The 288358-nt window shown below is 34.9% G+C and overlaps 1 protein-coding gene across 6 annotated transcripts; it reads right to left on the bottom strand.

The window, feature by feature from the left end:
* Window positions 1–70880: 70880 nt before the first annotated feature.
* RPS6KC1 (ribosomal protein S6 kinase C1) lies at window positions 70881–279278 on the bottom strand. 6 transcript variants are annotated; one of them, XM_031937352.1, is made up of 16 exons: window positions 279136–279278; window positions 259895–259930; window positions 240500–240620; window positions 220240–220355; window positions 212533–212626; window positions 201719–201778; window positions 199251–199613; window positions 173620–173741; window positions 166220–166312; window positions 146562–146609; window positions 143283–143415; window positions 113301–114914; window positions 112940–113029; window positions 87878–87960; window positions 84987–85082; window positions 70881–77574 (listed from the first exon to the last, which is right to left on the bottom strand). In XM_031937352.1, exons 1-16 carry the CDS (start codon window positions 279238–279240, stop codon window positions 77464–77466), a joined length of 3285 nt encoding a protein of 1094 aa, XP_031793212.1. In that variant the 5' UTR covers window positions 279241–279278; the 3' UTR covers window positions 70881–77463. The 6 variants fall into 6 exon arrangements, with proteins under 6 accessions (XP_031793212.1, XP_031793214.1, XP_031793213.1 ...); XM_031937354.1 differs by having other exon boundaries at window positions 113574–114914; XM_031937353.1 differs by lacking the exon at window positions 166220–166312.
* Window positions 279279–288358: the final 9080 nt, after the last annotated feature.

Here is a 288358-nt window from a genome sequence, read left to right as displayed (position 1 = left end):
TGGTGAAGCCTTGGCAGAGGGAGGCTACCAAGACACATAAGGAAGGACAAACAAGCCCAAAAGGGAAATTCCTGATGAGCAGTGGGACTGAGTTAGTGAATACCCTCTGTAGATTTCCAGCTCGAAAAAAATAGGGAGACCCAATCTTAAAAAACAAATACAAAATAATAACAACTGTTAATTTTTTATTATTTTTAATACACTGTCCTCAACTTTCAAATGTAGGTTCTAATCCAAAAATCCACTTTAAAGTCCATTATTTTACAATTTGTAACACATTTCCCATAGTATCACAGTGATAAATAGCAGATAGTTGCTTCTTTCCTAGAGAGGTCCACTACTATGACTAAGACAAAACTCACTGTGGAGGAATAGAAAGAAGTGCAGGAAGACCATCCTTCTGATGGTAAGTTATTGGGTATCATCTCCTTTTCTTGCCCTAGGTTAAGTAAGAGTAAACCTATTTTTATATAACACTGCCTTACACTGGTTGTTATTTACACCAAAAGGTCAAACATGTAGTCCATTGGGACCCACAACATTCCCAAGAACGTCCTGGGCCAATTAAAATATAATTGAGAAATATTTTACAAAATAAATTAAAAATACAATAAACATAGATAATGTCAATGTGTAGCTTTCTAAGTTAATCTGTGACCCATAGGGATCCTTATATATAGGTTTGTAGCCCCCATTTCTCTACACATTTGATACCACTAATGTATATCACCCCAATATCAGATGTTAGGAAGACTATCACACCTCCTACTAGAATTTGGCTAAACAAGTCACTTTAACCTTTTCAATTTTTTTCTCATCTGTACAATAAAGATAGTAACTTAAAATGTCTCCCTCACAGTTTTGTAGCAAGGATTAAATGAGATAACATGTGTAAACTGTTTGGACTTTTTATAACTACAAGAACAATAAAATCATAAACTTATATTATCTCCAGCAAAATGCAAATACTTATGGGAAGGGATAAGACCTCGTCATCATCCATTTTAACCACAGTATGAATGAATTTCAGATGCTTTTTTATAACAATTTTGTGGGAAATGTATGGATGTCCAGAAAGAAAGGGACACTCTGATTGCTGTGCTCCCTATGGTGCCACATCTGAAGTGCTGTGTTCAGTTAGGGCAACACCTTTAAAAAGAACCCTGGAGAGCATCCCAAGGAAGGGAGCCAAGATGGCAAGGGTACTCTACTAACTACCTTCTCTCTGATGATGATGATGGCCAATTTAACCCCCCATGCCCCATGTCTCCCCGATTAGACAGTAAATTCCTTGAGAGCACGATGTTTTATCTTTCTTTGTATACCCAATGCTTAGCACAGGACATAGATACTTAATAAATGCTTATTGACTTACCGTAATCACTCAAGGATCACTTAAAAATTTAGGAATGCTATACTGAAGAGAAGACTTATGGAAGCAATGATATCTGCTTTAAATATTGAAAAGATGATCAATGTGGAAGGATTGGGCTTGTTCTGCTTGGCTCCAGGGGGGGTCCAACTTGAATCAAAATGACTGGAAGTTGTAGATGATGTGAACTCCCTGGGAGGAAAAGCTACCAATTAGAACTGGCACATAGTAGTGCTTAATAAATATTTATTGACCCACTGATTGAATGGGCCTTCGGGAAGTAAGGACTACCTCCTCACTGGAGGTTTTCAAACAAAGGCTGGGGAACCATTCTGTTAGGAGGATATTGGGAGGGGGGAGGATTCATGTTCCAATATACATCAAATTAGATGATCTTGGGATCTCTTATGACTGAGATTCTATGTCTCTCTCCTATCTCTGTGACAGCTACTTCCAAGTATCCCTCACTGAGCTCCCTTAGAACTCAAACCAGGGATCCTGTTTTTGCCTTTCTTTGTACTCCCAGGTATTAGCAGTGTTTAGGACATGGTACTAAATGTTCTTTCTGACTCTGTCATCCTATTAGAGGTAAACAATTCTTACTTGGTTCTGTCCACAACCCTTTTCTCACTGTGTGCTCTCTCTTTTGGAAATCCACCCCCACAACTTCAGGGATTTGACCCTTTTCCTGGTGTTTTCTAATACTCTATGGATGCTGGGAGTGGGGGTTGAAGAAAAGGAGGAGGGGTAAGGAGAATGGGAGGGAGACCACAGATGTCAGAAACAAACTTTATCTGCTTTATAATTATGCTATGGCTGGACAGCCCCGTGCAGATCTGGACGCTGCACATGCTTGGTGCAGAATGGCCCTCGCCCTCCTAGTTTTGTTTCAAGTAGTGTGTGCTCTTGCTAAGGGCCCAGTTTTTCAAAAGGGAGAAAACAAGAAAAGGTCATTGTTCCCTCAACCATTTGCAAGAATATCTGAGTTTAAAATGGAAGATTTGTCATTTGCATGGAGGAGGGAGGGGTGGGGGGAAGAGAGGAAGCATTGTGAGGTGTTGGTAATGTAAAAACATAAGTATGCTGTTATTTATGTAATTAGTTATTGCTTTCATTATGGGTGCAGTCTTAATGGTTATAGTATTTATGTATAATTACCTTAATATTCACTGAAATTTCCAAGTAGCTCCCTAATTAACTGTCTCAAATATATAATTACATTGCATCTTTACGCAAGACTTGCCTAATTAATGTAGTTACACCACTTCTTTTGTGAATGTGCATTATTAAATGCTCTTTGCATCATTCTTCTGACTTCTTGTAATTCACGCTTTACAAAAATTAAGACCCCGAATTAGAAACCTTCCTGAGCGGCCCAAGGCTTCAGCAAAGCAGAAGCTCACTCACAGCCACTCAGGGGGAAAATAAGAATTTACCAAGCCTAATTATGGCTTGCCCATTATACAATCTTCCTACCTGGAGGTGAGAGAAGCCCGGGGCAGCGGTGGTTCATTAAAACAGACACAAGTACTACCCCCAGGGTCTCAACTTTCTTAGTCTAACTCTGGAAGTTTGTGAGCCCCAATTCCCCAGCTCCTTCCCACCCCAGGCAGAGGCTGGTTTACCCATCCTTCTGGCACTTAGTCCACTGGGAGAGGGAGTCATCAACCCAGGTTCTACTCTCACCTAAGTGCTTTAGGGTGGTTCACTTGAATGCTCTGAATCTCAGTTTCTTCATCCGTGAAATGGGGATAACAAAAACTAGATGGATTAAATGAAACTATATCCATTGAAAGCATAATGTTATTGCAAATGGAAGGTGTCATTATCATAACCCTTAGCCTTTTCCTTATACTCATTTCATATACACCATCCTATAACTGCCACTGATTAATCATTTCTGGAAAAGAACCAGCTAGTCAACCAAACAAGAATTTAATGGTCTCAACACAGAAACATCATGATTCAATGGGAAGAGCACTGGATTCAGAATCAGAAGCTCTAGGTTTAAATCTCAATCCTGTCATTATGTGAAGATGCCTCTTTATCTCTTATATATCTTATTTATTATCTTAAGCTTCTATCTTTCTCATTATTAGAGGTTGGACCAGACAAACTTCCTTCCAGATCTCAATTTACAAATCTACATCCTGTATGTCCAGCTCTGTGCGGTAGACAGACATTTAAGGCATGATTTCTACCCTCGGGGTGTTTATCCTGTGGTTGAGGAAGAAAAACTAATCCATAAAACAAATAAACAATTATCTGAATACACAGACTTGAGCCAGTCCTGGCCAGCAGGCCATATTTGAATAGGAAGAGAGGGAGAAAGGATAGCACAAGTTTCCCTAGAGGAAAGAACAACACAAGCCACAGAGATCAAGATGATGACATGGAAGACAGCGGGGTCATTTTTTGACTTCCTGACCACTGACTTTTACATATGCTCTTGCGATCTGGTTTCCAGTTCCCTGGGACTGGAAACTGATCTCTCAAAAGAAGGACTCAATACCAAATCCAACAGCCTCATTTTCAGGCTTCCTTCTTCTTGACTTTGTCCACCACCTCCTTCTCGATACCCTCTCCTCCCTTGGCTAATGTGAATAATTTCCACTAGTTATATTGCTATCCATCCTTATAAACCCAATTTAAACACTATCTCCCTTAGGAAATCTTACCTGATCTCCCTGAAATGATGCATCTGATTTTATATAGCAATTTGATTATAACTTTGCTGTACGTGTTTTTTATTATTATATATTCTGTGTAAACACCATATCACTATATTATAAGCTTCATGAGGGCAGGAATTGTGTGTTTCAAACCTTCTTATTTCTCCCTAGCATGGCGTAGAATATGTAATTATTTAATAACTATTTGTTAAGCTGAGCTGAGATAGCTTAAAATAGAAAAGGATAAATATTACAGAGTAAAAGAGAAAGTTGCATAGATAAGGAGGTATCTGATTATGGAAAGTCTTAAAACTTAAGCAGAGGTGTTTGAACTTGATGGGATAATAGAGGGCCTTTATAACTGTAAAATGACAATATAGTACCACTTAAAACAATACCAACCATTTGTTCTCTACATTCTTCAAGGGAGAATTCAAATTATTATTTCTATTCTTTAAGTTGCTATATTATAAACATTTTAAATTATTTTATATTAATATATTTAATATTCAATCAATAATTATTCATACAATATAATAACAATGTGAAATTTAGGATATAAGAATGATGATGTTTATAAAATACTAGTGAAAAGGACAAAGAAAAACTTACCCAAAAGCTTTAATGAAGACTCACTCATACAATGTAACGTTCAGAACAAGAAAGGCAGCAGTCCTGTCTTCTAGGAGCTGATAGTCTATGATTAGGGAATCTTCACTGCTGGAGATCTTTTAACTATAGACTAGTCATTCACCCACCAGGTATGCTTTAGGACCAATGCATATGAACCAATTCTTTATTATTGTTATTATAGCTTTTTATTTACAAGATATATGCATGGTTAATTTTTCAGCATTGACAATTGCAAAACCTTTTGTTCCAACTTTTCCCCTCCTTCCTCCTGCCCCTTCCCCCGGATGGCAGGTTGACCAATACATGTTAAAAATGTTAAAGTATATGTTAAATACAATATATGTATATATAAGACCAATTCTTATGGGCTAGTGACTTCCCTATATTCTTGCATTTATTCAAAAAGCATTTTTTGAGTCACACTTCTGGGTATAACCATGTAGAAAAGCTGAGTCAGATGAAAGTAGAGAGAGCATACCTGCTTCTCTGCCTGCTTACAGTCTAATTTAGAGTCTGCTCACAAACTTAGAATCATGAAATAAATGGAAAATACAGCACAGACAAGATATTAAAATCACTATACATCCTTGATGAAGGGATAGAAGGAAGGAAGCATTGTGGCTAAAGCTCCCAAGTCAAGCAGTTTTCAGTTTGTGTCTTTCCTGACAAAAATAGCTCCCATGAACTAGAAGATGATTTTTCAACCAATGAACAAGTAATCATTGAACACCTACTATCTGTCTAGATCTGTGATAGATTATAGGAGACAAAAGCTTGATACAATAGTAAACACATGGGATATGAAGTCAAGAGGACCTATATTTGCTACTGAGGACTGTTATCTTAGGCAATTTACTTTAATTTCCAGGGCATAGGAATCAGGCCTTTATCTAAAGATGAGACCATTATAAAATCTCATAGATTTAACTGAATGGATTCTGAGGTTCCCTTCTAAATATGTGATACTATGATCCTATTCAGCACCAAGTACAATGTTCAACACAGAATTAGAAAATAATAATAGCAGTGTTGGAGGCAGTACTCAATACCTCTTAGTTCAAGTTCAATGTTGAGAAGAAATGAAGTCTTCAAACATTTAAAAAAGGAAGTTTACTTTGCCTTCACAGCAAGAATATACAATAAAATTACAATGGCCTTTAGCTTCTCTGGACACAGGATCTCCACTTCTCCTTCTGGAAAACTTCTGGTTAGTAAGGTATGGCCAATCCTGTCAGGTCTGAGAACTACAGGATCCACAATGGCGAGCCACAAATGGCTCTTTATGCCCCTAGGTAACTAAGAAGCTGCATCAGGGAAACCAAGACCAATCAGGTGTCAGAGGTAACTTTGTCCAGGACCTACTGACTGGGAGAAGTTAGGAATTAGGGAAGCTAAAGCCAATCAGGTAGTAACAGCTAACATTTATATAGTATATACCAGGTTCTAGGCATTGTGCTAAGCACTGTGTAATTGTTATCTTATTTGATTCCCCACAACCCTAGACAGTAGATTCCCATTTTAAAGAAGAGAAAACAGAGGCAAGTAGATGTTACATGATTTGCCTGGAGTCACATAGCTATTATATGTCTAAGGCCAGATTTAAACTCAGGTCTCCATAATTCCAAGCCTAGCACTCTGTCCACTATACTACTAATTGACAATCAGTTCTTAGGAGACAGTTTTGTCTTCTTTTAGAAAAAGCATCCCTGTGTCGTGACTGGAGAGAAAGAAGTTGTAGTTGGTCCTGTCACAAATAGAATGACTATATAGCAATTTAAGCCATAGCACAAAAATGTTTTAGCTATATAATCTCATATGATCCTGACAATTACCCTGTGAAGTGTATTACATAGGATACAACACACAAACATGACTCACATTAACCCTATTTTACAAACTGAAACCTAGAGAACTACAACAAGTAAATGTCAAAAACAGAGAATCCTAAATTAAGAGGTTATTGGAGCTGGAAGGGACCTTAGAAGTCATCTCATTCAGCAATATCATTTTACACATGAGGAAACTGAGGCTGAAAGAGGAGTGAAGTGATTTGCCCAGTCACTCCACAAGTTCATTTCAGAACTAGGACTAGAACCCAACTATCTAGACAAACACTACAAGGCAAAAAGACCTCATTACAAAACAAGAAGCCTCAATCTATTCTAATAATATTTTTATTCTTCCTTCTAGTCTTTATACTGTTAGGTTAATTTTGTCACTTGATGATCTAGCAAGTCTTTGTGAGGAAAAAAACAAGTATATGCACAAAATCTGAGATATATAGAGGTTAGGATGAATTCAATCCAATTCACTTTAACAAAATGGGAAGAGGGAGAATTGAACTATATAATTTGTTGTATTACAAGGCATTGAACTAGGTACTAGCTAGATACTAGGTAGTAGGTACTGTTTTTGAAATCAGAGTTGACAGCTCTCCATCTTGGGGTCCACAAGTTTTCACCTCCTATTTAATAAGAAAAAGGATCTATGAGAAAAATATCAAAAAAAAAAAAAAAAAAGTCTTTTGGGCCAGGAGAAGCTAAAAAAAGGACAATCACAGAATATCAATTTTGGTCAAACTACTTCCTCATCTTGTTATATAAGGTTAAAATAAACCATAAAGCATTTGTATCAGCAGAATGCCTTTTCATCTAAAAATGGTACAGGAAGTCCAAACAAAGCATAAAATGTCTCCAAAGAAAATTTCTACAAATAAAAACCTATTTGTCTATTGAGGATGTTCTGATTTGATTTTAGTTTTATTTTGTTTCCTTGTTGTCCTCTCCATCATCCAAATATCTCTCATATTTCATAATCTAATTCTTTGATGGAACAAATCACAAAATCAGAATTTTTGGAGTTACATGGGGAATGGCAAAAATGGATATAGTTTCATCAATGGAAATGACACTAAGAAAGGTGCCTTTACACCAGCTTTGTCACTGTATTCTAAAGACCAATGGGCTTTGACTTGTAGTTGAAACCTCCTCAACATGCTGTTTTCTTTAGTGGATTGTGAATTCCTTGAAACGGGGCCTATTTTGCTTTTCTACCTGTTTTTTTAATGCTTACTTAGTACAGTGACACATAAGAGCTTTATAGATATTTTTTCATTTATTCATTTAACACTATCAGTCTCAAAAGGAAAAAAAATTAACATCAATCAAATGAATGAATATTAGTTGAATGAATAAATGAATTTGGAAAAAAATAACTACTTTCAGTAAGAGTACGCTGAAAGAAAAAGAAAACTGCCCTATCTACCTGCTATGAGTTGTCATGAACTATAAGATGTCATGAACATCTACATTCAAAATGTAGATTTTACCTTTTAGGAAAAAATTAATCCCTTCCTTTTGTGAATTTTTTCCCTGTTTAAGGTTCCAACATCTACAAATGTCTTGGCAACAGGTGTTAATGGGGTACTTAACTACTGTGCACAGATAATTCATCAAAGAAAAACTGATGACAAAATGAAGGATTTATATCCCCTTCTGGAGTATTTTCAACCCTGAGGGTCTCATAGCACAAGACAAAGGCACAGTCTCCTTTAGCAATCCATCAGTCTCATGAAATTTATGATGTTACAAGGTAGGGATAAGAGTGAGGGGGAGCTTTCACAAGCTGCTTCCAAAGCACCTGCACTATAAATTGTGCCTTCCTATTTGGGATATGGTGACCGGCTCTCCAAATGGGGCTCATTAACTCCATAGGAGTAGTTGCAAAGCATTCAAGGGCAAATTTCAACAAATGAACTCTCCAACTATCTTTTGATGTAATGGTTTCCTAAGTGAGAAAGTTATCCAAAGGACTAGCTCTTCTGTATATACTTTCTATCACTTCATATCTTTTATGAATCCATCTTAGAGCATTACCTTGTATATATTAGATATATACTTAGAGATTTCCATGTTGTTTCTCAGACATCACAGAACCTACTTGAAGAAAGAGACCGTCTCATTTTTCTATCACCAGTTCTAGCAGTATCTGGTAGATTTTAGGTGCTTAATAAATATTCTTTGGATAATTATTGAATTAATTGCCACTGGCTTGCTAAATTTGGTAGGTCTATTGAATAGACATTAACTCTGTTGATCTACTAGGGGAAGATGAAATGTCATGAAGGTTTTAGCATCATAAATCAAGAACTGGAAAGAATATCAGAGGTCATCCATTCTGTCCCCTTCATTTTACTGAAGTATGAGGAGAGAGAGGCTCTGGGGAAGTTAGGTAACTTGTCAATGGTCATATAGGCAATCAAAATTAAAGGCAGGATTTGAACTCAAATTCTCTGACTTTTCATTTACTTTTCATTATACTATACTGCTTAAGTACCAGCAGTATAGCTTATTTTGGAATTTAAATTTTCCCCCAAACGTCTCTCTCTCCTTGTGATTAAAAAAAAAAAAAAAGCCAGGAAAGAGGGTGGCCATGAATGGAGTGAGAATAGACAGAGCCTAAAGCAGTGCTTCTTAACTGGAGGTGTGTGGAGTTGGTTTATTGGTTTGTTTGGTTGGCTTTGGGTTTTTTATTTTTTAATATTTAATTTTCAATATTGATTGATTAAAATATAATAATAACTATATTCCCGTATAATTATTTTTATTTTATAATCCTGTGTATTTTAAAAGATTGTTCTGAGAAGGAATCCAGAGGCTTCACTAGATTTTCAAGTCTCCATTCCATAAAAAAAAAAAGAACCTTTGCCTAAAAGTGATGAACCTATAATCTCACTGTTTTTGTGATCCAACCTGCTGGGCTACCAGCCTCCAGAATAAATGATATCAAAGAGAATGGTTTACTGACTTGCACAATCTAATCCATATAGTGCTCAAGCAATCAGATCTTTTCAATATGGCTTTTCCAGGCCAAATTCCAGACAGTTCTGACCATCTCTGCACCAAGAACTTATCAGAGTTACTTTTTCTTTACTATAACATATACCCTCTCTCAACATTTTTTAAAAATAGGCAACCAGTCACACAGTTGCCATTCAGCTTGATTACATCAAACAATTTTGTAATTGATAGAAAATGAAAGCAAAAATAAAAGTATTTAAAAGAAGATCTAGACAAAACTTAAAATTATAACTTTATGGGTCTGTCATAATCTGAACAAGATAATAAACAGATAGTGTGGACATAGTTTATTATATATTAAGGCTACTTTTTTGCTTTGATTTATTAAAGTTTAAAACTGCACTAATATTTTCAGAATACCCTGCCTATCATCATTTAACATGCAATAATCCCATTGGTTGCTATGTTTTGTTTTACCTTTCCTTGTATCATCGGGGCATGGAACATAGTGTGCATTTAATAAATGCTGGTTGACTTCACTTGAATAGTAGCAATATATTGTAGAAATGTTCTCAAAACCTGGGAATGATCTATTATTCAACCTAAACCACGTGGATGGAATTTTTTTCCAACATTGGATTTTTCCACATATCTTTTTTCTTTTCTTTTTTTTTTTTTAAACATTGCAAACTCTAGATAGGTACCAAAATAGCTAGTTGTTGCAACATCTGGGAGGCTAACAGACACAGGAAAAATACAACAGAAGAGGAAGATCCATAAAAACAGGAAACATGGAGAGAAGAGTGAAAAGATGTCAAAACAAAGGAGGTCCTGGGAGAGCAAGGGGACTCCGGTGGAGAGGCCAGGAGAGAAAGATGAGTTCATCCTCGGCAGAAGTTCCTCGGGAGTCTTCAGAGAATTGCAGGGTGACATCGCCATATCCCCCACAAAAGATTGAAGGCCCTTTTCACCTTTCTCTTACAACATAAAAAGTCATCGCTCTACATAACAAGAGAGGACTGTTGTTCAGGATGATATACTAATGAAGCTCTAAGACAGTATACAACATGTGGATTTTAGATAGCTCTAGTACCAGTATACTCAGTATCCTTCCCTAAGATTTCTGCCAATTAAACAATCTAGCTATTCTCTTTTCCGTGGTCAAATTGTTTTTAAACCTGGATCTTACTATTTACCCTGTCCCTTGCCATTTAATAAATTCCAGTGGTTCCCTATCACCCCCAAGAAAAAAATCCTATGTCTGGCTTTTAAAGTCCTTCAAAACTTGACTCCTTTCTACCTTTCCAGTCTTCTTATATCTTATTCCCTTCCAGTAATGTCCATCTCCTTGTGGTCCCTCATACCTGACATTCCATCTCCTAACTCAGCATTTTCACTGGCTACCCAGACGCTTGCCACTCTCGCCCTCCCCATTTCTATCCCCGGCTTCCTTCAAATACCAGTTACAAGTCCTACTTTCTGCAAGAAGCCTTTCCCAATAGCATTCTCAATTCTTAGAGCCTTCCCTCAGATTCTATTCTCAATTATCTTCTCCATATTTTCTTTGTGCAGAGTTGTTAGCATGTTCTCTCCCTCCTTTGACCATGAGCTCCTTGAAAGCAGAGGCTGGCTGTTTTTCTATCGTTGCTTTTCTTTTTCTTTCTTCAGATCCTCAGTGCTTAGCATAGCGCCTACCACATAATTAGGCACTGGATAAATGCTTATTGACTGACTGACTCTACCAATACACTGATACTCCATTATTCTCTAACTCATATGCTCTGATTTAGCTATAAAAACCTACTTAGGAAGTTCTACATCTAGCTCAATCTAACCTTTATTTGATCATCCTCCCAGAATGTTTTACCTGGACCAGTAAAACTCATTCTTTTTCCCCCGTTTCAATGTCTTTCTCGAGATTCACTTCCTTTATGAACTTTACATGACTCCCCACTGTTATTGCTGTACTCTTTTCACAGATGCATAATTTTTACTTGTGTAGACATTTCTTTAAACCTGTCTAATGTCTTTTTTAATGTATAAGTCTCTTTGAATCTCCCTTACTATATATTAAGTTCCTTGAGGGAGTGGGAATTTACATCCTGATTTTTCTTTTGTATCTTTTCACAGTAAGGAAAGGAAGGAAGGAAGGAAGGAAGGAAGGAAGGAAGGAAGGAAGGAAGGAAGGAAGGAAGGAAGGAAGGAAGGAAGGAAGGAAGGAAGGAAGGAAGGAAGGAAGGAAGGAGAGAAAAAAGTGAGAGACAGAAAGAGAAAAAAAAGAAAGGGGGGTTGAGGAGAGGAGAGGAAAGGAAAAGAAAGGAGAAGAGAAGGAAGGAAAGGAGAGAAAAAAAGAAGAAAAGACCTTTTTGCTCATTGGGGATTAGTCAAATAGTCTTTAGTTCAAAGATTCATAATCTTTTCAGAACATTTTATTCAGAATATTTTCAACTACATAAAATATCTAGGATTAAAAAGGAAACAAACTCCATGTAAATATAGTTATCAAAATATGTTTAAACGGTCACAGATCATAAGTTAAGAACCTCTTCTTTTGCTTACTAGCTGTGTGACCCTGGGCAAGTCACTTAATCCCAATTGCCTCAGCAAAAAAAAAAAAAAGAAAGAAAGAAAGAAAGAAAAAAAAAGAACCTCTTCTTTGGATAAAGACAAAATAATAATGCTGGTATGGATCAGAATTAGCGGGTGATAAATAATATAGGATAATCAATTAACCTGGGGGAAATAGACATCATTAAAGCATAATGTCTAAAGTCAAGGAGTCCATAAGTAATCCCATGGTTAAAAGTTAGAAATCCACAAAAGTAGAGAAAATAAGGGGGGGGGAAGTCTTCAAATTAAGAATAACAAAGCCAAGGAGAGTCTACACAAATTAAAATTAAGAAGTTGCCACAGACCAAGAAGCACAAAGTGTTAGCTACTGGTGATTTGTTTCATGATAAGAATAAAGGCTGAGGCAGCATCCTTTTGAAGCAGTACTATAACTCAAGGGAAATAAGAGATAGTTGGAGGAAGACTTCCTCTAATGGGGCACAAGTTGTACGTGGATTTCCATGTTCTTTCTTGGGATGAAGCCCTATCAGCTTATTAGCTGTAGGTTATGTCATTTTCAGGATCTTTCAGGTTATCTCTTTCGAGAACCAAAGGATAGAACCTATAACATTTGATGGATCAGAAGTTCAAACTTAAGGGTCAGATATTGATGAGTTATGAGGATCCTATAGACATAAGAACAAGTGGGGTACGAGGCTTTATTAGGTTTTTTGCCAACAAAGCCAGCTGGGCTGATTTTCTAATGGTCCTATCCCTTGGAGGACCAACCAGGCAAGTAATCTCCAACCTGTCTTTGGGTTTGCATGGTTTTGGCAACATCCCTGTTCATTGTTTGAGCCCATGAAGTCAAGGTAGCCTGTGCTCCCTGGTTTCCAATTGTGCTCCTAGCAAGAATAGGACAGAGAGTTCTAGAGGTTCCAATGTAATTGAGAGAGCAACCAGAATTTGGATTCAAATCGTAGAATAAGTAGTAGTAGATCTAGGGGTACTTTCCTCAAAGCCAATTTGCCTCAATGACCAAGTAAAATCTTGAGGAAATCCTGACTCAGGTTCCTAAAGGAACTGGTCTCCTTTTTAAAAAAAAAATCTGGTTTCTGACTAAAATGGTAACTCCAAAATGGAGCTATTTCAGCTTCAAGGGTGTTTCTAAAATCTCCCTGTGTACCTGAAGTAAGTCTTCAATATCATTCAACAGTAGCTGCTCCCTATGAGATGGGTATTATCCAACTGACAGATTGTCTCATCAGACATTAAATCACAAAGATATCACTTTTATACCCAGGGTATAAAAGGTACTGGAGATAGAGGTCAAAAAATAGTTTTATTAAATTAAAAAATCCAAGGAGATCCTATGCCCACCTGGTTAACTCAATATTCACTTCTAAGTGTTTTCTTCCTTCCTTCCTTCCTCCCCTCCTTTTTTTCTCCCTTTTTTTCCCTCCCTCCCTCTTTTCTTTTCTCCCTTCCTCCTTTCCTTTCTTCCTTCCTTCTTTCCTCCCTTGCTTCCTTTTCTTCCTTTCTTACTTCCCTCCTTTTTTCTTTCTTTCCTTTTCTCTTTTCTTCTTTCTTTCCTTCCCAATCAAATATACTAATGGATAAGATATGACTCGGGTAGTTAGGTGGTACAATATAGATAGAATTCTTTTTTTTTTTTTTTTTTTTTTTTTTTTAATTTATTTAATAGCCTTTAATTTACAGGATATATACATGAGGTAACTTTACAGCATTAACAATTGCCAAACCTCTTGTTCCAATTTTTCACCTCTTACCCCCACCCCCTCCCCTAAATGGCAGGATGACCAGTAGATGTTAAATATATTAAAATATAACTTAGATACACAATAAGTATACATGACCAAAACATTATTTTGCTGTACAAAAAGAATCAGACTCTGAATTATTGTACAATTAGCTTGTGAAGGAAATCAAAGATGCAGGTGTGCATAAATATAGGGACTGGAATTCAATGTAATGGTTTTTAGTCATCTCCCAGAGTTCTTTTTCTGGGTATAGCTTGTTCAGTTCATTACTGCTCCATTAGAAATGATTTGGTTGATCTCGTTGCTGAGGATGGCCTGATCCATCAGGACTGGTCATCATCTAGTATTGTTGTTGAAGTATATAATGATCTCCTGGTCCTGCTCATTTCCTCAGCATCAGTTCGTTAAGTCTCTCAGGCCTTTCTGAAATCATCCTGTTGGTCATTTCTTACAGAACAGTAATATTCCATAATTTTCATATACCACAATTTATTCAGCCATTCTCCAACTGATGGACATCCATTCAGTTTCAGTTTCTAACCACTACAAAAGGCTGCCACAAACATTCGTGCACATACAGGTCCCTTTCCCTTCTTTATAATCTCTTTGGGATATAATCCCAGTAGTAACACTGCTGGATCAAAGGGTATGCACAGTTTGATAACTTTTTGAGCATAGTTCCAAACTACTCTCCAAAATGGTTGGATTCGTTCACAACTCCACCAACAATGAATCAATGTCCCAGTTTTCCCACATCCCCTCCAACAATCATCATTATTTTTTCCTGTCATCTTAGCCAATCTGACAGGTGTGTAGTGGTATCTTAGAGTTGTTATAGATAGAATTCTAAGGCTGGAATCAGCAAGACCTGAATTCAAATCCAGACTCAGATATTTGTTAGCTTTTGACCTTAGATAAGTCACTTTACCCTGTTTGTTTCAGTTTCTTTATCTTTAAAGAGTTGGCAAAGGAAATGACAAACCACTCCTGTATTTGACCCCAAATGGGGTCACAATGAGTTGGACATAACTGAATAATAACAATCACAAAGGATATGATCTCCTCACAATTCAGAATACTTAAATAACTATGACAAAGACTATAAGATAATAATTGCCAAATTGTTTTAGCTAAAAGTATGAGTTATTCAGGTATGGATTTTTTTTTACTTTCTTCAGATATGGATGATATGAATTTCTTTTTTTTTTGCTTATTTAAATATCCATATAAATATTTACAGCTTTTTTTTAATCTAAAGAACTCAAGAAAGAAATCCCTTTTTATTATGGTTATACAAGGTTCCTAAAGAAATTTTAGACAAGTATACTAAAAGCCTAAAGTGAAATTCTGAAGATATTTTATCTATATGTATGTTTTTATTATGTATGTACATACAAATCAAAAATGAAATTGCCTCTGTCCTCAAGAAGTTGTGTCTTGAACTCATGCTTTCTGACACCAAATCCAGGCAAAAGGAGTCTAAACCAAACATAATGCCCTATTTCAGAAATCCAAGAGAGTAAGTAATTAAGAAGATGCTCTAAGATCAGAAATCAGGGAAAGTGACAACAAACCCAGGAAGTCATAGAAGAGATCAGGATCTAAAAGACAGAAAGAGACAAATCTGGTCCAGATCCACTGAGCATGAGGCCATCTATCATAGATGAGAAATCCTGCCATTGCTAATTTCATTTCACACAATGCATCAGCTCAAGACTGTCCCCATTCCCTTCCTCTTCAACCAGAGACACCAAAATTGTGGGTTCTGAAGCAAGGTTTAAAAATTGCAGACTGATGAATGGTAAGCCCACAGAAAGTCTGATTATAAAAAGTCTAATTTAGTGTTTGTTATTGAAAAGGAATACTGCCAAATGAAGACCACCCTGCAACTAAAGGATTAAAGCCCTACTGTGAGAGGATAAGACATCTGGATCTTGCCAGTGTCCTCACTGCTGGGTGCTGCCTTTCTTTTTTTTTTTTTTTTTTTTTACTAGAGACAAGAGGACATTCTCTCTCATTTCATACCTACCTTCAATGATTTGATGGGTTATTATCTCAGTTAAACTGAAACTTGTTAAAGACCTTAGCTTAAAAAAAACAAGGTCCCCCATTTCATCCAGGGCCATCTCCAGTGGTCCTGGGCTATATCTGGCCATTGGACCCAGATGGCTCTGCAGGAGAAAGTGAGATGGGGACTTTGCACAGCCCTGCCTGACTTAAATCTAATATGCTTACACTAATACACGTCATGACATCACCTCCCTAGTCATGGTCCTCTTCCAAAAAAAAAAAAAAGACTTGAGTAATGCAAGTCTGAGGAGAATGACAGTGTTCTCATTGAGCAGTCCCTACAAGACTCCAAATGGTGTTGCCTTCTAAGAGGAGGCAAAGGAGTTATTTGAATGCTTAATGCTTCTGTATTTGTTCTAAGAACCTCCTGAGTTCGTTGTATCTTATGCATTTTCAAGGAGAGAAAATAAAGGCTGTTTCATACTGGGGCCTTCATTACATACTTCTACGGACCGCACTTTGGAAAGAGATATCACATAAGCTTGTAAGGGATCACTTTATTACCTGTGACTACAGATGATTTATTTATTGTCTCTGCTTCTGTTTTCTAAGCTGTTAGATGGGGAAAATGCTTGCATTATGTATTTCATGAAGTCATTGTGTAAAAAACGCTTTATTTAACGGTTATCAGTAGATGATTGCTAAGCTTCTGCAGTCAAAAAGATTCATTCATTACTTGGTGGCTAACTCTCTTAGTGAGGAGCCCCTTCCTACTTACCTTCACACACACACACACACACACACACACACACACACTGCTCTGTCTAGAGCCTTAGTTTCCTTCAAGCTTTCTACATGACATATTTCCCCATCTTCACCCAGTGGTACATGGTAAATGTTTAACATCCAGTTCTCTAGGGGAAAAAAAAATTGTATGTCTTAAGACATATGATTACAACTAATCTGCATTATTTACATTTTCCATCACTTTCTTAAGTCTAAACAATGACTAGAACAATAAAACAAGCCCTGACTTTTAGTATTTGCAGATAAATGCTAACCCTGAAAATTTAATAATAGTCTCTTATGTTCATGTTCAACTGACTCTAACACACCTGTCTCCACCTTAACAGTAGTTAGCATTTTCTCCCCTTGAAATTACTTCGCATAACTTATTCAGACATTCAGTCAATTGACAGCTAAGTGGTATAATGAATAGACCCTTGGACTGGGAATCCTGAGTTTGAATCTTGCCTCTACAAGCTGTGTGACCCTCAGACCTTCCTTCAATTTTTGAGAATGATAATGCGCATGTAAATAGGAATGATAATAACATCTACTTCACAGATTTGTAATGAGGATCAAATGAGATGATATAAATAAAGCACTTTGCAAATGTTAAAACACTACATAAACACTAGCTATTAGAATTATTGTTTATGTTCCAGGCCACTTCTTGGTATTGACTTATCAATGTACATGTTACAGTCCCTTCTCCCCAGTGGAATTTAAACTCTTTGAATGCAGGAATTATTTCATTTTTGCCTTTGAATCTCCAATGCCTAACATATAATAAGCATTCAATGTTTGTTGAATTGAATAAAATTTCCTTAAGCAAAAGAGACAAAGGGCTTGAATTGACCAGTAAAGGGAAGGGGAAGGAAACAAGAATTCATTAAGCACCTGCTATGTGTAAGACACCGTGCTAAGTGTCTTACAAATATTACTCAGTGGATCCTCACAATAACTCTAGGAAGTGCCCTCATCTCCTTTTTAAAATTGAGGAAACTGAGGCAAAGGGTTGAATGACTTCCTCAGAGTCACAAGATGTCTGAAGCTACATTTAAATATCAAGGCACTTTGCTAGGGAAACTGAGTACATGATTTGCCTTCAGTCACATAGATAGTCTCTAGACACAGTCCTTTTCCCCTAGAACATAATGTCTCCCCATACAGAAAAAGAACAAACAAATGTTCCTACTATCAGCCTCAAGAGGTTCTTGTCTTCATTTATTCAATTAATAAACACTTATTCATTGGGTTACAGAATTAGAGTCAGAAAAGATCTTGGAGTTTCTCTAATTCATGAAACCCTTCATTTTGTGGACAAAGAAATGGAGATTAAGATTCTAAAAGACAGATCCAAGATCCAAACTCAATTCCTCAAATGCCAGATCTGACTTAGAGCCAAAAATAATCTTAAAAGTACCTGATACAACCTTCTCATCTTAAACATCAGGAAACTGAGACCCAAAAAGTGATTTGCCTAAGCTGACTTTCTCATTAGGCATCTAGCAAAGGCTAGGCATTAACCTAATCACTGAAGATACAGTGCCTACAAGAAAACAGTATTAGACTCAATATTACATTTTATTATGGGACAGGCCAGGACTGAAAGGAAAGAGATGTAGACAGTTTTTAAAACACAAGCAATTTACATGAAAAGCAATTTAAAGTAGAAATTCTAGTAACTAGGAGATGAATAAAGAGAGAGAGAGAAGTAAATAAGAATAGAGATGGGGCAAGAGGAAAGAGAGAGATGGAGGGAGGGGAAGAGAGAAAGAGAGAAAAAGAGAGAGAGAGAGAGAGGAGAGAGAGAGAGAGAAAGAGAGAGAGAGAGAGAGAAACAGAGATAGAGACAGAGAGAAGGAAAAAAGAGAGAAACAGAGAGAGAGACAGACAGACAGACAGACAGAGACAGAGAAAGACAGAGAGATTTCTAGGTCCTGGAACAAGTTCAGGGAAAAGGATTAAGAAAGGGCAAAGAATGTTAGGAACCTTATGTTCAGACTGATGATAATAGGTAAGGCTGCTATCTTATCTTCTATCTTCCACTAGAACCAACCCTTTCAATCCATTTTGCAGTTTACAGAATCACAGAATTTAAGTATTTGAGGGGACCTCAGTAGCCACTTGGTCTAACCCATATACAAAAGGAATCTCTATCAAGTACAAATAGTAAGACCAACCATATTTTGCACAAAGTAGGTACTTAATAAATGTCCAATTGGATAGAGCTAAGGAAGCCAAGATGGACATTGAATCCATTGTGAAAGACTTTTTTGCATTGAGTATGGATGCCCTACAAAGGGACACTTCAGCTTGGCCAGCAGAATGTCGGAAAGATCTTCAACATAAAATAATAACCCCTCCTTGAACCCCTCTCACTTTATGTCTCTTTGAGGACATGCCAAAATTTCTCTTGCTGGAGAGGAGATCACCTCCATCCCCTAGCCATCTCCAGTGAAAAGCAAGAAGAGGTAATCTTTTAGGTACAATACACCCATTTGGGACCTCTAGGTCGATTAGGGAGACCCCAATAACAGAAGGATGACAGACAATCATCTGCTGAGAGTTGGGAAAATTTTCTTTCTTAAAGAAAAAGAAAGAAACAAAGAACAAAAACAAAGAAAAAGATCTAAAGGATGGGGAAAGAAAGGTAACCATGGAGCTTTTTTCTGAGAGGTCTGAGTACCCTATCTTCGCCAGCCGAGAATGGGAAAGTTCAGCTTTGTTCACGATGAAGGGATATGGGGCCTATTTGGACCAAAAAAAAAAAAAAAAAAAAAAAAAAAACAACCTCATCAGCTGAATAATCAGATGCCTCTGGACTGGCTACAGAAGGCTCTATCTAGCTGCAGTTCATTCTCCTCAGTTGCTTCCTGCAGAGATGAGAGGCTCTTCCAAGACGGCTGCCATTCTCCTAAAGTGGAGTTCTTGGCAAGGAGCTGGGGCACTCATGATAAGGTCTCTGAATAGGATTAGGTGATCTGGGGGCTACTCCTGCCTTCTTCCTGCCAGCTCCACATAGAATCTAGATGACTGGAGTGGGGCGAATTGTTCAGTAATTACCCCAGCCTTCCCTCCTCCCAGTCCTATTCCACCACCATTCCACCCTCCCCCAAATGCTAGCAACTGTTAGCCCTAGGAACTGGGAATGAGATCAAGGTGATCTTGGGGACTGCCACATTGAGTTGCTGGGAGGAAAGGGTTCACATAGCACATAGGAAAAAAGAAAGGAAAAGAAACTCGAAGATGCATTTTATTTTGGAGCTTTAAGATCAAGGCAAATGTTGATTGATAAACAAATGTGAATAAATAAATGAATATGCAAAGAAATAAACAGATGACAAATAAATGAATGAATGATTAAATAGATGATAAATAGATGGATAGATACAGATAAAAATAAATAAGCAAACAGTAGAAGACAGATAAATGAATAGGTAACAGATGAATGAATGAAAAAACAGATTGATTGTAGATGATAAATATAGATGAATGAAAAAGCAAACAAATAGATGATAGGTAAGTAGAATTCAAGTGGTGAGGGAAAGATTTTAAAGTTTTTAAAGGTCTAAATGAGATATTAAGAAAGGGAGTTTGCATTTCTTTCTTGAGAGAAGAGATTGTTTCATTATCTTTGGATCTCCAGGGCCTAGCAGAATGCCTGGCATATAATAGGTTCTTGGATGATTAACTAATTGATGGATTAGAGGGAGCCATTATTGATGCTATACTCCTGCAACAATAATGCACAATACATAATAATAATTTTGTTTTCACTGGAACTGTGATCTCATGGTGCAGAAAGCTCCTGGTTGGAAAGTACTTCCAAAGCAGATCATCACCTTCTCTTCATTTCATCTTCTTTTATTGATTTGGGGAAGTACCTAAGTCACTGAGAAATTCAGTCATAGAGTTAATGGTTAGAAGCTCCAGTTTCTATCAGAATCTCCCCTCGGCTGGTTTTCTACCCCCTAAACCAGCTTTCTTTCTATCACTTTAATAAATTCACAGATATTTATAATAGGGTGAAGTAGCTTGTGACACAACCTCACCAAGGGATCTCTGATGTGTCTTGGTACATTCCCCACCATTTCACATCATAACTTCTCTTTTCATGAATTGCAGAATATCAGGTTCAGAAAGGACTTTAGAGTCCAGTCACTCCCATTTTATAGATGAAGAAATGGAAGGTAAAAGAGAGGATCTTACTTATCCAAGGTTACCATGTGGCAGAATTAAGCTATGGAACCTACAGTAATCTGATATGTAGCCTTGGATTATTTCCATACATCACAGTCCTTCTCATTTTTTCTTATCTTTCTTCTGTTCCTCTTCCCTCTCATCTTTTTCTTTCTTTTCTTCTCTCCTTTTTTCTTGACTATGCCTCAGATCTGTCAGTGGTCACTGAAGATACTGCTTTATCTATCTAATAGTAAAAACCATTTAGGTTTGAAGGGTTTGTTGATGCTCCTCCTCTCTCTCCTTGATTAATGCTAAGTTTTCACACCATGGGCACAATTTACAAAAAATTTACACAGAAGAGAGAAGATCATTAACAAGTTTACAAACCAAATCCAAACTCTATTTATAAAATTGTATGGTGAAAAATCTCTCTATGAAAAAGAAAGCATGAGATTTTTCTAATCATCATCTGATATAATATTCTAAAACAGAAGGAGAACCAAGGTAATTATCTGGAATTCATTATAATGACATGGGACCTCATATTAATCATGAGTGAATAGGAATATTATTTTCAAGGCTAGTGTATGTGAAAATAGCAGAGGTAAATGAAGAGTTGATCACGATAGGACACCAAAACCGAATAACATAATAATGGTTATTAAGAAGGGAAAAACCTTACTCTCTTTAGCAAGAAGAATTTTTTTTCAGGGGGGGGGGGAGAATCCAAAAAAATTCATTAGGATACAGTGAACTATAATTTATATTTATATTTTATATATATATTTATATTTTTATATATCAGCTATAATTTATAATCTTAGAGAGTCACCTGAATCATAGATCAGTATACACAAAGATAGCTTAAATCCTGATTTTCCTGACTCTCATACCAACTCTTGAAATCTCCTGATATAGAAAACTGTTAGAAAAATTCTTCCAAAATAGATCATCATCTTCCCTCCAATTTATTTTCTCTGTGATTCATTAAACCACGGTGCCTCCAACAATAACTTTACATATAAAAATTCCAATTGTGAAATGACTATTCAGCATCTTGACTAAGTAGTTACATGCCATCTGGAAAGTCTTTTTTGAGCTTCTACTTTTGTGAAAGCTTTAGAACATCCATTCACTGATCTTTCCCAAGTAGAATCCCTGGAAAATCAGAGCAAGAGAAAAATTCAAGATTTTCCAATCTAGAAAGAAAAAAGAAGGCTGAGCTATGTTGGATGATCACTATCTCTGAACCAAATTCATGTGAATTCTCATTCCCTATAACAAATTAGAAAGCACTTACATGATATATACACTCCGGTATTAATTTTAATCAATAAAATCATACATAAAGAAGTATAAAAAGATACAGATATAAATAGGATTAAGTGACTTGTCCAACTAGTAAATGTCTGAAACCAGACTTGAATTTAGATCAAATTTAATATTAATCAATACTAATTTTAATATTTATTAATGTATTAATATTAATCAATATAAATTTTAATCAATAAAATCATAGATAAGAGGAATAAAAAGACATAGATATAAATAGATGGAGAGTATCATTGTTGTTTAGCCATTTTCAGTCATGTCTGACTCTTCACAATCCCATTTGGGGTTTTCTTGGCAAAGATACTGGAGTGCTTTGCCATTTTTTTCTTTAGCTCATTTTACAGATGAAGAAATTGAGACAAACAGGGTTAAGCGACTTGTCCAGGGTCACCCAATTAGTAAATGTCTGAGGCCAGATTTGAATTCAGATCTTCCTGACTCCAGGCTCAGTGTTCTAATCACTGTGTCACCCAGCTGTCCTAGGTGAGATATTATCATCCTATAAATGTGAGCTATTATTGTTATCAAAAACATCTAGTATAAGATCATACACAGTGCTAAGGAAAATGCAGCTGATTACACAGGTCCAGCTCCTAAGGTCCAGAAGCTTTCGATCTAATTGAAATTCTGATCCTAGTATACATGTATGAATATAAAAAGTGATGGCAGAATAAAAAACATTAAAGAAAAATTATCCTACTTTGCCTAAGTGAACTGGGCTTCAAATCTCTGAGCTATCACTTCCTAGTCTACTCAGTCTATTCTCCTGTATATAATATCTTACTTAGATGTTAACTAGGAAATCAAAGAACAGGTTGAGATAATTCCATTCCAAGTTAGGGACAGAGTTTAAATGAAATGGACAGTGATTCTCCCAAACAGCCTCCACCATCACTTACAAAACAAGGAATTCCTGAAAATATCCAGGTCTGACCTCAATTCTACCCTTAAAACATTGTCTCTCTGGCTGGCACACAAACACCTCAGAGGATACACCGCAGCCCCTTCTGACTGTGGTCACTGAGCTTCCATCGTAGAGAACAAGTGGGGTTTTGTGTGTGTCTGTGTGTGTGTGTTGTGTGTGCGCTCTGATTTGTTTCTTGTGAAGAAAAAGAAAGAAGGCAAGGTAGAAAGTGGGAAACCAGTATAGATAAGATCAAATCATCAAATGCCCCTTTCAAATAGTACAAAAAAAGTTAATTTTGCTCAAAGTCTTATTCATTCCTCCTAAATTCGTTTCTTAAAAAAAAATTCTATTTCCCCACCATTCTCCTCAGTCTGTGCTCCTTACTGCCCTATTCCCACCTCCAACCCCCCACCCCCAGCTGCAGGGAGTGCTGGGTGACTTCACAGAGAGAAGTCCTTTCTTCGAGATTCTAAGACCACCCGTGAGCACAGCACATGGCCAGGAACTTGAAGAGAATATGTGAGCAGGGGTCCCCATACAGAGAGAGAGGAGGAGGGACATTTTGATAACAGTCTGTACCAGAGAGTTTCCTTTCTTTCCCTTGGTTCCATGAAAATAGCACCTATTGTTCAATTGCCTCTGTTTTTGTCTTTTAACTAAGAGTTTGAACCAAAGAAGGTATCAGGTGCTTAGAAAATAGAGTGAACCCTTTTGTAATAAGCCCTCCTTCCCCATCAGCCCTGTAGTAGAGCTCACTTCCTCCCCACAGCAGGCTTTTCGCAATATTCCCACTTTCAGCATTTCATCTGAGGGATCATTCAAGAAAGGGACAAGGGTTTTATTCAAACTCGATCGTCTCATCAAACAAGGCCGAAAAAGGAGAGAGAAGAAGAAGAATAAAAGTTGGGAGAGGCCGGACTAAATGGATATGATCTGAATGCATATTTGTGTTACATCTAACACAACCAGCATCATAGAGGAACCAAGATCAAATAAATGGTAAAACCTGACAAAGAGAAGAATAGATGGTATGTGGAGCCATCTGTTTTGGAGGACACCCAAATCTGTCTGAATCTGTGAGGCCAAACTACCAGCTATTCTAAGATCCCCCATTCCAAGAGTGGCCCTAATGCTCATCTACACAATCAGTTTCTCTCACCATCACTTTGGCTGCAACTTTTTTGTGCAATTAAGTAATTTATTCCTTTCTTCAGCCTCCTGATTCTAATGAATCCAAGCCACAAACAAGCCTCAGTTGCTCCTATTCAAGGAGTCTGATTGCATCTGGCAGTAATTGCTGAAAATCCTGAAGAGGAAACAGGGAAGGGAAGCATATTGTTTGGGGGGGTAATAGGTGAAGACCTGCCTCTCTTGACCTATCATACATTAGTGTCAGTGAACATTTGGCAGCCTTCAGATGATTAGCAATGAAGATGAATCAAGCAAAAAAGAGGTAGAAATCTGCCTCATCTGAATCGCCAGAACTGCATACATTTGCATGCTGATTAGCTGTTCTTTTGTCTGTGTTCCTAATTATTATGACACATTATGTCTTCATCATGCAAGATTCTGATCTGTCTTGTTCAAAATGCACGTAGAAAAAAGTGCTGTTTATTGATTCAACATGTAACTTTTATTTTTATGTTTGCTTTAATTAAATACATATTTGATTGCCTTTGACTGCTGTCTCCCAGGTTTTTTTGCTCTTATTTATTTCATCTTGTTGACAAACATACAGGTAACCTTCCTTTATCATTCTCAGATCATTTGGTGATTGCAATCTCTCCCCCTCTGCCTTTCTGTCTTTCTCCACATTCACTTTCATTTCCTTGAAGAGGAAAAACAAAACAGGAAAAAGGGAGGGGGTGGAGAGAGTGGGGAAGCCACCCTGGAAACAAATAGACCAGGCCTAAGGGAATATAACATGAATGATGGCCAGAGAAGTTAAAGAAAAAATAGCTTGAACCTTAACAGAGCTGGAACCAACCAGTGTTTGTCACACTGTGAATGGAGCTTTTCCAGGGAGCACCAGCATCAGAATGAAGAAGAAAAGGGATCCTGGGAAGAGGTAATCTGTCCCTTCCCAGTTTTCTTCACACATTGTCAATCGTGAGGAGATGAGAGCAGGATAGCAAAAATCCTGCTCCTTCCCATTAAAAACCCTCTGTACTCCCAGCCAACTCCCATTCAAATTGAGTTTCATCTTCCTCTGAGCTCAGTGTAAGGGGAATTGAGGTCCAGATTCCCGGTAGCAAGGACTATCCCTAAAAACAGAAGTAAAAAGAAAGATATGTCAAGGAGTAAATATTTGCGATGGAATTGAACCCAAATACTCTAATTCCAAAGGCATCATTCTTTCCACTGTGCCAAAGACTTCCTCAATTTTGGAAGCCATATTTAGGATCACCTATTTAGAGCTGGAAGAGATCCCAGGGATCACTGAATCCAACCACCTCAAGTGAGGAAACTAAGCCCCACAAAAAAGAGATGATTTTCCCAAAGATAGATAGGTATTAAAGGACAGAATCAAAATTTGAACCCAGTTCTTCTGATTTAAAAGTAAGTGCTCATTCCATTGTGATGGGAATTTTCTGAGTTTCAGAATCCTACAAACCCATCTAGGAATAAAAATGTATGCTATATAATAGCACCTTCCTAATGCTAGCTGAATCCTCTCAGAAAGTCAGCACTATGTTTCTCCCTTTCTTTATTAGAAAGGGTTAAAAAAAGTACTTTTAAGCCCCATTGACTTGAAAAGCACTTGGAATTCTTTCTAAAATTCCAGTGAAATAAGTTAGGAACAGAGAAAAAAATGAATATGAATGTAAAAAATAAAGAATCCTAATGGGCATTTTGATGAAGTGACTGAAAAATTGTTATGAGATTTTGTGTGTTGAGATTAATTCAAAGATAAAATATTACTAAGTCAGTTTAGTTGATATAATTTACGTTCTGTATCATTTTAAATAAAATATTCAAATTTTAAAAATTTTCCAAGGAACACAGAAGATGGGGAAGGTAAATGACAATTTCCTGTCTCTTCCCTGAACACTTCCAATATCTAAATCCCTGAATGTGCCTCTAATCTGTCACCTGGCATCATACTAAATAACCCTAGTTAGTTCCAAGCTACTTGGTGAATCCAGCTCCAATCTTGACACTTAGAAACTCGAGTGGGCAGTGGAGAAAGAACTAGAGAGGGAAGTAATTGAGTGAACTGAAGGTTGCTGCTCAAAGAAAGCAATTCCCTGCTAATGAGAAATGATTGGCTAGAAATGTAATCACCCACTCTGCTCCCAATATCTATCCCTAAAGCAAAAGGGTAATGGAAATCTATATTCATAGAGAACAATGTTAATGTTTACTGGGCCCACAATGGGGTAAAAGATAGGGGATGGTTTGCAAAGCCAGTCTTAGACAAAATTGGACCCTTCCTGGAGTCTGCAATCAATCAACAAGTATGTATTAAGTGCAAATTATGTACCAGACACTGTGCTGGGCATTGGAGATAGGAAAGCAAAAAAGGAAACAGTCCTTATATTGAAAAAGTTTACATTTTAGCAAAAGAAGACACACACACATATAAAGTGTATTGATACAAGATAATTTTGACATGGAAGGCATTAAATGTTGGAAAGATCAAAAAGGTCTTCATCTATTAGGTAGAGCTTTGAAGAAAACTTGTATTCTAAAGAAGGAGAGGGAAGGAGGCTAATTCAGCAATGGAGAGTCTACACAAAAGCATGGAAGTGGGAGAATTAGTGACATGTGTGAAGAATAACCCTCAGAGCTCAGAGTGTTAGAATTAGAAAGGACCATAAATTCATAGTGGAAACTTTCCAGACATCACATTTTAAGAAGAATAATGATAAGCTACAGCATGTCCAAAGGAAAGGACCAGAATTGGAATTTAAAACTTATATGTATAAGTTGATGGAAATGGATGGATTAATTGCCAGGAAAATGGCCATTCTCTGATCTTCTAATATTTGAAAGGAATGATATGAAAGATATTAAGTTTATTCTGCTTGGGGAAAATGGGACAATTAGATAGGAGTAACAGGGGAAAGTATTTGAAATCAATATAAGGAAAACCATCCTAATGGCACTGTAATGGACTGCCTTGAGAAGTACTGAGTTGTCCAAAACTAGGAATTTTCAAGTAAAATCTCAGAGACAACTCATCAGGGATACTAAAGAGACTTCACAGAAGTAGAGAATAATGTCCTAGACTTAGAGTCTTGAATTCAAATCTTTTTTCTAAATCCTCTTGGCTCTATGACCATGGGCAAATTGCAAATTATTCCAAAGCTGTAAAATAAGAACAATAATCACTATAATTTTTTCTTTTCTTGTATCCCAAAAATTTAGACATTTTTCTTGATAAAAAGTAAGTGCCTAATAAATAATTGTTCATTTGATTGCCCTAGAATTCCAATCAATAACATTGTAACTTTTAGAACTCATGGCCCCAATCTGTTTGTATTGGTGGAGTTGTCTTTATTATGTATCAAAGGCAATAAGAACCAACATTTCATGGGGCCATCTCATGCTGCAATGCTCACGATAACTACTTGTAGAAAAGGCTTTTGTACCAACATCTTTTGCAAAGAATAAAATGCAGAATTTCATAAAGAATTCAGTAAGATGCTCTAAATTAAATTTAGATACAATTTGATCTAAGTAAGGTCAATAACAAGTATTTTGAAAAATATTCAGGTATAATATTCACAACAACAACAAAAAAAGAAGTGACTTTAAACTACTAAGAAGCTTCTTATTTATGTGTAGTAAATGGTTTTTTTGAGGAAAGAATCTGAAAGTCCCAAACATGATAGTCATCAATTTTGCAGAAAATGAAAATGATTATACGTTATATGTAGGAAAGTATGTTGCTGATGGAAAAGTCATTCCTGAATGAACTGTCTGAGTATCAGACCATTGACTTTTTAAAGATCAGAATTTTTACAAATCTGGAGGGGAAAGAATAAAAAAAAAGTTTAAAGATATGATTTGAAATTGAAACAACTCAATCACAATCTATTCAAACAAATTATTGATAGGGGAAAATGGGCAATGAATTAAAGAAAGGCCATCAATATAAATAATAACAATACAGAATGAAGAAGTTTAATCGATGTAAATTAATTGTTTTAACAAAAGAGATGAAAAGAACTTTAAAAAACACTTTAATGATCAAACCCATGCCTTACTTGCCAAGTTGAGAGAGATGACTGCCAAAGGCAATACTATTGTAGAATATAAATGTATTTGTAAAGTCTTATCAAGGTAGACTAAGGACAATTATATACATTATCACTTCATTAAGCAAACAGAAGCACTGGAAGATAAAGGCAGTTTAAAGAAATTTGGTGAAACACCATCTAAATAAGTTCATTCCCAAGAATATATAAGGAAGAAGTTGGAAAGAAGACAACAGAAGAAAAATGAAATAGATCTGCAAATATTTTTACAACAAACTCTTTTGGGCATCAAATTTGTTGTTTATTCCTTGTTTTTGAAGGAACCAATGACATCACAGGATGATCCATACATGCTGGATTTAAGTGAGGCAGAATTGCACAAAGTCATCAGTCTCAGTCTTCCTGAGTCATTAAAATACCATGGCAAAACAAAAGTCAAGACGTCTGGTGATGGCCAAGGATGTAGTGGATAATCTTAGTGTCTTTGATGTCCTGCCAAGCTCTAAGTGCTCCACAGCACCTGTTATAGCCATCTTTATGACTACTGGAACAAATTTTTCCATCAGCCCATTCCACCAGGTATAAACTTTATAAGCTTGGGGTAGACATCCCCCAATTCACAAATGGGTTTGAGGTCAATCCGTTACTAGATATATTTTTGAAGGCGATAGAAATAATAAAAAAGAGAACAAAGACCAAAAAATAGTGTATATAGAGATGTCAAGTGATATAATTATGAGGTATTAGATCAATCCATATGGCATTTGAAGGACTAGTAGGGACTAAATAAATTTTTTAAAATCTTAGACAATTAGAACTGGGAAAGCCAACTAAGAAAACATTAACAATTATCAAACTCTATGTCTATTTTCCCATCTACATAAATTTTTTTATATGAGGAAGCATGACCAGCCTCCCCCAGGACCCTTCTTAGCTCATGGCTGATCTATCACAACAATTTTCTGATTGGTCTTTCAAACTCAGTTCATATTATATTCAGATATCAAAATAATTTCAATTGGAGGGAAAAAGAAGGATTTAATCCTAATCAAAAGAAGAGTAAAATCATGTAGGTGTTTAGACTAGGAAAATAGATAAGAAGTTTAATTTAAAGAGAAGAAATTTAGTAAAATTTGAAACAAACTGGACAAAAATTGAAAAATAATTTCCAGGCCCAGGTATTGTTCCACATTCTACTTTCTTCACATTTTAAGAGAAGTATGCTCAAGGATAATTAATGTGGACATAGAGAGATTAAGAAAGATCAAAGATGATTAGGTAGTAGAATATGAAAAGGTAGACTCAAAAGGAGAAGAAAAAGGTAGTTGGCAAAACAAGGTAAGAAAAGATTGAGTGCTGATTCCTTGTTCAAGGGTATTGAGATTGCAAACCTGATGTCTCAAATGAAATAATATTTGTAAAATGCTTAGCACAGTGCCTCACACATAGTAGGCACTATATAAAAATTTATTCCCTTTCCTTCGTGTAATACAGGAAAAGAGCTACAAGATTAGAGGGCTCTTGCATTGAAGGTTAACACACAGCACTTCATCTCATATATTTACAATCTTATAAGAGCCACCCCACATGCTTAGAAGAAACTTCCTCCTTATCTCCACTTTAAAGAGCCCCTCTCTTCTTTTAAGATGTATATTAAGTACCATATTCTACACGAAGCTTTCCTGTTCTATATATATTTGCATTTATTAACTATATGATGAATATATTTTACATGTACATGTACAAAAAAAACCTTCTTAATATTTACTATTCCCTTTCTGCCAGTCTTCAATCATCATTACCTACATAGAGGAGGGTCGTGAAGTCATTTTGAATTATTCTTTGTTTCATGGGTTCATTATCAAGTGACCAGTCTATTCTTAATGTTTCTTCATACTTAGTTTGACTGGTCCTTGGAAAACAGAGATAACCTGTTGCTGAGATCATACTTAAAATGTTTCTATGATGCTAGCACTTGCCAGATCTTCTTATATTACATCAATATAACCTTCAAGATCTCTGGGCATTCCATGCCATGATGAGGCACTAGAGTTGAATTTTGTGGAGACAAAGAAGGTAAAGGCTCAGAATAGTCCTTGTCAGAGGGACTATAGAAAGATGAGCACATTAAAATGTGGTTATTATAGTTGTGAATTGTAACATTAAGGAAATAATTTGGGGTTAGTAACCTGTTTGTAACTCTAGGTCTAATGATTCCATAATTCAATCTATTCTCCAAGAAGATGAATGACAAAAAGTTCCCATGTGTACCCATATATTCACAGCAATATTATTTATAATAATAAAGAACTGAAATCTAATTATTTGTCCATTAATTGAAGGATCGCTAAAAAAATGAGCCATATAATTATAATGGTTTATAATTATGTCATGTGATTAATATGAAGAATTCAGAAAACAAATATGAACTGATTCAAACCCAAGAAAGCAGAGCTAGAAGACTATACCAATTATTACAAATATGTAAATGAAAGTAACACTAAAAGACTAAAGAAAGCAATGGGCATCTTTAGTCTAGGGAGGCAGCATATTAACAGTGGAAAAAACACTAAGTCTGGAGTCAGTGGGTCTAGGTTCAAATGTCATCTTTCTTAGTAAAAATGTGTATGCCCTTGGTCAGGTCACTTAATCTCTATATGGGAATGGAAGTGAATAGTTCTGAGGACCCTTCTCATTCTCAATTTATGATCATAAGAATATGAGATCCTATGACTAAGGTTAAAACATAATTCTTTTCATTAACAAATAATGTATAAGAGCAGAGTATTACATGTGCAATTACTCATAATTATTTTATTAAATAGTTTTGCTTAAGGTTATTTTTAATGGGAAGGTGCCATTGCAGGAAGGCAAGGGAAACATTTAGAAGTGAGTGTTGCATCCAAATAAATTGTATTTTATTCTTTAAAAAAAGAAAAAAATGGCACAAATAATGCTTTTTTCAACCTAGACCTGTGTTTTCAAACTTTGATCCACAAAAGATGTCTGAATGAGTCTATTGGCAGCTTCAAAATACCAGGGTAAAATAAACCAGTGCTTGCATAAACTCCTTAATGGAAAGAACAAGAAAGGAGGCTGTTTACTCCAAGAATTCAACTGCTTAAAACTCTCCTTTAAAATACTGAATCCATTTAGCAGGGTCAGTGAATAGAGCCCTGGGCCTGAAGACTTATTTTTGTTAATACAAACACTGCCTTAGACACTTACTAGCCCTGTGTCACTTAACCCTGTGTTTTCCTCAGTTTCCTCATACATAAAATGAGCTGGAAAAGGAAATAGCAAATCATTTCAGTGTATTTGTCAAGGAAACCCCAAAATAGAGTCAAACAATCTAATAAAGCCATTTAGTATAATGGCTGTCACCCTCCAAGAGCTTAGATAAAATTCAATCAATCAACAAGTGTACATTAAGCCCTTCCTATGTTTCTGGACACTTCAAAAAGCTGGATACTTCTCTTTATTTTTGTCAGTTCCTCACAGAGGATAATCAGATGTCACTACCTATCTAAAAGAGTCAAAAAAGCACAAAGGAAGAATGAGGCAAGCAGATAAGATCAGGGGCTCAAAGGTATAGGAGGTTCTTAGCCAGTCAGTCAGTCAACAAACATTTATTAAATATTTACCATGTGATTAGGAAATGTGCTAAGCAGGGAATATAAAGAAAGGGGAAAATAGTCCCATCCTCAGGAAGTCCACGATGTAACAGCATGACAACCATAGTACTTAGACATATAAAAGATATATTCAAAGAATATGGAAGACAGAGAGAGAAAGAGATAAGCAGCTGTGGGAGGAATGACAGGGGAAAGGAAAGACCTCAAAAAGAAGGCTGCATTTTTAGTGACTCTTGGAGGGAGTTAGGAAAATTAGGAGCCAGAAGTGAAAGGCAGAGCATTTCAGATCCAGAGCAGAGCTAGTGCAAAGGCACAAGATAAAGTGTTATTTTCAAGGTACTACAAGCATCCCAGCAATTCTGGGATCTTAGATTGGAAGGAGGAAAATAAAAGCAAAGGGCTGATTTAAAAGCCCTGAAGGATTGTAATAGTCACCTTCTGGAAACTCAGCCCACCAGTGTCAGTAGTGGGTTAGGAGAATCACTCCAGTCCGTGTGGTATTCAGGAAAGAAAGAACCCAAGCTGTGAAGAGTCCCCCACTGAGGACTCTGTAGCTGATCTGGAGATAATAGGGAGGCAATGGAGCCCACTAACCAAGGAGATGACATGGCCAGAAAAATCATCATGGCAACTGAAGGGACCCCCATTGTCATGGCCACTGCTTTGATTTACTTCACAAAGAAGTAATATTGTGAAAGTAGAATGGATAAAGATTTGGCAATAAAGTGGGATGATCATGAGTGAGAGACTAAGAATGCTATCAAGGTTGTAAGACTGGTTGACTGGGAAGCTGATGGTACCCTCAATAATAATAGATTATTTGGGAAAAGGTGGAGTTTGGAAGGAAAAAATAATGAGTTCTGTTTGGATTTGAAGTGTCTACAAGACATTGTTTACTCAACAAAATGATCAGGAGAAAGTAGACTGAAAAGTTTAAGAACTACAGACCAAAAGAGAATGGGGGAGTGATCACTGGCAAGAAGCAAGAAGCATAAAGGGGAAGAAGACCTAACTCCACTACAGAACATTGTCTCTCACCTCAGAAATGGTCCTTGGAAGCAACAGGCTGAAGGAATGAGAAACATTCTTTGCAACTGAAGGTACCTGTCGCCTGCTTCTCCCAGAGGAAGATGGAGAAGGAATCCCCTTCGAGCTTCACATTACTGTTGGTGATGTTCCTTTGTTTGCAATTGTAATCTCAGTTGGCGCTCTAGTCAATAAACAAACAAGTGAAAAGATTCAGCGAGGTGTAAAAATAGATTTGCACAGGGCAGACAACGGGCGCATTCCATTTATTTACCTCTTCTAACAAACCGATACCTGGGGTGACATTTATTAATAAACGGCATTATCAGGTGTCTGATATGTAGCACACAGAAATTAATTACCCAGCCCCTGGTAAAACCATAACAAGCCTGCAGTGCAGTAACATTTGTGCTAATTGAAAATGAGATAAGTGCTGTGGGTGCAATTTGCATTCAATGCAGTGTATTAATTATCTTCAGTTCTCCTCATGATAAATATACCTGACTGAATCACTCTCCTCATTTACTCCGTAATAGAGCCGTAAGTGGATTCCCTTAGGTAACCAACTAAAGGCACTGGGCTCCACTGAACAAGAGCAAGGCCTTCAGCTTTTCTGGGCACTTCACTGAGTGAGCCAATGTTCCATAGCTTGTCTTCGCAGGTTCTGGAGTTGACCACAGCATGGTCCCCTTACGTCCACCTTAGAAGCCTGCGGGTGATCATCTTCCTGAGCCACAAGGAGGAAACATGGCTTGAGGGGCACAGAGATTGGTTGGAAAACTTGGCCATTTCATAAAGTTAAATGAGATACATTTCAATCCAGTTAATGACACTGCTCTCTCAAAACTGGATGTTATCTCAACAAGGAAAGGCCTTTTGCTATTCATTTCCCTGCTGTATTATCTCAGGATTTAATTACATTTCATGCAGAATATAAATTAATTGAATCTTGTAATACCCATAACAATCAGGAAAATACAGATTTAAAGATACCATGTGGTTGTAGAAAATTAATGCTCTGGGACTCTGACTTATGTAGAAGAAGGATCAGGTGACAAAACACACACACACACACACACACACAATATAAGCTAGGAGGCAAAGTATCTTACCACCAGCAAGGAAGGAAGGAAGGAATATATATATATATATATATATATATATATATATATATATATATAGCCACGGAAGAAAGGTGTTCACTTATACTGTATGCAGCAATTTGGTTTTATCCAAGCTGCATTCTATTGGACTTTATATTTTTCATGGGTAAAATTCTTCGATGTTCTTCATCTGACAGTCCTAAATTAGCAAAAATGGACTTACCGTAGTAATAGCAGTAGTAACAATAGTAATATCAATAATAATTGATCTATAAATATAAAAATATTCACTACATCTGAATGCATTTTATGAGTGTATACTTATATGTATATATCTATATGTGTGTATATATACATATATATGTGGTATTCCAAAACTCTTAGTAGTTTTAAGCTACTAAAGATCTATGCACATATATTATATGTACATAACTAGACATAGGTATACATGTATGTAGTAGTGGGTGTACACATATATGCATATATAACCAAGTATATATATATATATATATATATATATATATCCATATATACTTATAGTTTTCGATCCTCAATTTTTCTTGACATCCTATGGATATCAATACAGAACTAATGTAATCTATCACTTTTACATTTAACAGGCTTATCTTCTTTTCCTAGTCCCTTATTTCTCATATCACATCTTTTTCACTGAATTTCCATGTAATTTTTTCTTCGTAGTGTATCACAGTTCATCCACATTTACCATGTTCCTTTCTATTTCCTTTTTTGATGATCCACCTTAATTCTCCAGAAACTGTTGCCTTGCAACATCTTAGTGCTATAAAGATGAACCTTTGTGATAAGCCCCTACTCACCAGGTAAACCTCTTTTGGGGGGGCAGATTTAAGAAAGGTTATAGGCATGAGTCACTCACACAGAATGGAAGGCTTAGCCATCAATGAGTTTACAACTAAAAGCACTAGAGAGAGTACACAATATGATTTTTTACAGAATACACAAATCCATTGGAAGTTTTGTTATCTGTATGAGTATGTATGCTTTTTTAAAAAATATTATCATTGCTGTTGTTTTTAGACTATTGTTTTCCAAAGTCCTTTACAAGCATTCTCATTAGCACTTCACATCATCATTCAAGTAAGGTACTTCAGGTTTTAGTAAGGATGAAAAAAACTTAGATTACGACAGGGGAAGAAATTTACTTAGAGTTCCACAGCTTTTAAGTGTCAGAGAGGACATTCAAAATTAGTTCTTTCTTGACTCCATTTACAATATTCAATCCATTTTTATCACATTTACTCTGTTTTATTATAGATGAAATTACAATTTTATTTTGTTCATCCATAAAATAGGGATATCAGTGACATATCTTGGAATTTTCTTGTGAGGCTTATATGAAATAAAAGCAAGCTTTTAACATACAATATAAATTTTGGTTGCTGTTATTATCTCTATAATTATTATTTAAACAAGTGAAGGGTTGATTGAGAAAATATAGACAGACTTCAAACACTGGCACTTCACAATAATATTGTAATTGTTATATAAAACAGGTCCCACATGACTCAACTTAAGAATCCCTAAATTCTTTACTATCTCAGGTTCAGAACAGGTTGTTCATGATATCCATGCATGCATGTATCTATATAGATAAAAAAGATAACTCAAAAGTATGTAGGAGATTCATCCAAGATTTTTAATTGTCCATAGGTAAGAAGCAAGTCTGAATAATTTGCATGTGGATAATTGAGAATTGATTCTATTTTAATCTTTGAATATGGAAGGAAACAACTGTTTCCAAGATTCTATCCCTTAGAAAATGTACAGGGCAAATGTTAGTCAATGAATCAATTAATAATATTAAATGAGAAGTGACTTAGAGATATCTTAGAAAATGGAGTCCCTTTATCTCTGAAAATTGTTGCTTCAGTCCTCCTTATTTCCATCAAAGTCCTTTTTTCATGTCAGAGTATCTCTTTCTCCTATATTACTAATCCATTATTCCACTTTTTTCTGGAGATAACATTGTTCTCACTGGCCTTGTTTTTAAAGGTATTTCAGGGTTTGCCTATACAAAATAAAACAATACACAAATTCATTAATAATGTATCATAGAAAATTAATTGCAAATACACATAGAAGAAAAGTATCATACAATTAGTATATAAAAGAAGAGAAACTTGACACAGCACAGATAAAGATTAAGATGTCTAAGTTAAATTTTCACTATTTTTTTTCAGGCTTAGATGAATCCATGATCTCTTAAAAACAGGAACTTCAGGTCAATCCCACCCCCCCATCTGCATAGATGCATTTAATTTTTTAAATTGTTTTTATATGCACATATTATTTTTTACCTCTCATACCCCAACCCCTCCAGAGAATAATTTTTTAAATCTTCATATTTCATGCATACTCCAGAAAAAAACCCAAATTATAACACTGGCCAACAGATTTTAAGTCTATTAACTTTCTGGGAGGAGATGGGTGATATGGTTCTATATACAGAAGACTTATGGTTTATGATCAAATTTATCACAGTTTTACAGTTGTTTTTCTCTGTAATGTTGTCATTGTGTAAATTATTCTGGTTGTACTTATTTCATTTTGCATCTAATCATAGAGGTATTCCAAGTTTTCTCTGAAACTATTTCCATTTTGTCATTTTCATGAATATAAAAACACATTCATATACCTAATTTGTTCATGCCCCAATACATGGGTAATACTTTGATTTCAATTTTTTTTAATCTCTATGAAAAGGACCACTGTAAATTTTTTTTGTTTATATGGTTCAGGTTTGATCTCTTTGGCCACAGTAGTAATGTAGTTGTATCAATAACTTTGGGTGAATGGTTCCAAATTAATTTTTGGAATAATTGGACCAACTCATAGCTTTTCCAATAATATACTAGTGTGTCTGTTTCGTGATAGACTCTCAACATTTTTGTTTTCCACTTTTATCATATTTTCCCATCTGATGGGTATGAGTAGGAATCTCAGAGCTATTTTAACTTCCATTTCTCTAATTATTATGTTTTGGGCATTTTTATATATGGCTATTAATAGCTTGAATTTCTTCCTTTGAAAATTACCTATCTATATCCTTTGCTCACTGTCTTTTGGGAATAGTTCTCCAGCTTATAAATTTGGACCAATTCATTACATATTTAATTTACTTATGATGTCACATTTTATATCTGTCACATATCCACTTGGAATTTATCTTGATATATGGTGCAAGATGTTTATCTATACTCAGTTTCTATCAAATGGCCTTCTAGTTTTCTCAGAAGTTTTTGTCAAACAATGAGGCCTAACCCCAACAAACTTTGGGTTTACTGAATACTATGCTACTCTACTTTCTCGCTTCTATATGTAGTACACCTATTGTGTTTCATTGATTAGCCTGTATAGTTTTTTTATCAGTAGCAAACTGTTTTAATTATTATTTTGTAACATAACTTAATCTCTGAATTTTTTATGCAGTCCTAACTCAATTCTCATTTCTAGGTCATTTTCCCTGAAACATATCTTCCTTTGTATAGTATTTGGGCTAAAGTCTGCAGGTAGGTGGTCTTAGAAATATGAAAGATCATCTTCTAAGGCTGAAAAAGAGGGCAACAAATCTAAAGATGCTCAATTTCCTGAATAAAAATTTCATGTTTCTTCATCCAAGTAGGACAACATGAACAAAAATAAATAAATAGCCTACCTGGTTAAAAGTGTTGAAGACAGAAGGTTTTCTATTTGAAAATCATCACCATTTTCCCTTAAACATAAGCAAAAAAAATTAAGTTTTTCCCTGGGCAGCTCATCATTCTATCACTCTATTCTAAATCATTATGATTGAAAGCAGAGAATAGAGCATGTACTTACTGAATTTGCTCATTTTCCTGGTTGAATTACTGGGCTCTAACAGTAATTATACTTTGTCTGTTTTGAAGATATACCATTGTCCCCATTCTCAATGGAAACATATACAGGCAGAGGTCAAGTGAGGCATCTCAGGGCAGGGGGGAAAAAAGCTCCTCAGTTTCCTGTCCAGAGCTGCAATTTTATCAGCAGCTACATTCTCCTACAAAAGAGAGTGCCATTGAGAATGGAGTCTTTTGGAATCCTACCTATTCTATAATACCCACTCAGAGGCTATACACAGAAAATTAATAAGCCTTCATGCCATACTATTCTATATCCTTTTATTCAGAGCACTTCCCAAGTCAGGAACCACATCTTATCACTCATAGACCCAATATCTCCATTGCTCCTTTAAAAGTACATCCTCAAAAAATCTGTTGTTCCTTTGAGGCTTTGTTGGGTGATATTAGGGCTCAATGCATTTAGCAGAATGTTATCCACAAAGAGAAAACTTTCACCATCCAAGAAACTGAAGGGCTTCCTGAGCGCTATACTATCTCAAAGGAGTTTGACTTGTCCATCTACACCAGAAAAGAAGAAATGGATGAAAAAAGTCCACTGCCCAGATTCCAGAGTGAATCTGAATAGACAGCTTATAAAGTTTATCTAATATCATGCATATCTGAGAAGGACATAAGAAAGGAGACAATGTACAAAGAACAGGCAGACAGTTAACTGGACCCACAGTTGAAAAGAAGGAAGAAAGTAGCCTGGATCACATGAGTCATCAGCAGGTCTTGAATCCAGCTTTTCCTGACTTCAATGAGAGCTTTCTATTCATTATGCCACATTGTCTTAAATTAGAAAATGTACATAAAGAGCTTTGCAAATCTAAGTTTTACATTAATGTCAGTTATTATTATTAATGGAGAGGATGATCCAGACAGAGTTTAGCTAACTGAAATCTTTGCTTTATCATCATTTGGTAAACTAGTTTCCCCTCTTTTACTTCCCCACCAAAATTTTTATAAGAGCAATCAATTAGAAAAATGGATTTCCTTCTTTGCCAACCAGAGCCAGACTGATTTGACAGAAATAAAATTCCTTTTTTTCCCAAAAATATCTTCTATAATGTCATGGTTCCTGAATTGCCTCTTAGAGAGATTTCATCTTTTATATCCCTATGAATCTTCATCTAAATATAAAAACTTCTGCAAGAAACTCATTAAGCCATTACTGGACATTAATAATTTAGTATAAAGTAGTTTATTTAAGGTTATCAATTCAGTCCCCCCAAAAGGATAATAGAAAAGGAGAGACTCACATTAAGAGAGTAAATAGGATATTAAACCAAAATTCATTTCCTAGGAATATTCTAGGGGAAGATAGAGGTAAACAATAGATACCAGGAGAGTACTGGGCATCTAGTAGGAACCAGCATCTAGAATCAGTCAATTGACAAGTATTTATTAAGCACTTATTATGTGCAAGGAACTGAACTAAGTGCTAGTAATATAAAGAAAAAATGAAAAACAAAATCATTCCTCAAGGAGCTCACATTCTAATGAGGGAAACCATACAAATCACTATATATAAACATATATATTTACACATATACACACATATACATACATTTATAGTTATATATAAACCGTAATCTCATATAAAAGATCTAGAAGGGTAGAAGAACATAGAAAAAGCTAAAGACAAACTCTCTGCTTTTGTTTTTCTAAAAGAATGCATTATCCTGGAGCCCTTTACTCAAAGAGATGCATCCAATAATTTAAATTGATCAAAACAGAATGAATATACAAAACAACAACACTTAACCTTTGAGAGTAAAATGGGGTTGATAGAAGAGTCATCCCATTTCTTTATGTTTCTGAAACAATATATAGATATCCCACTTCTTTTTCTCCTTCACCTTAAACATAGAATACCAACAAGCATGGATGTGTCTATAAAGGTGAACCTCAAGAATTGGAAAAGGAAAATTTGAAGATGGTTCAGATACTGACCTGTTCCATGATGGCCTCACAAAGATACAATATGAATTTAACAAATTTACAAATCTTTTCCCTTTCAAAGTATTTGAGCATTTTCCATATTACCTTTTATCCTATTTGAAAAAATATATATAAAAAATAAACAAAGAATAAATGGAGAGAAAATCTTAAATATCAAGGGACTCAATGTACCCAAAGCTTTTGAGGCTTTAAACCTAAAAAATTGAAAATATATCTAAAGAGACAGTCAATAAAGCACTGGAGATTCAGAGAAATATAATTTCTCTCTAATAATCCTGCCCTCAAGAAACTCATAATCTAACAGGGAAAATAGCATGTAAATTACTATGTACATAGAAGCTACATGCAAGAAAATTAGGAGAAAATGGACAGAGAAAAAGAACTAGAATTAAAAGGGATTGAAAAAGACTTCCTATAGAAGGTAAGATTTAGCTGGAACTTAAATAAGCCAGGGAAGGTAGGAGACAGAGATGAACAATATAAGACATCTAATACATATTTTTATTTAATAAATGTTTTGAGCATTTTTCTATGCAAAGTATACTAATTATAGAAGAGAGATCAAGTTTTCATATAACTCTATAGTTAAAATCATGTTTAGTAATACCATTTAATCATTTCTCTCTGGACTTCCAACTTTTTTCTTATCCTTTATTCAACTTTATTCCTATTATTATCTTATCTAGGTAAAAGATAGCAGAGTCATAGAATCACCATTCAGTCCAACCATTTCAGTTCATAGAAAAGAAAACTAAGGCATGAAAAAGGTGAGTGCTTTGCTCACAGTCACACAGGTAAGGGGGCATTGGGCAGGCATTTGAACCCAAGTCCCCTGCCACCAAATCTGGCTTTGCCTGATCAATTTGAGGCCCCAGTTAAGCTTGAGACCCAAGCCAAATGTCCATCTGCCCTACCACCATCCTTATTGGTTTTGCTAAAAAGCAACCACTATGGATCAAAGCAGTCTTTCACCTAATTGCTTGTTTCAAGAGACAAGACCTAGATTAAGAAAAACATCTTTGAATCTCTAGAGTAAAAATCTCCATTGCATAAAATGCGATCCAAGGTAGATGGGGGGGGGGGGGGGGAAAGGAAGGCCAATCCACATTTGGAAACCTTAACTTTTAGCATGAAATACATCTGTTAAATAGACCTACTAATGGTGTTATTGTAGCTAAAAACAGCGACTTGAAAATGTTGTATACATCATTACCATCATTATCCTCCAACTACAAGAATGCTGTGCTAAAACTAACTCAAAACACCTCGGGAAAGGTAATTGCTACTAATGGATCTGAAGTGTGTAAAATTGGACATTATTACCCTGTCCTCACATTGTGGGATTGCAAAAGCTGTGGGAGATTGTAGTTAGTGGGCTCACTCGTCTTTCAATCAGGACTGAGATTGGGGGAAAAGGCCAAGCTCTCTTTCATTCTATAGCGTAGGAGAAATTCAACACTGCCACAATATTGTAGGACTATGTTTGGGGGGAGGGAAGGGGGGGATAAAGTCAAGGGCATGCTGTAGAGTCTCAGCTTTCAGAACTTTCTTTGGTCTCCTTGATGGTAGATTAGGGGAGGCAGGGGGAGGTTTAGGAGGACTCTATTTCACACCCAAGAAACCTATTTTCAGATACCAACTTCTTAAATGAAACCCTATTTAATAAAAGTTTAGGAGGTACCTATTAGGAGTTAGACATTGCACACAGAGGAGGTATAAAGGAAACAAGACATGCACAAATAATATAATGCAGAATAACACGGATGCACAAGAAAGAAAATGTCAAAAAGTACTTTAATGTTTTTAAGGAGAATTTATTTCTGTCTGACACAGAGTAGATGCTTTATAAGTGAATGTAAATTGACTGATTAATTTAAAAGGATCTTAAACAAGATCTGGAAAAATTTTAAAAGGCAGAGAAAACAGGAGAGGAATATACTGTCTACAGAAGGCATGGAGTTTAAAAAAGCAGAGTCAAACAAAATACTGTTGAAGGTAGATAGTTTATTATGGTTATTGTAAAAAGGAAAGGTATCAAACACCATGCAGCCTACAACATTCCAGGAATGTTTCCCCACCAGAATAAAATGTAATTGGGAGATATTTAATGAAACAGATAAAAATTCAATAAGACATAAATAACATTTTAAAACTTGGTCACTATGTAGTCACAGCTATATGTAGGAATTAGTGCTCCCATTTTTTATTTGAGCTTTACACCAATAGTTTGGAATCCAATAAAGAAAGAGCTAAAGAACAAGTTGCAAAGGTAAGTTGAAGTCAAGTTGTCAAGGGACTTGAAACTTAGAACGCCATTTGATAGGCAGATGTTTTAGGGCGTTTTGTTGTTTTGTTTTGTTTTTGCTGAGGTAATTAGGGTTAATTGACTTGCCCAGGGTTACACAGCTAGGAAGTGTTAAATATCTGAGGTCAAATTTGAACTCAGGTCCTCTTGACTTCAAGACTGGTGCTCTAGACATTACACCAACCAGCTGCCCCAAGAGGCAAAATTAAATTGAAAGGAATAGAGAATAGAGGTAAGTAGGAAAACAAGCAAGAAATTACTGCAAATTTGGGCCAGATAAGTTGCTGACATTATCTAGTGCTTTAAAATTTCTAAAGTCTTTATCACCTAAAAGGCAGCCTTGTGTGGCAGATAGAATACCTAACTATTTTACTGATGAAATTGGAGATATTGGAAGTACAATGACACACCTAGGATCACACAGCTAGAATGTGTCTGAGGCTAGATTTCATTCAGATTTTCTGAACTCCAGATCCAGCATTATATCTAATGCTCCAGCTAATTGCTTCTAGACAGCTGAAGTGAATTGAATTCCTTTGTAGAATTCCCTCCCTTGACCCTGGTCAACTTTTTTCTAACCTTAGAAATCAAACTATTTTGATCCTTAAATCATTTGGAATATTCTCCAAGTTCTCTGCATCCGGTGTAAGTCATTGGGTCTACAAAAGGACAGAGAACCCAGGACCCCCACTAATCCAACAAACATCTAGATGTTATTTTATCACACAGTGAACTATACTATAAACAACTTCAATCTAACATGTGGTAGGGGTCAGGGTGGAGAAGGGGAGGAAATGGAAAAGGAGATAAGTAAGAAAAATGGAGGTAACTGAATCCATAAATCCCAAAAGGAGGAAACTAACTGTGGTCAAGAACATCAACTCTTTACTCCCAGTGAGAGGGACCAAGTGATTAGCATTTCCCTTCTTCTCTTGACCTTGAGAAAAATGGTGAAAATATAAGATAAGAAACAGAAGTTTCAACAATACAAAGACTGCATGAGTAACTGATGGGTAATGGAGAAATGATTGTGTTCCTTACTGGTATCAAAATCCAACACAACAGGTTTTTAACTATGCAAAAATATCCTTACATGTGCCATCATGACAGCTGGATTTAAGCAACTCCAGAGTCAAAGTCCTTTTTTCACAGCTGTTAATCCTGAAAACCAAAAGAGATTATTTTCCTAAAGTCTTACGAATGGGATTTAAGAAAACTTGGGAAGTGAAACTCAAATTATTTAAGTATCTTTCTCTGAGTCTCCTTGCAACAAGAAATCAAGAATTTTCAGAAGGCATTGAAAGGAAATGAATCTCTGTAAAAATATGGTAGCACTAAGATTCACAGAGGAAATCGTCTACAAAGAGTAAGGGATGAGAAGATTTTAGAGCACTACTATATCCCAAAGGAACTCAGTTCTCCCAAGTTCCTGTGAGAGTTTTCATTATGGTACAAGAGGCATTATAGATTAGTAGTTAAATAGCAAGAATAATTCATAGTTACACAGTACTTTGAGCACCTTCCTCACACAGTACTTGAGCAACCCTGAGAATACAGGTATTTTCCTTATTTTATAAGTAAGGAAATTGAAAGATACCTTACCCAAGACTATACAATAATATTTGGCAGAAAACCCCAGGCCTTCTCACTACAAATCTAAGACTCTTTCCATTATACTGTCTTTTATTAAACTGAAAGTAGAGAAATCTGAATTTGAATTTAAAATCCAATCAATCCTAACTAGTTCTGTGATTGGACTACCTAGCCTTTGAGTAAACAATTGCAAATTACCTAATGTCTCTGGGCTCAGTTGAAGGAAGGAAGGAAGGAAGGAAGGAAGGAAGGAAGGAAGGAAGGAAGGAAGGAAGGAAGGAAGGAAGGAAGGAAGGAAGGAAGGAAGGAAGGAAGGAAGAAACTCTCTAACATATCCTTTACCCCTTACGTTGTATTTTTGTCTATAACACTGCTGTGATTTAGCTATACAATGTGGAATATTTTTAGACCAAGAGGAATATAAAATACAATATTATATATACCCAGACTCCATACATACACCTGCTCATTTATTGACAAGGTAGATGGGCTGATTCAAGTGGAACTAATCAGAGTCATTTAAAAAAACATGCTTTGTTATCATTACTATCAAAGATAATAATAACTGGTTTACAAAGCACTTACTTTGGAAGAGGGTAGATACTAATGGAAGCTGAATAGAGCTAAGCAGAATAATTAAAATGATGATTTCATGGTACCTACAAGACAATCGTCTTGAAAAATTTTATTGGGCTGACTAAAATTAATTATTTTCATGGAAACATTTGTATCTTGTAAATGCACCATTTTCTACATGGAGCCACAATCTCCATATTTGTATTAATAATAATGAAATAAAAATAGTAGACATTTATTTAGAATTTGCACAATTATATTATTTGGTTCTCACAACAACCTTGTGAGATAAATACTATTATTATCCCCATTAAGCTATAAAGCTTAAGACAGAGAGAGAAGTTAAGTGACTTGCTCAGGATCACAAATAACAAATGTAGGGAGTAATGCAGGATTTAAACTCAGGTGCACCTAATTCCAAGTCCAAATCTCTCTCTTCAATACCCTAAGCTTCCTCTGATACATTAAAAGATCACTATAAGAATTATAGTTATGAAATCTTGAATGAATCCCACCAGAGCAAAGACTTATGAGTGACGATCCCAAAACAGAATCTGAGAATCTCATAATTGAAAGAAACCCAAAATATCATCTAGCAGAAACAATACCTTCTATGATAGAATCCCTTCTATAATGACCTTTCTTGATATATGATCATTAGACTTATAGCTTACTTGCTTGTAGTAAGAGATAGTGAAAGGGAAGAGGAAGAAGATGGAATGATATTTTTTTCTTTAGAAATGAATTTTTCCCCCTTTCTTTTCAATTTGTCAATAATTCAAATAAATATCTCAGGTAGTGCTGAAGGTCAGCACAGTCCGTGACTTAGGGCATTTTGCAAGCCTTGAGAAGCTTTCTTCTTTGTTTTAAATATGAAACATCAGTTTGTTGTGAAGGGAAAAAGTCACCAATCTAGGTTCAGTCTAGGAGGCTTTGCACAGCAGATTTTTGTAACATGTATAATATATCTATTATAATGAATAATTACAATATGTCCAACAAATGACCATCCAACCTCTGCTTGAAGACACCAATGCAGGGAAACCCTGAATCTCTTCAATCTAGTCATTCCATTTTTAGGTAGTTCTCCTTGTGCTGAAGTTGAATTTTTTTGTTTTGTTTTGTTTGATTGGTTGGTTTATTTGGTTGGTTGGTTGGTTTAGGCTTTTTCTTTTTTTTGTCTTGTTTTGTTTTTTGACATCAAGCCTAAATTTTCTTTGCAACTTCCCCCTTTACTCATGGTTCTCCCTTATATGGCCAAACAGAGCAAATCTTCTATTTAGTAAACAGAAGAAGATTAAAGACAGAAATACTGCTTCCTCATGTCTCAAACTAGTGGCATCAAACTCAAATAGAAACTGGGATCACTTTTTTTTTTTTATTTAATAGCCTTTTATTTACAGGATATATGCATGGGTAACTTTACAAAATTAACAATTGCCAAACCTCTTGTTCCAATTTTTCACCTCTTACCCCCCCATCCCCTCCCCTAGATGGCAGGATGACCAGTAGATGTTAAATATATTAAAATATAAATTAGATACACAATAAGTACACATGACCAAAACGTTATTTTGCTGTACAAAAAGAATCAGACTCTGAAATATTGTACAATTAGCTTGTGAAGGAAATCAAAAATGCAGATGTGCATAAATATAGGGATTGGGAATTCAATGTAATGGTTTTTAGTCATCTCCCAGAGTTCTTTTTCTGGGCATAGCTGGTTCAGTTCATTACTGCTCCATTGGAAATGATTTGGTTGATCTCGTTGCTGAGGATGGCCTGGTCCATCAGAACTGGTCATCTATATAGTATTGTTGTTGAAGTATATAATGATCTCCTGGTCCTGCTTATTTCACTCAGCATCAGTTCGTGTAAGTCTCTCCAGGCCTTTCTGAAATTATCCTGTTGGTCATTTCTTACAGAACAGTAATATTCCATAATATTCATATACCACAATTTATTCAGCCATTCTCCAACTGATGGGCATCCACTCAGAAACTGGGATCACTTAACCAACATAACGATCCCTGAGGCTTGCATATTGAATTAGAAAATGGCATATTAGTACTATTTAAGTTCTATTATGTGATATTATTATTTATTTTGTTTAACATGTCCCAATTATATTTTGGGGAGTGAGGACAAAGAAATCAAGATATAGTGATTTGCACAGGGTTGAACTCAGGTCCTTTTGACTCCAAGATCAGTGTTCTATCCATTGTGACACCTAACTACCTTGCTAATTACATTTCAATCTGGTCTGTGTGGCTTTGACACTTCTGTCTTAAACCATGGAATCCAGAATGAACATAATATTCTATCCAGAAGAGGTATGACAGTATATACAGTATCACCTCCTTATTCTGGGAAGCCAGAAATGTAATACAGCACAACATCGCACTATCGTTTTTTTAGCTGTTCACACACTGCGGACTCATATTTAGTTTACCTCCAGATCTCTTTCAAAACTATTATCTATCCCTGACTCCCTCATCTTATACTTGAGAAGGCAATTTTTCTAAGTGCAAGACTTATCATTTATCTCTATTAAATTTCATATTACTCTATTCATTCTAAATACTTCAGTTTGTTCAGATCCTTTTTGGATTCTGCCTCTGACACTGCTATCTCTCCCAGATTTATGTCATTTTCAAGTTTAGTGAGCATACATACTATCTATACCTTTATTCAAGTATTAATAAAAATGTTAAATAGCACAGGGCCAAGCACAGATCCTAGAGGTACTCCACTGGAGACCCCCTGACCAGTTAGTATTGAACAATTAACAACCACTTTTTAATCTAACCATCCAAAAAATTCTGAATCTGTCTACATTATTGTATAATCCATATCTTTTTATCTTCTCCACTAGAAGAGTGAGACACTTGGCCAAAATCAAGGTAGACTATAACCCTTACCTGCAAGTGTAGTAATGCTATCAAAAAAGGGGAGAGAGTTAAGGAAGTTTATCTGGCATAATTTGCTCTCGATGGAACTGCTCTTTATAATTATTACTTCTCTTTCAATATGTTATGTTTGCCAACCATCTTTTTCACAATCATTTCTAGAATTTTCCCTTGAATTGAATCATCTCTGGCCTATAGTTTGCAAACTCTTATCTTTTCTGAAAACTGCATCATTCACTCAATTGTCCTTCTAGTGATTATATATTTTTAGCTAGTTTGCACACTAGCAAACCCAAAGCTAACATTTCAGAGCTCCACCTACTTCCTTGTTCACAAGTTGTAGGGTTTAGAGTTTATACACCAGACTCACTAAACATCTATTTCAGGTCAAAAAAAAGTCTAATCAAAATTTTGTTACAAACTTTTTTTATACCCTATAGCAAAAAATCTCCATTTCATAAGCTTTTGTAAGCATCAATGTTGAAGTCTTGTAAAATTCATAAAATGGTTCTCTATTTTACTCTTTAACTTGTCTAAAGATAATAAACCTCTAGGTTAGGAAGATGTAATTCACCAATTTTAAGAGAAATGCTGATATAATGTTGATATAAAAATGATGATGACATTCACCTCAAGTCCAACAAATTAGCAAAGATAACAAAAGATGGGAATAGCAAATACTGGTGTATTACTGAGAGGCAGGAACTATGAGTTAGTCCAACCATTACCAAAGCAGTAATTTGTTGTTCAGTCATTCAGTTTTGTCTTACTCATGACCCCATTTGAGGTTTTCTTGGCAAAGACAATAAAGTGTTAGATCATTTCCTCCCCCAGGTCATTTTACAAATGGGGAAACTGAGGCAAACAGGCTTAAGTGACTTGTCTAGATTTGAATGAAGAAGAAAAGTCTTCCTGACTCTAGGCCCAGCATTCCATCTACTGTACCACCTAGAAAACAATTGGGAATTAAGTTTAAAAAGTGACAAAGTCACTTTGATGTAAGTACGATAGGTATTAACATCCCCATTTTACAGATGAGGAAGATGAGGGTTCTTACTGTTAAACACATACTCCATGGAGCTAAAAGGTAGAAAGAATTGATCGTTTATCCCAAAATATTTGTAACAAAGTTTTTATAGTATTAAAGAACTAGAAACAAATCAGATGCCTATCAATTAGGGAACAGTAGAACATACTATGGTATAAGGATGTGGTATTTTAAGAAAAAAATTTACTCCTGGAAAAGATAAATATGAATCCTGAGAAGTACAGGAAGATTCATTTGAACTGATGTTCAGTCAAGAAAGAACAAGGAAAATAAAGTGCACAATAATTATAATAAGTGAATGGGGAAAATTGTAAAAACGTAAAAAATGATGCATAATTAAAATGACCAAATTTGGTCCTGAATAAGAGATATAAGAAGGTATCCTTTTTCCTTCTTTGCAAAGAAAAAAAACTAGGAAAAAGACTATTGTTGGGTTAATCAAACCCAACCTAATATTTTTGGGTTTGATTAATCTGTTTATCAAAACTTGGTTGCTTAGTTTTGTTAAACTGATTTTTTTTTCTTCTCTCTTTTTTATTTTGTCATTAGGAATGACTGGCTTAGGACAAGAGGAAGAACATATAGGGAAATGAAGATTGTCAAAAACAAAAGATATCTAAAACAAAGAAACAAACAAAAAACAATAGCCAGAACTGCAGTGGCTATATGGTTTGTGAAATCCTTCAGGAATTCAGGTCTAGCCAGATGCTAGTTTCTATTCACAATGCCCTTTAGAAAAAAAAATGGCAGAGATGTTTATAGATAATCCATTACAGCTCTAGGCAGGGTTTTAGCATATCTCATGCTTCCTTTTGACAAGAAAGACAGCCAAAGTCTGGGATATGGTTGGGGTGGGGGGGGGGGAGGCCTTACTCTGTCCAGTTCTCAGTGAAAGCTTTCAAAGAATATAACCAAAGACTATGAATAAATGAGTCAGGATAGTGGACAGAGCTATGAAAGGTATGCTCAGATAAAGGTTGGTGAGCTCAGAGCCTTGAAGAAGGAGATTACCACAGAAGCGTATCAAAACCTAGAAGCACAGCTGGTTGGTATTTCCTATAACCTAGGCCAGAGTTGAGGCCACTCCCTCTACTCAATCATGGAAGGGTTCATGAAAGGATGAGGGTTTTCTTGAGGGCAACAGGACAAAGAAGGCACAACCTCAAGCTTGACAAAGTGGAAAGATTATTGGTCTGGTAGTGACAAAACCTGGAATCTATCATTAAAGAGAAACATGAATTTGAGCATGTCACCATCTCTCTAGGTCTCAATTTTCCCACTTGTACCAGGGAATTCAACTTCCTTTCCACCTATCTTACTAAATTGTTAGAATGAAAAAGAATAATTAATGTCTATGAGATCTGAAATGTTAAAAGGCATAATGAAGGTAGTCTTGGACCCAGGGTCAGGAACCCTGAATATGATTCCCATATCCAACATTAATTGAGTGACCCTGAGCTGATCAATTATCATCTGTGTACCTCAATTGGATAGTGATACTTTACCTGTGAAATATTCACAGGATTGTTAAGTGGAAAGTGTTTTAACCTAAAGCAATATAAAAATTTTAACTATATCATTATGTAAAATATAGTGTCACATTATATTATGACATAATATTACTTATTATACACATATACATGTTATATTGTGCTACATCATATTTAATTGTATTAGTACTATTATTATATAATTAATATTATTATACACATATTACAAGGGCTACATTATGTAGTCATGCTATTTGTGGTTCATAATAAAAATAATTCATGATAATATAAAATCCTATTAGGATGCTATAAATAGTTCAAAAATTATAATAATAATAATAGTCATCATCAACATTTAATACAGTACAGCAAAATGTTTCTAAAAGGTTCTCTCCCTATAAGATGTCCCTCCATATATGCTAAAAATCATATGAGATTCCTTAAAAAATGTAGCAGACATAACTTTGTTTAATGACTTCTGATTGTTAATATCAACATAAAACAGACACTGTTTAGCCAGGCTAAAATTGAACAGGAAAAGGAGGGAAGAATGGCTTACTTTAGTGAAACTGCAGAGTTCTTTTAATGATCCTAATTTTTTCCCTGAAACAAGGGACCATCTTTTTAACACTAATATCTGTGAGTTGGTAATATATTGCTTTAAATCACGGAATCCTATGGGTTTTGAAGGACAGAGTTGGCTGCTCTATACACACACACACACACACACACACACACACACACACACACTATTTTTATACTATATGTTATATAATATATACTCTTTGTATGTTTATGTGTATATGTATATGTATACACAATAAACAGAAGGTAATGTCAAAGGGAAGCAGTCATGGGAAAGACTTCATGAGGAAGGCAAGATTAGAGCTGAATCTTTAAGGAAACCAGGAAGTAGAGAGAAGGGAAACCATATCATACTTGAGGGACAGCCAGGACTGCGTCCATCCTTCCCATGAAGCCGTCATCCAGGGAATTAATCCTTAGAAAGATGCAGTTGTGCAACTTTTTCTGCTCTGTATTGCCATCTCAGCAGCTGCTGAAGATTTGAAAAGTAAAAGTTCTCAGCACCAAAGTCTTAGTATATTCAAATGATCCAGTGTGAGAAATTGATCTGATTTCCTCTATGGAAATGGCATTCAAGATGCAGCAAAAATGACATTGGATTTGGGTTCAGAATATTTTACTATTAATGCTAGTTAGCTCTATTTCTTAATATCTATGTGATCTTGGGTAAATAAATCATTTGTCCTCTCTAAATCTGTCTCCTTACCTGTAATATGGGGTTCAACAGAAGAAGGTTCCTTCCAGCTCTAAATCTTCTAAATGTCTTTAGAATTCTGTTTCAGTGCTCTTTGCATTACACCAAAATCTAAAAGGACAAAACCCAATTAATAAGATGCATTTCATTTGCACAAGCCAATAATCAAATTGGAACTAGATTTATTATTACTGCTGTAAATGGTTTACTTTACACATGAGCACATCACTAGAACCTTCATTGTTAGATAGTAATAGTCTATGAGTTTCAAATTGTTTTTCTGGGGTGGGAGGAAGCAGAAAAAGAATGTTTTCCTGAGTCACCCACGTGTTCGGCCTCCATCACCTTCATGACCAAGGTCATACATTTCCAAAATGGTGAAGTCAAGGAGTATGGGCTATGGCCATGGAAGAGAGCAAAATTAACTGTCTCCCACGTCAAACCATGGTTGAGTTGAACTTGTGACATCATTAGCACGATTCTTTAACTATCTGAACTAACCTTCCCACACTGAGTTAAAAAAAACAAACACTTGTTTTGCCTATAGATCTGCTTAAATAAATAAATAAATGAAAAAGTGGAGGAAAGAGAAATCCCTACCCAGCCCCAACTTAAGCCAATATGAGGTGAATGAATTTTTTTCAGATCTTATTTTCTGCTTAAAAATACATTGCTTATGCTGCCATAAAAGTACTTCAATATCCAACTCTTAGAGAAACAGCCAACATCTTAGGAAGTTTTGATTTTCTGCCACCTACTTTTTTTTCCCAAAAGCCAAATTGATGGCACCTGATTGCAACAAAATGAAGCTTTCATAGCTTAAAAAAGCCATTTTTCCAATGGGTAGAGTAATGGGGGCTGGGGGTAAGCAGGGGTATTTTTTCCCCGATATGTTTGTCATTATTATAGGTTATATATACAGAAAGAAAGTTAATTAAGCTTTAAAAAAAAACCATCACACATCAATGGCTGCATTTTAATGAGTACAAAAAGTTGAGGTGTTTACTACCAATTAAAGTGGTTTTTAAATAAGCATTAATTAACACAGAGATTCAGAAGAAAGTTATACCTTGTCAAAGAAAGGCCAGTGCAGGCTGTGCCCACTTCTGCTCCCATTCATATTCAGATAGTAATTACCACCAAACCCTATATTTTCCATAATAATGAGGAGATGCTGTCATGTCTATCAAACAACACCACATACAAAAGTAGTAGGATTTGAAATTCTCAACCTGAAGTAAACTTTTCAAAACGTTTCCCTTCTGGGTTTTTCCAGATCGAGGGAGTGCTTTGGTTTGGTTTGATGGAAATGTTACTTCCTCTCCACCACTATCCTTCTCATCATAAGGACAGTTGACAGGTCTGCACAAACGAATATGAAAAACTACAAACTGGATATGTGAGGTCTCCCTCTCATTGCCCCACCAGCACAATTACCATGTTTTTTCAATAATTCCTCCTCCCATCCTCCTCACTCCTTTTCCCTCCAAGTCCCCATCTAGCCCCTTCCCATATACACACATGTATACACACTGGAAGGCAGTTGTAGAGCAAAAGAAAAACACAAGGCTTTGTAGTCAGAATTTTGATTTTCTGCTTTGGCTTTTACTACTCTTATGACCTTGGAAAAGCCCATTTCAAATCTCTGAGCCTCAGTTTTCTTTTCTTTAAATTGGAATAGTAATATTTGCACTTGCTATTTTTATTTATTATGATAATAAAATGGGAATTATATACATGAAGAGATTTGCAAACTATGATGTACTTTGCAAGACACAAAGCAATATTGGTATGTGGGCCATTCATTGAAAGATATTTTAGTACTAAAAATAAGGGTATTATAACAAGGGGAAAGGGAAAAAGGAAGGAGGGAGATACACTTAAATTAAAAAAAAGCACTGGGCATCTAGACTATCCCAGTTACACCTGTTTTCTTGATTTCAAGAATTAGGTAGGCTGTTTCCACTGATGGCTGTATCAAATGTGTCCAGTTTGATAAGTCTACATTATCATTAAGAACAATCAACCAACTGAAAGCATCTCAACAGTCCCTGTGAGGTCAACTGAGATAGGGAACAACCCCACTGCTCCAGAGAAATGAGACTCAGAGAGATTATACTATGTAAAAAAGGCATAATGTTAATGGCATTGTGTAAGAAACAAGGAAATGAAATATTTTCTCTTTGTGTTATCCTTTAAAATAATAATACCTAACTCTCATATTGTACTTTAAGGATTACAAAGTACTTTAAGAAAGGTCTTTTGATCTTCACAGCAAATTAGCTTCAGAAAGAGAAAAGGATTTTCCCAGAATCACATAATTACTAAATATCTAAGGCAGAATTCAGGTCTTTCTGTCTCTAATTCTAGTTCTCTTGAAAAAAGTCAGTCAATCCATCACCCAACATGTGTATATTGATTTCCTTTTCTATGCCAGGGATACGAAGTAAAACTGTACTTGGTCTCAAGGATCTTACATTCTATCACACTCTCCCATTGAACAGCAGAATGGTTTCAAACCTTCTCACAAGGAAGTGATTTCCAAATTCTTCCAAATTCCAAATTCCTGTCAAGCTCTCTATATTTGGTCATCTTCAAAGATATCTGATAATAACAAGTCAAGCAACAGTTTAATCACTGGAACTTTTTATTTTCATTGAGCATTTCTAGGCTGCAGACTGACCTACTTGGCTGATTAGAATACAGTGCGTATGATGACATGATCATGACTTTGATCTACAAATACAGATCAGTTATCTGACTACTTATCCTTTATGACTCATCCATGTGCCATCATAAATCCATCAGAGGGGCCTACCAACATGCTGGGGAAATTCTTTATGTTCTCTTGATATCATGTGAATGCCAATGGAACACAAGAACTGTTCATCAGGAGGTCAAACATCAAGAATTTTAATTTGGGTAGGATAGAAACCATCCTTATTACCATAATTTCTGAAAAAATCATTTATATTAAAGTATAAATTGTTAAATTGTGTTATCCAAGAGCAAGTCTACTAAGTTCAGAGAAGTTCTAAGTACTACATATCACCTCTAAGCTTCCCTTACACCCTCAGCAACAATGATCCTTGACTCACATTTTCCTAGAGCACTCTGTTTAGCTCTTTCCTTTGCCTCTATCACTGTATTTTGTAGAATACTTATTTTACTGGAAACTGAGTGGACGTCCATCAATTGGAGAATGGCTGAATAAATTGTGGTATATGAATATTATGGAATATTATTGTTCTGTAAGAAATGATCAACAGGATGATTTCAGAAAGGCCTGGAGAGACTTACATGAACTGATGCTGAGTGAAACGAGCAGGATCATTATACTTCAACAACAATACTATATGATGATCAATTCTGATGGACCTGGACATCTTCAGCAATGAGATGAACTAAATCAGTTCCAATGGAGCAGGAATGAACTGAACCAGCTATATCCAGGGAAAGAACTCTGGGAGATGACTAAGAATTCCCAATCCCTATATTTATGCCCACCTGCATTTTTTATTTCCTTCACAGGCTAATTGTACATTATTTCAGAGTCTGATTCTTTTTGCACAGCAAAATAACAGTTTGGACATGTATACTTATTGTGTATTTAATTTATACTTTAATATATTTAACATGTATTGGTCACCCTGCCATCTGGGGGAAGGGGTGGGAGGAAGGAGGGGAAAAATTGGAATAAAAGTTTTGGCAATTGTCAATGCTGTAAAATTACCCATGCATATAACTTGTAAATAAAAAAGCTATTAAAAACTTAAAAAAAAAAGAATGCTTATTTTGGCATATATCATACCCCCTATACCAGTAAGCTATAAGCTCTTTTGGGGGAGGGAATGTCATTTTCTTTCCAGCTCTGAAACCTCAGAGCCTTGCACACAGTGGAATCTTCCATACTTTAAATTGCTCAGGGAGAAGTAGGACTAGGGACTGGCCCTGTGAATTCATTAGTACAGAAAACTCTTAGGTTAACCCCTATTTCTGAGACTGGCTTTCTATCCACTATCTTGCCATTCCATGTGAAACAGCATAGACATGTTATTGAGATCAAGAATGGTTTCTGAAACAATCAAAATATTCCATGCAGAGTTAAGAAATGGTAACGAGATTCCTGAGGGAGAGCAGACCTTCATTTCATGGACAAATTGAGGATGCCATGCCAAGGAAATTGATGCTATGGTAGAAAGTTTCCTTTGTGAAGTACATTCAAAACTTGAGACCCAAATAGGAAGAAAAAATCTTTTTGGCTGACCTACGCCATCAGTTGACAAATCCAGCCTAGGTATCCATGATTTTGTAGCAGATACAGTTGTTCCACAAAATCAATTTCGAATCCCTTTATGTTGCTACAAATAATGTTGCAACAAATAATGTCTGAGAAACCTTAGTTACATAGACTTTTAACATCACCAAATTAGTTTTGGCAACCAATGAACACTGAAGGTATGGAAATCAATAGGTAAATCATAATCTTTAAGAAAGGCCATTTAAGGCCTCAAAAAGGATAAGGGAGGATATTTATCAAGATAAGACTATAAACAAGATTGGAAGGATAATGTGTAAGCTGGTGAGAAACAACTCTTTGCAGTATTTAAAAAATAAAAATACTTCATTTGCATCACACATCAGTACTTTTCAAAGTATTTTCCCATGTTAATCCTTATAATTCTATGATTAGTGAAATAACTATCATCTCCATTTCAAAAATGAGAAAAATCTGAGATTTGATGTGGAAATCTGGTAGATTAAATATAAAATGAGATTGGGCTAGAAGAGGACAAAGAAGCCAGCACTTCATTGAGCTGCCACATGATACGTGAAACTATTATTTGAAGTTTTTAGAATTTCCTATCATTTCAGCAAATCCCAAAGGAATTAGGACTACACCTCCTGAGCTCCTTTTACTTAACTTAACAAGATGTGGAATCCTATTAATCTCTGTATAAAGTTAAAATTTGTCTCTTACACTATTTGACACTACATTGATGGAAACAAATAATAGCAATAGTATCCCCATTCTGATGTTCATAGATGTTTGTTGCCCTTATTGATACCATACTGATGATGACTGATGATTTATGAATCATTCATTTACACAATAATTCCTTTGATAATGTATATGTATATATGCATATATGTATATGTATATATAATGGAGAATATAAAAGAAGACTATGTATATACTGGACTCAATGTTAGAAGCTAGAGAGCAGAGGATAGAAAAATACAACCAAGAATACTAGAGAGAAAGTGCTTATATGGAGTATTGAGAGCCTTTTTCCTTTTTTTTTTTGGTGGAGACCTAAAATAGTAATCTCCAAATGCTTTTGATAATATACCTGTACTAGAAAAAAACTGAATACAGATTAGTATATGTAGATTTCATTTATTCTAAATTATATACACGTGCAACTCAGTAATAATTATACATTTTACAAATGTAGACACTTTACAAGGATAAAAATAATAATGAAATAATATTTGGTCCCTAGAAGTAATAAAGAGCCAATGGAGTTTATTGAGTAGGGTGATGACATGCTAAGACATAATTTTTAGAAAAATCACTTCGATGACTATGAAAAAGATGGACTAAAGAGGATATAGTTAAATTAGTGAGACTAATTATAAGGCTCATGCAATGGTCTAAAATGAGAAGTGATGCAGGCTTGAACCTAAGATGATGGATCTATGAGTGGTGAGGAGACAGATTTAAGAGATGTTGTATAAATAGAAGCAATATTTGACAATTGATTGGATAGGTGGGATAAGGAAAAATGGGATCTGAAAATAATATTGAAAATGACAGAAAGATTGAAACTTCCCTCAGTAAAAATGGGGATATTTTTAAAAGGGTAAGTTTGCAGAGCAAGATGATGTGATAAAGTCTATAATGTATATGGCAACTCATCCATGCCTGTTTATCCTGTGTGACTTATTCTGTTCCATGAAACAAGAAAAAGGAAAGGCTAATCACCATTACTGGTCAATCATCCTGAACCCAAGCCCACCCACTAAGGTGCCTGCCAAAGTCACAAGGAAATCTGGGGAACAATGGGTAAGTATGCTGACAGGGGATGGGGTGGGAATAATGTTTCCAATGGTACCTGTAGAGCTACTGCTCTGGATGGACAAATGAGTCTCTCCACTCCCCATAACTACCTTGAAAAAATGAGTCCAAGTACAAAAGGGAAGAGTTTGGAGTGTATAGAATACAGAAGCATGGGAAGATATGGTTAGCTATGGGTTGGATGATTTTGCTGTGCTGTTTGTTTTTGATTTTTACAATTGGCTATCATGGGAAGGATGTGTCCCATTTTTCTACCTTATGATTAATTCAGCGTCTTCTTTGTGTTGCCCTCTTAGGGAGCAAACTTTGCCCCCATTTTGGAGATTACTTCCCTAGAGGTAGTTTAGGCAACTGTGTGCAAGAGAAACTTCACCTGGTGAATACAATCAAGCCAAGGAGATACAAGATCATGTGGGAGCCAGAGCCAAAGAATAATAAGGAAGTGAAGCAAAATGTGGAGAAGCAAATGGGCTGTGCTATGCCCTGCTCTGATAGTATGAGTTATATGAACTGTGCAGGTCAGGTTGGGGGTAGGAGGCAGACCTTGTCTTGGTACTGAAAACTCTTCCCTTGTGGAGGCCACACAACCAGGACAGTAGTACAAATTTAGAGGATTGTATGGGTCCCTAAAAAGATGATGTTACCTAATTCTCTAGCAATACCCATTTTGTTCCCCTTTCAGAGGAATTACAACTAAATAAATATTACATGTCTGGAAAACTATATTGTAAGTCTCTGGAAGAAGTGGAAATCCACCAGAGAGGGGAAGTGAGTTCTTTTGACAGTTTATGTGTTCAGGTGGGAGTCTTTTGCAATTTTTTGTTGTTGTTGTTGTTTAAAAACCCATGGGATAGATAAAAAAAAAAAAAACAGAAAAAAGAAGTGAATATAGCATGTGTCAATTTAGTCTCCTTAATTCTTTCTCTGGATGCAGATGGCATTTTCTGTCCAAAGTCTACTGGGATTGCTTTGGATTACTGAACCACTGAGAAGAACCAAGTCTTTCATAGCTGATCATTGGACATTTTTACTGTTATTGTGCACAATGTATTCCTGGTTCTGCTTGTTTCGCTGAGCACTAGTTCATGTAAATCTTTCCAGGCCTTTCTAAAATCAACTTGTTCATCATTTTTTAGAACTAAAATATTCCATTATCTTCATGTACCATAACTTGTTCAACCATTCCCTAATTGATAGGCATTCACTCCTTTTCCAATTTTTTGCTAGCACAAAAAGAGCTGCTACAAAAATTTTTGCACATGTGGAGTTTTTTGTATTTTTTTTCAAGTTAAATAATGCCTGTCCTATATTTGGTATATCGTTAACCTAAGTGGTTATATGGGAACTGAAAGCCCTTTTCCTTTTTTTTTGGGGGGGGGGGTGGATACCTAAGTATGAGTCTAATGTTGACTTCTTCAAGTAAAATTCTGGATGGGAACATTAGCAAAAGGAAAAAAAAATTCTGGAAACTGTGCTCCTTTTTCCATCCCTCCCCTAATTTGAACCTAGTAAAGGTAAACACAAAGCTTCAATTCTAAGACAAAATTATCCCTATAGTCACAGCAATGGAAAAGCTGCAGTGATACGTAGGAACGTACTGTTCAACAGTGACCAGTAACTGAATGGCATCTACCCAACTCAAAACTGTTTTAGAAGGAACTACCTAAGGCTATTGATACTTTGGCATTAGCTCCTTAGTCCATTCCTCTCTCTATCCCATAGGTATTTCCATTGCTTGTTACATATGACAAATGCTCTCTACTGTGAGGTCTTTTTAAATCTGCAGTGTCCACTGCATTTCATTATGGAAAAAAAAAATAAATCACCTTTTCCTCTATTGTATAAACAAGGGTGCCATGTTTTTAATGGTCAAATCTGACAATGAGATTTTGGCAATGAAAAAGACCTTTTTTTTTTTTTTTTTTTTGAAATATCATGCTTACAATGTCTTATTAAAATGGAAAGATTCTTCCCTTACCTGTTTTCCATCCCACCATTTATCAGAATTGGGACAGATTGTGCTGTTTCACTCATGTTGGACAATGAAATGAGTTTCATTTTTATTTATGGGCTTTGTAAATCCGTTTCACTTACTGTTCTTCATGCCCCAGTACCATGCTGTTGTGTTAGGATTTCCCACCCTGGCAGGCAATTAAAAAAAATCTTGAAAAACATCCATTTGCAGAAATCCTTTTAAATTCAAAATATATACAATCATCTAAACTTTGAACTCTAAATATTTGAGAGGGACCTCTTAAATTTCCTTTTTGAATATATCAGTTACCAAAGCAATTCTTTGCTGTCATCACCTACCAGCCCTATTCCTCCAACTGAATTCCAAAAGTTAGTTAAAATTCCATAACGGGAAGAATTATTTAATTTTAGTTACTATATTTCCAGAACTCATGCCAGTCATGTGAGTAGATAATCCAATGGTTGTGTGGTTGGTGTGATTGTGGAACAGCAGAGAGTTCACAAAGCCATCACCTGAGCTCCAGGGCAGGATACAGCCCAGAAACTCTGAGCTGAAACAGTTTGAGATCTCTGTACCATGCCAGAAACACACACACACACACACACACACACACACACACACACACTCCACACACATACAACACAAATATTCATCCTAAATGAAGGAGGTGGGGCAGTTAACAGGGCAATGAAGTCCCAACCCTCCTGGTAACTTATCACTCACACAAACAGCAATGCCCGACTGCCAAAACCCCAAGGCCGCGCCAGGTCTCTATATTGACAAGCAAATTCTGTCATGTCTCTAATAAAAATGGAAAGTACATTTTAGGAGAAGCTTAGCTCATGTATTCAAAGAGCTGAAAAGGGAAGACTAGCAAATCAAGTCCTACTAAGGAGAAATGTGTAATAATTTGGAAATAAGATAAGCTGAAATTTAGCTTTAATGTTATCTATGGAAAAAACCCACTTGTATCCCAAACTAATTAGTAATCTTAATAAGTGGGTGTGAAACAGAGGCAAACTAATACAAACTGCCTAAGTGTTCAAAGTGCTTTTCAAGAGGTTAAAAACATTACTGTATATGTAATACACTAAATATAAATAATTGGGAGAGGTATCATGGCATAATGGATAGCAAGCTCCCATCATATTCAGGAAGACTGGGTTCTAGTCTCACCTCTGACATATACTAATTGTGTTATCATAGGCAAATCATCTAACTTCCTATTACCCTCAGGCAACTAAAATTGTATTACAGAGAAGTTTCAGTTCTGCATTGAACTGTTCTTTGTGAAGGCTTCCCTGTATCAATGATATCACCAAGAGAGAAAGAGAGGAAGGAGAATAAGAAGGAAGGAAGGAAAAGAGGGAGGGAGGAAGGAAGGCAGGAAGGCAAGAAGGCAGGAAGGAAGGAAGGATGGAAGGAAGGAACGAAAGCAGGAAGGAAGGCAGGAAGGCAGGAAGGCAGGAAGGCAGGAAGGCAGGAAGGCAGGAAGGAAGGAAGGAAGGAAGGAAGGGAGGGAGGGAGGAAGGGAGGGAGGAAGGAAGGAAGAAAAGAAGGGAGGGAGGAAGTGAAGGAGGGAGGGAGAGAGGAAGGGAAGGAGGGAGGAAGAGAGGGAGAGAGGAAGGGAAGGAGGGAGGAAGAGAGGGAGGGAGGATAGAAAACAGCAAGGAAGATTTTGAAGCATTTTAAAAGCCAAACAGAAGAATTTGTGTTTTAGTCTAGAGACAAGAAGGAGCCACTGGCACTTCTTGAGCAAGAATGAAGACAGTACTTTAGAAATATAAATTCGTCAGTTATGTGGAGATGAGGAAAGAGCCTGAAGGAAATGAGACTGATTGGGATGTCCAGGTCAGAAGTGAGAAGGCAGCAACCTAGAGTGGTAGTTGTGTGAGTTGTTACTGCTGTTGTTTGTCCTTAATTTTCAAGAGCAAGGTCTGAAATGGCTCATGGATTGGATATAAATGAGGCAGAACTGTCATCAGAGAGAGAGCACAAATGTAGAATATGTCATGGAGGTAGAGCCAACAAACATGGCAATGGACTAATATAAGTGAAGAGTCAAGGATGGCTATGTTTTCTGACCTGTGTGCCTCAAAGGTTCATGCTGCCTTTAATGGATTTTTTTTTCCTAAGGAAAATGCAATGGACACCGAAGACTTAAACAGACCCCACAGTAATGAGCATTTTCCTGATGCAACAGGCAATGGAAATACTTGAAGTGTAGAAAAAAGAATGGACTAAGGAACCAATGTCCAAGTACCAACAGCCTTTGGTAGTACCTTCTAAAACAGTTTTGATTCAAACAGATGCTGAATAATTATCAATCACATCAATATGATGCTAGATAGGGTTTGGTGGAATGGAAAGGCTTTAGGAAGAAAAGATATTAAATCATTTCTGTTTTAGACACATTGAGCTGAAGTCATTTCTTAAAATTAATAAAACTATTATTTTTTAAAATATTATCTGGTTCACCATATTCAAATTGACTTCCTGCTTCCCTTTCGTTACTCTGAAGGAGTGAGATTTTACTATACACTTTTTAATTCTATCTCAGGATTATTGCACATCTGCAGCATAAGCATGATATGGTAGAATGTGCTAAACAGCTGGCAAGGATACCCACTTTGGAACACAACACAGGGACTCTCCATGCTCCTGTTTCCCTCAGAAAACTTGATTAAGGGTGGTAAGGGAAGAGGAGAGTATATATCCTCCTTACTACCAATAACAGTCTTTAACAACACCCAGTAGCATATTCTTGGGAGGTGAGGGAAAGGTACCGAAACACCAGAAAGTGAAGGCTCTCATAAGAAAAAAGATTTCCAGCTTCCTCTACAGACCCTGTGAAATAAAGTTAAACCAAATGCAACCTTCCTCCCACTGCTGTCTTTCATTTCAGCAGACTTAGCATTAGGTGTACATAGTCCCATCTATATATGTATTGACAGGAATATCACAGGACACAAACACACAGGAATGAAGAAATAAAAGATAAGAAAATAGAAGATATAGTCTGTTCATAAAAATATAGCAATGAATTAAGTAGAGAGAGCAGTTTCTCACACAAAGTGGGTACTCAAAATATTTGTTGCCTTTGAATGTGTGAATGCCTTATCTAGACTGATTATAAAAAGAAAATGCAAGTTTATGTATAAACTTAAAGCAAGAAAAAACTTTTGAGGTCACCTGATCCAAAACCTTCATTTTATAGAAGAGAAAACTGAGACCCAGAGAGGTTTCTCAACCAGCCCAAGTTCACACAGCTAGTGAATGAGAGGAAAGACTCTGTTTTTTGCTTTTTTATCTGAAAAATGGGGACAATGCCTTCCACTCCCTCCAAACATTATTGTAAGGCTTAAATGAGATAATGGATGTGCTTTTGCAGGGGGAGGAGGGGAGGAAATAAAAGTGCAGAAAGTGCTATTACAAATGTAAGGGATTTGTAAAGAATTACACACTTAAGAGATAAACTGCCTATACAGTCCCTTCAGCATCAAAGAGAGTTAATAGGCCCACAGATCAAGGTGGAGGGATATGTGTGGACTCGACAAAGGGGTCCCTCAAAACGTAGAAATGGCCTTCACTCTGCCCATCAACTATCAGAAGACACTGAAGAGCTGGGTTTTGAAAATGCATTTTTTATTATTCAGCCTTCAGCAGAAATGTCACCTTTCTAAAAGCAAGCTGTTATCATGCGTTCCCTATGCCAAACATGCTGCCTCTGAGGAGATGGATTTTATCTCAACATTTTTACTGATTTGTGTTCTCTTTCAAGGAGTTCCATGCCTTAAGGCACCTGCAACACTAACAGCACAAGAAGGTAAGGTTATGGTGGAACCGTCGTGGACGACATGAAACAGTGATTTTTGAAAAACAGGTCCGGAACTGCCATCAAAGCTGCAGCACACAGTCACCCTGCCCAATAATTCATGTCCTCTCAGTATGTTTCATTGTCTTCTGTTGGGCTCCCTGGTTGGGACCATATTCTCAAAGAAACTCAATTCTGTGACAGGGCACCCATCAGCAGGCTGGGCCGCATGACAGGCCCAGAAGCAGCCAGCACAACTGCCTTCGATGCTTGCCAATAAGCCAGATGCTGCCACATATTGGCATCTGGGTCCTGGAATAGCAACCATGCTTTCAGTCTGGCTACGGATTTTGACCCCAGCTACTGGAGGAGACAAAAGGAGGAAAAAGAGACAGGGAACAAGGGGCGGGAGGGAAAGAGGGAGAGAGGAAAGTCTTTTGGTAATTTCTCTGCTAAAGATCTAAGAGTTTAGGCAACAAAAGCCTCATCTGGAAGCTGCCGAGGATTTTGGGATGGGAGGGTGAAGAGGAGGCAGGGAACATTCTCCAGACCCCGGGAGTTAGCTGAGCACTAGGGGAGAGAAGGGGGGGCTGATTTGAAAGGAGCCAGCTGCAGCAGAGAGCCACTGCCCAACAACCCCCCAACACATACACATATACACACACAAAATGTGCCCACCCATGATTACTCACAGTAAATTTGCAGCAAAGTAGGAGACGGTGGCAACAGAAAGCAGCCTGATGCTTTAATATATAACCTGACTAATGGAAATGAGTGGGTGGGAGTAGGGAGTGTACAGAGTCCAGGTGGGGCAATGAAGTACTGAAAGATCCTTGGGAAGGGGAAGGTGGAACCCTGGTAGATCTCCATCGGCTCAGGGTGCTGATGGAGAGGAGCCCTGGTCTGGCCTGATGCAGTGGGGCAGAGTGGGCAGAGGTGGGAGATATCCAACTGAGTAGAGTTTGCTAGGACTGCAGGGAGGGAGCAGAAAGTAGAGAGAATTCCTTTCCCCATCTTCCGTGTTCAGAGGCGACTTAGTACCAGTGGATAGCATAAAGGACCTTGAGCGCCAAGTCTAGTTAGATCTAGGACCTGAACCTAGATCTAACACATTCTACCCATGTAATCCCAGCAAGTGATTGATCTCTTTGGGTCTCAGTTTCCTTATCTTACATAAAATGCTGATAAAAATATTTGTACTATCTGCCTGATTTTACCTCACACTGGATTGATGTGATGATCAAATGAGATCGTATATATAAAGTGTATGGTTTTATAGAGATAAAATATATACATGTGTATATGTGTGTGTGCATATAGACATATTATCAGTCAATAAAGATTTATTAAGTAATTACTGGATGCCAGGCAATATACTAAATGCTGGGGATCCAAAGATACACGAATAGCTATGTTCAAACTATACACCAGAAGGAAGAAAAATAAAGACATAATTTAAGTAAAAACCAGAAACAGTGAAATAACCAAAAGAGAGAAGGCATACACATTAAGAAAGAATGAGAAAAGTTTTCTGGTGAGGGTGGGATTTTAGCTAGGATTTGAAGATGCGAATGAAATCAGGAGGTAGAGATAAAGAGAGAGGGCATTCCAGGCATGGAGGAATAGCTAGTGGAAATATGCAAATTTAGGAAATATTTTTCTTTGACAAATAGCAAGGAAGTCACTGGATTGAAGAAAACATGGGGGTTGTAAAATGTAAAAAATATGGAAAAGTGGTGGGGACTTTAATTTATTATATTTAATTTTAATTATATTTAATTTAATTTATTATATTTAATCCTAGAGGTGTTAGGGAGACACTGGAGTTTACTGAGTATAGTGGGGAAATGGCTAAGCCTGTGCTTTAGGAAAATCATTTTGTTAGCTGAATGGAAGTGGAATGGAGTGGAGACAGACTTGAGGTAGGCAAATCAAGCAGCAGTCTATTGTAGTAGTATACTCATAAAAAATAAAGGCTTTTATCGGGATGCTGCTAGTATCAGAAGAGAGAGGGGAGTATATTAAAGTGATGTTACAAAAGTGAAATCAAGAGGCCTTAATAAAAGAGTCAGTATAAAACGTTGAAGATGACAACTAAGTTGTGAACCTGTGTGACTAAATAGATGGTAGCTTCTGTGACAGTAATATGGAAATTCAGAAGTACAGAGGGCTTATGGGGGGGAAACAAGTTCAGTTTTGGATGTGATGATTTTAAGATATCTACAGGATATGCAATTCAAGATAGCCAACAAGCAGTTGAAGACAATAGAAGTCAGCAGACAATTTAGGGATGGATAAGTAAATTTAAGAATCATCAGCATAAAGATGAAAATTGAATCTATGGGAGTTGATTATCATCATTGATATCATCATTAGAGAGCTAAGAGAAGAGGGTCCAAAAGGGAACAGTCGCAGTTAATGAACATGACCTTGATGAAAATTTAACAAACATCATTGAAAATGAGTAGTCAGATGATACAGCTAGGCGGCACAGTGGATAGAGCACCAGCCCTGAAGTCAGGAGGAGCTGAGTTCAAATCTGGCCTCAGACACTTAATGTGTCCTAGCTGTGTGACCCTGGGCAAGTCACTTAACCCCAATTGCCTTAGGGAAAAAAAAGAAAATGAGTAGTCAGAGAGGTAGGAGGAGAAATGAGAGAGTAGCTAGTAGCCCTAGTACTTTAGAACTCAAATTATTTAGATTGGTGAGAGAACTTTGTTAATGTAGTTGTGAATTAGAGAAGGGCCAGTTAGTTCCTCTCTGCTCCCCAGACAATAGCTCCAACCCAACCCATATGGTCCTCTATCTTATAAACATATTATTGATAACAAGAGGTAGTGCAAGAGAATATTCATATGGCTCAGTACAAATGCATCCCCACTATGGGGGAAATAGCTTAAAATATGTCCTACTAATAATAGTTTGGACAGAAACATTGACTTTATAAATCAAAGCCAACATGTTTATATAGAGACAGTCAGGTCATCACATGAGCAGAGAGACAGATGGAGAAATTGCTGACAATGCAAATGGCATGCTGAAATATATGAAGTTATCTAAACATATTGCAGAGGCTTGTCGGTAGGTCAATATATTTACCACTGGTCAAAATAGACCTTATTAGCAATCTCATATGCCATCTCAATGTCTTACAAACATCAGTCCCTTGTTTAATGCTAAAACAAGGCACTAATTTACTGTACTCATTATCCTCCAATACCTGCTCATGCTTAGTGACCAATTTAAGATTACTGTCTCGATATTCATGTTATTAATCTGGACACTTTCATAGATGTCTTCAAAAAGAGTTCTCTCACTCCTAAAATAATCTCATTAAACGTGATCCTATAATTTCTCAGATCTCTATTGTCACCTTGGGAAAGGGTGCCCAAGTGCCTTTTTCAAGACTATACCCAAGAATGTAGTATATAGTCTTATTCTATAAGTGTAAACAAGCTATACAATCTCTGGGACACAAAACCTAGCCCTCGATCCCTCACAGGGACAATGAGACCAAACAACGTAACACAAGTAAAAGCATTTGAAAGCTTTCAACAAATAGGTCACATAAATCCAGGGGACAGTTAATACAAGATTCACTCAAGCCTCATTTATAGAAAACCTATAAAATATGTGGCACATTTTTAAGGAAATTAATATAGGGACACAATGTCTCAGGAGGTTAATTATCTATCCTTTAAAAAAGCTGTTCCTCCTGTGCAAAAATAATGTTCATTCTCCAAATAGACAAATTTTGGTCTACCTGAAATGTGCTGATTAAGCTATGATTACCCCCATGAGTCAGTAGCAAGCATAAGCCCCTGAATCCCCTGACACCAGCTTGAAGCAACACAATCTTTTCCTTCCTAGCAATTTCAGTTTACCTAACAGTTCTTCACATTGATCTCTAAAAAGGGAAGGTCTCTTTTCTTTCTTTAGTTCTGATTCTACAGATAATACTGCATGGATGCTTAGAACAATGAACACCTGGTCAAGCTTAGAAAGTATAACTAAACCATAAAATCAAAGAATCACAGAACTTCAGTTACAAAGGTTCTCAGAGGTCATTTTAGTGCAACATGTATACCTTACCAGGAATCTTATTCAGCAACTTGGACAAATGGTGGTCTCTACTTGAGGATGGCTGGTGTTCTTACCACATCCCCAAGCAACATTCCACTTTAGACATATCATTCAAATTATTAGTTCTTTTTGTTCTTATCTCAAAGAGAAATCTTCCTGTCTGTTAACTTCTATGCATTTCTTCTAGTTCTGACCTATGTGCCCAAACAATAAAAAAAAAATTAATAATCTATCTTCCCTCCAAATACTTAAAAGCAGCTTTGCCTTCACTTTCTGCAAGAATTTTTAGTGACTCCTTATTGCCTAGAAAAGAATCTCAGATTGGTACTTAATGGCCTTGATCATCTGCCTCCAGCCTGCTTTTGTTTTAGAAACTAGTTTAGAAGGTGACTCTGTGGATAAGAGTGTTGGACCTGGAATCATGAGGACTCCTCTTCCTAAATTAAAATCAACCTCAGGCACTTACTGTGTGACCGAGAGCGAGTCGTTTCACTCTATTTGCCTCAGTATCCTTGCCTGCAAAATAAGCTGGAGAAGGAAATGGCAAATCACTCCAGCATCTTTGCCAAGAAAACCCCAAACAGGGTCATGAAGGCTTGACTAAAATGATTGAACAACAATAAGGAAAGTGTCCAGAAAAGCCCAACCAAAATATGAAGGGTCTTGAGTTCATGCTACATGAGGATTATTTGAATGAATTGAGGAATATTTATGACAGAAAAAGACTTGCAATGATTTGATGCTTCAAGTGCTTTAAAGATTATTATATGGAAGAAAGAATAGACTTGATCTGTTTGGCCCCAACAGGCATAACCAAGAACAATGGATAGAAGTTGTAAGTTGCAAATTAGGCTTGAGTGAGAAAAAATTTCCAGTTAAAGTTGCCCCAAAGTGGAAGGGTCTGTATTTTACTAGAAGTCTTCCTCAAAAGGCTTGATGAATAGTTCTTGGAAAAATGGAAGAGGAAATACTTGTTTAGAAAGATGTTAGAATAGATGACCATTGAGGCTTCCTCTAATACTAAAATTTGGGGATACTACGATTTTTACAGCTGTATCTCATATTACTTCCTTTTGTGCCCTCCATGCTTCCAGGGTCACTAATGATCTAATCCAGGGGTCCTCAAACTACACCAGCAGGCCAGATGCGGCAGCTGAAGACATTTATCCCCCTCACCCAGGGCTATAAAGTTTCTTTATTTAAAAGGCCCACAAAACAAAGTCTTTGTTTTTACTTTAGTCCAGCCCTCCAACAGTCTGAGGGACGGTGAACTGGCCCCTATTTAAAAAGTTTGAGGACCCCTGATCTAATCAGTGACCATGGTCAGAAAATAATCTTCAAAAAGAGAAACTTTTTGAGTTTCTAATGTGAACTCCTCTTTAAAACAAATAGTTGGGACCCTGTTGAAGTAGATTCTTTGGGGGAAAAGGAAACCTAAATAAACCTTAAAGTAAAAGATGATGTTGAGTTACAAAATATAAGGGAGATTGAACTCATCTATATTTAGCCCTAAATCATGAATTGCATTATCATTAATTGGGGAAAACAATTATATGTTTTCTTTCAGTCTATTACTTGACATTTTTTTTGGTGGAAAAGGGTCTAAAGGTACATGTACATACATATATGTGCATGCATACATATGTCCATACACACAAACCATGAGCAGATTATTGATAAACATAAGTACACATGTAAAATTATATGTGCAGATATCCCATTGATGCATATGTATAGACATATATATGGTCTAGCAACATGATACACACCTTCACATGCATGCATACATGTACATTCACATGGTCGTGTGTGCAGTGTGGGTATATATACATTTGTTTGTATGTATGTATTGTATATATGCATATGTGTCTAACACATCAAATCAATATTCTCTTGGATTGAATTTTACTCCAGGAAGGAGTTACTTAACCAATGAATTCTTCATTCATTTTTGTGAGAATTCTCATTCTTGCAACATATAAATCAGAAAAGGGCAGTCTAAGAAACAGAAAGAAAAGGGAAGAAAGAAGGGATTTTCCTCAGTTCTTCATCTTTCTGGGGTATCCTTACCCCCCCCCCCCGCCTTTGGACAAAGCCAAGTTCTCAAATACTTATTATGACTTTTTTTCCCTGTAAGACAACGTTGAAGCATGGTGTGATGGCAACGAACTTTGGCAAACAAATCTTCATAGATCCCTTATATTTTTCATTGTCCCTAATCTACTTCTCAAGAAAATTATTGAAATCCTGAGTGTACTAGAGATATAATATGACTATCTAAGGGAAATACCACTTTTAATCAATTCTCTAGACATCCACAAATTACTAAATAAACTGAATTCCATGAGAAAAGTGTATCTAAACTTTGTGCCTCCTTTTGTGTCTGCACAGTGCTCTGGACTTAGTTAAATGCTTAGGAAATCTTTGCTGAATGAACAGGTCAAAAACCTGTCATTTACCTCTTGATTCTCATGCCTTCCCTCTGTTAACTATTTCCTTTTTATCCTATCCACAGCTTGCTTTGTATATATTTGTTTGCATGTTGTCTTCCTCATTTGCTTCCTAAGGGCAGGGACCATCTTTTGCCTCTTTTTATATGCCCACACATCATAGATGCTTAAATTTTTAAAATTGAATTCCAGAGGGCCTGATTAGTCCTTCCCTTTGATGACTTAGCAAGAGAGGCAACAGGGCATAAGAGAATTGGTGCTAGATTTGGACTTGGAAAACTTGGGCTCTAGTTCTACATCTAGTTTAGTAGTTTTATAACCCTGAGTAAGACATTTACTTTCCTTTTCTCTGAATCTCAGGGTTTCCTTATGTGTAAAATGAGGTTTTGAAACTAGGAAGTTTTAAAGATTTCTTCAAACTTTTAAGATTTTCTGATGAGCAAATGCCATTTTTGGAAGTGACTTTCCACCAATTTGTCTTGGTGATCAATTTCTCCAAAACTTGAGATTTTTAAAAAACTACATCTTATACCTGATTGAAAGATGCTTTGTACTTCCCTCTTCTTCCCTTGTCATATCCAACAAGGTGTGTTTCTGTCAAAAAGCAAACTAAAACTGTCCTTCAGAAAGATATTTGCTAAGCCTCTTATTTCCCTACCACTTTTCTTTAGAAAGGAGAGATTGACTGAACTAGCTCTCAACGAATGTGACAACAAACCCTCTCCTAAATGACATTTGGGCTCCAGGAACAAAAGAAGAGGCCATTCCTGTTTCTGGGACAGTTAGAGAATCTGTACCTGAATTCAGTTCAACAATACTTTCATGACAAAAACCTTGACCCATCTGTTTGACCCCGCCTTGGGGGCCATTCTTCCTAACTTCTCTCTTGTTTTTTCATGAAGTTGATTCTGCCCATATTTTTCCCTGAAGGAAGATACCTATATCAAAGACAAAAATCATGAGAGAGGAACAAGATTGCAATTCCAAAAAGACCCATAAATGCAAGCTGCATCATTTGACTACTTGATGCCGCTATCATAAATCTCACAAAAGAGGAAGCTCATTCTCGAGTTTCCTATTTACTGTCCTTGGGAGAACAAGTGATTCCCGAGTCACAAAAAACCTGTGGCACTTTACTTCCTATTTCCCTATTGCTATTATGTTTAGTACTTTATTTAGAAAGAGCTGACTTCCTAGCCTTTGCCATTCAGGAGCCCTTCAACATAAGGGCTTAATACAAGATACTTAAAATGAGCTGAGTAGACATCAAATGCTCCAAAACCTAAATTAATTAGATGATAGTTTTAAGTTCTGCAATGAGAAAAAAAGCACCAATTTTTAATCTTACTATGTCTGCCATCAAAAGACAAAGCTATGCACTATAATAATTAAAAAATTAAGGTAGACCGAGACAAAGTTTCGAGCATGATAAATTTATTAATAATTTACTTCCCCAGCAAAGATATGATCTAGTTATGGGGTTAACAACACTTTTTATAGATTGGAGGAATACAAAAAACAGGAAAGCTAGCATAAATGGAAGAAAATAGGATTGGATAGAAATTGGGAATGAGGGGCTAGTAATAACTTGCTTCTTTCCTCCTGTCTGAGAAATGCTCATTGTTTGAGTCCTGCTGCATCTGCAAAGAAAGAGCAAGAAAGCCAGACTTCTTTTGGATAACAAATCAGACACACTTAAAGGATAGGTTGGTGGTTTAAAGATACTAGACCAGACTCTCTGGTCTAGAATAGAACAATGATTAACAGGAGAACTGGATTTCTAAGCTTAATTCATTACAGACCAGCTAAATTTATGAATTAAGTTCAGTAACAAAGAATCATGACTTGGGTAGTTACAGGACAAAATCAATTAATTGTAAAAAGGATCAATTGAAAAGAATACAGAATCAATTTGATTATTTCAATATAAAGACAGAATTTAAGGCAAGGTAAGGGGGGAGAATACCACTATTTCACCTTTGTTACTATTCTGGAAAAGTTAAAGGACTTTGAAGTAGAAAATTAAATATAGGTAGGTTCTCTAAACCTATTTTCATCTCAATGAACTTTACTCCTAACCTTCAGCTCCCATTAATCTGGGGATGAATAGATCTAAACCCTGCCTTACTCCTTTCTATAGTTTATTCTTATGGCAGAAAAAACAAAAAATTATGCAGATTACAGACACAAGTGGAGATGTCAGACAACAATATAAAGGTGGAAGGAAAGAGAGAGAAGCGATTTCTAAAAACCAAGTTCTTTAGTGAACTCAGCATCAATCAACAAGTCTAGTACAGAAATGATGGGGAGAAGTTGCAAATTATTAATATCAGAAAAAATTGCCTCTATTACTGCCCATCTTCAAGCAAAGGCTATATGGTCAGTGGGATACATGCTAGTTGAATTCCTTTGTATAAATTAGATTAAATGGCCTTGAAAACTACTAACTATAAAATCTTATGATCCTATGAACTGGGACAAGTAGGAAACGCGATAACTTAATAACAAACTGACAACATGTGGCCTTTCCCCTCAGAACTGGAAAACGATAGTAACCTTGAGAGGAATTCAACCTTCCATCTTTGAATTTGTAAGAGAAGATTAAAATGTATCCTAGATTTGGGAAGCACAGATATTAATAGATTCTGAGACAGAGAGTCAGGATCCTATAGCTTAAAATTCTTCTGGCAAATTCAGCTCAGGCAGGATGGGAAGTTCTCAAAAGTTAAATTCAGAAAAAAAAAATTTTTAATCCATTGAGTAAGAAAAGGGGGTATCATATATAAAGAAATTAATATGCAATACACAAGAAACTCATTAGCCAACTCATCTTAAAAAATATAAAAATAAAGACAGGTAACACAGGATAAATACATAGTCATGTCATACAAGAACAGTGTCAAGAGTGCTACAATTCTGAAAGAATTAAGCGTAGTGAAGAAAGCTAAGGCCATAAAGACATTTTAAAAATCCATACTGTAAAAAAGAGGAAAATCAAGAAGGAATAGGACTGCTGCTCAGAGTGGATAAAATGAAGATAACAGAAAATAGACAGAAAGCAGAACCACTCAAATCTTATATTGCTTTACTTTCTCTGACAAGGAGAATGCTCACTGAACTGGAAAGGATAGAACAAATATGGCTAGCAGACAGCTGAAAACTGAGCTAAAAGGAAATACAGTAATAGAGAACCTAGATAATCTTGAGAAATTCAAGTCATTAGCCACAAATTCTATTAGATGTCAGGCTACTGAAAGAACTGTCTGAAGTGATTGCTTCAACTTGCAATAACTAAACAGAAGAGGCACCATAGAACTGGAGAAAAGTGTAATGGGTTGAATAACCATTAAGATCTCCTCCAAAGCTCAACAGACTAAAAGGTCAAGCCTAATCTAATAAGATGACACTAGGGACAAATGTAAAATCTTGCATATGGGCTCAGATGTTGACTTGTACTTTTACAAGCACAACATGAGAGCGGCATAGATGAACAGCCATTCATCTGAAAAAAGTATGGAAATTCTGGCTAATTATAAGCTCATCCTCAGTCAAAAAAGTACGCTTTATTGCCCTCCATTCCCCTCAAAACTGAATATAATCAAGCTGCATTAAGACAAGCAAGGTGTCTTGAACTGGGAAAGTGACAGTCCTGTGTCATATCTGGATTAAGGCACATCAGGAGTACTATATATAGCTCTGGGGATCACAAATGAGAAAGGACAATGATAAGCAAGACTACAAGGAGGAAGAGACAACCAAAAGTAAAGGATTTGGAGCTCATGCATACAAAGCTAAGTTTAAGGAACTGAGAATGTTTAGCTGAGGGTGGAGGAAAGGGGACATACTAAGGAGGAGACACAATACCAGAACACCAAATGAGGACAATTTAGTTTCAAATTCTACCTCTAACACCTATTAGATGTGTGATGCAGGGGAAAAACATTTAACTTTTCTGAGCTTTAGTATTCTCATGTATAAAACGGGTGTGATGATAACATCCATCTCACAAAAGTTATGAGGATCAGATCAGATAAAGTATGTAAAGCATTTTGAAAACTTTAAATTACTGTATACTGTAAGTTTTTATTTGAAACAAGAATTCAATTTGTCTCTAAAGAGAACAATGACTGGAAGTTGAAGAGTGACTTAGGATTAATATTAAGAAAAACCTCCTCAGGTTATTTTCCAATGGAAAGTACTCCTTGGGAAAAGTTAAAGGTTTCCCCTCACCAAGGGGTCATCACACAAAAAGTGGAAGATATTTGCCTGATGTAGGTTAGAAAAGGACTTTGTATTCAGGTGTGAGTTGGTCTCTGAGGTCTGCCCCAACTTAGATTCCATGAAGTGTACTTTGAAAAGTAAAATATACCAAGGGTTAGAATGAGACCCTCTCAGAAGAAGCCCCATCCAAAGGCTTTGGAGATATTCAACAGGACATGCTACACAAGTTATGCAATAATATCTGTGAGACACTTTGGGAGGAGATACTTGATGCTAAGTGGAAAAGCCTTCCCATGTACATGAGTTGTCAGTGTTTGACTTTTTTATATTTTACACTGAGTCTATCATGGCTCCTGAGCAAAAATCTCTTCAGATTGTGCTTGCTAGAAGTTTATACTATTTTCCCTAAAATTTCCTTAACCACAGAGTGAGAAATTGGTTCACAGTAGTCCAGCCTTCTTTTCAAGGAATAGAAACAAATAGGACTTAAACCAAAGGACAAATAATTTCATAGTGCACATTCTCATGAACAGAGGGAAAAATAAGAAAGCCCAGGGATAATGAAATACTAGTGGAGTCGTAGGTAGAAAGAATGAGAAGAACCAAATAGCAACGTGTGCTTTCAATATTTCAGTTATTCTACCAGGCAGATTTATTTAATACTCTACCCTCAGTTCATATTTGAAATAAGTAACTGAAATGTTTGTTTTCTCCTTGGTGCTTTTAGATCCTCAAATGAATAGCACAAAAGCATGCCAAATTACCTTCATCACAATAAATGATTATTACTGTCAGTAATTTCAAAAGTAGTCCTTTTGTAAAGAACAAAAAAGCCAATATATTTAAGTATTTTAAGAAATACAGTAACAAATCAAAGATTTGTTCATTTTGTGCAAAGATATGCTGCCAAGTGACAATGTTTCCCCTTTTCCTTCCAAGAGAATACACTATAGCATTAGCATTTAGAATAAATATTTGTAAATGGATAAATCAAAATTATCATGGATCCACTCCTCCTACCCCCCCCCCCTCCCAAAATGTATTAGGGTAATCAGATTTGTTAAAGGCATATAAAGACATATGTTTACATTAAACCCAATTGGTTCAAACCAAATGATTAGTGTACCATTTTTTCTCACTTGATTCATATCTGTTCAGGCACACACACACACACATGAGTTTTTATACATATACATTTAAGCAAGATAATGTTGAAAATTGTTATAGTGGAATAATCCTAACAGACCAGATTTACTCATCAGTTGATATTACTATAACCTGAGCCCAGGGAACACAAATCAAATGGTACAGTAAGGTATTTCACCTTGGTACAGAAAGTCACAATCAGGGCACTTCTGGAAGGAAGTTCTGCAAGTCCCAGGTCTGAGCACAGGCAGATTTCCTACCAATCCGACACAGGAAATCATTCCTATTGCTCACCTGTGGGAGTTCCTGTTTTGAGACAAGGGGGTGGTGAATCGAAATCCAATTGCAGAGAGTGATGTCATCTTGACCAATATGCTAAAGGGGATGATCTTGGTGACCTGCTCCCCAACCTCCAGTGTTGTTACAACCCCTCAGATGGCATTCAGGTCACAAGAAGGAGGGGGATGGAGAGAGAAAAAAAAGGTAGTGGAATAGCTGAAAAAGAAAAAAGTGCTTCCAGATTTCCTTTGTTTCACTAAAGCATTTTCCTTTTCCATTTCAATTTGGTGAGTAGACCTGGTCACTGGCAGATGGAAGCTGTGCAGATGCATTTGAGGTGGGGGTAGGCTGTCAACAGATCTCAAAATACAAGCAATTTAAAACCTGCATGCAGAATACTATAAAAATTTCTGGTGGCTGAAGGTTCTGCCTGTCCTTTGTTCTTTGGACAAAACTCTTTGAACTTAAAAAAGTCTGCAAATAGAAGGTTTAGAAAATAACTCCACTACACTGCATTTATCCTCACAACAGTAAAACAGATTGGTATACTGAAGAATAATTATATCTACACACAAATATTAAATATTACAAACATTTGAGATGTTAGTACTCAAATAGATCAGCAGGGAATTTGTTGGTAAAAAAATTAGCAACATTTTTCAATTCAACTTTGATTGGATTTTTCAGATTCTAAGTATACCAAACTATAAACTAAGATTCAGCAGGGCAATGGTGTCAAACTCTAAGGGAAACTAAGGACATTAAACCTAAACTAAAACTGACCCACTAAACAGGATTCCTGTATGCCGCATATTGACATAGAAAACCACATATTAACATTATCTCTGTTCTTTTGTATTTTCCTTTATTTTGTTAAATATTTCCCAATTACATTTTAACCTGGTTCAGCAGCTCTGGGGAATGTTGCAGGCCACAATGCCAATAGCCATTTGATACTTCTAAAGTAAAGTATAAGGAAAATATGCAGAAAAATATACCAGTTTGGTCTAGATATAGACTGCCCTAACTTGTGTACTTTTTAAAAAGGAAAAAGAAAATCAGTATACAATGAAAAATATTTACACACAATAACTATATAATCTTTACCATGAAAATCCATTTTATACTTCTTTCTATTTAAATAATGGTATGGTATTCATTTCTGTCACCACAACTCTATCTCTGTCGCTTTTATTATTCTTTCGTATATATGTAAAAGTTAGTGTTTAGAAAGACAGTAACTGAAGGTTACTCAAATTTTATACATGCCATTTGGGGAGGGTGAGGAGAGGGGAGGATGGAAGCCTATATTTAGAACAACACAGTAATCAATTTCAGGGGGAAAAAAAGCTTTTGGCAAAAATTGATGAGGATTTTTTGTTTTTTGTTTTTTTTTAAGCGAGGATTAACATTCTCTCAAGTAAAAATGGGTGGAAGCCTTAACAGAAACTGTTAACAGGGAAAAAAAAAAAAAAATCAATATTTTTACCAATACATTTACCATGATTTTTTGATCCTTATTAAGGTGATACAATTTGGGGAAATAAATTACTCTATTACCTTTTGCGTGATGATGTCTTTTAATACAAATTACTAATAATGGCTCCAAATGCAGGTGGAGATGGTTGAAGAAAGGTAGAGCATATGAATATAAATTGCAAATAGCCAATGTTAACGGACAAAACAAAGTTGAGAGCATCATGGACTGTTGTTTGTTTTTTCCCTTATGTGGACTTCCCAAGGTGTGAAACAATATATAACCACATTCAAGATGCATCTGAGCAGAGCTTGATGGGTTCACGAGAATATACGTGATTTTTTTTCTTGCTTTTTAAACTTTGTATATGACATTATGTATAAAGCACTTCTAGTATCTTATTCAGCACATAACATTAAATCATTTAATCATTTCAACCAGTTGTAGCTGAAAAGAAAATGGTGTTAACTGACACTTCAAAGCTTTCCTTACACATGGCACTAAGTTCTGCGCTTCCAATAATGTATCAGAAGTACATTTTTAAGTGCATTCCTTTTTCTGTTGAGTATGTAGTTTCTCTGCAACATGCACACTCACAAGCGTGCGCACACACACAAGTACACACAAACAAATTTAATAGAGACCACACCTTGGTTAAAAGTTTACAAACAATAGTCCCTTGCTGTATAAACCAACTAATGCCCAATTTAATCAGTAATTCAGATTAAATTGTTTTCTTTTGGCCTTTCTCTTCCCCCATTTCCTTTAAATGTCTTTGTCCAAGTGATTTGGTGCTCTATAAATTACTGCAAGTCAGCCTTGCTAGAGACACTTGTCACTGCGAACCAGAGCTTGTCAGATGAACCCTGGGTTGCTTTCATCTCATTAGTTCTGCCCAATCCACAGGGGTGAAAAATGGATGAGACTTGATGTCTTCAACACCAGCAACTCCAGCACCAAGACGCTCCACAGGGTTGAACTGCAAGAGCTAGAAAAGCAGGATTCAATTAATAAGGATTAAAAAAAAAAAAAAAAAGCTTAGGCAAGATAGGAAAGACTGAGTCTACCCTCAGGAGAGTTATGCTTTATTAAGAACCAGCTGACTGTGTTTACTTGTAAATAATAGTACAATCTAAACACTCCCTGCCAAGCACAGGTTCAGGGTTTATCCTGCTATAGTATGACACTGCTTCTTTCAACTGCATTTAGTAAAAACAGGTTAAGGTTGTGCTAAGTTATTGAGATGAAACCATTTACTCCCTATATACACTTTAGGAAATTGTAGAGATTATCAGATTTCCTAATGCACTATTTGTTTTATACAAAGGCAGAAATTTATATAATGGTTCCCCTAGGGCTAGAAATAGTTGAAGCATGTACTGGGAATAAATGACCCATTGGACAGAATCTCATCTAATAAATGAAAATTACTTTTTATTTCTTAAGATTTAAATCATGGCCCCTAAATCCCTGGGGCAATTTACTTTATTTTGGAAGTTCTGTCTGAAGCTGTCAAGATTTGTGAATTAGTATAAACTCACCCTTGTCCACTATATATAGTAGATTTAACCAGACTATAATCTCATCTAGATGTTCTGCTTTGCTGCTGTCCTACATCTTTCTACCTGGAACTATTCTAGACCAGACCTGTAGAAATCAAGCTCCTAGTCCCTGAGACAATTGACCCATTAAACTTTGGAGTTCCTGCCATAAGGCTAGGATGTCTAGACTGGGGAGCAAATAAAAGTGGATAATTCACATACTCTAACCAACTTCTGGCAATATCTTTTACTTCCTACACAGCCATGCAGATAGATTACCATTATTGCTTTCTAATTCCTGGAAACAGTAATCAAATCAGGAATACCACTGCATCTAGTAAAAAATTCTCAACTGTGTTAGGTTATAGACTTGTAATTCCCCTGCCCAAAATTCCTTTATATGGCTACCATTCTACTTTATATTTATCTCCTTCTTTAGAAAGTAAGCTCCTTGAAGTTTGAGAGTGAAGGGTGGGGAGCAGGCTCAGAGCTATGTCATTTTTTATTTGTATTTCTAATGCTTGGCACAGTACTTGACATACAGCGCACACACATTTTTATTAATCCACTCAGAGATTGGTATTATTTATGATAAACTAATAATAATCATTAGGTGGTTATATTATAGAATCATGTGCAACATAAGAAGAGTAAAAAAAGATATGTGCAATATTTCAGGTTGATATGCTCCACGGTGGCTAAGAATTATTGGAAGAAAACCCAGTTTTTTAATATATAATTCATAGGGTGGAAATATATTTAGCATGACTTCATATGTTTATTGGGAAATCACAATTCTTGCCTTCTCCATGATAGGAAAAGAGCAGAGAGAGAAAAAGAATTTTGAACTGAAAAAATTAAAATAATTTTTAAAAATATATTTATAGGATATGAGTTGATTATATCTCAACAAGTGTTATATCCTATGGATTCTCTTTTTGAAAATTAAAATGTCCAACACTCTACTGTAAAAATCTCTTGTCTCTTTAAGAGTTAGAACTAGTTAAGAACATTCAATTCTCACCCACTATTCTGCTTCCAATCTGCTAGACTTCACTTGAATAATCAAAAGAGTATAGATTTAGAATGAGAAAGGACTTCTGGAAGTTATCTGGTCCAATCCTTTCATTTTATAGATGGAAAAACTGAGACCCAAGAGTAAATGATTTGTCCTGGACCACAAAGGTAGCATATGCCAGAAGCAAGACTCGAATCAGGCCCTTCCAACCTCCAAGCCAGTGTTCTTTTCATTATATTATATAGCTCCTCCCGAGAAATCCTATCATTTCTTCATTATGACTTCTAAGCTATAAGTATCAGTGGAATAAGTTACAAAATGATTGATTCTGCTCATTTCAAATTGATGACAAGCTCTCACCATGGCTTCATTAAAATTTCTGCAGCTCCGTACCAAAGTAATTTTTCAAATTCTTCTTTCCTCAAACCCCCTATCAGAATACTGGTCTCTGCACTTATGGGTGGCCTAGCTTTCAATCTCCTCCTAACCTCAAATGGAGGTTACTCAAAGGGAGCTTTAATCCCATACACTTCTTAGCTACATAAACCATCTTCTCTTGTCCTTCTCTATGGTAGCATTGGAAAAGGTACTTTTTTATATTTTTTATTCTTATAAAAGCTAATCTCTCTACTGAATTTAGTTCCATCTCCTCATGCCTTCTTCAGGACCTTGTTACAGCAATCATTCTCTTTCTTTCAGGTATCTTTCTGTCTTTTTCTTTCTACTTGTTCCTTCCTACCTGCCTACAAATATATTCAGATATCCCCCAATATAGTATAAACAATCTCCTTTTGACCATTCTATCATAGTTTGATATCATCTTATCTCTCTCCATTAAATTTGAAATAAACTTTCTTCAACAAATGCTTCCACTTTCTCCAATCTTGTTTAATTCCTTATAACTGGACTTTAGTCTTATCACATCATTAAAACAATTCTTTTAAAGTCACCAATATTCTACTAATCTCCAAATCCAATAGTCTGCATCCTGTGTAACCTTAGTGTAGCATTTGAAACTGTTGATCATCTCTTCTCTTCTCTATAACTTTTTCTTTCTTGGAATCAAAGATATTTTTTTCTCCCTCTTTCACTGACTTCTTATATGCTCCTTGACCTCTTAAGGTATATGTTCTTCAAGGTTTGGTCTTTTTGAACTCCTCACCTTTCTACAATCTGTCTCTGTTCAAATGACTCCAAAAGCTACACCTTCAGCCTTGGACACTTTTTTTTGTTTCAGGCCTACATTTTCAACTGACTAAAGAACAGAATCTAAATCTAGCTGTCACCACAACACCTCAAAATCCTGTATGTCCAAAATTATATTTATTCTTTCTTCTCCTTAACCTGCACCTTAACTTAACTTCATTATTTCTCTTAGTGGTACCACTGTTTCCCACTCTCATATGCTGGAAAATAGGAGTATCTTTGACTTTTCTCTCTCCTTTACTTCTAAGTCAAATCAAGTCCTCTGTTATTTTTACCTCCACAATCTCTCACATCTGTTTTCTTCCAACTTCTCACCCCTTCACTTCTCTCCTGTCTCTGCTCCTCATTCTCCAAGTTCCAGCAACCTTTTTTACCTTGGAAGAGCTCTATGCCTTTGCATCCATGTCTTCCTTTTGGGGAGCTTCTCTTAAAGCTTCCATTTTGAGAAAATGCCCAGGTCAGTCCCATGCTCATTCCTTCACTTCTCCCAGCTCTCCCTTAACTCTCTAGACTTATCCTCCATGGCCCCATCTGAGTACTCCTCCTCTGCCTTATATCTTCACACTTTTCATCTCCCTTTATATGTTATCTTCCCCCATTAGAATATAAGTTCCTTGGTCAAAAGAGCTATTTGTAAATGGCACTTGGCACAGTACCCGATACCTAAAAGGTACCATATAGATTTCTTTCCCTTCTTTTCTTTCCTCCTTCCTTGAGGGCAGAAACTGTCTTTCTTTGTTCATTTGTATTTCTAGAGCTTAGCAGAGTACCTGGCACAGAGTAAACCTTTATTAATGCATATTGACATAACTATTCCCACTGCCACCAAACTTGTACAAGTCCTAATTATTCTCCCTGCTTGATTACTTCATTTACCACCTAATAGGTCTTCCCATCATCACACTCTCCATCCTCAACTCTGTTCTTTATACCACTGCTAGACAATATTCCTCATTTATAGATCTAGGGAGGACACTCTTCTGCTAAAATATATATATAGATAGATATATAGATATATAGATATATATATATAGATATAGAATAGCCTTTCTTCTGAATAAAACTTGACTTCCTTTGCTAGCATCCAAAGCACTACAACCTGCTGTCATCTTACCTGTCCAAGCTTATCTCACTAACTCTCTGTCTGTCGTGCTCCATGTCTTACTGTCTACATGCTTTTGCTCAGGCCGTTTCCTACACTTTTCTGCTCTCTTTCTATTCTCAGGTCTTGAACTCTATACACTTCAGCACAACTCAAATGCTACCTCTTCTGAGAAGCCTTGTCTTATCTCTGCAGTGGTAAAGACTTGTCCTTGCTGAGGCTTCATTTTGTACTTTGTTTTGCACATCTCTAAAGAACTTAAGGTATTCTATTTATCTATATATCCACTGTAGCTCACTGGAAAGCCATTAGCTTTGGAAGAGCAAGAAGCACATCTTACCCAAATACTCTCTTCCCTAGAATTGAGAATAATGCCTATAAATACAGTAAACTTATAATTGTCAAATGAATTAAAGCAAATGCTCTATAGTCACAATTAGCTAGAGTGAAGCTAATTTTTTCCCTAAAAATTTTGATAAAGAAGGACCACAAAAATTATTTCAGCAAATTCTGAATTTCATCCAGATTCAGAAGAAAGCTGCTAAAGAGGTGCTAAAAACCTTTCAAAATGATACTTTTCATACTGTAAGAACATCCAAAATGCATCCCATTTGATTTTTAAATTATAGAAGGCATCAGGCATCTTAACACAAAGCTAACACTGCAAACACACTGATAAAGACTTGTTATACTGTTAAATTATATTTCTGACTATGAAATTCAACTCTCAAGCAACAAAAAATTGAAAAAATATAAATAGTTTATTTTATGGAGTAACTGTTTCTACCACCTCTCTACAGGACTATGTCTCCAAAAACATTACAATACAAATAAGACTCATATTTGACTCTCATTAAGTGAAATCACTTCAGGAAGTGGAGTGATTGATACTGCATGGTATAAACTGAATCTGCCAAAGTATAGGCATTTACACAGTACATCCAGCTTCTTCCAAGAGAGAGTTCCTCAGGAAAGATCATGTTAAGTTGCAAATTCTATCTTTCAATAATATTTGTCAGTAATGGCTGATCTGAGGCTGATGAAGCTGGTTTCTTAGGAATTGTATAAATAACAACCAATAAGGAATGAGAATACAGAGATTTATGTTCCAATGGCATCCTTTACATATATCTTTCTTCTTCATTATTATCATCACCACTGGCATTTATATAGCAACTTATACACCTTCTCACCTGAACCTATACTACCCTAGGAAGTCACTGCTATTATTATTATCCACTTATACATGAAGAAAGTAAGTTACAAAGAAATGAAGTGACTTGCCTGAGATCAAGGCAAGTTAATGAGGCAGAATTTGAACTAAGTTCTTCCTTATTGCAAGGCCAGGGCTTAATCTACTGAACCATCTAGTTGCCTCAAAAGTATAGTGTAATTTAAACTAAATACAAACTTAAGTACATACTCCTAAATACTGGAAAGATTCTAAAAATGAGAATGTTTATTTTTTTTTTAATTGGATGGAAAATGTGTTAACTATGTTCATATTAATGACATTTACTTTATTGGCTGAACTTCATTGGTTATGGCACACCAAATGTTTTCTAAGAACACAAGCTCCAAGGAAATTATTGTTGCTGAAAGCTGGGAAACATAATCAAATGGGTACAATTTTCCATAAGACAGAATAATCACATATCTATGATTTTTTTGTCAACTGTGCAATCCCATAAGAACATAAAAGAATAAAATGACAAATTACCAATCATGCCAAGATACCCCTTTTCCTTTTACTAACAATGTTTCTTTGGATAAGCAAATTAAAACACGGAGCTTATAGATCTGATCTTCCAACCAATAAGTTATGTATCTATATATAGTGATATAATTGCCCAATCACCAATCCCTGGAACACTCCACTGGACACCTCCTTTCAAACTAACATCAGTCTATCAAAGATTATATTTTGGATCCAGACATTCAACTAGCTCTGAATATGCCCTGTGATACTACTGTCTAGCGCATATATCTCATATTTTCCAACATATGTCTCCAAAAGATACAACAGACTTTGTCAAAAGATTTTACTAAAAGCTATCTTATTCTTTTCCTACAAAGAATGTTTCAACTTTTTTTTTTTTTAATTTACTACATGAAGCACTCATGAAGAACTCTGGATAGTTTTATCTTAAACTTTCTAATCAGATTTTTTTTAATTTCTCTCAGAATTTGTGAGGAAATTCTCTTCCTAACTTAAGCACTTTTCCAAAACACTAGTTTTTTTGTTTATTAAGCGACCTTCCCCATTCCCTTTTTCACACTAGTATAAGAGAACTGAAAGATATCCTCTGATTTGATGAAACCACAGCATAATGGATAACAGTGTAGAAAGCCCAACACTACTAGCAACTCTCAATACTCCTCACCTGGAGTCACCTGGAGACAAGAGTATACATTGCTAATTTAATTCTTTGCTAATTTTACTGGGAATTGCACTGGGAGTTAACTAAGGTTCAAATAGGGATGGCCAAATCTGCCTCTGAGGTAACAAATATTAATGATCTACTTAATGCCATTTGAAACCAATTTTCAGGTGCCAACAGTGAGGTAAATCTAGAGGATTTCTCTAAGACAAAAACCTCTATTTGTACTTAGAAGTCAATGTGGCACAGGGAAAACTGTTCTAGACCAAATACTAGGAGATGTAGGCTCAACCCCCTACCTCTCCTACTCTCTGTTTAATCTGGGGCAAGTCAGGAAAGCTCTCAGCCTCAATGTCTTCCTATGTAAAGGGACTACATAGAATGACCTCTAAGCTCCTCTACTAAGTCTAAATCCTATACATTAACAATGATCCGACAAATTGCCATCATGTCCTAAGAAAAGAATTAAAATTCAACAGCCAGTCACTGATATACTTCCATAAAATGTAATAACTATAAGAGAGCAACCCCTGACAGGCCTAGAGCTAATAAGTCATCACAAAAAAATTCCCAAATTTTAAATATCTATAATATACAAGAGACCACAATAGGTGTTGGAAATACAAAAACACAACAGGGCATAATCTCAAAAAATTTTTATCTTGAAGAATACTAGAATTAAAAACCTTATAGGAATATAAATCCAAGTTTTTATATATGTGCATGTATGAAATATATATATATATATGTATATATGTGTATATGTGTGTGTATATATATGTATAATATTAGTATATTTATACATGCATGTGTATATACATGTTTGAGGTGTACATAAACATACATGTGTGTATGCATATACTCACATGAAAATATACAGCTAAAAGTTGTCCCTAAATTGTACTAAAATTTTCAGAACAATAATGTTCTCTGAAGTGAGTGCTTGTGTGATGATGAGCAATCTTCAAGTTTTTACTGCCTCTCTTCATCTTTACCAGTGATAATGACAGAAGGAACTTAAATCAAAAGAGTACAAATGGGAGAGTCTACATTTGAAATTATTACTTAATTTATTTTAGGTTCCAGGGTCTATGGGATCCTGATAATTTGCATACTTGATATACTTGATCATATTTAAGTCCATTAAATTACCTGTTGAATGAGTGACCGAGCCTCTTCGGAGACACACTCTGGCAGGTTCAAAGCAGTATGAGTATTTATCCCAGCAGGATGGCACTCAGCCAGAGTCTGAAACAACCAATCAGGGATACTTATTATTGCCTACATCATCAATGTCTATTATACTCTGGCACTCATGGACAGACTAGTACAGAAGGGAAGGCTGACACATAAACTGAAAGCACTACAATCTATATGGTATCACCTTAATAGTTCAGACATAGGAATATAGGTTAAGAGAACTTCTAACTTTGAATTATGCTTAATGGAAAGGGAAGCATTGCTCTGGAATAGACAAATCTAGTTCTACTTTAACACCTTACTATTTAAAATTATCCTAGAAAAATTTTCTTGCCACTGTATAAATTTATATGAGGTTTCCAAAATTCTCATCTCTTCTCTAGCCATATCAGCATGGATTAATAATAATAACAATGACACTGGTGATAATAATAGCTAACATTTACATGGCAATTATTATTTATCAGGTGCTGAGCACTTGACTATTATTATCTCATTTGTTCCTCACAACAACCTGGGATTTATGTGCTATTTTTATTTCCATTTTATAGAGGAAGAAACTACAGCAAATTAATTGACTTGCCCAGGGTCAAACAGCTACTAAGTGTCTAAGACTGGATGTGAACTCATGTCTTCTTGCTCATATAACAATTGTCTGTCTTCCATACAAAAAATATACATTAGGACTTGCTTAAGAATGTATAATTTTTAAAATCTGATTTAATTGAATATTATAATCCTTACTACTTAGCAAGTTATACTACTTCCTGACAAAGGAAAAATTATACATTTCCTCTTTTTTCCAGAAAACACGGTGTCTTTTACAAATCTATTTCCTTAAAGATAATGATAAATGTTGGAAGGGATGTGGGAAAGTTGGGACACTAATACATTGTTGGTGGAGTTGTGAACTACTCTAACCATTCTGGAGAATAATATGGAACTATGCCCAAAGGGCTATCAAATGGAGCAGAACTTTAATCTAGCAGTGGTTTTACTGGGCTTGTATCCCAAAGAGATCACAAAGGAGGGAAAGGGAGCCCACACGTACAAAAATGTTTGTAACAGCCCTTTTTGTAATGGCAAGAAATGAAACTGAGTGAATGTCCATCAATTGGAGAATAGCTGAATAAATTATGGTATATGAATGTTATGGAATATTATTGTTCTGTAAGAAATGATCAGGAGGATGATATCAGAGAGACCTGGAGAGATTTACGTTAACTGATACTAAGTGAAGTAGAACCAAAGAACACTGTACACAGCAACAATAAGATTATGTGATGATCAATTCTGATGAACATGGCTCTTTTCAACAATGAGGTGATTCAGGCTAGTACCAATGGTCTTTTGATGGAAAGAGTCATCTGCATCCAGAAAGAGGATTGTCAGGACTAAATGTAGATCACAGCATAGTATTTTCACTTTGTTGTTGTTGTTTGCTTGCAATTTGTTTTCTTTCTTATTTTTTTCCTTTTTGATCTGATTTTTCTTTTCTTTTTTTAAATGTTTTTATTTTTAAAATATTAAGATTAATATTTTAAGCTTACATAGTTTTCATCATTCACCCTTGCAAAACTTTGTGTTCAAATTTTTTTCTTCCTCCCTTCCCCCTACTCTCTCCCCTAGACAGCAAGTAATCTAATATATGTTGAGCATGTGCAATTCTTCTATATATATTTCCACAATTATCAAGAAAAATCAGATCAAAAAGGAAAAAAATAATGAGAAAGAAAACAACAAAATGAAAATACTATGTTGTGATCCACCCTCAGTCCCCTCAGTCCCCACAGTTCTCTCTCTGGGTGCAGATGGCTCTCTCCATAACAAGACCATTGGGACTGGCCTGAATCATCTCACCATTGAAAAGAGCCACGTCCATCAGAATTGATCATCGTATAATCTTCATGTTGCTATGTGCAATGTTCTCTTGGTTCTACTCACTTCCCTTAGTATCAGTTCATGCAAGTCTCTCCAGGTCTCTTTGAAATCAGCCTGCTGATCATTTCTTATTTACCAATAATATTCCATAACATTCATATACCATGACTTATTCAGCCTTTCTCCATCTGATGGGCATCCATTCAGTTTCTAGTTCCTTGCCACTATAAAAAGAGCTACTACAAAAATTTTTGCACATGTGGATCCTTTTCCCTTTTTTATTGCTCTGATTTTTCTTGTGATAAATGATAAATGTGGAAATATGTATAAAAAAATCTATTTCCTTACAGCATCATGCTTAAAAGTTATTGAGCTGAAAGAATGTAGAGGAAGTGAATAAAATTAAGAAAAATAAATCTTTACTTGCAAAACAAACAAACAAAAAAGCCATTTTACTTATAAATGTACATATTATATAGTAATTTCTTAAAAATTAATACTTTTTAATTTTTAGGTCACAATACTAAAAATACCTCATTTATAAAATTGTAAAATACTATTATAATGTACTGTATTAAGACATAAGTGAATTAGCAACTAAACATTATATATAATCATATACAATGAAAAATTCAGGGAATTTGTTTTAATATATGTTATTAAGTTTAACCCAGATTTGATATTTCATATCAGTGTGTTATTATTGAGTTTATTATTACTATATTATATATGATATAATTGTTTTTCAATCTGGAGGCTCCAATTTATTTGGGTACCAAGAAAATGTAATATTTTTATTACTAATACAGGCTAATTATTAATTACAATAAAAATTAATAAAATGTCTTTAACTGTGCTCCAGATCTAAAAATTACTACTAAGGGTCAGAATTCCAGAGCCTTTGAAATTAGGATTGTACTTGAGTAAAATACATGAGGCAGCCTGAGTCACTCACTGCTTACCTTGCCAGTGAGAAGTTCAAAGAGGACAGCACCCAGGCTCCACCAATCACAGGCTTCGGTTTCCTCTGTAATTGCTCCAACCTCTAAACACACAAAAAAAGTTGATATTAAAATTCCAAAGGTCAATTACACCTTCAAAATTAACATATATTTACAAGGTGACTTTCTAATGCTGAGAGAGCACATACTAAATACTACTAGGCTTTCAAAATTTCTGAAAGTTACTTATCCCTTTAGTCACCTACTGTGGCTGCATTATTTTTTTGACCAGACATTTGTTCTCTAATTGATGGAGGAACACTTTCAAGATGTTAGATTTAATATACTCAGATGAACACATTTGACCAGCACTCTAGTTTATTTTTCAATTGAGGCAAACTACAAATAACTCTTTATCAGGGACTATTATCCAGTAAGTTACTACTCACTAGCATTCCACCTGAGAATGAAATGCAATGAGAAAATCCTCATTTGTTAAGCACCTACTGTATATAGGTCCCTGTGCTAGACTCTGATGTCAGATAAGACACAGTCACTGTTGTCATGGAGCTTACAATATATTAGAGAACTGGGACACATACATAAGTGATTACAGTAGAAAACAATACGTGATGTGCATGTGGTAGGAAGGATGTAAGCAAAATGTTAAAATCTGAAGGAGAAAAGGGTATTAGGTAAGGCTTTATGAATTTGACATGGACTTCTAAAAGATGGGTAAGAATTCAACAGGTCAAGGAATGGTCCAAGGAAAGAAGGGATAATCTAGGCATAGCAAATAATAGAAGGAAGGAGATAAAGGGAGGGGAAAAAAAGATATATATACAGCCCAGTATGGTTGGAATATGAAGGGCCATGAGATAACAATTACTACTACTGCCAGTCAGTCACACGATGGACCTGGACTAGAATGGAAAAAATGGGAATAAAAAAAGAGGGATGAATTAGAGAGATAATATAAAGAACCAAGTAATAGATTGGATTCGAGAGACAAGAAGAGTCAAAAGTAAAAACTTCAAAATTGAGGCAATGGATAAAAATGGGAGTGAGGTTGATAGAAATAGTGAAATTAGGAAGGAAAGATAAGCTCGATCGTTTATCAGCAGCATCAGCATTACTTGCAATACATATACATTTATGAAATATATTACGTATAACAAGATTATTAGATTATGACACATAAGATGAGGAGGAGGATAAGAATAGACATAGTTTGGGGTATCAATAGGACATCCAGGTAGCAATATCCTGTTGTCAGTCAGAGATAAAAGTTTGGAATTCAGGAGTTAGTCGAGGCCAGATATGTGGATTTGTTAGTCATCTATGTCAAAGCAATAGCTGAAGTTTGGGGAGTAAATGAGAACAACAAGGGAAGAATAAGAAAAGAAAAATAGAACTAATGACAGAAGTTGGGGAAATACACACCTTAAAGATGTTGGAAAGAAGACCATGAACCAATGAAAGATAAAGGGAAGGAACTGTTTGAGGCAACAAGGGGAGTGTAATATCTCTGGGACAACAATGAGAGAAAATCAACAGAAAAAGACTAGTCAACAATGTCAAGTACTACAAAGAGGTCTCTTTTGTGCTTATACTTAGTTGTGCTACATTAGTACTATCATATTCAATGAACTCATACACATAATAACTGCCTTATTTTTTAATAATCAGACATTTTCAAGAAAAGCCCTAGAAATTAAGATCCAATAATTGGGGGTCTTTATCAGAATCAATGAAGGGGATACTGGAATATTCTCTAATCCTACATTACTGCAGGTATCTCTCTTATTCCACATGAAGTTTCAAAGATCAATGGAAATTACAGAGGCTTGTATCTCATTTCCACAGGTACTTCCACCAATTATTTCATGTGGGTCACCTGGATCTAATAACATGGACTTATCAAGGGCAGCTGTGATGACTGCGTATTTTAAAATCAGCCGGAGTCAGGAATTCAGGTTAGGAGAAAATCTTCAATCTTTATTCTCAGTAGAGGTGAAGGGGGATCAGAGGTGAAGGGGGGGATCGGAGGTGAAGGAGTGATCATGCAATGTGTGCAGCTGAGTCAAGAAGTCAGACAGACCCGAAGCCAGTCATCTGTTCCTTTCCCCACCTTTCTTCCTGCCCCTCTGCCTCACCCACCAAAATCGTCATTTTCTATACAATACATCAGGACTTGCACAAAGAGTGGGCAGAGGCCATTCTTTCTCCAAGCATATATATTAATAGAGTATGATCCAATTACTATTTAGCCTCACATGCTTGGGACCTCAGTGCATCAACTCGAGCTTCAGCCCATTACAGGCAGCTAATTATTCTCTTAGTATCTTCCTATTTATAATAGGGTCTTAATTCCTTACCAGTCACTTTTATTCTCTTACAGTCTAAAGTTTTGTAGGTAGAGAAAAGCAAAAGTAAGAAATAGCTATTTTTCCATTTCCATCAATTCATCCTCCCACCAAAATTAACTTTTAGTCCTATTCTTTTCTCCAATATAATAAAAAGAAAAAAATTAATATTTTTCTTATCCTTAGTTTTAGTCATTAGTCCCAAACCATTCTTGGCTCTAGATTTTTGATATCATTCTTATAGGAACACATGACATATACTTGTCATTGCTCCTATCTTCTCTATTAAACCTATGCCACTTGATAAATTTTCTGTGGAACCTTATTAATCACTTAAAACAACCCATGCAGTTTCCTCCTAATGAAATGGTCTGTCTTTAGAATTTCACTCTTGAGAATTTCCTATGCCTCCTTCAGCTGACTTTCCCAAAAGAATGTTAGTCCATTGTATCCTACCATTTATCTGAATTCTTTTAAATTGTTCTTCCCACACCTAGGACGTACTAGACGACATAGCCAGCTTTCCTCTCCTTCTCCAGCACATATCTAAGATAGAACAATCACTTCCTTTTGTAGTTTCCATTATTTCCACTCCAGCAAGCAGTTGTTCCTTGTTAGTTAGAATGAAATCCAAAATAGAAGTTCCTCTCATTGTTTTCCTCTACTTTTTAAAAATGATGAAATCATCATTAAAGCTAGCCAAAAAACTATTAGCTGGCCTGCATTGAGCAGAGAGAGCTTTAATAGGTATCTGGATAATAGAAGTATCCAATCATTACTCTATCATGCCTCTAGTCCAGGTTTATGATTTATTTTCTACACTCCTCACCTAATTCCTCTTTCTGTCCAGGTGGTGTATAGTATGCTCCAATAACAATGTCACTTCTGTTTCCCAAATATATTTCTGTCTGTTCTCTTCCTCTTACTCAATTCTGGACCCAGTTTACTATCCATCTGCCATGTCTCTCTGAGTTATATGTACTGATAGACAAGCTCTTTAGTTTGTTCATCCAACTGCATATAATAGTCTGGACAAGAGATATTCTCCACAATAGTTGATTTTTCCACTGTTCAGAGTTAGGCAAATCAACTAATTGATCAAGAAGCATTTATTAAGTTTCAAGCACTGTTCTAAATTAGTGAGATAAAAAAGTAATACCTATCCCAAAAAAGCTTATAGTCTACTGAACATGTAAATCTCTAAGTATAAACAAAATAATACAAAATAATTTATATGGGAAGGCATTAGCAGCTGTGGAGATCAGGAAAGATCTTGCAAAAAAGGTGCTATTAACTGAAATATTTTGAGTAATTATGGATCTTATTTAGAAGACTCTGACATGTTCCAGAGCATCATGTAATTGGCACAATACAATCTTTGTTAAAGGTATCTATAGGGAATCCTTATTCCACTTGGATTCTCTGAAAGACTTCATGAGAGTGGCAAACAACTTTGGCAAATCACATTTTTTTTCCTTTTATGCTAAATAACATCAAGAAAACATTTTCTTAAATCAAACTACCTACATTTTTGACAGAAGTCAATTGTTTATCAATAGAGGAGTCATTTCTGAATCTGCTGTCTACATGTAATGCAAATATCAGAGCAAAAGTCAAGCAATGAAGAATGAGATGATGATATTGCAGATAGTAACAACAGCTTCAAAATGACCCAGTCAAACAAGTTTAGTGCTATAAAATGGAGGAAATCGTAAACAAAGGAAAAAACACTGACACTCATTATCACTACTTCTTACAGAAGCTAAATTAATATAAGGCATCATACCAAAGAAGTTAAAAGAACCCTGAAACTTTCTCAGACAGTAAACACATGATTTCTTTGCCATGAAACACAGCAGCCAAGTCTAATATCAATTTATAATAGAAACTCATTTGTGAAATACTATAGAAGTAGACAGTAGATAATAACAGAAAAGAAAACTAGTTGCAAGAAGACTTGATATGAGAGATAACTAAGCCAAATTATCTCAGAAACATTTATAATAAAATTGATGACAACACATAGATTCTAAATGGAACAACTATGCCACCTATTTTCCTCATCCATCACTGAGGAACCATGAAATAGAGATTAACTCCTTAAGTCTTGATGTGCTATAAGAAAAAATGCAAATAGCAACTAAGGAAAAATGAAATTAGGAAGAGTAGTTATATTGGACTAAGTACATGTAAAAGAATTAGTATTGAAAAATAAATGTTTTTGAAAGCAATCAAACAGGGATTTTTTAAATATTTGAAAGATGGAAAGATATTAAATAACTGGAAAAAATTACAGACACATTATAATCAAAAGAGTAATAAAGAAAACATCAATAACCATCAATCCATGTCTTTTTCTCCTTTTTCTTGATTAATATGACTATTTTCACAATGATAAATTCATACAGTGTGGGTTTTCTTGAAGAAACATAATAACGGAAAAGATAAGGTCTGCAAACAATCTCTTCCTAAAGACAACATCATTAGTCACATTTATTATTAAAATTATTATAAGAATATGAATCTTACCAAAGATGTTTTCCTTTTGTCTTATGTAAGGCATATCTTACATAAAATCTGAATGGAAGAGAAATCCTCCATAGATGATCAAACCTTGCTCTTTTTTGTGGATTATATTATGCTAAGATTTCTTCAATGGAAGTCATGAGGTTAAATCTAATCATAAATACAGCAATCCAAGCAGAGGAAAAAAAGTATATTATCCTGAATAGAATATGCAGTTGGATGAAAAGTTTATTGATCAGTGAATCAAAAAAAAATAATCTTGAACAGATACTACAGAGAGATGATGAGTAGAACCCAAAAAGAAAGAAAAAGGGCTAGATTGAATTTGGAAGGATATACAACATTTTAAATTAACCAGAGCTGTTCCCCAACATGAATCCCCCTTTCTAAAAATATTATTCTTCCAATGATACTATATAGGTAGCTAAGGATTATAAAATGACAATCTCCAAAAAGCAAAACTGTGAATAACCAAAAATATGAGAGATGTTTCATGAGTGTAAGGCTAAAGCATATTATTAACAATGACTGCAACACAAGAACAACAACAAAAGCTATGATTCGAAAAGGAGGTGGATCTATCGTGCACTGATTAGTTAGGATTTCAGATGAATAGTTTAGGTTTTACATTGATAATCATAACAGAACATTGCAAAGAGGTTCTTTGGTGGGTTTGTGGGAATACTGGCAAGAAACACATAACCCAAGAAAGTGTAGAAGAGTTGATACCTTTACTGTTTTAGGAGAAAGCTCATAGATCCATTTTAATTACTACTGAAACTAGTGGCTAATATAAGAACTTTAAGATTATTTGTAAATTAAAATTAAGCAAGATGCTCCTACCCCTTGCTAACATAGGTAATTGGTAAGTATCTCCTAGTAAGATTTCTCTTAAGTATTCAAAAGACCTTAAGATTATTTTGTTTGGTTGATTTTTGATTATATATTATTTTTAGTGATCTGATGAATCTAACACTTAACTTTTTATTCTTGCCTCATTCCTATTCTCCAAATTCCAAACCTCTTGCTTTCCTATATTTGTATTAGTACTATCCAGTCACCTAGGCTTAAAAGTAAAGTCATTTTCATACTAATATCCAATTAGTCAATAACATTTTTCCTATATAATGGCTCTCCCATTATGTCCTTCCCTTAAGTTTCCATTACCACAATACTATTTCATGTCTTCAAACTATAAATGACTTGCATTCTAAGTGTTCGTTTGCTGGGAACTTGGGTTCATTTTTTCCATAGAAACAAAATAATTAATGATGGTTAGGATCCTAATCTGTAACACATTGCCATCTTGCAAAGGTATAACTAGATAGCAAAGCTTGTCTAAGAAGTTTAATGGCCTATAACCTCAAAATAGAGGGGCAAGGAAAGAACAGAACAAGAAAAAGAGAGAAGAGGAGGAAGAACAAGAAGAGGAAGAGGAGGGAAAAGAGTAGAAAACAAGAAGAGAAAGAAGTAGTGGTGACAGCAGCAGCAGTGGCAATCTAAGTCTATATCAAGAGAAACAATTTCCAGAAGTAAGGAGATGGAAATACCATTGTACTCTGCTTTGGACAATCTGGAACACTGTGATGAAACATAAGTACCACATTTTAGGAAGTACACTGAAAAGTTGGAAAGTGTTCAAAGGAAGACAGTCATGACTGGGAAGGCCCTAGAGGTTAGGCCATATGAACCTTATGTAAAAGAATGGAAGATATAGCCTAGATAAAAAGACTTAGAAAGGATAAATGTCCTTCAGGCAATCTGAAGGAATGTTATGTCTTGAAAGAAATGTTCCTGGCTCCTGAAGGGATTGAAAGAAATGTTCCTGGCTCCTGAAGGGAGAACTAGGATCAATGACTGTAAGCTACAAAGAGGTCAATTTAAATCTGTTATTAGAAAGGAAAAAACCTATCCCTTACAGTTAAAGGTATCACCAGTAGAACAGACCACCTGGAGAGGTAACAGATTTCCTTTCATTGGTGTTCTTCAAGAAAAGAATGAATGTCCACCTGTAGACAAGTTATAGAAAGAATTCTTGTTAAAGATCAGTTTGAACTAAATGGCCTCTGAGGTTCCTTCCAAAAGATTTTAAGATGGAATAAATTCACACAAATATAGTTTCATGATTCTTGTAAAAGTTCCTATGCTTTTACAGAAATTTTGACATCTTAATTCTTTACCTGTATAATTAGGATAGGAAGAACTGCAAATGAACTGAAGAGCAACTAAAAGATATATAGTAGACATAAAGTTATAGCACATTATCAGTGTTGTCCTATAGGCAAAAGACTTCATTAGGACGAGTACTAATATAAAGTCCACGTTTTGAACTAGTGAAAGGAATTACAACCTGATGGGTAGATTCTTTATGCAAGGCAAGAAACACACTGGATGCAAATGAACATGTTTGCAGTCTGCACCAACAGAAGGCATATCACCACTTAGGAGATCACAGATCTAACTCAGAAATAAATCACATTATCTATTTCTAAACAATGAAGTGTTTGTAAACCTTAAAGGATCACAAAAACATAAATTATTACTATTATTGCTTTCTATTCAAATTGATTTCTACCTGATTGGATTTCAAACAGTGTAACAATGAACTACGAAAAAATCGGCAATATGAAAAATAGAATCTACTTCCGTAGCAAACTACCAAAAATTATTCCTTATTCTTAAGTATCATTCTGTCTCTTAATGATGCCTTTTATTTTTCATTCACACATTTAATATTTAACATGTATAGGACTGCTTGCCATCTGGGGGAGGGGGTGGAGGGAGGGAGGGAAAAAGTCAGAACAGAAGTGAGTGCAAGGGATAATGTAAAAAAAAAAAAAAAGAACCCAGACATGGGTTCTGTCAATAAAAAGTTATAATTATTAAAATAAATAAATAAAGACACATCTAGATATAACTTTTTCCCTCCCCATCCATCCCTCCTAATGAACCCTCTTGTAACAAAGAAACTAACAGTGTAACACTAATAGTGACTATGTATAGCAGCAAACACTGCATCTAATACCAAAAAACACAAAGGTTTATGTTCATCTCTTCTCTGGGGTCAAGAATGATCATTACAATTATTCAACCTTCATCTTCATTTCAGGATTCTTTTCAATTATACTATTATAATTATGGTGAATATCATTCTCCTGGTTTTGCTTAATTCCTACTATGTCAGTACATATAAATCTTCCTTTGTTTCTTGGAATTCTTATGTTTTTTCTTTCTTGTGGCATAATAATATTCAGTCACATTCATATGTTATTTTTAAAGCAATTTCTCAATCATGAGTATCCACTGTTCCCAGTTTTCACTTAAAAACAAAAAAACACTTCAATAAATATTCTGGAATTAAGATTGCTGTACCTTCACCTAAAACCATAAGTTTTTTGAAGGGCAGCAGAGTATCATGTCAGATCTAAGGATAAGGACAGAGAAGGCAGTAATGTCGTTATTTGGATAGATTATTTACACAATAGGTTTTTGTAGGTCAGGCCCATCTATACTGCAAAAAAACCACCTAACTATTCTCGCTAACTTCAAGTTCTAGGTACTTTATTACCTGAATAATATTCCTACAGATACCAGGCCCTTTCCAATTATTCTTTTTTCCAGGCTGAACATTCCCAGTTCCTTCAACTTAACTCCACTGCAACATTTTTAGTCTATTCAAAATCTTAAGTTGTCTTCTTTTGCTTCAGTTACTTTTATGCAGTGCATAAAAGTGAATATGACATACATGAGCTAAACAGGCCAGACCACAGAAGATCATTTAAATTGTTCTAGACATGATTTTTTTTTTTTCTATTAATGCTGCCTAAAATCACATTAGCCTTTTTGGTTAATGTATCTAATTTTGTTATTGTTCAGTTGTCATGTCCAACTCTTCATGACCCCATTTGGTTTGGTTGGTTTTGGCAAATATTGAAGGAGCTTGCCATTTCCTTCTCCACCTCATTTTTACAGATGAGAAAACAGGTAAACAAAGTTAAGTGACTTGCTCAGGGTCACACAAATAGTGTCTGAGGCCACATTTGAATACAGGTCTTTTTGACTTCAGGCTCATGCTCTGTCAAGTATACCATCTAGCTGTTCTACAAGCCTAATTAGACTAATACACTGAATTCATAAGCAAGAGAGGAAAACTAATGGTTTTTAAGTGTAGATAAATAAAAGTGAACATTTTAAAGGAAAAAAGTCAAACTTACAAGTAGGAACACATTTTTAGTTTCACTTTTCTTTTTCCCTGTCCACCCAACTGATTCATAGAACGGAGGACTGGCTAAAATGAAGTTTATACTTCTGTTCTTACGTTATCTTTAATTGTCTTCCACAAAAACTTTAAAAAAAGAAAAGAAAAGGAAAAAGAGAAAAGCACCCAGTAGCCCTATCACTGAACATTTAAAATATGTCTGATTGTCTGATTCTTTTTGTACAGCAAAATAACAGTTTGGACATGTATACTTATTGTGTATCTAATTTATATTTTAATATATTTAACATCTACTGGTCATCCTGCCATCTGGGGGAGGGGGTGGAGGGTAAGAGGTACAAAATTGGAACAAGAGGTTTGGCAATTGTTAATGCTGTAAAGTTACCCATACATATAACCTGTAAATAAAAGGCTATTAAATAAAAAAAATAAATGAAAAAAAATAAAATAAAATATGTCTGATTATATGATATGGCCTCAATTTTCACATCCTGAAGGCAGCACTTGCCTATACACATTATCTTGAAGTTTTCTTCATTCTATAGCTTTTGTGACCTTGATTTCTAAATGATGAATTTAAGATTCATACACCTTGACAGTTATGTTCTGTGTTCTTTACTGAGTAGAGCAATGAGCACATATAATGCTTCCAAAGTATGACCCAACACAATGCCTTGATGTCCCAATGTGAAGAAAAGTTGCAGACTGAAATGTTAACAGGTTCTTCAGGATCACAAAAGGGAGTCCATGAGACTACTCAATGGAAGATCTGGGATCAGAGCTCGTTCAAGTCTCCATTTCTTATTCTGATCTTTACAATTTCAAGTAGTGAATTTCAGGCACCCCTGAAATGATTGTTATGGGAATTCAGTCATGTAAAACTTCTCTTTCTCCACTTCTACTTGTTTTCCCCTATTTCCCTGCTCTCTTATCCTATCAAATACCCTTAGCTTGTCTGTTTTTTCCTTATTCTTTTTTTGGATCATAAAATAGCATGCTCAGGTATTAATTAATCCTCTTTTTATACCTGAAATCTAAAATGGATGATGACTAATATTAACAATAACATTATTCAGCTTATTAACATTTACAAAATATTTTCCAGAATCTAAATCAAGCTGACTCAAAAATAAGATTACCTTTCTAAATGATCTTTTAAACTCATCTTTAATTGTGTATCAATTATTACAAAGAGGCAGATTTTTAAAAATATACTATGGATCCTGATAAACATTTACTGAATGAACTTTAAACTCTTTTTTCCTTAGAGTACATCTTAAAATTCTTGAAACACTTCTGAAAGATAAAAGACTAATTCCTATCAAGATGATAATATTACAAACAGAAGCCATTCACTAATGCTAATTTGAGACAAAAATAGGGTATAAGACTTCGAGTACAAGAAAGGTTATTTTACAAAGTGTAGTGATCCGCTGTTCAATATCTTCAATAAAGAGAACAAGAGCCCAAGTTATAGCAGAAACTTTCTAACAGTGATGGTCATAAAACAAAAGGTGAGTGATAGAGGGGGAGAATGACTTGATAAATTTCTTCTTCTCTGGCTTTTTTACAACTGAAGAGACTCTGGTCTCTGTGTGTGGCACTATAAAAGTAAGGGGGCAGTCAAGAGGGTCTTTAAACATCCTGCCAAGTTCTATGATTCTGAATTTAAAAAAAAAAAAGGTCTCACAGAGGCATACTCTTAAGACTGCATACGTACAATGCGGGTAGGAAAGACACGAAATTCTTGTGATTGTCAAAACTGCAATGGCTGCACTAAAAATGCTTCTCTGGCAAAACACGTACAAAAAGATTTCAAGCATAAGCCAAGAACACTGATTAATACATACCCGCGTGGCAGTTGCTATGAAACAGACTATAACACCAGGTGAACAGTTGGGCATCCTTCTCTGGGATCAAAAGTGAAGAATGATTAAAAAAAAAAAAAAAATACACCATACAAGTATTCAGAACTACTTAAAAATATTGAAAGCTTTCCTTCAAAAAATATTTTTTAAACCTTGAAAAAGATAGAAATCATTTTCTATTTTATTACTGAATAACTAGAAATAGCAAAGTCTGTTACTGCTCTCTTGTCCATTACCAATAAAATTCATTTTATTGAACCTCGATTTCTATTCATTTCCTTAAATCCTAGGGTTTATATATGAAGTGTCCTAAAAGGAAACATCTTTAAGAATCAGCCATAATAGTAAACAAAATGATTTCTAAATAAATAACTCACAAAGAAAAGGAAATTATTCTTCCTAAACAGAAAAAATAGCAATGTCAAAAAAGCTTGAGATTTTAAAATCACCTTTAATTCAAGAAGTCTCACTTTCAACCAACTAGTTGACCAGAAAAGACAGTGTTATCTCACATCCCCTGATGCTGCCCTAATGAAGTATTTAAAAGACATGGTTACATAACCACCAACATTAGTTGTCATTCCTTTACCTTTTACTCCTCCTTCACTTTTTTATACCCTACTAGTTTCCTCCTACTTCCCTTGAGAAACTAATCACCTGATGACAATGAATCAATGTCACAAATCCTAACCAGTATCATCTTTTAATATGTAGCAGAGAAAGAACCAGTCAGTTCCAGCACCAGATTTTGAGTCATCCAAAATTCTTTTAAGGACACCAGCTGTGTGCTAACATATGAGTCAAATTCCAGAACTTTCATTTTAACATTGTCCAAAAAAGAATTTCCAATGTGAGAAATTGTAGTTATATAGGAGAATTTCATTAATTCACACTAATGATTCAGATACCAACAGCAAGCTTTGAAATTTTACATGGGAGTAAATTTTAAAAATTTTAAAAAACACAAGGTGTTTTGTATTTTGTACAATAAAATGTGTTTTGTTTTACTCATTTCTATATGTCATAGAATTATTAAATAAATTAGGAATACATAAGTTTCAGGGTTAATAAAAACACAGAATAAGTAGATTTTCTCTCAAGAATTGGATTCAAAATACCTCCTTATAAATGAGTGTTAATCACACTTTAAGACTAAGTAAAGGTTTCAGAAAGTCTCAAAACCATATTTTACTTTATCTTAATACAGGTTAATTTGACAGTGGAATAGTTGCCACCTAAAGTTAGGGTGTGAGGAACAGTAGAGAGAGGAACAGGTTTCACTTGTTCTTCCTTCCTGTGCTAACTTCGCCATTATGCCTTGGTCTAAAAATCCAAGAAAAATTAGAGCAACTCAAAATTACAATGTCTATGTCATCTCTCTTCCTGACTCACAGATCTGAAAGTCATACAGATATGTGTTATAGGGAAAGGTAACTACTGTATTTCTATACTTTGAAGAAACTGTTCAGATACCGAAGTGGTTATATTTCACTGAATGCTCATATTTGGACAAGATTTAGAAGTAACTGAGTTTAATTTGTCTTGATGCATGAATTATTTTTTATCTTCTACTATTACTTCACCCTTCCAAATACTCCTCCATGTCAGTGACATGATCAATGCTAGGGTAATGGGATAAGAAGGACACAACCCTTGCTGCCTCTGGGACAAGAAAGGTTGACTTTTCCAAAACAAGTTCTAATTCTCATTGGTCTCAATTTATTCTCTCAGTCAATTACATTTTTATATGGTGTCAGTTGCTTTGATTCAGTGGTCCAGGCCCTGTAATATTCTCAGATTAAAGTACTTCTTCATACTTCATGAGATTGTAGAAAAACTCCTTGATGTCTGCTTTATGCCATTTGATTACATTCTGGCCCTTCTGAGATTACATTAACTAAATGGGAAATGAAGGATCACATACTCCCTCCCTTATATACATGTACCCAAAGACAAAATTGAAATGACACTAGAAACTAACTGTAAAGCAAAATAAAAAAACATTATAAAAGCACAGAAATCAAGATCAAGATTTGAATATATGTACAATGTAAAAAGTTGACTATCTTTGCCTTCTATGCAATTATCTTGCCATCGAAACCTAATTCAGGACTTTCTTTTGCAAAAAAAAACAATTTAACTGGCTAAAATCTTTTCATTTTCAAAACAAGGGGGATCTACAGCTCCAAGGGTTAGATCTGTGATGGAATCAGTGAGATGCATGAGTATTTCACTTAAATTTGATACCTGATGTTTGTTTGCTAAGTAATAAGCACTGGAGTGAAAAGAAGCCTACAGAAATTATGTAATCCCAAAGTATCAAAACCACTCAATACTTCCAAGTGACAACTAGATTAAAACATAACGGGGGAATATGCACCAAAATAAATAAAAATGCAATGGAATAGAGACAATATTAATATGTGGCTTTCTAAGATGATGTGTTGATGCCGATATCCTATATTGTTTTATTGACTACTCTTTTTATTTAAGTTTGACATCACTTATCCAATCCGTTGCCCTGCCTTCTCCAGATATCTAGCTTCTACTATTAATATTGCTGTTCCTAAAAATCTACAGAGGAAGTTCCACAATCTCCTTAGGCACCAAATTCTATTGCTTTTACTTCCTTTCCAAGAGAAAGTGAGGAACACTGCTTGTTCCTGAAATTTGCTTGTGATTTCTTAGAAGAAAGATGTTAGAGAAATTATTTTTTTTAATGTACAAAATAATATGTGTAATTCTCCTATTATGTTTCCTCAACCATCCTCTCTTTTTCTATGATCCTTGATCCTTTTCACCCTTCAAATATAGCAATGAAAAACTACTTTTAAAAAGTCATATAAAAATCAATACTAAGCCAACATTTGTTGTTAATATCCCTTGAATTTAAGGGGGGTAATTTATTTAATATGCTATATAGACATTAATAGAGTTTATAATGTCACATCAATAATTCAGCACTTATCAGAATATCAATATTATGTGAAAGTTTAGAAGCCACAGCTTATCAAATATTTTGAAAGGATGGATGCTTCTCCAGTAAAGAATGCCAAAGGATATATGTGCTTTCTTTTTAATCATCAGAATAAATATGATGCTAAATATCTGTCCTCAGAAATTTTCAGTTGTCTCTGACAAAAGAAATTTAAGTAACAAATAGGGACTGATCCATAAGAACTAAGAAAGGACAAAGGGGTTGTAACTGTGCCAATTTCTTTGACTCCCTAAAATTTGGCACCACACTCACTTTCATAGAGTCAAATCAAAAAGGAACAGCATGACTGAGTTTTTCATGCCTACTAGGAGTGTTCAATAAATATTAAATCACCATTATAAATGGTGGAAAATTTTGGCCACATTCTTGCAAGGAACTCGGTCGGTATATTTCTCAGGTAAGGAGAGATGGGGCAAGGAAAAGCACACATCAGATCAATTCATTAATGACATACCTGGACCATGGAAAAACCCACAACCTTTTTTTCTGCATTGAAAATTTCTGTTTCACCTCGGGCACGAGAACATTAGTCCTGTGTTCCTCCATAGACAGCCTTTCCCTGCAGCATCTGTTGCTAATTGAAAGGGACTCGAATTACAAAATCCTAGTCAATTTCTCTCCCTAGCCCTTGCTGTGTATAAAGATTTTCTATGCAGGAGCAAAGCATTAGTCTTCTACTACAGCTGATGACTGAAGAGCAAAAAAAGAAAAGAAACACAGAAGAAAGCGCTTTTGTATGTATGTGTCCAGCAATATATCAAACTAAATTTGGGGAACGAAGAAGAGTGAAAAATGCCTTTCATTAGCCCAGCGACTGACCATTCTACAAACACAACTATTCAGCAATGGAATCCTAGTAATGTTAGAGCAAACCAAATTCTGTTTTCTAATTTGATATTTTTCACTTTTATGTCAATCTTAAATAGGCTGGCTATGGACATTAACAGTTCACCATCTTCTATTTCTGTTGCACCTTCCATTTTAAACATTAAACGCACTTAAACTGTTGTTTATCCCTCATGAATACTCCTGATGTCCTAATGACATCCCGAGAAATGCATCCAAAGTCAGCATAAAATATGATTATTTTAAAATTTTAATAATGTAGATTTTAGATAGGATGGAAATTATGTTACACATTAAAAACAAAATGGTAAAACAGCTTGCATTTATGTAGTCTTTCACAGTTTGCAAACCAGTTTCCTTGCTGCAAGACAGTCCAAGTATTCTCCTAATCTAACAGAAGAAGATCAGGCTCAAAGAAAGAGCTTAAATAAGTTGCCCACCATATGGCTAATGTGTCATATATATAGTACAGCCTAAAGACTTAAACCCAGACCTTCTGGGTTTCCACGAAATTCATTAAATTTTGGGAAAAGATATGATAGCACAGCACTCGTGTTCTTCCTGAGACAGAAAAAAAGCAGTCTTCATAGCCAGGGATAGGCTCTGATTTTTTAAAAAAAAATATTGCATCCTATAGCAAAGAGAAATGAGAGGAAAATGTGATTTGTCTTTTAATTGTTACTTATACAATTTTCTATAGCTTTTAAAATCTGAGTTATTAAAGTTGAGAGATTAAAAATTTATGTTTTTAAAAATGGAATATAGTTTTGTAAAGATCCTATGTACAAATGAGGTAAATGGCAGAGAAGACTCACTTCAGGCCTCAAAACAACCTCCAGGCAGATTCTTAATTCCCTTGCTATTATTTCAACTAGAAAATAAAGCTTCTTTATCTTCTCTTGTCTATTCACGTCCTTCTGTGATGGTTACATATAAGCTAGTTTGGAGCTCTTATTCCTAAAGTGGAAAGAATTGTTTTTTCTCCTTGATCATAGAAAATGATGACATCTATTCAACAGTATACAATATTCTTGAAATGCTTTTTTTTATGTGTGCTCGATTCAAACACTGCCCTGACCACTTAGATACTATGCAACATTGTAAAGACATTATTTAGTGTTTAAAAGTTCATATCGTATCTTCACTACACTTAGTGTTCAGAAGCATAGAAATCAAGATCAAGATTTGAATATATATGCTATATAGACTAGTGACACAAATTATAACATTATAGAGAAAAAAGTCATAAACATCAAAATGCCTTCATTCCTAATATCCAAAAGATATATACAATTTTTTAAAAATAAGAATTTCAACTTAGAAATGACTAAATGAACACATACTACAAATCATTAATAGTAATGTAAATTAAAACAAACTAAAACTCTTAGGTGTCATCTCAAACCCTTCAAACTAGCAAAAATAACATAAAATAGGAATGGTCAATGTTTGTAAGGATGTGGGAAGAAAAGTATATGACTCCAGTACTACCGGTAGAAGTAAGAATTGGTTAAACTATTCCAGATACCAATAATTATGAAAAGTAATAACTATCCATACCAACTCCATTAATAAGTATATATCTGAAAGACAGAAAAAAAAAAGTCCAATAAATGTCACATATTCAGCAGTACTCTTTATGATAGCAAAGATTTAGGGGGAAAAAAAGCCAATTGACTGGAAAATAGCTCCAAAAATGTGTTGTATGAGAATATAATGGAATGTAGAATAATCCTCATGTTTATATTAGCATTCCAAAGTTTTGTGAAGTGCTTTATATATCTCATTTGCTCCTCACTTTGACCCTATGAAGTCAGTAATATTATTATTATCCCCATTTTACAGCTGATGGAGCCAAAGCTGAGAGGTATTAGGTAATTTGCCCAAGGTCACACAGTTACTAAGTGTCTGGGAAAGGATTCAAATTAAGGTCTTCATGATTTAAAGTAAAGCTCTCTATTTATTAAACATACCACAGTTTCTTTCTTAAGTGGTTTAAAAAAAATTAATTGCATATACAAGAAATTCAACAAAACATGTAAAGATCTGTATAACGAGATACAGATAAGCAAAATCAAAAATAGATAGATACATTACTAAATGTAAATGAAATGTTCACTAAAAATAAGCCGAACTCCAAGTAATAGGAAATCCATAAATGATCTCAGAGAAGAACAGAATGTTTTCAGAGATGGATACTATAATACTGTTTCTGTTCAATTGTTTTTCTTTATTACAAAGAAATGGTTAAAATGGAGGGAAAGGAAAATAAGAGATTTCCAGAAATGAATGAGATATGAAAACAAAAGGCATCAACTAAACTCTTTTTTAAGGGAGAGGAGGGGAAGGCATGGTCATCAGTAACTACCAGCTCTCCTCTTTCAAAGAATGTGGGAAAAGCTGCTATGCTCCAACCTGATCCATTTCCTTGACTCATCTGGGATCCCAGTAGGATGACCTCCTCACCATACTGGCTCATTTAGCAAACTCATCTTATGATAAGAGAACTTGGGGGTGAAATTTTTTTTTTTCTCTACATGTACAAGAGAGTTCCTGGACTTTAGTTCCCTGAAATTTGGGAATTAAAACAGAGTATATGCCAGTCTGGTTCAGGTTGATTTTATCTCACAAAGTATCTGGTTTTGATTTCTTTTCACTGATCAGCTTTAAGTTTCTAGTTGTCAATATGAACCTGACATCCTGGTTTTGAACTTTCTTGAAATGAATTATACAGCTTGAAACAAAAGTCTTATTTAGTTTGATCTGGTATCTCAAAAATAAGAATCACTTGTTCATAGAATTCTGTAGGCACCATTAGGACACAGATTTCTTGTGAGATTAAATAAAAAATAAGATCACTACCATATTATTTCTGGTTGACTGGTTATAATGATAATTCTGAATTCTGTACTGTCTCTCTCTTCCTTAGTCTAAATTTTTAGTGGAAAAAAAAATCATGCACCATTTTCCATTGATCATATTACAACAACTCCATTCTGAAGAGCCATCAGATGTCAAGAGTATTATCCAACTAAAACCATTAAAGATGACTGATGAAAAACATACAAAAAGAAAATGGTGAAAACAAGAAGCATATCCTTTTCCTTTCTCTCTCTCCTTCCCTCCTTCTCTCTCCCCCAAACAGGTTACACAGAAAGTTCTACATACACAGAGCTTGTATGTCAGCTTTAGGAATTCCATTTACTTTACAGTCATCATTTTTTTTTAAACCTTAGCATTTTATCTTATGTTAATATTTAAAAGCATTTGTAAAGAAGTAGATAAAAGAAGTCAACAACAATTATTCCACAAAGATTATAATGGACAAGATCTCACAAAGTACACATAGTAAGTACTACATCTCGTCAATGAGTGTAACCAAGTGTTTAAGACTCAGCACTTTGCATTTTTCTTGTTAAATATCAGTAGCAGGAGATACTTTACTATTTTTTTTAAGGCAATAAAGCTGTGAAGCAAGTTCACTATCTTCCAAGATCAGCTTAGGTCTGAAAAGTAGGAAGCTTCACACTGAAGCGATTATTTAAAGCTACAAGTATCTATTCCCCTGTTCCTCTTTTGAATGAAGGAATTCTTAGCTCTTAAAGAAAAAGCTTTACAGCAAATAGAAAGGATTAAATCTTTCTTCCCCTAACAATCTAGTGTTGAAGCAAACTTCCCCTAAAAGTGTCGTGATAATATTATGAAAATGAACAAAGGTGCCTTACTTCTGTCTCCCTTAAAGGAAAGCATTCAGAGTTCACACGCTGAGTTAACCCTGAAGACACCAACCCAAGGAATATTAAAAGTCATTCAGACATGAAAGATGCCTTGGAGTAAATTTTCTTCTACCTACAGTTAAAGAGATAGTATTCTTAGGGATTCTTGGGGCAAGCTGGTGTGACACATCAATAAATGCTATGGAACAAATTTCTGTTTCATTTCTACTATTTGGAACCAATAAGACTCTGTGCCTACTCGGGAAGAGAATAAAATAAATGGGAAAGGACAGGAACTGAGAGGGATATTTGCTTCATTACAGACAGCCGACTAGCTTGGTGCAAAGTTAATGCTAGATTAGGGAACTTCTCTTTCAAGGTAGGTGACTTAGAGGACACATTCTGGAATACAGACCACTAAGTCCTGTATAATATTCACTTTCCAACTAGAGGGAACTCAAGCTCCTGGATTTAATATGAAAGGGAAAAAAAACTTCTTTAGTAATTGGTCAGATAAAATAAGGCTTGGAATTTAAATGGACACCACCTTCTCCTGCTAGATGTGCCCTAATAGTAAGCCACATCTAGTTCCAAAACTATACTGTCCTAGACAGGTTATGTGATGAAGTTCCTTCAACAAGGTCTTCATTTTACAATAGAATCTTAAAAAGTTCCCAAAAATAGAAAACCCAAAGATTCTTTGATATTAAGTGATTTATTTGAAAACTATGTTTTCCTACAGAGTTTAAGTGGAAATCAAAACACTGCTAAGTTTTATAAAATAAAATGGGAGAGAACAATGGGAAGGGGAGACAAGAGATGAGTAGAACAAACTGACTTGCTAATAACTTAGGAAAAAAAAACAAAACAAAACAACAAAGCACGCAAGTGGATATGACAGAACTACTCCTGAGTTTTACTTAAGCTTAGCCTAAACAAGAGTTCTTTTATGAAAGATAATATTTCAACATTAACAACAAATATCTTCCCTCTTTCAAATGTTTTCTGTAGTTCCCCTTTACTTTTTTTCTTCTTCCTTTCCTGTTTTTAATACTTCACTATGCTGACATGCTACACATGCTAGCCATACCTGTATCATTCCAAAATAACCTTTTTGTTTTTTCCTTATTTTCCCAATACCTGAAGTTAGTTGCCTCATGTTTGGTCAAATTATCTTTTATCTCCAAATTCTCAAACTCTACTGTCTTAGAGATTGTCTTTGAATTTAACATTCCTTCTACCATCTTAATTGATCTCTTTTTGAGCACAGTGGTATCAGGAATCATTATTTGTACTCTTGGGGACAGTATCGTAGGAAAATAATAAGGTGACCATGGATTTTGATTGGACTTTAAGAAGAAAGATGCTAAATTATCTAAACCTTTAGTACCATCATTTAACTATATCACATCCATTTTATAGACAGAAAAACTAAATGACTTGCCCCATAGTCATTCAATGAGCCTGTAGCAAAGATAGAACTAGAATCCAATTTTTCTAACTTCCAGAAATGTAAATAATGCAACTCCACACCAATTCAATGAAATTTTAAGGGATTTATAATCTCTGTCTTGGTTCTTAATTACTAAATGAACAGCTAACACACAAAGTATCATCCTTAAAATAAAAGTATCTAATATCACACATGTTGGGGAGGAGATGAGAGGAAAGGAACCAAGGGAAATTATCTAAAAGAAATATACTCACAAATTATTTGGTAAAACAGGATGGTAGAGGAAAAGCTGTCAGCAAAATAAATGTCATGCTCTAAAACCCAATTTTGCGGACAGTTTTCAGCATTTTTCATGTTGTGCTTTCCACAGTCAGCTGTGAGCTGCTTCCTAGTGTGAAATCGCCTAAGAAAGGGAGGGAAGCTGTCATCTGACATCTGGGAGCGTGGAGATCAGGTTGTGGTATGAAGCATTTTGGACTTCTTCAATTTAAACAGACATTTACCTGCAAATTCTTAATTCAAGAAAGCTTTCAATGGGAAATATCCATTTAAATTTCAAGCAGGATATATACAGGATACATTTGCAAAGATTCATAATGGGGTAGAAAAATGAAGGTGAAGGACACACATTGGTGGGGGTGCAGGGGATCATATCAACTTGTTTAAGACTAGAAAGAGGAGTTTAAGTGCTTTATAATAGCATGAAAACTGTGAGAGATGTACAACCTCACTCTCTTTCCCAGATTGTATTTAACATGGCTAGCATAGACTTTGACTATAAAATAAGGCTTAACACTATATGCCCTTCTACTCTCCTACTATTTTTTAATGGTACAAGATTCAGATTGTTTCGAGTGGAAGGGGGGGGAGAACAGTAGTAAGGGAAAAAAAAGTATTTCCCCTCCACCACCCACTGCCTTTTTATCTTAGTTTTGCTTTTAGAAAACAATCTTTAGAAAGCCAAAGCAAAGAATGCCTTTCTATTGTGAGAACTGAACAGTTACTGTCGGTTAAGCACTTCAAAATTCCCAGCTATGGTCAGATAAATAAAAATAGAAATAAAATCGTAAGAGTTCCAAGGAGTCCATTTGAAGATGCTAGTATCTCAGAAATAGCCAATTTATCTCCATTTCTATTCAGTCATCCCTCTGAATGAATACTGGGAAAGGGTTCTAGGATCCTTAATCCTGGAATCATATGTTACCACATCCACAGGGTCACTTCTACAAGGAGTGCCTTTCCTTTACTCTCCCTGCCAGGCCAGGGTTTTGTGTTGCCCCAGTGTGAAAGCGACCCCATATACCCACACATGATGACACAGAAATGAAACCTTTTCTAGAGAACTGTAATAGATAATCTAAGGACACAAAGAAAACCTAAAAGGAGTGGTTTCCACTTTGAAAACAGGGCTGGGTTTGATCAGTGAATTCGTATGCTCCAGACCCTCTTGATAAGGCTGCAGCTGCAGCCATTTATATGCTGGCTTTTTCACAGATGTAGACTGATAAAGCTTGGTGGGGTTTTTTGTCTTTTTGTTGTTTGGTGGAATATTTTTTTTAAGTATAGAAAAAGTGACAATATTTCTTTTTAAAAAAAGTTCTTTGTTTAGTTTTTAGAAACTTGTGAATATCCAACCTCCTTGACAGTGTAAAAGTGATTGCTGTATTGTTCAAATGGCAATGACTTTTCTAAATCTAAGATCACAGAGTTGGCAAAAATTATACTTAAATAACAGAAGGTGATCATTTGCATTTCAAAATTTATCTATCTTGCTTTTTCCTCCAATTAGACCAAAACATGTTGATTCACAGGTTTCTCTGTGTGTTTGTTTCTTTTTTAAACTTATTTATAGAGCAGAATAATGGCCCCCCTGCTAGTTTGGCATTTGCTCAAGTTTCTGTCCATGTAAATCGAATCTGTTACTGGAAAATTTTCTCAAAATACCAAGGCACATTAACCAGAAGATAAAAAGATACATTGCTGATATTATAAAGTACAGGGCAGGTGGATAATGTTTTTAGGACAAATATGTGATAAGGATTCCCAGAAGGGAGGAGGAAAAGGGGTAGGGAGTGAGAATGAGGAGTGGGGGGTTATAGGGGCAAAGGGCTGTTTAAACATAAGTGAATCATTCTCATCATAATCTTGTGACAACTTTACTTTCTAAGCAAACATCAGCTGTTCTAGAAATGCTCTAGAAATACTCAGAAAATAACAATGAGGATGTAAAGGTTAGGGGAAACTTTCAAATCTTTTGGCATTTACTAAAGATACGTAAAAAGACAATAAAATACTATATTGATTTATGATTTGTTAATAGTTTTAATGTTAATACATTATGGGGGGAACACTTTGCCATCAGTACTGTCAGCCCTTTATAAAAGAAACAGTGATAGACATTTTCTTTTTTTCCTTGTAATATAAAAAATAAAATTGGATTTTATGTTTGGAATTCTTCAACAATGTGGTTTCAGCAAATTAAAATGTTAGGCTCTAATTCTGAGTCACATTGACTTTTTTATTTGTTCCACTCTTAACTTAAAAGATGTTAATCCATTCAAGGAGTAGAGAGAGACTTTCCACATTAGACAATGTATACAATGATACTAGAACAATTCTGAAACTCACAAAGCTTGAAAGTACAATTCTTGTTATGCAAATAATTACAACAAAGCCCGTTCTTCAGTGTACAGCTTTTATCTAATGCTGGGGAAAGGAAAGCAGCCAAAGAATTGGAAAACAAAAATCTATTAATGGTAGAATGCCACCTGCTGGTGAATTATGAGAAACGTAATTTCTTGGGAGATTCGTCTTAAAACAGGCATTTTTGAAAATCCTCAGAATGAAAGGCATTATAAAGTTACACAGTATTGAAGGCACATTATAAAACTCAGTATAGCTTTGTTTTAAATAAAAAGTGTCCATAATTGCAATACATTGTAACTATGAAAATGAACAGGAAAATAATCTCCTAAAATGGCAAAAGACACTACATAAACAGTTTCTCAGGTCTTACTGCTGAATGTAGATAAGATATGGAGGTTGTATGAAAAACATCAAACAAAGTTAAAAACTCTGCTGTGTCCACTATAAAAATGAAATTATGGAACTTCAAGAAAACTTCACCACATATATTGTTCTATTAGCACGCTGCTTCAGGAAATTTCATTCAGGTAATTCCTCAGTTTTCACTCAAAACAAACACCTCAAACTGAACGTCCCTGCCACTCCTTTGTAAATGATTACAGAGTTATTATATAATATTAATGTGCATTTTTGCCTGTAATATTATTTTTTGCCAAAATCAGAAAAAAAGGGGAGGAGGGGAGGCACACATATTTTGAGAAAGGGAGTGAAAGAGAGACAGAAACAGAGAGGAAAGGAGAGAGAGAATGAGAACAAGACAACAAGCTTAATAAAGTAATTTGATCAAGGTGTCCTTTTCATTATGAAGTGATTTTGTTTTCTCCTTAACTGAATCACATGAACAACATTTCAAAGGACGGTATCAACCTACTGCAGGAAGGCAAAATAAATAAATAAATAAATAAATGTACTCTAGTTTTCAGAAAGCATAACTACCCAACTACTAATTTGGAATAGGATGAGAAAACGAGGAAAAAAAAAAAAAAAACTACTCATCAGATATGATGAAATTGCCCTAATATTTGTTTATACAATTAAAAAGTTTTGCTATTTCTCAAATACAGAAGTTGATCTTAATAAATTTCCACTTAAAGGCATCAAGTTTTTAGTTGTACTTATATCACAATATTTTCCAGTTAAGTTACTGCAACAAAACATTGTGAAAGTAAACACTACTCTACTTGATAACTGTTCTATAGTGAAAGATCAATAATGGTGCTAATCATTCCAGTATTATCAGCTTAAGCTTCCTTTCAAGGCTACTGCTGATGACAAGCAAAGAAGTCCAAAGAGGTTCAATGCTGGGTAAAAGGTAGAGGACCTCTGGATTCCAAATGGCCCATTTATACTGATGACAGGTAGAAAGGACCAGGAACTGAAGGCCAATTCATGTGCTTAAGCTTCTGAATATGTTTACAAAGGATTTAACACAGCAGAAACAAATCTCTAACTTTTCAAAGTGAGGACAGTACAGGAGCCGATAGAAGAAACTTATGGCAAATATTTGACTAACCAAGCTGATTTAAAATATCAACAACAACAATATCTGTGTTCTCTAAAAATTTCAAACAAAAAACTATAACAACTTTAAATAACCATTTTGAAAGATCAAGTTGGTGCATCATTTATATCATGTATTAGTTTTTAAAAAAAAATGCCCAGCATCTTGTCTATTTTTACTATCTTTACTATTTACTATGAAACCAACATGTTAAAAGGAGTATGAGGTATTTCCTAATGTCCCTTATAAAGAAAAAAGTAATTGAAGTATTTTGTAAAAGGAATTCAGTCATGTCAAGCCTTTATTTTGTGATTAATGGGAAAGATAAGTAATCACGTATTTTCTAGTTCAACAGTACCTCAGTTTTTGCTTTTCTCTCCCAAATTTTGCTTTTTTGTATGAACAAATTCAAAACAAAAAAGAATTAGTAAATACACAAGTTCTATGAGAAGGAATGAGAAAAATTTTAGAACTATGGCCAAAAGGATTTTTAAATAGTATCTAGTTCAACCCCCCTTATTCTTACAGTTCTAAGTTGTATACAATATATACCAAGGTTACACAAATTATAAGTATTTGCTTTTGATGTAAAAATGATTAAAACAAATCTCCTGGCCGATTTAAATTAAAATCCAATCCATTGTGGCAAATTTGAACAGATATAAGAAAAGAGACTGCTGAGAACATCTACCAGGGACAGAGGACAAGGTATGGTATAACCAAAGATTCAGTCAAACTTCAAGGGCAGCTGGTAATAGTACCAAGAACATTCACACACGAACGAATGGTCCCAGGAAACCTGCTATTGGATTCATAGCAATTCTGCCCTCCATGCTGAGCCACTGCCCTTTGCTCCAGCCCGGAGGTCCCATCCCAGGCCTCTCACTCTTCTCCCTTCCCCTAATATACTTTTCAAGTGAAACATTTTAGGTGATTGCTCTAACCTGGGGCACAGTACATTCTCTCTATGGCATCGCTGTCACAGGAATCTTCAACCTCACTCCACCTGCTAAAATACGTTAGCTGAATGTGTCCTAAAAACAAAACGACAGGAGAAATCAAAACATTTTTCCCTTCCATTTTCTGCAGAAGTGAACTGTAATTACTCCTTTTGTAGCTAAAAACAGTATCATTAAGAATAATGGCATCATTAAGTACTAGAAGCTATTACTGGGGGTGAATTTGCTGCACTGATAATGAAGCTCTAGACAGGAAATGAAGATACTAATTACAAGATAAAACGCCTACTCAGTTAATTGGAAGCAACAGCGAATAAAAAGAAATGCATTTGCAAAAGTTCCTGACCTCTATCATTCAATAAGATGTTGTTTGGGTTCAAATCGCGGCACACAATTCCCTCTCTATGTAAAGCATCAAGGGCTACCACCATTTCAGCTGCCCATCTTTGAATGCAGCCTTCTGGGATATAAAACCTGGAGGTTAGTGCTAATTTTTTATCGAGGTCCTCAAAAATCTGATGTATTTCCTTCTCTCCTTCTAGTGCTAATCCAATGTCACCCTTAGCCTTAGTGTCTTTTGGGTCTAGCTGGAATAAAGAAGGGGTTGGCTCTTCTTTACCAAGGTCTTCGGCTCGATCTGCAAACAGCAATACTTCTTCTTTTTTTAAAGTGTCTGGGTTTATAGTGTATTCATTAGCACCTGAGACTGGATTAGAAATAAGGAATAGGTTTTCTTCTGTGCTATTTGTAGTTAGTGTGGGAGCAACCATTCCAAATCCTTTAAACTCAGCACTTGAACTGAGTAACAAAGACCGATTTCCTGAATTGGTTTGATCAACAGGAGCTACAAGTAATGCCCTAGTACCCTCCTGAGCATAGTGTTTTTCTTCTATCCTATGGAACTGGTGACTACAGGGATCCTTCGACGCCTCTGTGTCCTTTTCTTCCACCCCTTGGCATGGTTCTGTGCTAAGATTGAGGCATAAAACATCAGGAGCTTCTAAAAGTTTACTTTCTAAGATGCCTATATTAGTCTGTGTCAACTGAGCAGGCCCCTCAGGCGCAGTTTCTTTTGTTGGCTCCAACACACCGGGAAGATTGACAAGAAGATCAGGCCTTCCTTCATCAGTACTACTTACATCATCAAAAGCAGCCTCTTTAAAAGAAATAACAGGGACAGAGTCATTTGAACCCCTGCTGATGGTGTCCTGAGCTCTTAACCCCAATCTAGTTTCACTAGCATCAAGACTCCCAGAACTGCTGTCCTGATCTTGAAGGGCAAAAAAAGGCTTCAAGGGTTCTGACTTCAAGCTATATAACTTTTCACCAAAATCAAGTCCAAGGAGTTCATTAGTGCTATCCTTACTGTCTATCCTAAAGAATGCCATAGGGCTATTCTTTGATCTACTAAGAGAATCTGATATTCTTGGTGAACTAGCTACTTCACGATTGGCATCTTCGGTGAAAAATTTTAGTTCCTGAGAAGTCAGCTGAGAGCTGAAGTTGTCGCTGCCAGGAGCAATCTGAGCTGGGAAGCTTCCTGTATCTTTGGTTCTAACATCATTTCCCTTCATCTTCATCAAGGGCTCCTCATTCAAGGACCCGGGTTCAATTTTTTCTTGCCCATATTCATTGCATAATGTTAAGTAACTAGTAGTGCATTCCTCTTCTGAACTTGAGCCAGAATCTGGCCATTTTGGAGAGCTGTCTTGGCCATCTTCCTCCTGGTTGCTACTGTCCTCTTGGGAACTTGGTGTAAGACTAGTCTTCAAATGCAGAACTTTGAGCATGCTGCCACCATCGCTTTCTCTGGACTCTAAGCTACTGCTATCCTTAGGACTAGGAGTTGGCTGCTGTAGGTGAACTTCAGCAAGAGTAGACTTTTTGACTTCCTGAATATCAAGGCTTTCTTCTGAGCTCCTATTTAAGAATCTACTAATGTAGGACCACAATTTTCCACCTACAAAAGAAAAAAAGAACAAAAAGAAATTAAATTTCAGACAACCACCACCAAGAGGCTTATCAAAATGGAAATTTAACATGTTCCTAATTATAAAGGGAAAAAAAGGTCACTGTTTAAATATAGTAATAACTTGTTCAGTAATAACTAACTTTCTAAAGCAGCACACTTGAGAAAGAACTTTAATTGCTGATTACCAATAACTGGTTTTAAACAAATTTTCTGAAGGTCAGTGATTATGAAAAATAATAACCAATTCCTTCATTTAAAGGGGCACTAGTTACAACAAACACTAGTATGAAAGCTTATAGTTAGTTTTGCTTTACAGCTTAATATAACTAGATGATAGAAACATCTGATTATGCTTTGATTTGTTTATGTATGAATTTTTTCAAGCATGATCCCTTGGGTCAAGTGGAATACATAAATAAATGCTATTCAAAATTGTATTGCATACTGAAAAAAATCAACAATGCAATTTCATTTTTTAAATGCCCAATCTAAGGTTAGAGGTTAGATTTGGTATCTGGTATATAATTATGCCTTTACAAATGACATACTAATAATTCTTCCCCCTCCCAAACATGTGCTGTGTAAGATCAAGTAAAGCCCATTAGTGAGGCAAGCTAATATAGTATCAGGGATCTATAAAAACTAAAATTAGAGAAATCAATCCAGGATAGTGAACCAAGTATTTTAGCAGCAATATCTTTTATATAGTTATTTCCCAATAACTTGCTTTTTTACCTTTGAAATCTTACTTCATCTTACTAGTAGATAAAATGTAATATAGTTGCATATGTCTACATTTTATCAAATAAGAATATAACTATGAATACAATTTACAAATCTAAAATAAAAAATTAAATAACCTCAAATTCAGCAACAGAGAAAGCATATTTGAAGCAAAAATAATTGTAATTTCCAAAATAGGGAGTGAAGAAAAGTGCATCAAAAACAAAATCCTTTTATTAATATGGAAAAGCAGTTCAGTCAATACATTTGTATTATCATTATTAAGTATTATGCCTAGAGTTGACTAAATCACATACAGAACGATGTTTGGCAATTCCTCACACTTTGATTTTATTGACTAAATCAATGAAGCATTAAAGGAAAAAAAAATTCACTCCCTATGGATTCCGAATATTTGCTTTTATATTATGATCTTCTGAAACAGAGATCTAAGCAGAGAAAGAAAGAGAGAGGGAGGAGGCAGGGAGACAGGAAAGAAGGAAGGAGAGGAAGAGAAAGAAAAAAAGAAAGGGAGGGAGGGAGAGCAGGGAGGAAGGAAAGGGAGGGAAGGAGGGAAGAATAGAGGGAAGAAGGAAGTAAAGAGGGAGGGAGGGAGGGAAGGGAAAAGAGGGGAAAGAGGGAGGAAAGAAAGGAGGGAAGAGGGGGAAAAGGAAGGAAAGAAAGGAGGGAAGAGGGGAAAAAGGAAGGAAGGAAAGGAGGGAGGGAGGGAGGAAGGAATGGAAGAGAACATTTATATGAAGGCTATTATTTTTCTTTTTTCTTTTTCCCTAGATATTATTCTACATTTTCTTTTACTTTTGTTAATAACTAAAAGGATATTCATAGGTTTTTACCTGTTTTCCTCTGATACTTTACAAAAGTTTCAAGTTATGCACTTGCTTTTCTCTATAAACTATTATTAATGTCTGCCATTTGCTCATATCTAACATAAAGCTTTGATCTTTACATACTGCTTTAAACTCAACTATTCATAAAATGTAGTAAGTCTCAATTCACTGCCTTCCTAGTGCCTTATAACATTTAAACAACTCCTCCTACTATAACTGTTACAGATACCCATATTCCAAAATGGTTTACCACATATATACCATGCTAATATCAACTACCTACTCTAACACTAGTGCCTTGCACTCATTCTAGTCAAATTATATTATGAAAAATAAAATCAGGGACAGCTAGTTGTGCAGTAGATAAAGCACCAGTCCTGAGTCAGGAGGACCTGAGTCCAAATATGGCCTCAAACATTTAACACTTCCTAAGTCATTGAACCCAACTGCAGAAGGGAGGGAAGAAGGGAAGGAGGGAGGGAGGGAGGGAGGGAAGGAAGGAAGGAGGGAGGGAGGGAGGGAGGGAGGGAGGGAAGGAGGGAAGGAAGGAAGGAAGGAGGGAGGGAAGGAAGGAGGGAGGGAAGGAGGGAAGGAGGGAAGGAAGGAAGGAGGGAGGGAGGGAAGGAAGGAAGGGAAGGAAGGAGGGAAGGAGGGAAGGAAGGAAGGAAGGGAAGGAGGGAAGGAGGGAAGGAGGGAAGGAAGGAAGGAAGGAAGGAAGGAGGGAAGGAGGGAAGGAGGGAAGGAAGGAGGGAAGGAGGGAAGGAGGGAAGGAAGGAGGGAAGGAGGGAAGGAAGGAAGGAAGGAGGGAAGGAGGGAAGGAGGGAAGGAGGGAAGGAGGAAGGAGGGAAGGAGGGAAGGAGGGAAGGAAGGAGAAGGAGGGAAGGGAAGGAAGGAAGGAGGGAAGGAGGGAAGGAAGGAGGGAAGGAGGGAAGGAAGGAAGGAAGGAAGGAGGGAGGGAGGGAAGGAAGGAAGGAAGGAGGGAAGGAGGGAAGGAGGGAAGGAGGGAAGGAGGGAAGGAAGGAGGGAAGGAGGGAAGGAAGGAAGGAAGGAGGGAAGAGGGAGGGAAGGAAGGAAGGAGGGAAGGAAGAAGGAAGGAAGGAAGGAAGGAAGAAGGAAGGAAGGAGGGAAGGAGGGAGGAAGGAGGGAAGGAAGGAAGGAAGGAAGGAGGGAAGGGGAAGGAAGGAAGGAAGGAGGGAAGGAGGGAAGGAAGGAAGGAGGGAAGGAAGGGGACAAAGAAAAAAATCATTATTTTATTGTATAGATAGGCTGAAAAAAAAGAGACTTAAAATATTTATGATCTTTAAAATGCAGCTAGTCTTAGTTCTACTTATCCTAAGGACATATCATTTGCTTACAAAGTAAAACAAATAAAACAGAAGTAGAAATGCTTTAGGAGAGAAATGATTATATGGACTTCAATCACAAATGGATATTAAGTGGCTTATTTCTACAAGTAGAAACAAAAATCCTATTTCTTACTCTATAATTATGACATGTCTTTCTAATAAATTCAATGAGAATTTTCATATATACATATATATGAGATAATCTGGACTTGTTTTTTAAAGTATCTTTTAAACATTATTTCTGTTCCTGGAAAGACGTTCAAAAAAAGAGACCATAGCTCAATTTCAGAAGGTTGCTGTTTGAGTGGTCTAGATTCCTGGTGGTCTAGAGGTCAGTGGCTATAAGAGAATTGTTAAGAATCCCCTTTAAATCAGCTGCAGGTTTTAGAAATGAAAGAATTCACCCATTCCTGAATATTAGTTGCAAAATGAAAGTATATTGTTAGATAGAAATCAGTTTACCAAGAGACTGACTTCTATAGTGGCAGATCTATAGAAAATGGAGTTTTGCAATGAGAATGCAGTTCTCAGTGGACAGAAGGTCCTGGCAGTAAAGGGAACTGCCAAGGTCCATCTGCAAAAGACCTTCATTGATGGAAGCTATTATACTGAGTGTCTTGGTGGGGGCTGGGACATTGAACAGGTCAGACCCAGTGGGGTTGGGGCAGCCCAAGCAAGTCAGACCTAGTGGGGGCTGGGACAGCCCGGATCTCCTATTGGAATTCAAAGGGATGCTTTTTGACCAGGATTTGTAATGGAATCAAAGGCTCTGGCATCCCAGAAAGACAATTTGTCTGGGGAAGATATGCCTCAGTCAGGAGGGGCTGCGAATCTGGAAGGAATCTCGGATCAACAGGAAATACAGTTTCTTAAAGGGACCCCAACCCACTTCAAAAGCACTAAAGCACTACAAGGTGTAATGTGGTCATATGTGTGCTTCACAAATATAAACGTGGTGACTAGAAGCCAGACTTGGGGGAGGCCAGAGGAAGGGAAATCAATTAGGAGGTTATGGCAATAGTCTAGGCAAGAGGTGATAAACGAACTAGGCTGGGTAGTACAGAATGCAGAATACAGAGAAAGGAAAGACTGCAAGGGGAAATGAATAGGTAAAATGTACAAAATTGGTAAGTTAGGGGACAAGGAAAAGTGAAGTTTCAAGTTTTAACTCCAAGTTTGCAAACTAGGTGAATGGAACAATGATGGCACCCTTTACAGAAATGGGGCAATTAGGAAAAGGAGCAAGTTTAAGGGGAAAGATGATTCTGTTTGGGATCTGTTGATATTGAGATATGTATATGATATCCAGTTGGAGAAGTATAAGGGGTAGTTAGACACACTCTCTCTTTGCATATTACAACACACACACACGCATGTATACCCATGTAGATATATCTATTATATTTAATATAGGTACTATCTTTCCTATATTAATTATATTAATTATGATTACACATAATAGTAAATATTCTGTAAGAGAGTGTGCCAGACACTGTTCTAAGGTTGTGAGCAGGTGTAAAAGTCAGATAAGTAAGAGGAGAAAGAAACAAGAGAGAGTAGTGTCCCAAAACCCTAGAGAGGAAAAGATTTTCAAGGTAAAGAAGAGTATCAAAGGCTGCAGTGAAGTCAAGGAAAATGAGATTTGAGAAAAGGCCAATGGATTTAGCAAATAAGAGATCACTGGTACATTTGGAAATAAGGTTAGAAACAAGTTAGTAAGAGCTTAAGAAGAAAAGATCTATGTAGATATATAACCTATATGTGTGTGTGTGTTTGTGTGTGCTTTGTGAGTCATTTGCATAGAGACGATAGTTGAGCCCATGGGAGATAATGAGAACAAGAGAAAGAAGAACAGCACCGTAGGGTATACTCATGCACAGGAGAATAGAGATGGATGGATGATGAAACTGCAAAGGAGTTCTAAGATAGACAGAAAAGAACTAAAAACCCAGAGAGAAAAAAGTAACCAGAAGGAGATTATAGTTGAGTCAAACACTGTAGAAAAATCAAGAAGAATGAGTACTGGGCAGGGGGAAAAGATTACTACATTTGTAGAGAGCAGCTTAAGCTGAATGGTGGCAGTGGAGGCCAGAATGCAGTGGGTTGAGAGGTAAGTTGCAGGTGATACGCTGAAGGAAACCAGGGTAGATATCTATCTCTAGGAATCTCAGTATGAAAGAAAGGAGAGATATAAAATGATCACAAGAGCACAGATCTAGAATTATCTGGAATGTTTCTCTAAAGCCATATAATCAATACCTTGATTTTAAATCGTGAATCAGGAAAGTTAATTAATTTGCCCCACATCACATAGAAAGTAAAGTTTAAAGGATTGAATCCCAGACTCCAGGAATTCTATTGACTATACCATCCTAAAGGAAATGACAGAATAAGTTAATAGATGAAAAGTTTATGGATGGGGGAGATTTATGCACATTTGAAGATAATGGAGAAGGAGCCAGTCAAAAAGGAAAGGTCAAAAATAGAAAGGACCTGTGCCTAAATTTTCATTTCAGATACTGATGTGAATATTCATAGAGAAGCCCAGTTCTCCTACATATACTCCAGCAAATACCTAAAGGGGCACCAGATGGAACAAATTATAAGCACATGGACTAAGTAATCAGTGTTTACAAACTCAAAGGTTTCAGCTCATCTTTAGTAAGAACTATTTAACAAAAGCTTGGGGAAAACTAGGCAGCAGCCTGTCAGAAATTAGGTTGAAATGAATTCTTCACACGATATACCAAGGTAATGTATACATGACCTAACCTCAAAAAACCCCAACTTGATCTCATCATCCCTGCTGACTATCAACCCATATCTCACACCTCCCTTTAGAGGAGAAAGAACCAAGAGAAAGTGATGTCCCAAAATCCTAGAGAGGAAAGGTATCAAAGGCTGCAGAGAGATCAAGGAGAATGATTGAGAGAAGGCAATAGATTTAGTAACTAAAAGATCACTGATACATTTGGAAATAAGGTTGGAAGCTGTATTGTAAGAACTTAAGAAGAATGAGATGTATATAGATATATATAGATAGATAGATAGATAGATAATAGATATAGATATAGAAGATCTATCTATATATATATATATATATATATACATAAAAATATATATATTCTATGTAGAATATCTATACATATGGTATGTGTGTGTGATCAAAGATGAAAAAGAACTATTTATATATACATATATATATATATACATACATAAATATACACATGTATATACATACATATAAATATACATATATGCAGACAGATAGGTCTACATATAAATACATGTCTATATATAATATGTAGATCAGCATTTTTTTGTGAGGGTAAAGAATGGAAAATAAGGAGGTACCCATCAATTAAGGAATGACTAAACAAATTATGGCTTATGAATGCAACTTTTGTTGTTGTTTAGTTGTTTCAGTCATGTCCAACTCTTCATGACGCACTCTATTGGGATTTTCTTGACAGATACTAGAGTCCTTTGCCATTTCCATCTCCAGTTCATTTTCCAGATGAAGAAATCGAGGCAAACAGGATTAAGTGACTTGCCTGGGGTCACACAAATAATAAATAACTAAGGCCAGATTTGAAAACAGCAAGATGGGTGTTCCTACCTCTAGACCCAGTAAAATGAAGAAAGAGATGATTTCAAGAAAAACCTTGGAAGACATTATAAACTGACGCAAAGTGAAATCAGCAGAATCAGGTAAATAATTTATACTTTAATATGAACACTATAAAAATGAACAATTTTATAATGACTTAAGAACTCTGTTCACCAAAATGATCAATTGAGATTGAAGAAGACTCATGATGAAGAATGCTATTCACTTTTTGACTAAGAGGTAACATACTAATATTTAGTTGGAAATAACCAACATGGGAATTTATTTTTCTTGACTATGACTATTTGATATAAAGTTCCCCTCCCCCACTGTAATTATTCTTGATAACTTAATTATCAAATTAATGTTTCAAATGATTGAAAAATTAAAATTTGATTTTAAAAATGTAGATGGGTACCAAAAAGATCAAGTATCAAGAAGACAAAAGGAAAAATTAGGGAAAAACACTTGTATCCTGTCTAAAATTGCACAAGACATTCAGAATCTTACAGGTACTAAGAGAGGTGTCATAAGGGATGCAGAAGCCAATTTGAACTCTAAAAAATGTCCTTGTGCCTGAGAACACTGAGAAACTCAACATTCTGAAAGATGAAATCAACTCTGAAACTTATACTTTCTCAGATAATTTCCTACCTCACTGCAGGATGTCATCACTGCCCTATTCATCTTACCCTCCCCAGGTCCCTATTAAATTTTCGGCTTCATTATATGTTATTTTCTCCAATTAGATTGTGAACCTCCTGAAGGAAAAGATTCTTACGTCTTTCTTTCTATCCCCAGCAAGAAGAATGGTGTTTAGCACTTAGTAAGCATTTACTAAATGTTTACTGACTTGCCTATTGACAGCTCAAAATAAGGACATATCATTCTGGCAGACCCTGCAGGGGCCTGAGATCATTGTAGTTCTTTGAAAGTATAGGAATTATCAGGACCACAGCAAGAAACAGATGCAATTACTAGCCAGGGATTTGGTAAGGAAAAAAACAGAGAAAAGCGCATTCCAATATTCACACTGGACAACTAGGAAAAATGGAAGAAACTGGGGATTGCAGCAAAGCATGAGCTCTGGTTACCCAAACTGGAACCAGATTAGCATCAGCATACAAACTAAAGAGAGGTAAAATCAAACAAAATCTGCCCATATCATCCAAGTGTATGGGAGGAAACAGGCTGGTCTTCCCATAAAATTCAATTCAGAAATAGAGTCTGGAGACAGGAGCAAAGAAAACACAACAATGAATATAAGCAATAAAAACAACGAATTAAAAGAAGCCCAAGAAGTTAACCCATAAAAAAAGTTAACTTCATAACAAATCAAAGTAGAATCTCAGGGAAAAGAATGGTTTAACCACAAGAACTATAAGAGTGGCTAGAAAAAATGAAGCAAAAGATTTTGAAGAGGAAATTAGAGCTCTTCAGGAAAAAAAAATTTAAGAGACTAAATAACCTAGAAAACGCTGCCAAAAAAGTAGACTATGAAAAACAGACTGCAATAAATAGAATTCAGTGATTCCACAAGAAAACAAGAAATATTAAAACAAAGACAAAAGACTGAATGAAAAAAAAAAATCACGTGAGATATCTACTATTTTAAAAAGTGAACTTGAAAACTGAACAATGGATATATAAGAATCATAAAACCATTAAAATCATGATTAAACAAAAACTTGGAAGCTATTATTTTAAGAAATCACAAAAGAAAAATTGTTATAACCTACTATTAGATCAAAAGACAAAGTCAAGACAGAAGGAATTCCTTGGTGACCTCCTAAAAAGAAACTCCAAATTGAAAAACACTCAGGAACATCACAGCTAAAATCCAGAGTTTCCAGATTAAGAAAGAATTTTGAAAGTAGCCAGAAAGACCACTAAAAAATCAAGATGAGGATAAGGAAAAACTATGCTATAACTTTTATAAAGAAAAAAAATTTAGAATATAATGTTTCCCCCCCCCCCAAAAAAAATAAATGAATAAACAAAACTTATTTATGCTATATACTCCCAGAGGGAAGGGGTTGAAAGGGAAAGGGAGTGGAATAGATCTTTAATAGAATAGAGGACTTGTCAAGCATTACCAATGAAAAGACCATAGCCTATGGTCTTATGGAAATAAAACCTATGGAACAAGAAAAATTTAGCAAAATAAATAAACTTGAACAATTAAAGAAATAAAAAAATGTTCATATTTTAATAGTGAGGAAAGAGATAAGTGTTCCTTCAAAATCCTCCTATCTTCAAGGATCAGAGAGGAAGTTAAGAAAAAAGAAATACAGGGTTTGAGTGTAGCTTTGTTCTGTTTTGTTGGCATACAGGGGGGGAAAAAGGAAAGAGAAAAAAGGAATATACTAAGACAAGCATTCCTAACTGGAAGTCTTTTAACTTTTTTTAACATATATATTCTAAAATAAATATTTTGATAATTATTTCAATATAATTATTTTCCTTTGTAATCCTAGATATTTCATTGAGTATATTTTAGAACATTATTCTGAGAAATCCATTTACCAGATTGTCAAAGGGCTTCCATGATACCAAAAGGGTAGAGAGCACTTGTTTTAGGAAAAAATCAAATAGGGAATAATCAAAGGGACAAGCTTCAGGTAAGAATAGGATCAAGGACACAAGACAAGAAGAAAGGCAATAAAGAAAATCGAGGGTTATCCTGAGAAGATTTAAAGTACAAAATTTGGGAGTCTGATATTTGACATATCATGATAAGAGTCTGAATTTTTTTCAGTGAAATATTAGGTGAATGCATAAGAGATTCCCTTGCTGGTGGTGGTACTGGCAGCTTGCTAAGTAAGGTTAGTAGTAGGCTTTGGGGAGGGAAAAAGACTGGCACACAGCAGTGAGCTCCCAACTGAGAACGGATGAGTAGCCAGTGAGCATGGGCAAAGGCTTTCTCCAGTAGCGCTTTGTAAGAGTCTGAAGAGAAACCTCTCACAGTGCAACAAGTAAGTAAAAAGGCTTTGATGCCTGAGGCCTCCGGATGTAATCTCTGTAACTAGTAAGGACCGCTTCTTGAGGGGCTGCACTGAGAATGCATCATCAACGGGAGACGTCTCCTCTTATTGGCTGTGCATGTGACCTCATAGACAAAGAGTGGGGACCAGGAAGGGACCAGCAGGATGTGATCACCTACAATAAAGACTTGAGCACAAGCTCCTGTATCCAGGTGCTCTGATGAACAAAGAACCACTGCTCGAGGAGGCCGAAGTCCCAAGGTCTGGGATTAGGTACAACTGGCCATTAGCAATGTCGGTGGGAGGTTACAAGTGGCAGCCCAACCTGGGGCAGCGCTTTCAGGATTGCCAGGCCCCACAAGGGAAGGTTCTACATCCCCGTGGAGAGACAGAAAGGCAGGAAAGCATAATGGTAAGGCTATAAATTTACCCGTGATCATGCCCAATGACACAGCTCAAGCCTTCATTGCAGGCGATCACATCCTGTACTCCTACTTCTGGTCCCACTCCTTATATTGGGTCTATGAGGTCACAAGCACAACCAGTAAGAGAAGGAGACGTCTCCCTTTGACGATGCGTTCTCAATGTGGCCCCTCAAGGAGCGGTCCCTGCTAGCTGCAGAGATCACATCCAGGGGCCTCAGGCACCAAACCCTTTTCCTTGTTGCACTGTGAGAGAGGTTCCTCTTTGGACCCTTACAGTGCTCCAACGTACATAAACAGGGAAGTAGAAGGAACATGTCAGGACTCACCCAGGATTTAAGTTTGGAAAGAAATAAACAGAAGTAGAGCATTAAGGTAGTTAAGTACAGTGAAAAGTTGAACTTTTTAACGAAAATGTCAACATTCTGACCAGAGGAAAATAAAACCTTATTAGAAGTGATGCCCAAACAAAGCAAGAAGAAGTACAGTGATGAGAGACTGCAGTGGAAATAAAGAATAGCTGAAGTCAAGGGAGTTTATGGTCAGATAAAGGAGTATCAGTGTCACAGACTATGGATACAGAATACTTATGAGTGACAACTAGATCCAAAAAACTATTTGTGGTTGATGATGAAGACTTGTATGAGGTAAATAGCTTGATGACCAAGAAGAAAGGCTAATTAGGGAATTAACAACGCATAAGATGAAATTCTTAAGTATAAAGACAGGAATTGGGCCAGGTCCAAAACTCATCAAAAAGGGGGGAAGAATGAAAATAGCCACCTTGACTAGGAGGCAGGATAATGATGTAAACCTCAAAGAAGGCAAAGTAGCTAAGTGAAAAAGGAGGAGAATACCCAAAAGTGACAATGAGGAACAAGAAGTATGCCTATCACCTCTTCTGACACTGTGGATCAAAGAACATGAGATTTTAGTCTGCTTACAATTAATATTGCGATGTTATATGCATTGACAAATAAATATTATTACTTAATATAGGCAGCTAGGTGATATAATCAATAGAATGCTAGACCTGGAGTCAGAAAGACCTGAATACAAATCCTGCCTCAAAAATTCACTAGCTATATGACTTTTGGAAAGTCACTTAAACCTCTCCCAGCCTCAGTTGCGTTTTCTGTAAAATAGGGATAAAATTACCTATTTTCCAGTAATGTCGTGAGAATCAGATGAGAATATTTGTAAAGCACTTTTTAAATCTTAAAGGTACTAAATAAATGTTGGGTATTGTGATAATTGTTACTAATGTAACATAAATGAAAATTTTACATATCAAATCTGATAGCTTCTTCTATGTATAAACATGGAAACCTCATTACAAAATATACTATTTGATGTCTTTTTTAAAAGCCTGTAATTATCTTTCTCAGCATTAAAAAATCCTTCTGATTCAAATCCTGCCGAATCCCAAACAAGAAAGTATAGAACAGCACCAGCTTTCCTTTAGTAATTTCCTACAAATGCAAAATCTATAATGTGATATAAAATTTGTTGAGTTCTATGAAAATTCAATAAAACTACTCTAGATAATTTATGCTCAGTTATCTCAAGAAAATAGCTGTTACTATCCAAACTGTATGTCCTAGGAAAACCTTCAATTTATTTCATAAAGTATTTATTTCTGAAATTTCCAGCCTTGATAATAACATAAAGAAAAATCATATATCAGAGTTTAATAATCACCTACCTAAAATAAATAAATAAAAACACTACCACTCTGAAGAGTTTGTTTCATTGAGAGTTTCTTGGAAGAACCTTCTAAAGTTTTTAATAATACCTCTAAAAGAGGCAGAAAACTAAAGACAGTGAATCTTGAGGACAGGAAGCCTCAAATCCTAAACCTGATATCCTAGCTATCCAGAGCAAGTAACTTCCCAGTACTTAAAGGAAAACTGAGTTACAGAGAAGATGCTGGTCTGCATTGCTAACATGAGTTTCTTCACCTTTACCTTTTCTCTACTAGTGCTTTTCTCCTAATAGCCATGGTAAATTTCACATGCTTTAAGAAAAGGAATAAATCTGAAGTCTCCAGGAAGAACTATATTGAAGATGTCTTCATCTGAAAACAATGGAAAAACAAATATTTCCTAATGTATCCAAGACTTAAAACTTTTCCATAGGCACAGGAACTAGAGCTTGATTTCATTGGTAAGACAAAATGGAAAAGGAAAAACCCTCTAGCAACTGCACAGTTGGCACCTTCATACTTTAATACAGAACAAAACTTAAATCATTAATTTCAACTCCCTCTAATATAGCCTGACAAATTAACTTTTTGTTTTTGAAGGGTTTTTTTTTCTGTTTTTAATTTTTCTGTTAACTCAAATTAATTTCATTAACTAAAAACTGGAGCAATCAAGGGTAAACCTTCCCTAACGCTAGAATAGCTTTCCAAAAAACACACAGGAATTATATATATTAAAAATGAAAAATAACCAAAAAAAAAAACACCTCTTTGTCTGCTACAATAAAGTTTTAGCCTATCGGTAGCAATCTTTATTGTATGCTATTTCAACCTAACCATTTTTATATTCTTTAAACCTAAATATAAAACCACAAACTACCTAAGCTGACAGTTGTTAATATTAAAGTAAAATATAAACATCAATGAATATCAATATTATTTAGCTAATTGCATGTGTTTGCCTGAAAGGTTTATAAATTAACATCAATGATTTTTTTAATACTTCAGAAAATAAAATAATGAACAGAGCATTAGGTTAAAATTTTAAAATAGATTTAATGCTAAAAGAAATGATGTAGTCCAACCCTTTTATCTTAAAGATGATGAAACTGAGATGGAAGGTATTAAGTGGTCTGCTCAGAGTCACACGATTAAAAAATGTCAAAAGCAAGATTCAACCCCAGGTTTTTCTGGTTCTTGGCCCAACACTCAACCTACTGCACCACAGTGAGTCCTTCAAATCTGTTTTTGAAAACCTGGCAATGTTTCTTGGTATCTATGAAATCTGGGTTTCCTCATCCTTAAAATAAAGAGTTTGAACTATACATATGATTTCTAAAGGGACCTTCCACTCTATATTCTATGGCCTTCTTTTATGAAATCTTATATGACTTGTTTAAGAAGTAATACCTCTCTAAGATGAAATAACTGAGAATTTCTATTTTTTTATGTATCATAGGATACAATTTTTTTTTTTGGTAATAAAATAATGAATGAATAAATATTTGACTTATTAGATGGGATTGGGCCTTTAGTCATAACATATATATATATAATCACAACACTTCTGTTGGAACAATGATCATCTCACCACTAACAAAGGTGAGTAACCTAAAATTCCAAAATTGTTTTCCATTGCTTGAGTTTATTTCTGAATTCATGTGTATGTGTGTATCCTCTTAAGGATTTCTCAATGCTTTTCCCTTGAAACAGACCGTTAGTGTTTTGATTCTGATTGATATGACATATTTCCTTGGAAGAGCCTGTTTTGCTCTCCAAATTTAGAGTTTTGGGGTACATAAAATTATTTATATATTTATATTTATTTTGTTTGTATTTGTATTTATATATATATATATATTGATATATATTATTTATATTAATATTTTTGAAAGTCTGTAAAATAAAAACTTCCATTTATATCCTACTTTATGAGACTTACAAAATACCTGCTTCACACCATCTATGAGATCAAATTATTATTACCTTGAGTTTCTACTGTATTGATTTCTACTATAATGATTATGTTGTATTGATTTCACATTGCAATTGATTCTATATCTGTTTAAGTCACTTTTCTATGTCCTTGAGTTGAACTCAGGAATTCAATTGTCCTTCTAAGTTAAAGTTATAATTGGAGGAGGGGGCAGCACGGAGCCAAGATTGCAGAGTAAAGACAGGAACTCACCCAGCTTCTCTCCCAAACGACTCTAAATTTCTCTAAATAATGACTCTAAAGAAATTTTAGAGTGTCAGAATATCCAAAAGATGGAGTAGAACATTTTCCAGCTGAAGGCAACTTTAGAGGATCAGCAACAAAGATCTATGACACCAGGATGGAAATCCAATGTGCAGTCTGGTGCAGGCCATGCTAGTGCAGTCCCAGAACCAGCCCGGGTCCAGCCCCAGCTTGATATCTGAATCAGCAGCAGTACTGTGCCTTCCAGACATCTCAGCCCAGAGACACCAAAATGGACCTAGAAGTTCAGCAGAAAAAGTCTGTGAAACTAGGGTGGGAATCCAGGACACAATCTCAGCACAGGCACTGCCAGCACGGCCCCAGCCTCAGACCCAGTCCTGGATGCGGATCAGACTGCAGTTAGACCTCTGAATCAGTGGTAGTACTAGTAGCTTCCAGTACTCTCAGCTCGTCAGCAGAAAAGGGCTGTCGAACCAAAATGGGAGCTTAGCATGTAATTCCAGCACAAGCTGTGACCGTGCAGCCCCAGCCCCAGCTCCAGCTCTATCCTCAGCCCCAGACCCAGCCCCAGTCCTAGTCCCAGCCCAACTCCAGTGTCAGTAAGGTGGGACCTCTGAATCAGCAGCTGTGCTGGAGGCTTCTGCACCTCTCGGTCCAAGAACACCAGAGAGTTAGTGGAGAGGGTCTGTGGCAATGGAATAGGAGTCTGTGGGAGTCTGGTGTATAGTCCCAGTGCAGGCTGTATCGGGGCAGCTCCAGCCCCATTCCTGGGGCCAGAGCAACAACCAAACAACATTCTGTTGTTTTAGGACACTAGATCTTACAGCTACAGTGCAGGGGACAAGTCCAAGGCAAAAAAGAGTGCTTAGGATCAGGAAGGAAGGAACTCTGAAAACATTTGCATAAAACCCTGAAGCTTGGGACAATGTATCCCTTCAACCTGGAAACAGAGCCCTACTTTAACAAAGAGTTAAAAGGCTAGGGAAATGATCAAACAACAAAAAAAAAAGTTTCTTATCATTTAAAGTTATTATGGGGACAAGGAAAATCAAAACACATACCTAGAAGATGACCAAAAAAAAAAAGTCAAAGCTCCTACATCTAAGGTCACCAAGAAAAATAAGAATTGGGCTCAGGCCATGGAAGAGCTTAAAAGGGATTCTGATAATCAAGTAAAAGAACAAATTAAGAAACGGAAAGGAAAAAGGAAAAATTAGAAAAAGAACTGAGAGTGATACAAAAAGGAAATGCAAAAAGCTAAGGAGGAGAAGAATGTTTTAAAAAGCAAACCCGGCCAATTGCAAAAGGAGGTACAAAAGCTCAGGAAAATAAATACTTAAAAAACAGAACTGAAACTGTGCATCTCCTTTAATCCAGCAGGGTCTCTACTGGGCCTGTATGTCAAAGAGATCATAAAGGAGGGAAAGGAGTCACATGTGCAAAAATGTTTGTGGCAGCCCTGTTTGTAGTGACAAGAAACTGGAAACTGAATGGATGCCCATCAATTGGAGAATGGCTGAACAAGTTATGGTATATAAATGCTATGGGATATTATTGTTCTACAAAAAACATCCAACAGGATGATTTCAGAGAAGCCTGGAGAGACTTGCATGAACTGATGCTGAGTGAAGTGAATTAGGACCAGGAGAACATTGTACATGATAATAGGAGGATTATATGAAGATCAATTCTGATGGATGTGGCTCTTTTCAAAATAGAGGTGATTCAGGCCAGTTCTAATGATCTTATGAAGGAGAGTGTCATCTGCACCCAGAGATAGGACTGTGGGGACTGAACATGGATCACAATATAGTATTTTCACTCTTTTTGTTGTTTGCTTATATTTTGTTTTCTTTCTCATTTTTTTGTCCTTTTTGATCTGATTTTTCTTGTGCAGCATGATAATTGTGGAAATATGTAAAGAGGAATTGCACATGTTTAACATATATTGGATTACTTGTCTTCTAGGAGAGGAAATGGGGGAAAGGAAAGGGAAAAATATGGAACACAAGATTTTGCAAGGGTGAATGTTGAACGCTATGCACATGTTTTGAAATTAAAAAGCTTTAATTAAAAATAGAATTGAGCAAATGGAAGCTAATGACTTTATGAGAAATCAGATACAATAAAGCAAAACCAAAAAAATGAAAAATAGAAAAAAAAAATTTTAAATTATTGGTCTATCTTAAAGTCATGATCAAAAAGGGAGTCTGGATATCTATCATCTTTCAAGAAATTATTAAGGAAAACTATCCTGATACTCTAGAACTAGAAGTAAAATAGAAATTGCAATAATGCACCGATCACCTTCTGAAAGAGATCCCAAAATGAAAACTCCCAGGAAGATTATAGCCAAATCCGAAACTCCCAGGTTAAGGAGAAAATACTGTAAGCATCCAGAAAGAAACAATTCAAGTACAATGGAGCCACAGTCAGAATAACACAAGATTTAGCAGCTTCTACATTAAAGGAATTAGAATACAATATTCCATAGAGCAATGGAGCTACGATTATAACTAAGAATCACCTACCCAGCAAATTGAATATAAGCCTTCATAGGAAAAGGTGGTCATTCAATGAAATAAAGAATTTCCAAACATTTGTGATGAAAAGACCAGAGATAAATGGAAAATTTGATTTTCAAATATAGGACTCTAGAGAGAATAAGGATATAATTAGGAAAGTGATATCACAAAGGATTTAATAAGGTTTATCTGTTTACATTCCTACATGGAAGGATGATATTTATAACTCATTAAAACTTATTATTATAGCAGTTAGAGGGCACAGGTGTGAGTTGACTATGAAGGGATAATATCTTTTCAAAAAATGATGAAATTAAGGGGTGAGCGGGGAATGTACTGGGAGAAAGGGAGAAGTACAATGGTGCAAATTATCTGCCATAAAAAAAAAAAAAAGAGGCAAAAACAAATTCTAGAATGCATTATAAAGGAAAAAAAAAAAAAAAAAAAAAAAAAAAAAAAAAAACTTTTGCTGTGGAGCGGAAGAGAGGGAAGAGAGGGAAGAGAAGGTGAGAGAGTGAACCTTAATCTTGAGAGAATTGTCTCAAAGAGGAAATTACATACATACTCAATAGGGGTATAGAAATCTATCTTACTCTACAGGAAAATAGTAGGGGAATGGAATATGGGAAGCGGGGAGGATGATAATAAGAGAGAAGGCATATTTGGGGAGTGAGTGCTAAGTAGCAAAACATTTGAGGAGGGATGGGGTAAAATGAAAGAGAATAAATGGAGGGAAATACAGTTAGCAATAGTAATTGTAAAAAGAATTTCAAAGCAAGTTTCTCTGATAAGGCCTCATTTCTCAAACATAGAGGGAACTGAGTTAAATTTATTAAAAAAAAAAAAAAAAAAAAGAGCTATCCCCCAACTGATAAATGATCAAAAGATATGATCTGTACCCAAAGGGTTATAAATTCATGCATATCCTTTGACCTAACAACTGCACTACTGGGCATGAATACCAAAAAGATTTGGGGGGAGAGAGAAAGGAAAATGACTTATGTACAAAAAAATATTCATAGCAATTCTCTTTTCAGGACAAAATAATTGAAAATTAAGGGGATGCAATCAGTTAGGGAATGCTCAATAAACTGTGGTCTGTGTTTATGATGAAATATTATTGTAGATGAGAAGGATTCTCTCGGGAAAACAAACAAACCTAGAAGTCCTCCATGAACTCAAATGAAGCAAAATGTACTATATACAAAATAATAGTGATGTTCTGGGATGACCAGCTATGAATAGCTTTGCTATTTTCAATAGTACAATCATCCACTACTACTCTGAAAGACTTGTGATGAAAAATCCTGTCCATACCCAGAGAAGGAACTGATAGTGTCTGAATACAGACTGAAGCATTCTCTCTTTCTCTTTTTTTTTTAACTTAATTTTTCTTGAAGGTTTTATTTTTCATTAGGGTGGGAGATCCATGATTTTTTCCCTCACAACTTGACTTTTATGGAAATATTTTTGCATAACTTCACAAGTAGTTTCTTAATTGTGGGTAGAAATAAAGGAGAGAACCTAAAACTCAAAAATTTTTTAAAGTAAATGTAAATTTTTTTTTGTTTTGAATGTAATGGGGAAAATATTAAATAAATAAGGTAAAATAAAGTTATAATTTAAAAACAAAATGGTTATCTCTTATACTGGTAGCTCCTAGAATACTTCCAGGATAGCTGTTTGTTTTCTTTGGGCCTCACAAATTAACTTGGCATCATCCCCAAAAGATACGCCATCTGTCCTAGCCTGTCCTTGTGAAATTAAGGGAGTTTTTAATCTCTTCCAAGGAGACAGCTAGACTGGTAGTTTTGATCCTCTAGCAAAAATTACAAAATGCATATGGGTCTCATAAAACAATTAGCATTCTTTCATTGTCAGAGAGGGGCATGATTAGCCTCACCTGAATGTCAGCCCACCTTTCTTGGTATAATCAATCATAATATCTCCCAAAACCTCTTCTTTGTTGTGTCAATAAAAGTGTCCCCACCTTCTCATTTAGGTCACTGGCTTTACTGAGATTGCCAGTCTAATCTGCTTTGTTAACAGTTTATGAATCAGTGTTGATTAACTGATTTTGCTCAGAGCCCTGTACCTCAATTTACCTTGCCACAAAGGTGTAGTAAGATGGGTAGTACAAATATTATTAATTTACATTTTATAGATGATGAATCAGAGGTTCCTAAAGGATAACTATCTTGCTCATGATCACACCACTAAGAATCAAAGTTAGGATTCAAATCAAGGAAGAATTCCTGAATCTAAGATTCAATTATTTCATACTACCATACTAATATAAAAGGAGAAAATTTTCACTGGAAAGAATATCACTTTATATAGTTTTAAATGAAAAAATGACAAGAGGTGAATGGAAATAACAAAAGACAGTAAAAGGATGAAACCTCTCAACTCCTATTTTACTTTTGAAATCTCTTGAAACTGAAGTCCAACACTGATTAACAGGAAGTGAAAATTTAAGAGATATAAAGGATATGGACCAGCAATACCTTGCTTCCCTCAGTGAATTTGAAGTCACCAGGCCTGGATAAACTATATACTAGAGTACTAAAAGAACTGGAAGAAGTGTTTTTTAAGCTGCTATTCATGACGTGGAAGAGTAGAGAATAGGAGAAATACTCCAGACTGAAAGGAGAAAAATTTTGTCCCAATTTTTTCAAAAAACAAATTGAATCTACAAAGCATAGTGATTTTTTTTTTTTATTCTTGATAGAATTCTAGAATATGTTGTAAAGGAAATGACATACAGTATTTAAAAAGAAAATAATGATCACGGAAAGACAGCAGAGTTTCATCAAAAACAAATCATGTCAGAATATTCTCAATATCTTTTCAGGAAAAGATAACTAAACTGTAGACCAGGGGAAGACATAAACAAGTTATACTTATATAGTAAAAAACATTTGACAAAATTTATCACACTGTTCTTATGAATGAGAGAGCTATGAAATCAATAACAATACAAGTAGGTGGATTTGGAATTGGCTGAATTATGGGACTAAAAGAATAGCTATTGATGAGACAATGCCAGTTTGGAGAATAGTTTCCATTGGAGTGGCCCAGAAATCCTTTTACTGTATATCAGGCACTGTGCTAAGCATCAGGGATAAAAAATAAAAAATAGTCCCTACTTCAAGTAAGTCACATTCTCACATGGAGATAATATGCAAGCAACTATGTAACAACAACATATATACAAGATAAAATGGAGACAATCTCAAAAGGAAGGCACTAACACTGAGGGGGTCCAGAAAGAGACTCTTGCAGAAAGATTGGTGTTGAGACTTACAGGAAGCCAGGAGGCAGAGATGAAAAGAGGACACTGTGGAATGCTCTCCTTCATCAAGGGGGATAGAAAGCAAAAAGCCACGTAAGAAGATGAAATATAGGGAAATAGCAAGCAGGCTAGTGTCCCTGGATGGTAGAATTCATGAAAAATTGTAAAGTGAAAGAGAATTGGGGAGGTAGCAAGGAATCAGGTTGTAATAGGCTTTAAAAGCCAGAGTTTGATTCTGGAGGAAATTGAAAGTAAAGTTTTTTGAGTAGAAGGACATGATCAGACTCACACTGGGAAGAACACTTAAGCAAGTGGGATAAGGACAGACTAGTGTGCAAAGAGACTTGAAACAAACAGGTTATTGAAACAATCCAGGAGTGAAGTAGGAGGATCTGAACCAAGCAGTAATCATGCCAGAGGAGAGAAGGGAATCTATGGGAGCTGATGAGAACATCAAGTAAAATAATGTAGAACAGGACAGTCTTCAGAGACACCGTGGCTAGCTGGTACAACTTGGATGAAGAGCAAAGGAAACTGAGGAGTAGTTGAAGACTGAGCAAAAAAAAACACCCATTACATCTGGCAATTAATAGATCATTGGCAACTCTGGAAAAAACAGTTTCATTGAATAAAATCAGAAGCCAGTTTGCAGAGACTTTAAAAGAGAGAGGAGAGAAGTAATGGTATGAGTGTAGAGAGCTTTGTCAAAAAGTTTATCAACAAAGGGGAGCAAAGACATAAGACAGCAGCTAATGGGTACAGACAAATCAAGTGACAACCAAGAACATGGCCATGTTTACAGGCGGCACATAAGCAGGCAGCAGTCAGGGAAAGAATGAAAATCAGTGAAAAAGTAGGAATGATAGCAGGGCAACATGCTGAAGAAGATAGGCTAAAATCAGATCAAAGGTGCACAGAAAACGTTTTTTCTTGGCAAAAAGCAGAACCACCCCTTCATGAGAAAGAAAAAGATCAGAGAAGACAGTGGGGGGAAATAAATGAGGGAAATAGATGAGCAGGCAAAAAGAAAAGGGAGCTCTAGTAAGCTTCAATTTTTTCAGTAAATTATAAGGCAAAGTTCTCAAATGAAAGGGTAGAATGGGGAGGTGCTATAAGATTTGAGGAGCAATAAAAACATTTGGAAAAGCAAATATGGTAAGTGGGATAGTGAATCAATTAGGGAAGGTCCAATTGAAATTATGTAACACAAATTTTTAGCAGAGCCAAGCATCATAGTTGATGATTTTTTCCAGCAGCACTTGAACAAAGGCAGCTTGATGATAAAAGTGATTTAAGAGGGACCTTGGCAAGACATGGTCAGCAAAAGAATAAGAAGGTAAGGAAGAAAATACAGAAGATAGTGTAGAGTTGAACAGGCTCATCAAGGAGCTAAGATAAGAAAAAGAAGAAGCAGCCATTGAAAGAGCAATAGCCTGGAAAAGAACTAAAGGGTAGAGGGAATGGATGATGAAGAACATGCTTAGGAGTTACAAAGCAAAGGAAAGAGTAAAAAAAGGAAAGATTGTGAAAAAATGAGGGAACTTCAGAATTTATGAACATAAAAGTAGAGGGAAGGAAAAGATCATGGGAAATGATTAAACTGAGGAACTGAAAAGTAATGGTGGCAAAGGGAGAATCTAGAAGTGCCAATGTAAATTCTGCAGATAATCTGTTAATATACATACATCCTAAGGAAGTCAATGACAAGAACAAAGAACTGAAATATTGCCAAATATTTATAACAGAACACTTTGTGACAACAAAGAATTTAAAATGAAGTAGATGCTGATTGATTTAGAGAACATGAAAAAACTATGTATTTGACTTTCACAGTAAGAAATTACTTATATGAATAATTCAGAAAAACATAGGAAGATTTATATAAACTGATTCAATAAAGCAGAACCAAAAACTAATAATGAAACTTACCTTAACCTTTATGGCATATTACATGACATATTACATATTTCATGTAAAATATAGGACAGAATATTCTATGTAAGATTAAGTATATTCATCATATTTCTAGCACTGTTTTCCTTTTCAAAAGGAAAGATTTGGATAAAAGCTTATGATTGTGACATAGAGAATAGGCACCAATAAAATGTGGTTTGTTTTTAATCTGCAGATGATACAAAACTTTGAGGAGATGACTAACATGGCAGATGACAGAACTTAGATCCAGACAGAACTTAGATCCAGGAAGATTCCACAGGCTAGAATGATGCGTCAAATAAATTATGAGAAAATTTAACATAATAAATATAAAGTCCTATACAGAATTTCAAAAATCAAATTCACAACTACAAGACAAAGGAAGCATTGTTAATGTACAACTGGTACGAAGACCAAGTAGGAGATTTTGTGGATTACAAACATAGGTGATTAACACATATGATTTAGAGCCCCAGGGCCAGTATTCAAATGCCAACTATGCTGCTTTTTTACCTTTGTGGATAAGTCAAAACCTCTCTGGGCTTCAATTCCTCACTTCTAATATGACAGGGTTGAACTAGATATCCTCTTACAACTCTATATGAATGATCTATGAGCAAATTGTATAATAACATTTCAGTGTGCAATAAAAATGGCACATTTTTCAGAACAAGGAACAAAATAGTTCAGCTGTACGTTGCTCCGATCAGGTCATTTCTAATATCATGTTTAGGAAAGGCAAGCTAGAATACAGAAAAGCAGGATAATGAGAATCCTGGAGACAAGAAGCCACAGGAGGAATACTTCAAAAACTTAGGGTATTTAGCCTTGAAAAGAGTAGATTCAGGGTTGCTATGAAAACTGTCTTAAAGAATTTGAATGGGTTTCAAGTGGAAGAAAGATAGATATGTTCTATTTGATTGCAAAAGGCATAATGGAACACAATGGGTTAAAGGTAAAAGAGGCAAACTTAGTTTGATAGAAATATTTCTTAGCAGTTAGGTATATTCAAATATGGAATTGGTTATTCAGGATGGAATAGGTCCTCAAGTAATAGCTAGGTAACCCCAGTTAAAAGATTCTGTAGAAGGGATTCTTCAAGTATGGATTGTATGAAGTGATCTTCGAGGGCTCTTATATGTCTTAAATTCTGTGATTCTTTGAACCTAAATATGAGACAACTATGAATAAATGTAAATTCTCAAAAGAGAAATAATATACATTTTTAAGCATAACATATAGCTAGACAAGACAAATGCTTGAATGGCAGGCAAAAAACCCAGACCCCAAATATCTACTCAGAAAAAACCTGAAATTCTCACCATACCAAATGATGATGAAGAAACTCAATAATAAACCATAAAATGTTTTCTTCTACCCCAAAATATATTTTTTTAAAACAGCCAGAAGCTATAGACAACAGAAAAAGAAGCAATCATTGAAACTATCATATAGGAATAATCCAAAAAGATTACAACCTACTAGTAGAAGAAATGGGCAAGAGACACAGAAAGCTTGCCAAGGCTATTTGTCCTGAGGCAGCAAAAATGAATGGCTCCCAATTTGGAACTATGCCCAAAGGGCTATCAAACTGTGCATACCCTTTGATCTAGTAATGTCTCTACTGGGCTTGTATCCCGAAGAGATCATGAAAGAGGGAAAAGGACCCACATGTGCAAAAATGTTTGTAGCAGCCCTTTTTGTAGTGGCAAGAAACTAGAAACTGAGGGGATGCCCCATCAATTGGGGAATTGCTGAATGAGTTATAGTATATGAACAGAATATTATTGTTCTTAAAAAATAATGAGCAGCCTGATTTCAGAAAAGCCTGGAAAGACTTACATGAACTGATGCTAAGTGAAGTGTACACAGCAAGAACATCATACACAGCAAGATTATGTGATGATCAACTGTGACGAATTTGACTTTTTTCAATGAGGTGATTCAAGGCAATTTCCAAGAGACTTGTGATAGAAAGAGCCACCTGCATACAGAAAAAGCTTATGGAGCTTGAATGTGGCTCACAGAATAGTATTTTCACCTTTGTTGTTGTTTGTTTACTTGATTTTTAAAAATTTCTCTTTTTTCCCCCTTTTGAGCTGATTTTTTTCCTGCAGCATGACAGATGTGGAAATATGTTTAGAAGAATTGCACATGTTTAACCTATACTGGATTACTTGCTGTCTAGGAGAAGGGGGGCTGGGGGAAAGGAGGGAGAAAATTTTGGAACATAAGGTTTTGCTTTGGGTGAATGTTGAATTGGGTGAATTTTGGAACATAAATGTGATATATGATTTTAATAGAATTTTATTACATTGTAAAAAATGACAAATAAGATTATTTCAAAAAATCTTAGGTAACACAAAGTTATGCCGAATGTGATAAGGCAAAATCAGCAGACAATTTATAAAACTATATTTGAGAAATAATTTTGAGTAATTTAAAAATATATAATTTTGAAATATGTAAGAATTCTGATCATTGCAATGACCAACAATGTCTCTAGAGGATCTAGGATGAAGCAGGTCACTCAGTTCATAACAGAGAAGTAATGGGGCTCGAGCAGAATGAGACATACATTTTTGTATACATTTGCTTAATTAAATTATACTCATGTATTACAATGTTTTTTCTACCTTGGGATGGGAAGGGGACAGACCAAGAGAGGTGTGTGTGTGTGTGTGTGTGTGTGTGTGAAGGGATGAGAACTACTGGAAGGCGGGGATAAACAGTGATAGGAAAGCCAAAAAAGGGAAGCGCAATTGAAATGTTTCCAAAAATTCACAGAAGAGATTTTCAAAATAGAGATTCATAGCTTCATATAAAATCTTTTTGGGTTCTGCTGTTTATATGAAAGTGGCTTTTTTGTGTTTAAGTTCAGAATAAAATATTGAAACAAGAGGACTTGATGTAAAATAATGCTAATAAAATATTATCTTAAAATATAAATCCTATAAGTTGTAAAATGGTTAGAGCAATGGACTTGGAGTCAGAAAGATCTGAGTTCAAATATGGTCTCAGAAACTTAATTGTGTGACCTGGACAAGTCACATAAGATGTTTCCTCATCTCTAACATGGGGATTAATAATAGTACCTAACTCTCAAGAGTTATTGTGAGAATAAAATGAGAAGATATTTGTAAAGTGTTTTGCAAATCTTAGACTTGCTATACAAATGCTAGCTATTGTTATCATATTAATCTTTTCACCAACATGATATCATTACATTATGATACCATCTTTGAATATAAATGAATAGATACGAGGTACTTCAGAGATTTACAATTCAAACATGGACATTACCAAGGTCACAAAAGTACTACAAGAAACTGATTTTGTAAGCCTTAAAACACTATTTAAAGGTGAGTTGTTATTATCAAGATCAGTAAACTATTAAGTGCCTTGTGTATACAAAGGCCTATGTAAGGCATCAAGAAAGACAATGTTTAGCTAGTTTTCCCTAATAGAATTTATATTCTCGTGAGAAGATAATGCACAAAAGTAGATACAGATAACATAAGATATTTCATAACACAATAATAGACAGGGTGATGAGAAATAAAGTATTAGGTGAGATCCAAAGAGAAAGATCATTAACAATTAGTAGGATCAAAAAAGGTTTCATGGAAGAAATAAAGATATGATTTAATATGCAGTTCTCTTTTCTCTTTAAAATAGTATTTGCTGACATTTGTCAACTTCATGATAATAAAAAGGAAATTTTAAAAGATATAAGAATTCAAAAGGTGAAGCAATATCAGAAGATATTCTAGGCAGGTGAAACAGGGTGAGCAATGAATCCAGGGATGAAAGAGTATAGGGAATCCTGGGAGAAACAAAGCATAGTCCAGTTTCCAAACTTGGGCACATAAGAATTAATTTTTTTTTAATTTACATGAATGGAAAAGAAGAATGATAAAGATAATCCAAAATAATATTAATCTCAAAGTCATTTCTATTTGGGTACCAAATACATTATATGTTTTTCTAATTGTTTTTATAAATAAATTAATAAAAATCAACCTGTATTTCTTGAAATCAGTAAACTCTGCGCACACATACTTCAAAAGTGGATACATCTAAACTGGAAGAGAGGATACATCTAAAGTAAGGAAGGGAGAAAAGAAGAAAGGGAGGGAGGGAGGGAAAGGAGAGAAGAGAGGAGGGAGAGAGGGAGGGAGGGGAAGGAAGAAAGGAAGGAAGGAAGGAAGAAAGGAAGGAAGGAAGAAAGGAAGGAAGGAAGGGAGGAAGAGAGGGAGGGAAAGGAAGTGAGGGAGGGCAAGGAAGGAAGGAAGGAAGGAAGGAAGGAAGGAAGGGGGAAGGGAGGGAGGGAAAGGAAGGAAGAAAGAAGGAAAAGAAGGAAAGGAAGGAAGGAAGGAAGGGAGGGAGGGGAAGGAAGGGAGGGAGGGAGAGAGGGAGGGAGGGAGGGAGGAAGGAAGGAAGGAAGGAAGGAAGGAAGGAAGGAAGGAAGGAAGGAGAGGGGGAGGGAAGGAGGGGGGAGGGAAGGAGGGGGGAGGGAAGGAGGGGGGAGGGAAAGAAGGAAGGAAGGAAGGAAGGAAGGAGGGGGGGAAGGAAGGAAGGAAGGCAGGCACAAAATGGGGAAAGAACAGTATTCTAGATAAAAAGAAGCAGAGAGAAAAACACAATTTAAAGTTTTCCATTCTAATGGAGAAAGATAACATGGATTTTTAGGGCTAGAGAAAATCAGGACCAAAAGGTAATTAAGGCAGGCCAGCCTAGGCCCTTCCATAAAATGGAAGCTTTAAAAGTTATTCAATAATAGGAGAAAAGCTGGGATGGGGGTGGGATGGAGGCAGAATAGGTTACGAGTGTGTCCAAAAGAAACCAGGAGTAGATATTTGCCACAGATAGCAAAAAACTTCAAACTACATGGAAGCCCATCAATTGAGGACTGAACAAACTGTAATACTATATTATTGTATCATGTGCAATAATGTATATAGGGAATTCAGAGAAACTTAGAAAGATTTGTATGAAGTGAAGCATGGCAAAGAAATTAGAGCCCATAGAACAATATACACAATAATTTCAGTGATGTAAATTAAAATAGCAATAAAATGGTAACCAAACTCAGATTAATTCTAATAACCAATCTTTGTTCAAAGGAAAAAAATGATAGAACACATTTCCCTGGTGGCATGTAGGTCCACAAAGTTGCATGTACAATCAGATAGAGTAACAGCATCAGTCAGATTTTTGCCTATTTTAGTTAGTTACAAGAAAGGGTTTAAGAGGGTATGGGAATATATTATAAATGAACGAATATAAAAAACAAAATGTATTAGTAAAACATATATATCCATATACACACATATATACACAGATACATAAATATATGTGTATGTGTGTATGTGTGTGGGTGTGGGTGTGGGTGTGTTTGTATGTATTTTCCACAGATAATCCACAAAGTGAATAATCCACAAATAGGTAATGGAAGATTGACTATAATTACATTCATCTTGGTGACCTTGTTCTAAATTATTATGGATTACCATTATGCAAGTTATTTTGTTCCACACCAGAGGTGGCTGTATTTTGCTATCAGATGACATGACCTCTAATTCAATAATGACTGTAATGCACTGGTATTCTCAGATAAAAGCTGTCTATAATGTCTGAACAAAGGTGAATTAGTTATCCAATTCACACACGCAATTAACTCTCTTAATACCTAAGAGACCATGGAGCCCCTTCTGAATTTACTATTAATACTGCATATGGAGGTCTTTCCTCCATCTGTAGTTATCCTGTGTTACACTTCATAATAAACAATATTAATAGTTTATTACCCCTATCAAAAATCTTACATTGGTTATCACAAGAAATCTCATTGCAGCATTAATCCATCATTGAAAAAAAAAATGTATCTCATTTAAAATGTTATACCTATTAGAAAAGCCAAAAAACTTTTTATTCCCAATAAGGTAAATAAGGAAAAAAATCGCCACACAAGATTAGAAACTATTAGGGTATCCTTTGGCTATTTTAAGAAAACATCTCAAGAATAAATATTTACTAGCTGAATTTAAATTTTTTTCCATATTCATTTACCCCCCCCCCAAAAAAAAAAAACAGAATAATTACTTATACTATAGTGTTAAAGGGCAAAAAAAAAAAAAAAATCAAAACATAATTTTTTTTTTTACTTGCCACCTGTTCCCTCTACTAAAAGCTGAAATTTCGTAAATAGTTAGAAGGCAAAACAATGTGCTTCTGCTTTGAACCCATATGTGACGCCACTGGCTGTATTAATAAAAATCCAGATTAAAATAACTCGGTAATGTCAAGTGTTAGGCAAATATCCTTGCCTTTTAAAATAGGAGGTAATTAATTATTTCTTTGGGGGACGCTTTTCATTTTAGCCACCTAACATTAATAAGTCTTCTTGGCAGAGATGAGAGAACATAATAAAATGTCAAAAATAAAAACTGGTTCTCTTAATATTTACTTAATGGTTTTCTTTGGCTCTATTTGTTTCTGTGAAAAGTTAAGGAGTAAAGTACTTTTTTTAAAAAAGACCATTACTATAGTATGAACAAGATGCTCTGTTCTTCTGGGTTTTTCATCCCTTTTTAATAACTTCCCTCACAGAAAGGCAAGATCTCTTCTATTTCTGTGCCACAAGAAAAACTACAACACAACTGGTAGGTAAGATCAATGTGAGGGGGACATTCATATTAGCGTGAATAGAAAGCTAAAAAGTTGATATTCTTTACTGTGCAAACAATTTAAACCAGAGACCAACCTTCTGCATGCTGCAGAACCAGAAATACAGACTCCTCAGAGATGATGTACTTGTGCAGACACACCATGTTGGGCACACAGCGGGGGATGATGGTCTTTCTGCTCCTGCTGTAGTCACTGCTTTTCCTTAGACCCTGACAGAGAACAAAAAGGTCAGTTGTACCCTCAGCTGCCTTTCGAGCCTGCTGTGCTCTGTGTTTATCAACCAAACTAATCTATCCGAGTTACTCTAGGCTTCAGAGAAACCACTCATCTGCTGCTCTATGCCCCTCGGTCCCTGGAGGCTCTGCTGATGGCATCTGGCATGAATCCAGAGAACAGAAGATGGCACAAAGCTGCCATTAAAATCAATTACGTGGGTCAGTGTTTTTATTAGAGTCTCTCTCAAACTAAGTCATCAGGATGACACTCTGAGTTATTTCCCCATGACCTCTTCTTAAATTTTATTTTATGTATACTTATATATGTATATTTAAAACAAAAGGCATTGTTACACCAATCCAAATTCTAGAGACAAAAGAAGCACTCCCAGACCAAGCTGGTGAATTTCAAATTCTATTATTTCCAGAATCAATGAGGATCCTTCAAGGGAACAATTAAGTGTTTTCTAAAGAAGAAGGTGTGTCGATTTTCAGGAGGTCACATCCTGAATAAAAACTGCTTGAGAAACCTTCAGCAATAAGCAAATCATGTTTCTCCCCCCCCCTCCAAAAATAAATGTTTCAGTATTTGTCAGTATGACCTGCTATACTGATAAGCCAAATGGAAAGTAGCTGGAAAAGGAAATAAAAAGTTAATCTATTCAATTTCTAGATGCAATGGAAATGTTTAAATGAAATATATTTTTAGAGATGTATTGTCACAATTCATTTCAAATACCACTTCTAAATTACAAATGGAAGGTTTTCTTAACCTGCCTTTGGTTATAAATTCAGGTAAAAATATAATAAAAATTGAATTTACAGTGTTGGCATCAAAAAAAAAAAAAAAAAAAAGGAACTGAGGGTCAGAGCTATAGATAACAAGCTCCCAAATAACTACAGGAAAGATTTTGAAAATATATAAATTTTATTTTAGCTTTCATTGGCAATAAAATGTGCTCATACTCATACACATATAAATATATTTATACACACATATATACAAAGAAAATGAAAAAGGAGTATACAAAATTTTTTTAAGTGATTCTAAATTCCTGCTAGTCTGTAAACTTCAATTTTCTACCAACTGTTAACCCCACCTTCAAAGGTTATGATTGTAACATTTTTAACCACATTATCTTTGTTCTTCTTTTAGCTCCTTTTCTGAGTATATGGCATTAATTTATTATTATCTTTTAATTCATGATTGTAGTCAATGTACATATTGTTTCTTTGCTTTCTACATCAATTCAAATATCTTCCTATATTTCTTATAATTTTTCATATCTGTCCAAATATTCCATTATGTTTCTATATATAATTTATTATAGGAACAACTTAAAGCACAGCATATGTGGGCCCTTAAGAATTATAATCGTGATCACAAATTAAATTTTGTATGATTCTCATCAATAAGAGAAGCAATTTCAAAGCCAGGAAGACGTGGGTTTAATAGTGCTTCTGACATATACTGTCTACATACTTACTAGCCAAACCATTTAACTCTTCAAAGTACCAAAGACTTCAAAGAAGCTAAATTTCCTTGCATTAGTAGGGAGAATTTTCTCATGTAGAAGATCTCTCCACAAATATATTCACAAATCTAATCCCAATCTCAATCCTAGGCCTTATCCTTTACAAATCCTGTATAACTCTTTCCATGAAAGGAAATCAGGAAAGGAAAATGAATTAAAACTATGTACTGTGTTCTATTAATTAAATATAGTATTGCACAAGTATCATTTAACTTTGATTCTGCAACTCAACCCTAAAACCAATCTACAAGCTAGAGCAAAGCTAACAAGATGAATTACATTAGCATTAAATGTAAATTTTATGTTTGGGTTCAAAAATTCTAATGTGAAAGTATAAAATAGAGGAAGAACAAGTAAATAGTAGTTGGGCTAAAAAAATAAAAATAAAAAAAAAGATTCAAGTATGTGGAAAGGTGTTAGACCTCCTTCTCCAAATTAACTAATTAGAGACATCTTCAGGTACAAAGAGAAAACATTCATTCAGTCCCTGTAGGGAGAAGGCCAGCACACCTGGGAGGCATCCCAGCTCCTAACATGTGGCCCTGGACCTGCTCGGCAGGATGTAGTAGCTGGTTAAATAGCAAAAGACCCAAGCCTTTTCATTGGACAGACCAAAAGAAAATAACCATCACTGACCAATGGTCCCCAATGTTTTCTGCTTCTTGTGGGTCATATCACTTCCTGTAACTACCTGTCACTGACTTTAGAGACCTCTAGGCCTTGAGATCATGTAACTTCCTGCAACCTGGGGCCCAAGGCTTTAAAGATCTCTGGGAATAGGTATCACGTGACTGAGACTCAGACCTGAGAAAACTTCACCCAGTCAGTCCCATTCACAAGTGAGCAATGGCAAGATGATTCAATAGTAGGCTATGGCAAATTAAAACCATTTATGCAACCATAAGTTGCGTGTTGTCTCACACAAGGAGAAACAAGGCCTCTGTACTATTCCTGTTTCATTGCATTATCAGGAGTTTATATTTATTCCTGATTTTCACAATTTATAAAAGACTTTGGTAAACTACAGAAAAATCAAAATGGTGACAGGCCAGATGAGGAATGTTGGAAGATCAAAGAAAGCAAACATAAGAAAAAAGATAGCAGAAGCATGATGAGTGTCTTCAAACATTTAAAGGATTGTCACATGGTAGAAGAAAGATTTATTCTGCGGCAGAATAAAAGCTACAAGGAGGCAAATGTAGACTTGATGTTTGGAAACATTTCCTAACAATTAGGGTAGAAAAAAACTATCTCAAGAGTTAACAGGTTCCTTTTAGGCCAAGTGGAGATCTTTGAGAAACCTTAGCATGGCTACTTGGTGGGAAAATTGTAGAGGATTCTTGTTTAGATACAGGTTGGATTTGATGGCCCTCCGAGGTTCCTTTCAAATGGGTGACATTGTGCCCTACTATCATATAAAATTAGGTACAGGCAACATCTAGTTATCTGGAGGGAGGTTATTAAAAATAAACTACAAAAAATAAAACAAATGTAGAAAATAAAAGTACACAAAATATTCAAAATATTAAAAATAAAGCTTTTTCTTTCTGAAGTATTTCTTCCTTTCAATTTTTTAATCCGGCAAAACACAATAATTTTACTTACTTTTAAAATGAATGTCTGTTGTGTCCTTGTGTCCATTACAAGTAAAACCTACAAAAGGATTAAATTTTTTTTAAAAAAAGAAAAGAAATATTAATATTTCCTCTATTAAGATTAAATATCACTGAACAGAATTTTAAAAAAACAACCAGAAAATGTGTGGTTAAATTCTGAATAGCCACACTAGTCCTACTAACGCAAAACATAACCCTATGCAAACAAATAATTGTTTTGACACCACTAAAGATGCATTACAATTTTTAATATATTTTAGATACATTGCCTAGTATGTAGAGGGCAGCAGATAATGGAGGAACTCTGGGTAAAGTATAAACCCATTCAGTCCTTAAATACCTTGGTATGATTACATCATTACAGCACACTAAGTATGTGCCAACTAGAGAACCATTATATCATCACATCACACTGAGCAAGTGCTTGAGCAAGTGCTAACTATAAGCTATTGCTTATTGTTATGTATTGCTATTGATATGTAAATACATCTCTTTACTGTTAAGTATTCCTTACTTCAAGTAGAACACAGGTGGTCACGCCCTCCTTGATTTCTCAGGAAGGATGAGAACACCAAAAGGAGGTGGGTTGCCAAACCAGATATTGTAAGCAGATTACTTCTGGGCTAAAGGATCTTATACCTTACCCAGAATTTCCTTAGTATCTGCGAGCATATTTATTTTTTTTAAACTTTCAGGGCTAATTTTTTTAAAAATCAGTTTTAAACAGGATTTTTCTTCTTTTTCATAGAATGTATGATGGACTGATTAAGCAATCACAGAACATATTCAATAGTTTATTTTTTGTTTTATTGATGTTTGGTTTTTATATTATAAACATTTATAGATTATTCATCACTATGTGAGAAGTTCCTTGTTATCAAAATAAACAAAACTAACACAACAGTCATCTAAAAGCTTATGCAATATTCCACATCTGTAGCACCCCTCACTTTTTCTATGCTTATGTGAAAGTGTATATAACATTCCATATCTATTGCACCTCTCTATTTTTAATTGCTTTTTAATTAAAATAAAGGCATTTTCTCTCCTTCCCAACCCCACTTTGTTGGGGGGAAAGAGAAAAAGAAAAGAAAAACAATTCCTCTTAATATATATGCAGAGTCAAGCAAAACAAATTCACTCATGGGAAGTTACTCTGTCAGGAGATTATTGGTATTTTATTCAATGAATCATTAAATAATGACTGACCAGAAATTTATAACCTAAGAGTTAGAAGCATTCTTAAACATCATGTAATCAAATCTCCTATCCTTTACATGAATTCCTTTCAAATGATGGTCTTAGTAGTCTAACCTATTAAATGCTACTCATTGGATCATATATTAGGTACTATCTAGAATCTAATTTCTGAAACAACTCATCTATGAATGAACATAATTCTGGATATGTACCTTTAATTTAGAATTTTACGTGGTAATGCCTATAAATTCAGAAGAATTATTTTTGTGAATGACATAATACTTTATTCTTCAACTTACTAACAACTCTCAATAATTTAAATGCAGGATGTTCTAATATAAGCAAGCTTCTAATTGTTCTAATATTCTACTATTATCAAGCAAGTATCACCTGGAATAGATTGTGTAATGGGAAAAATGGGGGGAAAGGGGCATAAAGGGGGTGGATGAGGAAAAGACAGAGAATGGATAAGGATAGGGTAACAGAAATAAGAAGCAGAGAAATAACACCATATTTTGGGGGGGGAGAGGGAAGAAAAAAACAAGTCTTCTGAGCAAAGAATGGTTACATAAATACTAAGTTTTGGAGAAGACTAGTGCCAGCTACCCTCCGGCAATTAAATTAAGCCAACTGAAATAATAGTCATTTAGTCAACAAATATCTAATGAGTGTCTATATGCATAATATTATGAATGATAAAAGAAATATGAGACATGAACCTTGATCTTCAAGACCTTACAATCACCATACAAAGACAACACTATGGACCTAAGACATTCCTAAAGGAAAAAGAAAAAAAAGGCAAAATAATGATACCAAGAAGCATATTCTTTAATGCCAAATGGCTGGTACCGGCAAAAGGTCCTGCTGAGTCCAATAAGAGGGGATTCTGAAGACACACCACAAGGAAAAACAAGATGAGCCAAGACAAGGAACAAAACTGAACAAGATGGATACATATAAATAGCAATAATAAATATATATTTTCTATTATTATTATATAATATATATAATTAGCAACAATAATTAATATGTGACTGGGGCACAAGGTTTGTTTAGGATATAATGATGTTGGAGGAGGGAGGAGGCAGAGCCAAGATGGCAGAAAGTAGACAGGATATTGCCTGAGTTCTTCATAGTTTCGCTCAGAATCATGCCTCTGAATGGATTTTGGAGTGGCGGAACCCATAAACGTTTGGAATGTAATAATTTTCCAGCTTAAGATATCTTAGAAGGACTTCAGGAAAGGTCTGTCTCAATTGGGGAGGAGATAATACAGCCACTGCAGCCATATCACTGAGCTGTTGGCCCAGCACACAGAATCTTGCTGGAAGCTCTTAGCCAAAGCAGTGTTGGCTACTCTATCCTGGTTCAGAAGGCCAGTGGATCAGAAGGCCAAGCAACCACAGAAAGCAAATTGTGAGCCCCTGAACCTGGGTTCAGCGTAACAGGCAGGATTTAGCCAAGTCAACTCAGCACAGTAGGAAAGCCTGAAGCACCACGTGTCCCAACACAGTCAGTGAGAGGACCCTGTCCCACTGGAAAAGAAGCTTAGAACAATCTCCCCTGTGTCCTGGGTGCAGAACTCAACTTTTAAAAATTAACAAAAAAAAAAAAAAAAAAAAAAAAGAGCCTTGACCACTCAGAGGCACTACAGAGACAGGGAAGAACAGAATATAAACCTAGAAGAGGACAGCAATAGCAAACTGCCTACAAGTGAAGTCTTTTCTTTAAAAATAAGTCTGATCAAAAGGAAAAAAAATACATTAAAGAAAACAACTTCTTAAAAAATAAATTTGGCAAAATGGGGCGGTTCAGCAGGAAATCCACTGAACAATTCAACTTTAAAAGTACAATTGGCCAAATGCAAAAGGAGGTTTAAAAAAGCTAACCAACACAAAAAAAAAATCACTAAAAATTAGAACTGGACAAATGGAAATGAATGATTCAATGAGACATCAAGAATCAGTCAAACAAAAATTTTAAAATGAAAAAAAAATGGGATATAATGAAGTTGGAAAGATAAACTAAGCCTATATTACACAAGGCTATGAACATCAGTCTAAAGCATTTGGACCATCATGGGAGGTTATAACTAAAACAGTTATTTTAGGAAAATAATTTGGCTATGGCAAATAAAATACAAAAGATGATAAAATAAAATACAAATAAAATACAAGCTTAGAAAGCTATTACAATAATCTAAAAAGCAAAATCATAGTGTAAATTCGGTAGAAATAAAGAGAAAATGATAAATACAAAAGATTTTACCAAGAAAAAAAGCAGGGCTTAATTGATTGAAAGGGATAGAGTAAGGAAGAGGAGAAGTCAAATATGACACGAAAGTTTTAAGTCTAGATGAGGAGAATAAAAGTAGAATTATATTTGACAGAAATGGAAAAATTGCAAAAGGGTCCAGGTTTGGTGAAGAGAAGCAAAAACAATGAGTTTGGTCTTAAGCATTCTAATTTGATGTAACAGTAGATCATGATAACGTAACTGCCTAACAGGCAACTGGAGGTACGTGAATGGAGAACAGGAAGATATCAGAATTAGAAAGAATGACTAATAGTCATCTACTGAGGAGAAAGTTGAGTTCATAGTGGATGAGCTCACTAAGGGAAAAAGTATAGAGAGAAGAGCAAATTGCTAACTAAAAAAGCAGCTAAGTTGAACAGAGAAAGTAAAGAGTTTATGGCAACTGGAAGAAGAAACAAAAATTTAAAGCAGGTGAGAATTAAATCCATTATGCCCCAATAGCCACCCTTGGTTACACCCTCATTACTAGCTGTGATCTTCCAAAGCATGCTAGAGACATACCTCATAAAGTGAAAATAATTGTTCAAAAATCTTGGGTCACAAAATGTAAGGATCCAAAGGAACCTTAAAAATGATTTCATTTGAGACCCTCATTTTACAGGTGAGGAAATAAAGAGTTTAAATGGCTTGTCCAAGGTCCAAGGTCACCCAGTAAATGGCAGAGTGTGGATTTAAGGCCAAGTCCATTGTTCTTTCAAACATACTCTTTCTCTAGAGTATCAAGAACTCAGAGTCCTAAATAAAATATTAAATAAATTTCAACTGGAAATGACAACACGCAGTATCTCTTAAGTATTGTTTGTTTGGTTTGATTTTTTAAATCAATTCACCTAAATCACTTACCACAATAGTATAGCCAACTTAGATAGGATAAATTTCAATTGTACTAAACATCATTTCATTTGACTAAAATGAAAATTTACTTAGTATGCTACTTATGCAACTATAGGGGGAAAAAAATCTATTTTCTGCTAGAAACTTAATTAAATGAAAAGAATATGGTTGTATAAATCGGGAATGATATCATTTTGCTAGCTTCATTTAACCACACAAGATAAAAACTCACAAAATTAGATAGATAAAAATGTCTAAGAAATACTCATTTGTTTACATTCACTTTCTTCTCTTACCAAGTTTGTTTGTAACTAAACTATTCACATTGAGGCAATAAACACAAGAACATATGTGATTTTTTTTAAATGTGCCCTTTGACTGTCAATTTCTCCCAAACAGGTGTTGGCTAAATGATTATAAATTGGCCTCTGGATACACCTCTTCAACTGAGCCATACAGGGTTGGTGATAATATAATTAGACCTAAAAACATCAGGCTGGTGAATGCTTTCCATCTGTTTGGCAATAATGTTTAGTTAACAATAGTCTTTAAAAGAAGCACCTTCAACTTCTGTTCTTAAAGTTATTGATAGGGCCATTCTTAACACACCAGCACTCTTGCTAACAAGAGCTTTAGGCACTTGAAAATTATTAGCCATACAGCTGTATATAGAGAGGAACGACTGCATTTAACATCTGTATCTTTGCGAATTTACATGCATCGACCTCATTTAAAGTCATTTCTTAATGAACGGTGCTATGGATCTATATTAATATTAGAGTTGCATGCACAAAGATCATAAGGAGCCAAACATTTTTTTAATGCCAACAGTAGGCCAATCTGTAATGAAGCTGTCAGCATAAAGGACGGAATAATAGCTTCTTTAACCCTCAAACAGAATTTGTTCATTTGAGGACTAGAACACACCAATTTAAAAACTGCTCATGGGTTTGCTCACCTTTATAAAGACAAAAATCTAATCTGGTACTAATTTGATACAATTGTCTTTCCAATAAAAGGCTCCTAAAGCCATCTTTTATTTCATGATAAAACAAGTGCTATAACTAAAACTGTCATGAAATAATTACCTTTGATAGCGTACCTTATTGCAAGAACACAATTAATGTATTTTTCACTTTCATTTTTCACACTTCCTTATCAGCACTATATTAGCATATGCTCTAATAGACAAGATTACTGCATCTTCGCCCTATGGTAACATATAGAATGACTGCTAACTAGAAAAAAAGCAGATAACCTATCCCTCCAGGGCTAGCTTCATCTGTTCTTTAATTACAATAGCACAAATGAAACTAGAAGCTGCTCTTTTATAAAAGTAAAGGGGAGAAATCTCAAATGATAATGGACCTGGGTCTTTTAGTTAACCATCTACACAACCCAAGACAGTCTACTCTCTACTTACTTTCTACCATTGCCAGGATTTGGAGGAGGGGAAAAAATATTTATGAGAAATAATATATATCAGTAATTAAAAGGAGGGTTGGGGGTAATTTGTTTTGATTTTTTTATAGCAGTTAGAAAGTATAAGAGACCCAGCATCACAGGGAAACCTTGGACACAACAAAATGCAAGAGAGAGGCTGAGACATTTCTTCAGAGATGTATTCCCTGTATGATCTTATAAATTTACTTTAAATTTATTGATACCAGTGATACATGTGGTTCCAAAAATACCACAACACTAATTCCTAAATCGAGAAATATCACTTCAGACAATATTTGTCTACACTACCGGATTGGTTATCTTATAAATTTTTCCAAAATAAAAATCAGAAAAGACTTTAAGAAAAAACCCAGTAGGGTACAGGTCAGGTAATATAGCAGATAATGAAGCTAGAGCACTACTTGTTCATTTTTATGTCATTTGTTGGAAGAAGCCTAAGGGAGGCCTCTACTGAGCACATTCCACTGTAGGGAAATCACACATGTCTATGCATAACAGAAAGGAACAAGTCAGTACACAAAAGGACAGAGAGAGCGCACACCAGAAAGAAGGTACAAGTTGCATTTGGCAAAAAAGACAGCTTTTCTCAACTTAGGTCAAACGAGTAAAATTACATACATACAACTATCTTTCAAATACATTCAGAATTTGGTTGATAAGAATAACCTCTGCTTGGCAATGTTACAGAGGTTGCTAAATCTATCCTGCTGCAGAAGTGAAATGGTTTTTAACAAATTCTTCATATGAAGCGCTTGTTTCTGTTTATCAGAGACAGAAATTTTCTTCATCTAAAACCATATGTTTGGGATCAAATGTTACTTATGTTTAATGTGAGAAATTTGGTCCTCTTTGAGTACTTCTATATCTATCTATATACTTCCTTTGGCCCAATAAAATTACAAAAATGTGTGACAGAATTTTCCATTTCTAAAGTTCTAATCCCAGAAAATAACAAAGCTTTGGGTGACCTTCGACATTATTAGTTCTCTCTTCTGGGAACTGACTTTTTTTCCTTTGGCACAGGAAGACCAACAGCATTTCATTTCCTATTGCCCAGTAGCTCCAACAGCAAAGGATACTGCGAGGTAGTTGTTAGCCCATTAGAAGAAGCAGCATCAGGAGCATCAGCATGAGCAGACTGTGTAGAGGCACTTGTCTCATGTTATGCCATGAAACCAATCTGTTCTTGGCTATCATATGCTCATAAAAGCTATTTCAGAGATGAGGAATGAGGCATGAAGTGGAATGACTGTACATGGTCATTTTATAACATTTATGTACTATTATCCAATACCCTTAGCATCCATTTTCAGAAGGGACACAAAGTGCAACAGCAGGGATGTTTAGGATTTACAGTGAAATGACTAAATTCCTTCTTAAGATCCTACTGATGCTATGTCTATGTTGGAAGAGCCTTCGATGTGTTACACTGTAAGGAGCCACAAGAGTTCATTGCTACAGGGGCTGACTAGCCAAAAGGATTCATTAAACTAGCTGAAACTGTGGCCCACCTCACCCCCCTTTCTATAATCTTCTCATTCTGCCCCCCAACATCGTCTCTGAAAAAGGATTAGTTCTTCAAGAGAAACATCTTAAAATAGAGAATGTTTAAAGGACCAAGATTGTCAGGTGTGTGGGGGTGTATGTGTGTATGTAAAGGGAAGGTCACAAGGGGGAAACCCGAAGAAGAACCTGATTTAAAGTTGACCTTTAACATGTATATTAATATTTAAAATTTGTTCATATAAAAGACATATGCACACATGGATAGTTACATATGTGTGTGTATATATATACAAGCACGTGTATGTGTATGAATACTCATATAAAAAGATCCTTTTTTATATATCCTTCTCCTCAACATACATATCTAAACTATCTAGCTTTAAGTACTGTAAACCAATCAGCTTGGTCACCCAGGGAGGAAAGTGAAAGACTAGAAAGGATAGGAAACATATAAAACTAAGTTGATAAATAACTGGAGCTTAGCTCTAAGAAAGTAATTTTAAATTTCCTTAAAAGCAGACATTAATAAATGTTTCAGTATGCTAATTTTTTAATTAAAAGATATTTCTGCAGTAAAAGCTCTTTCATATGCACTACTGATTCTTCATCAAACGTTAAGTTCTCAACTTAACACCAGTATAGCCGGTGGCAGCCTGAAGGTTTACCATCTGCTGCCACCCAAAGTCACTGTGGCCACCTTCAGAACATATGCATCAAAGCCCTGAGATAAGAGACTGAAGGAATACTGCCGAAGTCAGCATAAGGGGAATCACAAACCCAGAGGCAGGCAACAGGCAAAGTACCAGAAAAAAGAACATGGTGAACCATCAGTCACCCTACCACACACACAACCCAAGGTCACAGGAGACACCAGTGGCTGAACAGAGAGACAAGCAAGATAATACCTCTTATGGTACTAACATAAATCTAGCCACCTTAACAGCTTCAATTGTATGTTGAAATTTTTTTCTTAAAAGAAGTCTAGTAACATTTAAATTTCCTGCATTTTCATTTGGAATAAATAGTTAACAGCAATCACTGGAAGGGAAATAAAATGATTTTAATTCAATTGCCCTTATCATCAATCAAGGAGATGTGTGTGTACACACACACACACACACACACACACACACACACACACATATATATGTATACACCTATAATATATATAGATTTCTAAGTAGGCACTTGAATTCCTTAGAATTTTGTTTTAGATATGTCTATTTTTTCTAAAATAAACTTAGACCCACAAATATTACATGAATAAAATTTTGATAGAAGATATGAAGAAATCTACTAAATGCAAATCCTTAAATCCTGACTTCCTGCTACTGAAAAACAAAATTCAACATTTATTCTCAGTAAAGATTACAATGAACTGATTTTTTTGGTATTAATAATACCAGAATTAAAATAAGTTTTTAAGTGTTTAAAAAATGATATTTATCTCAACACCCACAAACAGAAATAAAATTGTGATCTGAAACATTAAACACCCAAGACACATTAAGAACCCAATCATTCTCCATGACTATTCTGTAACACTGTCCCATATTTTGCTCAAAATGAATTCACTTACATGATGATTTATTAAGATTTATTAATCTTTGCTTTTCACCTTATTGTGTGTATCATGCCCAGAGAGGAAAAGCAGAAATAACATGTGTGAATATAAGCAGACACATGTATAAAAGATTATGTATGTACATGTATGACCACTGGAGAAAATACACAGAATTTATATTAAATTATGATACACTATATGCAAATACTATGTCCCTATATTGATGAGGTACAAGGAAATGTCAATTCTGAAAAAAAAAAATTAAATTTATCATAATTTTAAGTGGAAAAACTTTTCAAGGCTTCCACAGAGAATTAGTAGAAACCACTCATGTACAATATGAGCCATTATTACAAAACCCATTTGTCCAATCTTCCATCTAAATTCAGTTAATCTAACCACAACCTGTTGTTTGCTATTAGATAAGTTTTTTGTAAGCTGTTACAAAGCACTACAGGGATAAATACCACATGAAATCATGAATGTGTCTTTATTCACAAATTTTACGGGCCTGTTTTTAAATCAAGCCAAACAGCATTTATCAAGCCTGTACTATGCGCCATGCACTTGTACTAAATACCAAAGATAAAAAGAAGGGTAAATAACAATCTTAACTCTCAAGAAGCTCACAGTCTAATGAATGAGACAACATTAAAACAACCATAGAAAGGAAGACTTATAGAGGATACATTGGGGATCACATACAGGATAAATTGGGAATCATCTCAAAAGGAAGGTGCCAAGATTAAGGAGAATTAAGAAAGTTTGAGATATTAAATAGACAGTTGGAATTGCAAAAAGAACAGTGAGATTACGGCTGGATAAGTAAGATTTGAGAGTAAGAAATGGCCAAACACATAGAAAAATTGGGAGACAGCAAAGACACCAAAACCAAAAACCAACTAAAACAAACAAACAAAAAAAAAAAAAAAAAAAAAGAAAAAGAAAAAAGAAAGAACAAAGTTTCAAGAGAACATGGTAATCATCAGTGTTAAAAGATGAAGATTAGAATTGAGAAAAAGTCATTCGATTCTTAAAATCTCTTGTATTAATTTCAGCTAAGGACTGATGATTATGATCCTTTCCTCAACCAGTTTATATTAAGATAGAAGGTAAATGACAGTTAGCAATACATGTATATGTGTATTTAAACACATACACAGGGATGACTTTCTGCCTTGTATATTTTTTAAATCCTGGGCCTATACATTTATTACTTCATCAAACCTGCTTCCAAAGGGCATAGTGTGCCTTTGTAAGGAGACTGGATATAAATATAGCAGAAAGCAGAATATAAAAGACTGAGAAATTGGGTTGGAAATAGAAATATTGAAGTGCCAGGAAAAACAACCACTTAGACAGCTCTTCTTATGTCCAAATGCTTTAGAAACAAGATCTCTGTGCCTTAGCTATTCTCCATTTTGCTCAACTGTCTTTGTGAATCAATTTGTGCAAGGCCACAAAGAAATTATGCTAAAGCAAGGTTAGAACTCTGGAATTCTGGGCTTCTGGGCCCAAGTTCAGTTCATATCATTCAAGCGCATAAAGAATATTCTATTTCTTTAAACTGTATTCTGAAATTAACTTTGGGTGTTAATATAATACCATATTAACTTTAGATGAAAAAAATTCAATTAAATATAGTCTCAGTTAGTTTTGGATAATCTCATTTCCATTTGAAGGTAATCAACCAGTATTTATTAGGCACTTTCTAGGTACCTGGGACTATGCTAAACACTGGGTAAACAGATTAGCTCAATACTCTTAAATTTCCATTGGTTTGAAATACTTCACTGTTCATTAATGTTTTTATTCTTCCTGATAATTCTCTCTATGTGTTTGTCTATAAAATTTGTTTTAGATTGTAGGTTCCTAGAGAATAGTAACTATGTCTATGTAACATTTCCTATTTACATTGTTCAGTAATGTATTACATAAAAATGGGCACTGAATTAATGCCTTTTCATGATTATGCTGGGGGACAACCAGGTAGCACAGTATATAGAATACTGAAGCCTGGAGACCTGAGTTCAAATCTGGCCTCAGACACTAACCAGCTGCTTAGCCCTGGTCAAATAATTTTGCTGAGTCTTTGCTTCAGTTTCCTCATCTGCAAAATGAATTGGAGACGGAAATGGCAAAACCATTTGGCAATGGTAACTGGCAAAACCAGTATCGTTCCCAAGAATACCCCAAATAGGGTAATAGGGTCACAAAGAGGCAGACACAACTGAAATGACTGAATAACATGATGATGCTAAAAGGACCTACAGATGCATTTTCAAATTAGCATATTCACTGAAGAAAGAATTAATCCAGTTTCCAGGTGAAAGAAAGCCTAGAATCCCAATTAACAACAGCAGAAAGGTAATGGAGAAGATTTAAATATATTTTATTTCAAAGTATGATTTACAAGATTCTTTTGCATATACAGATTGCTATACATAAATCTTGAAGTTGCTTAAATTTTGAAAATTGTATTAATATGTACTAGTAGAATTCTTATGGTATGAATCCCATCAGTAATGTTAAGGAAAATCACAATGTATGATGAAATGAAAGAAATACAAAGATAGACTTTTCACTTTCAAAATGGCAGTTTTGCCCACAGGAGCAAAACATCCTGCCAACAATTCAAAGACATCCACTGTATGAGGAGGTGAAAATATATTTAATACAAGTGTGTGAGAGTTCAACACCCATAATGTAACTCATGTTAAGGTGCACTTATAACCTGCAGGCAGTGTCTTCAGAGACTTAGGAGAGAGATTATATTCAAAAGGCCTAAAAAAAAATACAGTGTTTCCATTCTTTCTAAAAGTTAATGCGCTTGTATTTATAGAAGACCTACTATATGTTTAACATAATGTTTAGACAATATAGAGGTTTAGACAATATGGGAGAAAGAAATTTAAAATATGGTCCCTGATTTCAAGGAGGTGAAAATTTAGCTAGAAAAACAAAACTAGAATACAGGAAGGAACTACAGATTAATTAAAGATACTATGCACACATGTCAAATTATTCCTATCTCTCCCCTCATTTCAAAAATTCTAAGATGGAATCTCCTCCGATGCCCAGCTTTTTGACATCAGCATCGTTTCTCCCTACTGATAAGAATCAGATTCAGAAAATTAGTTGCTTCAGTGCTTCCTGAATCTTCTGAAACAGAATTATTAAATTAAAATAAATTAAATTAATTTTAAAATTAAATTAAAATAAATTAACCAATCATTAATTGCTCTTCTTTTGTCATGGCAAGAGAACTGTAACAAATATCTGGATAACTGAAGTCCTCTGTCACTTCTGCATCATGCCTCTTCCAGACTTGCTATATGTTTTGAAATCTCATTTAGTTTCCTCTTTCTATCCAGATGGTCTGTGCTATATTCCAATAACAATATCACTTATTTTTGCTTACAATGATCTTCACACAGATGCTTTCTTATTGTTTCTTTTACTCTGGTTGCTGGATTCTCTCATGAGTATATCTTCCTAATGTGCAATGCTATTATGGCCTCCACCTTCCCTTTTTCCCATCCTTCTAGTCAGTCCAATCATAGATCTCATCCCATCAAGTCTAAATTATACCATTTGCTTCTTTAAATTAGGATCCCTCATTCATCTTGCCTGTTACCTATAATTGGTACATTTGTGTACAGCCATTTGAAGTAATGTGAAATAATGTGGTGAATACTAGACTTGGAATCATAAGAAGAGTTTTTTAATCCCATCTTAGATAATTACTAGATGTGTGAATATGGGTAAACTCTCGCTGCCTTAGTTTCTTCATTTAGTTAACGATGAGGATAATACATGTAGTACCTACTACTATATAGGGATGTTGTGATGAAGGTGTTCTATAAATTATAAAGTACTAAAACAATGTCATTATTACTGCTAATTTCTTGAATTTCTTGAATCTGAGTGTTTCTACTGCAATCTCCCTACTTTTTTTTAACCTACGTTTTCCATCTTGGTAAATATATGTAGAGAGTATTTTTTTTTCCACCACATTTTAGTCCAAAACCCTTTTGTTTAGATTTGCAAGACATCAGGAAATACATTTTTAGCACCTCTTATGTACATTCCATCCTTCATCAAGAACCCGTCATTCCCAAATTTTAAACCATAATCAAAATGTCCAAAATCTATTTGTAGACAGCACCTTCTTAATCAGCTATTCAATTCCCAAAGCTGTCTCTCTCTTCTAAAACCCTTGTTTTCAATCAGCCACGATGCTGAAAATATAACCTAAAATCTTCAGTTCCTTGCCAAAGACATCATAATCTTAATTGTGTGGCATTGATTATAACCTATAATCAGAAAGAGGAAAGCAGGGCAGGCTAATATATTTGGACAAGACTTCATGGAGGAAGCAGACTTTGATCCAAGCCTTAAAGAACAGGGAAGGAGTGGTATGTGGGAGGTAGGAAAAATGGTACTAAGGAGGTAGGAGGAGGTGGGAGAAAATAGCATTTGCAAATGTACTGGGTAGGAATGATGTGTGCAGGGACAATGAAGAAAGAGATATGACTAAAGCACGGGTTGTGTATTAGGAAATGGGGGAATAAAGTTGAATAAGTAGAATGGCACCAAACTAAATAGACCTATTTCCTCTATTTCATCTCTACCTCAATTCTATTTCATCACCTCTTTATATCTTATTTTATTAAGTTCTATTTAGGTTTCTGAAATCAATTACAAGGATTGAGAAAATGGAGGGCTTGAGTGAGGACAGAGCCATATTGGTAATGTATGCCTCATATCAGAAGGGTTAATTCAGGATATCAAAATTCTAATGCAGTCCTTCCTAGCTGACTTTAAGTGACTCACCTGGATCAGGTCAAAAAAAAGGAATAATTATCATCTAATGACCAAAAGTGTTGTTGGTGTCAAACTCCTGTAGCTATAAAACTCTCAATTAGGAACCATACGAGATAAAAAAAAATTTAACAAAATAAATGAAAATACAATATAACATAGATAATATTAATTTGATGCTTTCTAAGTCAATAGATAGCCCCATACGGATGTTTTCTATTTGAATCTATTAAAGGAATAAAAATTTAAATTATTTTTAAAAAACAATGAACTCTTTGAAACAAAGGTGTTATATAAATGTAAAGTATTACTACATTATTACTGTATGATAAAGTATTTTGGAAGAGTAAAAATATCATAATTATGTATGCATATATGTGTATGTGTATGTAAAATAAGGCATTAAACATGAGAGAAATGGAATAAATTGTCAAGGCAGTGAAGTTCATAAACTTGTTCCTTAATTCATGTATCATGGAACATTACAAATGTGCCTGTAAAATACAAACACATGCCCTTCATTTTCAAAAGGGATTATATATTCCCTTAAAATGGCACTATTTGGTTTTATATGCTAGCTTGGTCATTAAAAACTAAATATAAATAAATCTTTTTTCCAATAACATGCATAAAAAAATCCAGTCTTATCTTTTGGCTAATGCTTGCAACAATTATTTATAGAGAATAATTATGGTCTACCACCAGATTTTCTGTGACTTTGAGGAAATCTCTGTGTCTCAGTTTCCTTATTGAAAACTGAGGGCATTAGATGAAATGAATTCTACCAACATTTCCAGTTCACATTCTAGGCAGATCCAAGTCACCTCTCTTCTCCATCTTTCAAATAGCAAGTCTGCTACAACAGTGACTGATTGATAATCATTTAAAATTATGAGTTGCATTTTAATGAATTCTTAAAAGTATATCTACTGCCCTTATACTTATATGTGGCCTCCTTCCTCTATCTCATCTCTATCTCAATTCTATTTCATCCTTTCTTTATGTCTTGTTTTATTAACTTCTACTTAGGTTTCTGGACTCAATGGTAATAAGTAAACATTTGAATCCCAAAATCATTTATTAGAGATTCACAAAGATATATGAGTATGGATAGATGAATACATATAACATTGTTCACTTGATGTTGAAACACTGTCAACAGAAAGATGGGCCATGATGATATAATATGAATACTGCCCCTGTATCAATGAATAGCCATAAACTTATCACATGGTTGTTCTGCTATGGCTCAATTATAGTTCAAGACTTCTAGTCTAGTGGAATAGTCAGCTTCATATCTAAAGGCTAAACACCACAGAAATAGTGACTTCTTCCTGAACAGTTTCACAAGAGTAATATAAAGTTAAATCCTTTTAGTATTTTTAGAGGCCCTGATGACAAATGCTTGGTCCTTCTAAATATTGAGCTTTATCCATTTAATAATACAGCTAATAGAAAAACCTTAGTAGGACAACCCTAGTAAATCAGTTGAATGAATTTCTTGTTCTAGGTCCCATTCCAAATGTGACGACCAGCCTGTGGGCCATATAAGGACAGTGAAATCATTTGCAAAGGCAACTTCAGGCTATGATGAGCTGAAAGCTAGGTATAACAACATCCCACTGCTTGAATTCTGTAAGTTGAGAATTTCATATGGGCTGCAAATGATGTTATAAATATCCAAATGACCTTTGGCAGGAAAAAACTTCCCCACCCCTGCCCTAGTCAATCAAAGGGTTTAAGCATTACTGGGATTTCCCCACTGTACAAACTAGATATTTGACTATAATAATTACGAGAGGCAGCAAGGAATACTAGATAAAGAACATGGTTACGACATCTGCTTGTATATCCACAGTCCAGATTTCCCTTTGGATACATGAGTAATAAAAACGTCTTGGTTATCTAGAAAAATTGCAAAATACTGAACTAACACATCTCTAAAGTCAGTTGTAAAAAAAAAAGTAATTAAAAATAGATATTTTAAGATAGCTTTAACTCTACTGGTGATTGAAAATGGCTCAGAAAAATGAATATTTATTCTAACATACTATGATCAGAAAAACGCCAAGAATACTGGTAAAGGAAGGGAGAAAGGAGTGGAAGAAGAAAGAAAGAAGTATCTATAAAGGGTTTACTATGTGCATGGCACTGTGCTAACTATGTTATAATTATTCTTTCATGCAATTTCACAGTAACTCTGAGAAGCAGATGCTTTTGTTATCCCACTTTATAGGTGAAAAAAATGAGGCAGGCAGATATTAAGTGACTTGTCCAGATTCACACAAGTCGTACAGCTTATGTAAGTGTCAGAGGCTGCATATGAACTCAGATCTTCCTGCCTCCAGGCCCAACGATCTATCTGTTACATCACACAGCTGCCTCTGATTACTCCAGGCATGGGGATCAGCTAGGACAAATGCACAATGTTTGGCTATCAAGTCAGTCAGTACAGCTGTATCACAAAATAAAAGGAAGGAAGCAGGACATAAGAAGATGGGAAAGACAAAAGAGGAAAAGTCATAAAAGGTTTGAAATGCCACATAAGAGTATTTTATTTTTGATCCTGGATGCAAAAGGAACCAATCAGAATAGAAAAGTAACATGATCAGAACTTCATTTAGAACCATCACTTTGGCAGCTGAATGGAAGGTACACTGGAATGGGGAAAGACTAGAGGAAGGAAGACCAACCAGAAAGCTCCTGCTTATAGTCTAGGTGAGGGGTGATAAGGGCCTGTACTTGGGTGATGGCTGCAGGAGCAGAAAGAAAGGGACATAGAGGAGAAAGATAGTGTCACTCATTTAAAAGTGTCTAAGAAGTACCTACTATGTGCTAGGGCATTGCAAAGGTAAAAACAAGATCAGATAATAAATTAGTTTATGTATTCTATTCCTAAAGCTATAATGCTCAGTTCCTTTGAGTTGCATAATCACATACTGTCAGAATTAGATAAGACCTCTGACTCTCTAATCTAACCATATCATCTACATCATACTTGAAAATATAGGTATAATAGTAGCCTATATATTATGTGTGATTCATACTATATGTTGCTCTCATGTGGGATGTGTGAGAATATGTTGTGTGCATGTTTACATATATGACATCATGTGCATGTGATCTCATGTGAAAGAATATTAAACATTTTCAAATGTCTGATACACTATGTGTATAATATATATTGTGTGTGCATCATATATTCTCTCACATGAAGCCACATGTGTGAATATAAGCAGACACATGTATAAAAGATTATGTATGTACATGTATGACCACTGGAGAAAATACACAGAATTTATATTAAATTATGATACACTATATGCAAATACTATGTCCCTATATATTCTGCTTATATACATAAATACTCCCACACACGTGTGCATATATATGTATATGTATAAATATCTATAATCTCATAATATAATGTATTATTATTTCTATACATCCAATTCTCACTTACTTATTTATAAATAGATTGTTTCACAGACTTCTCTTTCCCCTCACAGGGCAACTACAGAACCTGGAGCCCCTGAAGCTGAAATATTTACAGTATTTACTTCAGTATTTACAACGGAGGACCCTTGGCATAGGGTCGCACCTGTGTGATTGCCTCGGTCACTGCCAGGGCACTCTGGATGGAGCCTGGACTACTCAGCTCCTGCTGCCTGTAGGGGAGCTGAATTTGTGTAATGCAAATTTACATGAAACGAGAACTATTTCAGCAAGAAAAAATTCCTTTCTCATTTTAAAAAGGAATGTCAGTATTTTCAAGAAGACCTGAGATCCAGGCTTGCAATCTAGGAGTAATCCTAGATTTTTAACTCTCTCTCAACCTTCAAATTAAATCTGTTGCCAAATTCTATCGAGTTCATCTTGACAATCTTTCTCAAATAAACCCCTTCTCTCCTCTGACACTGCCATCCTTCCAGTGCAAGTTCTCATCACCTTATGCCTGGATTACTATAATGACGTTCTGATGGATCTACCTGTCTCATATCTCTCCCTACTCCCTACTACTGTCCATCTTCATTCATTCAGCTGCCAATGTAATTCTCTTTAAATAGAGGCCTGATCATGTCACCACCATCCCCACCTACACACACTCAATAAACCCCTCACTAACACCTCCAGAATCAAATAGATAATCTTCTGTTTGGTGTTCAAAAGCCTTCCAAATCTAGCATTATCCTCTAAATTTCTTATATTTTATTTAGACACCCATCCCTCCCCCAAATCTGTTCTTCAACCCAGTGACACCAGCCTCCTAAGCTATTCCTCAAACAAAACACTTGTTCTTCAGCTGTCCCCATGTTCTCTCTCCCTCATCTCAGCTTCTTGCTTCTTAGCTAAAATCCCACCTTCTACAACAAATTTCTCTCAAGCCCTCTTAATTATCCTTTATATAGTTCTCTGTACATTTTTTTTTCTTTTGCATGTAGTCTTTCCCCTTAGATTGTGAGCTCCTCAATGGAAGGGACTGACTTTTGCCTTTCTTTACACCCTATGGCACTTAGCACAGTTCCTGGCACAGATTAGGCATTTAATCATTGCTTACTGATGATCTAGATCTAGTCCTCATTCCACCACTTTCTGGTATATGACTCTGGACAAGTCACTTAATTTCTCTGAATGCAAGTTTCCTTACCTGCAAAACAGGGAAAATAATAACTGTACAAACCAGCTCACAAAGTTGTCAAAAGGAAAACTCCTAATAACCCTTAAAAGTGCTATCTATAAATTACTATTATTGCAAAATCACTCTCCTCTCATAAGGTATCACTCTAACAACCATCACATATGAAAAGCTGTTGTGAAGATCAAATGAGAAATATGTGTTCAAAAGCTCTGAAAAATATCAAACATTACAAATGCAAGGTATTGTTATTTTGACAAATAGAAATAAGCTGAAATATCAAATGTCACTAGGAGTCACCATACCTGATGTACTTCAACTGGAATATTTTGTCTTCAGGTTTTATAAATCTGAATACTGCACTACTAATCCCAAGTCTCTAGTTCAATATTCTACTAAATGAAATATTCTGAAACGAATTACTTGATGAGTTACGTCAAGTAATGTTTCTCTATAATAATCTTTTTTCTGAAAGACTTCACTAGTAGCCACTATGCAATTAATTTCAATGTTCTATAAAATCTTCACTTTCAATATAGCACCATAAACCTATTTTACCATATCAGGATCACTCAATAAGTTTTGCTAAGTATCAGAATACTTCATAATTTCTAGCTTATAGTGAAAAATAAGCTTTCATGAATTTAAAAATATGTATCCTCAATATTAAATAAAATATTTTCTTTTGTTAAGTGTTGCTACATGGCAGTTTAATCAACTACATCAAAACCAACAGATTATTTGTAAGTATACTGTTTGTTTCTTTAATTACACTTGGAAAATATCCTATATGCCAATAGTTATGTGCTTTAGTAGTGTGAAAGCATGTTAACAGTAAAACCCATCTTGGATTTGCTATTAGGTTTCTGGGGAATTTTCCATTTTAATCCCCAAATAAATAAGAGAAAGTTATTTATTTCTCTTTGACTACCAAGCTGAGCATGCCTGTTAATGTTGAACAGTACTGAATCACTGTTCCCCATTAGTCACCCCTAAAGCACAAAAATCACTGGTTTATCTTTTCCTTGCTCTAACACCCAATACTTTCTAAAAGGTCCTACTCTTCTGAATGCCACCAAACATGTACCTTCTCCTTTAGCTCAAATATATTTTGCATGACCTTACATGAATTGCTTAGATAAAAGCCTTTTTTCTTCTGCTTTTGTTATTTTAAAGTGCAGATGCATTTGAGTCATTTTCTCCTTTTGTTTCATATCCTTAAGATCCAAAGCTTCAAAGACAGAATGTCAGCATGCAGTCGATTTATGACTGAACTCTTGAAGAGACACTGAAGAATTACCTTGTCAATCACCCCAAGGACTCTGAAGGCCTTCAGTTCCTCGGCAGGGCTCCTTAGGTTCCAAGAGGGCCTTGAACTTAGTGATCCTGGAGGCTAATGGAAGATATCAAAGATTATACATCAATCAGGGTGGTACTTGAAGGAAGGCTGCCTGCTGAAGCAAATGCCAAACTGAAGGAAACTAAATTTATCATAAATCAGAGAGAGGAAAGATGAAAGGAGAAGTTTCTGTTTGTCCTTAATGCAAAAAAAAAAAAAAAAAAAAAAAAAAAAAAAGTTGCAAGTAAATAAGTCAGGATAACATTGAAAACAAAATTTTAAAAAAGAAAATTAATGAGTTGATATAGTTTCTAAAGCTGTAATTCAACTCTGGAGTATGAAGCTATAATGAAAGTTTTTAACAAATGGATCAGGGGCCCAACAGTCAATCACAGCCTTACATTTACCCCAAACATGACCATAGTAATTTAGAGGTAAATGTAAGCAACATTTTACTAAGACAACTATTTGGGGAGGAAATTCAGCATATGCCTTATGCCCTTTATCACACAGACAGATTCTTTTAATGAAGTTTAGTATAAATATCTTTAATAAAGCACAGCTTTTGGAGTTCCCCCTTATGAAGAGAGAGGCCATGTGCTATAGTAGTTGGAGTGCTGAGCCTGAATGAATTCAAAGCTGTCTATTACTATACTGTCCCTATTTTACAGAAGAGAAATGGATGCATGTAGGATCTTAAGTGACCTCCTCAGAATGACACAGCTACTAAGTGCCTGAGGCAGGATTTAAACTCAGGCCTTCCTGATCCCAGTTCCAGCATTCTATCTACTACATCGCCTAGCTGCCTCTAGACAGGTAGACAGAAAGAGAGAGAAGAAAAACAGAAAGTCAAAAAAGCTGTGTTGGATGAATAAAGAACATGAACATAGTGTTTTAGAGAGCTGCCTAACATGAGAAGGGGATTCAGGTTAGGAAATATGGGTCAACAAGGTTAGGGAAGGTCTGAACAAGGGATGGAGTGATACAATGAAAACTTATTTTAAAAGATGAATCCAAAGCCAGGGATGATGCTGCATATCTATAATCACTGCTGCTAGGGAGGCTAAGGCTGGTATATCATTTGAGCTTGGTTTTGACTGTAGGAACATCATTCTTTTCCCCAGGAAAAGCTCTTCACCTGAAATCAAGTCATCATAGAGACTGATTCTGTTTCAAAACTCAACATGCTCTCAGCAGACTCAGTTTTCTTACCCCACTGATTGGAGGGCAGGTGGGCAAAGCAATAACCCCCTCCCAAAATCTCCCTGTAGAAAGTGTTCAGAATTTTACAGCTAACTTCATTATCTACTGACCATTCTCCACAAACACCCCTCCCTCTAGCTACCCTTTCAGTTTTTTTGTGTATATTGTCTTTACTCCTTAGATTATAAGATCCTTGAGGGGTATTTTTCTTTCTTATTTATATTCCTCAGCTTAGCACAGTACTGAGTACACAGTACACACTTAATAAATGTTTACTGATTACTTACTTGAGCTTGAGAGTTCTGAGCTGAGGCTGAAGTCTATTAGGTCTGACACCAATACAGATAGCAAGAAGCCCCCCGGGCTGTATATGAAAGGGAGAAATGATCCACCATGGATATGGAAAAGGACAAAACTTCCATGGCAATCAGCAGTCAGACTGGGTCTGTAAATGGTCACTATACTTCAGTCTGGGTAAGATGGGGGAGACCCAATCTCAAAAAAAAAAAAAAAAAAAAAAAAAAAAAAAGAATATAAAAATAATATGAAGAATGGACTGGAGTCAGTAATTTATAAGTTCCTATTCTGTTCACTTTATCTTGCTTTTTGACAACATGGTTGATATAGAAATATGTTCTTCCTGACTTCACAAGTATTATAATACTGCTTGCCTTCTCAATGGGATGGAGGGAGAGAATTTAGAACTCCCAAAAAAAAAAATCAATGGAAAACTAATAAATGAATAAATGAAGTGGGGAGGCAGGACAGAAGAATAGAATAAAGAAATAGTTCAAACCAGGTATTTGCTGGAACCCAAAACATTGACAGTTCATAGTATCTTCTGATTACAAAGGGTTATTTCTTTGTATTTTCAGAACTCCAATCCAGAGAAATGAACAAAACAACAAAAAAAAGATAAGAAGTATCATTATAAAGAACCTTATGTTTTTGTTTTTTTTTTTAAATATACAGGGCTTATGTTGAATATAGTTTTTCAATTGGAATAAGGAATCATCGATTTGAAGAGATTTTAGAGAATTTTTAGGGAACTATCTCAAATTTAATTATCTCATTTTTAAAGATAAGGACATAAGTCCTAAAGAAGTTAAATAATGTGTCCAAAGTCAAAATTTGGTAGCAAAGTAAATACTAGAGTCCAGGTCTCCTGGTAATTCTACAATAACTTCTTTGGGGGAGGGGAAGGAATCATTGCTCAACTACACACTTATTCAGAATTCCTTCCACCATACCACAAAAGAGATTCCTTAGCAATGATGAAGATTTAAAAAAAAAAAAAAAAAACACACACAACCATGTCTTCTACTCAGAAAATACAATGGAATTCTATTGTATTTTTAATTATGTTAAAGAAAGAGATATAACTACAATGTTTATAAAACTGTATATTAATAAAACATTTTATGATATGGTGCAGAAGATGGAGTCTTGAACCCAAAGTCCAATAACTTTTCAATCAACAAGCATTTATAAATGCAAATACCCATATTTGGAAATGTATGCATAACATAAGAATACATATCAGTATACATACATACATATGAACAATATGAATATGAGGTGATTATGAGAAGGAAAGCACTAATTGCTGGGGAAATTAGGAAAGTCTTCATGTAAAATGTGGCACTTGAGCTGAGTCTCGAAAGCAACCACAAAGCAAAAATGAGGAAGAAATCACTCCAAACGTGGAGAACTGTCAATGTAAAAAAGACATAAGGATGAAAGATGAAGTATCGTTCATATATAACTTGAAGCAGGCCAGTATGGCTGTATTGTAGTACCCATATAAGGGAGCAACGTAAAAGAAATCTGGAAAAGCAGGAAGACATAAAGTTAGGAAAAGTTTTAAATGTCCAACAGAGGAGTTTATTTTTGATCCTAGAAGTAACTAGAACCGTGAGACTTTGTTGAGGAGAGGGATTGACAGAATCATACCTCAGGATTCAGAAAATCCTCTGTTTCCTTGATAAGAAACAGAAGACTTCTATTTCTCCCCTGCCTTTTAAATATATCTTAAGGACAAATGGAAAGTGTAAGGAAATTCTGTGAGTTAACCACAAACACTGAAGTAAAACAATCAAAAAAGAGATATGCCAAAAGAATCTTCTGGATTTTCTATTAACAATAGATGAAATTCACTAGAGAAAAACAAGATGAGGACCAGAATATCTCTCAGTTTTCATCCAAACCTAATATTTTTTAATTCTACAATAACTACTTTGGGGGAGGGGAAGGAAACATTGCTCAACTACACACTTATTCTTAACAAAAAATTTTTATTTTATTAATGAAAAAAAGTGAAAACATCCAACCTGAAATACAGGCAAACAGCCCAACTGGAGCCAAAAATAATGCCAGTAGTAAAATTTAAAAAGCAACATATACTTCATACACAGAAAAAATTAATAGGCATTTATTATAACAATATGAACAAAAAAATAAGCATTTATTAAAAGGTTATTAATTGCAAAGCACTGTGTTAAGAGCTGGGTATACAAAAGGCAAGATAGTGCCTCATCTCAAGGAACTCACATTCTAATAGGGAGAGACTGTGTTTGTGTATGTGTAAAGATAGATGGGAAGGAGGAGGAGAAGAGTGAAGGAAGACAGAAAGAGAAAAAGAGACAGAGAGACAGAGACAGAAACGGAGATAGATAGAGACAGAAAGTCAGAGACAGAGAACTCGGGCTTCAGCTATAAAAACTACGCAATTATAATGATCAAGTCTGGCTTCAGAGAAGAGCCAACACATGCTCCTTCCTTTCCTTTATTGTGGAGAAGAATTATGGGAAGGGAATATAGCATATACTGTCAGACAAATGATGCTTAGCTGGCTGAATTGTTAGGTTTTTTCATTTTCCTTTTTAACCTTTGTTACAAGAAGATTCAGTGGGTAAAAGATGGAGACAGAGCTAGAAACAGAAATTAAGAGAAATAAAATATTTTTATAATAATAAAATTAAATTAAAATAAAAAAAATACTGATAAAAATATTACTGCAGTGTTTATTCACAAACAAGAAGCATAAAAGGAATTCACAAATTCCATATATAAATTGTATTTTTTTCATTCAGATTTCATGATCCCATGAGAAAAGCTTATTTATATCTCAGAAAAATGTACCCTATTTTTATTCCACAAATTTAACTTCTTTACTGTCAGTCTTTATGTATTTTGAATTTTTGTTCCAAAAAGTATTTCTGTTTTTTTCTAGAACACTAGAAATTTCTCAGTCCATTCAATATCAACCTCAAATGAAACAAAACCAACTGTCTCTTTCAATACGACTTTTCAATTTCACTTCAAACAATTCCTTTATTTTTAGCTAAAACTGATCCTTTCACTGTTCTCAGGGCCATTTAATATAGAAAAAAGGGGGAAAGACTCTTGCAACCCTTTCTGCTTCTTTTTTTTGGTATTCTCTTGGTGGGTAGGAAATGTGGCACTTTCTAGGACTCCTACAATTTACAAAGCCTAAAAGTCTTCTGCAATGAATGATACCAATAAATCAAGACCATAAAAACTGAGAGATGAAAAAATTAACAAACTAAAAAAAAATAAATAAAATGAGTTATTACTTTTGCAAAGATAGATTAATGACACATTTTTGTTACAAAGAATATGGTTTGTTTGTTTTTTACTCTAATAGGCTGGGAAGAAGAAAAAAATAGAATTTTGTCAATTAAAAAAATTATACTTTAAAAGAATACACACAGAGGCTACAATATCACCTACATAAAATACAGAGTTTGGATCAGATGTTCTATAAGTGCTGAGTGCTCTAAGATTCCTTCTTGCCCTCAAACTTATGATTCTGATACCTTGTACCCAACGAGAAGGAAACAATACTTCCTTTAAAAATTAAAAAATAATAATAATGCTAGAAAGAACTAGAAATCAATGAATGTATAAACTCATTTTATAAATGAGAGACCTCAAGATATAACCTTGTGCACTTATAAAAATAACTGTGAGTCATAAGACCTAAAGAAAAAAGAATAAGTTCAAAAGACAATTAGGCAGAAGGTTTAATAATACAAGGCAACTAGGTGGATAAAGTTTTAGACCTGAGGTTAGGAAGACTCATCTTAACACTAGCTGAATGACCCTGGATAAATCACTTAACCCCAATTGCTCCAGTTATCTCATTTGTAAAATGAGCAGGAGAAGAAAATGGAAAACCACTCCAGTATCTTTGCCAAAAAAATGTCAAATAGGATCACAAAGAGTTGAACATGACAAAAACATCTGAACAACAAATAATGAAAACCAAATGATTATAAAGGAAATGCTTATTATTACTTCTTTCCAAAAAAACAAACAAAAAAATCTTACTATAAAGCCCCATGTTCCAGCATAGCAAACCCTCTCATTCTGCTGCTGTGCCTCTTCTACACTTTTTCAAACTCATTGTCCCCAACATTCCTCTTTCATCCTAAATCAACCTTCTGTTTTCCATACATATTTCATTTGTGGTTGCTGCAATACCTTTTAAATGTGTGCCACACTCCTTATTGAGAAAGCTTTCCCTTCTCTTCTCCTTTAATTCATGCTCTTCAGTCTTTCCAGAGCTGACTCAAAGCTTACCTTTTCCGAGAAGATTTCCTGAACCACATCCTTCACTCTGTTTCAATCTTTCCTTAATTAAAGACCCTTTCAATATTTATGCCAAATTATTTCTGATTTGCTTGTACATTGTTCTGTTATTATGGCACTGCTACTTTGTGAAATGTTGACTTTCTATATACATAAAACTACTAATTCTCCTACTTGTAAAGAGGACTTCCCCAATTTTCAGATAATTAAGATACCCTACTTCTAAAAGACAATTGAGTACTTTCACTGTAAAAACTCTTCCAAAATAACTTTTTTTTGGTCCTAGTCTCCTAGAACTAGTTTGATTAAGTACAACCCTACCATTATATATGGTTTCCATTAGGTCCTACAGTTCAGGGGAAATGTGAAATATCTTTTGTAAATCAGACTAATAGCAGGTGAAATCTTAATAAAAAATTCTGGAGTTGGTCAATAAAGACTGAGTTAAATTAACAATAGGGAAATACAGTATAAGAAGCATAACTAGGGATTAGTAGTAAATGTGTGCAGAGATGGGCAGAAAAATAATTTTTGTAATCTGATGATTTTGTAAATTATATGCATGGTGCATTTTGCTTACTTGTGATTTCAACCTAAAATCCATATTCACTATGTTATGCCCTATTATTATAGTCACACACACACACACACACACACACACACACACACCCCACACCCTTTCTCCCTTGCCATTATACTGGGAGAATTGAGTCAGGGAAACCTTGAAGCTCTGGCCACTTTACATATCAATGTATCATTAAAAACTCCAAGTGCCTTATCTCAACCCTTGCTGGGATAATTCCCCCTCCTTTTGAGCATTGCCCTTCACCTCATTGTCTCCTGCCCTCTGACCTTCTTATCTTGACCCTTATCCTGTCAGGATTAACTTATGATCCTTTCCTGGAATTATGGCTTGCCAGTTTACCCAGTGTCCTCATCCCCCTTAACTCGCCTTTGTTTCTTCTTTAACACTGTATACTCAGGCTATATATTCTGTTTGCAAACCCTGTTTAGCTAAAACCTTATTTTAAAAAAAAGTTCCCTCCCTAAGTTCCTCTGGGCCAAATGATTGATGAATATGAGTCCTATTCAGTCAACTAGCCTAAAACTCTCCACATTAAAAAAGATTAAACGCCAATCTCTGTCTTACCTCAATTTCTCTGGCATTACGACTATTGTCATAAATGACTTGAATAAAGGAATTTAAAGCACATACATCAATTTTGGTTTTTAACTTTGCAAATGACACAAAATCAGGAAGAATGGCAAAGCCAAAAGATAAAAAAGTTAAAATTAAAAAGTTAAAAAAAAAAGTCAAATTAAAATTCAATATAATGGGTCCCCCTTAGAAGGAGGAATTTAAAAAAAGAGAGTTGTTTTCATCATGTAACCAAAGAAAATGACAGACATGATTTCATAGATTACTTGGTAATGTCTCTTGCACAGATGAGACAGATCAAAAACAGATTTTTTATAAAGTAAACATGGTACAAAACTAATTAAAACTTCTACTTCATCCACTTTTAGAAAAATAAAAGCTATACCTGGGATGATGCTCCATCACCAAGGTGTGGTTTTAAATAAAAACCAGAGAGCTGCTCAGCACGCATTAGATACTCTGCTGTCCGTTTCTTCACTGCTTCTCGTCGAGTCGGACTTGACTCACCTAAGATATAAAAAAATTAGTACAACTTATGCCAAGATAAAATAAATTTAGATCAGCCAATTTTTAGATGAACCTAATTTTTCACTACTTAATTACTTGACTGCTTGATCATTTTCCCTTTTTCTTTGCTCAGTAACATTTCTACCAGAAAGAAAAATCAACTCAAAATTAACAAGCAGACTGAAATTTAATGAATGAAATTAGATGATTTTCATGTATTTTTATTTATATTATTATGCTTAACTCCCATTACTAAATATACATAAGAGCTGGCATAGTGATTCAAACTTCCTTAGATATCTATCATACATAAATTATTTTCAGTATATATACCTGAGCTCAACTTTGATACTTTAAGCTTATACTAAGTATCTGCAAATAGAAATAAACTAATTTTTCCAACTTTCTCTCTCAAAAACAAATCCTACAATGAATTTCTTTCTTCTATAAAGAGCAGACTTTTTTAAAACACCAAATTCTCAAAGAAGTATTATCAAAGGATCACATTAGGAATAGGGCTAGAGACCTAAAAAAGACCATCAAGTATAGACCCCTCATTTTGCAGAAGAAGCAAGTGATAGGCTATGAACAGGAAGTTTTTCAAAGATTTATAATCATATGAAAAATGCTTTAAATCACTATTAGGAGAAATGCAAATTAAAATAGCTCAGGGTACCACCTCTCACAACTATCAGATTGGCTAAGATGACAGAAAAGAAAAATTACAAATGCTGACGAAAATGTGGGAAAATCAGGACATTAAAATACTTCTGGTAAAGTTGTGAACTGATCCCCAATCTACAGAACAATTTGGATCTATACTCAAAGGGATATTAAACTGTGCCTACCCTTTGACCCAGCAATACTACTTGTAAGTTTATATCCCAAAAATTTCCAAAAAGGGGGGGAAAGTATCTATTTGGGCAAAAATATATTTACAGTAACTTTTTTTGTGGTGGCAAAGAACTGGAAATTGAGATAATATTCAACAATTTAGGAAAGGGACTGAACAAGTTGTGGTATATGATTGTGATGGAAATATAGTGCTGTAAGAAATGATGAGCAGGATATTTCCATAAAAGTCTGGGGAGATGTATATGAACTGATGCAAAGTTAAGTGAACAGAGCCAGGAGAACATTAGACACAGTAACAGCAATGATCAACAGTGAATAATCTAGCTATTCTCAGCAATATAATGATCTAAGACAATTCCTAAGGACTTATGATGAAAAATTTGCAGTGGCCTAAAAGCAGGAATCATGCCATGCCAAGGGACCTCTCTTTGGCATAGCTGCCTGCCAGGACCCCTGCCCACTGTGAAAACCTTCTCTTCTCAGCATTAACCTCTCTTTATCTCTCTGTCAAGATTTCTCCTCTAGGACCTGTATCTTTCTGTCAGGAAATTGCCACTGAAGAAGTCAGTCTCCTAGCAAAAGCTGACTTAGCAGCGCCAATAAACTTTTCCCAGTCTAATATTTCGGGTTTGTGAATTCTTTCATGTTGGACCTGTGCCAACCAAAGAGGGATTTCCACAACTCTCTGTACTGCCACTAACTTCATCATTTGGTTCCCTGACTAGGAATTACCTCATCAATGGTATACTAAAAGAACCTAGAGACTCAACTGAAAAATTAAATAATAACCTTAGTAAAGTTGCATAATATGAAATAGTCACATAAATATCAGCATTTCTAATTGTGTAATATGCATAATAATATATAATGATATATAATTAAAAACTAGCAGTGAGATAGAAATTTTTCACTTCAAATAAATATAGAATGTATAAAATGTAGAAAGCTTTCCTATCAAGAATCACACAGGAATTATATGGATAGATTAAAAAACATTGTTTACAATAATCAAGAATCTCTCCCCTCTTGACTTAACTCATTTTCTGAGAGGAATCACAGCCTTTACATTGTCCCCCCACTCCACCATCCAATTTTGGGGAGTGCTGTGCCACCCAGGGCTCCGACTAATGCCCTGGGCTTGGGGATGCAAGGAGTTCTGGTCCCTCTACTGCCACCCCCAAGACCACGACCTCCACTTGGGTTCAAGCCATTACTGCTGATCCTGTTCTTCCTGCTTCTCCTCCTGCTGAGCACACCAGCAGTTCCATGTCCCTTCCAAGAGCCAGAGACAGCCACATGGTCCTGCAGGAAGCCCCTGACCTGCCAGGCAAGGGACACAATCTCAGCAGTGTGGGCTCTACTGAGAGTCTGGCTCACTGCAACCTTCACTGGGGAGGAGCTGCCCATGGCCAAGGGCAACAGTCTCTTCCCCCTTTATATTATTATCTTGGGTTACAATCGGTATCTACTGCCTTCATTCCTATTCAAATAACACCAAAAATAGCTAAGAAAAAGCACAAAACTATATAGAAGGAATCTACCACTCATGTTCATCCAGGCCCTAATCAGCAAGACAATCACTTTATACCTCCCAAATCAATTTGCTATCACATATTTTTTCTGAAACCTGCTCATGATTCCTTAAAGTTCCCATGGCACGCCTTTCTCCCACTCTCAGCTGAGAATCTTGCCTCATATTTCCCTGAAAAATTTGAGATCATTCCTGAAAAGTTGTCACTTCTCTAGTCTTCATCTGACATCTTACCCCTAATACAAAGAAATAGTTCTAATTTTATTATACATTTTGCACAAATAAATTCAATGGAGCTAAGATAAAAAAGGAAATTATTAAGTGAAAAAAATCCAAAAAAAAAAAAAAAAGAAAGAAAACCTCTCTTCATGTATGCTTTATACAGTTTTTTCATTTTCTCCAACTGACTAGCCCTGTCTTCTTCATTTTCTCTCTCTCTCTCTCTCTCTCTCTCTCCCGCCTCCCTCTCTCCCCCTCCCTCTCTCTCTTTTTAAATTTGAAGAGACTACCTTGAAATCCATGATAAAACTATTCTCTTCTTTTCAAAATTACCAATGATTTCTTAATTATCAAACTTAATGACCTTTTCTTAAGCCTCATCTTTCTTAATCTTTTGGGAATTTTGACATTATCAAACATGTATGTTTATTACTATCATCCATCATGTAAAAAAAGAATATTCAAAACCAAACTACTTTTTTGTTATTTTGTCTTGTTGTACAACACATAAAGGCATACAGTTTTACAAAATGGTGTTGGTGGGTGTAGATTGCTTAATTTTTAATCACCCTCTCATTCATACTCTCCTCTCCAGGCTTTGTGATGCAACTCTTGCCTGGTTCTCCTTTTTAGTGTTCTTTTCTTGGTCTTCATTAAAGCCATGCTAATGAATATCTCTCAAGGTTAAGTCCTGGATCTCCTCCTCATCTCCCTCTGTACTATCTCATCTGGAGATCCCATTACTTCCTTTAGATTCAATTATCATCTACATGAAGAAGATTCTCAGAATTCTCAACCTCTAGTCTTACATGTCTGCCTATTAGACATCTGGAAGTGGATGCTCCATGGAAATTTTAAACTTAACAGGTCCCAAAATAAACCTATTATTTTTCCTCAAAATTCTCACTGCTGCCTTTCTTCTTTCTGTTGAAGGTATTATCACTTTCTTAGTTCAGGCTCTGAACCTTGATACCAATCTCAATTCTTCACTCTTCCTCCTCCACTTTGCATAGATAATCTACTTACTGTCAAGAACTTCTGATTCTATTTTCCCCCATCTCTTATATGTTTTCCCTTCTTTCCTCTGGTATTGTGACTACCATGGTACAGGCAGGTTCTCATAACTTCCCTGCTTTAAGTCTCTCACCATTTTAGTCCATCCTTCACTCATCTATCAAAATGATTTTGCTAAAGCACAGTTTTGACCATGTCATCCTTCCTCCCATTCAATAAATTCCAAAGGTTTTCTATTACCTCCAAGAGTTTGGATTTTAAGCCTTGAATAATCTGGTCCTTTTCTGGTTTTCTAATTTCTTTCACTTTACTCCCCAACATGTGCACTATAATCTTATGACATTGGCCTCCTTTCCCCCAGATGATAGATATTCCAACTACTTCGATTATACATTTTCTCATACTTGAAATTCTTTCCCTTCCAATCTCTGCCTCTTGGCTTCTCTAATTTCTTATAAATCTCAGCTAACATCCTACCTTTTGTGGCCTAGCTATACCATATCTAAAACTATATTATAAAGCAGTAATCATTAAAACCATTTGGTATTGGCTAAGAAACAGAGTAGTAAATCAGTAGAACAGGTTAGGTTCACAAAAGACAAGTCAATGATTATAATAATCTTATGTTTGACAAAACCAAAGACTCCGAAGAGGGGACCTCGAAATTCTAAAAATCCTTAAAGGAGAAAATCTCCTTCAATTCTGCCTCAGTGAGGGACCCCGCCCTGAAGGACAAACAGTTTCATCCTTGTTATCTAGGTAGGGTCTCCTCAGTCTTGAAACTCACTGAATTCTATTCAAATTCCAGCTTAAGCTGAAACCCAGCCATGAGCCAACTTGGAACTCCACCCATGAATTCCCTTCAGCTAAAGCTCCCATTATAAAAGAGCCAAACTAAAACCCTCTCTTTGCAGAGGTTCCAAACATGCCAGCTATGCTATGCCATGCTATGCCAAGGAACCTCTGTCCACTGGAATACTCTTTCCAGTGCCATCCTCTCTTTACCCTCACCTGTTTCCTAACCAGACTTTACACCTCTCTGTCAGGATTTCTAACCTTACTTCCAATCCCCATGATAAACTTCTTTTATCAATCTAGGCTTTCAGGTCTGTAAATTCTTTCACAGAGAACCTCTGTGCCGCCAGAAGGTGGATTCCCCAAAACTCCCTACCCTTGTGCCAAATCCTGAAAGGTTGCAGGGGAGTCAAATCTCTCCATTTGGTTCCCTGAACCCCGAACCTGCCACTAGATCTTATCATTTAACTCCCTGAACACCAGAAACCCTAATTTCATTTTGATTCCCTAAATCTAAACCTTATCAACTCTACCTTATGGGATAAGAACTCACTATTTGACAAAAATTGCTGGGGAAATTGGAAAATAACATGGCAGAAACTAGGTACTGACCAACACCTAATACTCTATACCAAAATAAGATTGAAATGGATTCATGATTTAAACATAAAGGGTGATACCAAAAGCAAATTAAGAAAACAAGGGATAGTTTACCTCTTAAATCAATGGAGAAGGAAGGAATTATAACCAAAGAAGAACTCAAGGACATTATGAAATGCAAAATGAATAATTTGATTATATTAAAAAGTTTTTGTACAAACAAAATCAATGCAGTCAAGATCATAAGGGAAGCAGAAAATTGGGGGGGGAAATTTATATCCAAGGGTTCTGATAAAGGCCCCCTTTCTAAAAAATATAGAAATTTGGCAAGTCTCAAATTTATAAGACTACAAGCCATTCTCTAATTGATAAACGGTCAAAAGATTTGAACAGAATTTTCAGATGAAAAAATTAAAGCCATTTTGAGCCATATGAAAAAATGTTTTAAATCACAATTGGATGGAGAAATGAAAATTAAGCCAACTTTGAGGTACCACTTCACACCTCTCAGATTGGCTAAGATAACAGGAAAAGATAATGATAAATGCTAGAGAGGATGCGAGAAAACTGGGACACAATACATTGCTGGTGGAGTTGTAAACTGATCCAACCATTCTGAAGAACAATTTCGAATTATGCCCAAAGGGCTATCAAACAGGGCATACCCTTTGATCTAGCAGTGTTTCTATTGGGCTTATATCCCAAAGAGATCATAAAGGAGGGAAAGGGACCTATATGTACAAAAATGTTTGTGGCAGCCCTGTTTGTAGTGGCAAGAAACTAGAAACTGATTGGATGCCTATCAGTTGGGGAATGGCTGAATAAGTTATGGTGTATGAATATAATGGAATATATGATTGTTTACAAGAAATGATCAGCAGGATGATTTCAGAAAGGCCTGGAGAGACTTACATAAACTAAAGCTAAATGATGTGAAAAGAACCAAGAGAACATTATATACAGGAACAAGAACACTATGTGATGATCAGCTGTGATGGACTTGGCTCTTTTCAACAATGAGGTGATTCAGGGCAATTCTAATAGACTAGTGATGGAGAGAGTCATCTGTATCCAGAAAGGAACTAAAGGAACTGAATGTGAGTCACACCATAGTATTTTCACCTTTGTTGCTGTTATTGTTGTCTGTTTGCTATTTTTCTTTTATTTTTTTTCCTTTTTGATCAGATTTTTCTCTTGCAGTATAATAAATGTGCAAATATGTTTAAAAGAATCGCACATGTTTAACCTATATTGGATTACTTGTTGTTTAGGGGAGAGGGGAGGAGGGAAGAGAGGGAGAAAAATATGAAATATAAAAAAAATGAAGTATATATATATATATATATAGAGAGAGAGAGAGAGAGAGAAATATACATATATACAAAAATACATACACATATATATGTTGCTTTATTTGTAAAAATTATTTTATTTTGAATACATATACTTATATTTAAATGTATATGTATAATATTATAAACTTATATGTATATATGTTCTCTATTCCCCAATAAACTGTTAGGCCAGAGTAAATAAGCAAGGAAGCAAATAAATGAATTAATGAAAGAAAGAATGAATGATCATTAAATAGGCAGATAGATTGATTGATAAAACAGAATAAAATTCTACCTTCTGCAAGAAGTCTTTCCTGGGTCCCCCAAAAGCTAAAACCTTGATTCTAAAATTATCTCTACATTAACCTCTACATATCTTGTATGTACCTGGTTGTTTGCATGTCATCTCCTTAGAATGTAAACTCCTTGAAGGTAGTGATTTTTTCTGTTCTTCATAATCCTCAATACTAAGCAGTGGTGTTTAGCACTTAATCAGGTACTTAATGCTCATTGATTTGACTTTATAATGGCAAAGAGGTGGAAACTAAAGACTTGGCCATCAACTGAAGAATGTTTACCAATTTCAATGTATGAATATAATAGAATATTGTGCTGGAAAGAAATGGGAGTTTCGGAGTAGTTGAAAGAATTGTTAAGAGTAAATTGAGGGGCAGCTAGGTGGCACAGTGGATAGCACACCAGTCCTGAAATTAGGAGGACCTGAGCTGAAATATGGCCTCAGACACTTAACACTTCCTAGCTGTGTGACCTGGGCAAGTCATTTAACCCCAACTGCCTCAGCCAAAAAAAAAAAGAGAGAGAGAGAGAGAGAGAGAGAGAGAGAGAGAGTAAACTGAGCAGAATGAAGAAAATTTATTTATAATACAACATCAATAATATGAAAGACTTAAGATTTATAAACAACACAATGATAAATCATGATTCCAAAAGACTAAAGATGAAGAATTCTTGTTGTATATCTCATATCAAAGAGAAGACAGACTAATATGCAGAATGAGATATATTTTTGGACATGGCCAATAATGACATTTGTTTTGGGGGTTTTTTCCCATTGGAGTTTAGGAGAGTGAGGCTGGGAGGACCAAAATAATAATAATAATAATGTTTTATAACTGAACCCAAAAGATAACATAAGCTCCTTAAGGATGGAGATTGTTACTTTTTTTTTTTTTTTTGTCTTTTTATTTTCATCACTTAGCACAGTGTCTGGCATATGGTTCATATTTCATAAATACTTATTAAATGGAAAATAAGTCTGTTCTAAAATAAAAATTAAGTCTCCTAATTTTGTCACTGTTGCTGTAGTATACCTTATTTTTTTTTATCAATCTCTCTTCTGACTTTGCCCCATATATATCCTACAACATCTATACTCTACCCTTGTCAAGTGTAGATGGTTATCACTAGCATCTAGCACATAAGAAGGAATATCCAAAACAACCTGCTTTGTTTTGTTTTGTTTAGTTTTACAACTTCAGTCTCATAAAGGCATATAGTTTTCTGAAATGGCCTTGGTGGCTGTAGATTTTTTTAAGTGCTAGTCTATTATATTTAATAACATTTTATTTTTTCAGGTCAGTTCCACCATCTCTGCATCATCCTAAGTGTTCTGACAACAAAAGACAACCTTGAAAAGAAAAGTGATTTATGGTTCTGCACATCTACCATGACTCAGGAGCCATCAGCCTTTCAGTGTACAGTATGAACTGGTCAGCCAGGGAATTATCTTTCCATTAGCATTTAACCAATCCTCAGCTAACAATTTCTTAAACCAAGCATCCTATGGCACCTAGAAGTTCTCAGAGCTACCCAAACACAGAGGGAAAAAAAGCTATTGAAATTCATGCCCAAACACTTCTTCAATTATGTTTGTTTTCAATGCTACTTAAAAACTTTTGTGATTTCTATAACAGCAAAGGTATACTGGCTCACTATTAAAAGATATGAAAATTAAATGTACACAGAAACAGTTTTCTCTTGTATTTTACAATTTTCTTCTCTTCTATTATCTCTCTTATTTGGGATTAAAAAAGAAATTACTCTTTAAAAAAATCACAACTGTTCCCTCAGAAAAACTGTTGGTCAATTCCTCAATACAATAACTTTTCCAAGAAAAATCATTGCCCCAAAAAGTTTCCCTTATGTTCTAAAATTAAATATCTTTAAAGATTAACATGCAGCCAAAGAATGAAAAGAGTAACAGAAGAAGGTAAGTATGAAGTGCACTCATAAAAGATAGTAAGAAAATCTAAATCATGAGTTCAAGAAAGGAAAGAGCTGGAACATTTTTATGACTAACATTTTAATGAAAGTGTAACTATTTTCCAATTTCTACTCCCTTTATATGAACTAGCTCCTATTAACAAAACCTTTCAGAACCTCTAGACAAATATAATGACTTTAGATCTCTCTTGAACACAGATTCATGTAATGTTTTCTGAAAGAGGTTAAAAATCAGTAGACTTGCTGATAGTAAATTATTCCCTTCATTCAAAAATTTCTGAAACTTTTCAGGTTATTAGTTACTAGCATAAAAATGCAAACTTTGAGTCTATTTTTAAATGCTTTGAATTGTTTAAAAGGAATTACCATGCTACACTCAAAGCAGATAATCTCAGGAACTCATTTCAGGATTCATAACATGAGATAAATGTCTAGAATTTCTATTCCTGTCTAAATTAACTTTCAGGATCAGGGACACATATTTTAGTCTCCTATATATACATATACATACATACATACATATACACACACAGATACATACATATATATGTATGTGTATGTATGTGTGTGTATGTAATACATATATACAAATACACGCAAAAACATACATACATAAACACATGTATTATGTTATGATGTCTAATCCCATATGTTCAGGATATGTTATCTCCACAAATATTATAATTGGAGCAATGATACATATCACCTGAATCTATAATTATCAAATATTAAAATTAGGGACCATTTCATACACAGAAAAAACACAACTATGTGCTGCAGGGACTCGCAACTTGACAAGAATTACAGTATTTTACCCTTTCTATTCAGTTAGTTCATCACTACCTCTTTCCTCTTATACAATGATAACAAAGAAGAGAAAAGCGCCATGGGCAATCCAGCACAAGGATATCTGCTCATAAATTTCATAAACATAAATTTTCAGGTAACAGACATCAAACTATTATCATTCAACAAATAGCAATTTACATTACTATACACAAGATATCTATGGGTTATAAAAAGGTATCTAAAAACATCCTTGCCTCATAAATCTGGTAACAGCAAAAAGTAATCAGAGTTCTTAACTTAAAATAAAGGGAAATAACCATTTAACTTTTTCTCAAAGTTCTTGGTAACTTTTTATACTATTTTCATTATTCAATATAAACTAGCAATGGTCTTTCAATTTAGATGTTTTGTTTTATTTGGTGGGTTTTGGTTTTGTGAGGGGTTTTTTTGGGGAGGGGGGAAATTAGAGATCTGACAAGTACTTATATTTCTTCTGATCAGGATCAAAGCTTTTTCTTTGATCACTGGGATTAAATCAACCCTGTCATTTTAATGTTTAAAAACTATGTTGCTAAAGATATATAAATGTGGTAATGCTGATGACAGAGACCTTCTAACAAAAACCCTTCGAGAATCCTCCTCTATCTCTCTGCATTTGGTACAGAGCAGCTGTGCCTCACACAGATTCACATGAATGAAAATATTTAGGCGAGAAACCACCCACTTAGTTTATTTTCCATATGACTTTCCTGTAATTATTTTGTAAACTGTTCACACAACAATACATAAAAACATCTGCAAAAACAGGTAATTAATGTGTCAAGCCAAACTAATGCATTTTTTATGGTGTCCATGCTTCGTCAACTGTAATTATAACTCTTTTTAAGCAAATGATGATGTGTTTGTTGCAATGTGCAAGTGGTTATTTTAGATGCTCTGTTTACTGTTCATACAAACTGAATATAAAACTCCATAGCTACTTTCCTGCACATCAAAGCTTTACCTAGAATTTTGCAGAAAGAGAACAAATGACACACTTCTTTCTTTTATGCAATTTCCAATAAATATTTTCATCATAAATGAAAGCCAGGATTCAGGTGACCACCATTCAAAGAATATGTTCTGGTATGAAGACAGAGATGTTCCTTCTAATAGTGGAGATTGTCTTTAATTTTATTCTGCTTGGAAGATAGCACAGTATACTAATAATCTCCTCTTTGCTTAGAATGCCTACATAGCATTGATTAGGAGGCTGATTTTTTTTTTCTAATGGTATAGTATTCATCCTCAGTCTGAGTCATGTAAAATTCTACCTAAAAGAAAACTATTTTATATTCAGGTCAATAGTTGACGTTAATAATATATAAATCCCTATTGTACCTAGGGACTAATTACCTGAGCAATTAATCCTTTGGGAGCAAGGGAGGTTAAGAGAGGGAGATTATTTGTGGTGGATGTGTGTGTGTGTGTGTGTGTAAGAGAGAATACACACAACCATATAAACACACAAATAGATATAGATATAGATATAGATATAGATATTACTGCAATAATTAATTACACCATTGATAATACCTCTATAAATATCCTTAAAGTATATGGAGTAGTCTTAACAACTAAAATTCTTTCTTCTGCAAAACTAACAGAAACCAGGTTGTCTTTTTTTAAACATAAATATAAGGCATATTTTGTGTTTCCTTTTTGATCCTCTTTCTCCAATAGCAGCAAAAAAAAAAAAAAGAATAAATTAAATCTAGTTTATCCAGAACCATGAGAGAAGGAAATATTCTGAGCAAACAAGCTCTCTCAAGCTAAAAGCTGAGCCGGTGGGTTGTGGAACATCTTAGTTCAAATCCTCTTCCTAACTTAATAATGTGTGATTGTACCCAAATGCATCAAGCTCTACAAACCTTAGTTTTCTCATCCGCTTGTATTACCTGGCTCAACAGGTTGATGACAGGTGGAAATGAGAGATAGTGCATGTGCACTGCACAAACAATAAAGCCTTATGAAAACTGACTTATCCTCATCGAAAATTCTGCTGTGATTATCCTTTTAAGTGTCAAAACTTCATTTTTATTTTTCAATGATAAAAAAATTTAACAATAGTAACATAACATTTATGATGAGCTTTGAGGTAAAAAAAAAAAAAAAAAAAACAAAAACTTCCCAAATGTTATTTCATTTAATATAACAACTCTGTTTCTGTCAATAAAAAGTTACTAATAAAATAATAATAATAATAATTTACATTTTTATTAGAATATATAAAAAAATATAACAACTCTGTGAAGTGAATGCTATTATCCCCATTTTACAGATAAGGAAACTGAGTTTGAGAGGAGGTAAAATGACCTACAAAATTCAAACTCTGGTCTTCCTACCTACAACTCTAGTACTCTATCCTCTGAACTAGCTAGCTGTAAAGGGCCAAAGATAGCAGTGGAACTCTTGGGACATTGTGAAGATAACATGAGATTTATAAAGCACTTAGCAAACGTTAAAGTGTTATAGAAAAACTATTATTTTGTTGCTGTTGTGCCATTATTTTCTACTAATGATAAGAAGTTTGCTTGTATTTTTATTCCCAATGCCTGACATATGGTAATCACAATAATTGTTTTATCTTATCTTTTGATAAAATTAGATAGTTTCCAAAGGATTCAGAGTTAAAGGAATGTTAAAAAAAAAATCATTTAATTCAACCTCTTCATTTAACAGATGAAAAAAATGAGGTCAATGAATTAAATGAGGTCCAGAATCACCTATATTATAGTGATATCACCTACATGACAGATGGTGATATCACAGACAAAACAATAGTTTAGGACTTCAAAGACCTGAATTTGAGTTTCAGATCTTCTACTAAGAAGGGGAATGAAGGAGGGCTGAATCACTATTTAAAAAAATTTTTTCATAGTAAAATACTTTATTCTAATCCTTTCAGAAAGAAAAAAATTTTAAGAAGCTCTGGACATTATAAAAGACTGCTAAAAAATCAAAAGTAACTAAATTTAATTTATAATAAACAAAAGCTCCAGCCTCAGAAGGAAAAAGCTAAAAAATGCAGGACCCATGGAACAATATTTCATGTAGAGTATATTTTTTGTAATTTAAAACATTTCTTTTCTTTGAAAAGGCAGGCCATCTTTATATTCAGAGTAATTCCCAAAATAAAAGTGTCATCCTATTTCCAGATGATTGGGGAAAAAAAACATGGAAGACAATTTGAATGATAGAATCACAATACTTATCAGCTAATGATAAAACTGAGAGCTTTAGACTAGACTAGGGAAACAGGACAACTATAGTGCCCAACCACCGTCCCAGTAAGTTCTGTCTAAAGAGATAATTTAGTCTATGTCTCAGCTTTCATACACCTTCCCCACCTCCATATTTATCTTCAAATAATTCATTATACTCATCAAGCATAAATTAATCTGTTACTTATTGGAGAGAAAAAAATTTTAAATGCCACTTATTTCCTTTATTATATACATGTAGTATTTTATGAGGAGACGATGTTAGGTAAATTTTGGTGAGTTATCACCAAGAAATCAATGAAACATTGATTTTCTTTTCTAAATTTCTAAATTTTCATTTCTAAAACATACTTCAATACATCAAAGATCCATGATTTCAATAGCATTAAGTATTCTCCAAGTTAGTGCAGTCTACAAAATCCTGTGATCCAATTATTGGTGATCCTAGTAGATGGTAGACAAGACACTATTACTGAGAAAGTGAAATCTCCTGCTGGTCAACCTTCTACTGATGAACTTCTCTGAACTAAGATATGATGGTCTTCAAATAAGAGAGATCAAGTCTACTGCTGAATCTATCCAATTAATAAGACTTATCACTAGAATAGACTCTGAGAACTTAGTCACTTCTAATCAGGATGAAGAAGATTCCAAGTGTAAAAGCTACTTCCTCTTTCCTATATGAAAACTTCAGGTGCTAAAAATAGCTGAAAAAAAATATGTGTAAGAAAAAAAAAATTTCACTTACCAAAAAAAAGGTGTTCTGGGATAAAGTGTAGAAGAGACATAGACTGTTGTGAGGAATGGGAAGACAAAGTGTCTCTAGTTTGAATGTATTTAGGGAACCTGTTTGAAGACAGCAATAATTAAGGTAGTAATGGTGACTACATGGCACTGTGGTACCCATCAGTTCATTGTTATGTGGCTTTTTAAATTATTTTGAAGTTTAACTAACATAATAATAGAACTGTTTAGGCATTATGGGAAAATTATACAAGGTCCTTAGGTTGCATCTGACAGAAAAACGGATTTCTTGAATTTTTACCTCAGAAGGTAAAGAAGAAAACACTGACCCAAGGGAGGTATTTAGGAGCAGTTAAGAAGCCAGAGAAGTTTTGAGAAGAGACAAGAGGAGAATAATCTGAAGAGCTGGAGTCAAAAGAAGCAGAGGATTGAAGATTTGCAAGACTTAAAAGCTGAAACAGCAGGTTCTCTCTCATCTTTCCTGGGAGCTTCCTGTTTAGAAGAGCACTGTTTTCCTGGTTAGCTGGGAAAAGACTAGAACAACTGTAGAGAGCTCATTGGCTAAGAGCTAAATATGCTGCTTTGTGAAGGGCCACTGAGGAGCATCATTATTAATAACTAAGAAAGGGAAAATATCTCAGGGATGCCTGTATCTCCTTTTCTTGTCTCTTCTGCTTTGAAATGATATAATCAGAAGAAGAAATAGAGGTTTTGACCAGTTTTGCCATAAGAAGATGCTTAGAGGTAACTGGGCAAAACAGAAGTCATGTTAATTTGCAGCCCTGATAATATTGCAATTGTCTAACTTAAAGGAATGGCTTCTCACTGAAAGAGCATAACACCTTTCTCAGGGCACGACCGAGGATGGCTATGAGCAAAAAGAGCTTCCTTGGTTCCAGAGCAGAAGACAGAAATGGTATAGCTACCAGAAAAGTGACTTCATATAACACATACTGTTCCTAAAATGACCAAGAGCATCAAAGTCTGTAATCAGAGTTGTGAGATGCACATGACACATAGGTTTTGCCACTTGTTAACTTTAAGTCAATTCAAGTCAGTTTACTTAGAAGGGTGGCTAAAATGAGCATGTTACTGAAGTTAGTCTAGGCATGAAGTGATGGGGGTCTACATTCTCAAAATGGCAATGTTAGAGGAAACAATGAGAAATTTGTGAGAATGAGAGAATATAAGAGATTTGTAAAAGTAGAAATAACAGGATTTGGCAATTGATTCTATAAGGAGAGTGAAAGTATGAAGAGTCAGTCTAGGATGATACAGATTGCAAGCCTGAGGTACCTAGGAGGATAGTGATCCCTTTAAGAGTAATACAGTAGTTAGGAAAAAGGGAGGGTTATGGAGAGAAAGATTATGACATAAATTCTGGATATGATGAATGTAAGACATCTATAGAACATCTACTTTGAGATATCCAACAGCAGCTAGAGGTATAAAATTAAGCTCAGGAGAAATTTGAGAATCATCAGCATAGAGTGATCACTGAATCCATGAGAACTGATAAGAAAGAAAAAGGAAAACAATATGAAGAGAAGAGAACAGAAGAGAAAAGGACCTTAGAAGATATCCATGGTGAGTGGGTATGACTTGAATGAAGATTCAGCAAAAAAGACAGAAAAGGAACAGCCATATGGGTAGGAAAACCAAAGAGAGCAATATCACAAAAACATAAAGAAATAGGTTTTCAGCAGTGTCAAAGCCTGCCAAAGAGTCAAAAAAGTTGAGAACTGAGAAAAAGCCATAATATTTGGCAATTATGAGAATGATGGTTAACTTTAAAAAGATCAGTCTCCGTTGAATGATGAGGTCAGGAGTTAAAAGCAAAGAGTTAAAAGGAGAAAGAGAAGAAGTAAATGGAAGCAACAGTATAAGACAGCCTTCTCAAGAAGTTCAGCTATAAAAAAAAAAAAAGGAAAGCCTATAAGATGAGAGCTAGCTGGCATAGACAGCAGAACTGAGGAGGTTTTGAGACTAGGGAAGACATGAACTTTTAACAGACAGGAGACAGGGAAAAATAAGTGAGAAAGTGGGGATACATGAGGGGGCAATCTGCTGGAGAAGACAGAATTAAATGGCATATGCCCACTTTCCCTCACAAATACCAAGAACTTTGGGCAATGGTGGGAAAATAGAACTAAGGTTTCAGGATAGTCTGTGATGTTTAACTATTACTGCTTTTGTCTTCTACTAAGTAACTAATGTTTCATTATTCCAAGTTTTGTATTCCAATGGGTAATATTATAGCATTAGTGCTTTTGCTCCATTCTTTAGAAAATTAATGGGATCATGATAACTGATTTTATAAATGAGAAGCATTCTGGTTGGAGCTCAAAAGCTATAGTAGAAAATAGCAGCATTTCATTCACCTTTCACCAGGGTTAACCTTTAGAGAGAGTTGTGACATAACAGCTTGGGGATAGCTCTTCTTTAGGGAGATAATAGCTGTCAGTATGAAAGCAGGTTAAGGTGAGTAAGGCAACTCAGGAGTGAGAATGAAGGTTACCATGCCATGACCCAGGTTATAGAAGTAAGATTTTGTTAGAAATTCTAAAGCAGAGCAATCGAAAATTTCTACTCCATAATCTGCTTATTGTTTTCTAGCACTCTAAAATCTAGAGATAAATTTTGTTATCTACACTCCTTAAGAGACCAATATTTTAGCAATTTTCATATAAAGGGATTAAAAATATGCTAAAGTATTTGCATTTTGAGTACTTTTAACTAAATTAAAAGAGCCTGAGTATAAGCAGAGGCACCTTAAAAGAAGCTCTATTCTCAACTCTTTTTTGATGATTCAAAAAGTCCCTAGAAGGCAACTCAAGTCAACAAAAATTATGTTCCCACTATGTACAAGGGGCTTTCTAAGCATATTGAGACAGGATTTAAAGAACATGATTGAGAGATACCACATAGATAAGAAAGAGAACATGCAACTGGGAATGTAACAAAATGTTGCAAACTGCTTGGTAAATTGTGTTACCAATGACTTCTACCCCTCAATTAGCCCACTGATGAAAAATGATTCTCAAAGAAAGAGAATATGTCAGCAATAATTTTTAAAAAGTTTTTTTTTTAAACAAAGTTTAGTGATGTTACATAAGACATTAAGTGAAGGTTACAAGAAATTTAAAATTCAGAAGACCTGTACTCTTCACAAAAAAGTAAAGAAGCCACATCTGGAGTTAAGGCAGTAAAGTTATCTAGATATTTTCAGTAAGATAATACTTCATATTAACATAGGAAAGTGTTCCTAAATGGAATATTCTAACTAGGAAAAACCCATCAAACTTTTTTCTTCTTTCTTTAAAAGAAAAAAAAAAAACAGTCAGGAAAAACCATTTAGGAAAGAAACACACATGAGAATATCATGTGATGTATGCTTTTATTAATAACAATAAGAGACATCTCTTGTCTATTTTTGCTCCAGTATCTATTTGCTACCCGTCTTTATTACCAAATATATCCATATGATCCACGATCCTCTCCCACAAGCTTCAGTTTATCAAACTGCTTTCAACAGCACACAAATGAAAAGGAAAGAAAAATAAGAGGTAGATGTCAACACTGAAAGTCTGGATTACTCAAAAACTCTTTGCCTGGCTTAACTGGAGAGTTTCTTCACTTCCCCAAGGCAGACTTGGGCACTCAGAAATGAGTCTGAGAGTTAACCTCAGACTGAGATGGGAACAGAGCGTCAGTTTCAGACTGAGTCAATGTTTCCACTACCAGGCTGTGCTTTGTTCTTTCCTGGGTATAAGGAAGGCGCATGGCTGCTATTGTCTGACTCTTCATCTAGCCTCCAGCTGTGCAGATGGTATGGTGCCAGTTAGGGAAGAAAGACATGGGCAATCTTCATCAGATCTACTAACAACTCAGATAAGCCTCTTTAGAACATGTATACTATCTTCATCCAAAACATGGGGCAGAAGCAATGAAATGAGGAAATGTTCCAACCAACTAGAGCCCCAATATAATCTATTACTTTTCTCAAGAAGAAAGGTTTTTCTATAGCTAATCATCGATACAAAAAAATCACAAATTTTCTTTACCATACAAAATATGCCAACATAGCCAAAATTATTATATATAACATTGTAGCAAGAGATAAAATTTAAATGCTACAGGGTAATTCTTGAAATAGGGATGCTGTAATAACAATTCTGCTGTACTAGGATCACCTTTCCCCCAAGGAAATATCTCTTCTGTTCATAAATGTCAAATCAAGCTCATGAGCTTGAGCCCCCAATTTGCCCACAAATGAAGGGATAATGTCCATCTGCCTGTTAGTTGTTGACTGGTGTAGTGTTTCATGGAATCAATGGGCCAGAAGCATTGTGCTGACCTCAGATTGCCTGAGGCACAAACAAAAGGGAGAAGGACAGCCAGATTCACAAGCAAGCAAGTTAAAATTGAGGTCACTTTACATTATTATTTTAAAACAATAAAAATTCTAGATCTGTGGTTCCTAAAGATTCCTCTAGTGAGAAAAAGCTAACTATCCAAACCAACACATAACAAAGAACTAAAGACAATTAGTCGATCTCTTTTGAATTTTACAGGGATATGAAGGTATACAACATCACTACATAGAAAAGTTGAGATGAGTTAGAGAAAATCTAATATATACTATGTCACAAAAGTCGGTGCAAATTTAAGCTATTTTACCTTAAATAAGCTAAAAAAAAAAAATAGGAAATTCATCTAAAGTAGCATAACTCAAAACACTTGGTGGCAAAAGTATTATAAAATCAATTCACAAACTTAATTCAATAAAGTTATCAACTCCACAGAGTCTGTTCTGATGCTTGCTATTATTAGCAAGCATACTCCATACTTCAACATTTAGGAAGAGAAACCTTTATTTTCTGCTGCCACCAAGTGGTAACATTATGCACTACTCCTTATGACAATAAGCTATAAAATATGTCAACTCAAATCCTGGTTTGTTTAAAGTTATATCATTTAAAATACAGATTGATTTTATAAAGTTAAACAGCATGAAAGTAGAGGGGGAAGAATGTCTCAGAGCAGGTTAGTTGCTACAATTAATTAGAAATCAATAGCAAGGAGGAAATTACCACAAAAGTCACTGTGAATAAAATTAAGTATTTTAAGAAACAATGCTTTGTCAGCAAGTTTACATTTCCAAGTATGGGTAATATTAATCCACTCAAAAACAAGAACTCATTTAACAAATATCGATTAAATCCTTCTAAAGCACAAAGCACTGTTTCAAGTGGAATGAGAAATTCCTCTCTGAATTTCTCTCTACACCTTAGTAGACACATAAGACAGAGAAAATAATTTTACAATAATCATATGTGAAACTTTCCATGTTTCATATGTATTTATTGTATAATGAGGTACAAACAGGAAAGCAATTAAAAAGTCATTCTTCAAATCTAAATTAACTAATTAAAATATACTTTGAATATAAGCCTTAAAAGTATCAACGGGAATTACATGGTATGGTAAATTAAATTGTCCCTATGAACCATATTTGTTCCACAAAGTATGGGCAAGTTTTCAGGCCCAGCTCATGGATTCTTAAGGTTATGGTAGAGAAATTTAAAAACTGGAAGGTCCTTTCCAAGGAAGAAAGGTTTCAGACATGGAACTGGTGAAAATCATCACTACAAACCTAACCATCAGGTGATTTTCCTGGGCCATAGAAACCTATAAAAATTGTCTAATAAGCTGCAGGAGGTCTTTACTCTGTGCCAGTGGAGAAAGCACTCACAATCAGGGAAATCTAGAATACTCTTTCAACTACTTAAGATGAAAAATGGAGTAAATGTTATGAGCTATTAAAAAGACAAACTGATTACAGAGCAAGATCATTTATTCACCCTATGCACATCTCCAGTTTACCTATACCAAAGATTTCCAAATTGTGAGTTTTGTCCTCATTCAGATTATTTGTCCTTACCAAAATTATTAAATATTTTTAAGTACAATTCTTGCACAAATACAATCTCTTTTTCAATACAAACCAAGCTAAAAATTGATGTTAATAATGGTAAAAATATACTAAATATAACATATAAAATACAATATATACAAATAAAGCCATATGCTATGTATGTTGAATATCGATACAGGTACAACATGCAAAACCATGGTCAAGAACTCATAACATAAATGAGTTGCCAATACTGCTCTTTGAATTTTAAAGATTTTAAAAAATCTTTGAGTTAATTAAAAACAAGATTATTCATTATATTTCTCAACATCATCAATTTTGGTAAGTTCAACATAAAAAACTGGCTTCCAAAAACATTGATTTTTTCCAAAACTGAAATATGTGAAAAAATAGTACAAAGTTAAAAAAAAAAAGAAACATTTAGTTTTCAACAATTACATTTCTTCCCAATCTTTTATTAGGAATAATAATAATGATTTTAGAAAATTATTTGTTGGGGGTGGGATGAAAAGAAGGAGAAAAATTTGGAACATGAGGTTTTACAAGGATGAATGTTGAAAACTATCTTTGCATATATTTTGAAAATAAAGAGTGATTATTTTTAAAAAGAAAATTATTATTGTCACATGATAAAAACACAAATAATCCACTTGAAGAGAAAATCCACTGAAATATCTAAAACTGGGTCATGACTATAATAGACAGTTTAAGTAGAAGAAATACAGATACATAAAAGAAAAACTCCAAGTCCAGAAAACATAGCTCAGTATCCTGATCATTGAAATTCCCAAATACTGTTGTTATTTGAAGGAGTACAGAAATTATATAGTGTTTGCTTTGTACAACTGCCTTTACTGCTTTAAACATAATAAAATTGGAAAAATCTTTAAAGAGTTACATGTACTTTGGCAAGACAAGAGAATATCCCCATAGAAAAAGTAAGCAATTTTTTTTCAAAAACCATGTCTATGACATCAAAAGAATTGCTTGGATAATATAAAGTTATATATGTAATTGAAACAAAATTTTAAATACCGTACAAAGCAACTTCAAATAGTTCTATCTATCCATAACACAATAGGAAGAATAAATGTCTATCAGGTTGGAGATCCTGATGATCAATTAATTAATAAAATAAAATCTTTATTACATTTGCAAATGAATGAAGTAACAAATGTAGCTAATGAGGCTCATTTGATTACATATGTGGGATAATATTGTGGACATTGATAAAAAGAGATTTGTTACCTATTGATATCAGGCAATGCTGTATAAAGAGAAATTTCCAATATAATAGATGAATTCTTTAATGAAAATGACAATGTGGAATAAATGTATCAGATTCTATCGTGATATAGCTAAACAGATGTAAAGTTGAAGGAGTCTGCAAAAGTTTAAAAAAATATATGGCCCCTCCTGCTATCTAGACACAATGATGCTCATTAATATGGAAAAATATGAGTAAGAATTTATTTACAGCTTTTCAAGTTGTTACAGGTAATCAATTTAATATTCAAAAAATTTAAAAAGAGCTCTCTGCAAAACAGATGATATAAGGACAGAGCAAAGAACACGTCTATATTATTATAAAACATAGAGGCTTTCTCATGCTAAAGTACTTCTGAGAATGTCTGAATTTGAGCTAAAAAAAAACTCCTCTTAATGATAATTGTTTAAAAAGAAAAAAATTTATTTTATAACAAAAATTCCCTCCTGAATGTATATTTGATCTTTTAAATTAGTACTTTAGTATAACAAATAATAGTAAAACAATGTCCTTAAATTCATAACCTGATCTAGAAAGGATAAAGTTACTGCAAACTGACCTCATTATCTTTTTCCCAAGACCCACATTTATTCTGAATTTCACTATTTCCATCAAGGATGCTATGATCCTTCCAATCACCCAAACTCAAAAATCCAATGTTATCCACAATTCCTCATTCACCTCACATAACCACTCAACTGACAAACCTTGTCACCTCTACTTCTACAATCTCTACTTCAACTTTCCATTAATATCCTAGTTTAGGATCTCATCACCTATCACCTGGACTTGCAGAATAGCCTCCTAATTAGCTTCCTTAAATTTAGACAATACTCCCCCTCCAATCTATCCTCTACATGAGAAACTGATTTTCCTAAAATGTAAATATGTTAGTGTCATTCCTCTAATCAATATGATCCAACGGTCCTTTATTTTCTCTAGTATAAAATATAACCTTTTCTATTTAGCATTTCAAAAACCATTCACAATCTGGTTCCAACCAAATAGAATTTGAGCAGGAACCATGTTTTTAACTTTCTTTGTATGCACAGAGCTTAACACAGTGCTTGGCACAGCAGGTGCTTAATAAATGCTTGTTGATGGCTTAATACCTATCAACTGACTGACATTCTACCTTTTTAACTTTATTACACACATATTACTACCCTCCATATTAGCATAACACTGCTAAATTGATCTCCTTACAATTCCTCACATATAACATTCTTTGTATAGAGAATAGAAAAAGTTTGTATAGAAACAGGAAATTCAGAATGTCTAGTTTCCTTCAAGGATTAGCTCAATAACCAACTTACATAAAATCTTTCCTGAACCTCCCATATAATGGTGTACCTCCCTCTATCATTTCGAATCTATTTTGAAAAAATGCTGTACATGTGTACATGTTCTCCCCAGCTAAACTATCAAATCTTTCTTCTCCTTCCTCAATACTTTCTACTGACTTCCCTGGCTTCCTTGAAAGCTCAGCTAAAATCTAATCTTTTAAAATAATCTTTTCCCAACTTCTCTAAATTCTACTGCCTTCCTTCTATTAAATTATTCCTATTTACTGTGTGTGTGAGTGTATGTAGCTTGTTTTGTATATATGTGTTTACTTGTTTATCTCCTCCATTAGATTACAAATTCCTTGAGGGCAGAACTGGATTGTGGAGGGGAAGGGGAGGTTGGTGACTCTTTATATCTGGAGTACAATACCCAGCACAAAGTGAGTCCTTTAAAAAATTTATTGACTAATCAAGGATAAGGGTTTGATATACTTTATTTTCTATTCCTAGCTCTTAGCACAATGCACATAGTAGGTATTAATAAATACTTGTTGACTGATTCTGAAACATTTTACATAAGAATTTCATAATGGGACCATCAGTTTATCAAACTGTAATACAATGATATCCTCAAGGCATACTGACATATTTCAGAATTCCACATTTAAAAGCCCCAGATTTCTGAGCTTTTTAAAATTTCTGTGTCTGTTTTTAATAGGTTTTTTTTTATATCTTCCTTCAATATTACACTGATAGATGTAACTTCTCACTGCTGCTAGTAAGCCCTCACAGAGTAGTTCCTTTCCACTTCCAATTTATTTTGCATCTGGAAACAAATAAGAAAGTTTATTCTTTTTTATAATAAAATAATAATAATTACAAGGAAGTGCACAAACTATATAGTTCATGTAGTTTATTTAATTTAAGGAATCATTTTTGGCTACTTAGAAACCTTTTATGCTTATTTACAGATTCTTGACTATATTCTGGATAGGTGAAAGGGCCAAAAAAACTGATTACAGATATCTGAGTTATTATCATATTGGATTTATACCTGTCTTAAATATGCAAAATAGCATAAATTATATTAACTAAACTAGTATAACAATAAAAAAAATTCCAATATATTAATAATATTTTATTGTCATAGTCAAGAAAACTGTGACTACTCACATCAGATTTTTAAGAACATAGTAACTATTTTCTCATCAGATTTTCCTTGATTTAATTATTTTATATTAATAATTTATTAATGGTGTCAAACACAAAGTTAGCACAAAATGAGTACTCAAATAAATTTTAGGTTACAATAATTTATATATAGAAAGATTTTCTAATCTGGAAATTCTAATAAAATCACAAGTATGAATAAAAACCAAAAATATTCATTTAATATAACTTACTAAACTATACATTATAAACAAAATAGCATATTGAAATCAAAGAAGTTTTTATTTTGGTTAAATTATAGTTTGGTAGTTAATTAAACAAAATTAATCTTTTATTTTTCAAAGACTAGAACTGCTTATGTGTTGTGATAATAATAGCTCCCTTTATAACTTTTGTTATAATATTGCTTATAATAATAAACCACTTTATAACAAACTTTATGTAATACTTTATGATTTGCAAAGAACTTTATATATTTTATCTCATTTCATTTCAATACTGAAAAAGCATCAAATGAAAGTTGAAGACAAAAGAGAAATTGACACTGAACAAGATAGAAAGTAATGAAACTCAAAGCCAATGAACTGACTCAAAATAAGGTAAAGAAAAAAATTATGGAGGGAGAAAGATGTAACTATTTTTCCCTCCCATTTTTCTCGTCATCTCTTTCAACGAATTCTGCATCTTTAAAAAGAAAATGTTTAAGACTAGAAATAACTTTCTTAATTATAATGTTGCTAATTTAAGAGGCCTTCATCACATCTCCTCAAATGGATTCCTGCAATAGCCTGCTGGTGGCAGGCAAGTTAAAGCCACAAATCTGACCATTTTACTTCCTAGTCAATAAACTCAAGCACATCCCCATTACCTCCAGGATCAACTATAAAATTCTCTGCTTGGGGGCAGCTAGGTGGCACAGTGACAGAGCACCAGACCTGAAGTCAGGAGGATCTGAATTCAAATCTGATCTCAGACATTTAACACTTCCTAGCTGTGTGACTCTGGGCAAGTCACTTAACCCAAATTGCCTTAGGTGGGAAAAATTCTCTGCTTGGCTTTTTAAGACCTTCACAACTTGTCTTTATTCAAATCTTCTTACAATTTACTCCTCTCCACTTGTGTTACAATTCATCAAGACTGGCCTTCTTGCTGACTCTCACATGTCTGGAATGCTCTCCCTCCTCATGTCTGCCTTCTAGCCTCAAAGATTCAGCTCAAAAGCCACCTTTGGCAAAAAGACTGTTCTGCTGGCCCTGACCTCTCTCAAATTACTTATCCTTTATGCTACATCCTTCAAGTATAATTGTTGTAGTTTGTATGTTATCTCTCCCATTATTATGTGAGCTCATTGATGGCAGAGACTGTGTTTTTGCCTTTCTTTTTATTTCCAAAACAGCACCCAGTAAGTACTGAATAAATGCTAATAAAAATAGTGTCTGACTAATCCTAACTGTAGGATTGGTAGCTGAAAACAAAGCTCTCAGAATAATCCTACCAATGATCATACCAATAGAACTTGAAATTAAACCACAAAGCCTGTTCTTTCTTAAAGGAAGAAAATTTGAACAAGGAAAATAATTTTCACCTAAAGGATTATCTTTCATAAAGACAAAAAAGTACTGGCAAATTAATCATATGGAAAAATATACAGGACATGAATGAGTGGATACTATTTTTAAAAGATCAGTGGAAAGATAAATCTTTCTGTCTCTAGGACAAGTAGTTTGAAATGCCCAATACAAAACTGGTAATGTGAAACTGAAGCTTAACAGGGAGGGGGGGATGTACAGACAGATTATAGATATACAGATGAAGATATGGATATAAAAGTAGACATAAAGATGACATAGCTATAGATATATTATGTATATATAAAAGCTGACGAGGCTACAAAGAAGAATAAAAGACTAGAATTTAGCACAGAAACTTGGGAAACTATCCAGTTGTGGAATATACAATTAATGAGACAAAAGAAGAGATAGATCAAGAGTTCTAAATTTCATTTTTTTAATACAAGCCTCGGGGCAAGGGGAAGGTAAAACTGCTCCAGAATCCATGTGGTTTTTTCACACAAAAAAATAACTATGAAAAGACATTGGTCAATTTGGAAGAAATCCTAATTTCCAAAGAGAGAATTCTGGTTACGGAAGATAGACCTACATTAACTACAATTATCAAAATTAGGAGCAAATGTTTCTGATGCCAATGAATATGGAAATATATAACTTCAAAGGTTATTATATATATAACACTGGACTGAAAATAAAAAGTATATAGCTGGCACATATAGCATCATTTTTAAGTTTTAATAATTTATATAATTAGAAAAATAATACATAAGATTACACACATTTAAAGATATTTCTTGAATCATGTATATTTATATATACATATATACATATATGTATACACATGTATATATAGATACACAAAATGTATCAATTAGGAAAAAAACCATACCTTGAACACCCTCCAAGAGCAGATCAACTCCTCTTTTATAAAAACTAGAAGCAGCTTCATAGTCTTCCTCTTCCTCCTTTTTTAAAGCCTGCTTTATTAATTCACCTGCCTTCTCCAAATAATCTTTTTTGCCAAGCCTGGATTTTAGGCTTCCAGCAAAGAGACCACGACTTTCCCGCTCTTCCTCAGTTTTGCTTCTTTCTTTATCTGAAGCAACAGCTACTGGTACTGAAGGTTCTGGAGAAAGATTGAGACCAAAAGTTCTACTGGGAGAATTTTGATTGGATGCCATTCCATCATCTAATTCAGCAAGGGAGTCCACATCAACAGTCAGAGAGATCAGATCGCTGTCACTGGAGAAACCTAGACATATGAGCAAAAATGGCAGCCAAAATTATACCACCTGTCTAATTCTATATGCTATCTCATACCAATCAGAGCAGCTGCAATTTTGTTTACCAAAGCTCACCACCAGAAATTAATTCTAAGATTTCCTGAATTTCTACCTGTAATTAGTATTTCTTTTGCTTGTGGAAAGTCATTGAACTTGCTTTGATATCAAACTGAAAAGTTTTAGCAGGAAAATCTATTTTACTCTGGAGCTATTAAGATAAAAAAATATCATAATTCAGTACATTGGATTGTGCCAGCCCTCAATAAATATGTGTAATATATACTTTACAGGTATGTTTTTAGATAATCTTATATATTCCACCTTAACTGAGGAAATGTAACCCAGTGAACTAAAGGATTAAAAACGAGAGTTCTAATTCTTTTGTCTGTCTCACCACAATTCTGTCATAAAAATTCTGTGCCTAAATATCCTAAAATGCAAGAAATGGTGTCTGAATTTATTATTAATTATTAATATTTTATTAATTATATCACATTTATTAAATATATTAAAATAATAAAATGTTTTTTCACAATTGCAGAACTGGCCTTATGGTAGTTTGGGAGGCTTTCCATCAAATTATAATTCTCATTTTGACAGGTTTCATGAAGGTTCAATTTAGCTATCTACATTAGAAATTAAGCAATGATAGGAAAGGAGGGGCACAAATTAAGCAAGTCTTTACAAAATCAGGGGGACCAAAGTATGGAATATTGCATTTAATGTCAGACTTCTTTAATGATGAGCTTTTTTCCCTCATTTTTGTCCTTTGGAGCAAGAAACAGTTCACTGGATAGAAATATATTTTTAAATGAAGGTGATAAGGAAAAAAAATTTTAATTGTTTCCCCCAAAAAAAAGAATTATTGGTACAAATTATCTGTTATCAATGTTGAATTTTGTCATTTCTCTTATGTAAAAAGAAGTCCAGTAACTCCAGAAATATAAAACAAACTACCTTCCAGATTACTTTCACTAAAATAAATATGCTAAAATACAATAAATTTTTATTTAGAAATAGTAAATTTGGTAAATAAAATAGGATGAGCAACTATTAATTTTAAGGCAAATCTGAGCTGTTAGCATAATGAAGGATAATAAAAGACATTGTATTTTATATCACATTTGAAAATAAAAATTATTTTTGAAATTAATTTAGAATTACAAATTTAGTATCATTGCCTCTGTAAATGGATAAAATAATGTAACTAATGAAGATTTTCCAAGCTATTACTAGAGGCTGAGGAAAGAGGGATACATCAGAAACTAGTGATATAAAAACTAAAGATAAAAAATCCTAAGATCTCCTTTTTAAAATTCCAAGGTACAGTAGATTGTTGACCTTCAGAGTTAGAAAGACCTGAAATCAAATCTTGCCTCAGACATTTAGTTATGCAACACACGGCTAAGTTAATCTTTCTCAGTCTCAGGTTCCTCACCGGTAAAATTGGCTTAATAATACCTCTTATCTCAAAGAGTTGTGAGGATCAAATAAGATAACATATTTAAAGCATTATTCAAATCTTAAAGTGCTAAATAAATGCTAGCTGATGAAGAAGAATGAAGAAAAAGGAGGAGTAGGAAGAGAGAGAAGGAAAAAGAGGAGGAGGAGGCAGAGGAAGGGGTAGAAAGAAAGGAAGGAGAAGAGGGGAGAAAGAGGGGAAGGGAGAAAGAAGGAGTGGAAGAAGGAGAAAAAGGGGAAGGAAGAAAGGGGGGGAGGAGGAGTAATTCCCATTTCTTAGTTAAGAAAACATTCCAGAAAAAGAAATTACTTGTCAAATCTAAACAAAGTCAGGACAAATGCTAAGCAGAATTCGGGATGCCTGTTATGAGATAGGCAACAATGCCATCCTGTAGCCTCAAAGGTCTTGTCTTAAAATTATTATTTAACAGTTTTCTGGGAAATCCCAACTATAATTGCAAGCTGAAAATTTTACCAGATTTTATATACAAACTCAACTTGATTTAGTAATATATAATGTATGCAAAGAAAATGACCATGATATTTAGATTTTAAAGAGGATAGCACTGCAAAAAGCCAAATAAAATCTGTTTGTTACAAAAGAAGATCTCACCTCCACCTTCTGATTGGCTGGTAAGTGTCACATCATCAAGACCACTCAAATCTTTTCGAACTAAAAGACCAGAGGAGGAAAAAAAAAATATTACTGGCATATCTGTGGACTAAAATTACTAACTTCATATCAAGTAGTTTAGAAAGGCATATTTTTAAATTACTCTAAAGATAGGAATATATTACTGGCATCTAAACCAAAAGTTCAGATGAATTATTTGCCATATCAAAAGATCTACATCATGTTCTCAGTTTCAGTTTATTCTCTTACAAGATCCTTCCAATGTCTATAAAATACCTACATATAACTTTTTTCTCATTATAAAGTAACAATAAAAATTAAATAAAAGCAACAGAATTCCACTGATTCAACAATTACTTTGTTATAATATCAGATCCTGGTAGAAAAAAAAAAAAAAAAAGAAATCTAGTTCTATTCTTTTTTTTTTTTTTTTTTTGGTACTCTAGGCCAGTAAACTATTTATAATCAAAATTTTATGCAAAATCCAAGGAATTTCTCATCAAAATTGCCCACCTACCATACTAAGGAATAAAAACAACTTTGAGACAGAAAACTTATTGTTTTTTTAAAACATTTATACAGATCAATTTCCATTTGATTTCCTCATACTAGTGCCTTTTACAACCGCCTTTTACAACCTGTGGATAGTTGTTGAAAGTAATGAACACACGAGGTTCGGGGGGAAACAATAATATTCTGGTTTGTAACCAAACCACAAAAGAAAGGAAATGTTGAGTTAAAGGTCTTCTGTCCACTCTCCGGTGTCTTGTCACTGTTACTATAATACCATCTATCACAAGATCCTGTTTCATGCCCTGGGTAATTTTCCTTTTTAACATGTACAATAATACCAAAGTGCAATAGGACAAAGGTATGTGTACTCAGTTTTTTGGCTTTTGACCACAAAAATCTAGTGATATAGTCACTTCCTCTTACTTTGCTAACCTTACTAATTCCATTACCAGTATACTGGTTCAGAACAGATTATTAAAATACCTATGAATAAAATTCCTTAGGAAAATTTCTCCAATAAACTTATCAGAAACACTTTTCACAAACTGGGAGCATTGGGAAGGGAAGAAACACAAGTTGGCTGTTCTTAAAATCTACCTAATTTCTAAATAAAAGAATGCTAAAAGCACGAGGCAAGTAAGAAAAGGGAACATTTTGTATAGTCAGACATGGGTGGTTAGAACTATCAAAAAATTAGGCCTGTGCCTTTTTAAACACAAAAGATCAAGCTACACTAGTCAAAATTAATCATAAAACCCTACTACTTTATACCTGGGACTGAGCAATCCTAACTGTTGAGAGATTCCAAATTTTATCCCTCTTTCCCCTCACAGTTTCCCTGACATCTTCCCAGCCTCATCTCAAATTCTATCTTCTGTAGGAGGCTTTCCAGCTCTTAACGTATTTTCTTCTGTGATTTCCTCCCATTTATTCTAGATGTGTATAATAAACCTTTTATATTTTTACAAGTTTATAAAATATATATTTTATAAGCTTATAAGTTATAACATAAATATAAGTATATATTTTATAAGTTTTTAAGTTATAAGTTTTTATAATTTTATAAGTTATAAGTGCAGTTATTTTTATGTTATCTCCCCTATTAGGATGAGAACTCCATGAGGACAGGAACTGTTTTTACATTTCTTTGTCTCTCCTGACTCAGGTTACCACAATACCAGGCACACAGTAAACACTTAACAAATGCTTTCTGATCACTTACTTTATATTTCATTCACCCAGCCTGGGCAGTCTGCCATGTGACTTACAGAGAACGTGACATCAATGTCCTAGTATCTGTCTATTTCTCATACAAATATATACACTTTCTACTCGATACTAGAAGAGGAATCAAAGCAATACCACACTTGCTTCTGGAAAAGACATGGTGATTACCTTTTACAACTACTCCCTAGACCAAAACTCCTTGCCCTGAGTACCACTCTTTATCTCCTCCTTTCAGAATATGAGCTCCTTGAGAGCAGTTACAGTGTTACATTTGTATCCCCAGTGCTTAGCACAGTGTCTAGCACATAGATAATACTTAATAAACTTGTTTCATTAACTCATTTATACAGAAGAATAACTAGAATGCACAAGAGAAAAAACTAAAAGTATAGGAAAGCATTTATGAAATAGGAAAACAAGGAATAATATTTTGAGGATCTGCTATTGGAAGAATATAAAAAGTAAATGACTATAGTAAAAATTGGGTATAAGGGCAAGACAGAACTGCCCATAGTAAATAGCTTTATAAGCATATACAGAGTAGTTTCCAGCAGCAGCAGAGAAGACTGCTATTAGCAGTAAAAATTATACTGAGTTGAAAAAATAAGCATTCACTTTCTATTTTTCTACTCACCAGTCAATTGTTTCCTAATTCATGAGGATTAATTCCTAGAGAATATATTCTTACTATTCAATTTGATATGTATACAAGTAGTGTATGGAAGGAGTGATTTAGAAGATTTTAAGTAGGAGAACAATTAACAGATAAGAAATAAAGCAAGCAAATCATGCAATGCTCTAAGCAAAGGCTAAGGAGTCAGAAAGCACATCTCTGAGAATTAGAGGACATTTGTTATAGGAAAGAAATAAGAGGTATTCAAAACAAGCACCTGGAATTCAAAGATATCCAGGTCAGTATCTGATAGCATATACAAAATACACTATGTATATATACAACATAAACACAATGTATGCAAAAGTACAAACCAATTAGAGGTCAAACCAAACTTAAAAAGGAGTCCTCAACCTTCACCATAAAGAGTAAAGATACATCTTTCACCATCACCAGAAAGTTTAAAAAAAAAAAAAAAGAAAGAAAGAAAGAAACAACTAAGGCTTTTTGGAACTGAAACATGGGAAAATGTCAAAGGCCTCTACGAAAATGTTCCGCCTCCAGGTTCAAATCACAGAGATTCAAGTCTCAGGACCATTAGAGGGCCCCAGGTGACTTATGAAAAAAGCCACTGCAGAGATGAGGGATTTTATTTAGCATCCCAGTTCACCTATCTGCCCTCACCTTCAGTGCTTTGAACTCCTCAGAGTAAGGTAGTACTGTGAAATCCGTCTAGGAGATCACCTCTAAAGGAAAGACACCAACCTAAAAAGGTGAATTGTCATAGTGCAGATTTCATACTATAAACTATCAGGAATCTGTATTTGAAGGCCACCTGTCAAAAAGACCGGTTTTCTTTGGAACAACAGGTGGTCTTCTATGATTGACTGTACATAAAATACATGGTAGTATTAGTATTAGCTGATAACCTTCAGGAACTTACCACCTGCTGGGCTCCAACTATTGCCAGAGTCTGCCAAGGGGAGTTTCTACTTCTCCCTGTAGTAATGGATCATGATTCATATACAAAGCAAGAAACCTAGGCAGTCGTTGGACTGTCGATAGGATAGAACAATCTTTATAACACATTATTTTTTGTTGCGTTAAATTCTACATACTATGTATGGGCTATATCAAATGCAAAAGATATGTGAGTAAATCTAGAAATACGGCTCTCAAAAAATGGTTAAAGATCTAAGCCTAAAAAATATAGTTAATTCTCTTTCAATTGACTACCAATATAGTATGTGTAATTAAGAAACAGATGTGATTAAGTTGAAATCCGGGGGGGGGCGGGGGGGGGGAGGAAGGAAAGAAAGAAAACTAACACATTTCCTCATACCTTAAAAATATCCTTCGCTAAACTTATGGTCTATGCTACCACCTAGGCTATTCAGAGGCAAAATATAGGAATTAATCATAACAACTGAAATTGATATGGTAGTTTGAGGTTTGCAAAGTACTTTATAAACACTCTCTCAGTCCTCACAAAATACTGCAAGGTAAATATTACAGGTATTATTTCCATTTTATAAAAGAGAAAATGAAACCCAGAGAAGTTTTAAAAAAAAAACTTGCCTTTGGCCTTATTGCTAATAAATCCCAAAAGTGGGATCTAGAACCACATTTCTCTAGACCTTAAGTGCAGCACAATGCTTAATAGTTCCATCAATAATTCTGCGACTTTTAAATAATAATTTAACATCTCCGAAGCTAGGTTTTCTCACAGGTTTGGGCTACACAATCTCTAAAATTTCTCCAAGTTCTAAAATTGTAGAAAAATGATCAAATTCCATGAAACTTCCTTTAACTTATTCTAACAATAGACTTTATAAAACTCATTACTCCAACATTCACAACACTTTTTATACAAAGATATTAGTTGTGGCAGCCAGGAAAACTAATGAAATCTTGGGCTGTTTCCTGAAATAGGGAATTAATGGTCTCGCTATATTTTGCCTTCCTGAAATAGGGAACTGGTGGTCTCGCTATATTTTGCCTTCATTACATCTCATTTAAAACAGTTTTCATTTAAAGAGGACAATAATAAGTCAGAAAGTATCCACAGGACAATCAGAATGGTGAAGGTTCTTGAATCTACATAATGTGAACACCAGAAGAGGAATTAATTATGTTTAGTTTGGATTAAGGAGGGAAGAGAGGAAAATAATAGTTGTCTTCAAAGATCTAAATGGCTGTGATAGAGAACTTTGTTCCACTGCCCCAGAAAAAAAAAAAAAAACACCAGAAATAATGGGTGGATTTTGCAAGGGGAAAAATATTTTACTCATTGTCAAGAAAAACTTAGCAATAATTAGAATCAGCCAAAAGTAGGATAGTCTGCCTCTATAGATAGACATTAGTGTCTTTCTCGTCAAAGGTCTTCAAAGATCACTCAGCAGGGATTTTCTGATGGAGTTTCCCCTTTTATGTGTGAATTGGAATAGATGACCCACGATTGTTACTATAGAAAATCTCAAAAAGAAAACTCTTTATTCTAATAAAGATCAGCTTCTTTTCTGCAATATATAGTTTTAAAAGAGTTGCCAATAGCACTAATAGTTAAATGTTATGTCCACAGTCACATCAATGTGTCAGAAGTGAGAACAGGTCTTCAATGCTTCCAAGGCCAGCCTTCTGTCCATTATAATCCCCTTGCACCAACATCAACATTTACATAATTTTATATATATAATTTTACATATATATGTATACATTACATAAAATCAGCTAACATTTATATAATTTAGTTTGCAAAGGCCCTTACACATAATATTCTCCAACCTAACCCACCCCATTCTTGTTGTTTGATATCCTACCTAAATATGAAGGCCCAATCTCAATACTACATCCTTTACAAATTCTCCTTTGAACTTTAATCAGAAATGATCACCTTTTTCTCTGAATTCTTAAAGCACTCTCTCAATATTTCACTTAGGAACTCATCACTTTACCTTTAATTCTGATTATTTTTATAGTTTGTCATATATTTCAAATAAATACAGTATTATCCTTGATGAAGTAAAAACCAGTCCATATCTTATCTCTGTACTTCTCTTAGTTCCACTAATCTCCAAAGAATTAAAGTTGAGAATCCATCCAAAGCCAACAAAAAGCAAAGAAAAAACTAAGCAAGAATAATCTGTGTTCATGTATACACACATATATATATACATGTGTATGCATACATATGCACTAGATATGTGCATACATACATACATGCATACATATCATAGAGAAATTACAACCAGAACAGAAGATAGACTGGTCACATAAGAATGAGAAACAACAGAAAGAAAACCTGTGTGCTTCATTCACATCCATGCACTATCGTGAAATTTAGAAGAAAGTACACAGTATGTTGGGTGGAATTCTAGAGTTTAATTCATGTGATAAAAAGCCACAAGACACGGAGGCATGGATGGGTTACAATTTATGGCAATAGATGCAGCTGTCATATTGAACAGAGAAGAGTTCCATCAAATATTTCCTTTAGCACTTAAGTCTTATATATAATATGAGACAATGAACAACAGAAATAAAAACTAAGAGAATAACTCCAACTTCAGTAAATAATATACCACTGAAAAGGGCTAATCAACAGAAAACAGGAAAATCCCAGTTGTCAATTTAAAGTTCTAATAGTGCCACCTAGTGGATATAATAACTAACTTCTAATATTCATAAAAATATTTTGCTATTTTAAAAAATATTTTAAAATATTTTTATTATTTTACATATCTTAAGTTTGAAATTTCTTTTAATATACAAATAAATAATTCACATTTTAATCCTACTAAATATTTCTTTGTAAACTAAGCAACCAAGTTTCTTACTATCACTAGAAACAAGAATAAAGTAGCACTAAAATAATTTCTAAAGTAAATAGTTTAATACTAATATATTTTCAAAACAAAATAATATCAAGATTTTTCTATAAATGTCCCTAGGGAGATTTCTAAATAGAAGAGGTATTCATCATAATAGAATTATTTAACTATAGTCCAACTTGCAGGCAGGAAAATATATATTACACGATCTCTTCAAGTCCCATTCAGTTCCAGAGTTCCATACTAAAAGAAACTATTCTTGAAATAAATGACTTCATTTTCAAATCTAATTCATATGACAGACTAATACTTCCTTCTCAGGTATTGCAATGTGTCGATGAGTACTTTGGTAGTTCTTAATCAACAATTTATGGAATGACAGAGAAGCTTTGCTGTATCAATAGCTATTTAAATACATTTACTATGCTTATAACAATGCTACAAAGGAAAACTGAGTAAATCCCATTTCTGTAGCAGTGGTGATCATCTATTTTCCCAAGCTTTTGTTTTGATGTATGCACCTGGAAAATATCCTTTCCAAAAATGCAAAGGAAGTCAAGTAATGTATTAGGGAGAGGAAATGACACAAGTGAACAGATGAGATTATACACACATCAAAGGCTCTGATAACAAGGCCAGCATTACAATAAAGCAACCTATAACCTTAAAGCAACCAAACAGATGAGGGAAAATGTGTCAAGAAGCACCATTTTCATGTTTCATTCTTATCACAGCTGCCTCATTTCCACAAATCATGCAGGTAACTTCGCAGTTAAGTTCAATTCTACCGAAAGGCAAAGACTGGTAATGAAAATAAGATGACATAACTAATTTATCTTTGAATTATATCTTTAAAAATATCACAAGCTACTCATCCTTGAACTCTCCAAGTGATAGGGTGTTTGTTCCACTGTGAAAATGGAGTGAAGAACAGCTCCACATTTTTAAACATAAGATTATTTCTAAAAGTTGATGACTATGAAACCATAAGACTTGTGTCCCTTTATACAAACATTTCTTATTAAATTGTAAAAATCACATTTGTCTTAATGCCTACCTTTTATGTCCCAGAAACAGGACTATGCAAGTTGAAAAAGTCAAGAAAAATCCAAAAGCATCCCTATCCTCAAGGAATTTACATTCTATTAAGAGGAAAGACTATGAACAAAAATAATTAAGAATAAAATATATAGAGTAAATACAAAATAATTTAGGAGTAGAGGGAATGCACTAAAATTCTGGGGAACAGTTCAGAGTTTTTGCTTTCAAAATGAACTTTTTGCTAAGTTAAACAGGAATTGAGGTGTTTAATAAATATTTTTTGATAAAGGAAATTATCAAATGAGAAAGCCCACTCAAGAAGGAGAAAAGTCCTTTTATGGTCCATAATTATTTCCAAACTAATGCTAAAAATATACTCTATTATACATACAAAATTATTTCTCTCTCTCTCTCTCTCTCTCTCACACACACACACACACACACACACACACACACACCTTCAATCCATACTAGTTTGACAAAAACAGAATAGGTTAACAAGAAAATAAATAACAATGATACAAAAAAGGTCTAAAATGTAAGACAACTAAATCAGTTAAATAATTTTTTAAAAGTACAGAACCATGAGAAGCCTTATAAGATCTTCTCCAATGATTATTTTTAAATGAGAAACACAAAGCCCTCAATTCATCAGTTTGTACGCTTTCCTCAGAAAACTTTTATTTTAAGATAAAATAGTACCTATTGATTTTATCTGTTTTAAAACATGATCACAAATAATGCTCCCTTGGCTTCAAGCAGCTATTCTCTGAGTATGATATAAAGATGATCTACTTCCCTTGTATTCTGACTAGGCAGTGAGAGTCCTTGAAACAGAAGAAGGCCTGTTAAGGTTAGCCAGGGACATACTGGTTTATCTCCTCTTTGTCAATCCATCTGCACACTCAATCAAAAATATGAAAAATTATAATCTACTTTCAAACATCATTCATAATATTTCACCTAGTAGGAATTGCTCTGGAAAGAATTACAACTTTGTCTCTAAACCCCAACCACCTCCACTTGGTGCACTCACTTCCTAACTGATAGTTTTTCTGTTCTTCTATTATTGGATGCCTTTTTCCTCTTATTTCTCTGGAATTTGTAGACCTTTGAGTCTGAGAATAAATCTTTCACTTGCCCACCAAGCCAGATAATCTCAGGATACTGAAAAGCCATTTCACAGAATCTGCAGGCCATCTGACACTTCTATTTGTATTTGTCAACTGCAAATCTTTCAGGAGGATTAATTAGTCAAAACTCATAAAAGCTCTGAAAGCAGCCAAGCATTACAGAAGTGTGTTTAACATCATTTTCAGATGCATTTTTTCATACCTCATGAATCTCAATGTTATTTGAGGGAAGTAAGAATTAGAAAGATTGTAACCAAACTTTATGTACTAATGGGGGGGGGGGGGGGGGGAGAATGTCACTATGAGCACACAGAGAATTCATAAACCTTTTTCTTTTATTCTTCAATATTTTAACCCAATTTTCTCCTTTTCATAATTTATTCCTACATATGCAATCCAATCTTGGAGACAAATTCCTAATTGAGGAAAAGCCTTTCTTCAATCTCAAGAACAAATACCCATCACCTGCCTTGGAGCATGTTTCCCTAACCTCTTTTCCAAAAGGACCTCCCAATCAAAGTGAACTACTGCTATCCTTTAAAACACTATCCCCATGGCTTCATAGAAACTTGAAAGAGTTTATGAAATAGTGCAAGATGAAATAAGAACAACAATTTATACAATAACAAAATAGTGCAAAAACAAACAGCCTTGAAAGATTTAAGAACTGTGATCAACACAAGGACCAACCATAACTGCAGAGAATTCATATTGCTGCCCAATTCTGACAAGAGTTGAAAGGATCAGAGTACAGAAGATTATCTTTATTTTATACTGCCTAAATCTTATTTATATATTTGCATGATGTTTCCCTTATTAAACTGTGAGCTCCTTAAGGGCAGGGTCTATATTTGCCTTTTTTTATATTACCAGAACTTAGCAAAATGCTTAGCACACAGCTAGTGCTTAATAAATGCTACTTGACTTGATATAGCTACAATTATCTGCCTAGGATAGGTTTGATCATGTTACTCCAATGTTCAAAAACCTACAGTGACTCCCTAAGAAGTTAAAATACAAATGAGTGAGCCTGGCACTTAAAAGTCTTCAAAAATTTGACTTTCAACTTGTATGTACAGACAATTTCTTCTAGTGGCCCTTCACACACTCCACAATCCTGCCAAACTGGCACAGTACATAATTTACCAAAATCAGCATTCCCTCTCTAATTTCAGTGCCTCACACAAGTTATCCCCATATGTGGAAAACACTTCTTCAACTCCATATTCAGACTGCTTCACTTCTATTCAAAGTTAGTTTATATGCCACCTACTTGAAAACTTTTGCTGATCTGCCAAGTTACTAGTGCTCTTTCTCTATTTAAATAGCCTTATAATTACATAGCTATAGACATATCATATCCTCCCCAATACTATGTAAGCTCCTTGAGGGCAGGAATCATTCCATTTTTTGTATTAGTATCCCCAACTCCTTAACATTGTCTTGTACATAGCAGTCAAATAATGTTTATTGAATTGTGTCTGAAAAGCAACCTAGTTGATTTCAAAAAAGGCTCACCACCAAACTGACTGTAGTGTAATATTTATTTATTTGGTTTTCTGACAAAGGCAATGCTTAAAAACTTTCTATTGAGTAACAGAAAAGTATTATCTACACTGACAAAATTACAAAAGAGGTAGCACAGCACTGTAAGCTAAAGAATTGGCCTCAGAATACTTAAAAATACAAAATTATTACAAGAAGTGTATTTGAAGTGATAAAGTCTACAAAGCTAATGCATTCAAAATGCCATTGTATATTAGCTTACTGTTATGAAGGGCTCTACACTTTGGAAAGCACTATCCTCAAAATATCCTTTTAGGAAAATTATTAACCTTGTTTTACAACTGAGAAAATTGAGGCTCAGAAAGATTAAGTGAATTTTCCAAAGTCACTTTGACTAAGAGTTAAAATCAGGTCACAAAAGCACTTCTTCTAACTTTGGTCCAATTACCAAACATCGGCTCCAGATTAAGAGCCTGAGTTCTAATCCAGCCTCAGGTTTTTAACAACTATGGGACCCTGGATAAGTCACTTAACTTTTGTTTGCCTCAGTTTTCTCATTTGTAAAATGGGAATAAAAATAGCACCTGTCTCCTGGGACTGTTGTAAGGAAACAATAAGATGTCAATCATAAAGTTCATAGCACAATGCCTGTAAGCTGTATAGAAACGTTATCTATTACTATCATTGGAGAGAAAATTTTCTTTAGACCGATTATAAACCTATGATTTTCCAAAGGCTGACAGCACTGCAACATATCACTTGAGGAAAATATTTATGAAAATTAGAAAAGGTGAGGTATTTGTGACACCAAATACTCTCAAATATCTGGACCCAGCTTCTCTTTGCAAGATCAGACACTCGTTATATGCTCATGATTTACAAACTTCTCAAATTAAAAACACAATATTTGTGAAAAAGGCATCTACTAACCTTCAGTACTACAGTCAGAAAAACTGTCAACAAGTGAATCTGTATAAGGTTCAGCAGGGCCAATCAATTCAGAACCATCATGAACTTCTCCACCCTGAAAAGAATACATTGTTCATGTTATATTCCAGGTCAATCAGTTAAAAAGTAAAATAGCAAATTAGTAACAACTAAATGATGGCTGCCGTAATTTTGATAAGAAAGTAAAATTAATAAAAGGCTACAGAATAATAAAATTTATGACATATTTCATAACAATATATACTTTATGGAAATTATTATTTTAGGATTAACCAACATGTGAGAGCTAGTCAGGTGACCCAGTAGATGGAATGCCAGGCTTGGAATCAAAAAGATTCATCCTCCTGAATTCTAATCTGGCATCAGACACTTACTAGCTGTGACTCTGGACAAGTCATTTCATCCTGTTTGCCTCAGTTTCCTCATCTGTAAAATGGATTGGAGGAGGAAATGGCAAAACACTCCATTATCTTTGTCAAGAAATCCCCAAATGGGATCACAAAGACAGTTACAACTGAAATGACTGAACAACAAATAAGCAAATGGGTAGAAATGGTAAAGAAAAATCCATGATGATGTATATTTATCTAGAAACCAAGTTTGTTGAAAAAAAATTATAACAACATCATCTGTGAATTCTAATTCTAATCAGTTAAGAACAAACTAATATATTGTTGGTGATAGTGTGAATTGTTCAAACAATTCTACAAAGCAATTTTGGATTATGTTAAACACACACACACACACACACACACACACACACAATATATTTTTCCTACCTCAGAAATGTCCATATCTTTTGACTTAGGAATCCTACTATTAGCATATATCCTAAATTAATCAAAGATCCTATATATAACAAAATTATTTATAGCAGTACTTTTTGTAGTAGGAACTAGAAACCAAATAGAGGCCCATCAAATAAGGCATGGCTAAACAAACTGTTATATAAAAATAAAACATTATAGAACCTTATGAAATTATGAATATAAATATTGAAAAGGATGCAGTTATACAGAATATCCAAAAAGTCTTAGTTCTTATTTTAAGTTATTAGAATGATTTAAAGCTATTAAAAGCATAAAACTATGCTGAGACTTTGTAAATTTAAAAAAAAAAAAGAATGCTATGTAATTGAACTGAACTGAAAGCTTGAACTGAAAAATAGATGAAGAAATGTATCTCCTCTTCCTTTGTTTATAAAGTTAGAGAAATATGGGTGGAGGAAAATGAACAGTCAGACTGATTTTATGCTAGTTCTGCTGAAAGGATTTTAACTCTTTGTTACTGGAGATGACTCACTAGATAAGAAAGAGAGGAGGAATACAGAAATCATGGTGACTTTATATCAATAAAATTTTTGAAGAATTTCTTATTAAAATTTTTAAAATGTCATCTCCTTAGAAGAATTCTTTCTCTTTAGACAGTCAATAAGCATTTATTAGTATCTTTTATATGGTAGGCATAGTGCTAAATTCTAGGGATACAAAAGAGGCACAAAACAATCCATTACCCTCAAGGAGTTAAAAATCTACTGGAAGAGACAAAAAGCAAACAAGTTACATATGGAATAAATAGGAAATAATTAACTGAGAGAAAGCACTAGAATTAAGAAAGGTTGAGAAAGGTAAAAGATAAGGTTCTAAATGGAACTTGAAAGAAACCAGGAAAGAGGGGAAAATGGAAATGAGGATGGAAAACATTCCAGGTATCTTCCAGCCAAAGAAAATGTCCAGAGCTGAGATACAAAATTTCTTGATCATGGAAAAGTGAAAAGCTCAGTGTCACCAGGTCAAAGAATAAATGGCAAGACAGAAGAAGATATGGTAAAAGGGCTTTGAACAAACAGAAATTGTTTTATTCTGTACTGAGTGAATGACTGAAATAAAATAAAAATTACATCCTCAAATGTTTTTAATAGATTTAGTAACTGCTTCTATAATGGGGCATTTTTATGTTTTTTTCTTTTTTTTATTTTTAATAGCTTCATTTTTATATGTTTTTAGCAAAAGTATTTTTGTTTAACCAAATAAGAAATTATGTTCAACAAAAATAGGAAGAGAAAACTAGAATGCAGGCTGTCAGAAATGAGGTTAAGACCAACATTTCATACTGCATTCAACAATAAGCTCCAAACAAATAGATGATCTCAGTGTAAAAGGTCACATCTTTGATAAGCAGGAAAATCAGAAAAGTAAATACCTTTTACAACTATATATAAGAGAAGAATTTTTGATGGGATAAGGGATAGAGAGGATCACTGAAGATAAAGTGGACAATTTTGATTACATGAAATTAAATTTCTACACAAAACTGATTCAAGTAAAATCAAAAGGGAAAACTTCTTGTGAGAGAAGTGATGAATTCAAGATGTAGAATGAGATATATATTTTCAAACACAGTCAATGTAGGAATTTGATTTATTTAAACCAAAAATAAGAACCACAATTATTTTGCAACATCTTGATGAAGAAAACCACCTGATGACCTAATAGTGGACAGGAAACAGAGAAAAGGAAAAAGAAACACATAATACAAAACAAACTATGTAAATCAGATGGTCTTATCCACTGTTATAACAACTGCTTGTTGTCCTAGAATAAGAGATTTTTGAAACCTTGTCTAAATGCTTACCTCAATTCTAAAGTTTTGTTTAAAAGGACTTCTTTCACAATTTTAAAAGTATCTGTTCACTTCTCTTTGTCTCTACCTTGAACAGAGAATGTCTTCTCATTCTGATAACAAATCCTGTCAGCTATATTGCAAATGTTCCTCCAAAATTTCCTTTTCTTTCCTTGAATTACTCTACCTTTCTCTACATCACCCCCACTCCACAAAAGGTATTATTTATCTATCCTAAATTGGTAGAGAATGTGTACTTTAAGCTGTGCACTCTAAGTAGGCCTGAAAAGTTATTAAAACTAAACATATTTGTGGGAAACAGAAGCTGCTACTCTAGTCTTCCTTAGTATGTATACATTGTTTGCCTTCAGTTCAGCCTCCAATCTTAGAACCATTGTCCCTGGACACCCTGCTGAGGGGTATGTCTCTGCCAAAAGGCACCATTCCAACTACATATATTTGTAGTTAAAAAAAAAAAAAAAAAAAAAAGCTTTGTTTTGCTCTTTATGGGAGAAGAGGGATGACATAAAGGATTTTTGGCTTATTGCTCCAGAGTACAAAGGAATGAATATATATATATATATATATATATATATATATATATATATATATATATATATATATAATGTTTTTTTTAAGACAGCCATTGAGGCATTTATTTTATTTTTTAAGAGAGAGAAAATTAACAAAAACGAGGCCAGAAAAGGAGGACGCTTTGAAAATTACTGATCTTATAATACACTTAAAAAGAGAAGTAAATGGTACATAATAGGAACTACCAGTTTTACAGATATGCATTTTTTTCCTATTCTATTATAAACAAGCAAATATTCATTCTATTTGGTATTTGTTAAGAATAAAAGCAAATATAAAATTAGAAGGAAAATGGTGCATTAGAAAAACCTTTGCATCTTGTTTCTTTGACAAAGGTCTCCTATCCAAGATACATAGAAAACTAATTTAAGAACCATTCATCAAGAGATAAATGATCCACAGATACAACCAGGCTGTTCTCAAAACAAGAAATGAAAGCTTAAGAACAATACAAAAAAATTATTTCAAAACACTAATAAGATAAATGTAAACTAAATTCTGAGTTTCTACTTCACTTCTCTAAGATTGACATAGATGATATCAAATGAAAATGACAATTGTTGAAGGGGCTGTAGGCAAACAAGAGATCAATGAACTATTGGTGAAGCTGTGAAATAGTTCACCTATCCATAGAAAACAATTTGGATCTATACCCTAGAAAAAAACTAAACAGTACTCATCCTTTCACTCACTGACACCACTATTAGGTTTTTAATCCTAAAGAGATCAAAAACAAGGGGAAAAGACACAACATACAAAAATATTCACAGTGGCACTTTTGTGTTATCTAATAAAAGAACTAACAACTAAACCAAAGGGAGGAGTACCACTTGGGTAATAACTAAACTAAATTATGATACATGCATATAATGGAATATTACTGTGCCATAAAAAATTAAGAAAGGGATGAATTCAAAGAAATATGAGAATATTTGTGTGAATGTATCCCCCCCCAAAAGGGAGCAAGAGCAGGATTACAATTTACAGGATGACAACAACACTCTAAAAACAATGCTGAATGACTTAATCCTGATCAATGCAATAACCAATCATGATTCCACAAAACTAATGATGAAGCAAGTTAACCAACATGCAGAATGAGACATGTGTGACAATGTAAGAAGTGACATTGTGTTGCATACTGACATGGCCAATGTGTAAATTTGTTTTCCATGAATATGTTTCTTTGATTCAATGGAAGCTTCCATTTTTGTTTTAAATTCAGGAATGTGGGAATAAGTCAAGAATACATTAATGATATCAATGTTTCTCAACTAAAGAATCACAAAAATGAAAAATTATTATAAAAGAAAAAAGAAAAAATTCTAAAGATGTTACTTATCAAATTGCTAAATTTCTATATAAAGCTTCTGATTGGCAATATACCCTAAGAAGCTTTGAAACATTATAAAATTCAACTTATTTAACCCAAAGGAAATTAAAATACTAATGATATATTTTATAGAATTTCACAAAATTATATTAAAATACATAAGGGAGAAAAAGAACATAAGCTCCCTGAAGATTATTTTTATTTTTCATAGTTCGCAACTGCTTAGTTTAGCACTGTACCCAATACATAATTAACATGTGTTGAATAACTGACTCTTTTCCCAATCAGAAGTTTCCATATTACTTTATATTATGAAGAGGGCTGAAGCATGGGTTAAAGTCTTTATTTTTTTCCTTTTCCTTACTTAGGTTCTCTGGAAACTAAACTGGAATGGTCTTGTTAATTTATAAAGAAGCAACTAAGACAATATGACTGATACATAAAATTAGAGTTACAAAGATCTTAGCTAACATCTAGAATTATTTTATGAAACAATCAATGTACCTCTAAGATCAAATCATTTGTAAATACTTGAACAGAAAATGTATACATCAAAACTAAAGAGATAAAAGTCATTCATCTATTACAACTCCCTCATTTTTTACAGATGAGAAAACAGATTCTCAGGGAGGTAAGATAGTTTGTCCAAAGCTACATATACCTAATAGTAAATGGCAGTTAAGATTGAACTAAGACTCTCTGATTCTGAGTTAAATGCATTTTTCACTAAACTGTCTTATCTTAGAAACTGTAGTTCACCCTTCATTTTAGATGAGAACCAATGACATAACAGGGTGATGTCTTGACTTGCAAGTGAACCAGATTTAAATGAGGCAGAGCTGTACACAGTCATAAGTCTCACTCTCTTCCAGAGTCATCAAAATTCAGTGGCAAGACAAAAATCAAGACAACTAGCAATGGTCCAAGATGCAGTGGATGACCTTGATGTCTTCAATATCTGATCAAGCTCTAAGTGCTCCACAGCACCTGCTTCAGCTGCCTTCATGGACAATGGCACAAGCTGTTCTCATCTATCCATTCTGCTAGAAGAAATCTTTACATGCTCAGAATAGATAAGAGTACCAGGCCTGGAGTCAATAAGAACTGAGTTCAAATCTAACTTCAGACACTTACCAGCTAAGTGACCCTAGGCAAATCATAATTTGTCTCCCTCAATTTCCCCATCTGTAAAAAGGGGATAATACTAGTACTTATCTCCCAAGGCTATTGTGAGGATCATGTGAGATAACTGCTATAAAGCACATAGTAGCACAGGGCTTGGCACTATATAAATACTAACTAAAATCAGTAGTAGTAATAATAACCTTCTTCAACAATAACGATGACAAATGTTAAATAAAACATAAAATAGGGAGATATACTTGTCAAAAATTTCCTCTACTTTCGGAGATGGAGGAGATACAAGGCAAAGTTCAAACTGAAAAAGGATCCTCTGTGTATGATCATGAAAATTAAACCCCAGATGGAATGTCCTCCAATGCAGATGATAGTGTGCTAATTTTATCTAACTCCACAATATTACAGAGACTTCTGGGAAAAAATCATCAGCACTAAAAGGACTGTAACTTGATTATTCATACACACACACACACAAAAAAAAAAAAAAAAGACCAAGCAAATGAAGAATGTCTACTATCCCATTTATAACATGTGCTAAATGGACAATCTGTAGAGCTTGTCCACTGGTATATCTATATGACACAGTGAAAATAGAGAATTACAAAATTACAAAGGGAGAAAAGAACAAATTAGATTGAACTCCAAGCTTCACATGAAAGCAGAAATCCATCTTTTTTAACATCAACCCTTTCCCTCACCTCCTTGCACTCTACTTTCCCGTAATATCTTTGAGAATAATAATCAAGGGGCAGCTAGGTGGTGCAATGGATAAAGTACCAACCCTGAAGTCAGGAGGACCCGAGTTCAAATCTGGCATCAGACACTTAATACACCCTAGCTGTGTGACCCTGGGCGAGTCACTTAACCCCAATTGCCTCAGCAAAAATAATAATAATAATAATGAGAATAATAATCAAATCAACAAAATCATTTTTGAAAATGGCATGGCAATCAATTGCCTTATGACTCAATTACTATCCCTCTGAATTTCCTGTCCAAATCACTTCCTCATTGGTCCTCATATGTTGTCCTTCCTTATTAAGATGTAAGCTTCTTGAGGGCAGAGACTATCTTGCTTGCTTGCACTGCATCGTGCCTAGAATCAGTCAGCACTTAATAAATGCTTCTTCAATCATTCAGCATACTACAAGTAATATCATATGGCACTGAGATAGAATAAGAAACTATTTAGCAAATTAAAAATAAAAATCATGATGAGAGCAACAGAGGGGCACGTATTGTGTAAAAGCAAGCTACAACAATAAAGAACTCTGAAGAACCAGAGTAAAATATGTTATCAAAGATTCATGGAACAGGAAAAGAAATTGGACTAGTCATGAAGTAAGGATAAGGAATGACAGATAGCCAACCAGACATCCAATGGGACTAGAAACTGTTGGGAGAAATTAAGGAAGACCTCCAACACACTGGGGAGTTCCCTTCTGGTAAACTTATACAGTACTTTTTATCTACAAGAGGTGCATATTATTTCAGGGGTGAAAAAAAAAAAATATATATATATATATATAAAATGGCTGGATAAACTGAATTTTTTTTTAATAGCTAAAATGATTTCACTTACAAAGGGATCAGACCAGATGATCTCTAAGGGCTCTTCTAGTTATTAAAAATTCTATAGTCCTATAGCTTATGAAATGTTTCTTAATAACTGCTAAGCATCTACTTCAAATACTATTAATTTTAAATTACACATCTTTAAAAATTAAGTAATGAAACTCAAAAGGAATAAGAAGAGCTTAAGACTTCACTGTTATAGAGACCACCTGGTAAGAGAGCTATTTCTAAAAAATTAACTTGATATCTTCACTACAATTTATAGATTTAGAGTTGCCTAGCCCTAGAGCACTGAGGACATAAATGACTTAACACAACCTAAAAAAATGAAAAAATTAAAAACTGCAGATTTCAAGTTTTAAGATGTTTTATATACATTAGATTACAATAAAAAGTGTTTAATAAATACACAAGTTATAACAGACCTTGAAAAAGTCTTCAAGATGTTTACTAGAATAAAGAGCTGGGATATTGGCAGAGAACTGTAAGAGATCTTCAGCACACTGTCTTCTTTCTTCAATCACTGTTTCATCAAATCGCCCTGAAATAGCGATAAAAACCACGCATTCAGAAAGAAGAATTATGGTTTTCAATACTGGTTTACAATAAAGTTCAGAAAAAACCTCCCTGTTCAGCAGTAGTCACAGCAACCAATGAAATGCCTCCTGCTTGCTGTGGCTTACAGTCCTTTGTGCTTAATTCTGGCAGTCCAACAAGAATAAGTATCCTCAACAAAAAAAGGACAGGAGGGATTGTCCTTGATAATGCCAGGGGACGGATAAATTCCTTTTTAAAATGCATCTGGCAGTATGGTCTTGGGCCAGTCACTTCACTCTAGAGAAAGACAATTCTCACAGGGCTGTTGTGAGGATCAAATGAAAGTTCTTTGTAAATGTATAGGGAAAAAAAATGTCAGTTAGCTTCATCATCAGTATCATCATCAAAGTAAGCAATACATACGTAATAATATCTGCTGACGCAACAAGTTTTAGAATAAGGGAAACAATCAATCAACAAATATTAATCTTCAGTGGCTCAGATACTGTGTTAAGCACCGGAGATACAAATAAGCAGAATGAAATAAATCCTGCTAAAAAGAGTTACATTCTAATGGGAAGATCATGTACAAGTCATTTAACCCATTTCCTTTAGTTTCCTCAGCACTGATCCCAAAGGGTTGGTGTGAGGATCAAATTTTTGTAAGGCATTTAGCAAACCTTAAAGCATTATATAAATTTTAGCTAGTTGTAAAAATTGTATTCAAGTGATAATTTCTGATGAGAGTTTTGGATAAATTCATTTATTTTAAAAAAAGAAGGGAAACTACACTAACTGCTAGTATTTTAAGATGGCCAAATAAAATAAATCTCCAGAAAATGCTTAGTTCTAATGCCAACTCTAAAATATGAAGGGTTGCTGACTAGAGGAGGAAACACCATTCCATCACATTCCTTCAACCATGAGTTGCCCTGCCTATCCAGGGAAAAGAGAAATGTCATTCCATGGCCCTTCTTCCATAGCTCTCCAAGCCTGACCTGATAGCCTTTGAGGGCAAAAAACATCATTCCATTGAGTTCCCTTCAGTAGTAACCTGCCTGAACCTGCTCCCACATGAGTACCACTTACAGCTAAATACTGCTGCCTAATGTCCTGAGCTCTCACACTGTGGTCAAATTCTGAGGGATAATGATCACCTACCTGAATTCATTCCTCAATGATTAACATTCCTACCCTGTAACACCATTACCACTAAGTGATTTTTGAATCCCAGATATCCCAGATTCAAATCCAGTTCTCTGTTCCTAACTATCCACCATCTTATTCTTTACATCACTCTAAATCCCACATCTCATGTCTACACTGCTATCTGGAATGCCTGGTCCATAGGTGACAAATTTGTTTTCACCTTAAATCTTTTCCTTTCTCATTCTTCCCAACTTCTGGCTCAGAGACATGACTCCTCCAGATGACAAATACTCCATGGTCATCCTTTCTAATACTGGTGGCACTTTAGAAAATGTGGAATACTACTTGTTCCTATTACTTTCCCAACTACTCCTCTACTACCATTACTCAGTAGCCTTTCCTCGTTGACGGTCAATCAAGATTTTGATAGCTTTTTTCACCAATTTCAAGGATACCCCAAATCTTTCCTCAATTTACTTAGTCCACAGCTCAAAGTCTTTCTCTCCTCCCCATACTTCTGCCTTCATAAAAGTGAACTTTCACATTCATATTGATACACCTTTAAATACTCTAATTTCTGGTAAATCAACTTTTTTTTTCATACGAATCTAAGCCTTACTATTTAATCTGACACTCCACTGTTAGTATTTTTTCCAATCTGTCCTACAGTTGAACTTTCCTATAACTGTTATCTCTCCCAATTAGAGAATAAGCTCCTTGAAAGAAGGGAAAGTCTCTATTTCTATTAGTATTCTCAACATAATACTTGGCATTAAGCAAGTACTTAATAAGTGTTCTGATTCATTGTATTTAAAAAAAAAAAGTCATATGAACACCTTTCATTAAACTAAGTGCTTGTTTTTCCTATGTATAGTATATGAAGTTGTTTTTTGGTTTTTTTGCTCCAGCTGTGATATGGAAATATGTGAAAAAATGTAGATCAAGAAGTTATTTACAATGTAAAGGTTGTGGAGGACCTGAAAAAATTAAGTAACTTGCTCACAGTCAGAAAGGAGGTCTCAGAAGAAAGGGCTTGTACCCAAGCCTTCTGATTCCAATAATAGCCTTTGATCCACTATGCCATTGCAGCTTGTCCTCATATGCTAATAGCAACTTCAAAAATAAGTAAATTTCAATGAAAGCACAAAAAGGCAACATACCTAGTCAATCTGATCCAAAATAAGTTTAAGGTAATAACAAAAATGACCAAGTGATCACTGTCCCAAAAAAAAAAAAAAAAAAAAAAAAACTACATAGATATGTATACACAAAATGTATACATATATACACCTATAGTATTTATAGGTATACCTACATATATGTACTACACATACATATACTATATGTATATGTAATAATAAATATGTATGTGTATGTATTTTAAGTGAATATGACACAGCCAAATCATTCCAGTGATAGATAAGAGATAACAGTGATCATTTCCTAGATGCTAATCTCTTAATATAATCAAAACTCCATTTAAACAGCAGCAAATACAAATCAACAAAGAAAAGATCTAATTCAGTTCCAATTGATCAATGATGGACAGAATATGCTACATGCAGAGAAGGAATACTGGGAAATGAATGTGGACTACTTGCATTTTTGTTTTTCTTCCCAGATTATTTTTACCTTCTGAATCCAATTTTTCTTGTCCAGCAAGAGAACTGTATAGATATGCACACATATATTGTATCTAGGATATACTTTAACATGTTTAACATGTATAAGACTGCCTGCCATGGGGGGGGGGGGGGGGGGGAAGGGGAGAAAGGGAAAAGTCGGAACAGAAATGAATGCAAGGGATAATGTTGTAAAAAATTACCCATGCATATGTTCTGTCAATAAAAAGTTATTTTAAAAAATACTTTTCTTATCACTGTTTTCAATTCCCATGTTCAGTAGCAATGTGTTTTTTTTTTCCCACAAAGAGATGGAAAAGTACAGGTAAAATAATGAAAAGGCAAAACCACATTAGTCCCAAGAGGATTTATTATACGTTGTTAATACCCTTCTATTAAATATTTTGTTAGTTTTTAAGTTGGGCAACATTTTGTTTTCAAAAGACTGTAGAAAAAGAAAGATAAATGTAAACACTAACGCAGAAGATGTCTCAACTTTTTGTTACAAGGAGTCTAGAAATAGGTTATCTCTATCTCATTTAGAACCAATCATAAGGTGGATAGAAGCAACTACACCCAAAGAAAGAACACTGGGAAATGAATGTAAACTGTTTGCATTTTTGTTTTTCTTCCCAGATTATTTTTAACTTCTGAATCCAATTCCTCCTGTGCAACAAGAGAACTGTTTGGTTCTGCACACATATATTGTATCTAAGATATACTGTGACATATTTAACATGTATATGACTGCTTGCCATCTGGGGAAGGGGCTAGAGGGAGGGAGGGAGGGAAAAATTTGGAACATAAGTGAGTACAAGGGATAATGTAAAAAGTTACCCAGGCATGGGTTCTGTCAATAAAAAGTTATAATTATGGGGGGGAAAAAAAAAAGAAGCAATCATAAAGGCCTTTCTTATGTTTTCTTCAGTGGGTATAAATAGTAATATTTTAGTCATCATAGTTTTCCATACATAGTTACCATATAGGTAACAACTAGTTACCAGTGAAAAACACATGACCACCAAGAAGTAGCCTTATTTTTCTTTTAAATCAATCAAAGTTTCAAAAGCGAATAACAGCAAAACTTCTTTTTTGTCCTTCAAGACATTGCCCAGAAGGGCAATGCTATTCATGTTAACTTCCTCAGGGTTTTTGTGTAGCTAACAAGATCAATGAATGACCAATAATTCTCTCCACACTACTTACACAAAAATCTTACTACTATAAGTTATTGGCCTTACCATAGTAATAAAGTATTACAAATGGAACTGCACAAGATAAAGAAATGGATTGCTCATTTATTCAGATTAATACCATACTTTCATTGTATAACATGTAGTCATATGAGCAAAATTGAAAATAATTGTTAATTAAAATTAACTTAGATCCTCTACCAATTTAGAAGATACTTCCATCCTCTGACATATCTCTTGTTCCAAAATTTATAATTACTTCAAGTCAGCCAGTATTAAAGGTAAGCAAGATCTAGATGAGGTCTTTAACAAATCAGAATAGTTTCTAAACATTAAAGAAAATATGTTCTTGAATAGTTGAGAATCATAAATTGTTGTGCTAATAAACTTTCAAAACTATGTCTCCAACTATCCTCTAAAATCTTAAAAAAAAAAAAAAATACAAACAATTCAAATAAAAATTTTAATCTACTCTCAACCTATCAGTGCTATTTTCTCCCAAGGTTTAAATTTAATAAATATTATTTTAATTTGAAATATGAAAAAAAAAACTTTCTGTAACCTCAAAGGTTAACTCTCTTATTTCAGTCAGTAAAAAAGTCATCAAACATTTATAGACATGCTATATTCTTGGCAACGTCATGAACTATCCTACCAATATGAAAGGCAATAGAAAAAAAAATATTACTTTATACATACTCATGCTTTCCTTTTATAGAATATTGTGCCAAATAAAACAATGAAATGAAATCTTTCAGAAAATAACATACTCACTAATTTGTCAGTTCTGGACTTTCAAAACTGCCTAACTGAAAACTAGCACTGAAAATTAATCTATGACATCTTCTCACTAAATTTCTTTCCATGTTTCTAGCAGCACTTTTTGTAGTGGCAAAGAACTGGAAACTAAGTATATGTCTATCAGTTGGGAATGGCTGAGTAAATTATGGTATATGAATGTAATAATGAATATTATTGTCTTATAAGAAACAATCAGCAAGTTGACTTCAAAAAGGCTTGGAGAGACTTACATGAACTGATCCTAAGTGAAGTGAGTAGAACCAAGAGAAAATTGTACATAGCAACATCAAGATTATGAGATAATCAAGTGTGATGGACTTGGCTCTTTCCAACCATGAGATGATTCAGATTAATTCCAAAAAATTTGTGATGGCGAGAGCCATCTGTACCCAGACAGAGAATTGTGGAGACTGAATGTGGATTATTACATAGTATTTTAAGTTTTTTGTTTGCTTGCTTTTTATTATCTTTCTCATTTTTCCCTTTTTAATCAGATTTTTCTTTTGCAGCATAATAAATATGAATAAAAGAATTGTACATTTTTAATATATATTGGATTGCTTGTTGTCTAGAGGAGGGGATGGGGAAAGAGAGAAAAATTTGGAACTATGTGTTCCTGGCTCTTGGGCTCACTTCTAGTCATTATATTACACTGCCTCTGTGTCATAAAAGTGGGTTTATGTTCTATTGAGTATACATAGTAAAACTTAAATTAACTAGAATGCTTAGAGTTGACTGTTTTGTTTCTTTCTAATAAAAGTGGAGTACCAAAAAATCCAAAATAATTGAGGATAAGTTTCCAACCAAAACATACTAATGAGCATCTATAATAAATCCCTATCCATGCAGCCTAAACTGGGCCTAAACATTCAGACTTCATACAATATCACTAACAGAAGAAAAAAGGAGAAACATAGGTAATGGGATAGAAAAATCATAAAAGGGTGAATCTGCCTTAAAATTTAGAATGGAAAGCAAATTCATAATTTTGCTTTTGTAGTCAAAGAAGGTTTTTGAACAAAGAATAAGTTTCAATTTTCCTGGTATTTGTATGTTATTGTAGCATTATCACAATCTTTGTGACAGTTGTTTTAAAGGGGAAAACATAGAAAGGTGTTATTTTTACAAGAAGCTATTGAATATGCACCAAGTGTGCCTAGAAGGTATGAACTTTAACCAGCCTTCTCCCAGGCAAATACTCATCTTTTGGAAAATACTAAAAACTTACACTCTGATGATATTTCCCATTAATAATTAGAAATAAAGGTAGAAAATATATTTAAAGAAATATAAAGGCTTATCTTTAAATTATAAACATTTCTCTATTAGCAAGAATTCAGGTTCAACTCTATCCAGTGTGAGCTACTTTGCCCTGGCAGCAAACCAGTAGATCAGCAGAGAAAATATAAACACAGAGGGTAAAGCCATCAACCCGGGAAACACTGGGGTCTCTTGGGACATGACCACACCCACCCAGCACCAGGAATGACCCAGCATGCTCTCAGAGTTTCAGAAAGTGGCCACTGTGCAGGCAGTGCAGCCATCTGTTCCACCATTGCTTCATTGCTACCTCCGGTAGTCTGAGGAAGCTTGGTAACACCACACTATCCAAAAAGCAGACTGCATTTGCTTTTTTTTGTTTGTTTGTTTTCTTTGATTCTTTTTTGTCAAAATGAGTAAAAAGTTAAAGCATATTCTAACTATTGATAGCTTCTATACAGATAGAGAGCAGACTTCAAACCCTGAGGAGACTAAAAACATATTGTTTCCAGATGACTCACCAAAGGGGGATATGTTCTGATCCCCACCACACAAGGCTCTCATAGAAGAAATTAAAAAGGCTCTTACACGAGAGTTAGAAGAAAAATGGGGAAAGGAAAGGGAAGCTTGGCAAGAGGGTCTGGATAAGTCATCCCACTCATTTAAAGATAGAGTGGATAAAGAAATCAAATCCCTGAAAAACAGAATTAGTGAATTGGAAAAGGCAAACAATTCCAAGGAAAACCGAATTAGAGAATTGGAAAAAAAAAATAGCTCTCTAAAAAATAAAATTGGCGAAATGGAAAAAAATTCCATAGAACAAAATAACTCATTTAAAAATTCAATTGAACAATTACAAAAAGAAATATAAAAAGTAAATGAATAAAATAACTCATTAAAAATCAGAATTGAATAAATGGAAATGAATGACTCGAGGAGACACCAAGAATCAGACAAACAAAACCAAAAAAAGAAAAATTAAACAATTGAAAAAAAGGTTAAATACCTACTTGGGTAAACAACAGACCTGGAAAATAGATCTAGGAGAGATAATCTGAGAATTATTGGACTTCCTGAAAATTATGATGAAAAAAAAAGAGCCTAGACACAATTATTTTTCAGGAAATCATCAAAGAGAACTGCCCAGATGTTATAGAAACAGAGGGTAAAATAGACATTGAAAGAATTTATCGATCACCTACTGAAAGAGATCCCAAAATCAAAACTCCAAGAAATATTGTGGCTTAATTCCAGAATGATCAGACCAAGGAAAAAATACTATAAGCAGGTAGAAAAAAAACAATTCAAATACAGAGGAGCCACAACAAGGATTACTCAGGATCCAGCAGTGTCCACATTAAAGGATCAAAGGGTCTGGAATCTGATATTCTGAAAGGCTAAGGAACTTGGCATACAGCCAAAAATAACTTACCCAGCCAAAATGAGCATTTTCTTTCCAGGAAAGAAAATGGACATTCAATGAAATAGGTAAATTTCATCTATTTCTGACAAAAAAATTGGAACTAAACAAAAAGTTTGATCTCCAAATATAGGACTCAAGAGAAACATAAAAAGGTAAAAAGAAATCTTGGGAACTATATTTATTTTATGTGTATATATAAAAAATACATGTATAATTTGGTTTTACAATTATGATATAAAAAAGAAACTAGAGGTGGAAAGGAAATTGTGCCAGAAAAAGGGTAAAGTGGGGGTACTACATCTCACAAAGAGGCAAAGGAAACCTAATATATCTGAGGGAAAGAAGGGAGGGAGATGAACATAATGTGTATCTTACTCTCGTCAGAATTAGACATATTCGATTTATGGTGAAACTTCTCCCACCTCATTGAAAACTGGGAGGGGAAAAGAGAAAAGGCAAGGAGTAAGCTAAACAGAAGGAAATACAGAAATTGTGAGGAAATGGGGTAAGAAAAGGGGAGGAACTCTAGGGTGGGGGAAGAGATCCTAAAAAGGGAGGGCTGTGAGAGGCAAGTGGTGCTCACAAGTTTAATACTGGGGAGGGGGGTAAGGGGGAAGGAAAGGAGAAAAGCAAAAGCAAAACAAGATATCAAGAAATACAGAATGAGTCATTTAAACCATAAATTTGAATGGGGTAAATTCCCCCATAAAGCAAAAGTGAATAGCAGACTGGATTAAAAGCCAGAATCCTAAAATATATTGTCTACAGGAAACACAGTTGAAGCAGGGCAATACATACAGAGTAAAGATAAAAGACTGGAGCAGAATCTACTAAGCTTCAGGTAAAGTAAAAAAAGCAGAGATGTACATCCTGATCTCAGATCAAGCAAAAGCAAAAATTGATCTAATTATAAGAGATAAGGAAGGGCACTATATCTTGCTAAAGGGTAGCATAGATAATGAACCAATATCAACATTAAACATATATGCATCAAGTGGTATAGCATCTAAATTCTTAAAAGAGAAATTAAGAGAGGTGCAAGAAGAAATAGATACCAAAACTATAATAGTGGGAGATCTTAACATTGCACTCTCAGAATTAGATAAATCAAACCACAAAATAAATAAGAAAGAAGTCAAAAAGGTAAATACAATTCTAGAAAAGTTAGGTATGATAGATCTTTGGAGAAAACTAAATGGAGACAGAAAGGAGTACACTTTCTTCTCAGCAGTTCATAGACCTATACAAAAACTGACCATATATTAGGACCTAAAAACCTCAAATTCAAATGCAGAAAAGCAGAAATAGTAAATGCATCCTTTTCAGATCATGATGCAATGAAAATTACATTCAATAAAAAGCCAGGGGGAAAATAGACCCAAAAATAACTGGAAATTAAATAATCTCATCCTAAAGAATGATTGGGTGAAACAGCAAATCATAGACATAATTAATAATTTCATCCAAGAAAATGACAAAAATGAGATGTCATACCAAAATGTGTGATGCAGCCAAAGAGGTAATAAGAGAAAATGTTATATCTCTAGAAGCCTACTTGCATAAAATAAAGAAAGAGAAGGTCAATGAATTGGGCTTGCAACTAAAAAAGCTAGAAAAGGAACAAATTAAAAACCCCCAGTCAAACACTAAACTCAAAATTCTAAAAATAAAAGGAGAGATTAATAAAACTGAAAGTAAGAAAACTATTGAATTAATAAGTAAGAGTTGGTTCTATGAAAAAACCAACAAAATAGATAAACCCTTAGTAAATTTCATTAGAAAAAGGAAAGATGAAAATCAAATTATTAGTCTTAAAACTGAAAAGAGAGAACTCGCCACTAATGAAGAGGAAATCAGAGCAATAATTTTGAATTACTTTGCCCAACTTTATGCCAATAAATTCGATAAGTTAAATGAAATGGAATACCTTCAAAAATATAGCTTGCTCAGATTAACAGAGGAAATAGTAAATTGGTTAAACAGTCCCATTTTAGAAAAAGAAATAAAACAAACTATTAATCAACTCCCTAAAAAAAATCCCTAGGATTAGATGGGTTTACATGTGAATTCTACCAAACATTTAAAGAACAATTAACTCCCATGCTATATAAACTATTTGAAAACATAGGGATTGAAGGAGTCCTACCAAATTCCTTTTATGACACAGACTGATAGCTAAACCAGGTAGGCTGAAAACAGAGAGAAAATTATAGACCAATTTCCCTAATGAATATCAATGCTAAAATCTTAAATAAGATATTAGCAAAAAGACTACAGAAAATCATCTCCAGAATAATACACCATGATCAAGTAGGATTTATACCAGGAACGTAGGGCTGGTTCAATATTAGGAAAACTATTAGCATAATTGACTATATCAATAACCAAATTAACAAAAACCATAAAATCATCTCAATAGATGCAGAAAAAGCATTTGATAAAATCCAACATCCATTCCTAATAAAAACACTTAAGAGTACAGGAATAAATGGACTTTTCCTTAAAATAGTCAGGAGCATCTATATATCTATTGGAACCATTCCCAAAAAGATCAGGAGTAAAACAAGGTTGCCCACTATCACCATTACTATTCAATATTGTATTAGAAATGCTAGCTTCAGCAATAAGAATAGAGAAATAGATTAAAGGAATTAGAGTAAGTAATGAGGAAACCAAATTATCACTCTTTGCAGATGATATGATGGTATACTTAGAGAACCACAGAGATTCTATTAAAAAGCTATTAGAACTAATCCACAACTTTAGCAAAGTTGCAGGATACAAAATAAATCCACACAAATCCTCAGCAGTTTTATACACTACCAATAAAATCCAACAGAAAGAGATACAAAGAAAAATGCCTTTTAAGATAACTGTCGATAGCATAAAATATTTGGCAATCTATCTACCAAAGGAAAGTCAGGAATTATATGAGCAAAATTACAAAACACTTTCCACACAAAAAAGTCAGATCTAAACAATTGGAAAAATATTAAGTGCTTTTGGATAGGCTGAGGGAATATAATAAAGATGAAAATACTACCTAAACTAATCTATTTATTTAGTGCTATACCAATCAGACTCACAAGAAACTATTTTAATGACCTAGAAAAAATAACAAGAAAATTAATATGGAAGAACAAAAGGTCAAGAATTTCAAGGGAACTAATAAAAAAAAAAAAAAAATCAAATGAAGGTGGCTTAGCTGTACCTGATCTAAAACTATATTATAAAGCAGTGGTCACCATTTGGTACTGGCTAAAAAACAGACTAGTTGATCAGTGGAATAGGTTAGGTTCACAGGAAAAAACAGTCAATAACTATAGCAATCTAGTGTTTGACAAACCCAAAGACTCCAGCTTTTGAGATAAGAATTCATTATTTGACAAAAACTGCTGGGGAAATTGGAAATTAGTATGGCAGAAACTAGGCACTGACTCATACTTAACACCATATAACAAGATAAGATCAAAATGGGTTCAGGATTTAAGCATAAAGAACGAGATTATAAATAAATAAGAAGAACATAGTATAGTTTACCTCTCAGACCTGTGGAGGAGGAAGATTCCTTCTCGTTACCAAAGAACAACTAGAGATCAATATTGATCACAAAATAGAAAATTTCGATTATATTAAGTTAAAAAGCTTTTGTACAAATAAAACTAATGCAGACAGGATTAGAAAAGAAGCAATAAACTGGGAAAACATTTTTACAGCTAAAGGTGCTGGGAATTAACTTTATCTTATAAGAAATTAAGCCATTGTCCAATTGATAAATGGTCAAAGGACACAGACAATTTTCAGATGAAGAAATTGAAACTATTTCTAGTTATATAAAAAGGTGTTCCCAAAACAGTTCCAATAGAGCAGTAATGAGTTGAACCAGCTACATCCAGCGAAAGAACTCTGGGAGATGACTATGAACCATTACATAGAATTCCCAATCCCTATATTTTTGTCCACCTGCATTTTTTATTTCCTTCACAGGCTAATAGTACACTATTTCAAAGTCCAATTCTTTTTGTATAGCAAAATAATTGTTTGGACATGTATATTTATATTGTATTTATACTTTAAAATATTTAACATGTATTGGTCAACCTGCTATCTGGGGGAGGGGATGGGGGACGGGGGGGAAAAATTGGAACAAAAGGTTTGGCATTTGTCAATGCTGTAAAATTACCCATGCATATAACTTGTAAATAAAAGCTAAAATAAAAATAATAAAAATAAAATAAATAAAAATAAAATGGTGTTCCAAATCATTATTTATCAGACAAATGCAAATTAAGATAACTCTGAGATACCACTATACACCTATCAGATTGACTAAGATAACAGAAACGATAATGACGAATGTTAGAGGGGATGTAGGAAAACTGGGACACTAATACATTGTTACTGGAACTGCAAACAGATCTAACCATGCTGGGAAGCAATTTGGAGCTACGCTCAAAAAGTTATCAAACTGTGCATAGCCTTTGATCCAACAGTGCTACTACTGGGCTTATATCCCAAAGAGATATTAAAGAAGGGAAAGGGATCTGTATGTGCAAAAATGTTTGTGGCAGCCCTTTTCGTAGTGGCTAGAAAATGGAAATTGAATGGATGCTCCCCCCCAATTGGAGAATGGCTGAATAAATTGTGGTATATGAATTTTTTGGAATATTATTGTTCTATAAGAAATGACCAATAGGATGGATACAGAGAAGCTTGGGAAAACTTACATGAACTGATGTTGAGTGAAATGAGCAGAACCAGGAGATCATTATACACTTCAACAATAATACTATATGCGGATATATTCTGATGGAAGTGGGTATCTTCGACAAAGAGAAGATCCAATTCAGTTCCAATTGATCAATGATGGACAGAATCAGCTACACCCAGAGAAAGAACACCAGGAAATGAATGTGGACCACTTGCATTTTTGTTTTTCTCCCCAAGTTATTTTTACTTTCTGAATCCAATTTTTCTTGTGCAACAAGAGAACTGTATAGCTCTGCACACATATATTGTATCTAAGATATACTTTAACATGTTTAACATGTATGAAACTACCTGCCATCTAGGGGAGAGAGTGGAGGAAGGGAAGGGAAAAGTTGGAACAGAAGTGACTGCAAGGGACAATGTTGAAAAATTACCCATGTATATGGTTCTGTCAATAAAAAAACTATAATTAAAAAAAAATTCAGGTTCAAAAAAAGGTTATCATAAAAAACAAGAGGCAAAAACAAAATGAATGTTAAGTATAGAACTGGGCAACTATGTATGTGATGGTGCTTTGCACAACAGTAAGTATGTGTCCTTTATAGTCTAGAATGAATACTTTCCATTGTGTTACAGAATACATTAGCTCAAATTCTGTCTCCTCTAGACCTCAATTTCAAGAGTCCCCAAAGCTACCCCAAAGAGTCAGTTTCAGATTCAAATAAGTTCTAGAAAATCTACAATTGAATGGGAGCATAAGCTTCCCACATAGCCTAGAAACTGCCATAAAAAAGATAATTTCTGAGTAAAAAATTTTTTAATAAATGAAAATATAAGCAGGGATCCTAAAATCAACTTTTCCCCTAAGCATTTTCCCAGGCCTGCCTATTCTGGTTTCACTTTCCTCCCTTCTCAATCAGTCTTGTTCTTGCCACTTACCAGTTCAACATTCCATGGTCCTCTGCTCTTAAATCTTTTAGCCCTCTGTTCTATAAATTCTCATGCTTTGCAAAAACACAACCTTACATTATTCTCACCACATGCCAACCCTTTTCCAACTCATGTGCTGTAAAACAGAGCTAGACGACAAAGTCATACAATCATGCTGACTCACTGCTCTAAAAATCTCATCTCAATTGGTCCCTCACAGCAGCAAGGAAATACTTTTACTCCTTGATTCCATATCACATTTCATAAAGAAGCTGTTTCAAACCTCTTCAACTCTCTTCAAGCCTGTCATAGTAACCCTCTTACCCCATCCTCCAGTCTGGAAACCTCACCTCATATTTTATTGAAAAAAGAAGCCATCTGCCTCCTGACATTGCTTTTCTCCCCAACATCATTTATATTCTCTTTTTCTGTACTCAGCTCTACTAAAGAGGGATATTAAATCATTTAGACATAAAGGGTGATATAAGCAATTTTTTTCTTTTGATGTGTGCATAAATTAGATTGAAGTGAGACAAAGTTGCATGAAGATGTTGGTCTTACTTTCTCTTCCAATCATCATTAATCAGTGGCAGGACAGTCATGAAGACTAATGATTGCTCAGGATGCAATGGATGATCTTGCAGTCTTCAATGTCTAACTAAGCTCTAAGCATTCCCCAGTGTCCATTTCAACTGTCTTCACAGCTGGTGGAGCAAATTGTTCTCATCCATCCATTCCACCAGGAGAATTCTTCACATGCTCCAGGCAGACACCTTCCTCAACCTCGTTTAGCCCATCTGTCAAAATGGTTTACCAGAGTGTGCCTACTGTGCATGCTACAACTTCTTGGAGCCACAGGTGAGAATCAGATGGATCAAGTAGACACTAAAGATCAAAAGCAGACCTTACACCAGGAATACCAATCTTCCTGAACACACTCTACATTCTTAAATAAATTAGAGGAGTATGGAAAAATGTAACTGTCAGATTTATGGGTAAGGGAAGACTTTATGACCAAATAAGAGATAGAATCACATGAGGGAAAAATGGATAATTCTGACTACATTAAATTAAAAAAGGTTTGCACAAACAAAACCCATGTTGCCAAGATTAGAAGGAAAACAGGAAAGTGGAAAAAAATTTACAATAAATTTCTCTGAAAAAGGCCTCATTTCTCAAATGTGTAAAGAACTGAGTCAAAATTATAAAAATAAAAGTCATTCCCCAATTGATAAATAGTCAAAGGAGATGAACAGGAAGTTTTCAAAAGAAATCAAAGCTAACAATAGTCACAAGAAAAAAAATGCTCCAAATCACTATTGATTAGAGAAATGCAATTTAAAATAACTCACTTCCATTAGACTGGCTAATGACAGAAAAGGAAAATGACAGCTGTTGGAGGGGATGTGGAAAGAGTTGTGAACTGGTCCAAACATTCTAAAGAATAATATGAAACTATGTCCAAAGGGCTATAAAACTATACATAATCTTTGACCCAGCAATACCACTACAAGGTCTGCATCCCAAAGAGATCAAAGAAAAAGGGAAAAGAGGTATATATACAAACATATTTCTAACAACTCTATTTGTGGTGGAAAAGAATTGTAAATTGAGAGGCTGCCCATCATTTGAAGAATGACTAAGCAAGTTGCGGTATATGATTATGATAGAATACTGTTGTTGAATCATTTCAGTCGTGTCCAATTCTTTTCGAACCCATTTGAGATTTTCTTGGCAAAGATACTGGAGTGGTTTGCCATTTCTTTCTCCAGGTCGTTTTATAGAGAAGAAACTAAGGCAAACAAGGTCACACAGCTAGTAAATGTCTGAAGCCATATCTGAACTCAGGAAAATAAATAAGTCCCTGGCTTCAAGCTTGGCAAGCTATCCATGCTATTTCAGAAAACTTGGTAGACTTTTATGAACTCATGCAAAGTGAAGCGAGCAAAAACAGAAGAATATAGTACACAGTAACAACAATATTGTAATGACTGACTATTAAAGACTTAGCTACTCTGATAAATATAATTTCAAAAGTCTCATGATAAAAAAAAAACCATCTCAAGAGAGAGAACTGATGAAGAAGCATAATATTTATCACCTTTATTTTTCTTGCCTTTTTTTTTTTTTGACAACATAGCTACTATTGAAACGTTCTGCATGACTTCACATGCATAATGGGTATAATATTGCTTGCCTACTCAATGGCAGGAGAAAGAACTGAATGGAGGCAAAAGAATTTAGAATTCAAAATTTTATAAAATGAATGATTAAAAAAACTTTAAAATTTTTTAAAAGAAAATAAGACATTGTAGTCTAATATTTAATAAATTTAGAAGAAACAACATACTTTCTAAAATTAAAAGCAAAAAAGTAATTTTGCTACATGGTATTCAAATGGTCACCAACTAGTCTAAGGTTAGACATTAAAGGAATAAATATGAGAAATATTATTTCAACTTTCAAAAGTTCCACCCCAAAATATAAATCCTAGACAAAAAGTGAAAAACATTTAGCACCTGCATATTAGTTTCTTAGCAAAGAATTATTCTGAAAATAAGAAACATTACCTATAAAACCAACCTATTATAGTTTTGTTCAACAGATATTAACTAAGTACTTACTAAGTCCCTGGCACTGTACTGGGTTCTGTGAAAGACAGAGAAAACATAGGTTTCTGCCCTCTAGAGGTTTATAATCCTTTCAGGAAGACAAAGCATAAATGGAAACTGGAATGGGTGAGTCTGCTGCAGTGTATCTTGATTTGAATCCATATGAAGGAAATAGCAAAAATACAAATTATATAAAGAGAAAGCAAAGAGTGACTAATATAGGCCAGTACTCTTTTAATGAAAAACATAATAGTCAAAGATTTCAAGTTTTACAATTATTAATGTATTCAATGTTTATCTAAAAATCAAAAATTAAATATTAAATCATCTATTTAAAAAACCTATCTAAGCAAAATGAATTTTTATAAACCACCTAATACATAAAATACACTAACAAAGTAGAGGTAGGGAATCCTTTTCTATCTATCATGTACACAGTATTCTTTAGGAGGAAGAATGTTTGGTTACTTAATTATCCCAGAGACCATAACTGTTCCATTTTGGCCTCTTAGGAACATAACACTTGTTTCTACAAGTTCATTATGCTACATGTACACAGCAAACGAGAGCACTGTTGGTCTCCCATCTACAAATGTAAGAAAGAAAAATGAAAGAAAATAATCTGGCTTATGATTTATGTGGAATTTACAAGAAATAGCAGTTTTAAAAGCATTAAAACAGAAAGCCTAGCTCTTAAGCAGACAAATGGATGAAAAAAGAATTTATTAAGTGCCAACTACTTTCTGGACAGTGTTCTGAGAGCTTTCATAATAACCCTGTAAGGTAGGTATTATCTTTCCCACAATTGAGGAAACTGAGGCAAACAAAGGTTAAGTGACTTGCCCTAAGTCACAAAGCTAGTAAATGTCTGAGATCAAATATGAACTCAAGTCTTCTAGGTTCTGTTTAGTGCTTTATCTAATTTACCATCCAGATGCCTCTAAATGGCAACTTATACACAACATGCACAAAAAGTAATCTTACATACATAATTTTTTGTTTGACTTAATAATTACCAGGCAAGTGAAAAATTCAAATTTACATTTTGTTTTCTTACTCATTTACTTTCTTTTTATGATCTGATTTCTCTTGCGCAGCAAGAGAATCATATATGTATGTTTATACATATTGGATTTAACATATATTTTAACATATTTAACATATATTGAATTGCTTGCCATCTAGGGGAGGGGATGGGGGTAAGGAGGAGAAAATCTGAAACACAAGGCTATGCAAGGGTCAATGTTGTCAAATTATCCATGCATAAGTTTTGAAATTTTAAAACTTTATTAAAAAAAAAAAAACAGAAATGAGTTTAGCATATTAAGATCACCATAATTGGAAAACCATGTTTTCCAAGATGAAAACCAGCCAAGACCTAGAATCTGAATTCCGGATGTGGCTGTATTATTCATGGGCTTTTCTGTAGAAGAACTTCCATGACTGGACTTGCTGCGGGTAACTTATTCCATAGCCCTCAAAGTTACTGTTTTGGAGACAGTGAAGTGAGTGGACAACTTGTCTTTAACCAATGGTGTTGTTTCAAAAACCCCTTGAGAATGCATTCCTTTTCAGTCTTGACAATGCTGCAAATTACATTCATACTTTTTTTCGAAGCAAACATCTGTAGTTGTGCAGTTGGCTCCTAGTGAGAAAAGAACGTATATGGTGGAGAAAACAAACTCTGTGATTGAAGACCTTTCAGTCACTCTGTGGACTGTTCCAAGATAACTCCATATTTTCAACACCCTGACGCTCAACTCTTTAAGCAAGACCAATGAAACTGATTTGATAATTCTTTCTGAGCTACAAGTCCCTACATAATAATGCAATTTGCAGTATCAACATAAGCATCTAGCCAAAGATTTTTTGATCGGTACTCTCTGGAGCTGGCAGGCTTGAATGAAATTGAGAAGTGCTATGAACAAAATTCTCAACAAATTAAGAATATTTCACAGACTTTTGCTGACTTCCTACAAAAGTCTGCAGATGAAATGTACAATCTTAATAATAGGAATGTAGTAGAAGCAGTAATAATAATGACACTTGACTCTCTCCTTGTGAGAAAAACATAGTCTATTCTTCAGGCAAACAAGATTAATAATCCAGGAAATCCAAACAATCGTGTGTGTGTGTGTGTGTGTGTGTAACATAAGTTACAAAGTAGTCCTCAACATAATTTTTGGATAGTTTTGGACCTCCTGAATCCCAGAAATGACAACATTATATATAAGATGAAAAGTTAGAAGGTCTGAATGTGGATTAACCTCTTTCTGTGCATCCTATAAAAAGAATGTGGGAATTACCCATATTTTATTAAGTCTATTGGCATGATTTAAAGTGGTTAGTGTCTTTAAAATATATTAAAAGACTAGATTTGTTTTCTATCATGTGTGTACTTATAACCATTTTTCAGAGTGGATACAAAGATTTAATCCTGCTATGTTACTAAAATTGCATCAAAATAATTTCATTACACCTTAAATTTGGAAGTAGACACTAAAAATACTTTAAATCCCTTCCCCAAATATAAGGGGACTTGCCCATGCATAGCTGGATCTCCCAACATGAAGGCACCATGAGTTTCCATACCATAAGGGTAGAAGTAGCCTCCTTCAATTGGTTGCAGAACCAGAATAAGTTCCATCTTCCCTAATAGTATTTTATTTTTCCAACTGTGTCCTAAATTTTTCTCCTTCCCTCCCTTATATCCCCTTTCCCCAAGACCAGCAAGCAATCCAATATAAGAAGTCTTCATCTTTCAGAGAGGTACTTAGTCATTTCCTTTAGTTTTATTTACCATTGATTTTTGAATGTTAAAGTATTAGCATCATCATAGAAACTGAGGTCTAAAGAGAAGAGAAACATATGTGGGTATTAATATGTGTGTGAATACACGTATGTAGGATATGTTTTATATAGAAAAAGGTAATCTCCAAATGAAAGATAAAGCATGATGTTATAGAAAAGACACCTCAATTCAAATCCCACCTATTACCTGTGGGGACTTGGACAAATTACTTAACCTCTCAGAGCCTCAGTTTCCTCATATGTAAAATGGAGAGGGTAGAGCACATGGCATCCAGGTCCCTTCTACCTCAAAATCTATGATTTTAATATAATTAATAAGCTATAGGAAACATTTCAATTATGAATCTAAAGGCATGTTTTTTTATTACGAAGCATTCCAAAAAAGAATCAGCAACGCCCATGACTGCAAATAACCGTTTTAAGAGAGAAGCCATAGAAAAGCCAAAAATGGAAAAGAAAATGAAAGAGCTTACTAAGAGAGTAGAATGAGAAATGAAAGAGAGGTATAAACATAATATCTCTATTTTGAGCTGGAAGGAATTCAGAGGCAATCTAGCCCAACTCTCTCAGTTGCAGGCAAGAAAAGCAAAGCCTAGAGAGACTGTCTTGCCCAGCTCATACAGGCAATTCTCGAAGCCAAGATTCCAACCCTTATCTCTAATTCCAAATCCAGTGCTCTTCAACACAAGTTTTTCGCCAAAGGGATAAGAAAAAGAGACAAAGTCAGACAATGATACATGTATCATGAAAAATGGCAGTTACATTATTACAATTAACAATAACTACAGGTGTCAGGAATATCCCATTCATTGACTTTTTTTACTCTAATTTAAGGAATCCCAAAGTGCCTTGGTATCCTTGTTATGAGGGATACCTTCAGGAGATTTCTTTGTATTCTTCTCATCTGATGAGAAGAGACTCTTCCTCCACTATACAAAAGCCCATATAGAAATGTCATGTCAATATTGTATGAGGCTAAGTGATCTGGAGATTATTAATCAATGGGGCTGGCAAGGTTCTTGTGTCTTAAATCAAACATAAGGAACAGCAGCTTAAAACATAAGGAGAAGCAAGATAATTCTGAACAAACTGGTCTCTCTGATGTTCTCAAAATTGGGCATTTCTGGCATCTGGATTACTTAGGGCCTCTGCCAATAGAAGTACAAATTAATGTATAGAGTTAAGATCAATTACCTAGACCATTTTGATTTCAACCAAAATAGAGAAAGTCCTTGTACAACTTTACCAGCCTGTGAATTGCCAAGAGGTCAAAGAGCAGGAATGTATCTAGCCAGATATTCAGATCATTTCAACATTCCTTTTTTCTGGGTTATATGACTAGAATAAACTATAATGTTAGAAGAATACCAAAAAAAGCATTAAAAATATACTTACAGTGTTTTCTATAAATTTAATTCTGAAAGTATATATATTTTAAGGAGAAAATACTACCTCAGCCACATAAAAATAAAATTCAGGAAACTAGATTACAATTAATAGTCTTAATATAGGAAATAAAACCAAAAAGTATGAATTCTATTTTCAACACATCAGTAGTTTCAGAGTCTACCAAATATTAACATTATTAACAATTAACAGTTACTAATCAATTTCAAAGTTTTCAAAAATATGCTTACCAAAGACTATTGCTTTAGCAAAAGGTGGAAATAGTTCTGTATGTCTGAATAAGTTTTTGTGAATTTGCCAGAGGTCTTTGTGCAGTTTCTTAAAATCACTGTATCTCTTCCAAACGACTATCTGAAGCAGAGAAAGAAAAAAAAGTCACAAATTAATAGAATTACTTATAATAATGCAATTTGGCCTACATTTAGTAAACATCAAAAGCCATGACATGCTCGAGTATCCTTTTAAAAAAAAAGTTTCCAAAAGTTGCTTTCATGCAAAGGAAAATATAGCAATAGTGTAAGTTCTAACCAGTATAGTTAACTGTTTTATGGTTAATTTGCATTTAAAATAAAAATACAAATAAAATTTGCGTTTCTGGCTCTCGTATTATTCCAATGTAGATCTTTGAAAATTTGTCACGCAAATATATTTCATACAGTTAATTAAAATAGAGATAACCAATGTCATTACATACTTTACTAATTTCTTTAAAAGTCAATTCCTATTTCCATGGGGTTAGAGTAAGTGGTCAAATATATATTCTCACACTCCAGCACTTAATGATTCTGAAGAGAACAATTTAGGTAATTGACACTGTTGACCCCCATCTTGGACACTTTCTTTTTTTCTGAGTGTTGTGACACTACTCTTTTTAGTTCTCATCCCATGTCTTTGACTGCTCCTTCTTAATATGCTCTTACCCCACTCATCATGTACATTACCCAAGGCTTTGGTACTGGATACTCTTCTCTTCCCAACTGGCGTTCTTTCTTAGTAATCTCACCAGCTATGACAAGCTCAATTACCACTTCTATGCAGAAGACTCCCAGATCTATATTACTTCAAGAAAGGAGCCAGAAAGTAGACAATTGCCATGATTAGCAGAAATAGGTTAGACTCATTATCCTGATCTGCATTGCCTCCTCCACCAAGTTTGGGTCCCAAATTGCATCCCACAATGCCTTTTGTACATTTCCAGCCAAACATCTCTTGCCCTACATGTAATTATAGTTACTAGTTCTTGTTTATTCTCCCTCCACAACATCTTTTGTACCTATCTCATCTCTACTCACAAAGCCACCATCCTAGCCAAATCAGTAACACCACTTGCCTGGACTATTGCAATAACCTCCTAAATGGCCTCCCTACCTCACTTCTCACCCCTTTCCCATCCTTTTTCTACATAACTACTGAAGTAACATTTCTAAGACACAGATCTAACTATTATTTCTCTTCTCCAGTATATTATTACTTCAAAGGTGCTTAAAGATAGTTATATCTCTATTATACTGGGCTTGGAGTCAGGCAGACAAGTTTGAATCCTGCCTCAGACACTTACTAACTATATGACCTTGGGCAAAGCACTTAACCTCTATTTGTGTCAGTTTCCTCATCTGTAAAATGGGGACAATAATAACACCTATCTTCCGTTGTTGTGAGGATCAAATGAGATAGACAACAAATGAAAAGCACTAACAGTGCCTGAAACAAAGTAATAAATATATATATATATATATATATATATATATATATATATACACACACACACACATATACACACACACATACATATATATACATGTATATGGGAGGGAGAATAAACATATATACATATGTAATAAATATATATGTATGCTTACTATTATTACTATCATTATTATTTGATTCTAAGCAACTCATTTATTTTCTCCCATCCTCAGTTTCTTCAACTGCCTAAGGGGCATAAAACCAGGGCCTACCTCTCAAGACTAATGTAAGAATCAAATGAGATAAGATATGTAAAATACTTTGCAAACCTTAAAATGTTATATAAATGCCAGCTTATCTATCATCATCATCATTATTATTTAAAGCGTTTCACTATTTAGTTCCAGCCTATCTTTAGTATGCATCACTTCCTTTAACATATTCTGTGATCCAGCTAAAATGGCCTCTCACTATTCCTTGGACACAAAAGTTCATTTCCTATGTCTATAAACTTGCACGGGCTGCCACCTCCCCACCTGTAAAATTCCATCCTCACCTCTACCTTTTAGAATCCTCGATTTCCCTCAAAGGTCAGGTGTAATACCAACCCTATATGACTGCTACCAAATGGTAGAATCTCCCCCCTCACCAAAATACTTTGTATTTACTTCATGCACATATTGTACTTCTTTGTGTACATGCCATTTCTTCAATTAGAAAAGTTCTTTGAAGTCAGAGGATTTTATCTTTCTTTGCATCTCCAGCACTCAAGAGAGTGCCTAAAATATAATAAGTAAATAATAAATGCGTGTTTAAAGAAAAATTTATAATTTTACCATGCCCAAAACATATGAGCATTTGACTAGGTAGATAATTTTACCCATATTACACAAAAAAAGAAATTGCCATGGAAATGAAGTTATCAGCCTCATTTCCTAAATCTGAATTCATAAAATCACTAAGATAAGAATTTAGCACAATACAATAGGAAAAAAAAAAAAAGTACTGGCTCTGGAGTCAGAAAATCTAGATTCAAATCCCACCTCAGATATATACTACCTGTGTGACCTTGATCATCTAACCTCTCCCAGTCTCCACATCCTTTAATTGCATTTAAGGGACTGACTCAATGTTCCCTGAAGAGCCTCCAAACTCTAGTACCTATCTCAATATCTATATACATAAGTATAGTTATAGATATAACAAAGATCCTATAATTCTTAGGACAAGATGAATTCTAGGCAAGATTGCTTCAAATATCCTTCAAGAAAGGAACCAGAAAGTAAACAATTGTCCTGACTAGGGGAGCTAGGTTACACTCATTATCCTGATCTGCATGATTCTGGGCCATCTCTGCCTCTTCCACCAAGCCATCATATCAGTACCTTCCTGGGTCCCCGTTTTTCACTTTATTTTTGTTTGTCATTTTTCAATTAAATTATAAACTCCTTGAAGACAGAGGTGTTTTCTTTTTCTATTCTTGTTTTTATTTTTTTGTTTTTATCCCTAGCTTTTAGCACAGTTCCTGCAACTAGTAGGATGACTGAATAGCTTATTGAAATGTTCTCAGGTCTAGAAAAAACTGACTTTGTCAGTCAGTACTTTGGATGAGGTCTGGGTAGAAATTCCTAGTTTGAAATAACACATGGCAAATTCATAATGGCCATTCTCTTTGCCAAAAGGGAATGTTTATTTGGAAGAAGAGCTTACACACAAAACGAAGACATAAAACATGCATCAGAGGTGGTAAATATGAAATAGATTTGGGAAAGCAATAGGGTTCCCAAGGAAAGGAGTTTGCAAGAATCCATTAAAGGAATATGCTATGAGGTATGAGTAAATCATTGACTGGTAGGCTAAATCCATAGGCAGAATTTAATAGAATAATTATAGTAAGGAGAAAGACGCTATTAAAGGAAAACACTATAAGGAGGAAGAGATACCACACAATGGAAAGTTCTGAAAAGGATTTAGCAAAGATCTTCATCACACACACACATCTTTTATAGGGGAAATATAACCTTGAGGGTTTCTCAGGGGAAAAAGGGAAATATCAAGGAAGAATTTGGTAGCTCAGGAGGGATCACAGAGGAGGAACAGGTGGAATAGACCTGGCTGACAAGATCCCAGAGATGTCTAAAGATATGCTAATAAAGATTTTAAGGACTGTTTAAAGATGCTCAGAGGCTGGACAATAGGAGCTGAAAAAAAGTTGCATCTTTACATCAAACAGAATAGTCTATACAAACAGGATAGGAGAGGACTTGGTTATGCCTGTTAAGTCACATGGATTTCTTCCTAATATGGGAAGAAAAGAATTTCGTTTCAAAGTCAATATGACTTTAACAAATTCAAATTTTTCTGTGTACAACTGCATTTTTAATACTAACAAGCAAACAAAGAAACCAAGGAATCAAGTATAACTTAAGAGGACTCTTGACAAAAATATCTTCCCACAATTCCTGAAATTCTTCACTACACTTAGTCATATTAAATTTCACCAAGTATAGATTCACTTAGTTGAATAAGTTTCCTATTAAAAAATATTAACATCATAATCCAAGATGTTTTAAACAGAGTACTTATCAAATTATTTTAATCAGATTTTCTTTCTTTCACCTCAACTTAACACCATTCTGTGCCCTCCCTATTTAAAAAGAAATTCTGATTGAGAAGCAACATAATGCATTGTAAAAAAAAAAAACTAGATATGAAGCAGAAAACCTATGTTCAAATCCCAAACCTGTCCTTTTCAACCTTAGAGACCTTCAGGTCTAAACTTCAATTTCCTTATTTATAAAAGGAAGAGAATGCTTGAGATCAAAGATTTTAATCAAAACTCAAGGATATCAGCACCTCCTACAAATGACTGCAAAACTGGAAAGTTCTAATCACAACCAAGTAAAAATGTGATACTATCATAGATAACTAAGTCAATAATGAAGGCAAATCCCTTATAGGGATCTGTTAGCACAGAACTTCTAAAGTCTTTCTGCAGCCTATATCTACAATCTTATGATCAGAAAAATGTGGGAGAAGGATAGGTAAAGTTCAAATGCGATAAATGCTAGCATACAGGCCTGAAGGTCAGAGTAAGATGGATAGAAAATAACTGACAATGCGTTATAGATAACAAGTGTTGCCTTTAAGCTGATATATTCATAAAAAGCAATCAAAGGGGAAATCTATCAAAAAACCTGATCAGTTTATTCATGAATGAAGAACATATTAAGCATTTAATATGTGTCAAACACCAAGCTAACTCCTAGGGATAGAAATAGAAAAGATAGTCCCTGCTCTCAAAGAGCTCACATTCTTTTGATAGTTTTTATAATCTAGGACACTGGTTCTTAACTCTTTTTGTATCACAGATTATTTTGGCTGTCTCATGAAGCCCATGGACTTCATCTGAAAATAATGTTTTTTTAAAAGTACAAAATAAAATACATAGGATCTCAAAGGAAACCAATTATATTGAAATAGTTACAAAAATATTTTTAAAAAACAAAATTCATGGATCACAAGTTAAGAATTCCAGATCTGTAAGATCTAGGATATAGCTATTTGGCAAAGGGGAAAAAAAATTTTAAATTTATAACAAACAGCACTAACTTATCAAAATTTCAACTTTTTAATAGTCATGCTTCATTAAATTAACATCACAGAATCTTAAGAGTTGAAAGGACATCATATCCTAAAGGAATCCCTATTCCCACATATCTAACAAAGGTGTCATTAACATAAAAAAATTGTGCCAAGATTCATTGATAAGTACTGTTGCCAATCAAAATTTTCAATACACAAAGAATGGGAAGGAAAACCTACTCAGAGCATGTTGTGGTTTAGTCATTCAGTTGTGTCCAAATCTTTGAGAATACATGGACCACTATGTTCATGGAATTTTCTTGGCAAGGATTCTGGAGTGGTTTGCCATTTCTTTCTCCAGTGGATTAAGGCATGGATTAAGGCAAACAAAGGTTAAATGACTTGCCCAGGATCACACAGCTAGTGTTTGAGACCAGGCATGAATTCAGGTCTTCCTGAGTCTAGGCCCGAGTTCTATCCACTGAGCCACCTAAATGTCTCCCATAATCAGAGCATATACTCATAGTTATATAAAAGCCACTGGGTCCCAAAAGTCTCAGCAATTTCACGTAGGACTTAAGGAGGATATGTAGAATAGAATTTTAGGTAGGAAGAAAAAAAGATAAAGATTCATATATCAAAGAACAGAAAGGGGAAAGATAACAGATAAGATAAAAACATGAGACAAAACTGAAAGTTTCAGACTAACTGAAACCACTTGACACAAGAGCTATGACAAACTCATCTTAAATAGCTAGAGCTAGAAAGTCTTGTCTCACTAATCAGTTAATCACCAGAGCTAAAATTTGACATCTCAGCTAAAGCTTTCAGCAAGCTCCAGTTTGTTATACAACCAGTATTCTTAATGAAATGGCTGTGACAAAACCAACACAGAAAAACACTCACCACATTATTTAGCTTCTGTTCGAGTATCTCCATTAAGGGAAACCCACCACTTAAAAGTTAAGCCATTTCACTTGCAAAGAAGTCTTACTATCAGTAACATTTACCTGTAATGGAGTTTAAACATGCCTTTTTGCAACTTCCAATCAATTGCTGGTTCTGTCCTCTACAGTCAAACAAAACAAATCTAATCCTTCTCACATCTAAAAGACTTTCAAATCCCAAAATACATTAGTCAAGTAACCTCCACAGGTCTCCTCTTTTTAAAGTTTCTTCGACCACTATTCATATTACATAAACACAAGTTCTTTTTCATACAGGTTGTAGTCCTCTAGATGCTGGCCAACTTATCAATGTCTTTCTTAAATTGTGTTACCCAGATCTGAACATAATAATACTAGCCCACACTAATCTAACTATATCAGAGCACAAAAGAATAATCATTCCTCATTCTTAGAAGCTATGCCTATGATAATTCAGATCACAATTATCACATTAGCTTTTTTGATTGCCACATCAAATTCCTGACTCATATTCAGCTTGCAATCTACTAAAATTCCCAGAACTTTTTCAAACTGCTATGTAACCATAGGTCCCTATCTTGTACCTGTACAACTGAATTTTTGAACGCAGGTTGAAGGCTTCATATATTGGATTTTGCTCACCGCAGGATAATGGCATTTCTTTCACTAACTATTTATAGCCTGAAAAATGTAAGTAAACTGGAGTCGCCTATGTCTACATTATAGAAAGACTATCTGTGTTACACATAAAATCTGTCATATAAAAATAAATGCTAATACTGAAAAAATAACATTCAATAGATTAATCCATTTTTAAAAAATATGGATATCTATGATAGTGCCTTTAAATTTCAAAACCTGCTTTTTGGTTTGACAGATTTTTTTAAATAATTAGAACACTAAAGGAATTATCAAGCAACAGTTCAATGATATTTAATATATTACAAAAAAACTTACAATTCTGATGACCTTAGAAAGGCACCTTATGCTTAATTTTTAGAGAATAAATTCCTTCTCTTCTCAATAGAAACATATTAGATCCATCAGAATTAACTGTGTGCCTAGAATTCCAAAGAAAGATCAATTACGGCTGGTGAAAAGAAAGAAAAAAGTGATATTTATTAGCAAGACACATAAATTGTGTGGCATTTAATTTTATGTTCATTAAGATATCCAAACTAAAAAATGACAACATCCTTTTTTGTAGTGGCAAAGAATTGGAAATTAAGGAAATGTCCATCAATTGGTAAATGGCTGAATAAGTTGTGGTAAATATGAATATAATGTTCTATAAGAAATGATGAGCAGACAAATTATAGAAAAACCTGGAAAGACTTACATGAACTGATGCCGAGTGAGATAAGCAGAACCAGGAAAACATTGTACACAAAACAGCAATACTGTGCAATGATTAACTATGATAGAGTTAACTCTTCTCAGCAATGAAATGATCCAAAACAATTCCAGGGGATTCATGATCGCATCCAGAGAAAGAACTATGGTGTAGTGTCTGAATGTAGATCGAAACATACTATTTTCACTTTTTTTAATTTTGATTTTGTTTTTCTTTCTCAGGGTTTTTCCTTTTTGTTCTGGTTCTTCTTTCACAACATTACTAAAGTGGAAATATGTATAACATGACTGTACATGTATACCTTATCTTGCTGTTGTGAGAAAGGGGAAAGGGAAAGGAAAAGAAAAGGAGAAAGAATAATGTAGAAATTAATCCTACAAAGATAAAACTATCTTTACATGTAAATGGAAAAAAATAAAATACTATTAAGTCAAAAAAAGGAAAGAAAAATGAATGATGACAGCATTATAGGTATCAAAGGAGAAAAAAAATTTTTTCATCAAAAAATATTGTTTTTCACTGTTTTAAGTGGTATTTCTTCCATAAGTCAAGAGAAGAAAATAGTAGTATAGTATAGTAGAAAGAACACTGGCCTAAGAATCAGAAGACCTTGTGTTTAATAGTTCTTCTAATAACTTTGGCAAATCACAAATGGGCATTAAATGTCTGTTTTGAATTTATAAATACTCCTTTTTTTGTATTACTACTACATTGCATCTTTTTTTTAAAGACTGGTTAACTCATAAGAGATCACAAATGTATATGATATTGAATGTCCCTTCCACTCTATAATTACAAATAATAAATTTTACCTGCCTGTATATATAACCTTTCAGAAATGAATATCATACCAAGTTCAAATTCATAAGATGCAGGAAAATGAACACTTTTTACTTCAGAATTGATTATAGACTTCCTGTGATTAATTTAACCTTAAGATTATTTAAATTCACTAAAATGCTTTTCAGTGACACACTTATAATTAAGAACAGAACCATAGCTGCTATAAATTCATCAGCATACTAATTTTTAGGGTCTTACTATCACTTTCTAATATGAAACAATGAAGCTATAAAAAGCATGTATGTCTTGATCTAAATTTAAATCATGACTTCTACAAAAACAGAACTTAGAACATCATCTGATTTTATATGCTTCTAGTCACTCATTATTATTCAATATCTAATAATATTTTGAATATGAAAACTAAGTGTCTAATTTTGACTGGTTCATCCTGAAAAGAGAATATAACCTAAAATATGATCTTCATATTTAAAGATGATGTTATTGATAATGCTATATGCAAATGAATACACTTGGTTGAAAAGACTAACTCAGATGAGAAGCAACTTTAATATTATATACAACTATTGAGTACTTTGTGCTAAATATACTGATAGACAGACAGACAGATGAATAGACAAATATACTTCCAGGAAATTGGTACTTTCTTGTCTCAGACATAATTGGAAACCTGTTCTTTACCCGTTTTGTATATTTATTAGATGTTCAGTGAGTGATTAGGTAGGAAACATTCAAAAAAGGCAATCATACAATGTAGGTTAGAAGACTGAGAGTAAATCTAGGATCACATAAAGAACCAATGAATTTGAATCATCATGTCCTCGTAAATCAATTCAAAGTCGGTAATGTTGTTCTGGGGCTTATTCATTTCTTGGGCAAAAGGTCTTCCTAACCTAAAGAGAAGTACAAAAGCCAAGCTGAGTCTTAGAAATTGGAAGCTTAGGTTATAAAGCTTGCATTGCATTCATATAGGACTGAATAATTCTTTTATATTAACTTCTAATTACCCTACTCTAGTATGTTATTTCAAATTGGGTTATCTTTCCCCTTTTAAATAAGCCCCAAAAATGCATTATTGTAATTTGAAAGAAATAGAAAGGAACAAATGACAAAATCTTATCTTTGGTCACATCACAAAAGAAAGAAAGTTGATATAGCAGATCTCAGCAACCAATAAGTACAAAACCCAATAAGATTCAGATAGTATGATGCCTCAAGGTGGTCAGTCATCAAGAGTTTTAGAAAGCAATTAAAAATGAAATCTCTATGACTAAAAGCAAAAGTCCCTAAGATCACTAAATTTTTTGCACACAGAGAAAGATTTTGTTTTCTATGCAGCTATGGTATCCAAATTTTAGAAGAACATCCTTAGTGTTGTTCTATTCCAACTGATATGTGAATCATCCCTTTTGAACAAAGAAACATTTTTCTTTGACTACTGCATACTGAGTGACTGTTCCATGCTATTCTACAACTCTGACAAGAGAACCTAAAATTGTGTTTCACTTTAATTTTAGACAATATTTTCCATCAACCTAACTATACATACATAAGACTCATTTAAGTTGTGCTAAAAATAAGTTGGTAAACTGCTAGGTTCTAGGATGTAGTGTCTCTTAATGCTACCCTAAACTCGTAGCTCCCCTTTGAGCTACTTTTAATGCTCATCCATGACAGCACGGCTAGGCCACACTTACCCGCCTTCGGGCACCAACCCAGATAACATAGAGACAGACTACCAGGAGGTAGAGGTGAAGTGAAAGAGAACTTTATTCTTAGATAGCACATATTTATACCCCCCTGAGGATCCAGGGGAAGGGGAGGTCCTTTAGGAACCCAGCATAATGGGATTAGCCTAAGAAGAGGGAGGTAGGTGTGCTAGGCTTTGAGAGAACTAAGGAGGGAAATGTGGTACCTGGGGTCAGACACCATCTCCTAGGGCTATGTCCCACCTCCACATAGGACTCGCCTGCCTGCACCTCAGTACCTCTCATCTCTCAGATCCTCCCTCATGCCTTGAGCTCCCAGAGGCTTTTTAACCCTTACATCTCCCCCTCTTTTATTAATAAGACTGAATGTTCTCATGCTGACAAATGAGAAGCTGTTCCATAAGCACCTCTAAAAATTTTTTTTAAGAATACATATAAAGCATTCTAGCAAAGTAGGCAAAAGCAAAAGAAGCAACAATACAAAAATGGCAACAGAGAGCCCATGGGATACAATAAAAGGGGATGGGAAAGGAAGTATATTAGATCCAATCACTAAACCAGTTTGTCAAGGGTAGTCATCTCTCTGCTATGGCGCTGTTTGGGGAATCTCTTGGGTCATCTTTTTCTCTTCTTTTTCAGCCCCTGTTTAATAGGGGCAACTTTCTTTGTCCTTCTTTCTGGAATCCAGCGGCCTTCCCTATCAGGACCTGCAAGACATAAATATCCTGGCCCTCTCCAAAGTACTAAGGATAGAACTTGCCAATGTCCTTCCATGTCCTTCCAAAGGACCTTTTGGCTGTTTTCCAGAGCTTGAAGCGCAGTTTTCATGGAGCTTAGTTTTCTGTCCTGTGCCAAATGTATCATTCCCGAAGAGAGGCTGGTATTCCTATCCAGGCACAAAAAATAAGTATATAAGGTCTTATCCACATCTGTCTTTGTAGGCCATTGGGGAGTCTGTTTACTTCCTCCCCCTTTCTGTTTAAGAGTGGCCTCCAGAGTACTATGGGCCCATTCCACTAGGGCCTGATTCTGTGGATTATAGGGAATCCCTGTAATATGTTTAATGGCAAATGTGGTGAGGAAGGTGGCTATCTGCTAAGAGGTATAAGGAATGTTGGCTCATTGTTGGTCTTTATAGTATTAGGAACTCCGTGAGACGAGATGCAACTATACAAAAGTTTAATGACCAAAGGAATGTTCTCGCAGGAGGCCACTGTGGCTCAAGGAATCTAGAAAAGGTGTCAGTACAGACGTGGATGGCCACACAGCCCACATATGTCACATCCATTTGCCACAAATCATTGGGGAATAAACTCCTGGGATTAACTCCTTTACTATGTGGAGGAGGGAGAAACTGAACACACTGCTTCCCTGTCTGTCAAGCTTGTTCCCCAGCGAGGCCATAAAGGCAACATAGAGAATTAGCGGTTAGTGGAGAAAATCATGGGCACATTCAGGGGGTGTGGTGACCGTGAGAAGAGAGCTAAATTTTGCTAAATTCTCGTTGAGCACATAGGGATATAGCCATATTGGTGAGAATATGCATGCAGGATGTAAATGGAATTGTTTCCTAGTCTGTAAAATCTGCTGCAAGTCAGCAAGGAGGCCAGCAATTGAAAGATTCTGAGGCTGTAGGACAGCATCCTCAATGCCTCTGAGCACTTGGACAGCATATAAGCTGTCTGATATGATGTTAATGGGCTCTGGGTAACTCTCACATCCTTTTAAGATGTCATATAAAGGATGCATCAAAGAAATAGGAATAAGGGCATGAGCCCTTAACCACTGAATTTGTCCAGTTTCTGAAATTGGTTCAGAGTATTTATCTTGTCTAATTGTAAGTTAGATATGTGATTAGTAACTGTAGGAGTCCACATGCAGAGTCCCAGGTAAATGATGGGATAGTTATATGGGATCTTTTCTGGGGCTACCACCAGTCCATGTTGAGCAAGAACGCTTTATGGGTGTGATATGAAAGATGGTGCCCAAAGCCCCAATGATTCCAATTAAAAATGCTGTGGAGATGATATATAAACTGAGGTCCCACAAGTCTTCATTATGTCCCTGCCCCATAGATTGTACCTGAGACCTGCAACCACCAGGCGTTGGAATATCCCGTTTGTCTGCAAACTGACAGGGCAGGTCTTCTGCTGCCAATCCCTTTAGAGATAGCAGCCGCAAGGGCATCCATTTGAAATGCACTGGAGCTGACATTCTCACATCTCTATCATCCCTCCTAGGCCAGCCTCCCCATTTAAACTAAGCATGGCCTTCTGAAGGCAGTTAGTATTAGGATTCTCACATGCCAATTTCTGTATAAGGAGGCTGGAGCTTCTCCTCTGCCCACTGACCTCTCAAAAGCTCCCTGTAGGCGGGCCACAAACTTAGAAAAAGATTCATCTGGACCCTGTTTAATCCTAGTCGTTGAGGGCTTCTGCTTTCAAAGCTTGAATTTTGCTAAATTCTCGTTGAATACATTGGGACATAGCCGCATACACTGGTGCATCATGTTGCATTTGATCCTCATTTCTTTTATATTTTGTATATAATACAAAATATACAATTTTGTATATTTGTATATATTACAGCTTTCTGTATTACTTGTCCTAAAGTTGTCTGGGAATCTCCAAAGCCTTCACAAAGGGGCCCAGAGGGAGCGGACGGGAGAGATCCCCTCAGGGAGGGCAGGGAATGAGGGAGAAGGCCATGACTCAGCAATAGAGGTGACCTTCCCTCTGCTAGCTTTCTCCTCCCTCATCTTATCACCGTCCTTTTCCTCAAGGTCATATGTCTCTCTGTTTACTTTCTCATTACTCATCTTATCCCTGCTCCCCCCTGTTCCGTCATATCCACTTCCTGCTTCTTCCTCATTACCTCTTCCTTCTTTCACGTCAATCCACCTCCTTCGTCTTCCTGTTTATTTTCTGATTCTTTCCCACAACTAACTTCCGCCAGCTCCATTTTATGGGCACAGCTGGTCCAATGAGTGGTGGTTTCTGACCCTCATTTGTTTTATGACTCTCCATTTGCATTTCATTATCTACTTTTAATGGATTGCGGCTTACATCTCTTAAAGTGTCCCCAATCACTCGATAAATGAGATGATGCCATTCCAGGATGGCTCCAGGAGTTTCCTTATCATAGGAAGCCATTGACTACCTACTACCTCCCACTTTTTAAAATCCATTTCCAATTCTGCTTGCTTTACTATTCTATAAGCTTCTTTCCCTGGTACCTCCTGGTCTGGGACCCTCACAACAATTTGTCCCATTTCCTAACTTTCTACTCACTCATTAGAGCAGAGTTCCGTCTCTCTTCCCACCTGTAGGCCTGCTACAAGGTGAAGTCCTAGTCAAAATTGTCCCTGTTCAGGTGCCACTTGTAGCATCTCTTAACACTACCCTAACCTCGTAGCTCCCCTTTGAGCAACTCTTGAATGCCCCGCCATCGACGGCACAGCGAGGCCATACCTACCCGACTTCAGGCACCAACCCAGATAACATAAAGACACATCATCAGGAGGTAGGGGTGAAACGAAAGAGAACTTTATTCTTAGACAGCACATATTTATACCCTTGCGAGGATCTGGAGGAAGGGAGAGGTCCTCTAGGAACATGGCATAATGGGATTGGCCCAAGAAGAGGGAGGGAGGCATGCTAGGCTTTGAGAGCACTAAAGAGGAGACATGGTACCTAGGGTCAGACACCGCCTCCACATAGGACTTGCCTGTGCCTGGGTACCTCTCATCCCTCAAGTCCTCCCTCATGCCTTGAGCCACATTCCTTGCTCCCAGAGGCTTTTTAACTCTTATACTAGGACATTTTTCCTACTTTACAAACTAATATGAAATATAGCTTTAAGACTGATAAAACTGCTCAACTATTAATAAACCTGCTCCAAAAAGTGGAGATCAGCTACAGGCTTCATAGCTATTTTTAAAAGTGGATCTACTTTCCTATACAGCATGATAAATGTGGAAATACATTTATAAGAACTGTATATGTTTAAATTATATTGGATTACTTGCTATCTAGGGTATGGGGTGGGGAGAAGAGAAAGAGAAAAATCTGCAATACAAGGTTTTGCAAGGGTAAATGTTGAAAACTATTTTTGCATGTATTTTGAAAATAAAAAACTATTATTAAAACTTTTTTTAAAAAATAGATCTAATCACTGCTCTATGACTCTTCAGTTTGATCTAGCAGTTAATGTCACATTTGCAATATATGGATAAAAAAATATAGCTATGTAGTTATTCTTTTTGCATATACTTTCCACCTATTTCTACCAATAGTAGTGATTTTACTTTTTTTTTTTTTTGGCTTAGACAATTGGGGTTAAATGACTTGCCCAGGGTCACAAAGCTAGGAAGTGTTAAATGTCTGAGGCCAGAGTTAAACTCAGATTCTCCTGAATTCAAGGCTAGTGCTCTATCCACTGTGCCACCTAGCTGCCCTGATTTTATTTTTTTAATGGCTTTTTATTTACAAAACATATGCATGAGTAATTTTTTAACACTGACCCTTGCAAAACCTTCTGTTCCAACTTTTCTCCTCCTTCCCTCCAACCCCTCCCCTAGATGGCAGGTAGTCCAATACATGTTAAAAATGTTAAAGTATATGTTAAATACAATATATATATATATATATATATATATATATATATATATATATATATATATATATATTTATGCAGTTATCTTGCTACACAAGAAAACCGATTTTACTTTATTATTATACAGATATATCAGCCACTGTCCTAGACTTGTTGCTAGCAATGTTATTTTGCAATTGACTGCTATACTCATCATCTTATAACATTTGTCAAGATTTAAGGAAGTTGTTATGACATCTAAGATAGTCACTAGTCTCAGAAACACAAAGTTAGATAAGTTAATTTGTAACATAATCACATAAAATAATCTCTCTTCAATGATAATAATAAAAAATAACCTCATTTATGTAGCACTTTGAGGACTATATAGTACTTTTTTCAAAACCAACCTTATAAGATAAATCATACAACTATTTCTATTCTCACTTTACAGATGAGGAAACTGAGGTCCTAAAAGGTTAACTGACTTGCCCATATTCACACAACTAGTAAGTGTCTGAGATAGATCTTATATGTTGCAGACAACTAATTGTACTAAGTATTATAGCCTCTTACTACATTGCTACAACAAAATAATTGGTAAAATATAATTTTATAAAGAAAAGTAAGGAAATCAAGGTGAGTAAACCACCTATATTTCTTTCAATACGATAGTTGCCATACTTGGGTTTTTTTTTTATTTTTATTATCTAGTAAAGAGAATAAACAAAAGAATGAAAAATCTAATATACAAAGTATTCTCTCTACTACTGGGCTTCCAAGAATACCAAAGCAACTCAATGTACAGAAAATATTTAAATTTATATTAAAAACATTTTTAATGAGATCAAAAAATAATCAGTAAAATGGGGATTCTAGAACTATTCTAGTAATCAAAAAATCTAGCCAAAAGAGTAGCTAAAAGTACTCTTAATACACATTATTACAAATAATAATATCAGATAAATTTTTAGAAAAAGAACTGAAACTCCAAAGTAATGATTTATATTTCCTTATCTTTCCACAAGTCATTTTCTCATTACAGTTGGAATATACAAGGATAAACCCAACCTTTCAAAGAACCTGAAGAATACAAAAGTCCTTCAAAATATAAAAGAAATAAAAAACAAAAATAAAATGAAGTCTCTTTTATTCAAAAAATAGTTAAGAGGGCAGGGGAAATTCCATGACCTATTATTTTCTTTAATCTTTGATGTTTCCTAAAGTCTTTAAAATGGAGATGTGAGTAAAAGCACCACCAGACATTACAAAATCAAATGTAATTATTAGTATCCAAGGCCAATAAAAATACCAAACACAGATCTAAAATTGATGGGAGACTTCACCAAAAAAAAAAAAAAAAAACCACTACAATGATATATAAGTAACAGTAAATTTTCCCCAAAATGCTATGTCCACCACAAAACATAACACTAAACCTATTGTTCTATTTACCTGATCCCAGAAAAATAAATGAGTATGAACTTTCTCCATAAGATATATATTTATGCAATGTGTAAATGTGTGTATGTGTGCATGCACACACACACGTACTATGTATACAAACATATACATACACACACACACACACACACACACACACACACATATATATATGTTGGGCAAGGCAATCAAGGTTAAGTGACCTGTCCAGGGTCACACAGCTAATAAATATCTGAGACCAAATTTCAACTTGGGCATCCTAACTTCAGAGCCAGTGGCTTATCTACTGAGCCACCTAGCTTGGCTTCCAATATATAAAGGAGCCAGATAAAGTAACTTTTTTTTTTTACAAAAACATTTGAGACTTTTTGATTGACCCTTTAATATGATCACAGTCAGTCCAGAAAAGGCTTTTAGATTCTGTAGCTTGATTTTCAATTTTATGATTAGTTTTCTTAATTATCATTGTCTTTTCTCACAGTCTCCAGCCTCAACCTTCAGATCTATTGATTCTTCACTTTTCTATTAAGTCAATATTGCCATATTATTTTTTCATGAGCTTTCTCATATTAGTCTAAGGTCCTTTGGTTTGTTTTTTAACCTCTGCTTTGCTACTTGTATATCCATTCTTTTTTTTAGAGCTAAACTTCTCTCAATCATGAAAACAACTTAGAGAATTCCTATTATGAAAGAACATTAGAAATTATCCCAAGTTTATTTTAAACTTCTCTCAATCATGAAAACAACTTAGAGAATTCCTATTATGAAAGAACACTTAGAAACTATGCCAATTTTCATTAACAAAATGTAGTGCCCATATGGAAAACTGAGTTACAGCAATCATGAAAAGAGTAGGAAATATTTCCTGCTTCTTGTTTTTTTTTTCATCTTAGATTATATCCTTTACTGCTTTGATTTCTACTATTGTCAGAAGCAACAACTACCTATATAATCTTCTCAGCAGTTATAATCTTTCAGAGTTACCATGATTGCTTTGATAAATAAATAATTGTGAAGGGGAAAAAAAGAACTGAGAGAGAAAAAAGGAAAATGGAAGAGAAAAGGATAAACTGAATTTATTGTAAGAAATGATAATTCCAAGTGATTCACCAAGTGAATGGCTCAATTATTTCAAACATTCAAACATGAGGGGGAAAAAATTATAAAAGTTATAAAGGATCTTATGAGATTCCAGCAAATAAGGGACAGAATATAATTCTAAGAAGCCTAAATTCTGCAGCTTTTCCTTGCTTCCACAATCCTCTTTATTTTCCAAGTTGCTTATGGACATGAGTTGCCTCTGACAATTATACTACCCTTGTCTAAATTATATTATTCTCAAAACCATACTGATGTACTCTTCAAAGAGGGCCCTAGGCCTAAAGTAGACAAGGTTTTACTGTATTTCTAAAAAAGAATTTCAATCTGGTCTTTAAGTCTGCATCCAATAATTTGCGACATTAAGCAGCTGTACAGACACTTCTAACATGTTCAGCAGAACTAACACAGCACCTAAAAAAAAACAAGAGTTCTTCCACCTATCACAACATAGGGGGCCCTATGTGGAGGGCCCCAGTGGAGAGTGATTTGATCCCTAAAATAACAACTATCAGAATTTTCTTTTGGGAGTTGTTTTTGTAGTTGTTGATTTTTTAAAAATTTAATCAAATGGAAAGTTGAAATCCTGATTAGTTGACTCATTTTTCATAATTACCAGTAACTATACAGAAAAAAGCATGTGAAATGAGATTAATGAGAAAACCAAAACAATTTTATTATAATTTAGAAAATATACTTTAAAAATAAGGGGAAGTCAGCTATACTGGAAGACTTTTAATGCCCTTATATTATCATTTCTAATAAAGCACCATGCAATAGTCTGACTGAAAGACACTTACAATAGTTTTTTGATGACTGGTTCACCAACTGTTGTTATTAAAAAGGGTTTTCCCAAAAAAATGATGATTAAGGAAATGGCAGAGATTGTATTCATGGATAGATTCAAGTCAGGATTCTCCCTGGAAAAGGGGAATATCAAGCTACAAAACTATAATACAACAGTCCCAACAAGATTTCTCACAAAGGAACTACGATCTACTTTCCCTAATACAGTAGCAACATTTTCAAAAACTTATAATTTCAAATTAGTAGTTATCAAGAAATATTTTAAATTGGTAGAATTGTGGGTTGGTAAATTTAGTCAAACTCCCAGAATATACAACATGAAATCTGAAAAATAACATTTAATTTGAACTCTCTACAGTCATATAAAATAAAATCAAATATAAGATTGATGTCAAACTGAGTCAATACTCTATATAACCTCAGATAAGTTCTACATAAAATTTTGTGAAAGAGAAGAAAAGCCTTATTCTACATCCCTTTTAAAATGAAAATCAATCAACAGAGCTTAAGATGCAACAAAGCTCTCACTAAACCATTTAATGGGCATATTAAACAGAGGGTAACTTCAAATTATGAATTCCATAACAAAATTTTGATATAAACAATAAGTTGGCTTTTTTTAAAGGGGAAAATGACAATGAAATGTTCACAAGAGTATCATTAATAGTGAAATAGAGGAATGAAAAACATATTGACAAATGATTCATACTACTCAAACTTGTCAACTGAACTCTATATCCCAAAATTAAATAGCTAGAATTCTTCATGTACAATTTTAGTCTTAAAATAAGCTACAGATACCAAGAAATTTTTTCTCTTCTAAAAGGCCATACAATTATCCTTTCTACACCATTACAGTTAGGGGCACAGGGCCAGAACTTTTTGGTCCTCCCTTTGTACCAGAGAAGTCTGATTTTGTTTTCTTTTTCTTACTGTTTAGAGCACTTTATTTTAAAATTTGATTTAAGAATTTGGGCATAGGCTCTGTGTCATCTGCTGACCTTTGTGTGTTATCTGCAGTTTCCAAAAACTCCCAAAAATTTCCCATTTAATTTCTTATGCCAACTCACAATATACCAAAACTACAATGAGGAAAGTTGCAATGTCAAAGGGGCTAATTATATTTCTATAAAACTTTACTTTTAGCAAATTATACTAAATAGATCTGAAATAAGATCAAAATGTTAATTTGTTGTGATATAACTAGGAGCAGATCAGCAAAGAAAATTATAAGGGGGATAACTATACCTATTTTTTTTTTAATCAGGGAAAGATAATTCCTAATGAAGAAACTATCTCTGCTAATATAGGTCTGTACCTGGTCTGCTACAGTAAGAGAAAAGCTTAGAGCTTTGGTGGGGATTGAGGGGGAGGATATTAAATGACTTGGGCCCAATTATAGCCATCACGGTTCAGGAGTAGGACTTTAATAACCCTACACTTGTTGACTCTTAAGTCAGTTCTTGATCCATGACTTTACAAAATCTCACAGAAGCAGTCTTGATATACAAAATATATACACTGGGATTGACACACAGAAAAACATTCTGTTAAATTTCTCTAGTGGTATTTAACTAAAAATTCGTCTAATATATAAAATTTTCACAAGTAATGTGTTACCTCCTGGACATCTTCTGGATTTCTTCTTGAAACAATCTATAATAAAAGAAACATAAGTACTTGATCAGTCTCAGAATTTTAAGTTTCACATGACATTAGGTTACAAAATGTTCAATAAAGCTTATTAAAAGAAACATAGTAACAGGTCAATTATACAGAAATTAGTTCCCAGGCTACTTGGGACACAATAAAAACCCAAAAAACAAACCCAAAAAGAGGCGGGGGAGGGTGAAATAGAACCTCTGAGTCACCAAAAATATCAAAAGGAATTAAGTCTAAATTGCTACATTTATTCATAGACCTACATTCTTAATATAATAAGCTCTAATTTAGCACATGGACCTAATAAGCTTGTTATATTGTCTATAGTAGATAATAAGCAGCAAATTAGAAAGGAAAAGTAGAGAGGGAAAACTGCTAGTGACAGCAAAGATTCCATATAAATTTCTTTTTTTTTAACTGAGATTTATTTAAAGGTAATAAGCCCATTACTATCTGAAAATGTTCAGAATGTAAAATGACCCCACTGACCTCTACCAAAGGTTTTGAGTAGCCGATTTTATCATATATTTCCGACTTTTAATACATACAAATCTGGAAAATCTCATAATTAAATAACTGTCAATTATTTATGTTAAGGAACATATTAATATACGTTAATATAACAATTAATTTGATAATGCATGTAATCCAAATATCTAAATTTTGTCATTAATTCAAAATTCTTTCCCCAAAACATTTTAACAATTTTGATAATATCTTATATAACTAACTTGATTTCTACCTTCTTAACTTTTACTTTCTTCTTACAAAAGTCCATAGAGAACATGGATAATTCAAAAACTGGATAATATCCCAGAAAAATCCAAAATTGCCTGATACCATTATAAACCAGTTTAAGATACATATTCTCTTTTTTAAAAAAAATGTAAATTAATTGTATTCATTTATAAATTAAATCAGTTTTTTAAAAAATTTTAAAAGCTTGGAATATAGTCTCATGCTGGCAATGAGTCTCCAGAAATATAAATAATAATAACTATAATTATAAAATGCTGTTTTAGGAAATGGTGGATATTTGACTTCTTTAATGCTGTTATTCTTCCTTCTAAATAAGGAAGTCATTATTATTATTAAATAGTATTAATAACAATTGTTGAAAACTAATTATTATAACTTGTCCAAATGTTAATGTAGATATCAATGTTACTAATTAATAACATTGGTTAAGAACTATTTTAACAATGATAATTACTAGAATAAAACTAATACTATAGTAGCTGATATTTATAGTGTTTTTAGGATTTTAAAGCAATTTTTTATGTTCTCAATTTAATCAATTTTAATTTAATCCAAAATTTATGATAGGGATAAGGATTAAACCTGAAATTCTTTAATATATGGAACTTCCAGGGGAGAAAATCCATTCTAGTAATGATCAGCAACTTCTCGTTGAATTATAGTCTTAATAATAAATAGAATAAATAGAGCATACAGCTGCCACCTTCCTAACGTACAATTCTGACCATAATACTGTCCTACTCAAAAACATTCAGTGAGTCCTAATTTTTCCTATAAGACAAAAATGCAAAATCTTTGGCCACATTTTAAGACTCTCTACAATATGATTCAACCTACCTTTCCAAATATAGTTTATATACTTCATATCAGGCACTATACCTTCTAGCCAAACCAGACTATAGTCATAACTAAAACCTGATACTCCATATTCTGACTAAGCACACTTTCACAAGCCTCTTCTTATCCCTAGAATGCTTATTTCTGTCTCTCAAGAACTTTGTCTTTCTCCAGGACTCATTTCAGGAACTCCCTTTTCTGTAAAGCCCTTCCCTGGATTCACTCAGTTCAACATTCTCTCCCATCACCAAAACACACACACACACACACACGAAATTGATAAGAGCTATTTATCCCAAGAATTATATGTTAAGAATGTTCTTTAAAAAAAAAAAAAAAACAGCCTGCCTATAAAAAACACTCACGTTAGTTTGATTATTTTTAAAAAAAAGGGAAAAAATTCAAATGTTCAACATCTGGGGTAAAATTAGATAAACAATGGCACAATATACTTTGATTCAGCAGCCTCTCTACTGGGTCTGTATCTCAAAAAGATCATAAAAAAAGGGAAAAGGACCCACATATGCAAAAATGTAGCAGCCCTTTTCGTAGTGAAGGATCTGGAAATTGAGTGGATGCCCATCAGTTGAGGAATAGTCAAATAAGTTATGGTATATGAATGTAATGGAATACTATTATTTTATAAGGAATGATGATCAAACTGATTTTGGAAAAGCCTGAAAAGGCTTACTGAACTGATGATGCTGAGTGAAGTGAACAGACCCAAGAGACCATTGTACACAACAACAAGATGAAAATCAACTGTGATGTTCTTGGCTTTTTTCAAAAATGGGGTGATTCAAGGAAATTCCAATGGACTTGGAAAGAAAAGAGCCATCCTCATGCAAAAAGAGAACTATGGAGACCGAAAGTGGATCAAAGCATAGTATTTTCACTTTTTGTTATTGTTGTTGTTTGCTTTTTTTCCCCTCATTTTTTTACTCTTTTGATCTGATTTTTCTTGCACAGCATAAAGAATGTGGAAATATGTTTAGATGAATTGTACATGTTTACTTGCACATGTTTTGCTTGCTGTCTAGGGGAGGAGAAAGGGAGGAAGAGAGGAAGGAAAACTTGGAAAACAGGGTTTTTGAAAAGGTGAACGTTGAAAACTATCTTTGCATGTACCTGGGAAAATAAAAAGCTACTATTACTATTATTATAAGAAAAAATACTAGCTTTTAAAAAAAACTAAATAAAGAAAGGATGGCACATCAACAATATTATTGCTCTAGAAAAATGACAAATATGAATTTAAAAATATATGTGACAAGGCATACATATAAAAATTGACCCAAAGAAAACATGTTAAATAAAACATTAGCAAAGATTTATAGCATTATTCCAAAAAAGGAAGGAAAGGGACCCACATGTGCAAAAATGCTTGTGGCAGCTCTTTTCATAAAGACAAGAAACTGGAAATTGAGTGGGTGCCCATCAGATGGAGAATGGCTGAATAAGTTATTGTATATGAATATGGAATATAATTATTCTGTAACAAATGATCAGCAGGAGAAGCCTGGAGAGACTTCAGTGGCAGAACCAAGATGTGGAGTAGAAAAATACTCAGCTGATCTCTTCCAACATTCCCCTCAAAAAGACTTTGAAATAATACCTCAAATCAGAGGGAACCCTAGAGAGACTTACATGAACTGATGCTAAGCGAAATGAGCAGAACCAGGAGATCATTGTACATGGCAACATCAATATTATATGATGATCAATTCTGATGAACGTGACTCTTTTCAACAGTGAGATGATAGATGCCAGTTCCAATGATCTTATGATAAGAGAACCATCTAGACCCAGAGAGAGGACTATGGGAAATGAATGTGGATAACAATATAACATTCTCATTCTTTTTGTTATTTGCTTGCATTTTGCTTTCTTACTCATTTACTTTCTTTTTTTAAAATCTGATTTTTCTTGTGCAGCAAAAGAATTGTATAAATATGTTTATATATACTAGATTTAACATTTTATTGAGCCTATATCCCAAAAAGACCTTAAAAGAAGGAAAGGAATCCACATGTGCAAAAATGTTTGCTTTTAATATGTTTAACATATATTGGATTCCTTGCCATCTAGGGGAAGGGGTGGGGGGAGGAGGAGAAAATCTGAAAAACAAGGCTATGCAAAGGTTGTTGTCAAATTATCCATCCATGTGTTTTGAAAATAAAAAGCTTTAAAAAATTTAAAAAAATTAGAATTGGGCAAGTGGAACTGAATGATTCTATGAGACATCAAGAAACAATAAAACAAAGTCAAAAGAATGGGGAAAATAGAAGAAATTGTGAAATATCTTATTGGAAAACTAACTGACCTGGAAAAAGAGATAATATTAAAGAGAGATAATTTTAAAATTATTCAATTATCTGAAAGCCATGATCAAAGAAAAGAGCTATATTATAAATATTCATATTTCCATAAATTACCAAGGAAAACTGTCCACATATCTTAAGACTACAGGGTAAAAGAGAAACTGAAAAAATCCACAGATACCCACCTGAAAGAGAACTCAAAATGAAAATTCCCAGGAATATTATAGCCAAATTCCAAAGCTCTCAAGTTAAATAGAAAATACTTCAAGCAGCAAGAAAAAAAAAATTCAAAATCATGGAGGCACAGTAAGATTACACAAAATTTAACAACTACAACCTTAAAGGAGCAGAGAGCTTGAAATATGACATTCTGGAAGGCAACAAAGTTGGGATGACAAACAAGAAAAACCTACCAAACTGAGTATAATGTTTTAAGGAGAAAAAAAATGGCACTTAATGTAATAAAAGACTTTCCAACATGCTGCTGAAAAGACCATAGCTGAATAAAAATTTGACTTTCAAATACAAGACTCAAGAGAAACATAAAAAAGGTAAACATGAAAGACAAATCAGCAGTGACTCAATAAGGTTAAACTGTTTACTTTTCTATATGGGAAGACAACTTAAGGCCTTTATTATTATTATTTGGGCATTTAGAAGGATTCTACACAGAAAGAGCATAAGAGAGTGAGTCAATTATGTTGGGATGATGTTAAAAAAAAAAAAAATCAACAGGCAAAAACAAGAGATGCCTTGGGAGGAGAAAGAGAAGAATAGGGAAAGTTATCTCACAAAAAAGAAGCACACAAAGAACTTTTACAATGGGGGGAGAATAAGGGAAAATGATCATTGTTTAAATCTCACTCATGAAGGAATTTGTGACCAAAGAAGAACTAGAGAGATCATTATTGATCACAAAATAGAAAATTTTGATTACATCAAGTTAAAAAATTTTTGTAAAAACAAAACTAATGCAAATAATATTAGAAGGGAAGCAATAAACTGGGAAAACATTTTTACAGTTAAAGATTCTGATAAAAGGCCTCATTTCCAAAATATATAGAGAATTGACTCTAATTTATAAGAAATCAAGCCATTTTCCAATTGATAAATAGTCAAAGGATAGGAACAGACAATTCTCAGATAAAGAAATTGAAACTATTTCTGTTCATATAAGGTGCTCCAAATCACTATAGATCAAAGAAATGCAAATTAAGACACCTCATGAGAAACTACTACACACCTCTCAGACTGGTTAAGATGACAGGAAAAGATAATGACGAATATTGGAGGGGATGTGGTAAAATTGGAACAATGATACATTGTTGGTGGAACTGGATTCACAAAATCCAACCATTTAAGAACAATTGGAACTATGTTCAAAAAGTTATCAAACTGTGCATACCCTTTGATCCAGCAGTGTTACTACTGGGATTATATCCCAAAGAGATACTAAAGAAGGGAAAGGGACCTGTATGTGCACGAATGTTTGTGGCAGCCCTTTTTGTGGTAGCTAGAAACTGGAAACTGAATGGATGTCCATCAGTTGGAGAATGGCTGAATAAATTGTGGTATATGAATATTATGGAATATTACTGTTCTGTAAGAAATGACCAACAGGATGATTTCAGAAAGGCCTGGAGAGACTTACACGAACTGATGCTGAGTGAAATGAGCAGGACCAGGAGATCATTATATACTTCAACAACAATACTATATGATGACCAGTTCTGATGGACCTGGCCATCCTCAGCAACGAGATCAACCAAATCATTTCCAATGGAGCAGTAATGAACTGAACCAGCTATGCCCAGAGAAAGAACTCTGGGAGATGACTAAAAACCATTACATTGAATTCCCAATCCCTATATTTATGCCCACCTGCATTTTTTATTTCCTTCACAAGCTAATTGTACAATATTTCAGAGTCTGATTCTTTTTGTACAGCAAAATAACGTTTTGGTCATGTATAAAAAATAAATAAATAAATAAATAAGTTTATCTTTACTTTATGGGGAAAACCAAGTATTTGCATACTTAGTATAATAAAAAGACGATTGCACATGAAACTGCAAAAAAAAAAAAAAAAACTACGTCATATACATTGTTTCAAAAGAAGAAAAGGGGAATACATACACACACACACATACATACATACTATACATACATACATACACAAGCATACCCAATTGGTAAAAGAAACCTATTTTATCCAAAAGGAAGTTGAAGAGGAAGAAATTATAAAAAAGAAGGGCAAATAAAAGAAGGCAGTGATTAGAAGCAAAATAATTTTAGAGGGACAAGATTTTTTTTTAAAGGAGAATAAACAGAAGAAAATAGGATGTAGAGAAATACAGTTAATAATCATAATTGTCAGTATGAAAGTAATGAATTCACCCATAAAAACAAAGGCTGATAGCAGAATGAATTAGAAACTGAGAATCCAACAACATATTTCAAGAAACACATAGATTTAAATAAGGGGCTGAAGCAAAATACACTGTTTCATGTGAAATTAAAAAAAGAAGAAGAAAAGGTAGCTATAAGAATCAAGATTTAGACAATGCAAAAGTAGAATTAAGTAAAAGAGACAATCAGGGAAATCTTGTTAAAGGAAACATAGATAATAAAGCTATTATCAGTATTAAACATGTATGCACCAAATGGGATCCAAATCTTTAAGGGAAAAGTTAGGTGACTTATCAGAGGAAGCAGACAGTAAAACCATTCTAGTGAGGACTTCAACTTTTCCTTCTCAGAACTAGAGAAATATAACCAAAAAAATAAACTTAGAGAACCTTAGAAAACCAATTAAAAACTAGTTGTAAAAATAACTTCAAGCAAAGTTTCAGAATATAAAATAAATTCAAATAAATCATCAGCTTTTCCACAAAACCTAGACTGAACAGCTAGAAAGAGAAATCAATCACATTTAAAATAATCACAGACCATATATAGAGAACTAACTCTAATTTATAAGAAACCAAGCCATTCTCCAATTGACAAATGGTCAAAGGATATGAACAGACAATTTTCAGATGATGAAATTGAAACTATTACCACTCATATGAAAGAGTGTTCCAAATCATTATTAATCAGAGAAATGCAAATTAAGACAACTCTAAGATACCACTACACACCAGTCAGATTGGCTAAGATGACAGGAAAAAATAATGATGATTGTTGGAGGGGACGTGGGAAAACTGGGACACTGACACACTGTTGGTGGAGTTGTGAACTAATCCAAACCATTCTGGAGAGCAATCTGGAATTATGCCAAAAAAGTTATCAAACTGTGCATACCCTTTGACCCAGCAGTGTTTCTACTGGGCTTATATCCCAAAGAGACCATAAAGGAGGGAAAGGGACCTACATATGCCAAAATGTTTGTGGCAGCTTTTTTTGTAGTATCAAGAAACTGAAACTGAGTGGATGCTCATCAATTAGAGAATGGCTGGGTAAATTGTGGTATATGAATGTTATGGAATATTATTGTTCCGTAAGAAATGACCAGCAGGATGAATACAGAGAGGCTTGGAAAGACTTACATGAACTGATGCTAAGTGAAATGAGCAGAACCAGAAGGTCATTATGTACGTCAACAACGATAATATGAAGATGTAATCTGATGGAAGTGGATTTCTTTGACAAAGAGACCTAATTCAGCTTCAATTGATCAATGATGGACAGAAGCAGCTACACCCAAAGAAAAAACACTGGGAAATGAATGTAAACTGCTTGCATTCTTATTTTTCTTCCCGGGTTATTTTACCTTCTGAATCCAATTCTCCCTGTGCAACAAGAAAACTGTTTGGTTCTGCACACATACATTGTATCTAGGATATACTATGACATATTCAACATATATAGGACTGCTTGCCATCTAAGGGAAGGGGTGGAGGGTGGGAGGGAAAAATCGGAACAGAAGTGAGTGCAAGGGATAATGTTGTAAAAAAATTATCCTGGCATGGGCTCTGTCAATAAAAAGTTATAAAAAATAAGAATTAAAAAAAAAAAAGTAATGGGAAAATAAATAAATAAATAAAATAATCACAGGCCATATAAAATATTTGGAAGTCTACCTGCAAAACCCAGGAATTACATTAACACAATTAGAACATAATTTTCACACAAATAAAAACAGATGTAAGCAATTGGAGAAATATTATTTACTCATGGGTAAGCCAAGCCAATATAATAAAAATGGTGATTTTACTTAGGTTAATTTACTTATTTAGTCCCATATCAATCAAACTACCAAAAAAATTATTATATAGATCTAGAAATAGGGACACATTTCATCTGGAAGAACAAAAAGGCAAGAATATCAAAAGAATTTCAAACCATATTACAAAGTGTTAATCATCAAAACAATCTGGTACTGACTAAAAAGAAGAGTGATAAATCAGTGTAATATGTTAAGTATCCAATATACAGTTGTAAATGACCATAGTAAGTAACCTAGTACACAATAAACCCAAAGATCTAAGCTTTCGGGATAAAAAACCGTAACATTTGCCAAAAATTGCTGAGAAAACTGGAAGACAATTTTGCAGAAAGTAGGCAAAGACCAACATAGTATACAATAACCAAGATAAAATACAAACAGATAAATTATGTAAATATTAAGGGTGATATCATAATGGAAGGGGGGGTTATAGAAAAGACATCTGTTAGTTCTATAGATAAGAAAAGAGTTTATGGTCAAATAATAATTAAAGGGGATTATGAGAAGAAAAATAGGTAAATTTGATTATATGAAATTAAAAGGCTTAATGCAGCTAAAATTAGAAGGAAAACAAAAATTAGAAGGAAGGAGAGAGAAAGGAGTGAAATTTGTAGCAAGTTTCTCTGAGAAAGGCCTCATTTCCTATAACACTGCTGTTACTGTACACAATGTTCTCCTAGTTTTGTTCCCCTCACTTCATATCAGTTTATATAAGATTTATATAAGGGGTGTGTGTGTGTGTGTGTGTGTGTGTGTGTGTGTATAAACAAGTTCTGGCACATTATTCTGATATCAGAAAAGAACTTGTTTATACACACACACACACACACACACACACACCAGAATAATATACTAGAACTTATTTAGCTATTCCCCAACTGATGGGCATCCCCTCAATATCCAATTCTTTGCACAAAAAGAAGCTGCTACAAATATTTTTCTAAATAGGTGCTCTTCATCAACCAAATCATTTCCAATGGAGCAGTAATGAACTGAACCAGCTACACCCAGAGAAAGAACTCTGGGAGATGACTAAAAACCATTACATTGAATTCCCAATCCCTATATTTATGCCCACCTGCATTTTTTGATTTCCTTCACAAGCTAATTGTACAATATTTCAGAGTATGATTCTTTTTGTACAGCAAAATAACGGTTTAGCCATGTATACTTATTGTGTATCTAATTTATATTTTAATATATTTAACATCTACTGGTCATTCTGCCATCTGGGGGAGGGGGTGGGGGGTAAGAGGTGAAAAATTGGAACAAGAGGTTTGGCAATTGTTAATGCTGTAAAGTTACCCATACATATAACCTGTAAATAAAAGGCTATTAAATAAAAAAAAAAAAAAAAAAAAAAGGAAAAGGAAAAAAAAAATAGGTGCTCTTCTATTTTCTTTGATGTCTTTGGGACACAGACTAAATAGCAGTATTGCTGGTCAAAGAGCATAGTTTTTATAGCCCTTTGTACTACATTCATTTTTACAGTGCATCTTCACATTCAGGTCTCACCTGACTTCAAGTTGAACACCTTTTCCAATAGGTAATACTAACTACTTTTGAGGTAGTAATACTTCTCTACAGAAGTACTGATATAGATAGATGGATGGATGGGGAGAAGAATAACCCCAATGGAATGAGATCCCAATAAAATTTACTCCATAAATAAATACCCAAATGAATAAATGTCAGTAGGACAAATAGGTGAATAATCTTCAAAATGCTGACTGAAAAGTTTGGATTTTACCTTGTTTTAAAGAGGTCAAAGTTCTGTGATATAAGAACAATAGATTTGGAATCGGAAGATGTGGTTTAAATCCTACCTGTCATTTATTACCACTATAACTTCAGTTATCTCTGTAAGCCCTCTGTAAAAAAATCCCACATGAAACAGGACCAATGCTAGATAGGAACCAAGTTTTGGAAGACGCTCACACTTGGAAGGAATAATATGGTTACTGAAGCAGCAAAGAAGACTAAGAAAGAATGGTTAATCAAGCAGGAGGAAATCAAGAGAAAACAGCAAAACAAAATCCCAGAGAAACGAGTATCCAGGAGGAAAGACTAATTTTATCACCAATGTCGGTGATATAAAAGAAGCTTTTATATATATATATATATATATATATATGACATATTACACACACACACACACACACACCACACACACACACACAAAAAGAAGCTAAGAGACCAAGAAGAATGAGGATTGAGGTCATCAGATCTCACAATTAAGAGATGAATTGTAAGGTTCAGCTAAATGATAAAGTTAAGAAACTAACTCACAAAATGAATAAATGGGAAAGTAGAAGCAAAGAACATCAACATTTTTCCCCTAGGAATTTAATAGAAGAGGAATTCAAAATAATGGCATCAGAAAATGTCTATCTCCTGAGGTTTAAGAAGTGAATGATTTGCAAGGTTTCCTTTAAATAATAAGTTTTACTGTTTTTAAAAAGTATGCTTCAATTTACAAAAGCATTACATTACAGAAAAAGTTATACTCTGTATTTGCATCAACAAGCCATGAGAAATAGCTGATAGAATTTGTGTTTTTAAATGAGAAAAAAAATTCTAAGTCTCAAAAGAATGAAGGTTGCTTCTATTGCTTTTCATTTAACATCAAGTTTCTTTTGAAGGGAAGAGGGAAGGCGAAAGAGGAAAGAATTCATTCCTGAAACATAATCTGAAAGGGGAAGGAAAATCCATGAGGCTCTTGTAATCCATTTCTCTCATTAAAGATTAATTTCCTTTAATAAATTCTAAGTAAAGGTTACCAGAAATGGCTCTAATATGCTAATCAAATGGCCTACCATTTAACTAAACTATAATTACATAGAAGAGTTATTTTTTAGAAGAGAAGGGTAATCTTTCAGAATGACCTACTACTATTGTAGAGCAGACTCCTCCATACCCCTCACCGTACTTTTAGTGCTGCCACACCTTATTCATCATGGATTTCTTTCTTCCAGATAAACCACGTGGAAAAAGACTATAGAATCCATTCTTCCCCATTTTTTTGGATCTCCTAAAAGATTCATAATCCTTTTTCAGATTTTCTAAGAAGATAGCCAGTAGCTAACAAGGAAGCAAGTGATAAAGAGAAACAATTACAAAATTATAAAGAATCTTATATTTGACATATATTAGCTTTATTTCCTAAGACAACTGGATTTATTCAAGGGTAACAAAAAAGAAAGAAATTACTCATTTCAAAAGTATGATATATATGACAAAGTCAATGCTAATGTGGCATACCTAAAAATCATCCTTTTGACCTCACAACATTCAGTATTTAGCCCTTTGTTCACATTTTCAAAAGACTTGTTTGAGAATATTTGAAATGGTTTGAGGCTCAAAGACAACAAAAGTTAAGTAACAATTTAGATGCTCAATCTTTTGGGAGATCCAGTGTTAAATGTCATTACTAAAAATAAGCAACCCAATTTCTTTTTTTGTATTTGCATATTATGTCAGTTTTAACTATTATAAAATATGATACATAACTCGTAATGTCTTCTCTGAAGTTATAATTTTTTAAAAGTCTATGTTTTAAGATCTCTAAGATTTGTGTAAAATTCAGAAGATATCTACAAAAAATAGTTTAAATAAAAAACAACATTGAACTACCTTGAACTTCAGCACTGATGAGAATATTATAAGAGAATTACCTTTTTCCTGGCTTAGAAAACCCACAAACTCTTCCCTCAATCTTTACTATGATCTTTGGAGGTTAGGGTAAGAATTTGGAATTGTCTCTGCTCTAGAAGATATATTTTAAAAAGTTTTCAGAAATACCTCACAGAAAATTCCATAAGGAGAGTGCTTAGCAGCTTTCTTACAATTTTGTTCTGCATAATAAATCTTATGGAGGACAGAAAGAGAAGAAAATGACAATAGCAGATAGAAGAGATGAGGGAAGGAGAAGACAAAGAAACAAACACTATGTTTAAAGTCAGAAGGGCACTAATTCCAGCTCAGATATTTACTACCTATTTAGACTTGAAAAAGTTACCCTTCTGGGAGTCATTTTCCTTATCTACAAAATTAAAAGATTGTCCTAGATCAAAGCTTCTGTGGGTCATGACCCCATGTGGGGTCATGTAACTGAATGTGGGTATAAAATTGTGATTTATTATCAGTAAATGTTTGATTTGTATACCTATTTCATATATCTATATCAGGGGTTGAATAAAAATTTCTCAAACAAAAAGGAGTCACAAATGGGAAAAATTTAAGAAGTCCTGATCTAGATGACCTCCTAAGTCCTGACTTTCAGCTCTAACGCTGTAGAATCTTCTGATGCTAGGTAAGTATACCACACCAGCTGTGCATGGTCCATACTCTCCTCTACCTCTAAATCTCACTCCACTTTTTTCTGACCACCAAATATTTTTAATAGTATTTTATTTTTTCAAATACATGCAAAGATAGTTTTCAACATTCACCTTTGCAAAGCCTTTGTTCCAAATTTTTCTCCCTCTCTGCATCCATTCCCCAAAACAGCAAGAAAAACATGTGCAATTAAATATGTGCAATTCTTCTAAATGTATTTTCATATTCATCATGCTATGCAAGAAAAATCAGATCAAAAGAGTGAGGGGAAAAAAAAAACAAGAAAATAAACAACAACAAAAGGTAAAAAAATACCATATTGTGATATCCCCACAGTCCTCTCTCTGGATACAGCTGGCTCTCTCCATCTAATAGAATTGCCTTGAATCAGTTCATTGTTGCAAAGAGCCCCGTTCCTCAGTGCTGATCATCACATAATCTTCTTGTTGCTGTGGGCAATGTTCTCTTGGTTCTATTCATTTCACTTAGCAATGTGAAGTCTCTCCAAGTCTCTCTGTAATTATCCTGCTGATCACTTCTTATAGAACAATAATATTCCATCACATTCATATACCGTAACTTATTCAGCCATTCTCCAACTGATGGGTATCCAAAGAGTTTCCAGGTCCTTGCCATTACAAAAAGGGCTGCTACATTTTTTCACATGTGGATCCTTTTCCTTTTTTATAATCTTTTTGGGATACAGGCTCAGTAGAGACATTGCTGGATCAAAGAATATGTAGTGTTTGATAGACCTTTGGGCATAGTTCCAAATTGCTCTTCGGAATGTTTGGATCAATTCACACCTCCACCAACAATGCATTAGTGTCCCAAGTTTTTCCACATTCCTTCCAACATTTGTCATTATCTTTTCCTGTCAACTTAATCAATCTGAGAGATGTGTAGTGGTACCTCAGTTGTCTTATTTTGCATTTCTCAATAGTGACATAACATTTTTTCATATGACTAGAAATGGTTTTAATTTCTTTATCTGAAAATTATCTACTTATATCTATTCATCAACTGGAGATGACTTGTATTCTTATAAATTTGAGTCAATTCTCTATATATTTAAGAAATGAGGCCTTTATCAGAACCCTTGGCATACATCAAATTTTTTAAAACTTGTTTTCATTGGGACAGCTAGATGTTGCAGTAGATAGAGCACCAGCCCTGAAGTCAAGAGGATCTGAATTCAAATCTGGTCTCAGACACTTAACATTTCCTAGCTGTGTGACCCTGGGCAAGTCACTTAACCCCAACTGCCTCAACTACAACAACAACAAAAACTTGTTTTTATTAATGTGTGTTCCTTCTGTGTATCAGATTGCAACCCCTCTCTTCATTAAAAGATGAGTATCCATGAATTAGTGATAAAAGATAACAAATCATAGAGCCAGAAAATATTAAGTCATTGATAAGTGTCCTCAATTTAAGAATGAGAAAACTAAACCATTAAGTAATTTACCCAAATTACTGGCAAATTAGTGCCTGAGCAAGGACCAGAACTTGGGTATCTTGATTTCAAAGTCCAATGCTTTTTCCAGTATATCATAAAGTCTTGTTTCAATTACTTTCTATTATAAGTCATGGAATAATATGCAGAGAAACACTAATTCACAGTATTGAAAGACCTATTATCTTTTCAGGAATTTTGTAAATTTCTAAATTTTTATGAATTTTTTTTTTTTTTTGCAAATTTTCTAAGATCAAAAAAAAAAAAACAACTATCTCAGGATTCTTTTAGGTTCATAAAATTCAAAGTTGTAAGGGACCTTCAAGTACTTCCTTCTGCAAATGAGAAAACTGAGGACCGCAGAAGTTAGGAAGTGCTTGAAATCATGCTATACAGATAGTAAGGAGCCAATATAGGATTTGAACACAGATAATCGTTCTCCAAATTCACTGTCTTTTACATTACCTCTTACAAACTGTTAGAATTCTTACAAGGTGCTCAGTCAGTGGAATGCTTAAAAGTTCTCTAGATGTACTTAGTACATATTAGAGTTCCACAAGATTCACATCTTTAAGACAGCATATATATGGAGGAGCTCTCAAGCACACTAAGGAGGAAGCCCACAAGCCCACTCTCAGAGACAGAGTCAGATTCATTCCAACTTCCACCTTTGTGCTGGCTGGAGACATTCAGAGGAAGAGAAGCTGAAGCTGGCAGAGGCAAAGGACTAGCGGCAAGAGCTCTTGGAACCAAGAAGAGAGATAGGCTTCTAAGAAAGCTAACCAGGCCCAAGGAAGGAGACAATACTTGGAAAGAGAAAATAAAGGATCTGGACTTTAACTTCTGGTTGAATTTGAGGTGATTATTACTCTGAACTGAAACTAAGGCTACCTCCAGAAGCCCCCCAAGAAACCTGCTCCCAGAGAACAATATATTTTTAGAGAAGAACATTACACAAATGACAGCAAAAAATTAAATAAACATACAACTATTGTCTCAATTTTGACCATCCACATATCCAATACAAGTAAGAAAATAGTAAAAAGTTAAACTGGAGAATATGTTGGTAGTTGGAAAATAGTTCATCTAGTAAGCCTATTGGCCTAAAGAAAATAGAAGAAATCTAAAACAAGACAAAATGAGAAAAGCAATGTTACTACTAAAATAGAAGAATGTGCTACTTTGATAAATCATTGAGACCTATTCCACAGAAATATACTGCAAGGACTAAGAATCTGGAGAATATCATCTGACGTTATAAGTCTAGGTATAATACACTGTGAGAGATACACACACATTTGTGCAAGCATCAACTTGCTTTGATTATTTATTTCATGTGATAGTCTCAAAGGAGCACTTCTTTACTTAATTCTCCAAAGGAAAAATGTTTTTCACCACTCAAAGAAACCTGTTTAAAAACATTAACAATTACTTTTGATTTTATTTTATAAGCATTAATTATCATTCCCTCCTACTAGTTCCCTAACTGAACAAATTTTTAAAGAGAAGGAAAAAACTCTCATAACAAAAATATATGTGCAGTGAAATAAATTTCCACATTGGCCACATCTAAAAATGAATGTCTATTTTGCATTTGAAATTCATCACCTCTTTGGCATAGTTAATCATCTGGACTTATAATTTATCTTTGCATTTAAAAGTCATTCAATACTTAAATTTAAAAGTCATTTATAATACTGTCACTGCATAAATTATTCTCCTATAACATTATACAAAGTAATAGCAAAATTTCTGATGATCAATTATGATAGACTTAGCTCTTCTCAGTAATACTTAAGAACTAAGACAATTCCAACAGACTTGGGCTGGAAAACACCATCTGCATGCCGAGAGAATTATAGAAATTAAACTCAGATCGAAGAATACTATTTTCACCTTTTTTGTGTATTTGTTTTTCTTGAGATTTTTTCCCTTTTGTTCTGATTTTTCTTTCACAAAATGACTAATGTGGAAATATGTTTAAAATGACTATACATGTATAATCTATATCAAATCGCTTGGTGCCTTGGGGAGGGGAGAAGCAAGGGAAAAAACGGAGAAAAGAAAATTTGCAACTTAAATTCTTACAAAAATGAATGTTCAAAGTTATATTTACATGTAATTTGGAAAAAAATTTATTTTTTGTGGTTTGTGATGCTATATGGGGAAGGAAGGGAGGGAGGGAGGGAGAGAGGGGAAAAGAAGAAAGGGAGGAAAGGAGGAAAGAAGGAAGGGAGGGAAGGAGGGAGGAAAGAAGGGAGGAAAGGAAGGAGGGAGGAAAGAAGGGAGGAAAGGAAGGAGGGAGGGAGGAAGGAAGCAAGTTGTTCTCCTAGTTCTGTTTACTTCAGTGAAACTAATTCAGTTCATAATAGCATCAATTCATTTTTTTACAGTCTCCTTTGAAATTATTCCATAATTTCTTATGGAACAACAATATTCCACCATATTCATATACCTAAATTTGTTTGGACATTCACCAGCATGTGGGTACTTCATTACTTTCTGATATTTGGCTACTACAAAAAGAACTGCAATAAATATTTTTGTAAGTTTGGATCCTTTTGCTCTTTTTTTGTTCACTGAGCTACTAGTATTAGTATGGCTGGGTGAAAAGGCATACAGATTGGTTAACTTTAAAGTCACAATTCCAAAAAAAGAAAATTTATTTTAAGTTATTTTTATCAGGTGCAGCTAGATGGCACAATAGATGGCCCTGGAGTCAGGAGAAGCTGAGTTCAAATAAGACCTCAGATACTTAATACTTACTAGCTGTGTGACCCCGGGGCAAGTCACTTAACCCCAACTGCCTAAACAAAAAACAAAACAAAAAGTTAATTTTGTCTGGACTAAATATTTTAATAACTTTACCAATGACAAAGTCAGTCAAAATCTTAAAAAAATAAATAAAATACATGTCACTGCAGGGCAGGAGAGGGAAACTATTATAAGCTATTTTCCACTTCAATTCATTCCAGCAGTGCAAATCAGGCTTTCTGATTGTTAAAATCTCTTTGTTTTAGTGTTTCATGGGCTAAATATGAATAAAATATTAATTCAGGGAATAATAATATAATATTTGTTATTATGTTTTAAATTTATGTTAAAAATTTTTGTAACGAAGAGTTCCTTATTACAGTGTGCTGTCAAACTTTTTCCAACCCCTTTTCACTGGATAAATTTTTAACAACCCCAGGTATGTAGATGTATAAAATAGATATACAAATCAAACATTTACTGATAATCATAATTTCACAATCCCTACAATTTAGCTATGTGACAAAGTTAAAAAAGCTTATTGGGTACAAATATTTAAGTTCTGGATTGTAAATCTATCCTATCTTATATCAGAAAAGAACAAGTTTTAATCATTCACTTGAATAGCTCATATTGAGCTATGATGTCATCAGTGATATGCTTCCTCCATTGATGCAAATTCTAACATCTTAATAAAGGAGCTCCTAAATTGCTGTAGTAGAATAATATTCACCACTGTAATGGGCTTGTCCAAATTTAGTTAGGGTGGTATCTGAACAAAAGCCATGTAATATATGGTTAGGCTTATACTCAAAGCCTACGTGGCTTAGGAGGAGCTTTTTTATTGCATGACCTCCTCCAAGGTCACTTTCATTCCACAAGAAGACAATAGAATAGGACTTTGATGGGGACAAAGAATGTAAGTAATTAAACATTTAATCGGTAACGTTACCAGATAAAACATAAAAAACTGACAACTATACATCTCCTTATATTCTAGAAATTAGTTTCTTTAGTAGTGATTTATGGATCCCCTTAATCTTACAAAATGTCCTGTACAACCATGAAACAGCACCTCATAATGCTTTCTGACAAGGCTCCCAAGTACAGCAAATCTTTCATTACTCAACATCTTCTCCCCAAAAACCTAATCTTTCCATTCTACCCATCAATGCTCTGTATCTACTCTTCCATTCTCTATATATCCATATATCATTCCATCTCCATACAGTCAGCAGGACCTGAGCTTGATTTTGTCCTTGATGTCTTCTCTGACTACTCCAGGTATCAGTGATTTCTCTTCTTTAAATTAGCATATACTTAGTATAATTACTAGTTTGAAAAAATTAGTCTATGTCTGCTAGACGATTTTAAGTAACACTTGGAAGGTAATATATTATTTAAATAATATGTATTACCCTAAATTATCTAACTTCTTTATACGTATCCAGGTATATATAAGTGACTATATATCATATTTATGCATATGTCTGCTGGTATTGTATATGTATGTGTATGTGCACACAAACTTGAAAAGGCGCAGAAACCTCTACTTTCTCCATCTCTAACGAAGAATGAAATATATAAATGCCTCACAGAATACTCATCACAAGACATTCAATAAAATATCTGATGCTGAGAACCTTCCTCTAGATTCAGCTTTACATAACAGGTCACCTGACTCCTTCATATCTGTCACAAAAATCAACTTCACTAAAGCATAAAGATTTCAAACAAAATGGGCCTTTTACAATGAGGAGAATCACTTCACTCCTACAGAGAAAAATGCAATATTCCTTTTGGAGAACGCATAGACCACCATTCTATTGAACTTAGCGTGTAATATTGTGGTTGTGTCTCGTCACACAGACTGTAGGTATCTCAAGGGAGGCGGCAACACCTTGCCCAAAGGGGCTCTAGAACCTGGGGCAGGGCTACACCAATAGGCGTACTGAATGAGGAGTGTACTCTGGGACCACCAGCCAAGCCCACCTGCGCGCACCTGGGGGACCCCCCGGGGCAAGGAGCGCTCCAAGCTTCCGTGTCTGACAACATCGATGCTTCACCTGAAGCTAGGGCAGCCTATCCCGTCTCCGTCCCCTGTCCCCACCCTCCCTGGCTCACTTCTACGCATCTGTCTCCGCTCAATCTCCAAAAACTCCTTCATTCATTCAAGGAACGGCCACAGCCAGGCACCTGCCCATCCAAGGCACCGGTGGGGAGGGGGAGGGGAGGAACAAAAAATGACAGCCCTGCTTTCAGGGAGCGCACAGGGACAAGGCACACGTACAAAACCCACGCAGGACGCCGGGTGCTCGGGGGACGCGCAGTGAGCGAGGGGCGGAGTGTCACCGCGGCGGTGGCATCGGGGCCCACCTCCCCAGCACCGGTGGGCCGCAGCCTGAGCCCCACCCTGGCCCATCTGCCCGCCCTTCTCCCGCCGCCCCCGCCGCACGCGTCGCGACCCTCCCTCTGTCCCGCACGCCCGCGCCCGGCCCTCACTCACCCGGGCGGTAACCTTATACACCGTGTAGCCCCTCGGATGCCGCTGCGGCTCGGTGACTGTGTAGAAGCGCGCCAGCTCCGCAGCCCGCTCCCGAGGCGAGGACATCCTCCCGCCGCCGCCGTCGCCGCTGCCGCTGCCGCCGCCGCCGCCACCGCCACCGTCCGCCCGGGACCATCAGAGCATCTTCGGCCGGCTTCCTGCCCGCCCTCCCGGCACAGCCCCGGGGAGACCGCGGAGGAGGAGGAGGAGCCCCAGAAGGCGGATCCTGGGCATCCCTAGTGCGCGCGACTTCTGGGCCGCTCCGCTTCCGGGTCGGGAAAACCGCTTCCGGAGTCAAAGCGGATTCAGACTGGGGCGGGGCTCGGTAGCTGGCGCAAGTGGCTCCTGAGCTTAAGTCTGGAACAGCCGGACCTTGACCCTGAACCGGAAGTCTAACCGGGTGGCGTCAAGAATATCCCCGTGCCTCTGATCCTGTAAAACTCAAATATCCCCCTCTTCCTCTGTCACCAAAAAATTCCCCTTGAGAGAGCCTCTTCGGGATGACACTATCTCCCCGCTCGCTTATCACTCTCAGTCTTTCCGTGGAGATACAAAATTTCTCTTTCCTCACTCCCATTCACCCCATCACTGTGAGAGCCCACGTAGCCTCTGCCCATGTCACTCCTGACAGCCCACATCTCTGCCTGCTCCCATGGAATCCCGCCTTGTCACTCCGTGGGAGCCTTTCCTGTCAGCGCTAAACCCTCTGCTCCCAGAATGCTTCATCCCTTTCTCGCTATGGAATCTCCCCACCGCCCGGGAACCTTCCTGCCTTGGTCTCTCTGACTTTGTTACCGTCCACCCACCCCTATGTCTCCGTGGGAGGAACTGGGTATTCCTGGTGAAGGAGGTGAGATCTTTCAAGACAGTGGTGAAAATCGAGTAAGGCTTCATCTACGTCAGAGTTTGAGCAGGCCTGAAGGACTTTCATTCAGTCAGGGGCATACTTAAGTGCCCTTCCGGTTGGTTATCCTATGACATCAGCGTCTCCCTATTTCCGTCAAATAGGGACAACTAGGTACTTATTGGTCATGTTCAATTTCTTGGGAAGTTCCAGCGGTTAGAATGTAAGATCCTCAGCCAATGAGCATGAGGGTCAGCGGTGGGAGGGGTTAAAGATGTTGGCCCTGCCCCCCAAGGTGCTTCTCTGCTTTACGGGTGGGACACCTGATTCTCTAGGGACCGTATAATAAACTTTGCCTTTCTTCTAGGGATCTCTCCAGCTTTTTTTATTAAATGGTGACCCCTCACCATTTCTGAACCACACGCTGGTCACTATGGGGTCCCTCCCCCTGTTAATGTGGGACCCCCCAAAATATCCCCTCAGCCTTGTCAACTTGGAATCGCCAAAGGCTGGCCGGCTTCAAGAAGTCCCCAAACCCCTTTTTGTGGGAATCCCCTGTTGGAATCTTTGCAAACTGTTAAGCCATTGGAGTTGATAGAGACAATAATTATCTGATTTAGCATGGTTCAGTATGATTGATTTGATCTTAGAAGGAGATATTTTGGGCCAAGACTTGAAACAAGGTACTAAGTACAACTGATAGAAACGATGCTTGTGTTCACACCTTTAGAGAGCTCATAAGTACTCAGTGGAGTTCACATGTTTGGGAGATTTCAGGGCTTAGTATGACTTAGTATGAGATATCCAAATTCACACCTCCCTCAGGGCCAGAGAGCACTCTGGGAGATAACCCAGAATCCCTCTCTCTCCAGAAGGAGGAGTTAACCTTTAGGAGATCACATATATATATATATATATATATATATATATATATATATATATTGAGAGAGTTACTTGGGAACACTGACTGGGGTCGGAGAGGAGCACTCTGGGAGGAAGCCCACAAGCCTATCTTCGAGGCAAGAAAGAAAGATTCATGGTATCTTCTACCTTGGTGTTGGCTGGAGTCGGAAGGACAAATCTTTAGATTTGGAGACATTCGGGCAGAGCTCTTGGAACCAAGCAGAGAGATAGGCCTCTGGGCTAACCGGGCTATATTGAAGGACACAATAAAAGATCTGAACTCTTTTATCACCTGGCTGTGTTTTGGAAAAAGAACACCAACAATACCCCATGCACACTCCCCTGGCTTGCCTTCATGAAACATCACAGATTATGGAATATCTCCTCCTCAAATCTCTCACATGATACTCGGAGAACTATGGCTGCCTCAGGTTTTATTACCCTGTTTCCTGTTTCCCAGGGGACAACTCATAATTCCCATTTTACCCCCTGATTCTTTATTACTGATAGCTCAGAGCCACACTGACCTCCCCTGGCCTACCCAGTCTCACACCTCTCCTTTTCACTGTTACTGGCATCATAACTATTATCTGGGAGAAAGTAAACGAAATCTATTTGTGAAAAATCATGTAAATCATAAAGCACTGTGTAAATGAAAAATTTGCCTTGTCCCTTAACTAGGCTTCCAGTCAATTAAGAAGCATTTATGTGCCTACTTCAGGCAATCATTGTGGTAGACACTGGAAATACAAGTACAAAGAATGAAACAATTATTGGCAAAAAGCTTATTTGTTCTAATGATGGAGATACATACCTGTGATGAGGTTTAGATTTGGGGTACCCATGTGAAATTAGGGTTTCTGGTGGTCAGGGAGTTAAATAAGGTCTAGTGGCGGCACAAGGGTAGGGAGTTCTGAGGATTCCCTTTCTGGCTGCACAGAGATTCTCTGTAAAGGAATTTACACACCCGAAAACCTAGATTGATAAAAGAGGTTTATTATGGGGATTGGAAGTAAGGTTCACGTCTAGTTAAGGAAATAGGTGAGGGTAGACAGAAGAGGGCACTGAAAACAGTATTCCAGTGGGCAGAAGCTCATTGGGGTGCCAAGCATGGTATGACTGACATGTTTGGAACTTCTGCAAAGAGAGGGTTTTAGTTTGGGTCTTTTATAATAGGGGGCTTTGTCTACAAGCTGAAGGGGGTTCATGGGTGGAGTCTTAGGCTTAGAATTTGAGTTTAATTCAATGGGTTTCAGGACTGAACTGACCCCACCCAGATAACAAAAATGAAACTGTTTGTGCTTGGGGTGGAGTCCCCTCACTGAGGCAGAGTTGAAGGAGGTTTTCTCCTTTAAGGATTTTCAGGTATGGGGTTCCCTCTTCACATATACACATATATAAACAGCATAAATAAGGAGCTTAGATGTCTATACTATTGGATGAATTACTATGGAGATAATGTTACAAAAAATATCCTGGGCAATAACTGGAATTTGTTAGATGTAGATGTGATGAGGAGCATTGAAAAATTAAAAATCACTTCAAATTTAATTGAATAAGTTCATGATTAACTTCCCAGATGAGTAATTAAGGAGAAACTATGGTTATTTAGATTGCATTCTTATTCTTTGGATAACAGTGCCTATTATAGAAGAGAATTACTACAGTCTTACATGAAACATCCCAAAGTGATCCCATCAGAAATGATACTGATTTGGAGAAATGAATGAACAGACTTAGAATAACAATATCTGTATTGTTTCAGGAAAAGATACTGTTTCTGTTCTCTCTTATCTGTGTCCTTCTCCCATCATCAGCCTGAATCACCAAGGAAGAACTTAGACATTTCCCCTCTCTGTAAGATAATCATAGTGAGCTAAGAATCCTAATTCCAGATACATAAGAAAAATAATTTTAATTTGGAAACTGAATAGAAAGCAGTATCCTACTTTTTCACAGGTAGGCTACATCTTAGATATTCAATTTTAGTTACTACCCCCTATTTAATGTGTAACAGAATTGAAGGTATTATTCAAGCATTTACTAAGCATCTGTTATATGACAAGAGCATATTTAGGATTAGGTACTGGTAATACAAAACCAAAATTGAAACAGACTCCTGCCATCAAGAAGTTTCCATTCCATCTCGGGAAGTTACAAAAAAAAAGGACAACTAGAATAATTAAGGCATTGGAAAGCCTACTATACAAGGATAAAATTGTAACATTTGAAAATTAAGATAAACTGAGAAGCAAGGTTCCAAGCATGATCAACTTATTGATTAGGCTAACAGTAATCAATAAATCAAGTCAATGGCTTCCCAATAACCAAAGATATCAAGGTAAGGCTTACTATCTTTCAGATAATTTGGGGAAATATAAGAGAACAAAGAAAGGTTGGGTAGGTGGGAAAGACAATTCAATTGGTTACAGGATAGACAGCCTCTTGGGGGTGGGGACAATATAATTAGTTACATCAAGGAAAGAGGTCTAGTAACCACCCCTCTCTGATAGTTAAGAAATATTATTTGATTTATGAGATTCATCCATATCTTATATTCTTTGCTAAGGGATCAAAGCTACCAGATTTCTTATCTCCTAGGAAGAGATTTAAAACTCCCTTAATTGTGCAAGGAGAGGCAAGGACAGACAATATATCTTATGGGAATGGTATCAAGTTAACTTAAGAAGCTAATAGATATCCTGGAAATATCCCAGAAGCTATAAGTATGAGAGATGACTAATTTTCTTTTCATTAAAATTTTAACTCACAGGGAAAGCTAAATTCCTGAGCTCAACTCAAGGTCACAGAAATGTGGTTTCTAGCAGATGCAGACTCAATTATAAAAATCAATACAGTATAAAATCAATTACATTATACAATCTGCAGAAAACAATCAATGTAATATTAGCTTGATATTTTCAAATAAAAAAGATGAGAACCCTTCAATCTATAAACATGAAGTTAAAAAAAAAAAGAATATTGCTGAAATCTATAAGATTGTGACAATGTAATAGGCTAGCCCTATCTTCTAGTAATTTAGATTTGATATTGAAATGACCTTACAAGTCATTCAACAGTTAACAAAAAGAGATTTATAACCACAGCATAGAATACACTCAAGATATCCATCAAGTCTAAAGTGTCTCCTACTCCATATGAGTGAGCTTTTTTTATGCCCTTACTGAAGTTATGTTGATATGGCCAAAAGACCATTATTTCAATAGAATTGAAACTTGAGACTTAGAGCCATGGGTCAATCAAACCTTTAGGACAGCCTTCCTGTTTCTTAGGGAAAGAACCATGGGAGGATCAAGTAGAATCCCAACAGAAAATGATCCTATCATATTTCATCCTTTGGTAGCAAGATCCTAAGGGTCATATAGAGAATTATCTGTCATTTAAATAGTTGTAAGATTTTTAATGACAATTCTAATCCTTCATATTCAAAGATCCTGATATAGGCAATACTGGGAAAGAACAAAAATAAACTACTAAACTTAAAAAATTAAAAAAATCAGCAAAACCAAAGGAGAAAAGCTCCTTGAAGGAGTGAGCAAAAATGGGAAAGAAAAAGAATATCTAGACTTTACCGCCTATTTTTGGAAGAACCAAAACCTGATTCTCTACCATGTGGTAAATAATGCCAAATCTTTTGAATTCATAATGAGTGTCCTGAAATAAAAAGGTAGAAATAATCAAGAACAGCAAGGGGAATATCAGGGCCATAACATACATGCTAATGTTGGAGTACACAAAAGATACTGGGGTTCCAGGGCATGGATTACAGAGTCATCTCTGAAAGAATTTAGGTTCAAACCATCTCCAAATCAGGCAAGAACATTTATTTGGGAATTTACCTAGGATGAGGGATTATGTACCCTGCAGGCTTCCTCCTTAAGAGAAAGGGGCAACCCAGCAGAATGGAGCAAGGATTTATATCGAAAAGAAAAAAAAAAAAGGCAAATTGGGCAGAACTGGAAAATTGGCTGATCTCAGAAATGTTGCTTGATGTCAGATAAAACATCCATGGGGAAAAGTCCCTGTGTCTGTATTAAAGAAAAGACCCTTTTGTGCTAATGGAGAAAGAGACAGAGACAAATACAGAGTCAGAGCCAGAGAGACAAAAACAGAGAGACAGAGACAGGATTATAGGGGTTGGGGTAACAAGTAAGATTTCATCTAAGACACTTCCATTAGTCAATGATTCTTTATCATAGGTCATGATCATCTGCAGTAAAGTAGCTAAGAGGTTATAAGACTCTTAGTCACCATCCATCCTGAGTTGATAGAGAGGCTTTCCCTATAGTGACACCCACTTGGTGTTTTTTGGCCTGCCAATCAAACCTTTCCTTTCCTGGGAGTCCATTAAGGAAATAATATCAAATATTTGTCCTTTTATAATCATTTGTTGAGGGAGCTTCCACTTCTTTTACAGAAATTGGATAAAGTTTCTTTCTCACTTTCATTCAGGGACTGAAGATTCCTACTAAGCAGGATAAGGAATCCAGGTAAATTCATAGTCACCACAGTTAGAATTTTGCTTCCCCATGTTATTAAAAAGTAGAACATCTCTCAATGATTTCAAACCACCAAAACTTTCTAGGGAGGGTTTGACAAAATGTTTCTAAGAAAAAAGAGACTTGACAATTAAAAAAAAATCTGGAATTGTTTTCTCAAGATTTATAGTCAGTCAGCATACTAATGCTGAAGATACAAAGGAAGACCAATAAAAGACCCTGTTCCAAGGATCTTAAACTCTGATGGAGGAAACAATGCAAACAATTACATATAAGTTTTATATATATATATATGAGAAAATGGTGGTAATCTCAGGATTGTGGTACTAGCATTAGATAAAACTTCTTGTAGAATTGGGACTTTAGTTGAGATTGAAGCCAGAGAAGCTGAAACAAAGTTGAAGACCTTAAAAATTCTAGGTATAGGGGACTCTCAGTGAAAATACTCAAAGTCAAGAGAGAGTATGTAACATCAACAAAGCCATTGTCACTAGATCACAGTTTATTCATAGAGGAATAAAGAGAAAGAAGCAAAACAGGAAAAATAGGAAAGAGCCAGCTTATAAAGGACTTTGAAAGTTAAAAAAGGCTTTTATATTTGATCTTGAAAGAAAGAGAGGGTTAATAAAGTTTTCATATTATATAGGGGAAGGGGGATGATACAATCAGACCTGTGTTTTAGAAAGACCTTTTTGACAGATGAGTACAGGATAGATTGGAATATCTCTGCCTCTTGGAATCCTGGTTTCCTCAAAGACTCAGCCCAAGTCCTACTTTCTATAAGAGTCATTTTCAGTTCCCCTTAGCTGCTATCACATTTCCATTCAAAATGCATGCTCTGTATGTGTGTGTTCTAGTAGAATAGAAGCTCCTTTAGGGTAGAAAGTTTCATTTTTATCTCTATATTATTAAATCCTATAAAGCAGGCATTCCTTACCTATTTTCAATAATCTCTAACTGAAATTCTTTTTCACTTATATGGGTAACAAAATGCAGTACTTGTATTAGCAGTTCTTATGATTTTGTCACAAGATGTCACAAATACACAGATATCTTCATATCATAGTATAGCTGTTACAGATAGCCCATTATATATATTATTATAAAACATTCATTTTTAATATTTTGATATATTTAATATAATTTGCTTCCTTTGTAATTCTATTTATCTCAATTTATGCAAATGACATATTCTGAGAATATTCATCAGAACATCAAAGTAGCCTATGATACAAGGGAAGTTATGGCAGGTAAAGAGAATAGTGTCTAAAGAGCTGCCCTCACTTAGTTACAGTTGCATTCCTTCTTTCTTTCCTTCCTTCTTTCCTTTTTTTTTTTTAATTTTGGCCACCCTCCCAGCACAATTTAAGAAGTATAAACATATACATAAGGTATACTAATAAAAGAAGGAATACATGTGGACACAAAAACTCGCATCTCTAGAACTATACTATCCTCTTCATGGTGTCCTCCTGCTACTTCCCCTTGGTGTAGTGTTTCCATTACGTATTTCACTCTTCTAGGCTCCCTTGGCCTACTCCTCTTAACTGCATTATACAGGCAGGCTTCCTGAACTTGTTTTGTGCTGGGTACAGTGTGTTCTACTGGACAAGTTACTCTTCTGCAAAATGCTATTGCCTTTGAGGAAAAGGAGAATGATTCTTTATTCCCTTCTCTTCTATTATACCTTTCTTCCCATCCTATCCAAGATACAAAAGAAAAAGGCAAAAAATAATTCGTTCTCAAGAGCTAGGTTCTTCCTAACTGAAACTGATTCCACAGTTGGAAAACTGTTTTTCAAGGGTCATAAGAACCAATTTCTCAGCTAACCAAAGGCTAATTATTCTATTATCCTAATAATTCCATTAACTTTGATTAAAGAATCTCTTTTGCACGTCATTTACATTGGTTTTGAAGTTTCTGGCCTAAATGGTGACAGACATTGAAAGAGATTTATGCTAATGGCTATTGAAGAGTTCAAACTATTGCACAGTATAGTATAGTATAGTATAGCATAGTATAGTATAGTATAGTAAACTATACTATATTTGACTTAATCCTAGAATCTCATAAGCATCCCAGAAAGACATTCTATTTATAGGCAGAAGGGTAATGATTCAGTGAATCATTATACAAGATTATATCTTCTGTATAATCTAAAACATTCTGGATCTGTCTAAAAACAGATTTACCGAGACTTCATTAAAGCACTGTAACTTAACTGTACAACCCTAGGCACACTACTTAACACCATAATTTCCAAACAACTCCTTAAGATTGGAACTTGCAGAGAAGGTGTAGATCTGCATAGATAGAGAGAATTTTTCATCAGGAACTCATTCCCAACACTGACAAAGTCAGAGGTTGGATTAAAAAAAAAATGTGAAGCTGTATACTCCAAAGATCCTTGGGAAAGAGAATGACCCACAGCTAACTCCAGACCTTAAAAGTGACTGCTTACAATAATATCCTGTCCAAGAGAGCCAGACTATAATTGAACAAGAATCAGGCCAGCCACAAACGTAAAACAATACCCTCTTTTTTCTGAGACACATCTCAATTTAAGTTTAATGAGTAGTCTTCTTTAGTTTTGTTGAATTTCATATGTAGCTGAGATAATGTTTTATTTGCGATAAACCTGTTGGCCCTACACCCCCATACCACCCAATTATCTGTTGTCCTCCTTTTCACTTTAACAATATCTTTCCTACTGCTCTTTACTTTATAATGCTATATATAGTTACGTACACCAAAACACATTAATCTGAAGAACCCATAAACTTTACCAGATTGCCAAAGGGGTACATTGCTCTAAATCATACAAGTAGAAAGGAATCTGGGTCTTCTGATCCAGTATTTTTTTCTACTTTCAGTGAAATGTAATTTCTTTCTTTTAATGAAATATATCTTAGTCATG

Source organism: Sarcophilus harrisii, chromosome 4 (assembly GCF_902635505.1).
Source record: "Sarcophilus harrisii chromosome 4, mSarHar1.11, whole genome shotgun sequence".
NCBI classification, from domain to species: Eukaryota; Metazoa; Chordata; class Mammalia; order Dasyuromorphia; family Dasyuridae; genus Sarcophilus; species Sarcophilus harrisii.
Note: the sequence above shows the minus strand (reverse complement) of the source record. Positions and strands in the feature narration are given on the sequence as shown.

Excerpts from the sequence above, each read along its gene's own strand:
- RPS6KC1 (XM_031937352.1), bottom strand. The coding sequence starts at position 279,240 with ATGTCCTCGCCTCGGGAGCGGGCTGCGGAGCTGGCGCGCTTCTACACA. Across the intron at positions 114,915-143,282 it reads GGTTCTGCAGCATGCAGAAG|GTGGAAAATTGTGGTCCTAC; the intron begins GTTGGTCTCTGG and ends TTTCTTTTGTAG. Across the intron at positions 87,961-112,939 it reads GAGAATGTACTGTGCCCCAG|AGGTTGGAGCAATTACAGAG; the intron begins GTTAGAGCAATC and ends TTGTGTGTTTAG.